Source organism: Cyprinodon tularosa, unplaced genomic scaffold (assembly GCF_016077235.1).
Source record: "Cyprinodon tularosa strain WSP-4 unplaced genomic scaffold, ASM1607723v1 ctg292, whole genome shotgun sequence".
NCBI lineage: Eukaryota > Metazoa > Chordata > Actinopteri > Cyprinodontiformes > Cyprinodontidae > Cyprinodon > Cyprinodon tularosa.
The window spans coordinates 130,269-357,542 of NW_024038999.1; the positions used below are offsets into that span (position 1 = coordinate 130,269).

General features: G+C 38.2%; 3 protein-coding genes across 3 annotated transcripts; 1 reads left to right on the plus strand and 2 right to left on the minus strand.

Annotated features, from left to right (window-relative positions):
• Nucleotides 1–36,417: 36,417 nt before the first annotated feature.
• On the minus strand, nt 36,418–165,808 carry LOC119787294 (ras-related protein Rab-26). The gene is made up of 9 exons (XM_038291073.1): nt 165,475–165,808; nt 162,943–163,053; nt 116,085–116,126; nt 114,006–114,072; nt 84,125–84,177; nt 41,781–41,846; nt 40,162–40,218; nt 39,584–39,660; nt 36,418–37,272 (listed from the first exon to the last, which is right to left on the minus strand). Exons 1-9 carry the CDS (start codon nt 165,649–165,651, stop codon nt 37,170–37,172), a joined length of 753 nt encoding a protein of 250 aa, XP_038147001.1. The 5' UTR covers nt 165,652–165,808; the 3' UTR covers nt 36,418–37,169.
• Nucleotides 165,809–176,987: 11,179 nt separating this feature from the next.
• On the minus strand, nt 176,988–197,620 carry lmf1 (lipase maturation factor 1). Its single transcript, XM_038291072.1, has 11 exons — nt 197,389–197,620; nt 195,225–195,534; nt 193,643–193,653; nt 192,752–192,900; nt 187,023–187,088; nt 183,267–183,434; nt 182,997–183,177; nt 179,621–179,774; nt 178,995–179,178; nt 178,774–178,886; nt 176,988–177,440 (listed from the first exon to the last, which is right to left on the minus strand). Exons 1-11 carry the CDS (start codon nt 197,594–197,596, stop codon nt 177,254–177,256), a joined length of 1,731 nt encoding a protein of 576 aa, XP_038147000.1. The 5' UTR covers nt 197,597–197,620; the 3' UTR covers nt 176,988–177,253.
• A 2,552-nt stretch (nt 197,621–200,172) lies between these two features.
• LOC119787290 (transcription factor Sox-8-like) lies at nt 200,173–204,271 on the plus strand. The gene is made up of 3 exons (XM_038291069.1): nt 200,173–200,729; nt 202,569–202,816; nt 202,901–204,271. The coding sequence occupies exons 1-3, from the start codon at nt 200,350–200,352 to the stop codon at nt 203,632–203,634; spliced, it is 1,362 nt and encodes a 453-aa protein (XP_038146997.1). The 5' UTR covers nt 200,173–200,349; the 3' UTR covers nt 203,635–204,271.
• The last annotated feature ends 23,003 nt before the right edge of the window (nt 204,272–227,274 follow it).

The following is a 227,274-nucleotide window of genomic DNA, read 5'->3' on the forward strand; positions in this document are numbered from 1 at the left end:
AAAAATTATAAAACATCGAATAAATGTAACCTTTTTGTGTTTTATACAGTATAATTAAATTCAAATAAGCAATTCTGCATTATTTTAATTTTATGTTCCTATTGGTTTTTCCATGATTCATTTGCATCTTTGGAATATTGCTGTTTGCTTAATTTTCTATTATGTATTCTATTTTATAGATGCTGGAATTATTTTATTATTTAAATATTCTTTGATGTGATATCTTTGTTTTACTATTTAATCTATTTTATTTGAAATGTGTAAGATGTCCATCAAATGTTTTCTACATTTTAGCCCCTTTGCTAATTTTTGCATGTGTTAGTCCACATTCCCCATCTTATCGTCTACATACCCTTTCCTCTACCGTTCCCGCCTCTTGTCCCATCTTTGACCCCCACCCCCTCCTCTCCTGCCATTATGGTGTAAATGAGGCAAGCTATGATTAAACTCTGTGTGTAAACAGGGGGTTGCCATGTAAGTGGATCAATACTGGTGATGGCTCCCGCGTGAGCATCGCTGTAGGTTGATGGGAAATGGCATTCTCATGTGGATCATTAACTGTGCGGCAGAGACAGATTGGAAATATAAAAGATGCCAGCATGATACTGAAGAAGCCACTCCCATCAATTATTTGCAGCAACTCACTGTAGCTGTCTGCCAAATGTTTTATCAAAAGGAAATTTAGTCATAACTGATCCATAAATAGATCCTGGAGAGAGGTTACTGTCACCACAGTCCTTATTAAGCAATGACACAACCTCTAATTTGACCTTTACTTTGACAGTTCCTATTAAAGATAATACACAGCACCCGTACTACAGCTACATACCTCTGAATAAATCCTTCCTATTAAAAGTGAGATTGTCAAAGGAAGACGCTTATTGGTTCTGCCTTTTTCCCACATTGTCATTGGAAACCATGCGTCATCTCTCTGCAGGAGGCTCCTTTTAGAGCAGATTAACAGGCTTATCTTATTTGATAGTAAAGTTATGAGCTTTTCAGGAGCAGGGTAGGGTCAGGGGGATTTTGATTTTGACCAAATGTTTAGGATGAAGAATGAATCTGACTTTACTTTGTTTCTATGCACTATGGAAAGGCTGGTATTACAGTTTATAGGTTTAATTAGTTAAAAACTCTTTCATCATTTTTCACACCTATATTATTGTTTTTGTCAGCTGCTCCCCTCTTCCCCCTGACCCTTCCTGTTTTTTTCCACTCTCTACCCCTTATTTTCCTCTCTTTCACCAGCCACACATTTATTGTGTCTAATGACATGTTGCTGACGCAGCGTGGGCTCCCCTTCTCACTTAGCCCACCAGCTTCTCAATAATTTATGTATTCATTTACTCGCGCACTCAGTTGTTGCCCCCTGACCCTGTCATTGTCTCGAATAATTCACATGCCTTCTTAATCGGCTTGGTCCCGGGATTTTCCAGTTTGCATTGGGAAGAGGGGGATTTTTAACCAGATGTGGTAAATATTAATAACCAGCAGGGACTAAAGCAGAGGGCTCAAATGGATATCCCTATGAAGGATCACAAAGAAATTATGACTTCAGCAGCTTTTCATTGTTTTTGCATTTTTTTTTTTTGTTTGTAAAAGGAGCTATCATACAATATATTGCAAAATCAAACATTTTGTGTTTTTTTGTTACTTTAGAGCCACATCCTTAAATCTATTTAATCTGTGTTTCAGGGGTGAGTACTTCACAGTGTAAATAATTTAAGTTTTGTCGAAAATGTAAAAAAAAATCATCAAGTGTGACACACATGTTAATTCATCCCCTTTCCAGTGTTACAAATTTAAGTCTACTGGGTTTCCCAGTATTGGGATTAAGTACAATGTTAAATCTACTGCAGATTTTTATGAAACATTATTTGTAGAAAAGAGGATATCAAATTTATGTTTAACTTTTTTGTTGTCTATTTTATTTTACTTTATTCTTGATATAATGATTGAAAAAAAAAACTTTTAGATTTAAATTCAGTTTATCTATATAGCTGCAATTTACAATACATGTCATCACTAGGCTGTTTACAGAGACAATTCAACCAGTTCACACAGCCAGGATGGTAAAAAAGTTTTCTATCCAAAGAAACTCAGCAGATTATATCAACTCAATGACTTTGCAGGGGCAACTCCTCCTGGTTGAACATGTGGCATCAGTAGATATTTCGCTTCCTTTTTGTTGTTGACTCTACAGCCATCCCTCACACTGAGCCTGCATGCAGAAACGGTGGAGAGGAAAAAGTCTCTTTTAACAGGAAGAAACCTCCTGCAGAACCAGGCTCAATCTGAGCAGCAATCTGTCGAGGCTAACTGAGGTTCAAGTAGACAGAAGCACATATTACTATAATAATTTCTATGTTAAAAATGCTAATGGTAAGCAAGGTCCATACATTGTTCTGTCTAAAACTACTATGATAAAATAAAGTAAATAGAACGTACTGTAAGGTAAGGGGATGAACAATCGAATACTGCAGAATGGGGGAATAGAGATAGAATAAGCAGAATCGTGAAAAGTGGTCCCTTTGTCATCCAGCATTCTAAGCCTATTGCAGCATTGCTATAGAGATAACTCAGAATAACCTGCTACCTTAAAAATCTGAGGTACACATTCGTGTGATTTGTGTGTTTATATAAAATAGAGGTGGAAATTAAAGGTAACGCTTCCTTAAATAATTTTGTTGGAACTGATTTAAACATGCAAGTTGAATGCAGAGTGGAGATGATTTTTGCAAACTCTTAAAGCTCAACTGAATCAAAACAGTCACACAGATCAGGTTATATAGTTACCACTGATGCTGTGTGGGTTTGGTAACCGAATAAAAAAAAAATCTAAGATTATTCTCCTCAATAATGAAGAATTGTACATTGAAGCTGAGGTAATGAGATAAATAGCATAAAACTTGCTTTTTTCCAGGTTCCTCTAAATGTCTTACTCATTCAAACATAGCAGTCCTCTTTATTAAGTGGATCTTTGTAGCCTGGAGATGCGGCCAAATTAGCACACAAAGAAACGCTTTGCTTTAATTATGAAAGAGCATGAGGCCAAAACTTGGGTAAACCTCCATGGTGAATTACTTTATAAACATATGACTCCTTAGGGCATAAACTGTATATTATTGACCCGCATCAGTACAGGGTTCATGACTACTACTTGTGTTTGCCAAAGTTTGTATATATATATATATTTATTTATTTTTTTGGAGGGGGTGGGGGTGTCACTGTAAGATTAAAATTTCTTAATGCACTAGTTTGTACAAACTACAAACTACTTATCCGCAAACCACAAAACGCGCAAAACCATCATTTAAATAGGGCGTCTCCAACAGTTTTGCACCTGCCACCAGTTACGCAATCGCTCTTGTTAAATCACCCCAAACCATGGTTCAGCCCCTCGCGCAAAATTCCAGTTTGCGAGCGCAAATTACTGCACGCAAAATTGGATCTTGATAAATCCGGCCCTAAGTGTCCGTTGAAAGTGCAAAATTGTCTCCCCAACCGGTTTTATTTGTTCCCTTAAAAAAGCAGAAAGGTACTTCAAAAATGCATCTATATTATACAACAACTATAGATAGAAGAGGTAACCATGAGTGATGTACAGCAATCATATAAAACTCTTTAAAGACTTTAAGGTCATGCTGTATCTTTATCAAACCAAAACCATCTTAATGAAAATATATTTTCTCAAAACGTTTAATGGAGAAACATTTAAGTTCAATGATCACAACAGTTACAAAAATAAAACAGTTGTTTGATATTTTCAATGTAGGATCAATAATGGGTTTGTATTAAATGTTTCTAGGGCTGCACACATTGTCCTTCAAGTTCTGATTGCTAAGGTAGAGTTTGAAAAAAAAAAAGGTCAGGAAGACACTGCTGCTCCTCATGCCCCAGAAAGGTGCAGCTAAACATGGAGGTTGTCTCTGAGAGAAAACACCCCATTGGCCTGTTTAGGGGTCATGCACTTCTTTGATACGTCAAATACAGTGTTTCTAACAAAAAATAAAGCTTGTGGTGAGGAAATCCTTTTTTTTCTTTTTAAAGACTTCCACTAAAAATTTAGTTAATCTAACAGTTCGACTTTCCTCATGTTAAAGCTATAAGCCATTTGGTTTCATTATGAACTTATTCAGCTTGAAAGGTTACCTTCTCTAAACCAGGGGTCACCAACTTATTTAAGACCAAGAGCTACATCATGGGTACGCAGTCATAGGAAGGGCTACCAATACTGACCCATGAACTGAAGCAATCAGCATTCACCTTGACTTTATACATAATAAACATATTTTTGAAAGAAAGAAAAAAAAGAAAGAGGAGGGATGAAAGATTAAAAGTTGTTACAATAATAAGAAAGCAGCAACTATTAAGACTTTGCTCAAAAGCCACAACAAAGAGAGGCATGTCTGGGAGTATGAGTTCAAGAAAAATTAAGCCTGAACCAAAAATGATTTTAATGTAATTTGTCAAAAACAGGTAAATAAGTTGTGTTAAGTGAGTATAGGTGGAGGATGCATATCAGAGTGTTGTGATAGACAATCAAATTAATCTGCAAAGCAAAGGTGGTAGTATAATTGTCGAAGGCTGCAGTAAATTGATATTTAGGGCCTGTATGAAGGTCAGCATTTAGTCCCCTGAAAAAAAAAACCTTCTTGCTGATAGCTCATTCCCCTGACTTAAAAATGTACCTTTTTTTCTTATAGAAATTCTAAGAACCTTGTCTATTAAACCTGCAGTGTGGGAGCTCAATATCATTGAGCTTGAATAATTGGGCTTTGTTAGGGGCTGCAAAAGCCTTGAGATGGGGTTGAAAATTTGACCTACAGCACCATATACAGATACACTGATACAATTCTGGGGAAATCAAATTAATGTTTTAAAATGGCCCTGTGAATTTGATGTTCACAGACTTAGTTCACTCTGTTTGAACTATTTTGCAAAGAATTATGGCGCAACTTTTCAGCCAGTTAAATGAACTGGACTGGATAGTCCTGTTGTGTAACTTGAGGTCAACCTACAAATGTGGCCTTCTTTTGTCTACACACTTTTAATTCAAACCCTTGCCCTTTCTATTAGTGGAGCACATATAAAATGTGTCCCAATGTTTGTAGGTAACAAGCTATCGATGTTCTTGGACAATAATTATATTTATATGTCAATACTGGAAATCAGCAGCTCTTTTAATGTTTATCAACATGTGACTCAGCTTACTGTAAAATGGATTAATCAGGTTCAGTTCACAAATCAAGAGTGGGAAAACATTATTGTGTGAGGCTGTATTTTCCTCAGTGTCTTCCACCTCTGCAGTCCTATTAAGATAACATCCTCTCTGCTCAGCCAAATGAATGACAATAAACACAGAGGAAAACTTCCTCCTGTGAAGATCACGCGCTCGGCTCATTTTGTTTACTTTTTAGAAATGTCACATGTTACAACAGTTTTCTTTGATTTGAGCCGTCTTTTTTTAAAGCATTTGTTCTAGGTTTTTTAAGCAAAAATATTTTTATCATCATCACCATCATCATCTTTATTTATAAAGCACTTTTGAAGGAACCAAAGAGCTGCAAATCAACGATAAAAACAATGAAGAAATGCAGAAAAACCTTACTATGAGTTAATAAGCTAAACATATAACAACAACATACGTAGAATAAAAACAATATAATATGACAGAGCAATAAAAAGGTCATATTAATTAAAAAAATAGGGAAGGGGAGTAATTAGAACAAAAATAGGCTGAAATTAAGTCAGAGTTAGGTGGAAGCCAATGTTTAAAGATACATTGTCAATGATAGTGAGTTCCATTACTTCGGGGACCCTGTAAGCTTCCACTGATCAATGAACCTGAGTTGCCAAGCAGGAACATAAGTGTGGATGAGTCCTGTTATCCAAATGGGAAGGCAAGGTTGTTTAAAACCTTGCCTTGAAGAGAAAGAGAAGGATTTTAAAATTAACTCTAAAATCCATCAGCAGCCATGAAGTGAAGCCAAGACTGGGATGATATTCTTTTTTTTTAAAGTACAAAAAAAAAATACACTTGCCCCTCGTTTGACCATTACAGTAGCACCCATTAAAAAGGGCCCTTCCCAGTCAAACGTAAGCCGAATGGCAGCCCACTTCCCTGCAGCTCTCAGCAAAATCTCCTCCAAATCCAACCACTGGAGTGACCCCCTCCTTCTCCTGGGTGATAGGGTTAATAATCATAACCACTTAAAGTATTGTCCTGGAAATAAAAACCAAACAGAGCAAGTATTTGTTTCTTTTCTGCAGAAAAGTGAGAGAGAGAGGACAGACCAAGGGTGAGACCCCTTGAAAAGTCTGTACTCAACTCTGCCCAAACCTCTCTTTTCTGGACTTCAAAGGAATTACAGGAGTGGTCAAACGTTACCAGGAGGGGTCTGATGATATCAGGAGGGGTCAGAAGTTATCAGAACAATACATTCCTTGGCCAAATGCCTGTAACTTGAAATAAAATGATAAGATACACATTTTTCTAACAATTTCCTCCTGTTTATCATTTTATTTACAATTGAAGCTTAACTTTAGCCTACTTCAAGTACTCATTACTTGCATGCTGCATTTTCAAAGAGATCATATTGTGAAGCATTTAACAAGAGAAACTTAAACTACAAGTTTTACTTATTCTGGAGGAATTTGTGGAAGCATTTGATATTGAAAAATTACATATCCTATAGTTTTAGCAACCATAGATTTCAGGCAAGGGATTACACAGGCAGTAAAAACACAAAAAAGGATAAGGATAACAATAAACGGTGTCATTATTTTCAGCTAGAGGTGCCACCACGGTGCTGCCAAATTGATGTCAGCTTTTAATAGTTGCTGCTACAGTCATACATTGAAACCATGAGATGGTGGTAGTCTTATGTATTTTGGTCGCTGCCAAAGTTGACATGACTGAAGCAAGTTTCTAGCGAGGTTTTTTCTTTTGATGTGAATGTCATATTGTTGGAGACCAAGCAGGCACAGGAGGAAGGCTGTCAGCTGGAGTCAGCGCTGCAGTCACCACTCCTGCAAGTTCAGGCTGTCTTCCTCTGAACGGTGTTTCATCATCTTTTGGACGCATAAATGTAACAGTAAAGACGGACAAACACAACATAAAAAAGGACAAACATAACATTAAAGACAGAAACACATAACATTAAAAGACTAACAAATATAACATTAGATCTATTTAATTTTTCATAATAACCTTGTATCTACTTTGTGCATGTATTATACCAACAACTCGCTATTTGGAGCTAATTTATTTATTTATTTATCAAATTTTTTAAAAATTTTTGCACTAGTGCCTGTTTCTAGCCGGCACACAACGTTTCTCCATCGTTCTACTTCAACACACCATTTATTTCATACTTTTCCCTTTCTGCAAGTATTTTAAATTACTTGGATCAATCTGATACATAACTTTTCATTCCCTTTAGATATTTCCTTTTACTCTTTCCTGAACCCATCCTATTTTTTTTTCTATTTCTTTCCCTTTCTTTGTGTGTGTGTGTTTATCTACCATACAGGACTTTTAACTTGTTACTTTAACTTTTTTCATCTTTTTTAAACCATGACGCAACCGCTAGAAGCCTGAATGTGAAAGTGAATGGATTCACTTTTGAGTTGTTCACATCAAATTCTGATTTATTATATTCCGTTTATTTCTTGAAACTGTACAAACTATAGATTTGAGGTTCCGAGCCAAAGTCCGGCACGCATTAATTTGTGCTACAAGAACAGACCAAGCTTTGATATTTTAAAAGACTATCTCCTTTCAGCTGAGCAATTATGTTTTAATATTCATTTAGAACTGATGCATCTTTAACTTTTGCCAACAAAGAGATATGAATTCATTCTTGGAAACTTTGCGAATAGAGGTAACAGGGATTAAGTGTTTTTTTTTTTCTGTTACTAATTGTGAACCTCTCACAAGCAAAAAAGGGATTTGTTTCTTTTATCGGCTGTTTTGTACTCGTTGATCCTTGAAATTGAGACGTTGCTATGATGCAATGCAAGAGAGCTGGAAACTCTACAGCGAAAGTGTGATTTATATGCAGGGCAGCAGTGGATATATGAATAGAAACAGCTGTGTTTCCAGGGTTAACAGGTTTACTGTGTTCTCATCATGTAATTCCACTCTTACTCAGGTGGCTGAGAAGCACAGTGACATGAAATATCAGCGTGAAATGACGGTGATTGTTCTGGTGAACCAGACAGAAAGCACATTCTCCAGCCAATATCTTGGTGAGGCACTTTTTTGACAGGCTCATTCATAACTTTGCAACTCCTAATGACTTAATTTTAAAATGTTCAATAAGAAGTTTAGTTGGGATCTTTGTTCTGTGTGTTCTAAGATGAAACAAGTTAAAATGAACTTCAATGGCTCTGAAACAGGGGTCAACAACGCTGTGCCTGCGGGCACCAAGGGGCCCTCAAGGACCACATGGTGTGCCTTCAGCCTCTTCTGAAAACTGAACAACTCACCAGTGGGCTACAGTAAGTTTCAAATTTTATGTCATTCTGTGGCTCTTCTTTTTTATTCATTGATAGAGCATTTAATCCTGTGAATCATATATAGCACTTAAGCATTTCTAGAAATTTAAAATGACAATATTATAAATAAAAGAAAAAATGAAAATATGTTTAGTATGTATGAAGTTTAGGTGAACCATGACTCCTCCAGTTAATAGGTCAGTATTAGAGTCAGTACCCATGACCTTAAAAAGGTCGGCGACCTCTGCTCTTATATCGTTTCATGAGTGTGGCAGTTTAGTGCAGTTTCCTTTTGTTATTTTTTATTTTTTTTTAAAGACGGAAATTCAATGTTGCAAATGTGTGTTAGCGTACTTCTTTAGGCTGATTTATAACCAACACACACTGCCATCTTGACATCTAACGATGAAGACTATAATTTAGTTTAAATGTGAAATCCTTAAAAAATAAAATGTTTTATTTTTAGACATAAAAAATCAAAATGTCAAACTTTTACCAACATAAAAACACTTTCCAAGAAATTAGCCGATTTATTGTTTTGCATATTCATGGTGAATCTAAATATATATTGCACCCCCAGACATTAAAACCCTTAGGCTACATTGACACAGCAGGTCTTGGAGCTCAATTCAGATTTTTATGCTAAAATACAGTATATTTTGGTGTGGTCATTTATTTTACTAATTCAATTTGACCACTTACAGACTTCATTCTTAACAGTTCGGAAACCAAAGCACAAATGAAGAGAAGACTGAAGATGTCACCAAGCAGCCCACTGCTGAGGGAAGTCATGATGAATGTGATTATCACTAGAAGTGTTAATAAAGCTTTGTTAACAAAGAAACAATGATAGCAGATGCCAGGGTCTCTGTATTATTAAACTTTTGAGAAATTAGAACTGACAATATAAGTACCCCATCTTTAACAAAGAAGGAAGACAGCCTACCTGTAATAACGGCCATTTGCAAAAGCAATCAGTGAAGGCTGCAGCAGAGAAGTCTCTGTGGATGTGTAGTAGGAGCCCTGGCAATGATGTAAGAGTCAGATAAAATGCTGTATGACCATTAAGGCTGCAGAAGCTTGGAAAAGTACCACACATGGAAGAGGCTTAGATGTTTTTGTGGGGTTGAAAGGACCTTAATTGGGCTTTTCAGACATCCATGAAGAAGTCAGTTATGAGTCACATAGAGGCCAAAAGATCAGATTTTTGTCCATGAAATGTCCCTTGTGCAATTAAGTGTCATCCTGCTTTAGAAATGAAATGTACAAGATCAATCAACCTAAAAAAAAAAAAAAATTTGTTCAGGGTAGAAAAAAAGCTATTTTTTGTGAAACTTTCTGCCTTTAAATTTACAGGAGCCGCTGCGGAGAAGGTTAAACCAATACTTGCCTCAGAATCACAGGTTGCATATCTGTGGTCTGTCACAACCTAACCTCCACCTCCATTTTCATGTGATCTATATTTTCTAGATTTGAATGCTTTAATGTTGTCATGGAATACAAATACATCTTACCCAGTTACAAGTTAGTGTTAGGGTTAGTGTTTATGGGTTAGTGTTTATGGTTTGAAGGTATTTTTTGTAGTGTTGAATTTTTTACATATTTGTGAACCTATTTGTTCGGTTCCCCCAAGGGGTGGATCACTGTACTGGAAACAAACAGGGTACACAAAAAAAAACATTTAACTCCATTTTTAAGATTTATGTAATTATACTAAATATCAAATTCCCATTTACTTTTATTTGAGATAATTTCAACAGAAACCTGTTAAATAAACCTTACATGATACATATTAATTTATTTCATCTATTCAGGATTAATAAAGTTTAACTTATTCAAAATTAAAACTACCGAGTGTATTTATTTCAAATGCATAAAGTTTATTTATCTGGATTGCATAATAATCAGGTTACCTTTATGCAATTCAAACAATAAACTTTATGTATTTAAAATAAAAACACTCATTAGTATTAATTTTGAATAAGTAAACTTTATCAATACTAAATACATACTGTAAACTTGATGATTAGGTATTCCAAATAAATAAGCAATATTACATAAATGAATATGTATCATGTAAATTAATATGTTTGTGTTAAAATTATGTTAAAAAGTCCGAATATTTTACATACTGAATTTGCATACCTTCAAACACAAACTCTTATTTCCACTACAGGAGACATTGATGTTATGTAGATGTTGTTATGTAAAAATCTGAAATGAGCCCTAAATATATGCTAAGCACCTTGTGATTAGAAGTATCCTGTCCAGGGCTGATGCTGAGAAACTAAACCATGCGTTTGTTACTTCAAGGCTGGACTATTTTAATTCTTTACCACAGAAAGTTCACATATGCTAGTTAAAGCCTTCAGCTGATCCTAAATGCTGCAGCCAGAGTTCTGATAAAAAGAGATCATATCTCTCCTGTCCTAGTTTCTCGTCATTGGCTTCCTGTTAAATTGAGAATAGAATTTAAAATCCTCCTTCCTGTCATGACTCAGTCAGCAGAGCCATGCTGTTGCTGGCTCTGCCTCTGGGTGCTTCCTCCGCAGGTGTTTCCAGTTGACTGGTGAGTCCTTCTGTTTCTCCCCGGTCCGGTTGCCGCACCTGGTGGTAAGCTTGCGTTCCTTAGCTCGATTTCCTTGTGGTCCATCTCCCTCTAACCAGCTTCCTTTCTTTCAGTGGTTGGGGGTTCTGATCCGGCGTTTCCTGGTCTTCTCCGAGCATCCCTGTTTAAATAAAACTGTTTAATCTGATCCTTAAGTACTAATCTGATCCAGCCGAGTGTGTTTCTGCATGTGGGCCAAACATATTAAGCCAAACATGACACTTACTCACATATAAAAAATGAACAAGCTCCATTTTATATCAGAGATCTGATGGTCCATTATATCCCTAACAGAGAAACTAGGGGAAGTCAACTGTCATAATATCTTAAAGTTACCTCTTTTATCTTTGCTTCTTATATTATATTAATATGTGCTCTTATGTTTTTTTTAGGCCTACTTCTGTCTCCTTGAACCCCAGTCGGCCTCGGCAGATGGCCGCTCACACTTAGCCTGGTTCTGCTGGAGATTTCTTCCTGTTAAAAGGGAGTTTTTCCTCTCCACTGTCACTACAAGCATGCTTAGTGTGAGGGATTGCTGAAGAGAAAGATGCAAAGGAAAGTCAGTGCTGCAAGTTAATCCAAGAGGAGCATGTCATTGCTAGTAAATGGCTTGATGCAATCAACTGGTTTTACTAACCAACCTGGCAGTACAGCCTTGAGATAACTTGTGTTGTGAATTGGTGCTATGTAAATACACGGAATTGAATTGAATTGGTGACACCACAATTTGGTAGCTGGAGGGATCTATAATGCTGACTCAGAGTAGAGTCTGACATAGACAAAGAGGCCTCCAGGAGGGTTAACTGCGACACATGCAGAAAGTGTATGATGGGAACTTTAACTCCACCTCCACAAATTAGGACTTTTATCTGAATCTTCTTTGTTACTGGAACAAGGCAGGATGTCTTCACCATCACTGGAACCATGTCTTGGGTCAGGCTAAGTTTGAAGAGGTGCTATAGAATCCCTCGGAGCTGCTCTGCACAGGCCTCTGGCACTGACACTATCAGGATCTGGTGACCTATTATGATTCAGTCTTTCCAGCTGCCTCTTCACTTGACCTTTATAGATAGGTGAAAGATGGATGGACGAGCATCATATATGGTTGGCTGAGAACAAACATGTGGAAGGAGGAGGGTCCATGGCAGAAGTGGAGGATGAAACATTTGAGGTATGAGAGATAAGTGATGGGTCAAAGGAGGAGGGGATTTCAACTTTACTGTGGACAGGAGAAAATGACATAGAACAATATATTCAGTTCATTGATTATGTCCAAATTTACACCTTTCTCCTCCTTCTGCTTGAAGCCCGAGATTTTCTTTATCCTCGGCGATGTATCTCTGATGTTGTTCTACCGAAGCTTGCTTTCCAATTTCTTCCTGTTAGCTTGCCTTCTGACACCATCATATGCACATACACACACACACTCCACACAAACATGCCTCTCTATCTTTGCAGGACTTGTGTGACTTCTATTCATTTCTAACCCATTTCTACACACCAGCTCTTACCCTAAACCTAACCATGACTGCTTCATACCTAACCCCGACCTAAACTCAATCCACATCCTAGTCCTGAAAGTGACGCCTGACTCAAAACAGTACGAATTGGGCCGAACAAAAAGCAGTCATCTCCACAATGTAATATTTTTCCACAACATGGGAAAAATACAATACTTGTATCAAATATATGTACACACATAAAAGGGACATTTGTTACAATACCACCTTTTAGAAACAACAGGGTTTTGTAGTAGCCTCATAAAAAATGTAAAATACAAAACAATTTGCCAATTTACCAATACTCAGGATAGAAATTCTGGGAACTCATGATTCATGCTAATTTTGATTTGTGCACAATTCAGTGACCTTTTCCTTCGGCAATACTAAGTAGATGCAGCACTAGCTACAGTAGTAGCTAATCCTTTATAACATTCATAGACATACACAGTGGTTGGTTCTGTTAGTCACTTTGTTAACTGATTTATAGAACCCACTCCTTTGTAAGAATCACTTATTGTGAGCCTGCTATGAGAAAATGAAATCAGTGTTGCAAAGGAAATAACAAATGAGTTCACAGGGTGTGTTTATTGTTAACATTTGCCCCTGTAATAAAAATAATGAATACTGAGAAGCTAAATAAATTCAGCAGCTGAGATTGCATACTTAATATTGCATGCCTGAGCATTACCCCAAATACAATGGCAGAGCCAATCTAGTTATCAAAACAGTGAATCGAATTTCTTTGCACAACATGAGGCTGTTTGTATAAAGCAGGAAATTACCAATTTGCTGGGCCTGGGAATTTAAATAAGACAAACTTTGTTTTCTCTGGTTTTGATGGATCATGAAATGCAGTGTAATGGTGCTGAGCAGAGGTAACTCCACGTGACCGGAAACAGACTGAAACCACTTGGCATCTCATGCAACAAAGTCTTGTTTAAAAGAACCACACTGAGAACCCTTGTGAAAACAAGACACAATAGATCTATTTCTTAAGAGAGAGAGAAGCAAAGAAATAACAAACATCACAGCAGGGTTGTACCAACGATTCCTCTAGAATGTCTCTGAGTCTGAGAACAGGCGTAAAAAAAACAACAATCTAGGCTGTTGTTGTTTTGATTTCTTTGCAAATCACATCACTTCAGATTCTGGAGCTTTGCCACAGAGATGCTACTCGTTTGCAAACAAAATGAATCAAACTAATCTGACCTGACCTGAATATATAACATACTTCTGAGCTTAGAAGTTCAGCAAAGCTCATAAATGGAATAGATGAATTTTTAGAATATATACAAACATAGGTTTTCAGGGAAATGTATCAGGAATTTGAGACGTGGCTTCTAGAACCAGTGAGGTTGACTATTGTGATTTCAATTACTGTCAGCCAGCTAGCTGATAATTACTGTCAGCTAGCTCAGTATAATATAAGCCAGGGGTCAGCAATGCAGTAACCTTGGGCACCAAGGGGCCCTGAAGGACCACATGGGGTTCCCCTTAGGGTCTTCTGAAATCAGAAAATGTCACGAGTGGGCTAAATTTGAAATTGTATTTTATTCTGTTGCTTTTCTTTTTTCAATAAGATATAGAGCTAGTAATCATATGCAACATTTGAGCATTTATACAGACTTCCATACATAAAAGAAATTAAAAGAAACAATAAAAAAGGTTTATTATGTATGGAGTTTATGTACACTCTGATCCAGTTTATAGGTCAGTATTGGTAGCCCCTTCCATGACTCAGTACCTATGAAGTAGCTCTAAGGCTTGAATATTTAATTGGTGTCTGCCTCTCCAACTAAACTGGTCGTTGTTTCCACATGAGATAATCATGATAACTAAAATATATGCAGGTTGAGAGTAAAGGGCTCTGCTATGAACATAAGGATTAATCAGATCTCTGATATAAAATTGGTTTGTCTTTGAAGGGTGGGGCAGCATCTGAGGTAGCCATGGAATCTGAACCGGGTTTAGACAGCCTTGATCCAGTTGAACTTTCAGAGTTAGCAAAATTATTGTCTTCATCTAAGCCTTTAACTTGGATGTTAGATCCAGTTCTAACCAGGTTATTTAAGGAGGTTTTCCCTTTGATCTCCTCCTCCATTTTAGATGTGATTAATCTATTTCTGTTATAGGGATATGTACCAAAGGCTTTTAAAGTTGCTGTAATTAAACCTTTACTCAATAAACCGTCTCTTGACCCAGATGACTTGGTCAATTATAGACCTATATCCAATCTTCCTTTCTCATCTAAAATTCTTTCTAATGGCCTCATGGCCTCAGATAATGGACTTGTATCTGTGTTCATCCTGTTGGATCTCAGTGCTGCATTTGATACAGTTGACCATAATATTCTTTAAAAAAGACTTGAAGATTTTGTTGGAATTAAAGGAACTAGTTTAAATCTTTTCTACCTTATTTATTTCAGTTTATTAACATTAATGACAAATCTTTGCCCAAAGGTTACCTGTGGAGTACCACAGGGATCAGTGCTAGGAGCAATTCTCTTTACTTTATACATGCTCCCAATCAGTAGAATTATCAGACAGCACAGCATTCATTTCTGTTATGCTGATGATACCCAGCTATATCTGTCTATAAATCCAGATGAAGCTAACCCATTACATAGATTACAGGCATGTCTGAAGACATAAAAACCTGGATGACTCTTAACTTTCTGCTTCTGAATGCAGACAAAACAGAAGTTATGGTGTTTTGACCAGAGTCTTTGAAAAATAAGCTGATTAGCCAGTCACTTCATCTGGATGGGATTAAACTGATTTCAGATAATGAAGTAAAAAAATCTTGGTGTTTTTTTTGATCAGGACCTGTCATTTAAATCCCAGATCAAAGAGGTTTCTAGAATTTCCTTCTTTCATCTGAGGAATATTGCAAAAATTAGAAATCTCCTGTCCAGGGGTGATGCTGAGAAACTAGTCCATGCATTTGTTACTTCAAGGCTGCACTGTTGTAATTCTTTACAATCAGGAAGTCCACAAAGCATAGTTAAAAGCCTTCAGCTGATCCAAAATGCTGCAGCCAGAGTTCTGATGAAAATGAAAAAGAGAGATCATATCTCTCCTATCCTGGCTTCTCTTCATTAGCTTCCTGTTAAATCAAGAATAGAATTTAAAATCCTCCTTCTCACATATAAAGCCTTAAATGGCCAAGCTCCATCTGATATCAGAGATCTGATTGTTCTTATGTTCCTAACAGAGCACTTCGCTCTCAATCTGCAGGTTTACTAGTGGCTCCTAGAATTTCCTAAAGTAGAATGGGAGGCAAATCTTTTAGTTATCAGGCTCCTCTCCTGTGGAACCAACTACCAGTTTTAGTCCGTGAGGCAGACACCCTGTCTACTTTTAAGGCTAGGCTTAAAACTTTCCTTTTTGATAAAGCTTATAGTTAGAGTGGCTCAGGTTATCCTGAGCTATCTCTATAGTTATGCTGCTATAGGCTTAGATTCTGGAGGACATAGGGACTCCTATTCCATCATTCTGCTTCATTCTATCTCTATTCTCCCACTCTGCAGAATCTGTTAGTTCAATCTCTAACGTTCTGCTCTCTCTGCTTTTTCTCATAGTAGCTTCGCCTCGTCTGTTCCTGTTTGTGACACCATCCTGGAGAGATATCAACAGATATCAACTGTGCTGCTGCCATCAACACCTTTGTTTATAGATGTTGGAGCTTGGCCTGTTTTTCAGTGTAGTCCTGTTTCTCTGACTGTGACTGGCTGGATGTGCTCTCTTCGTCCTCTGGCATGGGAGCTGGCTCAGAGCTCGTCTGCCTGGCTGTGTGTTTCCTGGACGGGAAAACACAGCTGCTTTTTGTTTCTCCGCTTCTTTCTCCTTGAACCCCAGTCGCCCTCGGCCAATGTCTGCTCACACTGAGCCTTGTTCTACTGGAGGTTGCTTACTGTTAAAAGGGAGTTTTTCTTCTCTACTGTCACTACAAGCATGCTGAGTGTGAAGGATTGCATTCGAGTCAATGAGTCGATGCAATAAACTGGTTTTTATCAGATAGAAAACTTTTAATCAATTTGACTGTATGATCTGGTGAACTGTAAAGTGCCTTGAGATAAAAGGTGTTGTGAATTGGCACTATATAAATAAACTGAATTGAATTGAATAAAAAAGGTTTAGATTAAAAATCAGAATCAATTTATTGCCAATAGGTTTGCACTTACAAGGAATTTGACTTGGTGTTTATGATGCAGACTAATTAGATATATATTCAGAACACAGGATCTACAGTTATATACAATATAAAACATACAATATACTATATACAATTTATAATGCATAGGTATATACTACATATACAGTAGACTGTGCGTTAATGTACAGCAGGAGGTCTGGAGATGCTATGATGCTGTAGCTGTTAGGTCCTGAGGGGAAGGAGAGAGGCAGTGTCATTGTCTCTGGGCCTTTTTGTTTTTTCTTTTTTTATCGAGTTGGAATATGTAGAGCTTTATGTAATGGAAGGATCATTTAATTTCTATTCTGGATTTAACCGAAATCCAACAAAAACAAGCTAAAACAGAATAAATATGATATATGCAACTTTCATCAGAACTCTGGCTGCAGCATCGTGGATTAGCTGAAGGCTTATATTTTGTGGCCTTCCTAAAAGAAAAATATTAAAAATATAATAGTCAAGTCTTAAAATAACAAATGCTTTGATTCATTTTTAGGCAACATACATAGTAAATATATTCATAATTTTTACAGTGAAGGGAGGAAATTCTAGATACTTACTTACATCATTTCCTGATCGAAAAAAAAGAAACAAAAATGTTTTTTTTTTTACGTTGTTATTTGAAGGCCAATATGATGCCATCCAGATGAAGGGACTGATTAAGCAGCTTCTTTTTTCAAAACTGTGGTCAGAAGACAATAACATCAGTCTTGTCGGGATTCAAAACTAGAAAAATTTTAAATTTCCCAGCATTTAAAGCATTGAGACATGCCAGTAGTCTATCTAATAGGTCTGTTTAATCAGGATGAATGGGCAAACTAAGCTGAGTAGCATCAGCATTACACATTACATTGATCTTGTTTGGAATAATGTATATAGTGATGAGACTTGGCCCTAGAACTAATCCCTGTGGTACTCCACAAGTAAGCTGGTGCAGACAACTTAGATTTCATCCAGCCTAGTGCTGTTCCCTTAATTCCTACAGCACATTCTAGCCTTTCATATAAATACTTTCTTGAATTATTTGGTTGTAATTGAATCAAACATACTTGTTAAAGGCTTAGAATTATAATAAATCAACAACTAAATAATTTCAAACGCACTTGAGTCTTATTTATAGAGAATCCCACAAAGTTATTACCGCTGACAGATAGGAAACGTTTGCTTTAAAGTCCACTACTCTTGCTTGAGTATTGACAGTGGTAATAACATTTTTTATAAAGGCTGCAAAATCCTGTTTTTAATGTCCTTCATACACTCATACTAGTACTTTCTATAACCATTTTTTTATTAAATTCCTTTTTATTAACTATAAACACAATATATATATATATATATATATATATATATATATATATATATATATATATATATATATATATATATATATATATTAGTGCTGTCAATCGATTAATTTTTTTTAATCGCGATTAATCGCATCAATGTCTAAGTTAACTCGCGATTAATCGCATTTTAATCACACATTTTTTTTCTGATTGAAAATCATTTAAATACTCTCGATGACATACAAAAAATACATACAGGCTAGGTTTGTGCCAATGTTCTTTTTTTTAAATGAAAACAGGTCACAGACACTGATTTATGCCATAGAAACATATGGCAAGAAGATGGGGAGGCATGTAGCAAAAAATAACAAATATGTAGCCAAAAAATAGGCCCTGAAAACAGGCTGATGTAAAAGACAGTCTTTACAGTTAATACAGTCTTTTGAACAAAGACAAGCATTTTACCCTACTGCTATAAAATGCAGTAGAGTTAACATTAGATATCAATTAACCAAGGTAATAATGAACAATTTTCAATCAGTACATCAAAATTAATAGACCGACATCACTAGATGGAGGTAGTCTACAACCCCCCCCCACCCCCCCCACCCCACACACACACACACGATACCGACCTGTGGCGTACACAGACAGCAAGAGTGCCGTAGCAGATTCCATTTCACCTCAGTAATCTGTTTTCTCAGCGTATTTCAGGTTGCTACTAGTTACCAGACGCTCAACTTGTTTGTTGGTGGTGGAGCTTAAAGAAAAGGCACTAGCCCTACCCAGTGTATGAGCGTCTTTTTTCCTTGAGGAGCTCCGCTCTCGAAGCCTATGGAAAATGCATAGACTGGGGGAAAATAGCCCCGCCTTTCCGAAGGCTGCAGCGGGATGTACTTGGAAAATTTTACTGTAAAACCACATAGCGTTAATCTCACGTTAAAAAAATTATCGCCGTTAAAATGGCCTCGCGTTGACGCGATAATAACGCGATAATTTTGACAGCACTAATATATATATATATATATATATATATATATATATATATATATATATATATATATATATATATATATTTTTTTTTTTTTTTTTTTTATTCACTTATTTGAATCCTTGATCTAAAGCTGTCATTTGTTGAAAGGTAACAGAGAATAAAACAAATTTAGTCTGGGCTGAAAGAAAAAAGCCTTTTCTATCAAAGAATTCAGTCTAACCTCATTAAAATCTCACCAGGAAGAATAGTTAATAATAGATAAATAAAAAACAAACTTATACTTTTCTTGCCAATTACAAAGCAATTGTTTTGTAAGTTAAAACCTTAACAGTAACTACTGTACTTTAATGCAGAAATGTTTCTCTTAAAGTGGCATTGGAGGAACATATTCCTGCTCCATTAAACTTTAAGAGCATTTTTAATTAATAATATATGAATTGAATACCTTGGTTTATTTGAGAAGGCTTGCTATGGGTAGCATAGCAACAAGGTTCCGGGTTCAATTCCTGGCCCGGGATTTTGCATGTGCTCCCCGTGCATGAGTGGGTTCTTTTCTGGTACTCTAGCTTCCTCCCACAGTCCAGAAACAAGACTTTTAGGTTAATTGGCTTATCCACATTGTCCTTAGGTGTTTCTGCATGATTGTGAGTCTCTCGCCCATAGACTGACCGAGATAGGCACCAGCCCCACCACGACCCTGACAAGGACTAAGCGGGAGAAGATGGAAGGATGGTTTCTTGTTTTGCCTGTAGCAGGGTGAAGCTCTACTGTCCAAATAGCAATCTCAGTGTCTCAGACGATGGAGACCAAATGTCAAACTTTATTATGTACCTCAAACCAATAAACAAGGGAGTGACTTCAAGTGAGCTACGTTTAGATACTGCTTGTACTTTTGATTTTCAAGGTGCAAAGAGACTGTGAATCTCCCCATTTACTGATATTATAAATGATATTAGTTGAACTTTATTGATCTCACGTTGCAGAAACGTACCTGTGCATTTAACCCATTATTCCAAGTTGCATGCCCTACCCACTAGGCTACTCCTCCAACGTAAAGTGTGACTATCATTAGGCTTACAACCTAGCCTAAAGCACAAAACATTTAAATACGAATGGAGGGGGGCTGATATGCACACACTGAGCATACAGAGCTGGTGTGATTTTCCAAAGAGTCTATGGACTCCATGAGACACTCAAACCAGCATTTCTACAAACACAATTTCAAACACCACATGGCTTTATTTGGGTAACCTGCTCACTTTGGTCAAGTAGAGTGGACTCCTTGGCAACTGGCTGAGGATGAACACACAGAGCTGGACGTTAGCACACACAGGCCTGTGCAAAGGAGGCCCTGAGGTTATGGTGCCCTCAGAAAGGGCTAATGACATGGAGAGTAACCTGTGCAACAGATGGTTATCGCTAAGCCATAAGAAGCCCTCTGAAGGCCTCTGTTAGCAAGTGGGATGTCAATGACTGTCTCTTGTTTACTTATTCACACCATTGCACATATTTACACACAGTCAGGTGGCATGCACACAACATTTGAAGCTACCTTCTACTTAGTTTTTCCATCTCGTGCCCTTAATGCGGCTTTACAACTTCACAGAGAAAAAAAGCTTTATTTTGAGCAATTTGAAGAGGGAGTCTGAGGCACTTAAATGAAGTAGGAGCTGGCAGATTTCTGCATTCTTTACATGCAGACATATATATGTAGACATGTCAGTTTACTGTTTAATAAGAAAATAACGTGAATGACAGGTTGTTTTCCTTTCTGTGCCCAATCAGACATTATCATTTGAGAAACAAAGTGATATAAGGGCTACCAAAATCCAATTCAGTGGATTCAGATATTTCCCTTTCTATCCTGATTTCAGTTATTTTTATTTAAGATCAGGAATATTTATTTTTTTCACAAAAATATTTCTATCATAGGGTCTGATAGAAAACGGGTCAGGTTTAAGAATAAGGATCATGATTTAAAACAGACGGATGTACTTTGAAAATAAAATAACACATTGGATTATTTTCCTGTGACAGGATCAAAAAAATATCTGGACTTGGACATAAAAATATTGCTTCTTGTTTAGATACATATAAGAAATGTGAATGACGAGTTTGTGGCTACTGCCTAAACAACAAGATTTCTTTTGTGGCTAACTAAGTTTACCAGAGCTAAGGTTTTAGGAATAGGCCAAAAAACTAGATGGCATCATTAGGATTTAAGCAACACAACTATAGAAACTACAAAGTTTATATACATATAAACATTGCAAAACTACATCACCTTCTTGCAAAAAGAAAGAAAGAAAGAAAGAAAGAAAGAAAGAAAGAAAGAAAGAAAGAAAGAAAGAAAGAAAGAAAGAAAGAAAGAAAGAAAGAAAGAAAGAAAGAAAGAAAGAAAGAAAGAAAGAAAGAATGTTACAAGGGCGCCATCCGCTGTATAGCAAAGTTATTGCCAATTGTTCAAGAAGGATCAAATATCAATTAGTAAAATTAGAAGGATGGTGAATTGAAGCTGTGAGAGAGCGGAACATTGCTTTCTATAGCCTGATATATATATAATAGACCTCTTTAGGTAAATTGTGAGTGCAATGCAAAGATACAATAGCCTCAAAATTATTGAAATTGTAAGTAAAATAAAAAAAATATAAAATGATGTCAAACTTACATGTTGTCATGTATGTAATTTTACGTACATGTTGGAAAAGTACAGGCATTAAAACGAGGATTTATTTTGACAGTTCAGGTTCATGTTTACAGTACAATATAACCCACAAAAACAAAGGAGGGTTTCCTATTTTTATCCTAATTAAGTTTATGCTGACATAAGATGTGGTGATGCTGATGTATGTCACTGTGACATGCTTTGAAATGAATACTATTAGAGAAACTAGCAGGAGGAAGGGTTGTGATGGCAGTGGTGATGGGGGTTCCTTGTTGTGCTTCTCCATTCTGGGACGATTGAAGGAAAGTTGAATAACAATGACTCAGAATCTGAGTCACAGCTCGTCCCGACACACAGCAAGGATCACGTATGCATGGAAACATATCGTCCACCTTCAGCCGAGGACACAGGCTGTGAGGATCAGTTAGGATACAAAAAGAGAAATTGAACAGAATGTTGTGTAGAGGGATTTTACCTTCATTATCATTAGCAGTAGAAAAAGGTAGCATTTTCATACAGTAAGTGGACAAGCTTTTTGCTTTGAAATGAAATTTAAATTAATGGATGGTAGTAAAGTTAGTTGAAATGGAATAACTTTCAAAGATCTGCCAAATATCATATAATTAGTGCAGATCAAAGGCAGTTTTTACCGTGTCACACAAAGTTCTGTTTATAAGTATTTACTCTCCTTAGATGGTTTGTGATGGTTCTAATAAATTATTATTTATCAGTTCTGGCCCAAAAAGTGCATCAGATATTAAAGAAAGCATTCTCCTTGGTATGTGTCAGTCATGCTTGTGTAGATGTGCAGTGTTTGGTGCTATCAAATTTACCATGTAGCTGGTCAACCATGGATTTTTTTTTTTTTCTTGTCCTTTGTATCACTGAATTTGGTGATATTTACATTTGTGGTAAAGAGTTGCTCCAATTTAAGCCACTAAAGCTTATAACTTGCTGAGAGAGGTTACAGATGGCCTCCCTCAATAGTTTTCTTGGTATTACCCAGGCAGCCAACTTTATTCAGTATATGTCCCGGGTTCCATCCTTCTTCCCTTTCCTAATGGCATAAATATAACATGAAATGACAGGATAGTCATCTTCTGGTATTTATATTTTAGATTACTTTTTCTCTGACATGCTTGAATGGTTTTGTACTCTATGCATTGTTATTGGTGCAGGAAAACAAAACACAACATGGCATAGACCGAGCCTTTAAACTTTGCTTAAATTGTAATTAATTATTATTTTAATTTATTGTCTTTATGAAACATGGTTTAACCCAATATGATAAAGTGTTTCTCTAAAGAGAGAGACCAGGCCAATAAGAACACATTTCATTAGATAAAAACACTAACGAAATACAATACTGTATGCATAAAAACATGTCAGTGGCATGGTGGGTAGCACTGCTGCTTTGCAGCAAGAAGGTTCTGGGTTCGATTCCCGGGGTCTTTCTGCATGGAGTTTGCATGTTCTCCCTGTGCATGCGTGGGTTCTCTCCGGGTCCTCTGGCTTCCACCCACAGTCCAAAAACATGACTGTTAGGGTAATTGGCTTCTCTAAAAGTGTAGGAGTGTGTGCATGAATGGTTGTTAGTCCTATGTGTCCTGCGATGGACTGGCGACCTGTCCAGGGTGGACCCCGCCTCTCGCCCATTGACTGCTGGAGATAGGCACCAGCACACCTTGCGACCTCAATTGGGACAAGCGTGTCAGATGATGGATAGATGGATAAAAACATGTTGATGTAAACCCCCCACTACAGACTGCAATGAATGTAGGGGTTTGGACAAGGACAAAATCACAAACAGGAATGTAGAATGGACAAAATGACAGTTTTAATAACAACTTCAAAAATTACGTATATGCTATACAAAGTTACACATGAACACCCCAGTCAAGTCCCATCTGAACCCACATAGGCTACCTGGAAGGTGACAGTGGGTGTATCGCCAAACTTATGGTGGAAGAAACACAGGCATTCATATGTAAGTTCTGCTGGTTTGCTCGTCACACTGATAGAAAATCACAAATTATGAAAAAGAAAATAACATGTAATTACTCCCTAAAGGGAAGGTCCTCTTTGAAATTGTTTTATAGGACTCTATGTATTTATTTTTATTAAAGGGGCACATTTTTGATGTCATGTCAACCACAGAGATACAGCCATGCACATGGGGCATAGCTGTGTTGCCACAGCAACAGCTGCTTCCCTTTACCATTGGAGGGAAGACATCGTCCTTTTACAATTTATACCCCTTCACCTTCAATCATGGCGCAGCTGTGAGTGTGACTTCATTGGGAGTGACATTCGATAGTTAAGGGGTAGTACTGAGGGGGGGGCTGTTGTTTGGGATTGGGCAATAAGGCACTGTACAGCAAGTGAGGAGATGTTTCCAACTCAAGCAGCACGTGCGGCACAGAATTGGGGTTAGCACTGAAGACAGGATGCATAAACGCAAGCCCCCTATATGCGTTGCACATGTTCACTTAGTAAATAAACCGCCTCACCAACAAATATAACTTCATATAGGTCATATACATCATAGATCAGAGTTGAAACTTGCTTTGAAAAATGAACATTGTGACGATTCCTCACAAGCAGAGCCTTTTATGCAAACTGAAGCCTTGAGTCAAACGGAGGCACCCAGACAAACAGGGCTCCAAAGAAACAGATGTGGTACCACAGATAGAGCCCCCACCATGACGACAGATGACAGTACACAAACAGAGGCTTTCATGCTAATCCAAGCTTCTACATACATGCTGGCGATCGTCCAAATGCAGGACACCTTGCAGATAGAATATTTCCTAATTACAGTGGCCAGTAGACAAACACAGGCCTGGACAATCATTTAATGAAAATCTGTCTTCAAAATGTTTTCATGTGTAAATATGTAAATTAGGGCCGGATTTATCTAGATCCAATTTTGCGTGCAGTACTTTGCGCTCGCAAACTGGAATTTTGCGCGAGGGGTTGAACCATGGTTTGCGGGTGATTTAACAAGAGTGATTGCGTAACTGGTGGCAGGTGCAAAACTGTTGGAGACGCCCTATTTAAATGATGGTTTTGCGCGTTTTGTGGTTTGCAGCAAAGTAGTTTATAGTTTGTACAAACTAGTGCATTAAGAAATTTTAATCTTACAGTGACACCCCCACCCCCTCTAAAAATATATATATATACATATATATATATATATATATATATATATATATATATATATATATATATATATATATATATATATATATATATATATATATATATATATATATATACATATATATATATATATATATATATATATATATATATATATATATATATATATATATATATATATATATATATATATAAATAAAAACTTTGGCAACCTTTAATCCCTAAGGTGGTATGTGGCTGAATTTCTACTTCACTGCAGTAAAAAGAAAAACAAAAAACAGGTGTTTTGTATTGGCCTGTAGAAAAATGCACATACCAAATGGCTCACAAGAAGTGACTGTGGATGAGATGACTGCGTGTACGCATCCCCGCAGCATTGGCATGTTCTAAATGTTGGCATTTAGAACATCGGAGAGCACTTCTGAAAAACGAGATTGGGAGATCCCAGCTCTCGCTGCAACCGTACGCTGGAATGACCCAGATGCAAAAAAGTGCAATGTTGCAAGGAGTTTTGTGATATCTGGTATTGCGTGGGTCCTCCTTGTGGCTGGCTCCAAATCCATTCGGAGTTCCCCCAACAGCTCCAAAATGGCAATGCTGGATAAACGATATGTTTTGATGATCGTTTCCTCCTTCATTGCAAAAATATTCACACGGAGTGAAAAAATGCGTTCTCTGCATCTCCTTGCTTCATTTCGATGTCTCCTTCTTGCGACAATAACCGCTGCCATGTGTGCGCAATTACGCATACAGACCATTTGCACCTTCTTTTGAAACGTGTTAAATATAGAGTCAGATACCGTTAGCAAAATTGCTTTCAGGTTTAATAAATCACTTTGCGAGTGCTAAATTAATATATTTACATGTTCTCCTCCCACAAGATGCACTTTTGCGTGTAAACGCCCCATATTGCATATTCATTGCAGAAAAAGTACTAAATGGATAAGAGGCGCTATTTAGCACGTTTTAAAGACCAAATCCTTTTAGCACGCTGTTGATAGATCAGTTTGTACATTTTTTAGCGTGCGCAGTGAAATAGCTCACGTTTTTATACACGCAAACCTTTGATAGATCCGGCCCTAAGTGTAATAGTTGCAAAAAGACTTAAATTCATGTTAAGGATCAAATCTTGGTAGGGTCTCATAGGGCAAACAGGTTCTGGGTTCAAAACTCTTCATGATGACCACAAATGATCACCCTTGGATAAAGAGAGAGATGGTTGTGCCCATTAACCACCGGCATGTAGTAAGCTGGATGTGCTGGAAGAGCAGGAATCCAGGCAGACTCTGTTGGCCCAAGCTAGTAGTGAGGGTCCATTAGGAATGTCTGTTTATCAGAGACTTGAAACCTATCTCCGATAGAGTTTTTCTCAGATTCTGGGTGGAAGTAGAGGACATGGAATCTGATTGGACTATGTTGTATGGTCTTCATTTATGGTCTATTATTGATGCAGCCACATGTAGCTGTGGCATTAAGCTCTGCGATGCCTGTCATGCTGGGAACCCTGAACCTGGTGGTTGATACCAGCAATAAGGGATGCCATTTAGCCGAAGAAGGATTCCCATTTAGCTTGGTTTGTTTGTGGGACTCCTGAAGCAGTAACCAGGTATAATGAGGCCAGGTGTGCTGCTGCCCAGCTGGTTGGAAAATGGTGAGACCATAGAGAAAGACTATTGGACAGCCTCAAAGCAATCTGCCAATGCCTGTATGGGGGGAGCAGGTCTTCACTAATACTGCATTTAGTGGGATCAGCTGACCTTAAATGAGGAAATTGTCGGACAGTGGAATAGAAACTTTGAAGATCACGTCAATTCACCTTTCCAATTCCAATTCCACCATGAAATCTCCTAATTAACATTTTCTTTCAGAGAAGAAAACAGCTGGCCTACTCTCCTTCCTATCTCCCTGATAGTATTAGCTAATAGTTCTCTAGTCATTATAGAGCAACTGTTGCCCCCTCAAGAGCCTGTATCAACCCCTCTCCAAAAGCCATACAACTATAATCCATTTCACCTTTCAATACTTAATTATCTGCTCTGTCTTCATTCCCTGTTATCTTCTTTACCATTAGAGTTACTCTGCACACTACCATCCAATGCTGTCTGGCAATTCTGGGATAAACCATTAACTATTTCCATTCTCTCCACAGTTTATCACCATGTTCTGCATAACTTTTCTGGATACCATATGAACACATCAAGCATTTCCCTCTAACTCTGTTTGGATAAGGCTATACAGGTTGTATGTATGTTTAGATGAATGAATGAGTATATGGATTGTCAGAGGATTGGAGCCGTTTTTATATCCATCCTTAACTCACCTATACTATAGAAAGGTGAAGAGGAAAACATTTTAGAAAGGACATAAAAAACATAAAAAAACAAATGTCCATCACCCTTTTTAAATATCAGTGTGTTCCTCTGATTTTCCCTCCTGCACCGTGTTTTATTATGCTCTCTCCTACTCACCTGTATTGTATTTCTCTTTTGTTGTGAGATGTTGCCCTGACCCTCCTTCTGGTCACTTTGTGCCTTCCACTTCTTCTGCTAATGGAGCTTGACCCTTACACTTTGTTCTAGCCCTCTTTTCAGAATGTCACAGTGTCACAAACTTTTTTTAAACCAATCAAAATAAAAGGTTATTATGTAAAATCGTTCCTGCCCTTTCAGATGTTTCTATCTCCATTCCTATCTTACTTATCACTTTGGGTCATCTCAACCTAATCATCACCACTCATGGTCTCAGCTCCTCCTCCTGTTTCCTAGTGGATTAAAATGTCAGGTATTTTCTGAAGACAGAACACAAAAACACAGAAGAGTTACATTGCTTTTTTCCCCCCTGAACTTTTTATTTTTATGAATAATAAAATAGTCACTTTTAATGAACAAAAACCCTAAATTGAATACGCGTTGATGTCCATTGTAGGTTCTCTAAGCTGATAGGGGACTGTTGGCCTAGTGGGTTAGAGCAGTACGCTTTAGCGCTGAGAATGTTGCAAGTACCCGGTTTGATCCCCACAGCCTGCACTCTGCTCTATGAGCAAAGACCTTTAACCTCACACTGCTCCCTGGGCGCCACACAGTGGCAGCCCACTGCTCACCAAGGGGATGGGTTAAATGCAGAGATACATTTCTCCAATGTGAAATAAATAAAGTTCAATTATATTATATCCAAACAGATGAGGCATTTTGGGTGAGCATAGTCATTTTTGTAACCGGGTCAGAAAGTGGAAAAATTTTAGATAAGGTTTCATGTTTCAGTGTTTACAGGCAATCAGCATCATTTTTAACAATGATGTAAAGATGATGTTTTTTAGCCGGAACCAATCTTAGTGTCATGTTGCTGTGTTTACCTAGCGTGAGCTGTTTGTGCATATCCAGTGTTTTTATCAGTGGTTTGGGTGTGACTCTATGGCAGTGTCAGAGCACCACCAAAGGGCCCAGCATGAGAACTAAAGCATCTTTATTGGTGTTGAGCACACTTGTGTGGATGCCACACCAATTAAATATTTTCATAACTGAAATTTTTCAAATCTGAAAATATATCTGGTTTGTCTTTGTGTGGACTAGGACTAATGGTGGATTTCCACCTTTACAGTGAGCGGGGTTTTTTGTCTCTGCTGCTCTCCATCAAACTGCATCACAACCACAAACCGTTCCCTGATTGGTTGCTGCGATAGGGTTTCAAAGAAAAGTTCTTATTTTTCAACTTCACCAATCACTGCTTTTGCCCATGCCATATTTATAGACTTGGATTTATTTTGTCATTTTGTATACACCAGTGAATACAAAAGGACATTTCGTTTAAAACAGCTCTAGGCAATTTCATTTTTTAAAGTGCAGCCTTGAAAAGCCTTATAGTGATACTACATAAATCTACCACTCTTGTGCACCTCTGGTGTGAACACACCATAAGTCTGGGCCTTAAAGTAAGCACTGTGAGCTGATATTAAGGCCCCTGATAAGGTTCCTCAAACATATGCTAACTCTCATTGCCCATTTCTAAGTGAGGCTCAAGTTAAAGTTTTGCTATGAAATGGAATTTGTTATAGAAACTGTAATTTGGCTTGTGGCATTACCTTAGGACTTCCCCATTTCTCCAATCTACTTTTATTTAAAAAATAAACACATTCCTTAAACAAATAAAGGGGAGAATAAATATTGTTTGGATTCATTAGACCTTCATTGTGAAATGCAGGTCCTCCACACATCAGGATCTGTCAGAATACTTGGTAATATGAAACCAAAATAAACCAACCTTTTGTTTCTACTGTTGTTCTTTTGTTGATTCTAATGATTAATGTTGATCCCTAAATATGCATGATCTGTTTTAAGCTCAGTGTTAAAGTACAGTGGGGCAAAAAAGTATTTAGTCAGCCACCAATAGTACAAGTTCTCCCACTTAATAAGATAAAAGAGGCCGGTAATTTTCATCATAGATATACCTCAACTATGAGAGACAAAATGAGAAAAAAAAATCCAGAAAATCACATTGTCTGATTTTTAAAGAATTTATTTGCAAAATATGGTGGAAAATAAATATTTGGTCAGTTACAAACAAGCAAGATTTCTGGCTCTCACAGACCTGTAACTTCTTCTGTAAGAGGCTCCTCTGTCCTCCACTCGTTACCTTCATTAATGGCACCTGTTTGAACCCGTTATCAGTATAAAAGACACCTGTCCACAACCTCAAACAGTCACACTCTAAACTCCACCATGGTCAAAACTACAGAGCTGTCAAAGGAAACCCAAAACAAAATGATAGACCTGCACCAGGCTGGGAAGTCTGAATCTGCAATAGGTAAACAGCTTGGTGTGAAGAAATCAACTGTGGGATCAATTATTAGAAAATGGAAAACATACAAGACCACTGATAATCTTCCTCGATCTGGGGCTCCACGCAAGATCTCACACCGTGGGGTCAAAATGATCACAAGAACGGTGAGTAAAAATCCCAGAACCACACGGGGGGACCTAGTGAATGACCTGCAGAGAGCTGGGACCAAAGTAACAAAGGCTACCATCAGTAACACACTACGCCGCCAGGGACTCAGATCCTGCAGTGCCAGACGTGTCCCCCTGCTTAAGCCAGTACATGTTCAGGTGGTCTCAAGTTTGCTAGAGAGCATTTGGATGATCCAGACGATGACTGGGAGAATATCATATGGTCAGATGAAACCAAAATAGAACTTTTTGGTAAAAACTCTACTCGTCGTGTTTGGAGGAGAGAGAATGCTGAGTTGCAACCAAAGAACACCATACCTGGGGGTGGAAACATCATGCTTTGGGGCTGTTTTTCTGCTAAGGGACCAGGACGACTGATCCGTGTGAAGGAAAGAATGAATGGGGCCATGTATCATCAAATTTTGAGTGAAAAACTCCTTCCATCAGCAAGGGCATTGAAGATGAAACGTGGCTGGGTCTTTCAGCATGACAATGATCCCAAACACACCGCCCGGGTAACGAAGGAGTGGCTTCGTAAGAAGCATTTCAAGGTCCTGGAGTGGCCTAGCCAGTCTCCAGATCTCAACCTCATAGAAAATATTTGGAGGGAGTTGAAAGTCCGTGTTGCCCAGCGACAGCCCCAGAACATCACTGCTCTAGAGGAGATCTGCATGGAGGAATGGGCCAAAATACCAGCAACAGTGTGTGAAAACCTTGTGAAGACTTACAGAAAATGTTTGATCTCTGTCATTGCAAACAAAGGGTATATAACAAAGTATTGAGATGAACTTTTGTTATTGACCAAATACTTATTTTCCACCATATTTTGCAAATAAATTCTTTAAAAATCAGACAATGTGATTTTCTGGATTTTTTTTTTCTCATTTTGTCTCTCATAGTTGAGGTATATCAATGATGAAAATTACCGGCCTAACTCATCTTTCTAAGTGGGAGAACTTGCACTATTGGTGGCTGACTAAATACTTTTTTGCCCCACTGTATCTGAAAGGATTAACTCATCTTTATAGCAGGTAATTGCACAAAAATGTTATGAGACTGATCTAATAGGTTCTGATAATACGTAGGATCTAATACAATATGAACACTAAAATCTTTTATGCTGATATTTGCAACAACAGAAAAAAATAAAATAAAAAATACCATCGGGCTAAACGTTAGAAACTTCTCATTCAAATTAAAAACACCAGATCTGCAAAACAATTTCTTACATCTAGTACGGGATTAAATCTTCAAATGATTAAATTTGAAGTTTCAAAGTGTCAACAGTTGCTGATCTACTAGTAATGTAAAAAGCTTTAGCAAATTCCATCCATCCATCTTACAAAAACTGCAATTACACGTAGTAACCACAAGATGGCACCAATGATTCACCCCAGAAATTTGACAGACTCTAATTGGAACAAAAATCATTTACAGTATAATTAACTGTGGAAACATATTACAAGTTGTGAAGAATCATCTTACTTATACCTGAAATTTCAATCATAAGAAAGCGTAACCATAAAGCTATCTTTAAAATGTATTTGACAAATAAAACTAAGCATCCTTCAACTTAGAATTAACTTCTGTCCCTTCTAGGGGTTACCTAACAGAGATCCTCTTTATCCCTGACAACTTTAGAAATTTCAGCTGAAATAAACATTCCTTAATACAGGCAGCGTTCTCTATAGACGCCTTTTTTATTTCAAGTTTTAACCATATCCTTATGGAAGAACATCTACAAACCCATTCTACATAAACAGTAAATCTAGAAACTATCCAACTGAATATAATAATTAAAGAAAGTCTAAAAGCTTCCATCACCGCCTGTGTCATAATTGAACTTCAATCATGAAGACCAATCCAATTCAATGAACATAAATTTTAAACTTTTAAAAAAAAACAAAAAAAAAACAAAACATTGGATTTAATATGTGATGGTAAACCAGTGGATTGCAACGAAACCTCATTTAGGGATGGAGTGGTCGTATGTTCATAGGGAAAGTTGCAGCTTAGCCTCACTTAGAAACAGTTAGGGACGGAGAGAGAGCATATGTTTGAGGAACCTTATCAGGGGCCTTAATATCAGCTCCCAGTGCTTACTTTAAGGCACAGACTTATGGTGTGTTCACACCAGAGGCGCACAAGAGTGGTAGATTTATATAGTATCACTATAAAGATGGCATGGCCAAGAGCGGAGACGGCTAAAGTTAAAAAAATAAGAACTTTTCTGTAAAACCCTGTCGCAGCAACCAATCAGGGACCGGTTTGTGGTTGTGATGCAGTTTGATAGAGAGCAGCAGAGACAAACCCCCACTCGCCGTAAAGGTGGAAATCCACCATTAGTCCTAGTCCACACAAAGACAAACCAGATATATTTTCAGATTTGAAAAATTTCAGTTATGAAAATATTTCATTGGTGTTGCATCCACACAAGTGTCCTCAACACCAATAAAGATGCTTTCGTTCCCATGCTGAGCCCTTTGGTGGTGCTGTGACACTGCCATAGAGTCACACCCAAACCACAGCAACATGACACTAAGATAGGCTCAGGCTAAAACATCATCTTTACATCATTCTTAAAAATGATGCAGATTGCCTGTAAACACTGAAACATGAAACCTCATCTCTAATCTTTCCACTTTCTGACCCAGTTACAAAAATGACCAACATTGCTCACCCAAAATGCCTCATCTGTTTGGATATAATATAATTAAATATAACAGATATAATATTATTGATCTCACATTGGAGAAATTTATCCCTGCGTTTCAGCCATCCTCTTGGGGAGCGATGGGCTGCCATCATGGGGCACCCAGGGAGCAGTGTGGGGTTAAAGGTCTTTGCTCAGGAACCCAGAGTGGTAGTCTGTTGGAGTGGGGCTCGAACTCAGAACCTCTGGATTCCAAGCACAGTGCTCTAACCACTAGGCAACACAAAAGATGATAAATGATTATAAATAACTATCTCTGTCTCTGTGTTGGTGGTGGCCTAGTGGTTAGACGATAGAGCTGGGAATCCTGAGGTTCTGAGTTTGAACCCCACTTCCATAGCTACTCTGGGTCCCTGAGCAAAGATGCTTAACCCCACACTGCTCCCCGGGCACTGCACAATGGCAGCCCACTACTCCCAACGGGGACATTTAAAAATAAAGCTTTACTATAATTCATGCAGGGAGTATTACAGGTTATATGGAGAAAGATGAAAGAAAGAGGAGATGAAAGGGAGTTAATGATAAAAACCTCTCCAGTCTGCTTCATGTAAAAACAACAGCACAACCAATGGATATAGTATGAGATACAATAAAGTAGCACATTGATACTATCGCTGAAGTATAAGTAGTATTATTTAATCTGACATGTATAATGTGGTAGCTGAAGATGAGAATATGGGCTTTCTGAATGGAAGTGAATCTCTAAGTACCTGGAACCAAGCATCTGTATTTGTTTGTGAGAGTGTGCTTGTACATGTAAAGTTTATCCGAAGGGAAAATGCTCAATAGTGGTTGTGAAGAGCCCAAGGCGTGCCCCCCTCAGAGCGCCAAGGCAGGCGTCGGGGGCCCCAAAGCCCCAGATGTCCAAAGAAATCCCCAGAGCAAAGGCGCCCAAGAGGGGCCAACCCAGGAAATCTGACTCCCCACTAAGGGAGCCAGCCACCCCGAAGTGGAACCGACCATATGCAGAGAGTTTATTTGCTTTGTACTTGTGACAGTGTAAAAAAAGAAAACGCTGGAAAAAAAAAAATAAGTCATACCAAACAAAATGTCTGGGAGCATCGTGGGGAGTTCATGGCTGTGCATTTCAGATGTAGTGTTTACACCTCGGACCGCATCATCAAATAACAGGATCTTGAGCTGCTGACACCCCACCCACGTCACAAAAGAGCATTCCTTATTTCTTCCTTTGTCAACATTATTTTTTCTTTATTCCATTCAGACTTAAAAAAAACTTTTCTCAACTTGCACTTGTTCAGCGTACGTTACAACCACAACCAGTACCTGACATGTTACCACGAACCAACACCTCAGGTTTGTCAAGCAGCACATGGTGAAAGCAGCATGTGATCATTATCACCACGTGGAATTCTGCTCTGGACGCCTTACCACTCTTGCCAGAGCAAGTTTCATAGGGGTACTACTGGTGTGTTCAGACCCAGTAGCTGCAACCTCTGAAGGCTGGATTTTTTTGGCCAATTACATCATAGCCCGGCGCCGTGGTCCACTCGGATTGGCAGACTCCTGTTTGTGCGGAAAACGAATGCAACCTTCTTTTCGCCCATTTTGTAGGACAGGTCCAATGTATCCTCCTTAGAATACAGAGGTATTCTATCCTCAGCAAATCGGCTGCTCCGTAGAGAAAAAAGGGAAATGGTGACTAAAAGTGGTGAATATTGTAAGTGCAGTTTAACATAACACAAGTATGTGAATCTTCTCATCTTAAATGAATGAAAACAGTCATTCAAATGGTACTGAGTCAGATATGTGGCGGGTTTTATCTGTCCCTGAGCAAATAGGTTTGGCTGACATTAAGCATGAATTTCAATAACTGCAGTCTAGGGACTATGACTCTGATATTTCCAACAACGGTACTGCTGCTGAAGCTTCTTGACAATGTAATAACAGTAATAGTCATAGTTGCTAGGTGACAGAGCATAAACTGAGCGAGGGGCGATGGAGGCCGGAGAGACCTGGATCTGTTTGAATCCATAGCCAAACTCTTCCTGTCTCATTATTTTCACGAACCTCAAATGACCAAGTCTAACTGGACTGGGTCCTTGGAGGACACAGTTGCTGAAATCACACATCCTATGTAAATCCACTGCCCTTTCCATGGACACTGCATTCAGTGTAAATGCATCTTTAGAGATGTCAAAAGTTTATGGTGACCAGATGTTCCCAATTTCTGGGGACAGTTCCTGTATTGGATCGTCTGTCCCTGACTAAAGCTGTCCCTGAAAATGTCCCCTATTTTATAATTTTGTGAATGAGGGGGGAAAGTTAACGTTTAGACTGTTGCTATGGTAGAAAGAGCTCATGCAACAGCTGATTGTGCTATTCTAAAAATAAACAACTTCCAAGATGTGTTAAACAAAAATCTTACTTTAATTTAGCAATTTTTCATGTTGTACATTAGAATGTTTTTGGAGTGAATGGAATTATGTCTGTTTTAGAATAGTGTAAAATGATAGAAGATGAGAAGCTTGATGGAAACAACACTTCAAGAGAATAGAGGGAAATCTACCAAGAAGAGTGAAGCAGAGAACAGGCTGAAGTCAGAAGAAGGCTAGAAAGAAAAGGACCATAGTAACCAGCCAGATACACCTGGATTAATCAACCTGTCCATTGATTAAAGACAGGAAAAAAAGGAGTTGGCTGAAGTTCAGGAAGTAGTGGCGCTCTGCATGTAGCCATTAGCTTTGACCACTACTTATTTTTGATCGATGTTAATGCAGGAAAACATAATTCTCATAGGTATGTTGATATGAACAATATGTGTAATTGTTACACCTTTTTTCTAAGAGGTTGGGGAACTCTGTCTCCGCAGACAGGCACAAACTAAGCGTTGGAGGTGCTTACTTACTTTTTTTTTTTTTTTTCCTTGTGTCAAACTCCCATTAGTGAAAGCCCTGGTAACCACCCGTGACCCCCTCCACTCACAAACGCTTCTCATTTCCTATTAATAAAAGTATTGACGTATTCATTGTATTAATCTCTGGCTATTCTAACAGTGTGGAGAACCACATTCCTTCTTTTTATACTTGATTTCTGTTACTTAATGCAAATAAATGTGTAAAAATAAATTTAACTATTACTGTCCCACTTTCCTAAATTTATTCTTAATGAGGTTTCTATCTCTTTATCTACCAGCTCTAAATGTCCCAGGATTTGATTTCAGAAATCGGGTCACCTTACTAAAGCTGGTGCTGTTATGGCGACAGAGGAAAGGACAACGCCCTACAGAGGTGCATCTCTTTGTGAGTTGTATTTATGCCCAGATGTGGGACTATCATGAAGAAAGCCGTTTGAACTATTGGGAAAACAACAGAAAAGGCACAGTTCACTTGTTTGCAGAACTAAACAAGCTCACATGAAAATCTAAGAAGTAACATTAAAATACTACCCCATGGGTTTACCTGCAAAAAATATTCTATGTCATGATTTAAGATCTAAAGTGAAGCGTCATCTCCTGGTCACCCTTTAATTCACTGAAAGGGTGGAGTCAGAGTAAAAGAAAATGCAGTTGGAGGGGAATTCACTGGGAGTTACAGGGAAGTGGGCTACCATTCAGCTGGCATTTGACTGGGAAGAGCCATTTTGAATGCCTGCTACTATATTATATATATATATATATATATATATATATATATATATATATATATATATATATATATATATATACCTGATGCTGACTTAATGATAGTCTAAAACACGTAATGTGACGTCAAGTAATGCCGATCAGACAATGTGCTGAGAGAAAAGCAATTTTAACAAAAGGTTATTCAAAGGCCTTTAGATGAGAATTTTTTTATTAATGAAGCTTTCATGGAATACCCATTTTATTTACTTTCAGAGGAATATTTTATAACAATAAAAAACACTGATAGCTAATTTAATCATCATAAATAAATTAGACATCATCTCAGGAAAAAAAACACCATTTCCTTTGTGTTTTTATGATAAAGTGCAAAGTACAGTCCTTTACATTTCATATTGTGTCAAAATAGCAGAAAAATTGAAAGCTTTGAGTGCCCAGATCTTATTACATGTTAAAATGGAGCAAACATAAGGACAAATGCTCAGATTAAGTTTCACTTTGAATAAAACGGTTACAGACTGTACAAGAGGAGGACACAGTATTTAAAAAAAAACCTTAAGAGTTTGATAAGATTAGCTCATTCTTTTGCTTTCCTAAGGTCGGTTTGATAATCTGTACACCATTATTAACATCTACTTCTGTTGTAATGCTTTAACAAACCACACAGCTTCCAAAAGACAAATCTAAATCCTCTTTAAAATATTTACATCAATAAGAAAAAACTGGACAATATGGATCCTGCAGGCAGTGAACAGAGCATAATGTGTTTGTGGACATGCATGTGAACAGAAGATATTATACATTCACAGTTGCAGTAGATGGTTGGTTATGGGAGACCAGATTGGCCATTTAATCACTGAGACGGAGAGTTTCAGGGTCATTCCCAGGCACATACACACTCTAGCTTATTGTGTAGTTAAATATTAATAATAATGATGATAGTATCCCTGTTTCGTTTCTTTGCCTTCAGTAGAAACTTGTTTAACCCATGGATGTGGTTTAAGAGCGGCAGCAGCTGGCGACCCTCATTTCTTTGTCCACATATTCCTGTAGCTGAAACTTCGGCTCATCGGGTTCCTTCATGGTCCGGTGCTTCAGCTCTCTGGTAATCATAAACAAAGGTCAGCCTTCAAAAAAACCATCAAAAAATGCTTCATGTATTACAATCATTTATACTTTTCAAAGATTAGAGAACCGTGCCCCTTACATTTTTCTATTAAACAAAAAAATGGGTGGCACAGATTGGTAATTCCCATTTTCACTGACTCTCCAGTACGTATAACAACAAATGCAGCCAAGAGTCTGTAGAAGTCTCCAAAAAATGTTTTCACCTGTATAAAATTATTAAACAACCTTGTTAAGACCAGCTGTGGAACCATGTTCAATCCCTCATCCAAAAATGGGAGATTATGGCACAATTGCAAAAGCCCCATGATGTGGCAGTTCCTCTATAAATGGAGAGGCCAGCAAAGACAGCATCAGGCAGAAAAGCAGCCAAGAGGTCTAAGTTTTTCTGGAGGAGCTGCAAAATTCACAGTTCAGTTGTTTTGTTCCTAAGCAGGCTGGCCTGTCGGAGGAGGGATGATCAGAAAGGCATAGTTAAAGCAAGGTGGGATGAAATTCCACCCTGCTTTAACCACCCTGGTTAAAGCAGGGTGGGTAAACGGCAATCTCCAAATGTGTTTACCGTTTACCACAAGTCATATAGAGGCCACAGCAAACATGTGGAAGGTGATCAGATAAGGAGAACAAAATCAAGCTCTCTGACCAAGATGGAAAATTCATGGAAAAGTTTCATTTTATTACTAAAGTGCAAAGTACTCTCTCCTCTGTTTGAATGTCTTTATTGCCATTGAGCTTCTTTATGGTAGTTTTGTATCTCATTAGGAGCCTCCACGCTTTCTTTTATTGACCTCTTATAAAATATGTAATAATTTCAAACTAATGGCCCTGGTAGCCAACCCCCTCCTGAACCTTTGGGCCCCTGGGTTTGTACCTGGCAGAGCATGCCAGCAATCCATCCACACTGATTGTGTAAATTGGCTCATTATTACTTAGAAAACAGAAGCTTGATGAGTTTATAATCTAATATTCTAAAAGGAGGGCAGGATGTTTTTCCCCAAGAAAAAAATAATAATCACTGCTTTCATATTTAAACAGTACATTAGCCAAAGACATGATTAAAACTGGGTAACTTACTTTCTGTTTCGGTCATAATGTCATAATTTACAAATTATGTAAGGGATGAAATGATGAAGCCAGAATTTTGAGTGAACTAGGACTGAGACTGAAGGATGCAAATGAAGTATGTAAGCAAACATGAGCTAAATGAAAAGATCAGATTTTCTGTATTTGTAGAAAGATTTTGTTCTAGACAGCAATTCTATCATGGGCAACATCCAAGCATGCCAGCCTGTTACCATAACGCTAAAAAAGGACCGGCTTCTACACAAACTGCTTGGCATCATACATTTAGAAAAAAAAAGCTAAAATTGTATCTTCTTTACTTTACACACAAAGACATTTTCATATATTTACATAAACTGTGCTTCTCTTTTATAGGTGCGGTATAATATTTCTTTGCTTTATTATCATTATCTTATTGATTAATTACCACTTTTTAACTCATAGGACTTTATTTAAGGAATTCTAAGATGACTTGAAAGAGTCTGTAAAATGAATTTGTAACCTTATGGCTTTTAGATAAAGCATTAATTAGATAACATCTAAAAAGGTCTCTTTGGTTCCCCAAATATCCATAACAACATGACAGTGTCGATTTCCCAATTGTGGAGGTCTCTACAACCAACATAAAAAATGTAGAGCTATTAAAGCAATAACATTTAATAATGTCTCTGTCTGATACGCTATTACAAAAAAAACCCCATCAACTAAAGGCTTTGAAAAATCTTTACCAGTTTGCTAATATTTGCTGGCTGCACTGTGCATGCTGGAAGAACAAGTATGTATGTTGCAAGTTTAGTCCAAATACTTTCAGTACTTTTTGGGGGAAACTGTCCATGCATATTAAATATTGGAGGATGATGGTTATACCTCAGGTCCAGTTTTATTGTAATCATTATAGGCTAAGTCCAAATATGGCTTTATATACTGTCAAGGTCATAGCAGCACTCAAGCTGCCCCTGTGGTGGTGATGCAGTCACTACTATCATGAAGCTATGAACTGCAGGACCTTTTATTTTTCAGAGCTATGTAGAAACAGCAGGATGATTTCTTCTTTTCAATTTGCATGGTCTTGTCTCGCATCACGGGCAGGTGAACTGGAATGAATTTGTGTATAACAACAAGAAGGAAACAGCAACAATCTTTTTTTTTTTTTTTTTTATCTCAAACCCAGAAAGCCATTTCACTTTGTACTATTCATGCTGTGTTTTTATATTAGTGTGACTCACTTGGCCACTGCAGTGAAAGCCAGCTCCACATTCAGCCCAGATTTAGCACTCGTCTCCATGAAGGGTACTCCAAACTCCTGCACAGAAAGAAAAAAAAAATCTGCTATTATCAGGTGAATTTATCATGCTTATAAAGGACCTGAAAAGCTTAATTCTTTTTTGTATTTATTTTATTATTTTATTTTGTATTTATTGCCTTTAAGACTGATTCTCTCTATGGTTATTTTTTTTTTTTTTAAACAAAGGTGAGTATAATCAATGAGAAATGCTCCAAGGAAGAGAAATCTAATTTTGTGGAAGTCAAACAGCTGAGAACGTCATCCTGACAGCTGCAGTGTCTCGCTGAACTCTTCCTGATGAATTTAGGTCTATTGTCAGAGATTACTGGAGTGAAACTGCCTGGATAATTCATTTAGCAAGGCGCCTCCATTTATAATGATATTATTCAGTGCTACGAAATGTATCATTTAACTGAATAATTACAACACAGACACATGGGGAGGTCTGGTTTTGGGCCTGATTAAGTGCAGCATAACCTCTGGCTATAAATGTAGAGCTGGGTATTTTAGGAAGCTTACCTTAGCCAGCTTCTCGCCTTCCTCTCGTTTCACCACCCTGTCATGAGTGGAATCAGCCTGGAACACAGTGACAACATGCTGGCATTGAAATGGTTGCTTGACAACATTTGGACATGTTTATTTTTCTGTGTGCATCACATGCAAAACATATTACACTTTTTTGTATAAGCATGACTTACTTATTTGAACAAGAAAATAGCAAAGTATTTTTTGTGTACATAATACATCTATAGTGGTATATCTTAGTTTAATCATATTCAATCCAAAACTTTATTATTTGGTTCATCTGAAAAAGTTAAACTTGAAGTGTTTAATAATAAACAAGGAGTCATTTTGTTTTTGTTCAGGTGATTTTGGCTTTTTCTAAAAGCTAAAATAACTTTCAATTTCTAAACCAAAGCAGGTCATTGCTAAAGAAGGTAGGTGCTGAATGCTTGCAGAAACTTTACTGGAAAGTTCAGTGGAAGGAAAAACTGTGGTTAAAAAGATGCACTAGTAAAATAAATTATCTCGCCCTTCAAAAGATTAAGAAACAAAGCAAAGCATTTGGGTCAGAGCCTCCAGATCCATCAGCAACAGATGTACCATGGAAACGGATTTAGTTAGGACACTTCTGAAAAGAACCATTAAAAAGAATCATTTCTGTGCTAAAGAAAGAAACTATAATAGTGCCTGTTGTTCAAAGTCCAACTTTAATATAAAAATGATCAATTTCATTTGAAAATCTAAATCCTAAATTTTTATACTTTAAAGGCACATAACCAGTTTTCTACAAGTCCAGTTTGACTTGCTTTAATGTTTATAGTATGAGTGCTTCCCCAGATGAGGTGAGGGTTTCCTGGGCTTCCTACAGGTAAAGGAGCCCAGACTCACTACTGAGTGCTCATAAAAACAAGGACATACTGTTCAGTAGGCAGAGATACTTCCATATAGATGTTAGTAATAATTTTATTTAATGCTGTTTATATTTTTAGAACCTAAATGATAAACTTTCATGAGTTAAAAAACATCCTTATTAACAGTTAAACATGTGTATTTGTTAAATGAAGTGGGAATTTAACTTTCCCAACTCAGTAAAATGATCTGGGATAAGTGATGACGCACCTTAAAATCAAAGCATTTTAAATCCTCTACAGTTTGTAAACATAACCAACATAAGCATAACAATAAACCTTATGTACAAACACATTGTGCAATAGAAAGTGACTAAAGGGCGAAGGCCACTTAAAAAAAATCATCTTTCAAACCTACAATTAAAAATAATAAACCCTAAATCAATATTTGTCACTTGGTTGCTTATAAGCCTAGCTTAATGGAAAAATAACCTTACCATGTTTCCTTTTCATTGATTTAACACTGTAGCAAAAATCATTTTATTGCTAATTAAAAAGGCAGACGGGAGCAGATGCTCTGGCAAATCTGCACAACTATTGTATTAAAATAATCTATATGCCATTTGTGTATTTTCTATGTTTAAATGCATTTAAATACAATATTGCTCTGCTAAGTTACCCTTTTTTTACTAGTTCCTCGGTTCTGTCATCCTGATCTTACGCCTTCTTACCACCCTCTGAGGCCATCTGCCCATCTATGTCCTAGTGTTGCCAACAAGGCCTCACCTTGTTGCCCAGCAGCATGACGACCACGTTCTGCTGGGCGTACTCATGAATTTCTGTCAGCCAGGCCTGTGGATGAAAACAGAGCAGGATAAGGAAATAAATCTGAAACTGAAGAAGAAAAAAAAGGGAACAAATTGGGGGATATAGAAGGAAACAGCAGTGATGAAGGGGAAGATCAGGAATAAAGACCTGTGTTAGAGAAGATGGATTGTTTCATGAAGGAGGAGACGGAAGGAAAGACAAAAGATGCATCTGTTTGTTCTCTGCTCTAGATCATCATGAACTCCTGCGTTTTCTTCTTGCATCCATCCATCTCCTTCCAATTACAGACAAGTACTTTCTTTGCTCTCAGTAATCCCCCTTGTTAAAAGAAAAAGCCCTGAGAGTCTTCAGGAGTCATTCAAGCGCAACTTTCCACAGCAACCTTCTCATTTATTTGTTGTTTTCATTCCGCTTTTAGCTGCAAATATTTGAAATGCAATAGGAACAGTAATAATATCATAGACCTTAAACCCACAGAATCAAGATGGCAGATCCAGCTCAAACAGGACTGATAAAGACAATGACAAATTGTCTTACTATCTAAAGATTGAATTAGCATTGGTAATGTCATTTGACTGGTATGAAGTAATGAAATTCCCATGGAAAAATGAATGAATTGGCAATATTCCATTACACCAGTTGATGGACAGGTTACACTGGCTTTGTCTGTTTGGAAGTACGGTACTATAATGATGTCATCCCATCTGACAAAAAGCTGCTGTCAGGATTCATCAGGTTTTTGATTGAAACAGCTAAACGTTTTAACTGATGAGCAGACATGATGGAAATACAAAGATATGCGTAACTATGGCAACTAGCATATTGCAGGAGGTACAGTCTTGTTCTTAGCCCTTTATTTATGAAATGTTTTTTAAAACCGTCTTTTATCTTTTTGTTTTTCTTGTTGCAATCAGGCAGGGAGACGATGTTCCTCATTAGTTTGGAGATTATAAAATAAAAAAATCCAACACTTAGTGCTACATTTCAATTTCAATGAGCAAGTTATTAAAGTTACTATGTACATTAAGGGACCCAGTGACATGCTAGTAATTCATTTCTGAATTTCTTTGCCAGCATCAGGTTGCGTTAAAAAGGTTTTTTTAAATCAATGAGCCCTGGTGGCCTATTTTATTTAACTTTATTTCCATCCTTTTTTACACTTTTTTCATCTTTATTTATTAGTAAAGTAGGAGTACAATGTCTTCTTCGTCTTGCCAATGTCCCTCAACCTAAAATAGAGTTTGTGTACCTATGGAAAAAGCAATGGAGACAAGCAGGTAGCTTTCCCTCCAGGTTAAGGAAAAAGAAAAAAAAGAAAAGATAAAGTCCAGGATCAAGCATTAACAGGGGTAAAAGAAAATGTTGGATGCAGAGAAGGATAGGTGAGTAATGCTTGGAATAAAATATGAACGCTGGTTATCACTGAAACTAAAGCCGCAGAATCTGCCAAGTTGATGGATGCATGAGAACCATCCTTACTAAACTGATAGTGGCAGCAATCCTATCCTAGGCTTTTAATTATAGTGATGGAAAGGTTTATGCCTACAATGTCTAAGATATTTGCTATTGTTCAGGTTTCCAATTTGGTAAAATAACCTGCAGACCGATGCAGCAGAAAAACCCTTTAATCCTGATGCAAAAATTATTCTCAGGCTTGAAAAGAATCAAGTCAAAACATTCATCATCAACAATTGGTGTTTAGTTATATCTGAAGATGCACATATGGGTTTTGGGGGTCAGAGACTCACTCAGTATTTAAAGCAAAACACACGCTATCTGAAAAACAAACAAAAAAAGATGTGAAAGCCCACTCTGCTTCTGCAATGCTTCCAGCTACCAATGACAGTCAGATCCCTCCCACTGCAGCAGCAGATTTGTTTCTGCCTTAAGGGAATTGCAGCGGGGTTCAGGATAGTAGAAAAATACCAGCATTTTGTTCTGCCTTTGGGGATTTTAACAGAAAAAGCTTCCAACAGTTATGAAAAGGCTTACTTTCTATGTTTAAAGATCTTAGAACATCATAAGTTAAGTCTTATCCAGTAAACTGTAAAGTTCTGAAAAGTTAACGCTCCGTTTTGCTGTGTTGCAGCTGTTGATCATCAGGCTTTACATCAAAAGAACGGCAGGCTTCTGTAGTGGGCTATTTTCCATGCATATGTGTTTGGAATGGGTCCTATACAAATATATGTGTGGAAATGATTATAACTTACAAAACAGGTGAAGTTTAGCTCGTTATTCTCAGACTGGATAACAGAATGCACTTTTTTAAATTGTCGGATGACTTAGCAATCTGAGAGGAACTCTGAAGCTGTTTAAAAATAAATGGATTTTTAAGGAGAAAATATTTTTCTAAAAAGCAACACAAAGTTTGCTAGTAGAGCTTAGATTTGTAAAGTACCATCTGAATGCTCCGCTAGACCTCTTAATACAAATTCTATCAACGGTGTCTTCGGGCAACCTCTCAAGGTTGGCTGAATAATTTTGCCTACCCCACCAGTTATTTACTTGTTAAAAAAAGACTAAAAAATGAAAAAAAAAAAATTTATTCAACTTAATGATTGTGTCCTACTCCTTGACTCTTCAAAGGAAATAACGATTTTATATCTTTACTCTGTATGTTTGAAGCCTTAAATGTGGCAAAAGGTTGAAACTGTTAAAATGTTCAGAAAATGCTACTTTATACTAAACAGAAAAATTATAAATTTGGTAATAAGTCCAGTCGCATGCTTTCCTATTTATTGAAAAATCTAAATAATAGTCGCTTAATTAATATGATAAATACGGAGAACAATTGTGTGACATATGACCCAATAATAATAAACAGTACTTTCCGAGATTTTTATTTATCTCTATATAATACAGATGCGGCTGACACGGAGGATATCTCTGCCTATCTGAGCAGTATATCTCTACCTTCTGTCGTGGAAGAGGATCGTGCTTTCTTAGATGCCGCTATCACTCCGGAGGAAGTTTGGGCTGCAATTAAATCTATGCCAAACAGAAAATGTCCTGGACCTGATGGGTTTCCATTGGAATTCTTTCAATTATTTTGGCCAGAGATTCAACCAATATTTATGCCCGCTGTTGATGACATTTTGAGTAATGACATCCCTCCCCTCTTAGAGACACGTCTCCAACTGTCTTCTTTTAAAAGAGGGTAAAAGCCCCTCTGGATTGTTCCTCCGTTAGAACTATTAGCTTAATTAATGTTGATTATAAAACTGTTGCAAAAGTATTGGCCCAGAGATTGGAAAACATCCTCCCTAAAATATTAAATCAAGCGGGGTTTATAAAAATGAGATATGGCACGGATAAACTGTTGTTCAGTACCTTAATACTCACAAAGAGCCAGCAGTAATTGTTTCCCTCGATGCCAAGAAGGCCTTTGACCAAGTTGAACGGCAGTTTCTCTTTCAGGTGCTGCATAAATTGGGACTAGGCCCGAATTTCATCAATCTGGTTAAAAGCTTTTACACAGACCCAACAGCCTCAGTTAACACAAATGGCTTGATATCTGAGCCTTTCAAGATTCATAGGGGTTGTAGGCAGGGGTGCCCTCGTTCACCCTTACTGTTTACATTGTTTATTGAAGCTCTGGCCGAGATTATCAGGACCAATCCGGATGTATCTGGAATCAATATAAGCGGTAGAAATCATGTCATTTCATTATTCGCAGATGATGTACTTCTGTTTATGTGCAATCCTGAGAAATCAATTACAGCTATTCTAAAATCTATGGCTATGTTCAGTGCTTTGTCAGGATATAAAATCAATTTAGGAAAATCTGTCGCCATCCCTTTCAGCATCCCCCCAGAAAGATTCATGCAATCTCCTTTTCAGATTCTATGAGAGGCTTCAAGTATCTGGGTATTTTTGTTACACCTGATTTGAATAATCTTTTTGAAACTAATTACTCACCTTTAATTCAGAAGATAAAAAATGATTTGATAAAATGGACCTCCAACCTCTTTATTAGGGAGAATCAATACTACAAAAATTTACATTCTCCCGCGACTGAACTATTTATATCAGAATCTTCCCTATTTAGAGAACTTAACACAATCAGCTCCTTGTTAGAGCTACTTCATGCTTGTAAAACGAATTCAAGCCAGATAAAAACATCAACAACAAAAATATAACATTCAAGTTTGGCACCAGGCGATGAACACCTAGAAATACATATATCCTTAGGAAAAAAAAGCAAAATTTTTCAGCCCAAGCTTGGTTGAATCACGAATGTTAGTACTGTCGATATTTTATACTGATGAGGTGGTGCATCAACCAGCAGATGAGGGTGTGTTTTTAATGTTCCTTGTTTAAATGGTTTAGGTTTGAGCTGTATTTACATTTTAAGGCACATCCAGGTATTGAGTTCATGTTTACCTGAAGCTGATTAGGAGGAACTTACAGCCTGGTGGCATGTTGGGTGAAAATGCAGCAACATTAGACTGAGAGAAAAAGATAATCCTCATCCAGCTAATTAGCCAGACAGAGACATGCCATAATAATCTCATCACAGAGTATGCTGATATATGTAAACTTTGCTCAAACTGTTGTTGCATCTGAATGAAGTGAATATGCAAACCTGTGCCAACTACAGCACTGTGCTTCCATATTTTAAGTTATCTTTTTAGGATTGTAGATTAAAACAAAATAGATTGTGATTGTAAAAAGAAAAAAAACATTTCAGCAGGAGAAATATACAATAATCCTGAAAGAAAGTGTGATAGAGACTGCCATAAATTGGTATCATTGCATTTAGAAGTAGACAGAGTGATTTTTTAAAGTGACAAACTCGAAATGAGCACAGCTCCCCCTGATGTAATTTAAAATCATTCTACTTAGGAGTGAAAGATGGATTGGGTTTTCAGAGATAAACCTTTGATTCTTTATGGAAAAGAGTGCATGATCAAATATTTGTGTTTAAAATAACTGATGAAGTGAGCTTTGGGACTCGGTATCAATGAATGCCTCTCCTTTTACTTAAAACAAAATTAATTTCAGTTCAGTTTATTTCTATAGCGCCAATTCACAACACGTCATCTCAAGGCACTTTACAGTTCACCAGATCATACAGTCAAACTAATTCAAAGTTTTTTATCTAAGGAAAACCAGTTGACTGCATCGACTCAAATGCAATCACCAATACATCACCAATGAAAACAACAGTATCTCATGCCCCAACTATCTGACATAGTAAACTTAACTGAGCTGTTTTCTTTTTTACCCCAACTCTGTTGTTGCTGCTGCTCAGATGTGCTGGGATCAACAGTGATCAGATGCAGCTATGTAAACAACAATATCCAGTGTGATTCTACTGGTTTATGTTTAATAGATATAACAGATGTTAATGCTGCATGATGAGATAGTCAAAATGCTAACCAGTGATTGGTGTCATGACATACAATGGGAAAAGAGCCATAGAGCGCATCACTTTTTTAATTTTAGACATCTACTGTGAACCAAGAGGTTGACTTTCAATATACAACTACATCTAAAACCAGACTAGATCCAGAACCAAAGGCCTAATAAACAAAAGTTAAACTGGCCTAGTCAAAGTTTGCATGTAATCTCAACCTCAGACTCATTTGCACATGTACAAGCAGTAGGGCTGTGGGAAATAATCGTTTTGGCGATATATCATGATATTCGGCTGCCCAATATAATATCGATCTTTCACTTCTTAGTATCGATTTAAAAAAAAAAAATGGTTACAAAAAACATTGATGGGAAAATGGGCTACCTCTGCACCACCACTCTGGCAGAAAGCGCTGTGGAGCCCTTTAACTATGCGTGCAGCACCAAATCTGCATTTGAGGCAGTCACAGTTGAAGAAAACCCCAAACAGCATGGATAATAATAACTAATCAAAATTTACTGATGAAAATATACAGCACTTGCTATTTTATCTCATCATTTAATTTTGATAGCTGGGGAAAATATGGAAATATATATAGTGATACTGCAATATCGTGTTAATATTGTATCGTGACCCAAGTATCACGACATGTATCAAATCGCAACACTCATGCCAATACTCACCTCTAACAAGCAGTGAAAGATGGTTCTACAAAGTAGTTGTTTTAAGACGTATTAAATGCAACAATAAAACAGTGTATTGTTTTGTTTCCAACCCACACATAATAGTTTTGCAAGACACCATATAAAGGCTGTTTTAGAGGAAGAGAATAATGATTGCTAATTTGTTATGTCTTTGTTATCCTGGAAAGGATTGTTAAAACAATCTAAATGTCAAGATACCAATTAATGAGTCATAGACTATCAGAGGATAATCTGCAAAGGACTTCATTAGATTTCAGTCTTGTATAATTTTGTGTTCAGATGATGAGTAGTTTTTCTCTGTGGTTATCCCATTAATCCTGAGACTGTGTCAGAAGAGAAAGACTTGCATGTTAATTGTTCTTATGTGGGAGTTTTTATGAGAAAGTGAAATTGGGGTTTGACCTGTTTTATGTTGGTTTCTGTGGAGAAAAACAGGGAGGGGGTGTTCTTTAAGAACTGTGAGACAAAAAGAGGAAGTGGCACTTAAGCAAAACCTTCATGGACTAATAGTTAAAAGGTTTACATCACCAGATAGCAGAACCAACTTTAGTGGAAACACCCTAAACAAACGTGTTTTCCTGTCATTGATCTGCACAAATAAAAAACAATTGAGAAACAAGAACTTCAGATAAAAAATCTAAAACTTGGTGATGATGGATGCATGGATGGATGGACAAAAAACTTAAAGAGAGAACAAATATCCTGTTGTTTGGGGCTGTACCATCTGCAAAGTTAAAGGGGAATGGAAGAATCCAGGTCACCCAATAATCAGCAAAATCTAAAAAATAAATAATGAACAGGAGAAACTAAAGAGTAGGAGCAAATTTCTTAGCCTTGTGAGACCATCCTGATCTCGCGAGCTTTCAAGGTTTCACTCGCTAATCAGTCTGGAGACTCTCCGTTAAAGAAAATTTGGAGCCGTTCACCAAACGAACGTCCAATCAGCGTTGGCTTTGAGGCGGGTTGAGGTGTGATGCAACGAGAAGCGCGACAGTTTAGTCTAAAGAACATGGCGGCTTCAGCCGATGAAACTAGCGTTAGCATGGCTATCGAGCAAGTTTTATCGGAATTACTGAGTATTTCTTCACTGAAAAAAGATCAAAACACTGCTCGGGAGGCTTTTCTCAGAGGAAAAGATGTTTTTGCTCTTCTCCGGACTGGTTTCGGCAAGAGTAGCCTGGCTTGTGGTTGTGTTTTCGTCGTCGCTCTGTTAGTACGTCATATGCTTCTGATTGGTTTATTTGGCCCGTCTATCACCAACATAGGCCAATCAGTTAACCAGTATTTTCACCCCTCCCCAAAATTACTTCAACGGAAGGTTTCCAGATGGGTATGCGGAGCAAATCCATCTGGCGGAGTCAGGTTACAATTTTGTAGCACTGAAAAAATAATGATATACAGTTACAAAATGAAGAATACCCAGATTAACAGAAATCTGCAGCTGACTAAGGTATTATAATAAGACATCTATGTTTTTACATTAAAAACAACCAAATATTCGTTGCTAATGAAAAACTGCAAAAGAAAGATGATAAAGCTTAATGACTATTTTTGTTAATGTTCCCTTTCCTTTGTCCCCTGCACTGAGTCAAAGTGGTGATCTTAGGACACAGTTGGCCTTCCTGGTGGAATACATCTATGTATTGGAGCGATAGACATGTGGATGGACCAACTGATTGATCATTCAGTGAACTGAAGGAGGGAGAGAAACATGAACTGAAAAACATAAATGGACAGATTAACAGAGGCCTAAATGAGTGTAATGATGGATGAATGAATGGATTGATGGTCAGACAGAGATATAAGGCACGGATGAATGAAAAGAATGGTTGAATGGATAGAGATTGATTCTTGAATTGATGCCCTTGATGTTAGGCTCCAACCTTCAGATCGATGGACCTGCAATATGTGGAGAGGTAAATCGTTTTCCAAACTCTCTTTGCTCTGTTTGTCCATCTACTGTAAGAAATACATTTGTCTAGTACTTTTCCATACTGCACAGGGATGTTATTTTGTTCATTTTTTTCTTGAACTTTAGCAGTCTGACTGGTTCAAACAGAGTATTGCCTAGTAATCTTCCACAGCGTCTGAGTTTTACCACACTGGTGGAAAGCAGTTAACACTTTCATATCTACAAGGTTCTCATTCCTGACATCTGCTTGACTAGCTGACCGTCTCCTGCTTTTTTCTGTCTTCACCAAAAGGAGAAAAACAATAAAGATATCTGTAGTTCCACCACATAAATTCTTCAAATTGTTTGCTTACCATCTCAACTATAAACTGCAACTCAGATTAGGTAATGATCAAACGTAGCTCAGGTTTAAACACAGAACTTGAACAACGTTCCACTTTTCAGGGTGTTTAATTATTTTTAGCTCATATTTTCATCTCCACCTTTAAACACACTGAAAACAGACATAATCCAACAGGACGAGGTACAGTAGACTAACATGAAAGGAAAACTTATAAAGCACATATTGACTCTTCCTAGCAGGGAGCAGAGGAAAAATATATTTCATTGCTATTAAAAGAAACAGAAGAAAAGGTCAGAGCGTTTGCTAAAACACAGTTACTGTGCAGTCAAAGCACACAAACCGGTCTTCTACTGTTCTCTGTGTGAATCATCAAAACAAGAGCTCTCAGATCAGCATTAATCCCTGACCTTAGTGCAGGTTTACAGTATCCTGACCGGTTTACATCATTTTATTACGCTAAGATCAATATGCTTAGCCCCCACACCCAACAACACACAACCCTGCCATTTACTCACACAGCTTCTGAAAATCCTGACAGGCTGCAGGCGGATTAGGTGAGAAGCGGGGGAAGGAAAACCGTTTTTGAGCTGAACTTAAAAGGACTAGCTGTCAACACAAATTGTTACATTTCATGTGGTATGTGGCAGGATATAGGGAGCACACATGTTCAGTTTGGCGTACATACAATACTCTTCGTCTTAGGGTTGGATTTAAATCATCTGCAAAGCTTCCAGTTTGACACTATTAGACACTACTACTTTGTCTGCACCGTTATAATTTAAGGACTGACCAGAAACAGAGAGATTCTGTTAAGGTGGAATCTAAAGCGCTGTAGTACATGACCAACCTGCTTAAGGGTCTGATTTTCAGTGACCTATAAAAGTTTATAGAGAGCCAATTAGAGAGAGATTGCAGAAGTCTCCAACAGTCTGAAATTTACATTATGTTACAAATCCTTCACTCTTTGTGGTTCAAATGACTGACATTGTGGTGGTTTGTGACAATGCCATTCTCAGTGTTGTATAGTAACGAAGTAAAAATACTTCACTACTGTACTTAAGTATATTTTGGAGTTCTTTATACTTTCCAAGAGTATACATGTTTTGGAGAACTTTCACTTTTACTTCACTACATTTACCAACTTAATTGCATACTTTTACTCTGATATATTTTCAATGTTTGGTTTAGTTACTAAGTAAAAAAAAAAAAAAAACGAGCAAGAGAGCAAGAGAAACGCAAGTGTTTTGACCCCTACTGACTACAAATTCGGGTCTTGTCTGGGCTTGTTCATCAACACCAATAGGATACGCCTGTTTCGCAAAGCCAGTCTAAATTTATCCTACACTTGGTTGTTTATATTATTAAGTGAATTTAACCTTCAAAGTTTACCAAAATGTTAAAAAAATGTCATTGAAACTGCACTACTTTTTACTTATACTTTTCACAACATTACTTGAGTACATCTATTTTTACAGTAATTCTTATACTTAAGTACAAACCATTTCGGATACTTTAAGACTTTTACTCAAGTAACATTTCAGTCAGGGACTTTGACTTTTACCAAAGTCATATTTTGGAGAGGTATTTATTCTTTTACTTGACTCCGAGATTTCAGTACTTTACACAACACTGGCCATTCTGGCTCATAGTGTTGCTGAGGTAAAGGGAAGATTAAAGGGTAGAAATGGTCTCTAAAGAGCAACAATAGAAGACACTAGCCAACAATCCTTTGGCAAGCGGAGCGATCAAGTTTTGACATTATTCTTTTATAAAAGAATTCAGTTAGATGGTAGTCATTCATTCCTCTATGTACTTTAATGTAACTGACAGAAATTTTGTGGGCAGCTATAGGTAAGTTAAATAATGCCTCATCTCATTTGGGTAAAGCAAAAACAAAGAAAAAACAGAACAAAAAAAGAGGAGAAAAAGAGAGGCCTCTTTCAGAGGGGGGAAATAAAAATTGTCTTATTTCTCTAATAAAATCATGATGCAACACCGGCAGCAAAACAAGGGGAAATGAAGCACAGAGGGAAACTATTCAGTTTGAGCACATTTTTGTTTATAGAAAACACTGATAGTGACATGAATGAAGACAGGAGAATAGAAAACATGGCAGATGATGGATCATTCTGAGACTCAAGACATCTGTCATCTCCTATATTAGATTATACATTTACATGTTGGTTGTGTTTCAAGTTATAATTCTTCATTTTGCTTTAGTTTAAGTAAAGGAGTTTAATCAGTACTTTTACAAAAGTACAAACAGGTAATTGTACTTTTACTTAAGTAAAGAACATCAGTACTTTTGACACCTCCACTACATTAGTCAAAATATAAAGCAGCAAAACTAAGACATAAAGCAGACACAGGCCTCTGCGTAATGACTTTAAATATAGAATTTGAAGCATTCAAGAAACTGCTACGAAATTTCTACAATACTGACTGACTTATCTGTAATTGTACCCACATGCAGTATTCATAACATTTAATTCTCAATAAAAAAAACATATGGTACGATAAGCACAGCTGATTGCCAACCCTAATGACTAGTGCTTGTTTGGATGAGATTGCATGCTACTGTGTGAATTGAGACATCTGTGGTTCTCAGGGTGTTATTTTCAGGAAGTTGTGGTAACACATGGGTGGACCGCTACAAGGGTAAACGAAGAGAGAGAAATCAAGAAGGATATTAACAGTAGAAACATTCTAACAGATTGGTCAAGACTCAGATCAGCACAGCGCTGCAGGTAAAAAACATCTTACATTTTACATTTTTTCTATTGCATAGTTAGGTGTAAGTTTTAAAGGAAATCTATTACTTTCTATTTTTATTTCAAATTTAAATCAACATCCAGAATAGAAAAGGAATGTTACAAATCTATTATTATTTTCTTTCTTGAACAGAAAAACCCACACAAAAAAAACGGAAGGTAAAAAAGGTTAAAACAAAAATTATGTTAGAGATTTCAAATATCTAAATCCTTTAAACTATTGTTGAACTGACTCATATTTATTTTAAAAATTGGATTTATTTTAGCAAAAAGGGTCAAAGAACAAAAAAAAAATAATTGAAAATTTCTTGTAAACTGTAAGCTCTGGGAAAAAATCTAGCTTGGTGGAAATAACTTTTAGAAAAAGCCATTAATTACAGATGATGTTGCAACTGCTTTTCCTATTAAAATAGGTGCATTTCAGCTGAGGAAATGTTCTGAAGAAAAATTGAGGTTTTGAAACTGTATTTGAAATGTCCAGATGGGCGTTTGCTGTTCCTCTTTTCAGATCTGAAACACCCTGAATACACCCCTCCCTTTCCTATTCTTTTTTCTCCTTAGGGAGTTATTCACACAAAGGAAGAAGAAACACATCACTGCTACGATTGGTAATACAAAAGTAACCACGGCTCCTTACAAATCTGCCAGGATGAGTGAAAAAGTATCTAATGTGAAATCAGTCTGCATCAGAGCACAGAACAGGAAGGGTGGAACAAGACCTGGACCAAGATCTCAAGCGACACGCAGCCAAGTCTTCAGAGAGCAGCTCAACTCTGCAGTCTCTGCATCCAACGCCGTCTTGCATTCTCTTCAGAGACGGTGGTCAGTTGACTTCTGCAAATGCCAGACCCCCCCTGTCATTATGGTGAGGAAAAACAAGAAGGAACCCGACCCTCCTCAGCGGAGCGCTTCTCTGCTGCCACTCCAGACTTCATCACATTCGTCTTTCAAGAGGTACTCATGCCCCTCCATAGGGATCTATATGTCAACATCCTCCTCCTCTACTTCCTCTTCCACCTCCTCCTGTCCTTCACCAACTTCTGTTCCGACATCTGTCATCATTGGCCCAGATCCATTAGGATGGAAAGTTCAACCCAAATCTAGGTCTAGCTCTTCCCTGGTACGTGCCAAGAGACTGTCTCTACAAATTCCTCTCCCTGCTGTCCCTACTCCCAGCTCTCCAGACCCAGGACCTTCATCTCAAACCAAACCAGCATTCAAACCCAAACCCTTCCGCCGCCACCACTCTGAATCCTCAGCCTTCCTGAGATCACTTGAGAAGTCTCTGCCCATGGTGACTGTTGAGCAGCTTCGTGCCGTGCATCTTCGGCCTCTAAGCCTTTCTGATGAATTAGATAATGTCTTTGACGAGCCAAATCAAGGGGAGGGGAGGGTGACCACACCAACTTCAAAAAACCCACCACCTGTGCCAGAGAAGACGGCCATTGCCAGAAAAATTGCAAAGCTGATCGCTCGCTCACGACAACGTTGCTGGCCTGTTGTAGCAGATAACCAAAACACCACAACAATGAAGCCCATGGCTAAACATTGTCACCAGAATATGGCTCACAACAACATGTGTGCAACAAAAATGGGTGAGTCAGGCATAAAAATCTCCATATAAAATTAACCAATCCCTTTTTATAGGGCTCACAGTAAGATGTGAACAAATTGCTGAGTGTTTCCTTTTATTTGCTGGATAGAACACTATACTTAAAATACAGTTGAAGGTCAACAATTCTATAAAGGACTGCCATGTTTGGCGCCTTTTTCTGAGCTGAAGGAGCATCTGTGTGATTTTAAAATTAAGTAGTCAAGTATGTTCCTTGAGAGGTGCTATCCTACAGCTTGTAGATTCATTCTCCCACACATACTAATCAAATGGTTGAATTACCTCCTCAGCATTCAGTCATCCATGTCTACAGAGGTCTGAGCTCAATCAGAATATCCAAAATTGTGGCTCCTAGCTTTCATCCTTTCACTTTTCACAGGGTCAACAGTAAGAACAGAAGGCAGGGTAGGATGTCTGCTCTGGACTGCAGACAGTCATTACATGGCGGATACACACATGACTGGTACTGGTAAAAAAGAACCAAAAAAACTAAACAAAAGTACCACAAATGTAACGAATGGACGAAGCTCTCCATTTTAAAACTCTAAATATATAAGATGCGTTTTATCTATAATAGTAAACTTTTCTAACTTACAATACCTTCTGAAATATACCATCTAAGATGCTGCTGCAAAAGCAAGAGCCTAGTGCAAAATCCAAACATTTATTTTAGTAAGTTTGTTACCTTTCCTCTAGGTCAGGGGTCTGCAACCTTTCATATCCAAAGAGCCGTTTTGCCCAGAGTCCGACCAAGTAAAAGTTTTTTAGAGCCGCAAAATATAACATGACTTTTTCTAGAAAACCTTTTTTTTTTAAATCTTGTATAGGAAATCAGCTGTTGCCATCTCAAACAATCAACAATTCATGATTTTTTAATGTTAAAACGTATAATTTTCAAGCTAATTCATAGAAAAATGTCTCTTAAAACATAATTCTGGTTCTTTTAATCTCATTCTTTTCCATCTTATAAAAAACGCTAAAGGTATTGATACCGATATATATTATAGTAAATTATTTAGCTCTTTATATACATTTTAGCTACTATTAAGAGCCGCTGGAGAGGGTCCAAAGAGCCATATGTGGCTCTGGAGCCGCAGGTTGCAGACCCCTGCTCTAGGTGCAGCAACACTGATGTTGTTCAACTGAGAAAATGAGCAGCAAACCTACAGTAGCAGCCATTCAAAATTTCCCCATCGTCAATGGGCGCTTGCTTGGTCCCATGAGATTACTTTTTTAAGCGTCAATCTTTGTACTAAAATATTCTTTCTTTCTGTCCTGATATGTGGACATTAACATCTAAAGAGAAGCGCCTTCTCCTGGTCAGACCTTGTTATTCAGTGAAAGGGTGGAGTCAGAGGAAAAAAAATATGCACGCCCCAAAGAAGACCAGTGGCTGGAAGTGGGCTACCATTTGGCTGGCATTTGACTGGGAAGGGTCATTTTGAATGGCTGCTACTGTAACAACATGATCCCCAGCAAAAGTCCAGCTCTGGCTAAAATTAGATCGAGTTCTTCAGATATGAGCCCTTTTCCAGTTGCTGTTACTTTAAATTGCTTTATTAGGAGAAAAAAAACATAACTGAGTATCACAACAATCCTACAGTTTACCTTTCTTTAGTGGAGATTTTATCTTTTTCATAGTTTATTAAATGTTTAAGTCTAAGATAACTTAAATGATTCTTAGGAACCTGCCAAACTGAGCTTAAAGGAATAGTACACCCAAAACATGATTAGCCTTCATTTTCTACTCACCCCCATGCTGAACAACACTCTGGAGTACTTTTTTGATATCTCAAATGCATCTGGAGATCTGGGAGGCTTCTTGCTGTCTGCTGACATTCAAATAATGGAGGTCTATGGTGCCCGAGACAGAAAGGTCCATAAAAGTCCACAAAAAACGTGTCAATATTCCTCCATACTGCTCGTCCGATGTATTCCAAGTGTCCTGAGTGGGTAGCATCCAGAATTTACTCGAAACAAAGTCATTTAGAATGTTTTTAGAGCATAAACAGTAGTGTATAGGATTTCCTGAAAGCGCGCACATGCGCGATCACGACGCTACGGAAGCCGGCAGACCAAACCAGATGAAAGTGCGCATTCAGCGTCTGCTCTTCCAATAATGCAAGCGTAGAAGAAGAAATGTGCCGTTTACCTGTGCAAAGAAAGAAACAACGAAAGAAAAATGTCTGAGGACTTCAGTGTTGAGGAAGAGCATGAGTTCTTTGCCGAGCTGAATGCGCTGGTTTGGTCTGCCGGCTTCCGTAGCGTTGTGATCGCGCATGTGCGCGCTTTCAGGAAATCCTATACACTACTGTTTATGCTCTAAAAACATTCTAAATGACTTCGTTTCGAGTAAATTCTTGATGCTACCCACTCAGGAAACTTGGAATACATTGGACGAGCAGTATGGAGGAATATTGACACGTTTTTTGTGGACTTTTATGGACCTTTCTGCCTCGGGCGCTGGGTACCTCCATTATTTGAATGTCAGCAGACAGCAAGAAGCCTCCCAGATCTCCAGATCCATTTGAGATATCAAAAAAGTACTCCAGAGTGTTGTTCAGCATGGGGGTGAGTAGAAAATGAAGGCTAATCATGTTTTGGGTGTACTATTCCTTTAATGTTGGAGAAATCCATTTGTTATCGATTTTCATCAAAATTTTCATCAAGTATGCAGGTTCAATGTCAGTTTCGCCCTCACAGGCAACCCGTTATATTAAAAAGTGAACCTATTTAGAATAAAATAGCAGTTTCTACAATTTGCTGTAGAACTAAGAGCATATAACTGAGTATTTTTTATACTTTAAGCTTTTCAATAATTTCCTTTAGGCTGTAAAAAGAAGAAGAGCAGGCCTAATGCTTGGAGTAATTTCTAACAGCATTAACTTTCTTTCAGCTGAGCTGCATCTTAATAACATCTGCAGAAGGAACAGGTGAACCCCACACTTCTTCCCTGGCTGTGAAATGAGAGAAGATAAGTGAAGAGTCGCCTAATCAGCCTCACAAATTACTGCTGCAGTTTGTGAAGCTGAAAGAAAAATGTGTCTCTGAAGACAAGGTGTTCTGTCTGCTTTGCTTTTTTCTTTTTAGGCATTATGCTCTAAGTACTAAGATTATTGAAAAAATCAAACATGTCTTTTTCAATTTAACAGGAAAAAAAGGTCATTATTTCAGCATTTTACATTTTTTCCATTCCCTAAGAATAAGAGTCTTTGTGCTACTGGAGTCAATGTTTTGTTTTTTGTGAAATCTTTGTCAGATATAGTAATCATAATTAAAAACAGATTGAAATTAAAATGCATTTTTTTTTCTCCTTTCCTCAAACGTAAGCCATTTCACAAAATAACATTTAGAACAAAATGAAAATGTGTAAAACCCAAGTAAACACATTTTATTTAGTGTTTTTCCTGTGTTTCTTTATATGGTAATATATTATGATGACCAAAGAAAAGTTAATAAAATGCATTAATCCTCATCTATATTTCAGTTCCAGGATATTCAGGACCCACTAACATGGGGTATTTGGTAATATTGTGAATAACCGTATTATGAAGAAGAAACGTGATTCATAAAGTGTTAATAATGTAATTTATCCGTTTGTCCAAAGAGACCCTGTGCAGCCCCACGGCTTTCTCATAATGAGACAATGAAACTTTAAACAAGCTTTCGACAATGTTATTACTTTCTGTATTAAAGCAATTATGTTGTGTTCCAAAAATGATCTGCTGAAAGAATCTGAAAGCTGAAATATCTTAACCAGGATGCAGTGCTACGGTGCTTGAAACAATAAATATTTCTCCTTTTTGTTCATATTTTAAACTTGGCTGTAATTTTCTAACTATGGTACAACTGTTGCAAAAAAGTATTTGTTGCTATCACAGCTTTTTACTCTTTGTTGCATAAATATTTCTGAACTGTTACGTTAGATATTAGATAAATGACCTTAAAAAAGACAAATGAAGTTTTAAAATTATTTAATATGATTTAAACAAAAATACAAAAATGTGATTGTCGAAGCTGTTGAATCATATTATTTGGGAAGTTTCATTAAAACTATAGAATATACAAGAATAAAGATTTTTTTAAATAAAATTAATCCTGCTACAAGATCTTAAATTGGAAAAACCTTAATATAAAAATGTATAAAAAAGTCCTCTGATTAAAATATCCCACCTTTGTTGGTGTTTTAGATCTTTTTCTACTATATGTATTGAGAAACAAAGTGATTTGTGTGTTTTTGCTATAAATGTGACCATATGACTGTAGGTTTGCACTTGTCCATGGGGTGCAAAAAAGAGGAAAAGTCCAAGAAAAATCTTAGATGCCAAAAGGAATAAGACATGAGGAATGCTCAGAATAAAGAATGAACAAGCAGGAGCTAAAGCTGCAGAAGGATACAGAATTTACTGCCAAGCTGAATAGGTCAAAAGGTGGCCTTACTGATACTGATGCTGGTGATAACAATGCTATTCTTGAACCCGTAGGCTTAATGAAGAAACCTTTTATTCTCTATCTAATAAGTACAATATTTGCCAATGTTGAAATTTCCAATTAGGTAACATAAGATGCTGGTAGATGACCTAAAACAATGTTTATGCCAGCTGATTGCACCCAGTAATTCATTATTAATAATCATTATTTTGTGTTTTTTAAGTTTTTTTGCCGTCATAGAACATTAAAAAGCAACTAATCAAGAACTGATGAGGCTTTACTGTGCAAAGTGTTATCTAGTAACTTTGAATGATTTGTGACCACGGCAGAACACAGTGAGAGCAATTATCTTCAAAAGGAAAAAAAAACAAACACTCAACAGAGGTAAACCTTTTAAGGCCTGGGGTGCGAGAATTATTCATTGCATGAAGCCTCATGAAATCATTTAAATAATCTACAGACATCTCTTGAAGACATAAAACTGATTATTTTCTAATCTCAAATTCAGGTATAAGTTCAATTCAGTTTATTTATATAGCGCCTTTATATAGCGCCAATCAACAACACGTCATCTCAAGGCACTTTACAATTAAACCAGATCATTCAGTCAAATTGATTCAAAGGTTGCCATCTAAGGAAAACCAGTTGATAGCATCAAGTCATTGACTCGAAGGCAATCCCTCACACTAAGCATGCTTGTAGCGACAGTGGAGAGGAAAAACTCCCTTCTAACAGGAAGAAAGCTCCAGCAGAACCAGGCTCAGTGTGAGCGGCCATCTGCTGAGGCTGACTGGGGTTCAAGGAGACAGAAGCAGAGATGCAAAAAACAGCTGTAAAAGGCGGCCCCATGCAGGAAACACACACCCAGGCAGACGAGCCAGCTCCCATGTCAGAGGATGAAGAGAGCACATCCAGTCAGTCACGGTCAGAGAAACAGGACTACATTGAAAGTGTAAAGTTGCTTATTCTTGGTTGCAAAAGAAAAACAGAACTCAGTTAACAAAGTAGAGACCATTAGTTTTATCCAAGATGGATCATTTAATTTCAGTATTTAAAAGTAAAAAAAAAAAAACAGAAAAGGCCATACATTTTGTTACTTAAAGTCTGGACTACTGCTGTTTCCAAATATCAATAAGTCTACAAAAGTCTCATAATTTGCTTAGAGACTACATGATTAGCTGTGTTTCTCTCCTGGATGAAGCTGTTTACTAGGAACAGTGCTTTAGACATATGAACAATAAAACCACCAACTACAAATTATACAGAAGACAAAGACTCCAACTTTTTTAAAATGGCATTATGGAACTAAAATCACACAAAATCTCGAATTTCAGTTTTAATACATTTTCTGAGGAAGAAATAAACCTGCAAGAGGCTCAATTTTGAATCATGGTGAAGAAGAGAACTCATTAGGAACATTTTGAAAAATCCTAAAAAAAAAAAAAAAAAAAAAAGCAGACAAACCAGTGAAGGAAAGAAAGAGAGATGATACAGAATAGGTTAATAGAAAGGCATCGGAGACACTGTGCTTCTAGCTTGAGATATATCATGTGCAGGGATTCCAGCATCTATACACAACCAGACTGCTTCAAGCTCTGCAACACCTCCTGTGGACTCCAGCCAACATTTCCCAGTCTCTGTCTGTCCATTCAGTCTGTAAGGAAGTACTGTTATTCATTGAGGTCTGTTAAAATCATACTTCAATATTACTTTTCACAGTTGGCATTTCAAATTATAATTAGTTTCCAAGACACTGTGATCCCATGATAATGAACAGACGTTTAAAATCCCTCTTTCCTTTTTATTTCACACCTGCTTTAAATCTGTGAAGTCTGCTTAACTTGCCAGAGTCTTGAATCAGATTCCAGGTGTCTGTGGCTTTTTCTCAGCGCACGTTAAAAACAGTTTCTACTTGACATGATTACTGATCTGAGTAGCTGTCAGAAAGTACCACAAGTACCAGTAGTTATAATTTAGAGGCTGAACAGCATTCTAACCAGCAGGAACACCTACACAATGCTCCCAATAAGTTTTTTATATTTTGTGTTGCTACAACAATCTCAACACTAGCAATACCTTTTTTAGGTGATTTATATATAATTGCATATTGTTAGTCATTCCTATTGAATTCATATATTTTACACAGCAGACTGTATTGCTCAAGGTTGCTTAGGTCCTTCAGGTTTTGCAGCAACATATCTGTTGTGAAGAGTGTGATCTTTTCTGGGATTGTTTGCTGGCGTGTATTATCTGTAATATGTGTTGCATGTAATATCATGTAAACTAGACTAGTTGAACAATAAATAAAATTTCACTGCAATAAAAAGCAGATATACTATTTTATGTATACACTATTAATGGCTGGATCTTTAATTCTAATAACCATCCTCAAAGATCCTAATTTTTTGTTCTTATTACAAATAATAATTCTAATAAGAACAAAAGATGAGGATCTAAGAAAGGTCAAAAATGTTGCTCTGTTTAATTTTCTACTCTTGAAAAGAGGTTTTTTCTCTGATTTGCTTTAGGTTAGTTTTGCCTTCTTTTTTGCTATTTTTTCAATTATTTAAAACCCTTTAATTAAGGTGCATTCGGTGCATTTCAGTAAATGCCTATACCTCATCGTTCTCTGGTGCCTACATGAGCACACATTTAAGGTTGCTGTTCTTTGAATTTTACCCACACAATTTGATTTGCATGTAGTATGAAGTTCAGCTTAGCATGTTTTTAGAAAATGCAAATCTTTTACAGATGGGGCCCTTTATTTTGAAAATTCACATTTAATTTCTAAGGTGGATATAGCATTCACTCACTTGATAATAAACAGGTATTCCACTTTGAACTGCTGTGTAAAGGAACACTTATAATCCATTTAGAACCTTCGAGATGTATCATAAGTAATGTGAGCTAAGAGCCCCAGACACCAGACGCCATTTAGACTACGTTCACACTGCAGCCTGAAGTGACCCAAATCCGATTTTTTTGCCCATATGCGACCTGGATCTGATCTTTTCATGGTTGTCTGAACAACACAGATACGAATTTTTCCAATCCGACCCAGGCCACTTGGCTATGTGGTCCTGAATCCGACCTGAACGCCATTTGTAACCAACATAGGTTGCTATTCTGCTTCTTGCTACACAGAAGCGGCAAGAAAAACAAACACTATGGTGGACGATGATGCGACTGAGGTTTTAAGGTTTAGAAAGACTACTAGATGCGCTTCAGCACTACTTCCAAGTTTACTTCCGTAAACATGAAGCATGCTGGCCTATGACATCATTGCATCCTCTACTGTGCATGCGGGACACTTAAGCTGTATGAATGCAGTTTACACAGGAGATCACATACAAGTCGTATATATTTGGAAATGTGAACGGCAACACCAAAATATTGGATTTCACAACAAACAAAAAAATCGGAATTTAGCATCAAGGCCTGCAGTATGAACGTAGCCTTAGACGTTGGTATTTAGGCTAAATCTGGTCGGTGTGCCTTAGTCTTGATTTAGTCCAGAAATAGATGTTGAAAGTCTGGCTGTGTCAGTCTGATTTTGTCCAACTTTAGTCCAATAGTAGACGTTGCAAAGACTCTTCACCTTTCCACCAAATGTCAACTTCGTTTGGATGTAAATCAGGTGTTCCATGTTATTTAAACCAATTTTTGCTTGGTGGGAAAACATTAATAAAGATACCATGCACTTAATTTAAAAACACAACACATTCACGTCTAATCTTATGGTTTTGATTTTACACAAAATTAAAAAAATAAGTTGACTAGCAAAGGTTGATATGTGATATAAATATCCCTAAAATTGCTTTTAAATCAGAAAAAGCAAAAACATGACCAAATCAAATAAGTTCTGAATGAGACAAACAGATCCAGTCTGGGGTGTAATAAGGAGACACATGGGGAGAGAGAATGGGACCTCATTCCTCTCAGTGAGATGGGCAGCACAGGCAGAACATGCTGATACTTCATCTCACTACATGAGATGTATGCGACCTCATGTGAGAATAGTGTCAGGATCTGCTTTCCCAAAGTGTTCAGAAGTTTCCATGTGTGGGTGTTCCAGCTTCTTTGGTTGGTTTGACAGTTCAGTCATGAAAATGCTGAAATACACACAGTTAGCAACAGCACCCCAGTGTAAACCTGATGCGACCTTTTTATGCTTGTGACAGCTAACTGAGATCCTTCTGTGAAATACTGAAAATGTTGCATGAAGAACTCATATATACATAACCTTCTCCAAAAGGGAGATATTAGAAATCAAAACTTTCCATTTCCAAACACAGCATTACATTAGTAAAATCAGGTGAAGCATACAAACAGCGCGATATCGTGATTGTCATGGCATACAAATATGTTCAGTGGCTTTAATCAATTTTTTAGGTGTTTGGTATGTTTAATTTATAACATTTCCTTTGCTTCATCAGCTATTGAAATCTTCCAAGCCAAAAGATGCAAAGAAACAATGAGAGATGTAATCAAAACTATTCAATACAATCATAGATGAGTGCCCCCCCATGCTGTCTAAGATATTTATTCAAACCTTCCGAAGGGGTGTGGGCTTGCACTTACTTGCCCTGGGAATGTGTAAAAGGAAAGTTAAGTAATATTTATTATTTGTGATATATTTTATTTTTCTTGAAAACTAACTCCTTTTCTTTCATACCTCTGTGCTATGACATCTTTCAAACCGATACACCTCAGTCTCTATCTTCTTTTGCTAAACAGAAGTGCTTTCTTTGCAGTTGATTGAACACAATGTCAAAGTCCACATTATGCATCTGAATTCTGGTTATCTAATGTAAAAAGTAGAGCATTTTCTTGGCCATAAATCTGTCACCTTCATAAAGCCAGAGCCTTAGAAAAACAATAAATCATAATTCAATGCAACAGTTACACTAATGTTACTACTTTGCTAAATAGCAGAGAGTATTTAAATTAAACTAGATGTTCACGTTTCACTATCTATTGATCATCTTGAGTGGGAAAAACAAGGTAACAAGGTTCCAACAACTAATTTATGGGGATTAAAAATCTAATTCAGATGTTATTATTAAAGCTTTTTTTCTGCAAAGTAAAGATCCAATCTAATATTCAAAGATGCTTGTGTTCAGACTGAAAGCTAAGGCTAGAATAGGAATGTCCCTGATTGTTGTGAATAAAGCAACCAAGACAAATCAGAAATAAAGCCATGGACATTTTCTTCAGTTCCCTTTGCAGAATAAACAAGGAATTAACATTGAATTACCAGAACTCTGTCCCAATTTAATTGCCATTTCTTTGTGCTTTACATTATGATGACACACAAACTGGCCTTTTCATGCTGCTTTAATCCCAGACTGATGAACCAGCTAACAGAGGATGGTCTAAGCAAAAGCACAAAAGAAAAGGCTGTAGTTACCATGGAACAGAAGGGAAAAGCTTAGATGAAAAAGTAGCAAGTATGAAAAATAGACCTAGAGGACAAACAGTTTTTAATGTATTAAAAAATGCAAATTTGTTATTACATGCAAAGCAAAATTATTGTGCATAATCATTTGGTAGCATATTTAAACTTATTTTGCACGTGTTCCTTTATGAAAATATGGAAATCATGAAATTACTGGTGAAGGATATGCAAATGAACTTCATGCAAAGCAATTAATCAAATCTTATCGTCCTTATAGTTGCTGTTTTTTTTTAAAGTAAGATGCCTTCTCACAACAATTTCTACAGTCATTATCACCAAAAAGCAGGCATTGGTAAAATGTCAAATGATAAAGAGGTATGGTGAGTGAGTATGAGCATATTTGGATTGTCAGAAATAAAGGAAAAATATCAGTGGGGAAAAATACATCAGCCTATATGAGGTCAAACCAAACAAACAAATTAAATAACTGAATTTAAACGTTGAAGTAATTATAAAAAAGAAATAAATATTAACAGCCATCAGAAGAGATTCATCCAAGATCCTGTGAATGAATATCAGGGCTGCCTAAAAGTGTGCATCTTCAACATTTGGGTAAGGTTTGGGTAAGGTTGGTGGGGTAAGCAGTTGATGGAGATAAATCCAGCTGTTTAAGGCTTTAGCGGACTATAAATCTGACTGTGGCTTCTTCTCCATCAGATGAGGGTTAATGATTACCAGACTGTTTTTCCAAGATTAATGGTTATGTCATCTTTTATGCTATGTTCAGATCGCACGCAGCAGAAGCAGCAAAAATGCGCTGTTTTAATTTTTATTCTTGTACAAGTTCAGTTCTGCTCTAGCTGCGCAGTCAAAAAGTCGGTCTGATGTGTTGGGCGGAGCAACCCTATCCTTTCTTTGCCTGTAACAATGGCGGATAAAATCGGAGAGTTGCTGGGCTTATTTTAATGAATAATGCTAAGTTCAGACCACAAACACTGAAAGCAGCAAAGAAGCTTCTGCTTCTTCATTTTTGATGCTTGTCCACACTAAGGTCAGACGTCCAGTAAAGTGTGTCCAGATGCGTCTGCTGCTCCTGTGTTCAATGGCAGCGAGCTGCTTTGCTCTACTTGCTGTTATAAGTGGGTAAAACATAGTTTTAATATGTTTTTAGGTGAGAAAGTCCAGCTGAAAACTTCATCTGTACAGTCAATTTATCAAGATTACGATCCTGCCTTTAAATAGTATTTCGCTGTAGGAGCAGCTCGTACCCCAATACACCGGCGGTCTGAGGGAGTCATACAGCGGAGCTCTGTCCTTGGACATCCCGTTCAACAGCAGCCTCTTGCCCGGTTGCCTCTTCAGGGTTTTCCGCTACTGTCCACGGCGACTCGTTTTTCTTGTACATAATCCAAACTGCAGGCACCACAATAATAAAATCAAACATATTTTGTTTGCAGGTTTTAACATTTTAAGTTTATTAGGCATTAAAAAAAATTCTCAGAGAAGTGATCATAGCAATCTGCATCAGCAGTGCTGTGTTTGTCTCCCTGCCAGCTCCCAGAACAGCTTCTCTGTTTGGTTGATGTGGCATGTCGAGCAGCAAATTTTCATTTTTTTAAACTCCAACAGCTGCTGCTTCTGAAGCGTGTCACATGTGTCAGATGCTCAGAAGATCATGAGGCTCTGCTTCGGCTGCTCAGACACGCTGCCCCTACAGACTGATGCGCGTCAACCATTGACTTTGCGTGTAAACTAGCTGCTTCTGCAGCGTGTGGTCTAAAAGTAGCATTAGATCAGACTTACTTTCATCTTTTTATTTTTTGCACTTTGACATAGGGCCTACTTATTTACAGTTCAGTATTAGTAATTGTTATGTTGCCAGTTTTTAAAACTATTTCCAATAATTATTATTGTTAAGACCTACAACTTCCATGTTCACATACAACCCCAGAGAGCATCAGATTAGCTGTTATTAGCTATGCTCGCCACTATTGGTTGCTGTGGCAACAGAAGCGTTGTGTTTCCCACATCGTCACTAACTTCCTAACCTTGACGCTTTTTGAACCAAAGCAGTACAATTCAATAAAGTTCAGTTCAATTAAGTTTATTAACACTTCATCTCAAGGCACTTTACAGTTCACCAGATCATACAGTCAAAGCATTGTGTTTATTGGTAATTGTTCATTATTGAACCAAGCGAAACTTGACTGATTTGACTGTTACTACACACATTAGGGGTGGAACGGTTCACAAAATCCACGGTTCGGTTCGATTCACGGTTTCTGGTCACGGTTTTCGGTTCGGTTTGATTCGGTATATGTTGATTGTTACACCGAAATCCCATAAAAATTTATGAAATTAATGAAAAAATCCCCCCAAAAATAATGGATTGTAATTATTTTTAATGATCCGCGGAAACCCTGGATCATTTCCGTATGTTTTGCTGCTTTGAATTTAATCATCTGGCGCATGCTCTCTACCATCGCCAAGGAACTCAGAGCGGAGCGGACGGGAGCCACAGTGGGGGCTGTAGGCTTTGCTTTGAGCAGCCGGTCTGGAGCGCAGCGGGGGTTGCTGACGGAGTATGAGGGATTTCGGGGTTAGCATGACATTTTGCTGTTAGCATAAACAAAACGTGTTGCACAATGCTTGCACACTGTTGCACTTTTATCCACAACTTTCTTTCCGCCGTCATCGTAGGTCACTCTAAATGCAAAGTGGTCCCATACAGCAGACCTATAAAGTGCTGCTGGTGCGTCTTCCAACTCCTGTTCTTTCCCTCTCGCCATACCCACACAATTCTCCACAACAACTGATTTTTTTCCCTGCTACACCCGGCTAAGCTGCTTCGCTTCTTCTTCTTCTTGTTTACTACTGGTATTTGGTTTGGTCGCAGTACCGCCACCTTCTGGCGGTACTGTGTAAACGCTTCGCCTATGAGAAAAAGGAGCAGCGCATGAACCGAACGAAACACACGCGAATCGAACCGAGACAGTCGAACCGAACGATTCAGACGGTTTTCATAAATTGTCCCATCCCTAATAGACATCCGTTTCCTATATATTTTTTTTCTACTGCTAATCTGATGGAAACCCTCCTCAGTGCATCACAACAGCCAAAATAATGTTAGCATTTGCATAATTTACAAAAATACTGTAATAGGTTCAATAAATAAAGCACCCCTTCTGTTTTAATTGTGTAGTCTGATTATTTAGACAGCATCGTCAACTGCACAAAAAAAGCAAAGTCTACCTCTTTTAGTTAATACATGACAAGACAGAAATGTTTTCCTTGTGGTTATAATAATGTGGTAATAATAACTGCCTAATTTATAAGCCAAGTAATTGACCTTTACAGATGGTGAAGACATATTGGATATTACCAGCTGGTTTAAAACGATACAGGTAAACAGTCAATAACGGCCGGTAAGTGAGCATTTCACAAAGATAATTACTTCCTTTGAATTACATATTACTTAACTATGGCTCCCAGTTCTAGTTAATGATATGATCATAATATGCTGATAAAATTGCACATTATCATCATTATCATTATTACCTCTAACTCCATGGCAACCAAACTCCGAACAGCATATTGAAATTGCTAATTTAAACAATCAAGTTCTTTGTACATCTTAACCTTTGCTCAGCACATCTTATAGACCAACCGCAGTATGCTCATTCATAGTGTGTGCAATCTAGCACTCATTTGAATTTATTAAAGATCAGCCAAATGTGTATTCAGTAAATCCATATAAATTAAGTTTCAGGAATGAGTGACAAAAAAATCTCACATTATGCTTATTTCTAGGATGCAACTCTAAATATAGTTAAACAAATAACTATGTGATTAACTGTTTGAATAGGATATTTGATGATCTGATTTGACATATCCTTGTTGCACTGTCAGCAAGTCTCAAGGCATATCATGATCATTAAACAAAACAAAGAATATAAATGAGGAAAAAGGGAGGCTGCACTGAATCCACTGCTTTCCTCTTCCTGGTCAGCACTGAAGGTGAAGGATGGCAATAGACTTAAACTCATCTGCAAGGCCAGTCACATAGTTGGATACGGGCTGGACTCTGACACTGCTGTCAGAGAGGAGAATGGTGGCCAGGATAAAATCCTTCCTGGACAATTGTGCACACCCTCTTCATGATATGCTGGTCACCCAAAGAAGCACTTTCAGTCAGAGACTAATTTCATCTCGCTGCACCACTGAATGCTTGCAAGTTTAAAAAAGTTTATAATTAACATATGAATACCTGTAGCTACTCCAGGGGCCAGAAGGAACCCCATGTGGCTATTCTTTCATTGGATAAAATCAACTCACATTGTGAGTGAGAAATCACATGTAATTAAACTGTCAACCTAGGAAAACATACTGATTGAAAATTTGTGCAAATGTAAGACTACAAGTGAAAATTAGTGGTAGGAATGGTTCTGTATGTGGGCACCACAGACCATTTCTCATCATTATGGTTTCAGGGAGATGTTTTGATTACTTTTGAAAGTTGGTTGTGCTTTCACACTGGTGTAGCAGGCAGTGCAGCTCATCTAGTATGGCATATCAATGTGAGGAGGCCGTAGGAGGACAACAACCCAGCGGCAGAACCACTACATCAGTCTTTGTTCAAGAAGGAACAGGAACAGGCACAGCAACATAGCCTGGGAAAATGTGTCTGGACAAACCATGCAAACATGGACTCCACGAGGATGGTATGAGAGCCAGGTATACACAAACTCCACATTTCTTTTTTTTTTTAACCGTCAGTCTAATGGAAATATGTCACATTAACATGCTGTACCATAACATTGCTAAATGTGCTGTCAAGAAACTAGGTAATAGGGGCATGGGTAAATAGGGTTGGGAATTGAAAAGATTTTCACGATTCCGATTCCCTTTTCGATTCTATGAAACGATTCGATTCTTAATCAATTCTTTTTTCGATTCCAATTTGGGGGAAAAAGGAGAACAAACAGTTTGATTATCAGAATCAACTTTGTTTACTTAACTATTGCACAATCTTACAAACTCAAAAAGATCAAGATGTCCACAGGAAATGTGAAACTGGAGTAACATCTGTGTTTAAATGAAAAATGAATACAAGAACAAACTTAATAACCAACAATGTCTAATAACAAATGATGGGATAATAACCTATTTTAAATAACAAAAAATACTAATTATAAAACAGTAGTAGGGAAAATTAACAGTTCTTTTGCAGAAAGATGAGCATATCTGCTTTTTCTGGAAGGATACGGGATCTTTCAGCGCTTATGGTGTCTCCAGCCGTGGAGAACACCCTCTCAGATGGGGTGGAGGAAGCCTGCACACAGAGGTAGTTTTCAGCCAGTCCAGATAGCAAGGGCAGCGTATCTTGCTTGTTCCACCACCACAGTGTGGCGCTATCCCTGCAGGGGATGGAGGGCAAGCATTTATAGAGCTGGATTTCCTGATCTACCCTCTGGGCTAAGGAAAGACGGGGCTTTGATTCACAAAGTGACCGCAGCACGTTGTCTTCCTCCTCGAATAGTTCTTCCAACTTGCGTAACTTGCGTAACTTGCGTAAGTTGCGTAACTTACGTAAAAAACGTGACGTAAGTCGTGCTCCCCAGAGCCGGCGCTCTCGGCTCTGGTGCTGCGGGAATCGAAAAAAGAATCATTCAGCGAGCTGCCAAACGATGCCATGGAATCGAAAAATACGGAACCGGTTCTGAACAGGAACCGGTTTTTGATTCCCATCCCTATGGGTAAATAATAAAGTTTAATTGAAATAAATTACATTTATTGATAGCAGTTGTCAGTATCATTTTTTACAAAACTTTACATAGCATTCAAGTTCAAGTGTTGCTGTATACATTCTTTTTAAAGAAAGTAGATATGATAAATATTGGTTCTGAGCAACAAAGAGCCGAGTTTAGGGCAGAAAAATAATATAACAATCATTAAAGAAATCACATGTCAAATTGAATCAAGTTGATTCGTGAAGATTTTAGCCTTGGTAAATCAATCTCCTCTATGCCTCCCTTTATCGTTTCCTTACCATAGCATAGCAGAGTAGCATGGCCCTTGTTGTTGAGGAGTAGAAAGTCAGATAAATGCCAGTTGAAATTTGGAAACATTTCAATCAAATAGGTTTCAAAGCCAAAAGGGACAGCTGCAATGTGGGAGCATTAAAATGATTTATGATATCTGTATTCCAAAACATTCCAGGGAAAAATTGTTACACAAAATTAATTATTGTGACAGACCAAGTTGGTATAATTATATATATTCTTGAATCTCTTTCCTGACATCCTCTGTGAGCTATAGCATCTTGGAAAATATGACTACCATTGCATCCAAACATCTGTTGAAGTGATTTATTAACTGAAGAAGCAGTGTTAGAGGTTTTACTGGCACCGTAATGCAAATAACCAGCCTTGGATCCAGGTTAAAAATGATCATTGTTTGCCTACCAATCACTTACAAAGCTACAGTTCAACTTACAACATTTACAAAAGTCAGACACAGAGATGCCTCTGTGATTTTCAAGTAATGTTTTTTGATAAAGACGTTAGGAGGACTCTGGAAGGCATTTGATCTAGTTAAAGAGATAACAGGACTTCCAGTATACAAAAATACATTTGAATATTCTAAACACCAGTTTGCACATTTAGTAATCAGTGACGCTTTCTAAACATGTTTGTTTTATAATTACGTGTAGATTTGGAATAATAAGGTGACCACAGACATTGTTTTTTTTATTGTATAAAACATTCCTCAACAAGGATGTTGGTGACACCGATAAAACTTCAGCTACTCCGCCTCTAGTATAGCCTGAAGGCATCACGGCAGAAATAAGTAAAAGGAGTTTTAGTCCTTTTTAGGTAGAGCCGCCAAATGAAGGCCCTGGAGTTATAGTGGCAGCCTCTTTAATTTTCTTGATGAACATGTTGTGAAATTTGAAATAATAGAAAATATACAATCTCAAAAAATGTACACAAATTACCATAAGTGCTTCAAGCCCACTAGAACATTACAGAAAAATCAGCGACAATATCCAAACTTATCTGTGTAAACTGCCATATAATGCAAGTTACACTGTTCCTGCTGTTGCTGGATGAAACTCAACCTTCAAAACGGAGATGGACAAAAAAGGTTTGCAGGTCTGGCACAATCAGGGACAGAACAAACAATATGTCTTTTGATGATGTTGATCAATTCAAGTGTTTACTGATGAGTAAAGACAAAGCTAACAGGATGGACTGCATGCTATGATATGCTACAGGAAAATGTTGTGAGCTGTTGAAGCTTGGACAAGCTTTATTTTCCTAAAAGGGTTTAAACACTGATATAACATTAGCGTTCATGTGTTCCTCATATGCTCATTACATTTTGATTACCAAGTATGACCAAGACTCATTAAATGGAATCCTCATGTCTATTCCCTGCTAGCTATTTCAAAGAGGGTAAAGAATCATTAACTAAAGGTTACTGGTTCCTGATTAAGCAAATAATTTAATAAAATATTATTTGGACAAATAATGCTTTATTCACCTCATGAATATGCATTGTGAATTGGTCTGAAAACATTCCAAAGTTTATAAATTAGTGAAAAGCTAAATTGATCACATCCCAAATTCCTCCAGATAAACTTGGGTTTTCAAAAATAAGATTAATCTTAAACTGTAATATGGTTTTCAACCATGTTTCCCCTTCCTCTTCGTACATAGTGGTTTAGTTTAGTTGAGTTTCACTAGTTTTAGTTGAGAGTTTTTAACTGAAATATATTTGACTTGGAGCTGAATGATTTTTGTTAATAAACTCTTATTTTGAACAGAAGTTGTAGGGAATTTATTCTATATATCAGCAGAATTAACTGTTTGAAAATGATTAGAGCTCAAATCACTCTTCCATTTATTTTTCTAACACACAGCTAGTTGTGCGTGTGTTCATACATACAACAATATTTAACAACCGAAATAATATCTGATTAAATAAGATATTTACCACCCCTACCAGGGAGGGCAATAAACATCTTAAAGTATCAGCAAGATAAATTCCAAGCTGGCTGGGAATTGAATATAACAGTTACTAACAGCATAAATATGGCATCCAACTTGGATGGGCATATAATATAAAATCACAACTAGGGCTGGGCGATATAGAAAAAAAGCTTATCGATAAAAAAAAAATGCTTACTGATTGATATCGATAATTATTGAAAAGATTTGAAACCATATTTTATGTGCAGCTCTGCCTGGACTTTTTTATAATATTGCTAAATGATTTAATTTTAATAAAAAACACAAACACAGACTTCGAATTAAATATTTATTTAACCAACTTTTTTAACCATAACAGAATTATTTTAAAGAAAAATAACTTAAGAGACCTGGGTTATGTTATGAAATACTAACAAAGAATAAACTAAAGTGACCAGAAAAGTGACCAAAATAAATATAACAACCGCCCACCGCCGTCGCCGCTGTCCCCATTCTCAGTTTCCTGCTTTAACCTGAGTTATTAATTTGAAGTTGCTGGCCCCTCAGCATTTTTCTCTCAATTGTTAGAACTACGTGGGAAACTGCCCAGAACTGAATATATATATATATTTTCCCGAAGATTCCTCGGAGGAGAGCCGCGCCGGGGCCTACACAGCTCGTACTCCAGCGGCTGTGAGCGGCTGAGATGATAAAAAAAAAGAAAAAAGTTGCTTGTGTTATCAGACTTCGTTTTCACTGGTTCCCTACACATTTTACAGATGACTGTGGTTTGTTTTTTGTCCGACTTGCCATGACCGAAATACTGCCAGACTGCCGAACTACAAAAACCCTTCTTTGAAACAATTTCCTCCGACTCTCCTTGCTGCGACATCTTCATGTGCTCTGTGTTGTGGTTTGAGAGGGCGGCGCTTAGTGATGGCGTGCCTGGGTCCACGATTGCGATTGGTTGGGAGGAAGCAGTGACTAGCATAAACCTACATGCTAGGCTACAATGAGAAGGAAGGAAAACTGCGTTTCTTTTTTATCGAACTTTTATCTACTCTCTTTTTTTCTATTGCGCCACACGTCTATCGATCGATATATATCGTTATTGAATTATTGCCCAGCCCTAATCACAACATTAATTGGAGTCCCTGGGTGAGCATTGAACATAAAATCCCAACACTGAGAACGTGGCATTCACTCTTGCCATGGGCCAGCTTTTATGTACAACCTGGTTGTCCTTTTACAGAACTTTGTCACCAACTTGGAGGTTTGTACGTGATGCAGTCAGTTTCTGCCTTTCTTGTAATCAGGGCAAATACTCTCACCTCCAATGTGTCTAAAACCGGTCAGGAATAGCTTAGACTTTCCTCCATTGTTTGGTATAAAGGTCTTTATTTAGAAAGTCTGCAGTTGGGGGTAGAATACAAGATTTCTGTGCAATGATGGGGATTGAAAAAAGGGTCTCTCTTACTTTCAGCTTCTCCGCCTTTGGTACGCCTGATTATCCAGGGCTTGAAGACATCAAGGCCTACATAACTAAAAAGAGAAGTTATTTGGTACTCCGGAGGTCAAGCCGCCATTAGGATTTAATTTCTTTTTCCTTGCTACTTGCAACAGATGAGCGAGTAAGAGGGAGATCTGATTGTGTAAACGAGATTTTACCAGACTCTTTTTCAAAGTCGGCAATTTCTGACTCTCCAAGAACCTAATTGTATCACCACCGGAGACCTTAGCACCTGCTCTGATGGCCTTGTAAAGTCCGTAAACAGCAACAGCAGGAGATGGTGAGTTGCCAAATACATGGAATTTCATGGGATAGTCGATAACCTCTTAGTTGAATTATTTAATCAATGTTAGAGAAAACGGAGGAAGTTACGATGGTCCTTGTGCACCAAAAAACAGTGACACAATTGCTGTATATCTGCCATGATTGCAACACTTTAATTCTGGAAGCAGAGAATAAATCCAAGGAGTATTGAGGACATTGTTAACTGAGAAACTACAGGAATGGACACTACAGTCAAAAACAACTCTGATCTGACTGGGCTTTTGTGGCTGGTAAACTGCGAATGTTGGAAGACACCCGTACTCCTCTTGCTCTTTCAGTAAGGGTGCCACCTCAGTGTGGCCGTTAGGGAAGATGTGTTCCACATATTACTCCTACATTTTTGGTTTACTGTTTAGACTTCATTTTAAGGATGAGAATCTAGTTAGCACTGGCTAACTAGAGCTTGTCTGGCATTCATCAGCAGGGTTCTTTTGAACAGATGTGGGGCGACCCAACTTTGTCCTGACCCATGTACATAGAACTGTTCCCTATTTTCATAAAAATGGGTTCTTGTATTGAGTTTGTCCCCGAAATTGCTTAAGTCCTTGACTCAGTCTATTTCTGTGTGACATTTACTTGAGTTGGAGAAGGCTGTGCCATGGCTCAAAAACTGTAGGGTGAGCGTTTTCCAGAAGTACCATTTTGAAAATTCTGAATGTTGGCCTCTGCAGATAACCCAGACAAACCTCCCCGACTACAACCCATCCTAGATCTAAAATTTGGGTGAATATTGCGTTATGAGGGCCATAAACCTCTGTCTGACCCTGTGCATACGAAACACATCTCACCCTAATAGTACGAGTATTTCAGTTTTAGGATCTAGTTCTGGGAGATATTTTGCTATGGATTTAAGATGTGGCTGATGTAGCACTGTGCTAGAGGTTAGGCTTCACTTCTGTTGTTGGGAATGTCCTGTCACTTAAATAGTGGGGGTAGAGGGATAACCATCGACCTATCTAGCAACTTATTTGAAAACTTTGATTGCTTTATTGTAGGACTACACCAACACAACACATCTTAGACATTAGTGACCCCACTGACCTAGACCACACACGTGTGCAGCTTGTTGTTACATTGACTGTGTGGGAAATATTAGATTTGTGTACAGCAATAGGTTTGCATTAAAGTTCTTTGAATGCAGTTTTGAGTGTGTTTTGTTGTTTTGTTGGCGGAATCTTGGATCATTGTGTCCCTTTGCACATTATTTTTGCAGAAACACTTAAGGGTGTGAAAGAGCCTTGATTTTCCTCTTTATATGGAGATCATTATACATGAAACATCCACCTTTCTTGAAGTCAATGTGGGAACTTTTCTACAATTAGGCAAATTCCTTGAGAATAGTCCACATACTGTAGGCTAGGGAGCTAGGAATCTTCCTTGGCACTTTGAATCTTTTGTAGTAGATACCTTTATATGCCCAATCGTTGGTAGAGCGACTTTTCCATTATGTCTCTTCAATGCTTTGTATGCGGCTAATGTGAGATTGTTGACATGTACTGAGCATGTGCATTTTACTTGATCAATTATTTCCTTTATAAACCATTTTTTTTAATGAGATCTAGATCCCTCATGAGAGTTAGGTGAACTTCAACTGCTGCAAGTACCATAATTCTGGCTTATGATCAAACTGGTAATGGCCCAAAGGGATTAGATCTCATCTTGCCATGTACTGGGCAAATGGCTCAACCGGATATGGAATGCTTGCTGGGGTTTTGTAGTGAGGTGTGAGCAGTGAACCAATTGTGTTGGCCAGCAAATTGGATTTCTCGTTTCACCTGTAAGTTGACTGGCATATTTAGTGTAGCAAAACTGTCCTTAGTAAGCTTACATTCAGAGCTGATGCACTGTGGCTCCACACTGTGTTCATCAAGGGGGGGTTGACTTGTGGGGAAGAAGTGGTTGGTAATTCTTCAGGACATGAATACTGTATTAATTTTCTTCATGAACATGTGGTGAAAGTGGAAATAATAGAAAATACACCATCTCAATGCATAGACACATATAAACAAATTAAGCGCTTCAAGCTCCCTAGTAGAGTATTACAGAAAAATCTGCAATATCCAAATTATCATAATGAAGTGTACTATGATGAAACTTATGACGTTCATGCCCCACAATTTAGAGTGGATGGCATTTAACAATGTTCCATACTACCTCTTGCATGTTGATCTTTGTTTTCCTAGTAAAACCGGCAAACTGGAATTGATCAGAATCATAAGTAGAATTTACCAATAATGTTTTTCAATAAAAACCTATATAAAGCATAAACTGTTCGTCTAAACAACTTACAATAATTTTTAATAACATAGAAAAAATTTAATTATTTACCTAACCTTGTGAGCTTATTTAAAGAAATGTCTTAAGGCCAAAACAGACATCTGTTGACTTTGACAGTTCAGTCTAAACAATTAACAGAAAGCTCACCAACTTCTCTTTATTTTTTATACTATTTTACTGCAATGTACTTGCATATGTTTCATTATGTAAAGCACTTGGACTTGTTGGCTGAAAACTATAACTGATAAGATAAGCAGCAAAGAAAGACAAACATAAGCCTTGGCAGGGCTTGTTTGCAAAAGCAAAGAAGAGAGTGAAAAAGGGAAGGACAGCATGGGTGTCAGAATGACACAGTGGGAGATGGACAGCACTGAGCCCCGTGTCTTTATCTCTCCATCATTTAGCTGCTCTCTAGCCTTCACCTCGAGTCTCAGCTGCTAATGGATTCACACTATAGGAGATAGCCTTGAGTGAGGGGACACAATGGATGCAGTGGCCTTGCAAAGCTCTGTAGACACCAATAAAAAAAAGACTTCTCTGAAATCCACTTTATTCAACTTTTTTTCTCCTCCAACTGCTGAATTATTCGGGAATATTTATTAGAGGAACTGCAACTACAAAGTACTTTTACACTAATCTCTGGTATCTGAACAAGTTTTTATTGTGTTTTTGGGTGTTGTCAACTTCCTATTTGTGATGAACATGCCCTCTTTGAGAAGGCACAATGGGGGAAAAGCTCCATATGATGGTTCATTTTCTTTCTTCTGACCTTTTACTCATCACAAGTTGCTTTTTGGGATATTCCTCATGACATACTTGCCCGTCCAGAGGAGTTTATTACAAGAAAAAAACAAACAAACAAACAAAAAAAACAATAGCTATAATATTAACGCATAAAAGGTCTCTGGTACTGGACTGGCTTTTTTCATCCCTGCAATCAGAGATGAGGCAGAGACTGTCTGCTAATTGTGCTTACAAGCTAAGAAGCTCTGTCAGGGACTTGATGAGGGTTACGGTATGATAGGAGGTTATAATTGAGACAAGTCCAAATAATAAATAAATAAAGGAATTATAGACTGTGCTGCTTCTAATCTGCTCAAAACTGATTTGACTACCAGCCACAACCATCGCTGAACCTGGAGGATCAGGCTGGAGCTAAGAGCCTGTTAGTTAAATTCTTTAAGGAATGTTTGAATGTTCTATAGGAATTAGAGGAGCAGCACTGGGCTGTTTCAAATCATACTTGTCTCAGATTTCTCATAGGAGCTTTGCCTCATCTGTTTGGCTCCAACACCATCCTGGAGAGAAATATCAGCTGTGCTGCTGCCATCAAAACCTTTGTATATAGCTGTGGGAGATCACCTGTTTTGCAGTGTAGTCCTCTTTCTCTGACTGTGACTAACTAGATGTGCTCTCTTCATCCTCAGACAGTGTGAATCTACACTGTCATGTAAATAAAGAAAACTCTTTGAATGAGAAGCTCTGTCAAAACGTGTATATATATATATATATATATATATATATATATATATATATATATATATATATATATATATATATATATATATACACTATATTGCCAAAAGTATTTGCTCACCCATCCAAATTATTGGAATCAGGTGTTCCAATCACTTCCATGGCCACAGGTGTATAAATTCAAGCACCTAGGCATGCAGACTGTTTTTACAAACATTTGTGAAAGAATGGGTCGCTCTCAGGAGCTCAGTGAATTCCAGCGTGGAACTGTGATAGGATGCCACCTGTGCAACAAATCCAGTCGTGAAATTTCCTCGCTCCTAAATATTCCACAGTCAACTGTCAGCTGTATTATAAGAAAATGGAAGTGTTTGGGAACGACAGCAACTCAGCCACGAAGTGGTAGGCCACGTAAACTGACGGAGCGGGGTCAGCGGATGCTGACGCGCATAGTGCGAAGAGGTCGCCAACTTTCTGCAGAGTCAATCACTACAGACCTCCAAACTTCATGTGGCCTTCAGATTAGCTCAAGAACAGTGCGCAGAGAGCTTCATGGAATGGGTTTCCATGGTCGAGCAGCTGCATCCAAGCCATACATCACCAAGTGCAATGCAAAGCGTCGGATGCGGTGGTGTAAAGCACGCCGCCACTGGACTCTAGAGCAGTGGAGACGCGTTCTCTGGAGTGACGAATCGCGCTTCTCCATCTGGCAATCTGATGGACGGGTCTGGGTTTGGCGGTTGCCAGGAGAACGGTACTTGTCTGACTGCATTGTGCCAAGTGTAAAGTTTGGTGGAGGGGGGATTATGGTGTGGGGTTGTTTTTCAGGAGCTGGGCTTGGCCCCTTAGTTCCAGTGAAAGGAACTCTGAATGCTTCAGCATACCAAGACATTTTGGACAATTCCATGCTCCCAACTTTGTGGGAACAGTTTGGAGCTGGCCCCTTCCTCTTCCAACATGACTGTGCACCAGTGCACAAAGCAAGGTCCATAAAGACATGGATGACAGAGTCTGGTGTGGATGAACTTGACTGGCCTGCACAGAGTCCTGACCTCAACCCGATAGAACACCTTTGGGATGAATTAGAGCGGAGACTGAGAGCCAGGCCTTCTCGTCCAACATCAGTGTGCGACCTCACAAATGCGCTTCTGGAAGAATGGTCAAAAATTCCCATAAACACACTCCTAAACCTTGTGGACAGCCTTCCCAGAAGAGTTGAAGCTGTTCTAGCTGCAAAGGGTGGACCGACGTCATATTGAACCCTATGGATTAGGAACGGGATGTCACTTAAGCTCATATCTGAGTCAAGGCAGGTGAGCAAATACTTTTGGCAATATAGTGTATATATATATATATATATACACACACAATACTGTTCAAAAGTTTGGGGTTACATTGAAATGTCCTTATTTTTTAAGGAAAAGCACTGTACTTTTCAATGCAGATAACTTTAAACTAGTTTTAACTTTAAATAAATACACTCTATACATTGCTAATCTGGTAAATGACTATTCTAGCTGCAAATGTCTGTTTTTTGGTGCAATATCTACATTGGTGTATAGAGGCCCATTTCCAGCAACTATCACTCCAGTGTTCTAATGGTACAATGTGTTTGCTCATTGGCTCAGAAGGCTAATTGATGATTAGAAAACCCTTCTACAATCATGTTCACACATCTGAAAACAGTTTAACTCGTTACAGAAGCTACAAAACTGACCTTCCTTTGAGCAGATTGAGTTTCTAGAACATCACATTTGTGGGGTCAATTAAACGCTCAAAATGGCCAGAAAAAGAGAACTTTCATCTGAAACTTGACAGTCTATTCTTCTTCTTCGTAAGGAAGGCTATCCCATGCGAGAAATTGCTAAGAAATTGAAGATTTCCTATAACAGTGTGTACTACTCCCTTCAGAGGACAGCACAAACAGGCTCTAACCAGAGTAGAAAAAGAAGTGGGAGGCTGTGTTGCACAACTGAGCAAGAAGATAAGTACATTAGAGTCAGTTTGCTCATTAGCCCCCTCTTTGTTTCTCTCTCCTATAAATACTCTTGCTGTTCAGTTCCTCTTTGCTGGGTCCTCATCTAACTTTGTCATACTTCCTCCTACTCGTCTCTGTGAGCCTCCCTCCTTGAGATTTTGATTCCCCTGATGTCTCCATGGTTCTTTGGTACGTTTAGACTTGTGTTTTCATATTTTTGATCTTTAGACACCTTGTTTCATGTTAGTTTGGTCTTTGTTTACTTTTTGATTTTTGGATTCCTGTTTCCCTGTTTATTTGGATTTTGGTTTTAATCTTGGATTTTTGGATAACCTTTTTTTTTTTAATCATCATTAAATCTACTGGAAATTCACCTCTGCCTTCCTGCCTCTGCTTTGGGTCAGTCTATCCACTAACAAATCCTGACATAATTAACCAAAGCTCAATACAGACCTTAGCAAAATGATGGACCAGTAAAATATTCTCACTTTGGTACAAACAGTTCTTATTAATCGTGAATTATTGAAATGGTCCTCACTCTGTTGCCAAGACAGGAGACCCCCCCCAAATTACACACACTTACTGCTCATCAGCCTCCCACTGTGCTTGCATCTGCTCCGGGCATTGGTACAGTTAATGTTCTAATAAAAATGACTGCCTGATAATGGAAAATATGCAAAAAGCTCTATGTGAAGAAGAGTTTATGTCTCACATTTGGATGTTATAAGGGCCACAGACTCAAGAACTCAAGGAAAAGATGTATCTCTGCTAACCATGACATGAGGGATTTAAAGGATTTGTCTACTCAAGTGACACAAATCAAAACTCAAGCAGCGTTGATAAATTTAAATGAACCTGGATTAACAGAGCAAAGTAAGCATGCTTACGTTTTGCCTCACATGCTTTGTTTCTACTCCTAGAGTTAAATCCTTGGTTTAGTGGAATATTTCCTCTTCAAGTGTCTTCTGGTTTCTGCAGCAATACTTGGCAGCCTTGACTATCACAGTTAAACATTTTTATTTGTGAGCCATTTTTGCATGAAAAACTACAGCAAAAAAGAATTACTCACAGCCTTGTATACATAGTTATGGTAGGGGTGCCCAGATGGGTGGCAAATGATTGGCTGAGGGTTGCCATGGCCACCCCTGGCCCCCAATCTAGCTCCGCCCTTGATATATTGATATTAACTTATTGTCCATCCCTAATTCTAAATTGAGGCTAACACTTCACATCACCCTGAACACGCCAAGGCATTAGTGAAATGCAGAAACAGTAAATCTAGTCAGAGCAAATAGATCAATGGATGTGAATAAATTAGAGCAAACTTTTATTAAACCTTTTGACAATAAAAAGTACTCATGAGATTTAGCTTTCAAAGCAAACCTAAACATACATTACAATAGTTTAGACCAGAGTTCAAGGATTAGCGGACCGCGGTCCAGATCCGGACCCACCTGCTGACTAATCTGGACCCAACCTGATTTAAAACATTTAGAAATTACCACGTTGTCCAACTACAGTGTCTAACTTCATTTGTGCCACTTCTCCTGTTAACATGGTAAAGCCCTCCTGAGCATCCGGGACCAGGAAACACGTGATACAAATTAGCCAATGAGCTGCTGTCAGTATGGGTTGCGGCTGCTAGCTACGTTTAAACACAGCAGGCAAACCTGTGGGAACCCGGGCGATGGGAAAGAAGGAGAAGACGATGAGGAAAAGAGAGCAGAGAAACTGTGGACTTCTGGAAGAACTGTGGTGAACTGGTGAAAGAAAAGTGAAATGGTGCTCAAAGATGACCCTGCACATTTTGAGTATGTTTGGCTCAACCTGCTGCTGTGAAGCAGGATTCTCCACCATGAACAGCTTTAAAGCCTTGCAGGGCAACGTAAAGCCCACTGCTCTCATTAAGCCAGAAAAAAGAAAGAAATAAAAAATAAATAATTGTCAGTTGAGATGTTTTATAAAATACGTGAATCAGGAAATTGTCTTTATACCAAAAGATTGTTGTTCTCTATCTAAAAAACACTTTAGATTTAATCATGGAAAAAACTTCACTTTTTTTTCCATATTTTTTTATTTAAAAAGTCAATGCATAATATGGATGCATAAACACCTCATTTTATTTCAGTGTTAAATTCTGTTTAAAGTGCTTGGATTTATTTTGTCATTTTGTGTACACGAATTTTGTTTAGAACAGCTCTAGACAATTTCATTTTTTAAAGTGCAGCCTTAAAAAACAGTAATAAATACATAAAAAAAAAATAAGGAAAACAATTGACTGTATATTTACAGTTCTAAAAAGTTTTTTAAGTAACAGATTATAATTAAAAATGTCTCCGGACCTTTACTGGTTGTTGATTTTCTTTATTCCAAACATGGCTATGCCGAGAGGGGGTTGCTGCAGACAGGCTGCCGATGTCCTCTCAACTTTGGACTTTTTTTTTTTTTTTTTTATTACGCATTAAATTGGTAAATGGACCATATAGTGACGCTTTAAAGTATAATGTTCTCGCCTCAAATGATCTTAAAACTTACATTTATTGAACAACAGCAACAGAAAAGAGAACTTTTAACTTTCAATAGAGCGTTCCATTGAAAGCTGCTGTCGCAGCAGTGCATGCTGGGACAGCTGTCAATCTCAAGAATGGACAAGTCTGCTCTGATGCATACTGGGTAAATAGGGAGGGGGCGAGAACAAAATCTGGGGACTTGTCTGTTCTCGGTCTGTTGTTCTTGGGAATTGGAAAAGTACTAGGGCTGAGGTTGATGACATTTCACGAGTACACGAGAGCGCACAAGTACACATATTGAGAAACTGCCAAACTAAATTCTTTAGTTATCATTAGGGGTGCACGATATTGAGATTTTGGCCGATATCCGATATGCCAATATTTTGAAACTCATGTAGCCGATAACCGATACTGATGTTAAACCTGGAAAAAAATAAGTAGTCATTGAAAATAGCAGTTTTGTTATCCATTTCTGACACTTTGAAAAATAATATACTCAAATATATTTTCATATGCTATATCAAATTGATTTTTAAAAACGCAGTATCGATCTATTTAACTTTCAAAATCTCGTGAAATTTCATCGTTCTTTTACAAACTCTCGTGATATTTTGCAAATTCTTGTGAGATTTTGTTAGTAAAATAGATCAATACCGCGTCAATATATCAACATATAAAAATATGGGCAAAATTTCGTGAATTTTCGGGGGATTTCGTAGCATAACGATGACATATAGCAATATTTCATTAGTAAAAGAGATTGATATGGTGTTTTTAAATGGCAATATATCAGCATATGAAGATATTGTGATATTTTAATGTATCAATATTTTTTCCCTCGTCTTTAGAAGTTTTTAAGTCTGTAAAAAAGAAGTTTTTGAGGAAGAAGAAGAAGTAGTTTTTTTTTTTTTTTAGACTTTAGAAACTCAGAAGCTGATCAAATATCGGGTTAAATATCGGTGGGGTGGCCGATGTCCGATATTCAGTTTTGAGGCCGATACCGATAGGGGGCCGATTATATCGTGCATCCCTAGTTATCATTAGTAAATATATGACATAAAAAGCTCCAGGTGTGCACATTGTGTATGTACACTGAAGTTGCACAGCTATAGTTCTAGACACACAAACGCATCGATATCATTTACATGCAAGAGACTCCCATTGCTCTCATCTTTGTTAAGTGTTCATCAAAGGAGGGGAATGCACCTAAAAGAGAAGAGCTACACCAAATGGAACAGGAGAAGGCTGAAAAATTACAGAGGGGTAGACATCAGACACCACAGAGAAACAGACTACAAAGAGATCCATCTATTAGGGGACACTGTGTGCTCTTATCTGCACACCCAAGCGGCTCAGTTTCACAACCTCCCTTATTTGCTGCCACTGTTCTGATCCCCACTCCGTGGCCTCGTTCATTATCTCATCCCCGCAATGAGTTTCAGCTTGTTTGCAGCTTTGAAAAACTCTTACATATATAAAGAGATGTTAGAAATGCGAAAAAAGGACTAATGTTAGAGACATGATGTTCTGAAGAATTCAAATGCCTCACAAACAAGGCTGTGTCAGTGAAAGATAAAGTAAACAATCTTGATTTTAAAAAGGGGCTTTGCACATGCAGCATAATGTAATGATATTGTGAAACCCATCTCAAAGAGTGCAATGAACACTGCAGTACTGGACAGAAAGAAAGAAGAAGAAACATCTTTGAAGGTGTTTAATCTTACTCTGATGTTGTCAAAGGATGCTCTGTTGGTGACATCATAGAGAAGCAGCAGAGCTAGCAGGGGAGAGAAAAATAGATGTTTAGACTTTGTTTAATTTCATCAGAAGTAATCCAACAAACCCTTCAGACAAAGTTTGGTCAAGTTACAGTTAGTTTTATTTCCTGCCAGATGGTGACAAGCAAAAAAAAAAAAAAAAAAAGATCATAGATCATATTTTTAATACCACATTTCAAGAACAAAGATAAAACAACACATGGTAATGAGAAATATAAACTTGGGTTTAATTTATTAACTCAACTTATGAGTTGTCAGTTTCAGGCTTGTTTTATATTTCATGCAGTGAATAAGATGTACCAATAAGTTTTAAATTCCCAAAAAAATTTCAAAGAGGATTTTGATTCGCTTACATTGAATATATTTTGAAGCTGAATGACGTGGACTTCATAACAGTTTGGCTGTTCACTAGGACATCCTTAATTCAAGTAAGCATCTCAGAATCGTCTGTAAAATGACTTGCAATAAATGTTCACCATCACTCTGTAGCTAATCTAATTTATATTACAATTATGATTTTGGCACCAAACGATTAACAATATATTTGACAAATAGAGATCTCCATTTGCACTTTTAACTTTCCAAGTACAGACCCTCCTTGGGACATAAACAATAGATCACAAAGGAATAACCCACACATAGAAAGTCAGTACTTGTTCTGTTCCAATTTACTGCAAATATGAAACTCTTTATACGTATTTATATCCATCATGCAGATCGAAGAATATAACTTATTACAGGTAAAGATTAAGAGTAAAATCCATACAGAAGTGAAGACATATACACATGTAGACAAAATTGTTGGTACCCTCTTTTAATGAAAAAAATATCTATAAAAATTAGTAAATGAAAGCAGAACATTGCTTTAAAGCCATGCTTCAGCAGAATCATTTAATGACAATTAACTCTTGTAACAGGCCTAGACAAAAAATTATGTTACCTTGTGAGGCAATCACTGTAATCAAACATATCTGTAACTTCTGCTCCTCTCAGCTGTTTTTTTTGACATGTATATTTTTTTTATTCATATTGTTCAGTCTCGTCCAAGTGATTTTGCGGTGCCATACCAAAATATCCCCACAATCGGGTTAAACCATTTTTTAAAACTAGTTATTGGGAGTGGTGGCCTAGTGGTTAGAATATTGTGCTTAGGTCTCAAAGGTTCTGGGTTCAAGCCCCACTCCTACAGACTGCCACTCTGGCTTCCTGAGCAAGACCCTTAACCCCATACTGCTCCTTGAGCGCTGCACAATAACAGCCCACTCCTCCCCAAGGGGAATGAGTTGAATGCACAGAAGTCATTTAGTTGCTCTGTACTTATGACAGTGTAATAAAAATAAAAAAAAGTTTAAGTTTAACGTTTATATGGGGACAATAAAAAAGTTTTCTTGTCAAATCTTTTCTATTATAAGTACTAGACATTAATTTGTGGCGATTACAGTAAAATAACTGATTCAAAGCTACTGATATTTCTTTCTATAGCCTAAAAATAATTAGTTTTTACATTGATTTGTTTCTCCTTCTCCCTTACACTAATCTTCATGTTTTTATTCCAATGGTTATTAATTGTTAACTCAACAGCAGGATTCATTATTTCGGATTAATGTCTAATAAATCTACTTATTAAGTGCCTCAAAGCAATTTGAAGTAGCTGATGGCTGTTACAAGCTTTGCACCATATTAGACTTCAGCTCATGCCAAACCTCAGGTGTTGAGATAACAAAGAGAGGCAATTTATAATATACCTTATGAATGATAATTTGGAGAAATTTGCACAGGTGAAATACATGGACAAAAGATGTAAATGCTTGGAAAGTTATCTCAGGAAAGTGCTGAACTCTGCTCTTTCGCACAGCATCAGTCTACTGCCTGACAACATAACTGCACATGTGAATCCTAATGATCTCCAGCTGCGTTGTGCTTCCACAGAGTATAATATCTCCTCAGGCATTTTTTGGAGGAACGATCTGAGCATTATGAAGCTCTATAGGACAGAAAAAACCATTATACCTACAAAGCCATTTTACCTTATTTTCACAGATAGCTTAACCTTCAGTTGTAAAATGTGGCCCTAGGCTATTACCTCCAAACACTTTACCTCCTCTTGTATGTAATCCCCACAGCCATTGTCTATGTTACAGATATCGCTCTTTTCTTATTCTCACACTGCTTTTTGTTCACATTTCTTCTCTATGCTCAACCGTTCTGCATCTCAGTCATGGCTGCATTATCTCCGGTCCAAACTGAACTAAATCCTTTGTTTGTTTATTGCGGCAAGGCGAGGCTATGATGGCTATTTAATGAGTTCTATTCACTGAGAGGTCTGTTAAACAGAGACGGTGAGAAGGCAAGAGGCAAGATCTGTTCAACAAGCTAATTTCCTCTCCTGTTGCCCCCATGGTTATCTGCCAGTCTAAGAAGCTCTTAATAAACCACAAAAGGCAATGCAGACACACCATCCCATCTTTATTAAATAAATACAGGTGCTGGTCATAAAATTAGAATATCATGAAAAAGTAGATTGATTTCAGTAATTCCATTTAAAAAGTGAAACTTGTATATTATATTCATACATTACATACAAACTCATATATTTCAGATGTTTATTTTGTTTAATTTTGATGATTACAAATGACAACAAATGAAAATCTCAAATTCATCATATCAGAAAATTAGAATATTGTGAAAAGGTTCAAAATTGATGGCCCCTGGTGCCACACTCTAATCAGCTAATTAACTCAAACCACCTGCAAAAGCCTTTAAATGGTCTTTCAGTCTAGTTCTATAGGCTACACAATCATGGGGAAGACTGCTGACTTGACAGTTGTCCAAAAGACGACCATCGACACCTTGCACAAGGAGGGCAAGACACAAAAGGTCATCGCTAAAGAGGCTGGCTGTTCACAGAGCTCAGTGTCCAAGCACATTAATAGAGAGGCGAAGGGAAGGAAAAGATGTGGTCGAAAAAAGTGTACAAGCAAGAGAGATAACCGCACCCTGGAGAGGATTGTGAAACAAAACCCATTCAAAAATGTGGGGGAGATTCACAAAGTGTGGACTGCAGCTGGAGTGAGTGCTTCAAGAACCACCACACACAGACGTATGAAAGACATGGCTTTCTGCTGTCGCATTCCTTGTGTCAAGCCACTCTTGAACCACAGACAGCGTCAGAAGCGTCTTGCCTGGGCTAAAGAGAAACAGGACTGGACTGCTGGTGAGTGGTCCAAAGTCATGTTCTCTGATGAAAGTAAATTTTGCATTTCCTTTGGAAATCAAGGTCCCAGAGTCTGGAGGAAAAGAAGAGAGGCACTTCATCCACGTTGCTTGAAGTCCAGTGTAAAGTTTCCACAGTCAGTGATGGTTTGGGGTGCCATGTCATCTGCTGGTGTTGGTCCATTGTGTTTTCTGAGGTCCAGGGTCAACGCAGCCACATACCAGGAAGTTTTAGAGCACTTCATGCTTCCTGCAGCTGACCAACTTTTTGGAGATGCAGATTTCATTTTCCAACAGGACTTGGCACCTGCACACAGTGCCAAAGCTACCAGTACCTGGTTGAAGGACCATGGTATCCCTGTTCTTAATTGGCCAGCAAACTCTCCTGACCTTAACCCCATAGAAAATCTATGGGGTATTGTGAAGAAGAAGATGCAATACACCAGACCCAACAATTCAGAAGAGCTAAAAGCCACTATTAGAGCAACCTGGGCTATCATAACACCTGAGCAGTGCCACAGACTGATCGACTCCATGCCACGCCGCATTGCTGCAGTAATACAGGCCAAAGGAGGCCCAACTAAATACTGAGTGCTGTAAATGCTCATACTTTTCATGTTCATACTTTTCAGTTGGCCAACATTTCTATAAATCCTTTGTTTTTATTGGTCTTCAGTAATATTCTAATTTTCTGATATGATGAATTTGAGATTTTCATTTGTTGTCATTTGTAATCATCAAAATTAAACAAAATAAACATCTGAAATATATGAGTTTGTATGTAATGTATGAATATAATATACAAGTTTCACTTTTTAAATGGAATTACTGAAATCAATCTACTTTTTCATGATATTCTAATTTTATGACCAGCACCTGTATATTATGTTAACTAAAATAAAAAAGGAGAAGTTTGTTTAAAAAAAAAACCCTTATATCTCAATCAGAAGGTGTTTGGATCAAGTGCCACTGATGTAACTGGAACTACTCCTCTGTGAAGACACACCCCTCTAGCAGAGGTTAAAAGCTGTAACTTCCTGTTCAGCTTTTTATTTTGCAGGTGGTCCTCTACTGCCAAAGGCTAGATGCTCATGCGCCTCCAGCTGAAGGCTACGCTAAGTTGTGACCAAATCCCTCTGGTGAAGTCGCTGCTCGCTGGACTGAGTCAGACTGCCTTTTTCCTGCGATTCAGAAGGAGCTGAATGCAGCGTTTTTATTCTTCCTGCGATTCAAACAGAGGTGAATGCAGTGTTCCTGAAGCCTGCTGCAGCACACAGAGAAGAGCTAATCCAGCTCTGCTAACCGAAATCAAAAGGCTGAATGTGGCTTAAATCGCTGTTCGCCGAAGGAGCCATGAGAAGCCGCCAGACCTGTGACTGCCTGAGACAGAGAGACGGTGTCATGATCTGTTCTGACAGCTGGCCTTAATTGCTCATTTCACTCACTGCAGTCCTGCCTAGTTCCTAATCATCTCTGATCGCACCCACCAGTAGGTTCTGCTTTATAGTCGGTCCAGCCCAGCTATCAAGGCCAGATCATTGTTTGATGTTTGTTTGCTGTTTGTTTATGCCCATTAGTTTGCCTGTTTACTTTATTCTATGGTTCATGTTCTGGTTCCTGTCTTGTCCTGGAGTGAGAGGGTTTTAGTGTTTGTCTTTTCAGATGGAGCAGCACCGAGGAGGTACTGCTGGAGTCTGCGGCTACAAGCTAACCATTGTAGCTAAAAGGGAGAAGTCCCATGCTAGAGTGAGTTATAAAATTAACCCCTTGTAAAATCGCCTCTTATAATTGCAACGGATTGATCCAAATCTCTTTGAGCTGCTGTTGGACGAACGGACTGGACTGAAGACGGGGCTTGCAGAAAACCAGACCGATCAAAAGGCCTTCACTCCACCGAACCAAACAGAAACATCATCCTTTCCCCCCTTTCATCTGATGCTTAATAAGTGCTCTGCTTGGGTGAACTAGGTAGAATACAGTCATGTTGGTGTTTTATTCATAATAAGCTTTCTGATTCAACAGCTGATGGTTTAAGAGTTTAACTGAATGCTAATGCTCACTGCAGACTGAACGAGTCAAGTGTTGCTGAAGCTAATAACTACAGTGAACTGGCTAGCATTCTAGCTCCCGCTACCTCATACTGAACATGTTAAAGAGGCTACATTATGAGTTAACCCTGTCTATTTTTCAGTTGGACCCATCCAGATCAGAACCCCTGGGACCACCTGAGCTAATCCATTTCCACCTCATCACAGTTTCCTGCATTCCTGAGTCATCATTTTTCACCATAAAGCTGAATAAACTTCACTGTTAAGACAGTAGTTAACATCTCTGCATCAGGGTTTATTCATCTTTATTTACTATTTCTAAAGGACACTTTCAATGTATTAACCATTAAACATCGAACATCCCTCAGATTTTGAACGGACTCTTAATCCCCTCTTCCCCTTTTATTTCTTTATTCTTGCTTATTTTAGTGGTGTTTAGTGTCTGTTTAGTTATTAGATATAATACTTTCTGATTGTAGCTTATAAAGGTACCATTGTATTTTAACTCACAGCCTTTTGTCTTTATTTTACATAGTGAATAATGTATCACTCAGGCTGGATTCACTCTTCTTTTAGTAGCCTCTGATTGAACAGAGACACATTTATTATGTTGGTGATTAATAACATTGCAGTTGGCCATAGTCTATATTACTAAATTGGTGAAAGACAACTGAATTTTTAACAGCCGGATTCAGGAGTCCAACCTTTTAAGTAAGATGCTAAAACCCTGGTCAGTGAGCAATTACAGTTATAATATTTCAACTGATAATTAGTTTTACCTGTTGATTTGAATGAACTATTAACTATAACTTCCAGTTCTAGTCATTTAATATATTAATAATCTTCTGGTAAACTCTCACTACAGAAGGCTTTACTTACACTTGCCAACGGCATTATCCTGTGGGAGTTATGCAATATTTCGCCCCTCACTAATATATATTTTATTTCATATTGTACAATATGAAATGAAATATCAAATACCCTTGTTGTGTTAATTAAGATGCGTAAACAAGGATGTTACAGAAGTTAATTTTATTAAGACTGCAGAGATCCTCTTTGTTATTTATGCCAGTTGCTGGGTCTGACTTTATGGCGAGCTAGAGAACTTAATCTATTGAATGGAAATTACTATTCAAGAGCTTCCAGCCACAGAACTTCAACCTTCCAGCCTAGTTGGGCAAATAGGAAACTCTTGTAGCCACCCCTTAATTGCGCTTTTATATTAGTCTGCAACGCCGCTCATTCAATTATTGCATTTGCACTACTCACTCTGTATAAACATATTGTGGGTCGCAAATAACTTTTATTCTGTGCAAGTGAGTTATTGGATACATCAGGACTTAAAGCATAAATATTTTTCTAGGTATTGTATTGTATATATTTAGGTATTGTTTTTCTTTGTGTGTTTCAATTCCTTAACACTGAAAGGACATTTATAAATTGTTGCATACTTAATCCCTAAATGCCTCTTTAATATATGCTTCTATTCAAAAGCAAATCTCTTCTAGAGTTGTTCCAAATTCTAGCCTAGCTGCTATTCAAGTGCATCACAGAACACATAGTAGGTTTTATAATGGTTACAAGTAGGTCAGCATTTTTTAAAGGAGAGAGAGTGGTTATTGTTGGAGCAGTTTTTTATGCAATAAGTTCATTAGGTTAACCTATTTAGATAACTTATTTGATATGTTTTGTTGCATGTGATCAACACTTTATTTACCCTAAAATCGCTGAGATACATGTAACACAGCTCTTACTAAAAGAAAAATCTGAAAACAAGTTTTAACTTTGCAAAATTGTATGTATGAGAAATTAAATGTTGGGCCAGAAGGTTCGGCTATGCTCAGAAGAGGTGAAATGAATGAGACTCAGACAAAAGGGTAAAATTAAAATTGTCAGCTTCTTATTTTTATTATGTGTGTAAAAAAAAAAAAACAGAGAAGAAGAAAAAGAGAAAAATACTTTAACAGAGTTTCCTTTCTGTTTTTCTTGGTACCAAAGAATCCACAGTAATGGATGTCTTACAATCACAATGGTAGCTTCAATGTCAAAAAATCTATTCAGCAACACACACTTCAAATGTTTCCAACCATGAAATCATTTGGAAGGTATGGTTCTTATCACACCAAGTCCAATTTTCTGCACTTGCATATATATGGGGTCCTTTAAAAGTCCATAAAGATTCAAAATGTCCAAAATACCAGGGGAATGTGTGCATGTGTGTAATGGAGAGTAAGTGTAAGGCAGTGTATGTGGAACCTTTGTTGCGGTTGGCCTACCACACTGTGCCGTGCAGCAAGTTGATCAGTTCGTCTGAGAGATTGGCTCGCCATCAATATTAGATCCATCCAAAATTTAAGGAGAACAATAAATCTGATTGATCTCACAAGAAAAACGCAGCAGCATAAAATGGCGCAGCCTTTAAGCCCTCTGTCTTTACAACTTTTTTTCTGTGTATCTCTGTCACTTTTCTCCTGCTGGCGAGTTAAAATTTACGCTGCAGCCGAAAAAAAGGAGGAGGCATGTACTCTTCAAGACGGAGCAGGTGGGCGGGACAATTGCGGCACTTTGCAGCAGCTCATTGGCTAAGAGCACTGTAATACACTTTCAAAAGTTAACCATTTATGTGCTCATCATGTGGGTCATCTAAAATAAACCACATAAGACTTTTTGTCTTTAAATTTTGGGAGACTTTATTAAAACCATATTTAAATGAGGGTTACATACACATCAGCTAAATATTCCAGGCATCTTTAATATTAGCTGCTAACAAAACTGTAAAATGAATCTCTCCCATTAAGCACTTACTGAAAGTCTTGCTATATTTAGTTATGAAAGTTTAATTGTAAGTTTATAGGTTAAATGCCTCCAAAATGAGTCCATTGCCAATGTATAAGTGCTTGCATTGCTATATTTTTTACTGATTTGGGACATGGCAGTACAGCCACTAGGCTAGGCTATATTCTGTTCTCTGCGCATGGCAACAAGAAACCCCTTCAGTCAGGATGTCTTGTTTCTAAAATACATTCAAATATAGACTTAGTACAAAGGAAACTTCTGAAAGGTTTTTAACAGCACACTCTCCTATGATGTGTGTATTTGTACAGGCGTTATGTTAAATGTATGAAATCCAGTAATCTGTTTACTCTGTTTTATAGTTGTATGACACTTGATACTGAACTTGAAGTCTACACAAAAGGCTAAAAAATACCTGACATCCATTCATTTGACCTTTTATGAAGAAAATGGTTTACATGTTCTGCTCAGTACAGGGACCTTTGTCTTCATTCTGGGCACAAACCTATTGTATAGAGAAGCAAATTGGAGAGGAAACCTCTGCAAATGCAACCTCTCCCATTAGCCTACAAACAAAAGTAACAAAGCACCACGTGTCATTGTAATAGAGCTATCGATTTTACTGTACAACAAACTGAAAGCAATGGGGATTTGTAATCTGTGCATTCTATTACAATCAGAACCTTTCCTCAGCTTTTGTCTCTGCTGTTGTTCCATTTAAGTGTGAGCTACACGCTACACTTTTTAAAAAGAAGATTAGTAAAGCAATCACAATTCACTGCACTGGTGAAGGACTGTAAGACAAGTAACATCGATGTTGGACAATGTCTCCTAACCCGTTCAATAAGCCATTCCAAAGCTGAAGCCCTATTCGGTGGAAGACTGTTATACTGTAAAATAATAAAGGTAGTAGTTGACCCAGCCCTGCTTCTGGGCTCCAGTGTGAGCTTCCAGGGTGAGATCCTGCTGCACAAACAGTTTGGCTGCTTATGGTAGGTATGCTTTCATGAAACATTGAAGGCGATAGCAGTGGGTTCAGTGTTACATTCATCATGACCTCATAATAGCAAACAGTAAAAGCCTTTGTGGTTTATTAAAGCTTTCTCTCTGTAAAGGCCTTTTACAGTGTGCCTTTGCTGCACAGGTTTTAACAGGTACCAGCAGAAAGTCTAAATACACAAAGTTAAATATTGATAAAGTAAGTTGATAGTTTCCCTTGAAGGTAAGCAGCCATGTTATATGCCTACACAAAAACAATAATTAAAATAGTGAAAACCAGTGTTCTTTTTGACAGCCATCTTAGATTTAGTCTAAGTCTTCAGGATGAAAAATAATAGTTTTAGTTGCATTTTAGTCATTACGATACGTGATAGTTTTAGTGGGTTTTAATCGAATTTAACTTAAAAAGGTTTTAGTCTAGTTTTAGTCTGTTTTATGTTGGATAAAAAAAAGTTAACCTTTACAATTTCGAATAAGAACCAGATTCTTTACCAGACTGACAGCCCTTGCCTAGATACTACAATTGTTGGGTGTAGAATGCTGCTGTGCAGTTCGTCATTGCTGCTGGGCAGAAAACTTTGATTTATAGAATTCAAATAAACTTTTATGAATTAATGATCTAATTTACACAAAAGTGTCTCACAGAAAATAGCAGCTCTAGTTCAACACATCATATTGGTTAATATAGCAGACAGACAAGCTAACAACATGAACAATAAAGAATTGGTTTCAGACATGCAAGGTTTCCATCCTTAATTAAACACTTCCTTACCTACTCTGACTTTTCCATTACACACATATCAATGAAATCTTCATTGCGGCAAAAAAAGCAAAGAACAAAAACATTCTTCTTTCTAGTTTGGAAATGTTGGCTTTATTTCTTCACCTTACCCCTTGGTTACTGCTGCTCAGGGGTCAAAGTAGATTTAAATTCACAGGGTTATGATATAAAAATCAATACAGAGACAACGTACATAATTGCACTGTAATCCATGACAGTCCAGACCTAAATTGAATGAATATGCCAACTAAAATGTTGAAATATTGAAAGGAAACAGAGATAATGTTTTAATGACAATATAAGGAAACATTTAAATCATATTTAAATAGACAGAAATGAGAACTATGAGAGAGAAATATTCAACAATCTATGTACCTTTTCACCTGGCTCTTTATAAAAAAAAATAAACAGTATGCAATGAAATATTTGCTTTGGATATAATTTAGGGATTCCATCTGGTAGAAATTAATGAATGTTTAGCATCACCTCATGTGAACTGGAAGAAATAAAATCTTGATAGTTAGACAAAGGGATTTTTCGCGCTTGGCAGGGGATAATATGGTTTATTAAGAAGTGAATGCAGGGAAAGCTCCTGCTCAGAGTGAACCCTCAGTGTGGAGCATAAGGCGCAGACTCTGAGGTACGCATATGCAAAGATGCATTTCTGCACAAGAAAATTTTGAAGATCAGAGTTTGTCAAAGTTGAGCAAGCAGTACTGGAACTTTCTGGGGTATTTTCACCCCTCCACTGCTGCCATGATCCATTTGTGGGATGCAGAATGTGCACAACTTCACACCAGGTGGGCTGCGTGACCAAACTAGAAGCAGCTGATACTGCTTAGCTTGTCTACAGATTATTGCACAATGATGCATTTGAAATGTCTGACCGTCCCCCTGCTAATTTTTATTTAGTCTCTTTAACGAAAACTCAAACCCATGACTCGTCACGTTTGTATCATCAAAGATCCATGTTTAGTTTGTTTGCGTTATCATCATGAAAATAAATAATTTCGTCATCGTTGACAAAAACAACACTGCTGAAAAGCAATCATAAATGCTAAAATAGGGAGACAGTGGCGTCAGATGCACACGGTTGCCCTGTAAATGAAGGGTTGTTTATTCAACCCCGGTTCAACCTTTCATAGTTGTGTCTTTGGGCAAGACACTTCACCCTATTATCTGATGGCAGCGAGATGGCCGGGTGGCGCCTGTGAAAATCAGCCTCTGTTCTGTCAGTAAGTCCTAGGCCATCTGTAGCTACAATGTAGGTGGCCATCATCGGTGTCCAAGATTTTGCATGAATGACAAAATGTGCAGCACTTTGGTCAAGTCTCTAGACTTGAAAAGGTACCATATAGTTTTGATTAGGGGTCCTCAATTATGATCCCTAGGGCCTGGTGTCCTGCACCTTCTGCTTTCACACACCTGAATTAAATGGCTGATTTAACTATTCAGTATTCCTCAGAGTCCTGCTAATGATCTGATGATTTCACTCAATTGTGTTTAAGCAGAGATGCGTGTAAAAGATGCAGGACTCCGGACATTGAGGACTAAAGTTTAGGAATCCTGGTTTAGTCCATTGGGAGACCAAAAAGAATTCCTGCACCAAGAACAATAAACAGACAAATTGATAAATACACCATCTGCTTTCAGTGCCGCGAAACAATCAGAAAGCCACATTTGGGTCAATTGACTCAACTGGCAATAGATCCCGAAGGTCCTGCAAAGCCTCGCGGTAAAGCCATAATTCAATGTGGTCGATGATTAACCAATAAACAGCAGACCTTAGTTCATGTGAATCTTTCCGAGAGCCTCCTTACAGAACGTGAATAAAAAAAAAACAGTTCCCACCAAATGCAAACAAGGAAAGAGCATGAAAATAAGACATATTTACATTTTTTTTTTAAAAAGGTCTAAAGCTTTTCATTGGAATGAAAACAAGTTTAACAACTAAGCTTGCCATTTCCAGTAAAGTGAACTGAATCTGTTCGTATATCTGAATTCCAGCCACTTGGACAGAAAATCCCATCCTCCCACTCTATCCCACTTTATCAATCATTATATCAATCAATTAATGTATAATGTAATTTGTACTTACCAGTAGACACTAAGAATACAATTAGCTCAGATGGGGAGAGTGTGGTGTTAATAACACCAAGGTCATGGGTTCAACCCTTATACTGGCCATGTGTTTACAGATTTCTTTCAATGCACTCTGGCTGTCTGAGTAAGAACCTCAACCCCAGACTGCTCCCTGGGCGCCTCACAATGGCAGTCCCCTGCTCCCCAAAGGTATGGGTTAAATGCAGAGTGTTATTATTTTGAGATTTTCACAGTTGATCTTGGGTTTTCCTTCTTTTTTTCCCCCATTCTATTTGACGTTGCCCATTACCTCGTGGTTTACCCAATGAGAACATGCATAACATAGTAACTCCAGTCAATTGTAAATTTACAAAAAAAGGCTTATTTTTAGAAAAGCAGGATACACTGCTGTACTTTGAGGAATGGAAAAGCTATGAAAGCTGTACAAAACTTTTTTTTTTTTCGTTTTGTATACACTCTTTGTATACAAAATGCAATAAAAGTTGCCCAAGTCTAAGCAGTTATTTTTCAGAGAAACAAAATGCTACTTGCATCTAAATCTGAAAACTCATAATTTACAAAATAAGTGTTGCTCTGTAAATGCAACACTGGGACAAGGCTAAAATATGTGGCTGCTTTTTATAGCAGTTCCATCCTACCAGACAGTGTTGGGAACGTTACTTTGAAAAAGTAATTAGTTATAGTTACTAGTTACTTCTCCCAAAAAGTAACTGAGTTACTAACTGAGTTACTCCACAATAAAAGTAATTAGTTACTAGTAAAAGTAACTATTGCGTTACTTTTGGGTTTCTCGCCCCCGTAACCCTCACCACCCACCTTCTCGCCGTGTGTTTCCAAAGCCAGTTGAATAGAGCGGACGACAAAGACAAGAACCTGCAGAGAGTTTTGCATTTATTGCAACTCAACATAAATGACATCAGGGGGAACGCCATGTGAAGTTTTTTAACAGGGCATTCAGATCTGGTGAAATTAATAACTGGGGATGTCTAATTCTGAAATCCTGTGTGTTTGAGTTGTTATAGATACTGCAGCATCTAACTATCCATCTATCTATCTAGATTTATACTCTGCGTGTGAATAAAATATGGATCTCCATCCCTGCCACAAAGGCCATCAAATAATGTTTAAAATAAAAAATACAGTAGGTTGAAAAGGCAGAGTATCCATCCATCCATCCATATTTCTCCCTTTCATTTGATCGTTCCCGCTCTCCATAGTTCTCCTGTGGCGGGAGCACAGGGCGACTGTTGCGCGCCTTTAGCGAGCATGCGCGTTTCCTGTCGCCTGCGCGGTGACTCTTGCCTAGGGTGACCAAACGTCCGTATTTCCCGGGACATATCCGTATTTCACGTCCTGTCCCGGGCGTCCCGGGTTTTTTTTTAGAAAGTGAGGAAATGTCCTGATTTCACTGCGCACAACGCTCCGTGTGACGTAATCCCTGAGCCGCGTCAGTGCGGGCAGCCCTTCTTAATCAGAGGCTCTTGCTCTGTTCGAAAACCTAGGACGCATCCTCGCGGTCTACCTAGATTGCATCCTTGAAGTCCTTGAAAATAAGGAGGCCGGAAGAGTTCTGTCTGTAAATTCGAACAGGTCCTCCCTTCAGCGGGTTTTACCGCCGTATGCTCTGTTGCTTAGCAACCGTGAAAGTTGACACACAAAGCAGGAAAAGAATGAATACCGAGGTTTTCAAAACTGTTTGTTTATTTATTTATTTATTTTTTAAAAAGTTAAAGTGAACAAAGACTACACTCACAAGAATCCAGAGTGGAATAAAGGTTCCAACCAGCGGGAGCAGGAACAAATCAAATCAAATGTAATGATAGAAACCTTAGTCAGTTAAATAACCTGCTGCTGTCATTCTGCACATCTCTGATGTTGCTGCTATTTTCAAATATCCATTACTGTAAAAATATCCATAGCTGCATATTGGTTATTAATTCTCCAGTTTTATATTGTTAAAACACTTTACAGAAATTTATTTTTCATATTTTAACTCTTCCCTATTATGTTATTCTTATACATTTTTCTAAGGTCCACATTTGTGAGACCATTTTCAATAATCTTTCTGCTGCTGTAAATTTGCCCATTGTGGGACAATAAAAGGATTTTCTATTCTATTCTATAAAAGGGTTAGAAATACATAAGTAAATCTAAACAATGTATGTATAAAAATATATCTGCAAAATCTCTAATATTCAACAACAAAAATACTTAGTTAAGCATATTGTGCAAAACAACAATAAAAAAATTAAACTATCAGATTTATAGTTCCCACTCAGCAGATATATTAGAATCTGTCCTTAAATTACAGCCAAACCCATTTAATCAGTAACAGATAAAAACCTTTAGATAAATCCAACATTAACGCCACATATCTGACTCAATAACCATTAAAACAACTATTTTCATTCATTTCAGACGGAACTATTCACAGAGTTGTATTATATTAAACTGAACTTCCAATTTTCACCACTGTTCTGCGCCAAGTAACATTTCCTCTGACCACCGAGCAAATCCCGATAATGAGACATTTGTTCTTTCAATCCATAACCCCCCCCCCGCTCCAAGGTGTCCTGGTTTTCCCAAATGAAAATATGGTCACCCTACTCTTGCCGCCTGCGCTGTGCGGAGATGCAGAGGAAACCGTATGTGATGGGGAAATGCAGTTCTACGTAACACCGGTATTTCCATCAGGAAAACGCTGTTTTGCTGCAATCTCACTATACATCAGCCATTCTCATCCTCCCCTCTCTCATGACAAGGCGCGCACCTCTGGATGACCTAAAAAAATAATCTTTAATATCTCTTAAACAAAAGTAGCACAAACAATATTTTTTTCTGCACAAATCTGCACTAACGTTGCACTAACCATTCAGTCTATTTGCAGAGTTTTTTGACGTGGGTGGGGTGTCAGCTTCACGCAGCTGCGCACGAGTTCTATCATGAAAAAAGGTTCATTGTGCGACCTGAGTAACGCGCAGTAACGGGGTGTCTGCAATGGTAACTGCGTTATAGTTACAGTCAAAGTAATTAGTTAGATTACTCGTTACTAAAACAAGGTAACGGCGTTAGTAACGCCGTTACTTTCAACGCCGTTACTCCCATCACTGCTACCAGAGGTGTATAATCCAGGTTAAGAAATTAAAACGTCTCTATTTTGTTTACTTTACCAGGTGATTAAGTCTGTAATGTGAAGCTGGAAATGCAAATGTTTGGAACTAACCTCTTTAAAGGATTTTTACTTTCTGGTCCTGGATTGTTCAATTCTACATCTGACTAAGCCTGTGATGCATTAAATAAAGAATGAAAAGCTGCTTGCCAACAGTTTATAAAGATTTCAAGGTTGGAAAAGTTTATATTGACCCTCAGTGGGAGAACATGTCACAATTTACTTTATATTAGTGACACAGTGACTTTTCCACCACACCAAAGGGAAATTGGTATTTGACACAGCATACAGAAGCTGAAGTGGAGCAAATGTTTCAGAAATGCCAAGCAGCAGATGAAAGTTGTATTTGTTCCACATTTTATGCCTTAACATTTACAGAATTGCTGACCATCTGCCCACCAGACAATTGCGTTTTCCAATAGCTGTCTTTGGACAGTGACAGGAAAAAATGTCAAAATGTTCACTCGGACTGACACTATTAAAAGAAAATAAAAGTCTTGCCACCACACAATTCTTAGTATAGGTACATTACCCAAAGTGGTTAACTGATTCATTGATTGATTGATGCTTAAGTGTCTGAATTTATAAATGGCCATCCGCACTTTTAAAGTTTTTGTGTTGCTTGTTGTTAACTCATTTAAATATGTGAAATTAGATCTTTCATCTGTGAGAATACCTGTTTAAATGTTTCAATTGTGTAAAAATTCATGAACAAATCAAAAAAGTACGAGAACAAATACCAACTTTACAAGTATCTAAAACCTCTGACAATGAAAGACAAAAACAGAATCATCGACAGAATAATCGAACTAAACATGTCTTAAAAAAAGTCTTGCAAATATACAGGATGAGATCCATGTTCAATTTATAGTCTTTAGTTGGAAGCTTGCTTAAGTAGTAAATTTTATTTCTTCTAAACTTGCATTCTTACAGATGAAAAACTTCATGTCATCTGTCTGTATGAGATGACAATTGAATACAATTCTATAATAGTTCACATATATTTGGCCAACAGATGCATTAGCTTTGAAGACAAAGGTTTTAAACCAATGAAATGCAGTGACGTGTGTGAAACTGTTGAGGCAAAATAAACATGGCTGCATCCTAGGTACTACCTGTGATTCAGTTTATTAGCATACCCTGGAATACCTTCTTTTTTGAAAAATTACCAAAAGGATGCAATTGTACCTTTGTCGATGAGAAAGATGGTGCACATTCCTCCCGACTGGCTTTGGTAAGAGTTTGATTTATCAGTTATCTCTGCTAGTTGTGAAACGAATTACTGATGTCATCCATAACAGCTGCTACCGCTGCTTGTTAGGATTATTTTTATCAATGATGTGTTAACCTGTTAATCTCTAATATTACCTGCCTGTTGCATGTCAAAACTAATGTTTTCCCAAGTTGTTTAGGACTGTTCTTCTGTCAATTATGTTCCTTAATTACATAACCAAGATTTAGGAATGAAATGGGGCACAGACAGAGTGGACCTTTCTTAACAGCAAGTTCTCTGTGCTTTTATCTGGGACCCCGAGTAATGGCTTGATATAGCATGAGCGAGGGAAGTCTTCTTATTTACAAATGTGTATGATGTAATGATGTAATGATGTGACATACTCTATAAAATTCTTCAACTGGTATTTGGTAACGACTTCAACGAGAAGCGTGTCTGGTTGATAAGCAAGTGCTTTCTGTACTCCTAAGCAACTCCTCTGGTCTGAGTAGTTTAAATCTGCAGTCATGTCTCATGCTTATTTAATGCATATACATTATGAAGTGTTATTTAAAGAACGTGTCCTTAGTGATCGCTTCTCAGGAAAGAATTGGGGAGGACGCTTCATTTTTTGCCTTTTTCAGGCCGATTCTCCAGTCGCGCAAGAATTTTTCGATCGGGCCGAGTTTGAGCCTCATCCCACGTTGTGTGTCGTGTAGTATACATTGGGTGATGACCACGACCACTTCCCGATCAGGAATCATAAGGTTGGGAGAAAATCAAACATGTTCGGCCGTCGTAAGATTGCATCAGAGCGTTGGGTCATACAGTGTGAGAATATGCATCGTAAGCTGTGAACTTTTAAACCCTGCGGTATCATCCTACAGTTTGAGCTGTAGCTGTGTGCAAAGATTGAAAATATGGCACAGTGTATGCCCAGCTTTACCCAATCAGCTAGTAGAATTGTACTGAACATCCCTCCAATTTGGGAAAACTTTCCACAGAAGCCTTTCCAGATGGATACTGTGAAGAATTCAAACTGAACTGTACCAATTATTCTGGCTTATGCTAGGTCAATATTACCCCATTACTGTTGCTTAATGCACACAGGTATGTGCAAATTGCCTCAGTGTTGTGCAGTGATTATTGGCAGGGATCATGGACTGCTTTTTTTCAGCTGCTGCATCCCTTCGAATGCAAGCAGAAGTACTATTATCTCTACTTGAGAGTTCTAGCAATGGGAGACTGCAGCATTAACATGAGGTCAGCAGGGCCAGTCCTCTAAACTTGTGACACATCATGGATAAGCTGCCACTGCTTTAGTACCACCAGGAGGTAGATATATTGACACAGTGATAATAAACCAGCATGTTTTCTTTAGGGAAGTTTGCGCTTGATAAAAAAAACTCCCAAACTCCAAGAACCCCCACAGTCATTCACACATAACAGAGCACTTACTTATTAATGCAAAAACTTTTCCAACCATACAGAGAGCATCCATATTTTGACTTGACTTCCGTCATGAAAGCATGGCCTTTATCTGCCATTAAAAGAGGCTTAATAACTTATTCAACTTTCTGTTCTACTCTAGTCACAAGTGATAAGTATTTTTGCGTCCTAGCAATTTTAAAGATGTATGATGACTTTCCAAAACAAATTTTTTTTTTATGCAGTTACACATGGATGTGCTTGTTGACGGTCGCTTAAACTGATGCAAAAAGCTTAAACACTTAAAACAAAGAGGTTTAAAGGAAAAGTCCAGTCATATTCAGAATTCAAAATTCTAAAAATACTTTAAATATGAAATTATTCTATACTGTTCAATAAATGATCAGGGTTTTTAATTAAGAGTAATTTTCATTTGAATGTGCTTTACTGGAGACATATATGTACTGCCACCTACCGGTTTGTGACGTCACGGTGCTGTATTGGCTTTTGAACAAGTCCCAGTGTTGTATCTGGTGTTTATTCAAGTCATCTTGAAAACATTCTTCTTCATGTGTTTTTCCTCTGGCCAGAAGTTTGATAGCAAATCCTCCCTCTTCAAGGTGGCAATCCAATGTACAGGACATCGGTAGATGATCATCAATTGGAAAGGTAAAATAATTTTTTTCCCACTTTTACCCAATGTATTACGACATCCAATTGCCATGCACATGGGCATTGTCAGTTTAACTATGGCTCTCGTGAAATTCAATGGTGAAGTCCTCTTGGAATCTTCAATAATTGTTGATTGCAGATGTGTCTAGTAGTTCCAGTTGATTTTGCTTGTAAAGCGGGGAGCATTGCCTTCGGCTTACTGCACCGTGACATCACTGTTTGAAGATGTCAGGAATGAGGTGTTATAATAAATGGTCGCTCCCGGACTCAGTGATCGAGACAAAAATTATTGTTTTTAAATTTTTACCAATTAACATTAAATTCATTAAAACACCACAAACGTGTTAGTTTTATGTATAGATTATTATTCCTTGCTGACTGAACTTTTCCTTTAACAAATGCAGTTTTAGTTGGTGATTGAAAATACTTGATACTTAACCTTTTTGTCCTGGTACCTCAAAGATTAATTTTCATTATGCAGAGGAGATAGGTCAACATCAGATCATAGTGTCAACACTAATTTAAACAGAAATAATCCTTTCCTTAGTAGACAGATAAACCCCTGCTCCCACCTCCATTTTTTACAATATTTTAATCTAAAATTAATCTTGTGTTTCTGTTTAGCTGTAATGGCAGTAATGAAACCTTTAAAAACGGTTTCATCCAAGCTGATTCTAATTTAAACAAACCCATGGGAGGTCTCTTTGATCCCGATTCAATATCTAGACCCCTTCTAGATTTTCATTTAAAGAGAACACATCGTCTTCTTGATTACTTAAAATATTAATACTAAACCTAATATAAAATACTGAATAGTTATAATGTAATAGAATGAGTGTGTTTGGTTTAGATGTTTTCAGAAAGTCAATAAGAGTATCCTTCCAATGTGGGAACGAAAAGAGAGCTGTGGGGCCATTACAAGAAAATAAAACAGCAGGAGTCCTTGTTCTCCACAATATTGCCCTAAACGCTCCCTCAATCACGAGTCGCCATTTAGAGAAATAATTTGGAATAGAGTCATTACCTGTTTCACAAAATCAATTTTCTCGCTCCATTTCATCTGGGTCATTATCTTTTAAGTGATGCAAGTTTCTTCAAGCACAAATGCCTGTCATTTAAAAAAAGACATCAATGCCACAAATTGAGCCATTTTTGTCTCTTATCTAGAGTTTCTACTTCTCTTCAGGTTCAATGCGGTCTTAAAAGACATAGTCTGCACCTAAAGTCATGGCATTTTCAAGTGTTTATTTAAAGGCGGGGAAATGAATCACAACTTAATTTGACTTATCCTAAAACACAGAGCTTTACTCGACTTTAACTTCCTTTTCATTGATTTTTGCTTTTATCCCCAAAGCATAAATCCCAAATTCTTGTAGAAGCTTTTAATATTCTGACATAATGCGTCTTTAGATAATAGGATTTTAGTTAATTTCTCCAGATTGTAGCTCGTCTCCAAGTTATCTATATTCCAACACTGTTCCATAGTTAACTTATACTGAAAGATGGAAATTATTAAATTTCTTCTCCTTCTTCAAATTACAAACTTTCTCTCTTCTCTCGTTCTTCCAACATATTTCCTTCCTTGGTCTAATCTTACACCCAAATTGCCTATATTCCCCGGCAACACATCTCATCTAACATGTTCCACCTACAGAGTGTGCTTTCTTTCTCATATTTTGCACCCTGTGGTTTCAGTTCGTGCTGTGGAAATGACAAACTGTCAACTCTAGTCAGATAGGAGTCGGGGGAAGTGTGCCAGGAGTATGCAGCTGGGTTCTGGACCCATCTAGACCTTGCTGGTGCCCTACACCAGATGGGCCTGGCAGATTGCACTGGGCTCACTCCAACCACCAGCTCATTTGCACTGATAGCCAGGATCTTCTTGCTCCCACATTATGAGCTTAATGAAAATGACAATCGAGCCAATATTGGGCAGAAAACGCATACATCAAATGTTGTCCATGGAGTAAAATGACAATTTGGGATCCAACTTTCAGTGATTAGCAATTGTTACACTGTCAACACTATCCACTAGGACACAAATTTGATGCATTTTAAATGATCTTGTGGGCTGAGACTATCAGCAGATTTATTTCATATTTAAAAAAATGTGTCACTAACATTTCAACAAATCTTTAACAGCAAAACATTTAAATATCAAGTCCAAAGCTTTTGAATAGCTTAACTGTCCCCCTACAATTTTCAAATGCTAGTATTTATAATATATATATATGTATCTTTAGATATCTATCTATCTATCTATCTATCTATCTATCTATCTACATCTATATATATATCTATCTATCTATCTATAGATATCTATCTATCTATTAGGGATGGGACGATTTATAAAAAAAAAACGTCCGAACCGTTCGGTTCGACTGTCTCGGTTCGATTCGCGTGTGTTGCGTTCGGTTCATGCGCTGCTCCTTTTTCTCATAGGCGAAGCATTTACACTCCAGAGCAGAAGGTGGCGGTACTGCGACCAAAGCCAACCACCAGTAGTAAACAAGAAGAAGAAGTGTAGCAGCTTTGCCGGGTGTAGCATGGAAAAAATCAGTTGTTGTAGAGAATTGCGTGGGAATGGCGAGTGGGAAAGAACAGGAGTTGGAAGACGCGCCAGCAGCACTTTATAGGTCTGCTGTATGGGACCACTTTGCATTTAGAGTGACCTACGATGACGGCGGAAAGAAAGTTGTGGATAAAAGTGCAACAGTGTGCAAGCATTGTGCAACACGTTTTGTTTATGCTAACAGCAACATGACCAACATGTCATGCTAACCCCGAAATCCCTCATACTACGTCAGCGCTCCGCTGTGCTCCAGACCGCCTGCATTAAGCAGAGCCTACAGCCTCCACTGTGGCTCCCGTCCGCTCCCCTATGAGTCCCTTGGAGATGGTAGAGAGCATGCGCGAGATGATTAAATTCAAAGCAGCAAAACATACAGAAATGATCCAGGGTTTCCGCGGATCATTAAAAATAATTACAATTCATTATTTTTTGGGGGATTTTTTCATTAATTTCATACATTTTTATGGGATTTCGGTGTAACAATCAACATATACCGAATCGAACCGAACCGTGGATTTTGTGAATCGTTCCACCCCTACTATTTATCTATCTATATCAGAAATAATTACAGAATTAAAGCATAGGTAAACAACCTCCATTAAAATACTAAATTTCATCATAACAACATAATGCATTAGAAATTAGAGAGAAATAAGAGAATAATAAGAGAAATGACGATCTTGCATGTAATAATTATTTGGAACAATCAAATGTACCCATTTAAGTGCCGCTACTGAATGATCCTATAGATTTGGTGCTTGGAACATACAGTATATTGGAAGATATATATGTGTGTCTGCATTTTGGACAGAAAAAAAAGACGATTTCTAGGACAGCCATGTTCCTGCATTTTTGCCAGTGTTCTCCCATTAATGTTAAAAGTAAATTATCTAAACAATAACATCAGAAATTTGATGTTAAATGCTCTCACATACTAGCGCAGAAGTGTACTGTATATAACGTGTATGTTATGCTCGACTAAATGTGTTACAATAAAATAATAAGGACAACGCTTTCATTGCATTCCCAAACTTTGCCAAGTGCACAATGAATATTTTAACTGTATATAGCCAGACAGAGTAACTGTCCTAATTATAAAAAGTACTGGAGGGAAACATTAGTACTGACACGCAACAGGCAGCTAATATTAAGGTGTAATAAACTCACACATCATCAATGATGATTATCTTAACATCTGCACAGACTAGAATCGAGAAATCAGTGCATTTTCTCACGACTCCAACAAGAACTAATTTCATACTTGATAAGAACATAGGCTAAGAACTTGACCTCCTAGGTCATTTCCTCTGCAGATAAATGATGTTCAGATTTAATATTTGTGCAGAAAGGGTTTAAGTATAAGCTGACACAACTGTGAGCTGTAACATAAAAATATATATATTTTGCCAAAATATACGTTCAAAAAGCATTTTTTACATCATTTTATTTATCATTTATTTTTGCATGGCCTAAAACAGATTTAACAGGCATCTACATGCAGTTTTAACTTATTTCAACTAGTGTTGCGCCGATGCCATTTTTTGGTCCCGATATTGATTCCCGATACCTGGCTGTGCAGTACTGGCCGATACCGATACCATCTGTTTGAAATTGATGTGAATGTGTATATATGAAGAACTGCATACTAGTTGGATGTAAAATAATTATCATCATGGCTTTGTCAAGCTGCTGCCTACCTTTGTGAAGCAGGAAAAAGACTAATACAAAGTGAATCCAGTAGAACTTTTTATTTCTACCTGGAATGGGTGACAATAGTTGAATAAACTTTTGGTTCTCAATATGGTATCAGTGCCCAATTTGTCGGTACTCGCAGATACGATACCCCCATTTTAGTGCTGGATCGGGGCCCTGCCCGATACTGGTATCAGTGCAACACTAATTTCAACACAAAAAGTAGCTACAAAAACAATTTTGAATGATCAGTTTCTAAAAAATGGGTAACTGACTTAAACACTAGCTGTGCACCGCAGCTCTGATTAGCTTCAAATGCTTTTTACATCTTCCATGGGGGATTTTATCAGTTATTCTTAGGCCTAATCCACACAAAGACGGACATGTATATTTTTGTAAGATGCTTAAAAAAGTTGTTTCAACAGCACCTATGAAGAGGCTAAAGCACACACAAAAGCCCTGCAACCAAATCAGGCCAAAAACACTGACAAAAAACATTGGTTTGCTGATGTGAAGTAAACACAAAAATATGTTGGAGAACATTCCAAATAAAGTTGAAACAATCCACTGGACTTCGTTTCCAAGTTTGAAGATGTTTTGCTACCCATCCAGGAAGCTTTTTCAATTCAAAACGTCAGAAATTGCGTTGAGTTTGAGGCTTTATAAAGTGGACCAAAAACAAAGAATTGTTTTAAATCAAGCCTTCTTTTCAAACTCGGAAACAAAGTCCAGTGGATTGTTTTTTTTAAACTTTATTTTGAATGACCATGACCTGGATGACTGAGAATCTTCATCAGCATATGTTGGAGAACAAGTGCATGCAGTTTACGAAGGTAGGTTAAGCTACACCATCTTTTTTTTAAAAGACGCAGCTAGGGCTGCAACTAACGATTATTTTAAAAATCGATTAATCGCCCGATTATTTTTTCGATTAATCGGACAAAAAATATTTTTTATACTAACCTCTTTATTCCAAAATAAACATTTTAGGCAGAACAAACAAGCACACAAGTACAGGTTGCTCATTAACTGTACTGATGCAATATGAAAAATAAATGTTTGTGTTAAAACTACGCAAACTTACATGAGAAATGTAGCTGTACATCCACAAAATATAGGCTACTTTGTTTCATAAAGCGCAAAAAAGACAGGAATTTTTGTTTTTAAAAGCAACTAAGGGGTTCAAACAATAGGCCCCCCCATTTCAACAAATGAGTTTTTTTTAGACTAGAAGATTTCTGCCTTTTAAGACAGGAAAGTATAGCAGTTAAAGTTGCTACTTGAGAAAATACTGAACCATAGAGATAAAAATAGCCCTGTGATTCAAATTATAAATTGTATTTGGAATAAAAATGAGAGAACAAGGGGTGGTAAAAAACACATCCTCCAAAGACAGATATTTACATGGGAATGTGGCAGATAATTAATTGACATATTACTGATCTTGCTGGATTTTATTCTGCTTTACTTCCATAAATTGCAGGATCTTCTTTACTTTATCTTTGCCAGAAGATTTAAACTTTAAAAGCCTTGCCCTTATAATTTGCAAGTTAATTTATTTATAAAGGCTATTTTAATTATTGTGATCAATTTGCGCCTTCAATCCCGGCGCATGTGCGCTTCATTTGCAGTCTGGACGCTGAAACATCCTGCGGCTCTGACTGCAGCGCTGAGAGGGATTCCTGCGGGAGAGAGAGAACGGGGTTGGGATGGGGGAGGCGCCTCACGGCAGCAGCTGCTGCTGCAGGACAAGAGTAGGAATGATACATGCTTTCACGTAAGAGTCTCCAAAAGCCGCCAGTGACCCCGTAAAAAGTCGGCAGATTTGTCGCTAGTCGCTTTTTTTTTCTAAAATAGTCGCTGGAGGGGTCTGAAAAGTCGCTAAATATAGCGACAAAGTCGCTGAGTTGGCAACACTGCGCACCTGCGGCGCTGGCTCGCTCTGCCGTAATTTTTTTTTCTTCCCCCGTTTCAGTCAAGTGGCAGTGATGACGGCGGCGGCGGATGACGCATTAATCGCGCGACACAACTAATCGATGATGAAATTCGTTGCCAACGCTTTTAAAAGTTGATTTTTATCGATTTTATCGATTCCTTGTTGCAGCCCTAGACGCAGCTCACATGTCCACACTGAAACATGAAAAAAATGGTCTCTGACTTTTTAAAGGAAATGTTTTTATGCTGTCTCAAAACACCAGCTCTGTTTGGACACAGATTAAACAATGAAATATCTGTGGTTAAACCTCATCTGGCCTCCATGTGGAAAAGGCCTTAATGGATTTGTTGATTCAGACATAGTGGAGGAATATTGAAGGCTTTTGGCCTGGCACAGCATCTCAATTAGAACAGTTTAAACCCCAAAACATGCACTGTCCAACACCTGCTTTTTGTTTTTATTGAGCCATTCAGAGGCGTATTTGATTGTTCTGATGATTATCCTGCAGAATAATCCAAGTGTGCCTCTTCATACAGTGATGATAAAGTGGCAGTTAATTCAATTAATTCAGGAAATTTCCTGGTACAAAGCAGCAGCACATTTGGTTCCATTAATTACAAGTGATTAGCATCCCGGAGTAACAGAGACCCATGACGTCACACTACCAACCCCAAGTTTAATTGCAGTTTTTTTGTTTTGCTGTAAAAGGTTTTAGTTTTATACCAAATGTCATCAGGAGTCTTTGCACTCACAAAGCCTTTAGAATGGCTCTGTAGCTTTTTTTTTTGCACCAGTAAGGGCCAATATTTTTTCTCATTTGTTCTGTTTTAGGGCCATTTTAATGCCAAGTAATAGTGGTACTTTAGGGTGCCCTGCATGTATTTATACTTAATGCTGACCCTGGTATAGTGTTCTACAAAAACACAGGGGGCAGTAGGGTACGAACCAGTGGGGGGTGATAAAGGGAAGCAATGCTTCATACGCACCATAACAGTTGTGTTCTCCATCGAAAACATTTTTTATTTACATTTACATTTCTCTTACCAATCATAGTTTGTTCTTTTTCTTTGCCGTCATTGTTTTAGTATTGTAAAATGTATTTATGTGTAAAAAGTCTGTCCGGTCCATGCAGAGTTAATAAAACTTGAAAAGGGCTGAGGCTGCACAATTGTTTTCTTTTAATATATACAATGCTTAAGAGTCCTCCACATGTATATAGTCTGATGCTGTCAGTTTTTATTGAACAGCTCTGGCAGTAATCATGTCTGTAAAACTTCAGCTACAACAGCCAAAATCTTTCTTAATTAAAAATATTCTAAAAACCTCCGGCTGAGTGTGAATTGGACGCACAGACCTTTGATCGTGCTTTTAAAAAAATCAAAAAATCCAGCTGTCTGATGCTGTCAGGGGGGAAAAAACAGTGAAAATGCTGCTTTGATTAACAACTCATTAACTTAAAGTTGTGTGGTCGGTCATTATATTTCACAGAGGTTGACATGAATTATTGTTAAGGTTTTTAAAATCTTAGACAAGAACTGTGACTTGTTCAAGATCCCTGCTGTGGTTCACAATTCTAGAAATGAATTATTGCCGAATTAAACAGAAGGGGTTTAATTACTTTTTCGCAGAAGCACAATTTGGTTTGGACAAACTTTCTCCTTTAGCAAATTAGAGCTTTCTAAAACTGCCTTTACCAACAATTGAGGCAATATTTTTTCAGATTTAATTTAATTATATATATATATATATATATATATATATATATATATATATATATATATATATATATATATATATATATATATATAGTATTCAGACCATTTGCTCATTATTGAGTGGAAGCACCTTTTGAGCTAGTACCGCTCATTCTTGTGAATGATGCAACAAGGTTTTCACACCTGGTTTCTGTCAAGATGGGGTGCTGAGTGTACAATAATGATAAATAAAATTAAGTTAATTGATTTCAGCAAATGGCTGCAATGAAAGAGAAAATTTTAAAGGGATCTGAATACTTTCCGTACCCACAGTATAAATATAAATGCACACATTTCATGTTTAGACGGGGCACCAATAGACTTTTAAATCTGGTTGCTTCAACATATTGATGTTTTCAAAGTGGGTAGAATCCTCTGACAAGCAGATTTTTTTTCCTTTTCAAGTCTGACTTATGAAAAACTGTCCATTAGTTTGTTGCAAAAGGCTGGTTTGGTGCGAGCTGCTCTTGTGCTGCATCCTCTCCCCTGGTGCAGCCTGTCAGGCTGAATGAGTTTTATTTAAAAGTGAGGAACAGACAGACAGTTCAGAGGCTCTGAGCCAAGCCTCCCTGGGTATCTTGTTAAAGATCAGTGAGGGTAAACTGTAGAAGTCATGGATCAGAATAACAGGCAATGGGCCAGAGTGACACATAGAGGCATACTCCCACACGTAATCAAAGGGAATAAAAGCTGACCATGTGTGAAATCTAAGAAAGGCAAATAATTAAAAGTGGACAGGTATGTGTGTATGTGTGTGGGTGTGTATGTGTGGTGGTGGTGGAGGGTGCAGGGGGGGAAACAAGACATCTTTCAGTTTAAAACTTATTAAGCAGACCAGGAAGTTTTCTAGACCAGTTGATTATTCAGGTTGCTCAGAGGCAGACCACATGGCTCACTCAGTTGGGGTTATTTAAAACTACAGCTTGTTCTGCAATTATTTATGTTATGCAATTTACCAAAAGATTTAACTAGAACTGGGAGTTATAATTAATAAATAGCTCATTCAAATGAGGAGTAAAACCAATTAATAATTATTAGTTAAATCATTATAATTGATATCTGCCTTATCACCAAGGCTCTTTAGTATTTCATCCAAAGTTGGACTTCTAGACTGGCTAGTAAAATCCAATTTTCTTTCGCCAATTTATTATTTAGACCAGCGGTCCCCAACCTTTTTTGCACCACGGACCGCTATATGTCAGACAATATTTTCACGGACCGGCCAGGGGGGGATAATACGATCAGGTAAAATGATACGACTGGCATAAAATCAAATACAAACAGCATAAAAATAAAACAACAAGCCGGTCCCATCGAGGCGTAATCGGAGACAATGACACACGAAGTGTGCTCCTGATGTCCAGTCTGCTTCGTAGCTTTGTTTTGGTCGCTGTAACCGCAGAAAATCCCGCTTCACAAAGATAGGATGTTATAGATAGGATGAGTCTTGACCTGATTTAACCTGTGTCAAGAGGCACAGATGCACTGACTGATGTAATTGGGAGAGAATACCGCAATTTTTTATATTTTTCAAAATAAAACATCACTCAGATTGTGATCGTCGATAAATTTTATATTATATATACATATATATATACATACACACACACACACACATTTTTTTCTGTGCAGCCCGGTACCAAATGACCAACGGACCGGTACCGATCCGTGGCCCGGTGGTTGGGGACTGCTGATTTAGACTATGACTATCAGCAGAGTTATTAACTATCAAGCAAATTAATTGTCTCAGTTTCTACAAATGTTAACCAAAGGGTGAATCTAGATTTAAGTGATAAATTGCTCACTGCATAAATAATCACAGACTACGACAGGTTAAAATGCCGGTACCTTTATTGGCTAATAATCCCCATTACAGTATTATTATATCTAATAACTATACAAACTATAACCACTACTGTAAATGAGCACAAGGTGAATGAAAGCTAATAAAAGGGGATTAACATTCCATTCAAAGAATGGAATGGAACAATTTAAAAGATGAATAGTGTTCATCTTTTAAAGCTAGGTGGTTAAATGCAAGTGTTTTTTAAGATAGCATCAGATAAATGTGAATAACAACTTATGCAGAGATCTTAACTGCAACCAAAGCAGTGAAGCTTTCATTGGTTATACAGCAGAAAATGCAAAACCTTTTATTCCCTGTGGCCTTTCAGACCAGAAAGTCACAGGACAAAAAGAAAGAACATAGGAAGTTTGCCAGTGTTGCCAGATAGAGTCGAGGTTTTCCCAGCACAAACATCTGTAAAAAACCAACATATTGCACAACAACCCACCCAGTTAATATATTGTTATATTTACTGTGTCGCCCTGTGTTACTAAGTCGCCCCCTTTTCTTTTAAGGTCTTTCAGCACAAAATTGCACAAATTTCAAAGGCAGCGTGTTTCACTCTGGTGAGCTTAATATTACTCTCCAATTTGTTTGGCTTCTGGATAGATGAGTCAGAGCAGCTCCTTCTCACTGCAGAGCTAAGTCCGACATGGTTTTTAGTCGTACAGTGTGACCAGTAGTTGCGTGCAACAAAACATTCGCACAGTGTACGCCCGGCTTAAACGGAACAGTTTAGGCACTTATTACGGCAAACATCATGATAGAATAGTATGTTTACGTCTAATACTAGTCTGCACAATTCAACGTCATCTACTGGTATTTCTGATGCAGTTTAGTAGATTTATCTGCTTTTGTTTAGCAGTTTTATGAAAAATAGAGAACTCGGATGGAAAAATAACTGAAGTTTTTTTTTTAAACTGTGCCCATTGGGACTTAAACAAGTCCGTACATCAGTCATGTCCACCTCAACTTTAAAGCGACACATGGAGTTAAAGCATCCAATCTATCTTGGGAAATATCTGCTACTGAATGAGGAACGTAACAAATCATTTTTGATACAGATCTTTTCAGCCGAACCTGAATGTACCTGTATGAACCTGAAGTTCTGTGTAATTTGGCTAAATAAAGGCTTCCCTGCACATAAAATATAGCTTGACTTCATCAAGTATTTTCCATTTCTCTGTTTATATCCTGTTCATACATTTAAAGGGTGAAATATGAGGTTATACTGTGTAGCATTGTGGCTTCATTTACCAAATTATCTAGTTAACTAGTTGGCTGGTGAACTTAGTTAATTTTTTGAAAAGGTAAACTATGAACGTGAGCTTGTTCATTTTAATCAGTATGAACTGAACAAGAGCTCATTCTTTTTAACTATGAACTGGCACAACATTGCTTACTACCCACATGAGACTTTTTCTGCCACTTCACACCAATACGAACGATGGACCTACTATGAGCCATTAGATGTCAGCTACATTTTTGAAGACATGAGTGCAGTAAAATGTCAGGGCAACATAGTTCGAGGTGGAAAATGAAGCTAATGAGGATGCAAGTCATGACAATATATGAACACTCACAGACACTCAAAGGAAGGGCACCTACCATTGGCATCACGGTAATAGGCATGAGTGACACTGCGGAAACGCTCCTGACCAGCTGTATCCCAAATCTGAGAGGAAAGATGGAAGACAGGGTTTTAGGTGACTTATCGTTATAACACTGACATCATCAATATAGCTGCAAATAAAAGCTTATCGTTAAACAAACATGCTATGCACACTGATTCAGAAATAAAGTATTCTTCCTTATCAGAGGTACTGGTAGAAATCATGCTGGTTTCTATTTGTTATTCATTTATTAAATTAATCCATATTTCATTCTAATGGATCTAAAATATTTACTGCTGTTTGGAAAATGAAGAGCGATTAACTACTCTGATTAGTCAACTCCACTTCAACTATGCAATACAAATTAAAATGTCTGTTAAATTCTATGTATTTTATAACATATGTGTGAAGTAATCAGAAAATATCCTGCTTAAAAGTGACAATTCGCTTTTTTATGGTTCATATTTCTTCTTTTAGACTCAAAACAGAATTAGGCTCGTTTTAATTTTACTTATAAGAAATTTGTTAGGAGTCGACAGAGGGAGTCTTATACAGTTAGCCCTTTGAAGCAGTCCTATCTACTTATAAAAAAACATTTAGTCCCAAATAGGTTTTTTTAACCTGATTTTTGCATTTATTATATTTCATATGATTTATCTTTTTTTTTTTTTTTATTAAAAAAATTCTATTGCATCTATTACTTCCAGCTGTCCGTTGCCTTGGCCCGTCTTGTCACAATGGGGAACCGGGCATTTAGTCGCTCTGCTCCCCACCTCTGGAACTCCCTCCCTCCGGATCTCCGTACTCTGGACTCCTTCCCTCTTTTCAAATCCAGACTCAAAACATTCCTGTTCAGACAATGTTATCCTATCTAGTTCATATGCATCACTCCAATATTGTTTTCTTCCTTTTCTTCCTTTGGCTTTATTTTACTTCCTGCTGTTTTGTTTTCTGTGGCATCTTTATGCTTGTACTTTTTAGCTTCCTGTTTTTAATGTTTTATCTGCCTGTACAGTGTCCTTGGGTGTTTTGATAAGGCGCTTTCAAATAAAATGTATTATTATTATCATTATTATTATTATTACAGATGTGAATGATTTCTGCAGCTAGCAACCAAAAAAGGTAGCATCACAAACCTATCCTGAGGTCTCAAACATAGTTTTGCTGTTCCTACATTATGAAGGGAAACAGATCTATTTATAATTGCAGCTACATTCTGTGAACATCTAACTAAATCTTTCACACAGTTCAACTATCTAAGAGCCAGTTTTGAAACCAAACTAATACAAGCAGGCATTATTTTTATTAACCCTAGAGAAATGGCATTAGAGGGGGGACACATCTGTGGAAAATTGCCCAAACCAGAACTTTACTTATGATTATAACTGGTGCTTTGAACTGAATAAGTGGGGAAAGATTAAGTATTTCAGCTCCGGCTTTTGATTTCAAACGACATTTTTAAGGTGCAGTTTTTTAGTTTAGTTTATTTAGGATCCCCATTAGCTGTAGCAAGCTACAGCTATTCTTCCTGGGGTCCAACAACAAAACATGAAATAAAAAATTACAAATGAAATAAAATTATGTGGAAATTAAAACAACATCTCCCATAATCTATACATATACAAGCATACAAGTATACATATACAAGTAATGTAAACAATGTGGCAAAGGGCTTTTCTTTCAAACCATAAAGTGGTTCCACAATTAAATACCCAATAGTAAGCGAGTTCATCCTTGAAAGAAAACTGAATGAGCAGTTTTGACAGACTGACATATGAATCAATTAAAGGTGGAAAAACTGGGAGCATGAAGGTTGTATAATTAACTGAAGGATTTTGACTGACATTAAGCTGCACCCTCCTTCTCTGTGTCTCCTGATGGCGTCTTCAGTCAGGTATAGCTGCTGGCTAATTGACTGAAGGATAAAATGACGCCTCATTAACTCAGCATTTCTTCCCTCCTGGGTGTCATGATGAAGGCAGTGAAGCAGTGGCAACTTTACAGTTAGTTCCTTATTTATAATAACCTACACATTAAAACAGTAAAACCTGAGTCTTGATTTTTGATTTCTCACCTGTAATTTGACCTTGATGCTGTCGATAGTCATGACTTTATTCTGAAAGACAAAAGAAATTCAGTTTATGAATGTTTAAATTTATAAACATAGAAAGCAGGAGAACATGTTTAATTTAACAAAAATAAAAATGTTGTTTTATAAGAAAAGGCCTCTTCAGTGAGGACCTCCAATGCTGTCAGCATTGTACTGTCTTCACAGTCACACAAATCCTCAGCTTTGCTTAATGTAGCCTTTGTTTCAGAGAGTTGCATCAGTTATCAACACCATGACTGCAAGGCTGTTTCCGTGATGAAAAAAAATACACAAAAGCTTTTAAATTCCTCTGCAGATTCACTTTTTAACAAATGACTCTGGTCCATGGAAACAGAATGGAACCAACTTCCCCAGAAATCTTTACAAGGCATGTGAAAATACGGATCAGGGAAATGGGCACACAGACTTGGTCAGGAGACTTAGTGAATATCAGCATCTGGGCAGATTATCAAAGTTATAAAGAGTAAAATGTAAAGAGGACACAGAGCTGCCACAACGTTTATGTTTGGATCCTTGCTGACATTTGAAGCTGATTTGTTACCCTTGTGTATTACATCCACCGTAACATTGGCCCCCTGCAGATAGATTTGGCATCAGAGTATTTTGATTTCCCTGACAGATGGAAGTCTCTCTTGGGTCATCCTTCAGTGTATTCAACTGAAACAGCTGAAGAAGAACCTTTCTGGAGGAAAGACACTTTACACAGTTAAATATCACTCATTAAAAATGCAGATGATACTTGTGGGAGTTCTTAGCCACGAAAGCTGCAATGAAAGAAAACTACAAAACCCAAATTAGACATAACCTGCTTCATCTAAAGAGTTTTCTAATAACTTTGACACGATGTTGAATTAGAAACTTCTGTTTGCCAAAGGTTCTCATCTTTGAAGTGCTTCAAACTAAACAAAATTGATCAAGTTCCATTAAATTGTTCCTGCACAAAGAAAGAATTAGAATGAAACCTCAGGTCATGACTATGAAGAAGATAATAAGTAGATCAGCTCCACTTTAACATTGGCATCTCCATGGTCTTCCCACAACAGACAAGAAAAAGCTGCTGTCAGCTGACCCAGTTTTCTTCCTAGGTCAGGAACGAGTGGCTTTCTATAAAGATGATGGGAGCTTTTAAGTGGTGTCAGGGTGGATTTAGTAAAGTTAGCACAGGTTGAATCTCAGACACCTCTGTTGAGCACCGCAGAACAGAATTATGACCAATTCCAAGCACAGAGCAATGAATCACAGGCATCAGAGTATTGGATTGTTGTTGGACAGAAAAGCACCACAACATTGTCCAGAAGCAAACCAGAATTTTGTTTATTGAAGAAAAAAGTAAAACTGTGCTTTTATCCACACATTCAGTAAAGGAGATTTGCAAAGTTCTAAATTCCTAAGCTTTTCTTAACTTCATTATATTTCATCATTGCGTTCTTATTTTCTGGGTTGTGTTTTTCTCTTCAGCTGTACAGGTTAAATTTTTAATTTCTGTTAATAAAATAATGTTCAATCCTATGTGTACCAGAGTTTCCCAATCGTGAGACATTAAAGAGCACTTCTTAAAAAAGTTTTACACAATGTGAACCTAAAAATTTTTTTATTTTTCATGTTCCTAATTAGTGCAGGACATTTGCATGGCATCAATATAACATGGGCTAGATATAGCTGTCAGTTAGTACTGTATTTTGAATACAGAGGTTATAATTAAATGTTTTTATCTTTCGGCTTTTCCCTCTTCTTATGTTTAACTGGGCATAAACAAATAACTATATAAAAAAATTCTAAGCATTTTTACAGCTCCATATATGTCAAAATCGTAACTTGGCAATATATTTTCTCTTTCAAAAGTCTTTTTGTGTGATACATTTTCAGGATTGAAAAGGTAAAGAAAAAACATTCCTATTTTAGCCCCTAATCACAAAACCCAAACCAATGGCAACAAAGACAGACAAGAATACAACCAGCAGAAAAAAACACAATATTGCAAAGAGCAATAATAGAAACTATTTAGCTTTAAAGGACCAGACACTGCACCAATTCAAACACATCATCTCAATTTACAGAGATAATCCAACCAGATCCTGCAGTTATTTGTTTCAAAGTTTTCCATCTAAGGAAAACCAGCTGCTTGGATTGACTCAAAGCAATCCTTCACACCAAGCATGCTTGAAGCGACAGTGGAGATGAAAACTCCCTTTTAACAGGAAGAAACCTCCAGCAGAACCAGGCTTAGTATGAGTGAATGATTTTTTCCAGGGTCAGTACTTCCCCACTGCCACAGAAGCAGGACCAGCATAGGCACCCCAAGACCATATGGCCATAGACGGAACCTAGAGCCTAGTGGCATATGGCCACTTTTGGCTCTAGGCGTATATACTGGGAGTAGCAAGCCCTGATTCCACTTCAACTTCTTTGTCAATGACAATATCCACTCATTCATCCATCCATCCAAAAAAGATACAATTTTTGCATTTAAGATGGAAAAAATGTCTTCCAATATGCTCATCCTCATAGCCTCAAGTGGAAAATTCACCTGGTTTAATTTCATAAAAAATCTTCTTTAAGAAACCTTTGGCTATCTGATAATGAATCAAAAAAGAATAAGCTACAGATTAATCGATTTACAAAATAATGTAATATTAAACAGATAACATGACCAGTCCACTTACAGTATGTCCGCAGCAGATAACCACAAAAAAAAAAAAAAAAAAAAAAAAAAAAAAAAAGAAAATTCAGATGCTTTTCTTCTATTTTTTCCCCTTTGGTTGGTGCAAAGAAAAATTAATTTGGAAACAATTGCAATACTTTAACATTTATATATTTAATTTTTTAATACTTAAAATTCAGTTTTTTGTGAATCCTTTCTAGTCATATTTTATTTCCTATTATTTTACAGTTTTTATATCTTCAAAATGTTTTTATTTGTCAAGACAATTCATTTACAGATTTTTTTTGTGGTTATCTAGTGATTTTTTGAAAGAAAATAAAAGAATAAAAATAGTTAAGCATTTTAAAAGGAATTTAAAAAAAAAGGAACATAACAGCATTTTTTAAATAAATGATTTATTATGAGAACATATCATTTCACCATTTATTGGGGGTAATTAATTGAATGCTTATTTATTTATTGAACATGTGTATATTTATTTATTTATTTAGATTGGAGTAGATGTGATTAGATGAGCTTTATTGATCTCACAGCGGAGAAATTCACTCGTCACATATTGGCATAGAAGTTACTGGAGGTGCAAACAGGGAGGAAAAAGGTGCATTAAGATGCTTTGTAAAAAAAAAAAAAAACATTTAGGGCAACTCGGCCACAGTTGGGATTGAACACACGAGCTGTTGATCTGGAGACCACTCAGCTTAACCACTGCGCTATAAGTTCGCAACACGTGACAGCCCTCCCAGTCTGGTCAAGTAGCAGGGTGTCACGTATTGCACGGCAAGAAAGTAACACACAAAAACAAAGCTTTCAATGGCACTTATATTTTACAAAACTAAAGAAAATATATTTTCTTACATACCCTTTTGAATAACTTTGGCTTATCTTAATGAGGAATCAACTTTGGATATGATTTTAATTTCAACATCACCAGCCGCAGCACTGTCTCTGTCGCCTTTCTCTGGTTGCGCTACAGTCCGTATCCCCGGCTCCAACTTAATTAATTTTATTTTTCATTAAATAATAGCGATGCAGATAAATAGAAATAACAGTTCTCAGATAAGATCGGAGGTGTATCTATAACTACGCAACCATTTTCATAAAATAAGATTATGCAGTCACTTGACTGCATAATCTTATGTTAAATTAATTCATTAACTTTATTTTAATCAAAAACAAAATAAAATAGCACAGTATCACACCAAGATCCCCAATAAACCTGCTTTTCAGTTGACTGCAGGCCCACAAACGTCACCCTCAGCACGGCAGAGGTCCCAAGCGCCACCTGGTGGTTGTCCGGGTACATTGCAGTTCTTTTTTAAATAAAAAAACTGGCCTCAGGAAATACAACGTGATTCACGTGGGAATCACACAGGAATCACGCAGGAAACCGTCCATTTCCAACCAGTCCCCACTGTATGACAGCTCCTACCTAAATGACTTTCAGAAATCCAAAACCTTTTGAAACACCACTTCAGGGGTGTGCTTCGGTGGCGGAGTGGTTAGCGCCAACGAAGGGATTACCAGCTAGAGGTGCTTAACTGGCTTCTTTTTTACTGGTACAACAGACGGAACTGCATCTTGGCTGACGAGATTCACCTAGGAAAGCCCATACAGTCCTTAACATATCAGAAGAGATTCACCGTATTGGCATTAAAGAGCCCTTCCTCATCATCGCCCCTCTCTCTACTATTGCAAACTGGGAGCAAGAATTTCACACCTGACTCACCTTAACGTCATCATTTACTAGAAGCATGATTAGCAGGCAGATGCTGCAGCAGTATGAGACTCATTTCAGTGATGCAAAGGGTCGCCCCCATTCACGGTGCCCACAATGTATAGGCTGTCATCACCACGTTTGAGATGATCCTGGGAGGCCGCCCCAAGCTCGATTGCCATTGAGTGGCGATGTGTGATCGTGGGCCCATCCATCGTCCGAAGAACAGGACTTCAGACGATGTACGACCAGGCAGAGAAGCTTGTGTCGAAGTCTGTGTTCCCTGAGCTCGCCAACAACGAGTGGGCCAGATAGCTTTACCACAAAGGACAGATCAGAGCCATCCAGCTGGAATACCCGGAAGCCCGCCGGACTCTGACCAACGCTCTGAGGAAGGCTCCACAGCACATCCCTGTGGGCTCCAAGCAGACCGTTCATAAGCTGCTCATCGTGGTGGAGCTGCTCCTCGGAGAGATTCCTGACAGGCTGCAGTTCAGGCAGCCATCGCTCAAACCATCCCTGAAGCTGTACTTCCTGCTGACTCAGGCGGTGAGGAAGGGGAACCTAGCCAAGTTTAAATCAGGTTCTGGAGCAGTTTGGACAAATGTTTCAGACTGACGGGACGTACACGTTCATCATCCGCCAGTGACACAATGTAAAGTAAAAAATTATTAATTAGGTAATGATTATCTCAAAAGACAATGTCTGAGATGCTGCAAGACAAAGGAGGAAATGTTGGGATTTAAAAACAAATTGGTTTCACTGGGGGTAAACTGTGAAGCTCAGTTATACAGTGCAGCAAATGATCTTAAACTGAATAGAAAGGGTTGTGAGTTGAATGACATCTGCATCATTAGCATTGGTGAATCTGCTGACAAACGCAGTTAGGGGGAGGAAATTGTTGCAGCAAACTATACAATACTATTTAAACTAACATCTTTTTTTACTGACCAGCTGGCTTCCAAGGTGAATCTAACAACATTTAAAAGGCTGTTTATCCTTAATTCACTGTGGACATTTAAATGTTCACATCTTCAATTATTTTTCAATTTTCAGAAGTTTCATATCATTAGAAAGCTTAGGCTCCACTCTTTCACATATTTAAATAGAATAACTAAAGGTAGATTTGTTTCTGGTTTTGCTACGGCCTGTCACAAATAGGATGGCATTGTGAGACATGCTTTTTATAGAGCAAAACCTTTCCTGCCACAATAGGCTGCCAGCTTGTCTCTATGATTTGCCTGAAACGCTGCAGCAGGACAAGTGAAAAATATATAACAGATTTAAAAGACCAAAGTGAGCTCAAAAGAATAACAAGAAACTGAAATATTAGAGTTTATTTGGTTTATTAATGAAGTGGATAAAAGTAAAATATATCCAATTTAGTTCTACTACGGTACTTATTACTCCATGAAACATCTGTTTTCTAATAGTACTCTATTGGAATCAGAAACACTATTATCAATTTAACTGAATTCACTTGTCCTTGTGGCTTTGGTAGGATGTAGAAAACCTTGTTACCACTCAGAGCCACTTGTTAAACTCGTTCCTCCCACTGCTGGCAGGTCAGGCTGTAGCTTTAAAATGAAACTAATCAATACTAGACCTTCCCTTTATCTGTTGTTCACTAAACAAGATAACGGTCACGTTTTTTGTGGCCAGAACATCACTGTAGACAGTTGCACTTGTCATAACAGAATAAAAGGTACATCTGATGATGTGCCTATTTTTCTCCACTACAAATCTAAAAAGGAGCTGTGGAAACCAATGCTGGAAGTGGACAAAAAGATTGGATTACCAAGGCAGATCTGAAATGCATGGCAACAGGGACACGGTAGGTTTGAAATGGGCTTTTAGGAGACTGACATGTTTTTAGTGTATTGGGCTGCGTACCAACCCACACACTCCCACGAAAATCCACTCTAAGAGAACTGACTATCAAACAGCAGCATGCGTTACAGCAGCAGAGCATTTCAATGGCACACATACTGAGTTATTATCTGAATGCACCATTACTCACTGTCCCTTTAAGGCACGGAGCTCATTGGCTGAGTCAAGCAAAGCCTGCTCCCTACTAATATACGGATGCAGCAGGGTGAGATTTTACTTGAAAACAGGGTGAATAAAACACAAAGATTTCCATTGTAAAACCTACAAAATTGTAATTTATACTGGTAACAGGATTTTTATAGGGTCCTCCTGAATCTGTGTTGAGAGTACACCCAAATATTGTCAGTAGGGAGGAAGCCCTTGTTTTGAAGATCACCAATAGTACATTTTTCATGTTCTTAAATGCATCATCATTGCTATTATAAACCACTTTATATTCAGACAAATTCCATTTGGACAATATCAACCTGAAAAATAAAGATGAATCCACATTTTTTCATTAAAGGGGAACTCCGTTTTTTGTTTTTTGTTACATTGGACCCTTGATTTTACGTTATTACATCATGTTCCACTCACCCATATGAGTTTTGTGTCATTTGGAGCCGTTCTGAAGATATTCTTTTAAGTTATATCCAAATAACGTCTTCCTATGGCCAACGACTTGAAGGCACAAACTAAACTGTTCATAATGTATTCTTTATAGTACACCAGCATTCATAACATGCAGGCGAATCACTGTCCCCCAGACATCTGCTGTTATATTTTTTATATTTATATTTTTTTTAAAACAAAGCGGAGTGTGTATTACGTTATCCGCGCGCGCCAGACTGGAGTTGTGATAGGCAGCCCGTGCCACAGGTGGCTACATTCTACCTCTTATATTCATTCAGCTAGCTAATCTGAATCGTTCAATTAAATTTGGAGTGAGATCATCTGTGGTAGTAGCACTAGACATCTTCCAGGCATGTGAGTAAAACTAGCAGCAGTTGAGCGGATAGGATGAATGAATGGTAGCCGGCGCACGGATGACGTCATACACACTCAGCATTGTTTTTAAAAAATATAAAAAATATAACCGTGGATGTCTAGGGGACAATGATTCGCCTACATGTCATGAATGCTGGCGTACCATAAAGAATAAATTGTGAACAGTTTAGTTTGTGCCTTCAAGTCGTTGGCCATAGGAAGACGTTACTTATATATAACCAAACCAAATATCTTCGGAACAGCTCCAAATGACACAAAACTAATATGGGTGAGTAGAACATGATGTAATAACGTAAAATCAAGGGCCCAATGTAAAAAAAAAAAAAAAAACGGTGTTCCCCTTTTAAGTTGAGATAAAACCCTTTTTCACACAATATGTAAAAATAATCTGCAATGGACTTTCGGCCTGTCAACAGGGAACCCCCGCCTTTCACCAACAGACCACTGCAGATCGGCTCCAACGCCACCCTGACTGACAAATGAAGCGGAAGAAGAATGGATGGATGTCAAAATAATGAAGCATTTCCAACTATGTATGAAAAAAATCATATGAAGGGCCAGGTTGTTCTTTTCTGCATGGAACATTCTGGTGAGTTTTACATGACATCTTCATGTAGAATTTCTGAATGTGAAAAAAAACCTTGAACTGCATTATTGCAATCAGAAACTCTAAAAAGTGCAATGTTTGCAGACCAAGTAGCTCAACAACTTCCCAGAAAAGGTAGAAAATCTGCTTGCAAGAAAGATAATAAGGAACTTCAGGGACACAAACAAACACGTCAGCATTTGGCTTTCAGCTGTTGCTAATTTCCTCCCCTGACTGTATGAGGCTCACTGGTGGAGAGTAAATAACAACCAGCAAACTGCAAAAAGCTTTTGAACAAACACAGTTGGGCTTTAATAAAGCATATGCAAACATTTCTCTGTCTAATTAATGTGGACTTAAGAGTTCATAATTGCAATTAGCTGGTTCCTTAAGCCGTAACACTCAAATACAAGAAAATATCATGTCCTCTGATCTTTCAGAGTGACAAATCATGTATTTCTATATGGCAATTTGATGGATAAGCCCTATTTTAGTCATTGTTAAGGCAAAGTATCGCAAGTGTCATTTAATCTCTGTAGGAATTTGTTCGATTCAAGAACTCAGTGTTTTCAGTAGGAAATTTGGACTCAGTTCCCAGTGTCAAAGTTCAGCAGTCTAACAGATACAGCGTTAGACTGAAAGGAGGCGCAGAAAATGATTGTGTGAAGGATCAGTGGGTTCCTTCATGATCTGCCTGCATACTTACAAATTTTCCTAGGTGCTTTGTGCGGAAATTCTGTCTGCACACAGTCTGCGAATTACATAATTTGGCAGCACGCACCTCATGGACGCTTCAAGGATAAACCAAGCTTAAACCCCCCCTCTTCAGAGCCATCCTCTCAGCATCAGTGCAGCCGTCGTGCCTCAGGTGGATGCTGGTGTAGAGAACGCTCTCCACTTTACAGCAACAAAAGTTCCTCAGGACTGAGCTCCATAGTCCAGCTCTATGCAGCTGGCTTTCGAAATGGAGACTAATGGGCTTTCATGACTAGGTCTGGGTACCGAACTTCGGTTCTTTGATGGTACCGACCGAAATGCTTCGGTTCTACAGAGTATCGAAACATGCCTCGTCTTTCGGTACCAAGTTTCGGTGATTGGCTGTAACACTTAACGTGATTGCGTCTTTCAGGAGAAATACACAGGTGGTCACGCCTACAGCCAGGGTTCATGTGTATCTGTTGTGAACTGGTTGCGAGCGTCGCGGAACCCCTTTAAAATGCCCCCCAGGTCAAAAGTGTGGCTTCATTTTATTAAGACTGATGCCAATAGTGCGCAATGTAATACATCGAGCACGGAAACAATTTAAGAGCAGAAAGTTGCTCGGTGTTTGACTGCAAGAAGAGCGGACCACAGCCAGCGCGACCATCCTCCTCTCAGCAGCCCGTGGGCGGAGCAAAGCCAGAGCGGAGTGAAGCATGCTGCTTTCAAACTGGACGCAGCAGGAGCAGCAAAATTGCGTCTGCTGCTTCCTTTTTGCTGCTTGTACCAGTTTCTGACGTGCGGCTAAAGCAGCTTCGCTGCTCTGGCTGCGCGGTCGAAAAGTGGTTCTGAAACGCGTTGGGCGGAGCTACTCTATCCTTTATTTGCCTTGCAGCTATATTTGCTGTGATCAGTGGGAATAAAGTAGTTTTATTATGTTTTTAAGTGGGAAAATCCACCTGAAAGCTTAATCAGTTATCAGTTAGTATCTGTTAATTTTTCTAAAGAAAAACTGCTAAGTAAAAAGGTCCTCACAATGTAACAGTGAATATTAGACACTGACTTGTTTGCAACTGTTCTTCTTCACTGAAAAACATTTTTTTATGTAAGAGGAAAGATGTAAATGGAAAAATCAGAGCTTAAAATCAAACTCAAGATTTGTACTTTATTATGTTGTGTAATTTTCTTTTTCTTCGAATTGATTATTAAACTGGTATCGAAAAAAGTATCGTTCAGGAACCGGTAGTGAAGGTATTGGTACCGGCGGCGACCATTTTTAAACAATACCCAGCCCTATTCGTGACAAGACAAGAAGGGTCGCCACTCCAGTTGAGATCACTGGATAAATTCCCACCCAGGTACATGTAACTGGAGTTCATCTCCACAGGTTCTCAAGAGTTACAGGAGGTGAGGAGGATCCTTGTGCCTCTGAAATCTACCACCATCTCTTTAGTCTTCTTCACATTAATGCAGAAGTTAATGTCTCTACAACACTACACCAGTGTAAAGGACTTAGCCTTTCAACCTCTCACAGTCAAACTAAGCAGGGCTGGCCCTGTTTTAGGGCAAATAAATTAAACAATTTCCATATATATTGCAACAGACCTAATCAATAAAATCAATAAGGCAATGCAATCAGCTGGTTTTCATTATCTTGGAACCAGTCTGGTTGTATAATCTGGTTGAATTGTCTCCGTAGAGTACCTAGAGATGATGTGTTGAGAATTGGGACTATATAAACGGAATTGAACTAAACTAAAAGGCTTTAACACAAAACCAAGCAGGGCACACATATTTTTAAAGGTTAAGGCTTAAGTTTAAAGGGGTATAATCTTGTGATATAACTTTTTTAATATATACCAGAAGCTCATTATGGTTAATGGCAGTTTTTTTTTTTCTTTTTCTTTTTTAATATCACTGCTTCCTACTAGCATATTATTGTGTTATACATGTTGTGCTTAATCTCTTAGTAAATAAAGGACTTCTGTGTATAGCTACCATTATAACGTGATAAGAGGTACAATGTTGTCCATGCATATAATTTATAAATAAGTCAACGCAATAGAGGTGATTAAGTGTGGAACATCTGGGATGTTAATTAAGAAATGTGTGATATGTGTAAAACAGAAAGACTCGAGTAGTGCTTGAAATGCAGTAGGAACATTAACGTTGACTAAAGCAGAAGCTAAAGCTGGAGAGGCATTCAGCAGTCAGTGTGAAGCTGACTGATTAATAAGCACCTTACTACAACCCCTGGCAAAAATGATCGAATCACCAGCCTCACAGGATGGTCATTTAGTTGTTTAATTTTGGAGAAAAAAGGCAGATTACAGACAAGACACAAAACAAAGTCATTTCAAATGGCAACTTTTCGGCACTAAGAAACACTAAACGAATACAAGAAAAAAAAATGTGATAGTAACAGTTACTTTTTAGACAAAGCAAAGGAAGAAAAAAAAAATGGAATCACTCAAACATGAGGAAAAAATTATGGAATTGCCCTGTAGATTTCCATCCCAAGCACACCAAATTGCAGCTGCTCGTTAGTCTGCATCTATAAAGGAGTGATCCCACCTTGGAGACCTGCTGCTCCAAGTTGACAAACATGAATCATGGCTCAAACATAACAGATGTCAATTAAAACAAAGGAGAGGATTATAAAACTCTTAAAGGAGGGTAAACCATCAGGTCATGTTGCAAAAGATGTTGGTTTTTCACAATAAGCTGTGTTTAAAATCTGGACCAAACACAAACGACATGAAAAGGTTGTTGAAGGCAAACATACTGGTAGACCAAGGAAAACAAAAAATCATAAAGCAATAATCTTAAAGCAATATGTGAAAAAAAAATTAAAATGCACAACAAAACAAGTGAGGATGGAATGGGAGGAAATTGGAGTCAACGTCTGTGACTGAACAGTAAGAAAACCCTTAAAGGAAATGGGAAAAAACAAGGTTACAATGGGCTAAGGAAAAGCAATCGTGGACAATGGATGACTGGATTAAAGTCATATTCAGTGGTGAATCTCGAATCTCCATTGGGCAAGGTGATGATGCTGGAACTTTCGTCTGGTGCTGTTCCAATCAGACTTATAAAGATGACTGCCCGAAGAGGACATTACCAAAATCATTGCTTATATGCATGCATGCATACATGCATACATACCTAGATAGATGATTAAATTTTTTTTCAAGATGATAATGCATCTTGCCATGGAGAAGAAAATAAAAAAAACATTCCTCAAAAAAAAGACATAAGGTCAATGTCATGGCCTACAAATAGTCTGGATCTTAATCAAATTGAAAATCTTTGGTCGAAGCCAGACTCAAAACCCATCTGTTCCAGCTCGCTTATCTGTGAATATACTGCTCTTTTCCCTATCCATTATTGGTTTTTTTGGGGGTTTTTTTATGTTCCTGTATCTGTATTTTGTATTTTCATCTCTTTTTATTTATTTTTTTGTATTATTTGTAAAGTGACCTTGAGTGTCAAGAAAGGCGCTGTTAAATAAAATGTATTATTATTATTATTATTGGTCAATGACAAGGATCCGACCTGCACAGCTGATCTGGCAAAAGCAATCAAGAGAAATTTGAAGTCAGATTGATAAATACTATCGTTTGTTATTCATTAAGACCAAGCCTGACTGCAAGCTGTTATAAAAGCCAGAGGGGGTGCAACAAAACACTAGTGATGAGTTTGAGCTTTCTTTCGCTTTTCATGATTCAATAATTTTTTACACAGAATTGAGCAATTCATAAGTTTTCCCTCTGCTTGGTCTAAAAAGCAACAGTTACCGACTATCCCATTTTTTTTTTTTTTAAGTGTTTCTTAAAGCACGAAAAAAGGGATAGAGCGGGGGATTGGTGCTGTGAAGCGTGCTGGTCTGTTGTGGTGAAGAGAGAGCTGAGCCAAAAAGCAAAGCTCTCGATTTACTGGTAGATCTACGTTCCTACTCTCATCTATGGTCATGAGCTTTGGGTCATGACCGAAAGAACGAGATCCCAGGTACAAGCGGCTGAAATGAGTTTTCTCCGTAGTGTGTCTGGACTCTCCCTTAAAGATAGGGTGAGGAGCTCAGCCATCAGGGGAGGACTCACAGTATAGTCATGGCCAAAAGTATTGAGAATGACACAAATTTTATATTTTCACATGATCTGCTGCCCTTTGGTTTTCATGTGTGTATGTCAAATGTCATTACATACAGAAATACAATTGCAATTATATTATGAGTAACAAAAGCTTTTAATGACACAATGAGTTAATGCAGCAAGTCAATATTTGCAGTGTTGACCCCTCTTCTTCAGGACCTCTGCATATATCCCTGGCATGCTCTCAATCACCTTCTGGACCAAATGGGTTTTAATGGGATTAAGATCAGGGGAGTTTCCAGGCCATGGACCCAAAATCTCTGGGGTTTTTTCCCCCTGAGCCAGTTAGATATCACCTTTGCTTTATGGCAAGGTGCTCCATCATGCTGGAAAAGGCATTGTTCATCACCAAACTGCTCTTGAACGGTTGGAAGAAGTTGCTCTAGGAGGACATTCTGGTACCATTCTTTATTCACGGCTGTGTTTTTAGGTAAGACTGTGAGAGAGTCGACTCCCTTGGCTGAGAAGCAACCCCACACATGAATGGTTTCAGGATGCTTTACAGTTGGCATGAGACAAGACTGGTGGTAGCGCTCACCTCGTCTTCTCCCTACAAGCTGTTTTCCAGATGTCTCAAACAATGGGAAAGGGGATTGAACAGAGAAAATGACTTTACCCCAGTCCTCAGCAGTCCACTCCCTCTACCTTTTGCAGAATATCAGTCTGTCCCTGATGTTTTCCTGGAGAGAAGTGGCTTCTTTGCTACCCTTCTTTGAGACCAGGCCTTGCTCCAAGAGTCTCCGCCTCACAGTGCGTGCAGATGCACTCACACCTGCCTGCTGCCATTCCTGAGCAAGCTCTGCACTGCTGGTAGCCTGATCCCGCAGCTGAAACACTTAAGAGACGGTCCGGGCGCTTGCTGGTCCTTCTTGGGTGCCCTGGAGCCTTTTTGGCAACAATGGAACGTCTCTCCTTAAAGGTCTTGATGGTGCAATAGTTTGTTTACTGAGGTGCAATCTTTCTAGCTGTGATTCTCTTTCCTGTTGATGACTGCACGTGTTTTTTTGGATAACCATGATGGATGGATTCTTTAAAATGACTTCAGTTTTATGTCATGTCTTTTTTTCTTTTTTTTTTTAAACAACTGATCCGTCATCCGCCAAGGCTGCTGATTGCATCATCATTTCTTAAAATAAGTGTATTTTTTCTTGAGTTAAGGAGGTAAGTGAGACACTTGCCAACGGAACAAGACAATTTACATTTAAAATAAGAAAAAAAAATTATAGTCTTTTTTTCAAATGCATATTATCTAATTATCTTATTTCGAAAGTACAAATAGTAATTCCATTGACTAATTCCACTTTCAGACAGTTTTACTCATTTTTAGATGTTTTTTGCAGCAAAACCACCTTGCAGTAAATAGAATTTTATCTGTTTAAATTAGCATTCATTTTAAAAAAGAAGTCTTTAGCCTACAACATCTTTATATCAGTCATTGAAATATATATAACTATAATTCTTTCCCCTTTTTTTTTTCATTTGGTAGAAACAGAAATTTATTTATCCTAGATGTTCTGCAACAAAGCTTTGGGGAGGATTCACTAGAGCTTAGAGTTGCTGTAGATTGGGTTGGTCTACGGCCAAGCAAAGCAGCCCCTTGCAGGATGGTTGGGCTCTGATTTAATTGCCGCCAACTTTCTGACAGTTCTGCGGTACAGCCAGCAGATGGTGCATACGTTTAAATATGTCTGCCCAATCATAGAATTCTAAAAAGGCTCAAAAAGGACTACCAAGACACTATCATATCATACATTATTTTATCCTGCTCCAATGGTTTTCATCTTTGTGAAAATAAAACATGACTATACACTTGAAATAAGTTTATAACATAAATTCCACCTTTTTCCTTGGTCCCAATTTAAAATAGGGGGAAACCCAAAAACAAATCAACCCTCATGGATATCGACTGAAGTGAAAGGCTTATATCATGATATATTCTTCAGTTGTATAGCAGAGACCTATTGCTGATTGTTATTATGCTCTATTATCTCTTATAAACCATCTGCACTCTCTGGTTACAAAAATGGTTATCAGCTGTGACACCGTCTCTTCAACTCCTTTTCCTGTTCTATTTCTCTATGCATTTTTATACTAGAATAAGATTCTAGCGTCACAACTTTATAACTTTGCAATGTTGCTACATCAAAAGTCTGATGTTTTATAAACAGAGAATCTTTATTTACAAGGGATTTCTGTTCTAATACAAAGTAAAATGACTTGTTCATCCATTCTTTGTCAGATTCCTTTCCCTTTTGTGTTTTGATCCCTGAGTTTCTGAACCGTTCTGGTTAATGGTCGCGTCCTCCAATCTGTATCCCCAAGATTCCTTTCAAACAAACTGCTGAGACAAGATTTTCCTTTTATTCTTTTATTAGCCTTATCTAACATTTTTTCCAATCCGTGTTTTCAATTCCCTTTAGGCTGGTGTAGATGTTTCTGATATCTTTCACCAGAACTCCTCCGGCTTATAGATTTAAAAAAGCAAAAAACTTGCAGACCCTTGAGGGTGCTCATTCTCTCTCTGTCTTACTGTCAGAAGTCAACACAGATTTCACACAAAGGGTCGTCAACCGAAACCAGACGAAGATTTCCAACTAAAGCCTCTTTTTTTTATCTTGAAAGAAAGTCTTAACTTAACTTTAGTTTCAATGGCAAATATTTCTGCTGCAAACACCAAAAATGGAGAACATTTAATTTTATTACAGTTTAATATTAAAGATAAAAAGACAAACTACTTTTTGAGTATTTCTAGGAAATAAATGCATGTATTTTTTCATTAATTAATTTAATCAGTGACCACTATTAACTACTATCACAAATTCATTTAGCTACAAGTTAATGAGCCAAACTTAGACAACGAATTTTAGGGGGAAAAGGGAAACAAACTAATCATATAAACTAAAGACATCACAGAAAAAATGTGGATATTATTTATTCTCAGTAGGGCTTGAAATATTATCAAAATTTTCTTTATACATCAAGCACCAAAATAAATGTGGTTGTTTAAAGGTAATGCAGGCTTAAAATTAACTTAAAAGTAAAAAAAAAAAAAATCTAATAAAGCAGGATCTGAGTCTGCCAAAAAAAAAAAAAAATGTTAACACTTTTTTCCAAGGTCATATTACACTGAAACAAAACACGATGCAGCAATACAGCAAGTTCAGGAGGTAAGATGATACGCAACAAATGCAATTAGATAGTAATGATATTATGGGGAAGACTAACAACACCCTTTTCTTTGTTTTTAAAAATTGGGCCCTACACCACATTGTAAGACAATAAAGGGATTTTCTATCATATTCTAAAAACACCGTCCCTCTTAAAAAGCATGATGGAGAAAGGATAACGGCACTTTATTCAGGAGAGGATGATCAGGACAATTTATTGCAAGAATTTGGGTAACAACCTAAAAGAAGGGTTATGGATGGGTCTTCCAGCATGACAATGACCAGAAGCACACAGCCAGGATAACCAAGGAGAAGCATGACAAGGATCTGGAATGGCTTGCATAGTCTCCAGACCTAAACCCAATAGAAACAGTTTGAGGGGAGCTGAAACTAATGGCTGATCTAGAGAAGATCTGTGTGGAGGAATGGGCCAAAATCCCTGCTGCAGTGCCTGAAGACCTTGTGAAAATTTACAGGAAATGTTTGACCACTGCAATTGCAAATGAAGGCTACCAAATATTAAAACTGATTCTCACAGGTGTTCAAATGCTTAAATCAAATACATAATCAAAAATGCAAATAAATATTTTTTAAATCATACATTGTGATTTACAGATGTATTTATTGGATTACGTCTCTCACAGTGAACATGCACCCAAGATGAAAGTATCAAACCCCTCTATGATATTGATTTATGTCAATTTATCCCTTCCAGAGCACTTAACCTGAAACAAGTGAAGTTCTATTTGTTTCTAAGGAACCACAGGTACAAACGGTTCAAGGTATGCAAACATCTTGCTCTGCTTGAAAGCTTTGTAAAGGAAGAGTTTACAGATTAGAGAGGTTGCATGCGTGCTTGATTTCCATGTTTGAGGACGTTTTGCTTTCCATCTAGGAAACGTTTTCAATTACAAAAAAAATCCTGGATAGGAAGCGAACTGTCTTTACCTTGGAAAACAAAGTCCAGTAGTTTATTGTATAACATTTTTTTAATGACTATAACCTGGATGTCTGAGAAACTTCACCAGCATTGACTAACTGATAAACACAGCAGTGATCTACAGCAGATTACAGCAGCTTTTCAAGTTGTCAAAAACCTTTGTACATCAACCCTGACCTCACATATGTGTCCAGTCCCTAGTTTTCGTGATTCTCATAAACAATCAAGGCTGAGAATAGACACTTTTTCAATTACCTTATAACAGCTCTAAATTTTCAAAAGCTGTAACCTACTTCCAATATGAATGCTTCTACAGTAAGTGTCAACTTGTTTCTTGTTTGGCTATCAGGAATCTTATCAGAATATGTACAATTCTTTCTAAATGTTAATATTTTTCCCTTTGTGCCCAGATATAAAAAGGTAGGCAATTGGCAATACAATGACTGGAGAATTGCAGGCAATTCAGCCTGAATAATAATTGTCTCCTATAATCATTTTCTGCCATCCAAATAGTCTGTGGCTTTGCAACAAGCTGTAATTTGGTGTTTGCTTTTGCCTGCTGACATCACCAGCATTTAGGAAATCTTCAAATTGGACTTTGGGGATCTGTGATCACCACGTTAATAAATTAAGGCAATACAAGCCTATCACTTAAACAATGTTTATGTTTCACTTAATTCGTCATTACAGTTTTGGCCTTTTTTCAAAGGCTGATAATTGTGTTATTCTGTCCATGTTTTACTCTTCTGTTGTATCTTTTCTCTAAATAACAATAGAAGGGTAAACAGTTAAGCTATGTTCTTATTCAAGCTTTTCTAATAAGCAATAAATCCACTTCACCTGACTGGAGTCTAAAAGTGATGTTTGACTCATTCTGAATGATGCATATGAGGTTGCTATAGATACAGAGCAGATTGGCTGTACATTTCCAGTCTTGTGGAGCGTTTCTGTTTTTATCAGACTTAAAATAGCTGCAGCAGAGGGCAAACTATTTTCAGTATTATGTTAATCTGTCAAAGCTTTGAGATCTGCTCCTCATTGTTTTGATCAAAAATCCTTATTTTTTATTTTCAGCTGCCTCACTTGCACATAGCTATGATTATTTCTGTGCTTTTGCAAAACCACTTGCATTCCTAGAGATTGTGACAGGTCACAGCTGTAAACTTTACCTATATTTATTGGGATTTTAAGAAAAAGACCAACAAAGTTTCACATAAGTGTGAGGTTGAAGTAAAATGCTACAGGTTCCTTTCTTTTAAAAGTCTAAAAACGCAGCCGATGAGTTGGGGAAATTGTGCAAACAATTTAATCAAGTATGGATTAAAGATGAAGACAAGCTCAATATCTTGGAACACTTTTCAATCCAGTATCTCAAAATGGATTAAGATGAGAGGGAAATGTAGACCTATTAAGCATTGCAGCTCACTGCACAAAACATGTTTGGCCTGGAAAAGTTTATGAGATAGGAAGCCAGGATGCCAAAGGTAACTCTGGAGGAGCTGCAAAGATTCACATTCAAGACGATGGAATCAGATGACAAGTCCATTAGTTTTGCAATTCACAAATTGATGGTATATGAAGGAATATGTAAGGAAAACTAGCATTCCACATTAAGCTGAAGCCATTATGAAGAAGGCTGGAGGGAAAACACACCTCTTTTCAGGGACAGACCCTGAGTAGAAGATGAAAAGAGACAAATCCAGAAAAACTCCCCAAAAGAAAAACAGTAATGTTGCACAAGACTTGACACTAGGCAGTGGTTCGACACTTTACGAGACAGCTGAGCTTGAGTCATTTTGATAACAACAATGGTAAAAAAAAAGACAGAAATTAATCTGTAGATCTGCAAAGCTGGTAAAGACAATTCAAATGAGTTGCAGTTGATGTAGCAGTAGAATTGCTACAATATTGGACAATGTGAGAAAATATTCAGAGGGTATTATTAACTCTTCATACAAAACACAGTACTACAGCTAGGGTTGTCACCATACTAAAATTTTCAACTCGATACCGATACTAAGGAAAATATTCGATACTCGATACCATTTTCGATACCACAAGGATAAAAACAAAGACTCCAAAATTCAACAGAAATATTTTCATTAATAAATAAAATACAATAAATAAACACAATAAAGGTTGTATGCTGTGCATAATATTAAGCAAGCTTGATAAAAAACTTAAAAAATTCAAATTAAGCGTTCCTTCCTTGGCTATGCTTTGCACACATAACAATGACACTAGCCAAACCAGTTAAGAAACAAAAATAATTCTCAGCAGCTGCACCTCTTACAAAAAAAAAGTCTGAAACTGAAAAGAGCACAGAATTATTCAATCACACAGTGTTCTGAAAGTGCATTGTCCTCTATTCTGCACTTTAGATGAATGACTGCTTAGGTGCCACTCTTGACGGCACTGTATCGATACTTTTAAAAACGAGTACAGGTGCTGGTCATAAAATTAGAATATCATGAAAAAGTAGATTGATTTCAGTAATTCCATTTAAAAAGTGAAACTTGTATATTATATTCATACATTACATACAAACTCATATATTTCAGATGTTTATTTTGTTTAATTTTGATGATTACAAATGACAACAAATGAAAATCTCAAATTCATCATATCAGAAAATTAGAATATTGTGAAAAGGTTCAAAATTGATGGCCCCTGGTGCCACACTCTAATCAGCTAATTAACTCAAACCACCTGCAAAAGCCTTTAAATGGTCTTTCAGTCTAGTTCTATAGGCTACACAATCATGGGGAAGACTGCTGACTTGACAGTTGTCCAAAAGACGACCATCGACACCTTGCACAAGGAGGGCAAGACACAAAAGGTCATCGCTAAAGAGGCTGGCTGTTCACAGAGCTCAGTGTCCAAGCACATTAATAGAGAGGCGAAGGGAAGGAAAAGATGTGGTCGAAAAAAGTGTACAAGCAAGAGAGATAACCGCACCCTGGAGAGGATTGTGAAACAAAACCCATTCAAAAATGTGGGGGAGATTCACAAAGAGTGGACTGCAGCTGGAGTGAGTGCTTCAAGAACCACCACACACAGACGTATGAAAGACATGGGTTTCTGCTGTCGCATTCCTTGTGTCAAGCCACTCTTGAACCACAGACAGCGTCAGAAGCGTCTTGCCTGGGCTAAAGAGAAACAGGACTGGACTGCTGGTGAGTGGTCCAAAGTCATGTTCTCTGATGAAAGTAAATTTTGCATTTCCTTTGGAAATCAAGGTCCCAGAGTCTGGAGGAAAAGAAGAGAGGCACTTCATCCACGTTGCTTGAAGTCCAGTGTAAAGTTTCCACAGTCAGTGATGGTTTGGGGTGCCATGTCATCTGCTGGTGTTGGTCCATTGTGTTTTCTGAGGTCCAGGGTCAACGCAGCCACATACCAGGAAGTTTTAGAGCACTTCATGCTTCCTGCAGCTGACCAACTTTTTGGAGATGCAGATTTCATTTTCCAACAGGACTTGGCACCTGCACACAGTGCCAAAGCTACCAGTACCTGGTTGAAGGACCATGGTATCCCTGTTCTTAATTGGCCAGCAAACTCTCCTGACCTTAACCCCATAGAAAATCTATGGGGTATTGTGAAGAAGAAGATGCAATACACCAGACCCAACAATTCAGAAGAGCTAAAAGCCACTATTAGAGCAACCTGGGCTATCATAACACCTGAGCAGTGCCACAGACTGATCGACTCCATGCCACGCCGCATTGCTGCAGTAATACAGGCCAAAGGAGGCCCAACTAAATACTGAGTGCTGTACATGCTCATACTTTTCATGTTCATACTTTTCAGTTGGCCAACATTTCTATAAATCCTTTGTTTTTATTGGTCTTCAGTAATATTCTAATTTTCTGATATGATGAATTTGAGATTTTCATTTGTTGTCATTTGTAATCATCAAAATTAAACAAAATAAACATCTGAAATATATGAGTTTGTATGTAATGTATGAATATAATATACAAGTTTCACTTTTTAAATGGAATTACTGAAATCAATCTACTTTTTCATGATATTCTAATTTTATGACCAGCACCTGTATTGTATCCGGATACAACATTTCAGTATCGATACTTTTTTAAGTTTCGATACTTTTGACAACCCTAACTACAGCTCATCAGTTCAAACTAGTATTCAACTCTGAGTTTACCTTGGCCATTTCATTAAAAAACAAAAAACATAGAAAACAAAGTCTCAAGAAAAAGAGCATTAAAAAAAAAAATACTTTCTGAATGGATATTATGATGGCTAAAAATAATCTTAAACAGAATCCAAAAAGACATATCTAAAGATTGGGAAGTCAGTCATATAAAATTTTTTTCATCTTTAATCAGCACCCTTAAAGTTAGTTCAGCACTAGGGCTGAAGGATATAGGAAAGGATATAGGAAAACAGGGCCAGGCCCCGCTAAGCAGCCACCAGGAATTAGCCAGCACCCGCTCAGGCATCCACCCCAAACACAGAGCACCAGCAATGCACTGGCTGGCCAAAGTGCCAGCCAACAGAAATTTGTGATGTAAGAGGTAATGGGCTTAGCAGTCATTAAGAGTGAACAGGCATGAACACAATCTAAACAATTATCTGCAAGAAGGCTTAAGCCAGGAATACACTGTGCAATATTTTTAATCTGTGACTCTAAAATAAAAGTTATTCATTTGTGACATTGACTTCTGTCTTGTGATTTATCTTAAATTTTTAACCTGTCGAGTTTTTTTTAGATTTTTAACATTATAATTTATATTTTTCCAAAGCACACAACAGTTTAAAGCAAAGTTTAGTTTGAAAAGAATGTGCAGGAAGGATTGAAAAGCATGTTAACACGGTAATGTAGGCTTGAGTTCATGCCACATGTGTTTATCATCGCCACATCAGCAACTACACCAACTAAGTAAAACCTAACTGCTCCAGAGGTCCAAACATTGCGACCGTGTTCCCAGATTAGGCAATTAGGCAATGGAAAGACAGGAGGTAAACATCTATGAGAAAACTGTTCAGCATTATTTAGCAGGACACCAGGTGACATGAGCTGCTTCTTGCTATGATCGTATTATGTCGTTTTCTAGAGCTACCCACAGTGGTTGGTTGTTGAACTACCGTAACTCTGGTACAACAGAAACTAATACCTCTCACAACACACAAAACAAAACAAGCTAAATTTTCCTAAAGTCTTTGCTTAGCATTAAACACACATATTTACATATCTTAAAATATTCAAGGGTGATCATCCCATGCTCCACATGCCAATCTTTGTTACATCAAACACCAAAGCAGATTCCTACTCCACAGCCACATTTCTGGTGTTCATCTAATAGGCTAGCTTGAGAAAGAAGAGAAAAAAAAAAACATATCTGCAATTTTTTCTGTAATAATATCAGGCTAAACATTGGAAAATAACTGGAGGTTAAAATTTCCACCTACCACTGGCCAAATGTAGATCATTTTATGATAAAAGGAGAGAAACTTAACTGTAGCATATCAATCTAATGTTAAAAGCGATCACAAACTAGCACATACATACAGCAAAAATGCAGCGTACACAACATTTTATACTCCATAGGGCTTTCCTTAAGCCTTGGCTGTCTAACTGAAGAGCCCAAAAGGAAAGAGAAGCCACCTAAATGAGTGTCCCAGACAGACCGACATTGGATAAAAATAAAATGTGCACCAAGCTGTACCAGAATGTCACACTAATATTCACCAATATTTTTGAATATCCACACCTGGTGTGTAGTTGCACTTGTTTGAGAAATGAGATGCCATTCCATATGGAGAGAGCAGACGTTTTAACAGCTGTGTTGTGAGTCCTTGCAGCTGTGATAAATTAGAGACAAATCTATTCCTCACACCGTGCAAAATGAGGCAATTTATTCAATTCATCTGATAAATCAAATCACTTACATCCACCTAAATTAAATTAGCCATTTAGAAAAGCTAGTTTTCTGTCATGTCTGAGCTAACTTAATGATTCATCAGTTATTGCACCATCTTTAAAAGAGAAAAAAAATGACTCCTTTGATTTTATATAACAACTAAACCTTCCTTATAATACTTTTAATAATATAATAATAATCTTTTTTTAGGGAATACAAATTTGAGATTTCAAAAGGAAAATGTAGACAATCTACAAAAACAGAAATGAAAACAATAAAAATATGTTTAGAACGTATAAACGCTGACACTTCCATTTCAGCTAGCCTTAAAGTCATTCGTCAATGATCTTTGGCACTATGGGTGTTCATTTTCTTCTCGAGAAATGTCGTCCTCTGAGAATTGAATGCTTTCAGAACTCTGGCTCTCATTCTTAATGGGTGATTCTTCATGTCTATTGTGTCAGGGTTGGGTATAGATTTTGAGGACCAGATTGCAAATGTGAGTCCAAACACAAAACAACTCACCAAAGGTGGGCGAGGACAAGAAAAAGCCAGTCATAAGTCCGGAGACGAGGCGGAGGACCTCCGGATGACGTCCGTGAGGCCAGAGTCTACAACAGAGGATCTCTGTAGGATGGCCGCAACCTTTTAAGGGGCGCCGACTGCAGCACTGGAACCTTGGAGGGGGCCCGCCGACTGCAGCACTGGAACCTTGGAGGGGGCCCGCCGACTGCAGCACTGGAACCTTGGAGGGGGCCCGCCAACTGCAGCACTGGAACCTTGGAGGGGGCCCGCCGACTGCAGCACTGGAACCTTGGAGGGGGCCCGCCGACTGCAGCACTGGAACCTTGGAGGGGGCCCGCCAACTGCAGCACTGGAACCTTGGAGGGGGCCCGCCGACTGCAGCACTGGAACCTTGGAGGGGGCCTGCCGACTACAGCACTGGAACCTCAAAGGGGGTGGCACAGCTTGGAACCCATAAGAGACGGTACAGCAGGGAACCCAGGAAGAAAAGATGCAGCTTGAGACCAACGAAGAGGCTGCAGGTTTGGACACACAAAGAGGCATGGAGCACCCCTTGAGGGGCCTTTTAGGCGTGGAGCTCCCGCCGAGGGGCCCTGGAGGTGTGGAGCTCCCGCCGAGGGGCCTTGGTGGTGTGGAGAGCCCGCCGACGGGCCTTGGAGGTGTGGAGAGCCCGCCGACGGGCCTTGGAGGTGTGGAGAGCCCGCCGACGGGCCTTGGAGGTGTGGAGAGCCCGCCGACGGGCCTTGGAGGTGTGGAGAGCCCGCCGACGGGCCTTGGAGGTGTGGAGAGCCCGCCGACGGGCCTTGGAGGTGTGGAGAGCCCGCCGACGGGCCTTGACTTTAAGACGTCCACAGTTTCTCCATTAGATCTGTCCTGGGGTCTCTGGATGGCACAGGGCATGTTCAGGGTTCTTTGTACTGCTGCTGCTGTTTGTGAGATGTATCGTGGTTACTTCCTGTTTGGATTACTGAGTGTTGCTGCTGTCCAGACGATCTCCATCTGAAGTTATTTTTTCTGTAATATCTCTGTATCCAAGTAACTAACTGACCAGAACCACTTTAAAACAGGTGCTCAGTAGAAAAGTGTAGCAGAAAGCACTATGTCAGTTTCACACGGTTTATTGCTGATATTAAGGAGTAGCTAGCCTAAGCTAGCACTAGCTTAGCATTGCTATGGCTTCTCTTTCTCCCTCCCTTGACTCTTTTCGAACTCTCCCTTCTTCCTCTCCCCTCTCCTGCTCTCTGTGTCAGATGTTCAATTATTCCTTGTTGTGACTTACAACTAAAAATGACGAAGCGAGATGGTTACTTTGATTTGGTTGATTTTTAGTGAAGAGCGGTGAAAAAAAAAAGAAGGAAAAAACATACAGCGTGTGCCAGTTGGCTCGGCTCAACAATACTACCTTTTTATGTAAAGGTTACGTTACCTTTTTTCCTACTTCCTGCACCTAGAGCATCTTCGGTAATAGAGTCCACCCCAATGCAACTCCAAATAAATGCAGTCTCAAATGTTAACTTATATATTTTCTAACTCAATTACTTATTCATATTTTATGAAAAAATAAGTCCTCAACAAATAAATTAACAACATTCATCTGCCTTTAGTGATAATGGTATATGTAATAAGTGTAGTATTTTTGTAGATTTGAAGGCGAGGGTGTCAGAGTTAAACTCCTGGATGTTTGACAGCCTGAAGCCTGGATTCTAAGTAGGCCCCCCACGTAGCTGTCCTCCAAAAGTGCCTGAGCAGCCAGGCGATTGGGTAACTGTACGCAGAAAGCGTAGTCGTGGATCTCTGCCCACTGGTCACCACCAACCCGTTCACGTTTCTAACCAGTTTTCCCCACTCAGTGACACACAATGAGAAGCCCACACTGGTGCTTGGCAGCTCCATAGTCAGAAACGTAGCATTAGAGACACCAGGGACCATATTCAAATATTTGCCAGGGGCCAGAACAGGCGACATCAAATCCTACCTGAAACTGCTGGCTAAAGAGAAGATTAAATACAGTAAGATTGTTATTCACGCTGGCGGTAATGACAGCCGGTTACGCCGATCGGAGGTCACTAATGTTAGTGTTGCTTCGGTGTGTAGGCTTGCCAAAACAATGTCAGATTCCATAATTTTCTCTGGTCCCCTCCCTGATCTAACCAGTAATGACATGTTTAGCCGCATGTCGTCATTCAACCGCTGGTTGTCTAGGTGCTATCCTGAAAACAACGTGGGCTACATTAGTAATTGGCAATCCTTTTGGGGAAAGCCTGGTCTGATTCGGAGAGACGGCATCCATCCCACTTTGGATGGTGCAGCTCTTCTTTCTAGGAATCTGGCAAAATGTATTAGTCCTCCAAAACCCTGACCACCCAGGGTGCAGACCAGGAAGCAGAGTTGTAGTCTAACACACATCTCTGCAGCTTCTCTACCGTTACCCACTCTTTACTCCATCCAGACAGTGTCTTGCCCATGACCAAATTCTAATAAATTAGCAAAGATTCCCAAAGGAGTAAATCATGATAATCTAATTAAAATAACTCAAATTGGGGAAAAAGATAACATGATTAAATGTGGTCTGTTTAACATAAGATCTCTTTCCTCTAAAATGCTAGTTAATGACTTGATTTGTGATAATCACACTGATTTATGTTGCCTTACAGAAACTTGGCTGCAGCAAGAGGATTATGTGAGCATAAATGAGGCAACTCCTTTAGGCTATTACATTTTCAAATAACCAGAAGTTCTGGGCGAGGAGGAGGAGTAGCAACAATCTTTCAGTTTTACTGATTACTCTCTATTTTGAATTTTCAGAGTTTTCAGAGTTCCTCATTGATTTGGTAATAAATGTGGTGGGAGATTTTAACATCCATGCTGACATTGAAGGCGAAAGCCTAAGAGCAGCCTTTAATGCCATCTTAGACACTACTGGTTTTGTTTATACCGTGAATAGTCCCACACATTCTCATCTTTATACTTTGGATCTTGTGCTGACATATGGCATAGAATGTGAAGAAATAACAGTATTTCCTCACAACCCTGTCCTCTCTGACCACTTTCTAATAACTTTCAGGATTACTTTAACAAAGATGTAAATGTTTGGTTATATCCTTCATAGAGCACAACACAGCAGCACAAGTAGGTAATTGACATCCACTTGTGCTCTTGATAGGGCATCTGGCACTGTATTATTTTTGCCTTTATGATATTCTACTGTAAAGGAAAACTCTTGTAGCCCAAGGCTCCAACGGATTAGTCTTGTGCTAAGTTGTGTGGTTTTAAAACCCAGACAAGAGAAGAACGGTCAGTTACAACAGTGAAATGTCTTCATTCAAGATAGTATGGCCATTCTTCAAGAGCCCACATCACAACAAGACACTCTTGTTCTGTAGTAATTTATCTCTGCTTTCTTTAGTGTGCGACTGGCAAAAGCAGGTACCTGTTCTGTGCCAAGTTCTGTTGATTTTCACGTTTACTATAAAATTTGCCACCTGTAGCTTGTAGGTCAAACATATGCTGCTTTCGTGTGGTGGAATAATGTCATCCGAATAGACAAAGAAGTTTTTTCCTCTTAAATCTCCCAGAACTACTTCCATTTGTCGCTCGAAGGTGGCAGGTGCATTCTTTAGTCAAAATGGAATCACTTTAAATTGGAATAAACCAAGAGGACAGATAAAGGCAGGCTTTTTACAACTTTCTATATCCATCTGAACTTGCGAATAGCCACTGTTGAGGTACAAAGTTGTTAATATAGCTGCTCCAGCCAGTGTCCTGGATGTTAGGGACAGGATAAGCATCAGTGTGTGTGGCAGCATTAAGTTTTCTATAATAAACAATGAATCTCATTACAGAGCCATCTACTTCTCCTTATGCTGCTACAGTGGTCTTGGTTCCAAAAAAAAGCAGGATTCCAAACTTTCTCCAACATCTCCTGTACATGCTCCTTAATGATCTGAAGCTTAATGGGTGACACACGGTAAGGTTTCTGTTTGATGGGCACATTGTGAGTGAGAAGGATCTTATGTTTGAGAACTGTGGTGCAGCCCAAAGTGCTGCAGACATTTTTATTATTTTTGAGTTGCTGTAACAGCAGTTTTTTTTTCCAAAGTCTTCAAGGTGAGCATTATTTGTGGCAATCTCCGGAAGATTGTGGCACGGATTTAATAATCTGTTGAAGCAGTAGCAGAAAAGAAAGCAACCTGTGGTTTGCAAAAATGATTGGGTTTTCCAGCAGATGCACTTGTAAAAATTTACAGTTGATTCTTGTTGGTTTTAAACCAGTAACAGTTTTCAGAATTATCAAACTGTAAGCCGGGAAACAAAATAGAGTCCAGTCCAGCTACTGCCAGGAAAGCTAGATTCTTGGCAGGCAGAATCACACAAGGTATTGTCACTGTTGCAGATTGTACATTCAAACTCAATGTACTCCATCCCAAAGGTTGCCGTCTTTCTCCATCTGCTAGATACGGAGGGTCCCTGGTCCTTGGTTTTAGCACATCATGTGGACCACATATTTCTGCCCAAATGTTTTCATTAATTAGAGTGTAAGATGAACCTGTGTCCTGGAGGGTGGTTCCTTGCCAAGCACCAATTCTCATGGGAATCATCCGTCGACATGGTAGAAGGGGTTTAGTAGAAAATGGAGAACAGCTCACAGAGGCAGTAGCACGTGTTTGAATTGGGGGAGTCAGTGAGTGGAACGTTGCTTCTCTTTGTATTTGTGAATTTGTAGAAGTTTGTGGACCTGAAAATTTGAAGGATGAGCCCCATGTTTATCGGCCCTCCACTGTGGACAGGAAGCTGGCGCATGGTGTTTGTTTTAGTGTCAAAAATAAACCTGAGGTCGTCGGTTGGAGGTAGCAGAGCTCTGGTGGCTGCTGGTACTCTTGGCATTTGTCAGTGTGGACGTCTCACTTGGAGAAGGTTTCTGAATATTGTTCCACGAAATCCTCCGTTTATATTGCTGTTGATCCCTTTGGTACTTCTCCAGTTGTTGACCTAAACAGAAAAGTTCATCCACAGAGGCAACTCAGCTCCTTAGCTGACTGGCTAGTTGGGGGTTAATGCCAAATAATCCTCACATCTCTCTAAATACTGAAGGTGATCAGCCAAGTCATGAGCTTTGCCAAATGTTGCAAACTGCAGTTTGATAGGACTTTTCCCCACAACTCTAGTTCTTGTTTGGACTTGGATGGTTGAATCTTCGAGTGTCTCCAGCAGATCATCAGGTTTATTCCCTCTTGTTGACTGCAACCTAGGATGACCTAGCCTGACGTAGTCCGACTCAACCAATAAGAGCAATGGAGTGCGTGACGTATGTTAAGCGACGCATAGTTGTTGTCAACAAAAATCAAAGCGTGCAGTTGCACGCCTAGAATAAGAAGATGAGCGTTGATCGCGTTTCTCTGTTCCTCTTTTAAAATTAATTTGCTGTCGATATCTTCTAGAACAGACCTAATAGCAGAATCTACTCACCTAAACTCTCTGGCGGCAGCCATTGTTGTTGTCACCCAAGCGCGCTTTGGTCACATGGTTGATTACGTTACTGTTCATTTGTCCATCATCGTATAAAGCCCGCCCTGACAATTTGATTGGATCGCCAGATATTGTGCGATCATATGGAGCAGAGCCAGACCGAACTTCCCGACCTCAAACCTTGTGGGCGGGACTAAGTTCGGAATGGCACCCAGGCTAAGGATGACTGCCAGTCCTAAGAGTTTCCACTTCCAGTAGGTCGTTTGGATAGGTTTGCACACCTGCCTATCCAGTTTCTGTGGTTGCCCTTGTCATTTGAATATCTTCAGCCATGGGATAAAGTGTTGAGATGGAGAGAAAGACCTTCCTTCTCTGTGTCCTTAAGTACTCCACTCTTTTATCCAGGTTTTACCAATTTTTTTGCTGCTCCATTCCATACAGCTTGAGCCAAAAAAAACAATAGGACGACAAACTCAAGTCTGCGTTTTTCCACCGATCCTCACGAAGGAACCCAAACAAACTGCACAGCTTCCAAGTTGTGCTCAGCGGCACACAAAGTTTTAGCCCAAAGCAACAAAAAAAAAAAAAAAAAAATTTCAGAGGCAAAAAGGCAACAGGAGTCATGGTACCAGGCCTAGTAAGACACAGCAGCTCCACCTGGATGCATGAAAAAGACGTTTCTGCTGAAAAGCAGAGGAGCCATCAAATGTTTCTCTTCACTGGCGCGTACTACCAACTGTTAGAGGGGCGTTCTCATTGGAAACAATTCAGCTAAGTTCTATGTTATTAGACGTAACTTAAATAGGCGTTGGAGGCGTAAATTTGTGTTAACAATATTCAATTAAGTGTTCTCAGACCGTCACCCGGTAATACACAGCTTTTAGACAGATAATAGGCTATCAGTTGGATATATTCCAAAAACCGACTTTTATTGGAATTAAAATATCTTTTGATGAAAATATGGCCAAGGTAGTAGGGGTGTCAGAAATAATCGTTTTGGCAATTTATCATGATATATTGATCGTTCACTTCCTAGCATCAATTTAAAAACAAAAAAAAACATGGTTACCTAAAACAAAGACGGAAAATGGGCTACCTCTGAACCAACACTGTGGCAGATAGCGGTGTGGTGTGCTTTTGCGGTGCAGCATCAAATCCGTATTTGAGGCTGGCACAGAGGACAACGTGGACCGACTAAAAACCCCAAACATGGATACTAAAATAACTAAATAATCAATGTCTTCTGATGAACACATAGAGAGCTTGCTTTTTTATCTATATTTATCCCTATTAGACAGCCAGTAGACAATACAAATTGAAGAAAAAATAAAAAGAATCTGCACTTTTCACTTTTTATATCTCATTTCTTTTCAGGAAAAAAATATTAGCATGTGGCTCATTGGCACAAACATAAAATCAGTTTTCCAAGACTATATTCCACTGAGGGCAGATTAATTTTGTTTCAGTATTTAAATCAGGAACCTACTCCTTCACCCAGTTTTATCTTAAACCACAAAATATTTGCTTTGCATTTTCATAGACAGCCAAGATACAATCAACCATTCTGTAATGCTGTGAGCAAAAAAATTTGTTTCTCTCAAAAAGAAATCAATTCTCCATGTGAAGTCTTGCGTGGGGAGCAGACCAACACTTTAACCTCGTCTCGCTCCAGCAGAGCTGCCAGCAGCCTTCACGGAAGCACTCTGATTGAGTTGGAACACTTCCAACTCTCAGAGAAGTCAGCTGTGAAAGTGTGAGGTAAACCTTTTCTGCATTCAGCTGGGCAAAAATCAAAATGTCTGATATTGCCATCTAAAAAAAATCTGTCATTGTATCTGAATTTTGCCACAGTTGCCTAGTGGGTACAACAACTAAACACTCTACATCTCCCCCTCAGGCAAACCTGAGGCTAAACAAGCCCAAGAGCCATCTGCCTGCTGCTGAACAGGCAGAATTTGATAGAAGCAGTCACCACACTATGTTGTCATAGTTACTCGTCCATAACAACGGTCTCCTGGGAGTCCAACAAGTACTTGAGGAGTCATGTGATGCAAAAAAAAAAAAAGAAAGGTAAAACCAATCTGACAAAGAGGTTGGACTGTGTGCGTGTTTTTATGGAAGCTCTGCAGGAGTGGATTGGCTCCAGTCACATAACACCATGCACAAAGACACTAAAACAGATGCACAGAGAGCACAGCACTACAGAGTAGCTTATATAGAAGTTGTCTTCACTTGGTAGTGTGTCTGGAGTTGCTCTAGTGAATCCGTTTCTCTGTTGAGCCTAAAACCAATTTAATCTTTTGTTGCATCTCAAAGGCTTTCCTTCAAGGATTGCCCTTTAATTAGCTCTACCCATCTTCATAACTCACTCATAACTGAGCAGCTTGGATGTCTGTGATGAAGGAAAACTTCCCTATAGCCTGAAGCTGCCACACTTTAAATTGTCAGTATGTTTAGGGGGATTATAACCGTTTTTTTAACCACTTTTCGAACACAAGTCAAAAAGTTGAATGCAGTCCTCTCTTACATCACTTTCTCTGTTAGTACCTTCCTAAGATCAACCACTATAATTAAGGTAAACTAAAGCCTCTCTAATCTTCTCACAATCATTGATTTATTCAGTCTTCAATTAAACAATTGTCATTTTCAGACAAGCTTCCCAGACACAACTTGACTATACTAATCTTAACAGATCACAACAGTAAATAGCTTCTTCAATTCTTTTATTTCTTGGCATCAGTGTAAATAGGGTGATTATGCGTACACATTTAAAAACCAACCCTTTAAAGACTAAACCATGAAATAAATATCAGAAATTCTCTCTTTAACTCGAGTTTTCACTATGGTATCGCTTGTGATACATTACACATTTCTGTGCAATTGATTAGAGATTTTCTGTTCACTGTGTCTGATTGTATAATTCAGGTTTAAAAAGAATAGAAATACAACACTGATGATGAAGAGGTCTCAAAAACTAATGTATCAAATATGATGCACTTGGTGTTGAATTTTAAATGTAATTTGATTCAGTTTATTTATGTAGCACCATTTCACAACACATGTCATCTCAAAGCACTTTACAATTCAACCAGATTATAGTCAAATGGTGTTGATTTAATCTCTTCCACAACAGTTGTACACTACCATGTGCTCACCCCAAAAAAAAAATGCTTTAATAAAACACAATAAAGTTTGTAGCTATAACATGAGAAAATGCAACAAAGTTCAAGGAGCGTGTTTAGTTTTAAAAGGCACTTTTCTCCTCAACTGGTCAACTCACAACAATCTGTTTTAACTACAGAGATCATAGGAAATCAAGCTTCTATCTCACTGTGATACTACTGCCAGTTATCAAATTAAAATTTTTCCCATGAACATGTTGCCTCACACTTTGGAGAGAAAGATTACTGTAATCCCACTCGCTTAATGTTCGCAGCAACATTTCACTCTCAAGAACAGCTACTGAGTAACCACCTGAGGCAGAAGCCTAAGTCCTTCAAACAATATACCATGAAAAGCAAATACCCACTCAAACACTGTAGCTCCAATGTTGTTACTTTCCTAGTGCATATCAAACTCTTGAGAAAGTACTTTGGGTCAATTTTGGGTGAAGGATAAGATCTCTTCAAGAGCAGCCAGAGGAGAGGAAGTGGGGGAGGGGGCTCTAAAAAGAATAACAAAAGAAACACTAACCTTAGAACATTTATTTTTATATTAATGAGACATGATGCAGCATGAAAAGTACAATTTTCTAATACTTCATAATGAAGATATTGTGTTGGTTTTAAACATTTCAATTCAAGCTTTACCAAAAGATTGTTGTGTCTTTTCAAAATGTCAACGTCATTTTAAATCAAAAGGAAATGAAATGGTAGTAGTAGTGACAAAGCATTCCAAAATGTTAAATAACAATCCACTGGACAGCACCATCATCATGCTTCAAACACCAAGACGCAAAGACAACTTATACACAGTAATGAAGGGTGAGTCTTTGGCATCCAACCTGGAATGTGCTTAGAAGGATGAGCCTCCATGTCATTTACAAACCATCAGCACTCCAACTCCAAATTGCTCTGGTCTGAGCCAGCAGAACTTAGAGAGACTCTTGGATAAGAGTTGAAATGTCTTTGGGTCAAAGTGCCTCAGATTTAGTCCAGTTACCATGACCAAGATTATTAGGAATTAGCAAAGGCATAGAGTCAGTTTAGAGTCGGTTTGGCATAGAGTCAGTTTAGAGCCAGGCTACCTTGTACTTCTGAGGGTCTGGTCACACTCATTTAGGCACAGGCTTAAATGCAGAGATGGCAAAAGTACTCACTTTCCGTACTTGAGTAAAAGTACAAATACTCGTGTTAAAAAATACTCTGTTACTTTTACTTGAGTAAAGAAGTTTAATCAGTACTTCCACTTTTACCAAAGTATAGGCTTGTAAATTAACTTAAAGCATAAAAGTAAAAGTAGAAACCACTTTTTTCATGCTGTTGCCTACATTTTAAATGGATGTCTGCCAATAGGACTAGATCTCCGTTGTGTTCATTTTCAATCATCTCGTCGTCCATACTACTATGCTAACGCCACCGCCACCAAGCTGCAATGATTTGCCGCGAATGAATACCGCCGAATCTGTCGATTCATCTTGTAGTGGTGCGTCAAATGCAACGTAGATTCCCATCCAGTTAGATTGAATTTGGTATTGATGATGTGAAAAATAATAACGGTAACTCCATATAAATTATTCAAAACTAAAGTAACAAGACAATTTTTTCAAATGCAAGGAGTAGAAAGTACAGATATTTGTGTAAAAAAATGTAAGGAGTAGAAGTAAAAAGTCGCCATTAAAAATAAGTAGTAAAGTAAAGTAAAAATATCAGAAAAATCTACTTAAGTACAGTAAAGAAGTATTTGTACTTCGTTACTTCCCATCTCTGCTTAAATGAGATAAGGAGCAACTAAAAACAGGTGAAGAAAAAGTAAAAATAGATACAGGGGTGAATATTGGTCAAGAGTTTTTTAAAATCTCTGCTTTTGGTGGTAAACTCTCCCATTAAGTACAGCATCATGTAAAGGCATAAACAAAGTATACCACGGAAATTAAAAGGCAGACAAAATTAAACAGACACATCCTCATCGTGCTATATGTAGTAAGGTCCAGTGTTGTGCCTGAACGCGTTCATTGAACGAAAGTTCATGAACTCGTTCATATTTTGGGCGAACGTGAACTGAACGTACTGCATTACTGCTTGATGAACGTTATTGTGAACTCGTTCATTCTGGTGTCCGTGAACGGCACGCTCTCTCAGTTCAACTCCGTTTAATAGGTTGCCAGATTTCTATAGAGTCCTCCAGGCGAAACCCCGGCTAAATCACACCGTAAACAGGCCTTAATATGTAGCGGGAAAAACACCCAATCTGGCAACACCAGCTACCAGCGTCGTAGCCTACAGCCGCGTGCGTCATCAAAACAAAATGCAGCGTTGAAGCTGCAGCAGCATGGAGGCGACCGTTGAGGCGACAAAGCAGCAGTATGATCACTTAAAACAGGTTTATGACCAGGTGGTCGGTGAGGATGATGGCAACAAGTTTGCCCGCCGGCTTTCAGTAAAAAAATCCGCACTTCAGTAACCTTAAATTCCTCCCTCAGCCTGGTCCCTCAGTTTGTGTTAGTAAAATCTTCTTGAGCGGAGGTCTTCAAAAGGGGATCCGCGACCCCTAGGGGGTCTACGGAGGTACTGCATGAGGGTCTGCATGGTTAGTTGATATTTTTATATTCCCCCCTGCAATTTTTTTTCCCACTAATTGAAATGTCTTTAAATACTCATTAACATGAAATCAACACACTGTAGTAAACAGATAAATGGAGGCAGAAGATGTCTTTCAGTCATCAATGCTCACATTCAGCGACACACAGGAGCTCTTTCAAGCTGGGCACCGTTTCCTTCACAACAACCAGGAATCAGAATCAGAAAAACTTTAATAATCCCAGGGAGAAATTAATTTCTTTACATTACTCCATCTGTAATAGAGTGACTATAGGACACAATTTCATACAATATATATAGTTAGGGGGTCCCCGCTCCATCTCGCCATCAGTTTGGGGGTCCTTGGTCTGGAAAACATAGAAGACCCCTGTTCTTGAGGGTTTTACTATCCATGTAACTTGTTTGTTAAACCTGCCTGGTATAATTTTCCAGGATTCCAGTATTCCTTTTTAGTATGTATTGAAATGGAATTTCAAATGGAAAAAATTATTAAAATAAAAAAAAAACATTTGCACCTTAAAGACTACTTTCCTATTTTTCTTTTAATAATTACTCATAAAAAAAGACCATTCAAGCAGCACATTTTTCCTGATGTTTTTGAGAATATACTGTAGGGGTGAAAGCTGCAGCTGCTACTAGTGTGAAGTGAATGGACAGCAACAAAGCATTAAAGCAACAATGGGGAAATGCTGTCCCCTCAATGCTAATGTAAACCCTGGTTGGATAAGGATTCAAAACTGGATATGAAGATGAAATCTGACGCACAGTTTCAGTGTTACAACTGATAAAATAATTGCTGTCTGTGGTTCTACAGTAGGCTATGGTGTAATTGAGCAATATATGAAAAAAAAAAAGAACTATGAACTAGTTCGTTTTTTGGAATTGTGAACTATGAACTGAACTAGTTCATTTTAAAATGTGTGAACTGAACTTTGAACTAGTTCACGTAGAAAGAGAACTTTCCCAACACTGGTAAGGTCCATATGTTAAGTCATCTCCAACCCTTCCTCTGGCTTAACACTGAACCTAACTATTACTTGTGCATACTTAGCCCTAACCTAATTTTAATTTACACCTTAATCCTAACCCTAATTGATGGCTAAAAAAGCAAGGACCAGCAAAGTTTCCTCCCTTAGATGAAAAAAAAACAAAACATAAAATTGGTCCCCATTTTGAGCCCTTAACGTGCACACACAGCCACATAAACGCCAAACTCTCAGAGGTAGCTGAACTTAAGGGTTGTTAGCAAGAGTAAAAATTCATCCAGTCTGCGAGGAGATCAAAATCATCAGCAATTCTAACTAATATCTCCCTGGGAAAGAAAATAGGGAGGCAGCAGCAGCATTTGACGTTTGATTTCAGCCGAGTCATCTCTTATAGTCAGGGAAACATAAACAGCAAAAATGCCCATTCAACCCATTTAAATATAAAAAGATAAAGGAAATCTCCCTCATCTTTGAGGCTTCTGACACCTTACCTCATTATCACCAAGGTCACTGCTGAATATTCCTGATGGAGCTAAAAGGTGCTGCTTTTTAACTCCGTCTGCAGCATTAACTGCATATATCAACTGAAGAGCTGAATATTGTAAAACTTCAGTGCATCAAGGGCAGAAAGTCTGGAAGAACAGTGGTGAGAAAAGTTTTAAAAGGGCTGCATTATTCAGACTATGGCTGCAAATAATGAATATTCTGCTAATTATGAATCTGTTGATCATTTCTTAGATCATTTCATAATCCCATAGTGAAAGGTGCTTCATCGATTACCTTTTTGACAGCTAAGGTTTTTTCACATGGATATTCTGGATAGAGTATATTTACAATTGAAGGATTTCCAAATAAAATGTAAAATGAATATATTTTGGACTTTGTTGTATGTGGGTTATTTCTTCAAAATTTGCCATGTTTTAGAGTTTTTATACTGCAGTAAACAATGAAACTAATACAATTATTTGACGAATATTTAAAAAATGAAAAATAAAAAACATTTTAAAAAATAACATTTATTTTAATTGTTACAACTATACTTTCTACAGTTATGTTACCAATTACCAATTTCCAAATGGTATTATATTTCGTCATTACGTAAAAAAGAAAAAAAAAAGTTAGTAATACAGTCATGGCCAAAAGTTTTGAGAATGAATCAAATGTTAATATTTACAAAGTCTACTGCTTCAGTTTTTATAACGCCAATTTGCATTTACTCCAGAATGTTATAAAGAGTGATCGACGTAACAGCAATGAATTGCAAAGCCAATATTTGCCTAGAAAAGGAACTTTATACCAGAAAACACATTTCAACGTCATGTAGCCCTGACTTAAAAGGACAAGCCAACATCATTTCAGTGATTGCTCCATTAACACAGTGTGGGTGGTGATGAGGACAGGGCTGGAGATCAATCTGTCATGAAGAAGTAAGAATGACACCACTGGACACTTTAAAAAGAGGCTGGTGCTTGGCATCATCATTTCTCTTCTGTGAACCATGGTTATCTCTAAAGAAACACGTGCAGTCATCATTGCACTGCACAAAAATGGCCTAACAGGAAAGAGAATTGCAGCTAGAAAGATTGCACCTCAGTCAACAATCTATCGCATCATCAAGAACTTCAAGGAGAGAGGTTCCATTGTTGCCAAAAAGGCTCCAGGGCACCCAAGAAAGACCAGAAAGTGCCAGGACTGTCTCTTAAAAGTGTTTCAGCTGCGGGATCGGGCTGCCAGCAGTGCAGAGCTTGCTCAGGAATGGCAGCAGGCAGGTGTTACTGTATCTGCACGTACTGTGAGGCGGAGACTCTTGGAGCAAGGCCTGGTCTCAAGGAGGGCAGCAAAGAAGCCACTTCTCTCCAGGAAAAACATCAGGGACAGACTGATATTCTGCTGAAGGTACAGGAAGTGGACTGCTGAGGATTCTCTCTGATGAATCCCCTTTCCGATTGTTTGGGACAGCTGGAAAACAGCTTGTTCGGAGCAGACGAGATGAGTGCTACCACCAGTCTGGTCTCATGCCAACTGTAAAGCATCCTGAAACCATTCATGAGTGGGGTTGCTTCTCAGCCAAGGGAGTCAACTCTCTCACAGTGTGACCTAAAAACACAGCCATGAATAAAGAATGGTATCAGAATGTCCTCCTAGAGCAACTTCTCTTAACCATCCAAGAGCAGGTTGGTGATGAACAATGCCTTTTCCAGCATGATGGAGCACCTTGCCATAAAGCAAAGGTGATATCTAACTGGCTCAGGGAACAAAACAGAGATTTTGGGTCCATGGCCTGGAAACTCCCCTGATCTTAATCCCTTTAAAAAAGTGTGGTCGATCATCAAGAGACGGGTGGACAAACGAACTATCCTAGGAATTCTGACAAAATGCAAGCATTGATTGTGCAAAAATGGACTGCTATCAGTCAGGATTTGGTCCAGAAGTTGATTGAGAGCATGCCAGGGAGAATTGCAGAGGGCCTGAAGAAGAGGGGTCAACACTGCATATATTGACTTGCTGCATTAACTCATTCTGTCATTAAAAGCTTTTGTTACTCAGAATATGATTGCAATTGTATTTCTGTATGTGATGACATTTGACATACACACATGAAAACCAGAGGGCAGCAGACCATGTGAAATTATATTTATGTCATTTTCAATACTTTTGGCCTTGACTGTATAAACATATGACTTACAGATTAACAGTTTTGTGTGTGTATATATATATATATATATATATATATATATATATATATATAAATAATAATAATCATGTAAAGCACTTTGCATTGTCTTTGTACTGAATTGTGCTATACAAATAAATTTGCCTTGACTTACCTATGGCCGCATCACGCGATGGTACCTGGCTATGCAACCTTTCCACTTCACAGTGGAGCACATCCCGGGCACATCTAACGTGACAGCAAACTACCTCTCTAGCTGGGGTTGTGAGAACTCTGAAGGAAGGGGGAGTGTGATGGCCGCATGTGCAACCACACAACAAATGATGTGGTAATTTTTTGTTAAAATAAATGTTATATTTTACTGTACTGTATTTCACTTTTTTACTTTGATTTGGCATTGGTTAACTATTTGGGTGCATGGATTTAGTTGACTTATTTTGTCATTTCTTGCTTGTTTGGTTGGTTTTCTGTAGATTAATACATTTCTAATTTGAGTTGTGAGTTCCAGGGAGGTTTTTTATGTGGGTGAGGCCTGTAAAGGAAAGGGGGCCCCAGCTGCAAAGGATCTCCTCAATGACATGGAGGCCTAGTTGGACTTGTCCACTGCTGATAAGTTTAGTCTTTTTTGTAGTTTTGTTTAGGTAATTTTATTTTAAGTTGCCCTCTTGTGTCAAAATGGTCAGATAAACAAGTGTACAGTCATGGCCAAAAGTACAGAGAATGACACAAATTAGGGCTGCAACAACGAATCGATAAAATCGACTTTTAAAAGCGTTGGCAACGAATTTCATCATTGATTAGTTGTGTCGCGCGATTAATGCGTCATCCGCCGCCGTCGTCATCACTGCCTCTTGACTGAAAGAGGAAGAAAAAAAATTACGGCAGAGCGAGTCAGCGCTGCAGGTGCGCAGTGTTGCCAACTCAGCGACTTTTCAGACCCCTCCAGCGACTATTTTTCAAAAAAGCGACTAGCGACAAATCTGGCGACTTTTTACGGTGTCACTGGCGGCTTTTGGAGACTCTTACGTGAAAGCATGTATCGTTCCTACTCTGCCGTGGGGCGCCTCCCCCACCCCAACCGCGTTTTCCCGAAGGAGTCCCTCTCAGAACTGCAGTCAGAGCAGCAGGATTTTTACCCTCAGCGTCCAGACTGCAAATGAAGCGCGCATGCACCGGGATTGACGGCGCAAATTGATCACAATAATTAAAATAGCCTGCGCTTTGTACAGTGAAAAAAGTGATAACATGCAACTTTTGTCAAAACAAATTAACATGGCATGGAACCACCATGTTTGTTTGGTTTTAAAGTGGGGAAACGTAACGTTAGTTTCTCAGGTAGCTCATCTGATGCTTTCCTTACCTTGTTAGTAGGTTACAGACAGTGATAAGGTTGGCTACTTATTTTACTTTTAATTTCATTTGAATTAGCTTAAGCAGCGTTTACATTTACTTTATAAATAAATTAACTTGCAAATTATGAGGGCAAGGCTTTTAAAGTTTAAATCTTCTGGCAAAGATAAAGAAGATCCTGCAATTTATGGAAGTAAAGCAGAATAAAATCCAGCAAGATCAGTAATATGTCAATTAATTATCTGCCACATTCCCATGTAAATATCTGTCTTTGGAGGATGTATTTTTTAGCACCCCTAGTTCTCTCATTTTTATTCCAAATACAATTTATAATTTGAATCACAGGGCTATTTTTATCTCTATGGTTAAGTATTTTCTCAAGTAGCAACTTTAACTGCTATACTTTCCTGTCTTAAAAGGCAGAACTCTTCTTGTCTAAAAAAAAACTAATTAGTTGAAATGGGGGGGCCTATTGTTTGAACCCCTTAGGGGCTTTAAAAACAAAAATACCTGTCTTTTTTGAGCTTTATGAAACAAAGTACCCTATATTTTGTGGATGTACAGCTACATTTCTCATGTAAGTTTGCGTAGTTTTAACACAAACATTTATTTTTCATATTGCACCAGTACAGTTAAGAGCAACCTGTACTTGTGTGCTTGTTTGTTCTGTCTAAAATGTTTATTTTGGAATAAAGAGGTTAATATCAAAAATATTTTTTGTCCGATTCATCGATTAATCGAAAAAATAATCGTCCGATTCATCGATTTTTAAAATAATCTTTAGTTGCAGCCCTAACACAAATACTATATTTTTACATGATCTGCTGCCCTCTGGTTTTCATGTGTGTATGTTAGATGTCATCACATACAGAAATACAATTGCAATCATATGAGTAACAAAAGCTCTTAATGACAGAATGAGTTAATACAGCAAGTCAATATTTGCAGTGTTGACCCATGTTTTTTGCAGAAACTTAATTTTCATAAACAAAAAATTTGATTAATCAATTTTATCCAATTGAGAAATCATCCAGCCCTATGTTACATAATTTAAATTTAACCAAATTATTTATAATTGATCTAAGAAATCCTCATCTGAATGAGAATTGTCAAAGATTCCTACTCCTAGTAAGTGACTAATCTTCAAAGTATTAGTTATTAGCTAGCAAAAACCCATCTCAGTTTGCTTTTGTCAGAAAACTTTTGGAGCGAGCTCAATATTCTATAGTGGAGATGAATGGTAACATTGCCAAATGTTTGGCCACAAGCAGGAGCTCTGGTTAGATTTTCACTGAACCCCCAAGCAAGTCTTTCAATGATGGAACAAGAAAGAAACACATCCTTCTCAAAATGTTCCAAGCACATAATAGACACCATGGAGTGGTCAAACTTCTCCATGTCTCATCTGATACGCTTGACCCACTTTGAAAGCAGTTCAGGATCCTTAAAATTTAACAGGCCAAGTCTATCCTTATGGAGGTTGAAGCAAAAAGCTGTGGCAACGCCAAGGTACGTCTGCATCCTAATCCATGAAATCTTCAGCAGCTGTGTATAACAACCTGTTTTCTCCCGCAGTCATTAAGAGGTGCTGGAGTTCTCTGCATAGTGGAGGTACTTTTGCTAAAAACTATTCTATGCAACCACCCTGGAAATTACTACATTGGTCATTGGTATTTACAGTTGGGGCTACAAAAAGAACAAAAACTATAAAATGACAATAGCGTGCCAACACTAAAGAACCCAATGACCCAATTAACTAAAAACTGTGATGGGATTTTTTTTTAAATCACAACTTAAATGTACTCAGATGTTGTAATTTTGTAAAATGATCAGTGCTGCTGTAAATAGAGAACATGTTTCTATTTAAAGATAGTTACTGGAAGTAATATCCAAATACATTTTTGATCCACTGCACTTGTAAACAACACATTTCTACATGGAGCACAGATAACTGGTGTGTCAGATGAGCATTTGTAGCAAAGAATGCTGACCATGTATGTTACAGTGACTGAGTGGGAGCGTACTGTAGGTGCTCCAGGCAGAGAAAAAAACAGAATCAGAGAAGTTTTTTAATTCTTCAGATGAAAAAGGATATATTTAGAGAGGAGTTTGAATCTAAAATTAGAAAGGAAGAAATGATGTGATTAAGGTCTCTGAGAGTGGAGAAGACAGAGGTTTAAATACTTTAAAGCAATTAGGTTTCATGAGATGTTAGAATACTACCTTTAGTTGTAACTGTGCAAACTGGCTGTATTTCTCTATGATAAACCAAACTAGTGTGTATACACGCGTCTTTAGAGCAGTCTCTGAAAAGGAATATATAAAAAAAAAAAAAGAAATGAGAAATGAGTGCCAGTTTCTTTTTGTACAGCACAAAATAAATGCATTCCAACTTTTTCATTAAGATAAAGTAGAATAAAAATAATGTCATGTGAATTACTGCATGTTTTAATGATTCCCGTTTATGCAGCTGGTATCAATTATAACATATCCTGAGGCATTCTGCCGGGCTGCTTTCATTCTACCTTACCTTTCTGCTTCTTCCACCCATGAGGTTTAATTTACCTGTTATTAGCATCTTCCTACTGTACTTGTTCCCCAACAAACAGCTCTGGTTGACAGTAGCAAGGCTCAGAGAGCCTCCTTAGGGATGGCTTTCTGGAATGCTGTGTCAGGTTCAGTGGGATCTTGCTTCAGGGAGCAACAAAGTAGTAACAGAGACAGGTCACTGCGATTCCTCAGCTGCCACTTAATAGGTGACTGTTTTAACTGGAACCGTAACATCGATCTGTAATTACCCCCTGGGGCACTGGGGCAGTACCCAAGTTTACTATTAGCAGTAAAAGGATAAGATAGCCATTCACCCATCAATAGTTATTGTTTGTGTTGTGGCTCAATTCAAGTTAATTTTGCCATTAGCTGTGGATTCAGAGGACGGGTTAAAACCTCTAAGACACATGGGATTGATTCTCAAAGAGATAAAATCCTTGATCAATCATTAAAAAGGTCCCGACAAATAGGTCTTTCCTAGGATGTTACTTATTGAAAATACTTCTCATGATGTTATAATTGAGATGCTTTACAGGAAGAAAATCTCAGCCTGGTGTAGGCTAGTATTCTACAGCTGTAATATTTAAGAGGAAGGAAATAATGATGAAGTAGTGATGTAGAAGAGACAGAAACAAGCCCTTTGATGATGATTCACTGTCTCTTTCAAGTCCTACCTTGTCATCTATGTATATGATTTATCAGCATCATTTCTTTGTTTATATATTTAAGGGTCCTACTATAAAATTTCTATCATTTTTAACACCTTTATTATGTGCTGTAAAACGAAGCATGTTTAATAAAAAAGAAATTAAGTTAAGCAATTTTTTTTTATTTTTTTTTGTAACAATAACTTAACCATAAGCAGTGTTTGACATGTAACTTCCAGGTTTAGCGCCCCTGAAGGACGCTGGCATCCCTGCACTGTCACAAACTAAACCAGTTCCCTCCGAGTTCTGGAATCTAATATTAGATCATTTTTGGACCAGCAGAGTCATGGAGTTCTTTTCTAAAGTCAAGGCCACAGTCACACCTCTAGATCTAATCCGACATCAGAGAACCAAAACCCATGTCTGATCGGGTAAGCGTCATGTCTGTGTCGATGCCTAGTTGTCTGTAGTTTGCTGTTGTGTTTAATGGGAGCTCAGGTTGCCGTGAAATGCTGCTCAAATTCACATAATTTAGTCAGCGATGGATATGACCCTGTAAAGTTACTTCAGCAAGTTTTTGAGACGAGCAGCCCAAAGGCAGCATTAATATGCATCAAGTTCTGTATATTGGCCTGAACATTTAATACATTACAATTAGGGCTGGGTATTGTTCAAACATTTTCGATACCGGTTCCTGAACGATACTTTTTTCGATGCCAGTTTTATAATATCAATTCGAAGATAAAGAAAATTACACAACATAATAAAGTACAAATCTTGAGTTTTATTTTAATCTCTGATTTTTCCATTTACATTTTTCCTCTTATATAAAAAATGTTTTCAGTGAAGAACAACAGTTGCAAACAAGTCAGTGTCTAATATTCACCGTTGCATTTTGAGGACCTATTTATTTAGCAGTTTATCTATAGAAAAATTAACATGTCTGCTTTCTCAGGAGACAAACAAGCCCGTTAAATGGGATCCTACTGACAGCACACTGTTGGTATGTGGGGGTCTGAGCGGCTCCGACAGAAATAATATTGGAAGGCAGGATGGTAATCTGGATGAACTGACTGCATTGATTAAGTTTTCAGGTGGATTTTCCCACTTAAAAACATAATAAAACTACTTTATTCCCACTGATCACAGCAAATATAGCTGCAAGGCAAATAAAGGATAGAGTAGCTCCGCCCAACGCACGTCAGACACACTTTTCGACCGCGCAGCCAGAGCAGCAAAGCTGCTTCAGCTGCGCATCAGAAGCTGGTACAAGCAGCAAAAATGAAGCAGCAGACGAGATTTTGCTGCTCTTGCTGCGTCCAGTTTGAAACCAGCATGATTCACTCCGGTCTGGCTTTGCTCTGCCCACGGGCTGCTGAGAGGAGGATGGTCGCGCTGGCTGCGGTCCGCTCTCCTTGCAGTCAAACACCGAGCAACTTTCTGCTCCTAAATTGTTTCCGTGCACGATGTATTGCATTGCGCACTATTGGCATCAGTCTTAATAAAGTGAAGCCACACTTTTGACCTGGGGGGCATTTTAAAGGGGTTCCACGACGCTCGCAACCAGTTCACAACAGATACACATGAACCCTGGCTGTAGGCGTGACCACCTGTGTATTTTTCCTGGATGACGCAGTCACGTCAAGTGTTACAGCCAATCACCGAAACTTGTCACCGAAAGACGAGGCATGTTTCGATACTCTGTAGAACCGAAGCATTTTGGTCGGTACCATAAAAGAACCGATGTTCGGTACCCAGCCCTAATTACAATTGGAAAAACTTAAAAAACAATCCTCTGGACTTTGTTTCCAGGTTTGATGTTTGGCTTCCCATCCAGGAAGCTTTTTCAATTCAAAAATGTCAGAAATAGCGTTGAGTTTGAGGCTTTATACAGTAGCCCAACAAAGCCTTGTTTCGGCTTAGGAAACATGCAAATTGAAACGAATGAACGGGTCCGCCCCTTTAGAAGCGTTTCAATTTGCATGTTTTGTAAGCTAAACCAAGTCCAGTGAATTGTTTTTCAGCTTTTTAGGAATGACTGTGACCTGGATGACTGAGAATCTTCACCAGCATAATGCGTTATAAATAAAGCAAATACTTGGGTTAAAGTAATGCAGTGCTGTTTCAACATTCAAAGTTCCCAAACTACTTTTTCCATACACTGTGTGCAGGGTTTAATAATTTAGCACAAAAATGTAACCACTAGAGAGAAAAATCGTATCATTGCAAAACACAAATACAATTACCTTATGGCAGGATTGACGAATATTTCAGTGAAAGGAGCCAACCTGTGGAATGGCCTTCTTGGAGATATGAAGACTGACTAGACTGTCAAAGCAGCAGCGAGGCCATGTCATATGAAATATATCACAGTGTATGTGTGTATAGACGGCAACATTAATCCAGCAGCTTTAGAAAGACCCAGGAATGTAAAGAAATAGCATCATGAAGACTAAAGGGGTAGATCATAAGGAAAGCTTTAAAAGCAGGACGTAAAACAGCTTCCTAATCTTTGAATATGCCATAAATCTCTGTTTCAATGCATCTAGTTAGAACAGTTCTTTAAACTGGAAAAAACCTGGAGAGGAGCATCAACCTAAACTGAACTCATGGAAGATCTGGAGATCCATCAGTAAGAGGAAATAAACTGCAGACAGGAAAACTATTCACTGTGCACGGTGTTATCTTTTGAAAGGGTGAGAAGAGAGCTGTCCTGTTTGCACTTTGCAGGTAACATGGGTAAAGACGTCTTGGTGACAGACCGAAGCTAAACTTTTTGATCTTGTTTGAAAAACATGAATAAAAGCACCATTACACTTCACTAAAAACACCACTATCACAGAGTAACATGGTGGGGATAGTATGATGCTGTGGGATTTTTTTTCCAATGCCTGTGGTATGGAAAATCTGGCTAAAACGCTGACATACATTAAGTACAGATAAGTTGTGGGTACGCTTTGTATAAGTTATGAGCACGCTCAAGCAGGTCAACATACAGCGAGTACGTATGCCTGCCTATGCCATATGTGGGCCATAAGTACAGGTAAGTTATCAATTGTTGACATACGTTAAGTGCAATTTGTTCATAAATCATAGAGTCCAGCTTATCCAAACCTATGAGTAACTTCTCCAGACTGCATCCCCATCATAATGTGTGCGTGAAGGTGAGTGTGATAAATCCTCCCTGCGTTCACGCCCATGACCAACAAACTTCTGAGAAGACATGACTCTGAATCTGCTGCGACTTCTTTCTTTTTATTTATTCTGGGTTTTTTTGGGGGTGTGCAGATTGCTGCCCTTGAGGGGACCAACAATGCATCTGAGGGAAGCAGCTTTAACTGATGCTGCGTATATATATATATATATATATATATATATATATATATATATATAAGGGTGAGGAGCTCGGTCATTCGGGAGAGGCTCAGTGTAGAGCCGGTTCTCCTCCACATCGAGAGGAGTCAGTTGAGGTGGCTCGGACATCTTCTTCGGATGCCCCCTGGACGCCTCCCTCGGGAGGTGTTCCAGGCATGTCCCACCGGGAGGAGGCCCAGGGGACGACCCAGGACACGCTGGAGAGACTATGTCTCTCGGCTGGCCTGGAAACGCCTAGGGCTTCCCCCAACAGAGCTGGAGGAGGTGTCTGCGGAGAGGGAAGTCTGGGAGTCTCTGCTTAGTCTGCTGCCCCCGCGACCCGGTTCCGGATAAAGCGGGAGACGAAGAGTACGAGTATATATATATATACACACACACACAGCAAAAAATAAAAAAAATATACATAAAAAGTTCAGCGTATGCCAGCGTTTTAGGGGATTCTGGGACGTTGGTCATATGCTGGCTAAATCAGCAAGTTGTGACAGGGCCCTTAGAGGATGCAGAAGGTAATTAGAGATTCACCCTCCAATAGGACGCTAAACAGTTTTCTGTAATAGATTGGCCCATTAAAGCTGAAGGGGGAATCTGCTTGAGAATTTTTGGCATGACTTCCAAATAATGTTCACAAATACTACCCATTCAGTCTGACAGAGCTTCTCTACTTTGCGAAGAAGAGCGGGTAGAACATTTCAGCGGGTAGATTGCTTACATAGTGCAGCAACAGATGTTTCTACAAAGTATGTTGCTCAGGGTTGAATAGAAATGTATGCTAACATTTTCAGATCATTCTTTGGTTAAAAAGTGCATACCCTGAAATCGATGCCAACTGTGGAGATGAAACTTCCAGCTAAAAAGGCTCCATCCTTAAAACGAACCAGCAGACAGGTCTTTCCCACACCTGAGTCCCCCACCAGCATCACCTACAGCAGACACACAGAATATTATGGTTATTCACTTGATAAACAATGATTTGCCTTGATTAGACATAACACTTAAAATACTAAAAAGTTTCAAAGGTGGCATCTTGATGCAGATAGATGCTGTACAGTTGTTGATTTGGAATTTATAATCAATATCACTCACTACATGCATAATGCACCGGCATTCCCTTTGAAGCCCATTATGATAGTCTATGATTTACATTTTACACTTCTAATCATCTGCATGTTCTGCCATTCCTGTTTATCATCATCGAGTTTATCAAATGCTAAAACCCTGTACAGGTGTTGGAAGTCAACACTGCTGGCTTCATCAGACAAAAACATTCATGGCTCTCACTAGAAGAGTTCCCATAATATTACATTTTAAAAGGGTGAATGGACTGGTGATCAGTGCAGGCCTTGCCTGCCTTTTGTCTGATAAATGCTGGGATTAGAATGTGCCCCCCCCCCCCCCCCCCCCCCAACAAGCTGTTGATGGGACTAAGGGTTTTAGGAAATGAATGTCTGAAAGGGTAGCTGATTTATGTGTTAGATTTGTTTTAATGCTAGTTTTGCGACTGAGTAATGGTTTAAAGCTCAAATATCTGGGTATTTGCAATTGGCAGCAGCAGGTTTGGATCAGTGGTTCTTCAGCGAGCACCAACCTAGGACCAGTCTGTGCTTTTGGGTTATCTATCTCTACAACAGGGTTCATATTGATGCACGAACACACTTGGCATAGTTTGTGTACTTCCTTCCTTCTGAAGTAAAACGTGTAAAACGAGGTAAGCCCCTGATGATAAGAATGAATAGCTTTGCCCCTGTAGATAAGACCGGTGGATTTGCACACATCAGAAGTAACCCAAATTAAATTGGGGCCCATCAATCTGTGCACATCTCCTGTATACCCCACCTGTACCCACTGAAGCCCCCATAGAACCAATGTGTTTTTATTGGAGTGAATTCCAATACCATTTACCTGCTGAATGAAGAAACTGGTTATTAACCATTAGAGCCTAGAGCTTCAACAGGGGGTCCGCGACCCCCAGGGGGTCCGTGGAGGTACTGCATGGAGGTCATGAAAGTTTTGGTCAATTAGCTTTTTTTTCTTCTTCATATTGCCCCCTACAATTTTTTACACTAATTGAAACCATAAATTCAACACACTGTAGTAATCAGATGAATGGAGGCAAAAGATGTCTTTCAGTCATTAATGCACACATTCAGCGACACACAGGAGCTCTCTCAAGCTGGGCACGGTTTCATTCACAACACCTGTCCCATCAACCAGGAATCAGAAATACTTTAATAATCCCAGGGAGAAATTACTTTAGTTACATTACTCCATCTGTAATAGAGGGACTATAGGACCAGTTTGATATAACACAATTTCATACAATATATATAATTAGGGGGTCCCCACTCCATCTCCATCAGTTTGGGGGTCCTTGGCCTGGAAAGCTTTGAGGACCCCTGCAATAGTAAAAATTAAAAATGCTTTTTTTTATTCTTAAAAAGGTAGACATTATTTTTGTCTCACTTCTCAAATTTGCATTAATTTCTTTTGAATTATATGTAAAATCTTTAAGATATGCGGTTCATGCAAAAATGTAAACAAAAAATGTGAATCTGGACAAAACTATCTCCTTTCTTTACAGAGGAATGGAAAATTTAGACGAGTGGTGCATTAAAAAATTGAAAAAAACAACCAAATTTATGTGCATATTATGGGGATTAAGATATATGATGATGGTGAGCCACTGCGGGCTGTAGAGGTGCAGTAAACATATTTTATAAGCTGGACTCCTCCCGCTCTGCAGTTAATTGATCTCATTAATTATGGAAACCCGTCTCCATCATCCTCTCTGGGTTATTGCGCTGGACTGTGGCGCATTAAACTAAGATTAAGCTGCAAAGACGGCATTCATCTCTCCTAAACCAAGGAATACCGATGGCTGTTCATGTTTCAGCGCACGCAAAAAAAGAAACAAAACAAAACAAAACAAAAAAAACCAGATTGACATGAAAACAATCGGAATAATCAATTTAGATATTAAAAATATAAAGACAGCGGGAAATTAAAATATATGATATAAAGTAAATTTAACTTGTTTTTACTTCAAAGGAGTAAATTAATCAAGCAAAATAAATCTAAACAATTTGTGTTTAACTTTCTGGTACAATAACAGCTTCCATATGTCAGCATTATAAAATGAAAATGCCAAGTATTATTTCCTTAAATCATTTTTACACATTATAACGGATGTTTTAAAGGTAAATGGAACCTTACAGGAAATAAAAGTCGTCCGCGTGAAGCTTAATTAGTGGAATTTACAGCTGGAGAACTCGCACGTGCTCTGAGACTGGCGCTTTTCCCAGCGCGAGCGTTCCTGGTGGCTTTAAACCCTCAGCAATGCTCACCTTAAAGGCGATGTCGTAAAACTCGCCGCTGTTGCTGATGGAGGGTCTACTCGGGTAAACCAGAGCGGAGGACGGAGCTCCAGCGGCGGCCAGTCCCTTTGCTGTCCGCCCGCTGCTGGGAGACGGCTTTGGGCTCTTAGAGCTCCCTTTACCCTTCGCTGCCTTCTTTCTTGACATGGCTCTAGGAGACCGAGGTTAAATTTGTAAAGTTCGAGCGAAGAGAAACGTGAAGTTTCTGGTTTTCTAGAGAAACAATACACACTTTCCCCGCGTTAAGTTGTATCTGCTGCGCTGTTGAGGAAGGAGAAGTTCACCTGTGCGTCAGAATCATGGATGGACGTAAAAAAGCGTCAGAGCTCTGAGGAGGAGCAGCTGGGACTTTACTTTGAGTGATGGCTGCCGACAGGTCACGCTCGAGACTGAGGACGAGGGATCGGGAGACTATGGCGTCTTTAAGGACAGGAGAAGAACTTTCTGGAAATATAGAGAGTATGGCAAGTGAATCGGATGACGAACGAGAAGAGTGGCAAGAGGTTACTTCAAAGAGAACTAGGAAGAAGACTTCTGAATCAAGTCACAGTGAAGCAGAGATACAGAATGAATTGAAAAAAGTAAAAAAAGCCAATACGACAGAGCAATGGAAAGTGGTGATCGAGTTTGGAGAAAAATCTAGTAGCAAGTTACATCCGGTAAAGCTTACTAAGGCAATTCATGATGAAATTGGTCACATTAAACAAGCTAGATTTTTGAGTAAAGGCAAGATGTTGATTGAAGCAGTCAATAAAATACAACAGCAAAAGATTTTGAAAATGAAAACACTGAATGAAGTGCGAGTGAAAAGTCATATTCCTGGGGAAAATCGTAGGAGTAGAGGTGTAATTAGTGGAGTTCCAGTGGATATAAGTACTGAAGAAATTAAGAAAGAAATTAAAGGGAATAAAGTCTCAGAAGTGAAGCGTCTTCTAACAAGATATCAGGGGAAACTTGTGGATAGTCTATATGTATTGTTGCAATTTGAGGGAGATATGCCACAAAAAGTAATGATTGGATGCATGTGCTTTAATGTGAGGGAATTCATACCTAAACCATTACGTTGCTTTAAGTGTCAGAGAATGGGCCATGTAGCTGATCAGTGTAAATCTAAACCAAGATGTGCCAGGTGTGCAGGAGAACATGAATATGGACAATGCCCAGAAGGTACTAAAACTAAATGCTGTAATTGTGGGGGAGAACATAGTGCAGCATATCAGGGTTGTGAAGTACAAAAAAAAGCAAAAGAAATCCAGAGATATAAAATACAGAACAAAGTAACATATGCTGAAGCAGCAAAGCAAGTCACATTGGGAGTGACTGCAGACTCTCAAGCGATGAATCAAAACACATTCTCAGCAAAGGACTTCCCTGAAATTCAGCAAATGAACAACATGAGTGCCACAAAGTGTTCACATAAGTGTGAAGTAAAGGACGATACTTTATTGGTAGATAAGTATAAATTTGTAGCTTTCATAGGTATGGTAGTGAATGTAGCAATGCAGCAGACAAAAAAAAGGTCTCGGCTAAGGACTATTGTGGAGGCAGCTAAAAATTATTTGGGGATCAATGATATGACTGTAGATAAAATATATGAAATGTTGGTAACTAATGAAGGAACCTCTCAGGGAAGTGAATAAGTTCATAAATAGGTTTCCTTATCCTTCAATGGAACGCCAGAAGCCTATTAGCGAATGGACAAGAATTTAAGAGGTATGTACAACAGCTAAAAGTAAAACCTGATGTTATTTGTATTCAAGAAACATGGTTGAAAACACAACTGGATTATATCATCAGAGGGTATAAAGTTATAAGACAGGATAGAGATAATGGTCAAGGAGGGGGGTGTGCCATCTTTGTTAAAGAAGGTATTTCTTATGGGAGAATTGAAATGACTCATAATATTGATATAGAGGTAGTGGTAATTGAGATTTGGGTGAATAAAAGAAATATAGTAATTGTAAATTTGTATAATCCATGTAAAAGAATGAAGATTGAAGATTTATTAAAGATTGATCGAGGAAACAAAATAATATGGTGCGGGGATTTTAACGCTCATAATACACTTTGGGGTGGAAAAACTATGGATCATAATGGAATGTTATTGGAAGAATTAATGGAGAATAAAGGTTTGGTTTGTTTAAATAATGGACAAGGTACTAGAGTCAATATAAGTAACGGAGTAGAGTCAATGTTAGACTTAACATTGGTGTCAAGTGAGTTAGCAAGTGGGAGTAAGTGGGAAGTGCAAAATGATAATAGTATTGGAAGTGATCATTATCCAATTTTAATTAATTTTGAGGAAAATGTCAAGATGGAACTTGATGTGATAACAAGATGGAAATTGGATAAAGCGGATTGGAGTAAATTTGCAAGAGCTTGTGATGAGGAGGTACGTAAGATTGACATGACAAGGGAGGTGGAAGAATTAAATGAAAGTATTATCAAAGCTATATCTAATGGTGCATCACAAGCAATTGGTAAGAGTAAAGGTAAAAAGAAAGTTAAAATGGTACCATGGTGGAGCAATGAATGTTCCGAAGCTATTAGAAATAGAAATAAAAAGTTTAGAGAACTGAAAAGAAATCATTCAATGTCAAATCTGATAGAATATAAAAGGGCACAGGCAATAGTTAGAAAGGTTATTAAAAGGACAAAAAAGAATTATTGGAGAGAATTCTGTTGTACTATTGGAAGAACAACACCACTAGATAAAGTTTGGGGAATGATTAAAAGAATGAGGGGAATTAGACATGATAAAGATCTGCCAGTGCTGAAAAAAGGGAAAGAAGTAGCGTGGGAGAATAAAGACAAAGCTGAAATGCTGGTAAAGAATTTTGTTAAGATTCATAGCTCAGATAATCTGACAGAAGTAGGTAAAGTAAGAAGACAACAAACGTTAGATAGATTTCCGGAAGTACTTGAAAAAAGATTAAATACTCAGAGTCCTCTAGATGAGGCATTTACCATACATGAGATGAAGAGGGCTCTAAGTAAGAGTAAAAGAACGGCGCCTGGAAAGGATAATATAAGTTATACCATGATAGAAAATTTAAATGATTTTGCAATGGGTAAAGTATTAGAGTTATTCAACAAAGTTTGGGAGGAGGGTAAGTTACCAAAAGGGTGGAAAGAAGCAATTATCATCCCAATTAAAAAACCTGGAAAAGATCCTACAAATCCTGATCATTATAGACCTATAGCTTTAACGTCAAATATGGGTAAAATCATGGAGAAAATGATTACAGAAAGAATAACATATTATTTAGAAAGAAATGGGATATTATCTTCATTTCAGAGTGGATTTAGAAAGGGTAGGAGCACTTTAGACCCTTTAATATGCCTGGAAAATGATATTAGGAAAGCACAAGCAAATAAAGAGGGGTTAGTAGCTGTTTTCTTTGATATAGAGAAAGCGTATGACATGATGTGGAAGGAAGGATTATTAATAAAGATAGATAAAATAGGTATAGGTGGGAAAATATATAACTGGATAAAGGATTTCTTATTTGATAGGTATATTCAAGTTCGTGTGGGTAATTATATTTCTGACACTTATTTAGTTGAAAACGGCACCCCTCAGGGGAGCGTCATTAGTCCGGTACTATTTTCTATAATGATAAATGATGTATATAAGAAGGTTAAACCTGACATGGGAAAATCACTTTTTGCAGATGATGGGGCAATTTGGAAAAGGGGAAGGAACATTGAATATGTTGTAAAGAAAGTTCAGGATTCTATTGATGTGGTGGAAGATTGGTCTTTGAAATGGGGATTTAAATTATCTGTTGAGAAATCTCAAGCCATGTTTTTCACGAAAAAGAAAGTGAAAGAAGATGTTTGTCTGAAATTGTATAAACAAAGATTAGAAAGGGTAAAAGTTTTTAAATTCTTGGGGTTGTGGTTTGATAGTTTGCTTACGTGGAAAAATCATATTAATAAGATAGAAGATAAATGTAAGAAAGTACTGAATATTATGAGGTGTTTATCAGGAAGTATATGGGGAGCTGATCGTATGGCGTTGAAAAATGTATATATTGCATTAATTAGATCAGTTCTAGATTATGGTTGTATTGTTTTTGATTCAGCTGCTAGTTCATCTTTAAAAAGGTTGGACATAATTCAGGCTCAAGCGTTGAGAATATGTTGTGGAGCAGTAAAATCAACTCCAATATCTGCGCTTCAGGTGGAGGTTGGAGAAATGCCATTAAGCCTTAGAAGGAAACAGTTGAGGGCAAATTATTGGACTAATTTACAAAGTCAAAAAGAAATGCATCCAACAAAAAGAATATTAAGTGAAAGTTGGGAAAGCAGTAAAATTAAACAGGAGGTATTTAGTAAGGGAATTATTCAGATAATCAAGGAGTTAGAAATCAATAATTGGGACGTTAGTCTAACTGTCTTAATGCCAGCTATACCATCATGGTTACTACCTCAACCTAATGTTGATCTTTCTTTATTAAAGAAGATAAATTCAAGAAATAACATGTTTAGTATACAAACTTATGTGAACACTTTGATTCATGAGAGATATGGGTATTATGAACATATATTCACTGATGGGTCAAAAAATCCAGAGAATGGAAAAACAAGTTGTGCATTTTACATTCCTGAATTAAAAGTTAAGGTGTTTAAAAGATTAACTGATCATTTGTCGGTTTATACAGCAGAATTGATGGCAATCATGTTGGCATTATACTGGATAGAGGAAGTCAAACCCCTGAGAATATTAATATGTTCAGATTCAAGTGCAGCATTGACTAGTCTTAAAAATACGGTATCTAAATGTAGGGAGGATATTATGCTAGAAAATTTGTTATCATTATACCGAGTACATAATCTGGGGATTGATGTTCAGTTTTTATGGATTCCAGCACATAGTGGCATTAAAGGGAATGAGATGGCAGATTCGTTAGCTAAGAAGGGGTTGTCGATTAATGAGGTAGAAGTAAAAGTACCAATTAGCAAAACAGAAATCAAATCGTACATACGAAGCAAAATTAAGGTACAGTGGCAAAAATTATGGGATAATGGAAATAAAGGAAGACATTTATATAGGATACAGCAAAAGGTGGGAGAAGAAGAGCCTCTTGGGAAGAGCAGGAGAGAACAGGGGATGTTTAGTAGAATTAGGTTAGGCCACACGAGGCTAAATGCATCACTGCATGTTATTGGGAAGCATCCAACAGGAAAATGTGACATGTGTAGTCAACCAGAAACCATAGAACATGTGCTGTTTGAGTGTATTAAATATGCAAGTCAAAGAATAGATTTAAGGAAAGGACTGGAACATGAAGGAATCAAACAACTGGACATTAAAAATATCTTCTCAAATAAATCCAGAAAGACAGTACTTAAAATCATGTCATCTTATCTTCAACAAACTGGACTAAACCTAAGGATTTAAGGAAATATAAATAAGAACAAGTAGGTGGCGATAATGCTCCATTTGGTTGCAAGTCGCCAATAAAACAAGAAGAAGAAGAAGAGGAGGAGCAGCTGCTTAATTACTGTCTTTGCCCTGATGAGGGTCTGTAGACCCAATGCCAAAAAATACACTTGAAACAGAAAACTATGAAGAGTCTTTAAGGTTTTTATTTAAAAGTGTTTATTTAAATACCAGAAAGCAGCTCGTTAATTAATGTGAACCAACATTAGGTACATACTGTAGCGGCGGGTAGAAGGTGCATTATTTTGGGACACAGTTTTGGTTTGTTTGGTTATTTCCTTGTCATTCTGTTTGGTTGTTGCTCATATTGTCTAATGTTTGCATTTGCCTCAGTTGAAGGTGTTGTGTGTGTGTGTGTGTGTGTGTGTGTGGGGGGGGGGGGGGTGTTAAGAGCATGTGAGTTTCTGAGTGATAAGGCTGTTGTGTTTACTCAAGTGTTGTGCCGCACCCTTAACTGAAATTAAAGGACAAATAATTACCTTAATAACACTAACTTACTAATTAACTAACTAACCAACTAACCAGCCAGCCATAAATCAATTAACCAGTCTTGATTGTGTGTTACACTGTTCAACGTTAAAATACTATAAATTAATATTCCCTCTAAAAAAAACCTCAAAAATGTAAAACTAAACCACTTTAAATGACATTTCAACATATACAAACTATATTAATATATACAAATCAAATACTGATTATTCCAAATGTTTTACTATAAACAAATCAAATTTGTTCTTGAAAGTGTACATCTTTAAAATCAGAAACCATTTTGTTTATATAAAATAAAGTAGGGTCCACAATACTAGGGTTGTCAAAAGTATCGAAACTCAAAAAAGTATCGATACTGAAATGTTGTATCCGGATACAATACTCGTTTTTAAAAGTATCGATACAGTGCCACCACCAGTGGCACCTAAGCAGTCATTCATCTAAAGTGCAGAATAGAGGACAATGCACTTTCTGAACACTGTGATTGAATAATTCTGTGCTCTTTTCAGTTTCAGACTTATTTGAGAATTATTTTTGTTTCTTAACTGGTTTGGCTAGTGTCATTGTTATGTGTGCAAAGCATAGCAAAGGAAGGAACACTTAATTTGAATTTTATAAGTTTTTTATCAAGCTTGCTTAATATTATGCACAGCATACAACCTTTATTGTGTTTATTTATTGTATTTTATTTATTAAGGAAAATATTTCTGTAGACTTTTGGAGTCTTTGTTTTTATCCTTGTGGTATCGAAAATGGTATCGAGTATCGAATATTTTCCTTAGTATCGGTATCGAGTTGAAAAGTTTAGTATCGTGACAACCCTACACAATACATAATTTAACTTACTTTAATATACAAATACTTGCATATACTTTAGGCCAGGGGTCACCAGTATGGTGCCCTCAAGGACCTCACAGGGGCCCCTCAATCTTCTGAAAACAACATCTCATCAGTGGGCTGTTTGAAATGTTATTTTATTCTGTTGCTCTTCTATTTTTTTATCATTTATAGAGCATTTTAATATTGACAAAGTCTAAAATAAAACCCGATATTAAAAGAAGCAATAAAAAGATGTTTATAATGTACAAAGTTTAGGTGAAGGCTGACCCTTGCAGTTCATGTGTCACATTGGTAACCCTTCCTATGACTCAGTACCGTTAAAGTAGCCCTGAGCCTTAAAAAGGTTGGGGACTCCTGCTGTAGGCTATTAAATGTTGGCATTTCAAAACTAAAAATGTCCTTAAATTAAGGTATAATGCAGGATGTTGCTTTTCTGGGTGGATCATCAAAATAAGTGGTCCTCCTAATTGTCAATCATTCTGGTGATGTTCTGGTAAGGCTGTCCCACGTTCTGTGTCTAAAGGTTAGGGATTACTTCCCAGCCTGAATGAGAATACGCTATACAGTATGTCAGCCATCGTCATTATGGAAAATACCCAGGATCAAAATTGCACATGAATATCTACTCATGCTGTAATTTGTACTGGAAAACTGGAAACATTTGCATCATTAAGCATTCTCCCTTGTTGTGTTTATAGCCTACACAATGCTTTAACATATATACACTCACCGGCCACTTTATTAGGTACCCCATGCTAGTAATGGGTTGGACCCCCTTTTGCCTTCAGAACTGCCTCAATTCTTCGTGGCATAGATTCAACAAGGTGCTGGAAGCATTCCTCAGGGAGTTTGGTCCATATTGACATGATGGCATCACACAGTTTCCGCAGATTTGTCGGCTGCACATCCATGATGCGAATCTCCCGTTCCACCACATCCCAAAGATGCTCTATTGGATTGAGATCTGGTGACTGTGGAGGCCATTTGAGTACAGTGAACTCATTGTCATGTTCAAGAAACCAGTCTGAGATGATTCCAGCTTTATGACATGGCGCATTATCCTGCTGAAAGTAGCCATTAGAAGTTGGGTACATTGTGGTCATAAAGGGATGGACATGGTCAGCAACAATACTCAGGTAAGCTGTGGCGTTGCAACGATGCTCAATTGGTACCAAGGGGCCCAAAGAGTGCCAAGAAAATATTCCCCACACCATGACACCACCACCACCAGCCTGAACCGTTGATACAAGGCAGGATGGATCCATGCTTTCATGTTGTAGACGCCAAATTCTGACCCTACCATCCGTGTGTCGCAGCAGAAATCGAGACTCATCAGACCAGGCAACGTTTTTCCAATCTTCTATTGTCCAATTTCGATGAGCTTGTGCAAATTGTAGCCTCAGTTTCCTGTTCTTAGCTGAAAGGAGTGGCACCCGGTGTGGTCTTCTGATGCTGTAGCCCATCTGCCTCAAAGTTCGACGTACTGTGCGTTCAGAGATGCTCTTCTGCCCACCTTGGTTGTAACGGGTGGTTATTTGAGTCACTGTTGCCCTTCTGTCAGCTCGAACCAGTCTGGCCATTCTCCTCTGACCTCTGGCATCAACAAGCCATTTCCGCCCACAGAACTGCCGCTCACTGGATGTTTTTTTCTTTTTCGGACCATTCTCTGTAAACCCTAGAGATGGTTGTGCGTGAAAATCCCAGTAGATCAGCAGTTTCTGAAATACTCAGACCAGCCCTTCTGGCACCAACAATCATGCCACGTTCAAAGTCACTCAAATCACCTTTCTTCCCCATACTGATGCTCGGCTTGAACTGCAGGAGATTGTCTTGACCATGTCTACATGCCTAAATGCACTGAGTTGGCGCCATGTGATTGGCTGCTTAGAAATTAAGTGTTAACAAGCAGTTGGACAGGTGTACCTAATAAAGTGGCCGGTGAGTGTATATATTCCTTTAAAAATTATATCACCATTTAATTTCTTTTTTTAATGACCGTTATGATTTAATTTTATCAGATGCTCACTAGCAGTCAGCTGATGCATGTGATGCATCCTCTTCTTCCTGGAGCAGATGAATAAGGAAGTCTTTCTTGCCCAAGTAGCAGGTCAGGATAACAAAAGCACTTGAACGCAACACGCTGGTAATTTCCACTTAATAACTGGAAAGGATCATCTTTAGCATACCACATGAAGTCAGCATGAGTTGATTGAAATCTTTTAGGAGCCGTCCAATGCATGCGCTATTATTATTTCCGTAACCATGACCACAAAAGACATGCTCTATACAGCATGGCTGACTCATTTCTCAAACATTTACAGTGTGTGTTTGAAGGAAGATCTGCAGATAATTTTCTACTCAGTCCATTTAACATATAGGTCTTAATTTGTTTTTACATAATTTGAGGTTTATTCTTAACCCCTAGAACCCTACGGACCCACCGGTGGGTTCAGCTGCTACGTGACCTCGTAATTTTAACAAACCCCCAGTATTGATGTAAAAAACACATTTGGCGCAGTTTGGTGACATTTTTGGATAAATGTGCCAAAATGGCCTCTCTGCCTAAGAAATTTCTCACTAATACCATTCTAAAATAAATATGATTCATCTGATTGAGTCCAAATTTGGTATATTTTTACACAACATTTAGATTTAAAAGTCTGTACTACGTTTTTGTGCTATAAATAATATTTTGGTAGTGTTTTGCAATGTTTATTTCAAAGAAAATTTTGGCGAGGTTCAAAAAATGCAAAATATTTTGTATTTTGTCCCTAATATTTCAGGCAGGGTCAAAGCTACAATGGTGCTTACACCAGAAAACCATTCTATGACATCTTACCTTTACAGAGGTACCAAAAGTTTCTTCTTAAATCTAATAGCTGTGAGGCTATAAGTGATTTACTTTTGTGTGTTTTTGTCAGGCAGAAATTTATTTATACCCCCTTAGGGTGTAAGAGGTTAATATAACAGAAGGTATTCTCCTCTTCTGATCACATTTTCATTGCAGGGCACTTTGCTTAAGTAATTTCCTAATCCTACCATATCTGCTTTGACTTTAAGTATAACTGGAAACATCCCAAGCTAAACTGCTTAATGATGAGAAGTGTCTACAACATACAGAAGAGTTGGGGCCTCAAAAGAGATTGTGGTGAGATAGAGAGCCCAATCTGTAAGCAAACCATTAAAGTCCCATAAAAACCAGATAGAGAGGCTACAGGGAAATGTATTTGCTGTCTGGAAGCGGAGAACACAGCAAACAAGCATGCAGATCTGTTTGGAGGGGAGGCTATAAAAAAAAAACAACCTTGCTGTGCGATTGATACATCAAAACCGATGAGGTGGAGGTCATACGGCCATTTCTGACTGCTGCTGCATCAAGGTTGGACTCAAACTGATGGATAACTTTGACTGACTTGTTCTGCTTTTGACTAGATTCATTTTTCATGTTTTACAATTTTATGGTAAGACTAAGATGTCTTCTTATATAAAAACAACTCAAATGATAATATATAAAGTTTCTTTACATCATATTGAAAACTGTATGACACTAAAGTCAAAATCAGGCCCAATTATAGATTTAGGTTTTTTACATATTAAATATCTATATGCATGTGCTTCAAACCGATGGGCTGGCGACCTGATCAGGGTTAACCTGCCTGACACTGCAAGGCAAATGGATACAGAAGACGGATGGATATATTCATATGAACAATTCCAGCTGGGATCAGGCAAATCTGGTTGTTTCATGTCTAGGTTAAAATGAACCCTGATCTTCTTTAAAAGGAAGCAGGGTTAGATAGTGAGCAGGAAATAATCAGGTAGCCGGTAATTCAGCCATTTGATGCTGATTTGTTTGACATCCCTCCAAGTTACTGCTGCTGTCTCACATGAGAATGTTTTGGATTAACATCACCACCTGCTGAGCTCTTTTGGTACTGCACCCTCTTACCTAAGCCCTAAAGGTGCTCAAAATGTTTTTTCTTTGCCTTTTTAGACCATGGATCCCCATGAATAATTGATTTGTTTTCAGTTTTTTTATCAGTACAAATTCTACAAATTTATCTTAATAATCAATATCCAGTTTTTACTTTTCTTATTAAAAAGTTCTTTAACACAACTAGACAAGCAGCAGATTCTAGATCACTGATAGTGATCTAAATTTGTCTCATCAGAGCTGATCTGTTTCTTTTTGCAAACCTATTTGTTCTGAAGACCAACACGATTGTTTTAGTGCATTATAATTTGGGGGCCACTGGGTTTTTAAAGTGAATACTTCATAATATTCTTGCAAGCAGTTTTTACAGCTTTTTACTTGTGGTATTGTGCTTGGGGAAAAAAAAAAAATCTGTATCTCAGGAGAAGCCAAACTATTTCCCAGATATAAAAATATTGGAAGGAAAGATTAATAAAATCTTCTGCCTTCATGTAAGGTTGGTCGCTTGAAGGGTAAAGGTAAATTACTGTTTTTCTTGCAGCTAAAAAAAAACACATATTTAACATATAAAAAAAAAAACATATTTCACAAATTTTATAACAAGGTAAACTTTGACAATCCATTTGTTACTGATGCATTTATTCATACCACAGAAAGCTAGTTTTCAGCACTGTAATCAGGTTCCAGCTAGCATGGGTATGAGTCCCTTGTTGAGGAAATAAAACAAGACGATCGCTGTCATAGTGGGATTTTATCTTTTTTAATCTTTCACATCTCGATGTTAACTTTCAGGTGTTTCCTCAGGATCTTTTCATAGAAACACAAGTGATCAGAGCAGCAGGCGATGCATGTCAAACTGTAAGCTTAAAAACCTTCACATTGTTTGGGTATCATGAGGTCTTTTATGAGGGAAGGTTTAATTCAGCAGTTCTTGGTCTATGTGATGTCATCAGCAAATAGTGTAACTGTGGCTCCAAACAGTTAAAACCGATTTACAGTGAAGACCCGTGTCTCAGTCTGTCTTATCCCTTGTGGCTTCAGCTCCTCTTTGATGGGATATGTGGGTGAGGCCAGTTCCTGGAATGGAAGAAGCCTCTGAGTCCTTCCAGGTCTACAGCAGGGAAATAAGCTCCGATGCGTTTTCTCAGCCACCACTTGCCCTGCGCTGCGCTGGCACTGCCCGGTTGTGTGAACTTATACCTGAAGTGTTCCCCTCGAACCCATCTGATAGAAGGACAAAGTAGAAGCATAGAGGTAACATGATGTCACAGATCCATTTGCTTTTGATTACTAATGAGGATCAACTTAGAATAAAATGCCTGGAAGTGAACATCTGTGAGATGGTATAAAATATACAACTTAGTATTTTTCCTTCAGCTCTTACCAGCCTCTACATCCTTCTGAGAAAGACATTCCCACAGCATGACGCTGCCACTATCGTGATCAAACTCAGACTCTTTATACCAGTCAGGCGACATCCAGAGGTTGTTAGGTACTTTGACTGCAGGGTATCAGAGTTCAGACTCCCCATAAGCTAAATAATTATTGTTTCAATTTGTCACAAAAAAGACAAATAATGAGCTGTAATCCATGTTTACCGTAATTTTCGGACTATAAGCCGCACCTGAATATAAGCCGCAGAAGATAAATTGCATGATTTGTACATATACAAGCCGCACCGGACTATACGCCGCAGGTTTTTTTATTGTTTAATTACCATATGGTTGATGCACAGAGAGGATTGTCTGGAAAGAGGCAACTGTTTGGGGAAGCTCCTATCTATTAACATTTCAACACAATTGAATTGAGACAATTCTTCCTGCTGGCGTCTCCAACGTCTCACCATTGACTCGTTGATTCCAAGGTTACGTGCAGCGTTTCTATTTCCTTCGTTTACTGCCAAATTGACTGCCTTTAACTTAAAAGCTGCATCATATGCATTTCAACGTTAGTTTTCCATACTGAGGTTGTCACACAAACTGTCTTGCGCTCGCAATGTCGGTCTTTCTCGGAGTCCGCCTTCCCGCACGCGCGGCTACTTGTGTGTTGAAGCAAATGTGACGTCGACATGGTGGACGTCACATTTAAGTCCATAGATAAGCGGCATTGTTATATAAGCAAGTTATATAAGCCGCAAGGTCGAAAAATGGTCAAAAAATGGGGGAAAAGTTGCAGCTTATAGTCCGAAAATTACGGTACTCTCCAGTTTGAGAGAATATATATGCATCTCTCTCTCGCTCTCTCTTTTCTCTATTTAACTAGTTCTGAATTAACTCCTTGTTTGAAACATTTTTTTCAAATACTTGGAAACCCATTACAAATTTTATTTCTGCTTTAATTTAATTTTAGTTTTTTTTATATTTTTATTTTATATCTGCTCTCTTTTTCTATTGTTATTATTAGAAGAAGACACATCATTAAATAGAAATAAAGAAAAATTGTATTTTTTAAATCATTGCAAATGTCATTTATAATTAATTCCACCAGGGGGAGCCTGAAGGCAGAAAGTGATTTGCTCAAAAGAGGTGAAATATGCGTGTGATGCTCGTGTGTTTACCTGGGGGGCTCTCTGCCTTGGAAGGGGTTGTGGTCGAGCAGTGAGAGGACAGTGCTGTCATTGGACAGCAGGCGTCCTGCTATGTGGATGATCCACTCGCTCTGCTCATAGGTCTGAACAAACAGTTATTCCAGTTTCAGTAAAGCGCAACAGAAAGAGAACTAATCAAATGTAGAAAAGTGAACCCTTTCCCAAACAAACCAAAGCAGTTGTGATCTCACCTGGAAGGCAGCGAACCACATGAGCCAGTCCAGCCGGTAGTGGTAGGGGGAAATGAGGCAGGGCCGCCGGTAGACGTCTCCTGGCTTACACCTGAACTGGTACTCCTCCCAAACTGCCTCAGGGTCTTTGGGATCTGGGCTCAGAGTTCCCTGGAAGATCACCTCAGTCCGCTCTTTGGTGATGCTGCTCAGAGGAGAGAGGAAGCAAAGCAGAGTGAAAAGTTTTAATCAATTTATCTCCATGATGCTTTCATAAGAGATCAATATTATAAAGATGGGTTGATAACGTCTGGTTTTCTGCATGATTAATATTCTTCAGGATGTGACAAAAGGACCAACGCAGATGTTCAGGAAAATTAGATTTCCTTATGACAGAGAAACAAGCAAAGCTTTTTTAATTCTAGTCATGATCATGTACATCCTTCTAATCATGGGCCTTTTTTTTAATCTAACTTAAAGTTTGTTCTAGTTCTTTAAGCCCTTTTATACAGGCTCAGTTATATTCATACACACCAGTGAAATGTAAAACATTTTTGGCAAATGCTACATGTTCAACATCACCATCGATGAGCTTCGGGTCTTGTAAAAAGGAATGGCTTCAAACATGTGATGGACACCAAACCTACCTGCCAAACGCGCCGTAGGTGTTGACGATCCTCAGCGGGTCGAAGGACGTGTTCATCACCTGCCTGGGGCTCAACAGGTTGATTACCACTGGGACACTCAGGCAGCCAATGAGAACCCCCAAAGAAATGTTCAACACCCGGCGGACCAGCATCCCTAACACATGCACAGAGGAAGAAGGAATTATGGAAATCCAGAAAGTTTCTTCTGGCTTCCTTTCTGGGAATAATGTTTATTGGTGTAAATGTTAACAGCAGCAGGATGCCACAGTCTGTGTTATTAGGAGTGTAAATCTCACTGGTGACGTGTTATTGGGTTAATATTCATCAGAGGATCAGGTTACCTCAAAGGATTGTGGGGATTTTAAAGACGTGGCCAAAGCTGTCTGTTCTTTCCAACCTGCCTGCTGTACTCCTGCATGCTAAGGAAATTTATATAAAGCTGTTTCTTTTTCTAACCAAAATCTCTCTTGGTCTGTTTAAGTGATTAAAACAATGCTCCCAATGCAGAAACAAGCTTATTCTAAGCCCAGTTATGACACCAAAGATCAAATGAGTCCAGTTATAGAGGAGCCACACTTTTATGTTTATAAAAGCTTAAGCTATTAAAAGATCTGTCCAAATGCTGATCCATTTTATCCCATAATTCATTCTCACTTATGACCACACCATCTGTCTTCTCAGGAATCTATTAAAGCTTATACAGATCCATTTTATACGTTCCTTACAATGATTTTAATCATCTACCTATGCTTAGAGGCTTTTCTATGTGGAAAAGATTGTGAAAATAGTAAAACAACCATAAAATAATGTGGCACTAAACAAAAAGCCAATGTAGGTAAGAGAGGAAAGAGAAAAGGTTTTTTTTCCCCTGAGCTATAATCATCACTATTACATTCTTCTTGTTAAAAGCGGGTTTCTCCTCTCCACAGTCGCTGCATACTTGCTCTGTGTGAGGGACTACAGTTTAGTCAATGACAAAATGGAAGTGAATGTTTGCTATCGCCACATGCTCATCCAGGAGGAGCATGCAAAAAAAGTCAGCTGTAATTCCAACCTAAATTTTCAATAAATTACATTTGTTGTAACTTAGAAACAATTGACAATTTTTAGGCTACATAATTATATATAATCCAACAAATTATCTATTTTTTTTTTCAGTTGCTACTCCTGCAGCTGGCATGACAGTCCAGGGGACACTGATTTAACTTGTTTCGTCAAAAGGACAAACAGTCAGAGATCAAGCTACAGTTCAAATAATATGTGGAACAGAAAATGGAAAGTTTATCTACATGGTAGGACTTGCATTCATTTCACTCGATTGCAGCTCATTTTGTTTTTACATAGAATATGGAACAAAAATTCATCAAATTAAGAGTTTTGTGAGAGAGATGGAGTGAGATGCAGGGATGAGGTGTGTCTGTGTATTAACAGGATGGTGTTGGTTGATGGAGAACTGATACTAAGTATTTACATCACCTCATGCCTCCATCGGTAGTTGTCATGGACTGTTTTCGGATCAAATGATTTTTCTTTTTATATTATTGTATCTTTGATTTATTTAGTTTTTGCTTCTGCAATAGTACAACCCGGTTTATTTTACTGTTTGGCTTTTATTGGTCCTTAAATTCTACTGCTCAGCTCTCAGTCAGTAGATAGATGATTGAATACCTCTGATAAGTGCTGGAAGTTGTAACCTTCCCACTTATAAGTAGCCTTAAAGGGCATTATCTGGCGGTAATTATACAGATTTGCATTGCTCATGGCGCACGCTGATTTACTCACAGGGGGAGTGTTGGCCTAGTGATTAGAGCAGTGCCCTTGTGCTCTGAGAAGGTAGCAAGTACCCGGTTCGATCCCCACAGCCTCCACCCTGAGTTCCTGAGCAAGACTCTTAACCCCACACTGCTCCCTGGGTGCCACACAATGGCAGCCCACTGCTCCTCAAGGGTTGGGGTGCATTGGGCTGTTTCAGGATTTTTTTTTTCTTGAAATGTAGATCTTTTGATCTTTCTATGAAAAACGTGAACATAAGCTAACTGATAGGTCAGTGTTTTTTTTAAAAGGCTTTTTGACTATTTTATTTAAGTTTAAGTTATGTTCTAAATATCAGTTTTAAAAGGCTGCTTTTACTTGCCTTGCACATTTAAACCTGACTTAACTTGATATTTGTTTGCACTTAAAGGGAATTCCCTATTGTTTCCAATTGTTCTGGTTACTTCTTAACTTGAACATTGCACAGAAGAATCAACAGAATATTGATGTTCATGGCTACAACTTGCACTTTAAAAGCACTATGTGATCAGCATATTATGTTGTAATGATCCATAAATACAATAATAAATTGCCTGTTGACTGGCAAAAGCAGAAAAACTGTCTGTATTTTTTTGCTATTATCATCACAAACACTATCGTGAGCTATTTAACAGTACCGTGAGCTTTTCCACAATATCGCAATAAATATCGTACCGAGAGGTCAATATCGAAATTGTATCGTACCGTGAGATTTTGATATCGTTACATCCCTACTCACAACATCAATTAAAAATGTTGGACTATAAAATTTATAAAATAACATTTATTTGATTTAGTTGTGATTTTTTCGACAATTAATAGTTAAATAGGAAACGCGGGGAAACATGAATGTAGGGAGCTGTTACATTCACAGCTGGGAAATGAGATAATTTAACAGCCAGTTAAATAAGACAATGCAAATGTATCGGTCACATGGTTAAATTAAATGCTGTGTGTCCCAGGGCCCTGGAATAATTACATGAAGGAAAAATGTCAGAAAATGCCTTCTCCTGAAAATTTGAGCTAGCGTGGAGCAATTTCGCCAGAGTGGCAGGAAATTAAAGGTGAGCGTGGAGTGGATTTTGATCGGAGCATCCTGGCGCAACTTTGAGCAGTGGAGCGAACGAGCGAACATCATCCTGAGCGGGGAGCAGGAGTTTGTTCACATGCTCTGATGCAGAGAGTCTTTTCCTCAGTGTGAGATCAATAAAGATCAATTATTATCATTATTATTGCATCATGTTTATGAGGATCATTTACTGGAGTTAATGTTTGTGGAATCTGACATGTTTTGTTCATAAAAGTTAACGGTATGAGAAATTTACACCAAGAATATGAAAATATTGTTGCATGAGGACCAATGACTCAATGCCTTTTATATTCTGATTGAACCATCACTGTAAGTGAAATGATGTGTTGGGAATTGGCGCTATATAAATACACTGAATTGAACCTTCTTTATACAATCCTCTTGTCTAATTGGCCAGCCCTCATTCTTATGTTATAATACCGATCAGAAAGGTCGTTTGGATTTTTGAAAGGGATCGTTTCTGGAGAGAGAAATAAAAAAGAAATGTTAAGAAACCTTTTGAGGGTTTGGGGGCTTTTCCGGTCGCCTCCTTCCTCTGGATCTCCTTCACTGCTTTTTTAGCTCCAGAGCCGCAGCGAAAGAGAAAGCTCAGCGATGCATCATCAAAGCACGCCAAACTAGGGACAATGGTCAGCCAGTTAAGAAAACTGAGGTTCCCACTGATGATCAAAACCACCTGCAGGTCAAAGTCAAAAAAGCTACATACTGTTAGAACATCACAACAATGGCATTGTTTTTTAATTTGTCAGTTTTAATGTGAGCTACCTGAAAAAGAATATGGATTGCTCCGTTAAACGAACACATGCGTCTTCCAAGGAAGGTGAAGAAGGGAGCGATGAGCTCGATGAAGTGGTTGGATAGCGTCTCGAAGCGATGGAACCACCAGGGAGAGCGGTGCATGTAGTAGGACATGGGGTTTGGTACCGGCTGGGTCTGGAGAAATACACCAGGAATTCCATTAATCTGGTGACCAGAATCGGTTCATTTTAAACTGGATTGGCTCTGATAAACTTATTTAAACCAAAAAATATTTTAAAAATCCTAAAAGATGAATTGAGGGAAGGCATCAGAGCTGGGGTGAGGCATCACTCCCTTACCTCCTGCACTGGATATAAGGGAGGATGATGAACAGCCTTCTAGGGCCAAATTAAAAAGGCCTTAAAATCTCTTAACTGCATTCACTACAGTTTTGTTCTCTATATTCCATTATAACAGAAAAAAAGCTTAGTCTCCGCTGCGCTTCTTCAGCCTACATCACAACCAGTACCTGATTGGTTCCCGCAATGCAATTTTATGGAAAAAAAGTTAAAAAATGTTCAGCTTCAGCGGACACTGCTGCGCTCTCTCCATGCAACGCTGCTTATTGACAGCACCTCATTTCTGTCAAGCACCACACGGTCAACGGAGTGGTGACTTCTCATTTAATTTTACTGAGACGTCGGTAATCTAGGGTGGGATCCCCCCCAGTTATCCAGACTTGGCACCATAGGATTGGTGTGTATCGGGCAGAGTTAAATTACCTGTAGATAATGGGAAAGGTTTTGCAGTTCTATCGTAGTAGAACAAAAGGCAAGGTTTCCGGGGAATTGTCAACTGCCCAAGGAGAAATTTTTGATCAAATGCTAACAGCTTTAAAGATAATTAGAAATCAAATACTGGAAAATTAGCTCAAACAAAGTCCTCTTGTTCTCCATAAAAAAAAAAAATCAAATAAATAAATGTAATCTAACAAAAACTTCCAACTGTTTTTAATATTCTTTTTTTGTTTCTGCATTTTTTTATTTTATTTATTTTTTATTTTTTCCCTACTTGCTTTGATTCTGTTTTATCTTCCTGTATTTTAATCATGTAAAGCACTTTGCATATTCTTTGTACTGAATTGTGCTATACAAATAAATTTGCCTTGCCTTGCCTTGCCTTCTCTCACCACGTAGAATTAACTGCTGGCCCCTTCACTGCTGTTTTTCGCGCGGTTTGCATAAAGATACTATGTATATCCACCGCTCTTGCCACGAACACTGTGTGCGGCGTCCTGTACCTTTAGACTGCTGGAGGACGTAGGGACCACTTTTCATCATTTTGCTTAATTTTATTTTTACTTTCCAATTTTGCATAAAGTGTTAGTTCAACCCAGGCCACAGTGATGCGTTCAGGTACCAAAACATGGTAAGGTTTTATTTTTACATGATTAAGTACTGATGGAATTCCATTGGTACCCAGTGTTGGGCAGTTGCACCATTACTAGCTTAACTACATTTCTCAGTAGCGTGGTCGTAGCATTGCTGTCTTCTACATCAAAAAGCATTTTAGTAGTGAGGCTAAAGATTCTTCAAGCTACTTTTACCCAGACATTTCTAGACCTTAAACATATTCCTCCTCCTCTTTTGACACAGAATTCGTAGGAGTATAGCAGCCTTTTAAAGTTGTATTCATCCTGGTTTCCGCCTTAGACTGTGTATAAAATGATTCCCACGAGAATTGTCTTCAGCTGGTGTAGGTGGATGAGCTGGAGACAATGGAGGGGGACGAGGAAGAGGCTTACTACGTCCAACTCAGATTGGAGCAAAAACATGCTGCTACATTTAGGTATTTGCTTAAGTTAAATCAATCAGCTAAGCTGATCATCACAACTCAGCCAGCAAACATCACTAGCTAACACAGTTTTAGCCAAAAACGTGTCCTTAAGAAACAAAATAATAACCTTTTGTAAGGTATGTTAGGTTTAGGGCTAAGGTGTGAATTGGGTTAGGGTGAGATATGCATTGGTAATGGTTAGGTTTAGGGTTGGGGCATCGAAAGTGTTGAAAATGACTGAAAATTAATGGAAGTCAACACATGAAAAGCATTCATGCAGGAAAAGTTAGGAACGGTTAAATAAAAAAAAAGGGTTAAATAAAGAATTTTGTTTCATTTGCTCAAATATCCCTGAGTTTTAACTAGAAAGGTTTACTGAGGTTTTTAGTTAGGTATTCTCTTTAACTCGTTAAATTTGATACATTTAGCTTGTGAGGGCTTCTGATGGACAGATGGTAATTTTCCCTGCTTTACTTTGGCACTGGTCTCAGTGTGGGTCCAGGGAGTAATTTCTGCTCCACACCTAGTGGGGAACGTTTCCAAGACTAAATAAAGATGGAACTTTATTTAAATGAAGGTGGGTGCACCTTTACATAGGAAAACATTGGTTTCTCAGTGTTTATCCATGCAAACTGCGTAATGGCTGGACAGGCAAACAGACTCTGGTTGGGTGGGGAAAAATAAATATAGCACAAATATAGGAGGAGCAAAGGAAAAAAAAATAAGGTGGTAAGCAACAGATCAATTCTTCTGTTGTATTCTATAATGAAACGCAGAAAAAAAACCCTGGATTTTTTGACAGGTGGGGAACCAAAATCTCAGTCGAACAAAGCGCCCCACATGGCCTGCTAATTGCCTGTGCTGCGACAAACCAACCGGTCTGAACAAAGTGCCAACTGTCCTGCAATGCACTGCCACGGTCCCCTGAGATTCAGGACAGGAAGAAACCTGCAGACCTTCTGCAGGACTGAAAGGGAGCAATGTTTAAGAGGGGCTAACACGGCGTCTGCTGGCGCCATGGCCTTCCGCTCTCAGAATGCGTTTGCATGCAAGTGTGTGTGCTTGTGTGTGTAAGTCAACATTAGCGCTGAGAGTGTTGACAGCTGAATTTGGAGAAGGGAAACTGACCCAGCAAGGTATAAGCTCCATAAAGCATCATCAGCAAACATCATTTGCCTTTCAGATTTAAAATGAGAATCATTTTCTTTCACCTAGAAAGAAACTCAGAAACCAGGTTAAAAGTTGAAATATTACACAACACTGCAGCTAGGTAACACCAACAAACAATGTGTGGACCAATATGTAAAGATGCAGCTTTATCTGCATTTTTCAAAGCTTTTCTGTGGAACAGAAAAAGATTGCAATTCTAAACTCAATTCCAATGTCTCATTAATGTAAAGATAATCTGAAGTTCTTTCTTCCTCATTGGGTGGAACAGGGCGACATTAACACATTTTTATAATAAATAAAGCCTTGCAAAAGTCAAGTTTTGGGGATTTTTAATTCCTACAAAATAAATCTAATGAACCCATCTAATAAACCAACTATCCTCCATATTGTTATGGGTGATACCATCACTTTGTCCTTGTGGAGATCTTACCCAGTCATGTGTTTAGACTGGAGCCTTTAAAATAACTACAGAAGGAATTCCTCCTCCTCCCTCTGAGGGTTTGTAGCACATATCAGTGAGGCTCAGAGACACAATCACTGCATGACGTTCCAACCCAGCACAAATGAGAGATGTGTGGGTGTAACTTATTAGACTCTGGGAAGATTCTATGTCTGTTTTATTTGTCTGCACTTTACAAAAAAAAATTAAGCACAAAAAATTGATTTAATTACGTAATTACTTTAATTAGTAAAAGCAGGCGTTTAAGGATCACCATCACATTAATCACTGCAGTACAGTGACAGTCAATGGAATGAAGCCAGCAAATAAAGACTGACCTCATAGTGGTAGTCCATGCAGGTCAGGTCTCTCCAACACTTGTCTCCTCTGATTTTAATGAGACCCTAAAACAAACAAAACAGAAAACATCCTGAAATTAATATTTTAATTGCTTTTGAACTTTACATTATTCAACTGTCACTGATAAAAGGAGTTGGTAATAAAAAGTAAATAGTTTAACAGTTTAAATATAAAAAAGTCACAAGAACAAACACAGTCAATCACCGCTGCAGTCAGGGTTTATACAGGAAGGAGGAACTCTAATTTAATGCTTTTTAATGTTCTTAAAATAATTTTAATGCCATTAATAAGTAAAGTACCCATTACTCTCATATATATATATATATATATATATATATATATATATATATATATATATGTGTGTGTGTGTGTGTGTGTGTAAACAATGCATATGGTTTAGGATCAACCAGTACCAGTTCCATGCAAACATGTGGAACCAGTTAAATCTGATATATTTGATATATATATACATACATTTTTTAATAAAGCATTTTAAATGCCATGATAATCACATTTAATAAAGTTTAATGCCAATTAAGGCCTTAATTTAAAAAATAATAATTTAATGATTTTTAATGACCCATAGAAACCCTGGCAGTAACACTGCAGTAATATTTCATTTAGAGGAATAGGGGCGGCCTCAGGCACCCATGATGGAAACAATCAAGTTCATCAGTTGGATCAGGCAGAATGCTTCAAAAACCCAAACTGTTCAGGGTTACGTTTAATTGAACGTTGCAATATGGTGAAGCAAAGAGTAGGGTCCAAATTTTACAGAAGAGTTCTTTACATGAACAAAGAAAAAATAGAAGCTGTCAACAACTGTCACCGTGTTCAAGAAGAAGCAGGAGATACAGACTTTTGACTGGAGGTCAAGGACCTGAATGAGAACTTGATGGCAGGAGGACGAATAGTGAAGTATACATAGGAAAAAAAAACACTATTCTTTTTGTGAAACAAGATGACTTTGCTCCAAAAGAGAGTCTGTAATAAATCTTGAAAAATGTTAATCCACGCCACACCGGAAGAGGGACAGTCAGGAACTAAATGTGGGTCTAGATACGGCCGAGGCAAGTTTGTGCGAAAACGGAGGAACATAAGGGTGAAAAAAAGCGGGAATCCAGGTGGAAAAAGGATCCCAGCGTTCTCGTGCGCCTCGCTCTTCTAGCTGGTCCATCTTCACGAGTCATTTTCCACAATGGCGCTCATGCAAACAAAACAAGGTGGTATGGTACCAAACAGGAAATACGGATAGTGTAGAGTGGATGTAGATTTGACCAATCAGATACCTCCTGTCTGCGGCACTGTCTGCGGTCAGCAATAATTTTGGAGAGGTGCAGCAGAGTTTCTGCAGAAGGGGCACGGGCATACTTGCGTTCAGTGCAACACACACGCAGAAGCACCTGGTTTCTGAGTATAAATCAGTCTTAAGACCTCATCTGCTCATCTGCTTATGTGAATTTCTCCTAGAGAGATCCACCTATGAAGCAAGTTTCCATAACCACCTCTATCGTGGAAAGTATTTACAGATCAGTGCTTCTATGCATGTCTTCTTTAGTCTTCTTTAAACTGAGTTTATCCTCTCCATGTTTGCTATATGCATGTTCACTGTAAAGGATTACTGGAAAGTCAATTGAATGTCTCATGTTGCCAAAAGCTCAACAAGGAAGAGTGAATTCTGCAAATTAGACTGACTGGAGCATCCAGCTGGTTCTTGGTTTAACCAATTTGTCTGGATTATCTAATTAAATTGACTCTAAACCTTTAGATGACGTGTGTTGTGTACCGAGACTAAATAAATACATGAATCAAATTAAATACTCAGGATCTATAAAATATAAATTCCATATTAAATATACTTTACTTAAAAGAAAAAGAAGTCCATATCAAAAGCAGTAGAGAAAGAAATGATATCTACAACTAAAAACAAAGCAAGAATGCCACAGTAAAAACAAAAAACAACTACCTATTCATTTATATTGGTCATCTTTATGAAAGCCCCATAAAGTTCAGAACTGATTTTTATTTAAAGCTTCCCTGAGATGACTACCAGACAAATCCCAAGCTTTAGCACGTACCCACAAAGATAAAACAATGTTGTCTGTAGCCACATCAGAAAGGAGATAAATAGATTCCACTGTAAAATGAAGGACATTTCATTGCTCTGTGCAAAAAAAAAAAAAATCCACTGAAACTCAGACAGATTCACCGATTAAATCTAATCTGACATAGATGTAGCTGATCTAACATCTGCAAAAACGGCAATCCCAGATGTGCAGCCGCTTGAATCAATCTAAATGAACAAATCAGAGCTTCATTCTGAACCCAAATAACACAAACCTGGAAAAAAACCTGACCTGACTTGGGTGGCTGTTTTTCAACGCAGCTAAGGAAAAAGTTTATCCAAAACACAAGACTGTCAATATTGACACATCTGGCATGGAATGCAAGTAAAGCGTCTACATACCTGTTTAATTTAATCTAGGAAAAAAACAGAGTATCTGTTTGATCTGAAGCTTGGCGGTAAAGGTGGTGGAGCCAGATACTCTGCTGCTGATCAGATTTAGTCATTAGATGCAGAACAAAAATAAACTGACAGGAAGCAACAGGTAGAGAGCTTCCACAGATATCCTCTAAGGGTTAGCATAAGGGAAAGAGTTACATGTCATCAGATTACCAGGCAATAAAAGAAATAATCTGGTAGGTTAATTAATCTTTCACAAAATTATGCATGTGACACTAACAGGGTGAGTCTGCAGACATGCTCTGAAAAAAAAAGCTGTTTTTAGATTACATACTTTGGCAGAAAAGCAGCATTGGGCATCATCCTGCAAACACAAGGTGTAGGTGGCAGCATCATTTCCTTCCAAGAGAAACAGAAAGTCTGTCTGTTTGGAGGGAAAGCGGATAACACTAAAGACAGGGTGATGGTGACAGAAAAGCCGTTAAAGCTTACAGAAGACTGAGGTGGAGATGTTACTGATGCACCATCCTCGTCTGTCAGCATGTCAGGAATCATGAAAAACAAGCTTAAAAAAGGATGGTGTCACCTTCCAGAGCAATCTGCCTTCCCACAGTAGCCCCATCTTCAAAGGAACAACAAATCTTCACAGAAACAGCACCACATGAGATAAAAGGCTGTATTTATACAATGTGCTGCAGTTCATTTATAATAAAACAGCCAATGTTGCAGCTCGGAGTATTGATCTGACTGATATTAATGTGATATGATATCAGCATGAATGCTACATATTTTTATTGCTTTTTTAATAGTATGGAATGATAGAAAAGGTTTGATTACATGATATTTCTCAGAGATAGTCAACATCAGGTATGAGAACATTTCTTATTCACCTCACAGTTCCATAAACTTTAAACAAAGCAATGTGTTTCTATGAGCTTTCTATCTAGATTTTAGAGGCAGGCAGACATTTTCCCGTATTCAGTTTTTGCTGATATGTGACCAGTTTCCCATATCAATATCTGACCGATACATCCCCAGTTACAAGGATTTTATAAGGCCCCTTAATGCTTTGTTCAACCACCTTTAACTTCAGTTGTAGCAGCAGGTTTTTTGGGGATTGTCTCTCAAATTTTGGCATTGAATTGTTTCTTTAAAATATCTCACAGAGCTTAGAGGATGTCCAACAGAAGTTTTCATATCTTCCCACTGCTCTTCACTAGTGTCTGAACCTATAGGCCCATTTTAACCAACTGCTGCATTTTCCTATCAACAATCTGAAAAAAAAAAAAGCATCCATACACTATGATGCTGGTGGAGAGGCCATCTCCATAGTAATGTGCAGCATTTCCCACCACACATCTCTGAGAAAACATGTGCAAGACGATTTAAATTTCCATTGACTTTTTAATGTTTGAAACTAAATTCTGAATGTAAGATTCACGTTTATTTATCACTTCCACTGAAGGTAAAACAACAAAAACAGGTCAAGCTATGAACTCCTACATCAATTCATCTGTAATAACAAAACAGATGCCAGAAAGAACACATAATCTGGATCAACCTGCTGCTTTTCAAGCAAAGCTAAACATCTCTTGGATCTTACCTGATCTGAAAATTCAACAAAAATAGGAAATATGTAGATAAAGAGATGAGATGTTGCAAATGTTAATATTATAGCGAGTGTCCTCCCTGGTCCAGAGTCCTAAGAACATACCAAACATATTTTGAGTATTTCATAGTGAGCAAGCTTGCTACAGAACCTTTGCTACCATCGCATTCTCTGCTGATGTAACAAACCGTTCCACTCTATCACTGAAGATATGAACAAAGAGCTGACACTTTGTGGTTTTCATTGAAATCTGCTGCAAACAATGTAGATATCCTTGCATAGCATCCCCAGAAATGCACGAAATATGACAGGAGAGAAGGAACTGGGAGAAAGCAGGTCTTTCTATGGAAGCGTAAAGGCTCAGATGAGTTTCGATGAGAGGCAGGTTCTGTGTTACAGCAAACCTCCTGCTGGGAGGAGGTCCCCTCAACTGGTAGCTTTCATATAAAACCCAACTCTGTGCTCTATAATTCACCATGATCGCTGACATACAAGAAGGTGTTTTGTTAAGATGATCGCATTTTTGGTTTGCATTTACCAGAAACTCGCAGAGTTTTATAAAAAGGCATCAGTTTAAAGAAATAGTGAAAAAATAGCAGAATATACCAGGGATCCATGCTGCTAAAGGCGGGTTTTATTTTTTTTCAAATTGGTTTCCTGAGTGTGGAGTTTCCTTAACAGACCTAAGACCTAATCGTTCAATTTCAAATTAAAGTTTTAAATATTCCAAAATGTATTGATATATAGATTTTAGATTTCCAAGATAAATATTTAATCTTAATAATTTTTCATCAGATTGGTGTATTGCAAGAATGTTCAATCCTTGACTCTTGTTAAAAGTTGTAAATGCATAGTAGCCTCTCTGCAATACAGAAGTATGGGACGGTCCAGGGAGCAGCTAAGCAGCCACCTGAGGTGACAGGAAGTGTATTTGCTCACTACCTCCCAGCACAGTGCAGGCGTTTTGCGGGTGATTGACCGGTTGAGTTGTGGGAGTTGAAGACACATTGGAGAGAGAAATACATGGAGCAAGAAACGTCTTTTTCCAGGACCTGGTTTAGCTACAAGGCTTGGCTAACTGCAACCCGGATGTGCATCTGTTTGCGCATGCGCAGGACGGATCGGGTAGTGACAAGCTGCCAGTGTGGGTCCTTAGGCAAGACCCTTCACGCTAATGCCTGCTTTGGGGAGTGGCGCCCTAGTGGTTAGGGCATAGAGCTCAGGAATCTGGAGGTTCAACCCCCCACGAACACACACTGCCACTCCCTGAGCAAGAACCTTAACCCCCGCACTGTACCCTGGGCACCGCATAATGGCAGCGCGCTGCTCCCCACGGGGATGGGATAAAATTATTTCGTTGGTCTTTACTTGTGACAGTGTAAAGGCAAAAAAATCAAATAAAAAATACACAAACACGTTTCCAGTTTTTTTGTTTTTTTCAAAAAAACATTTATGTATGTTTGCAGTGCGGTGTGCTCTATAGTCCAGAAGATACAGTAATTTGATATTCCTCTGTGCAGTTTATAGGTTTCAAATCACTGTAAGGCTTTTTTAACTCATTCCATTCAACAGGACTTCTGTGCATGTGGTGCATTTCCCCCTCAGCAGATTTCCCTCTGTCTGATTTTACTCACAGCTCCTAGCATGATGCGAACGATGAGCCACCTGAAGGTCCAGATGCAGATGAGGGAGGGGGGACAGTTATGGGGAACCTGGGACAGGGTCCACACCGGACACAGGAAAATGGCCAGAAATCCTGTCTCCAGCAGCTGACTCTCCCAGCCTGCACACACAAACACATTAGCAGAGGGAAGCAGAGTAAACAATGCTGCCCAGCATTGGCTGTGATGTCATATTTATAATGCAAGTGGTGTAGAAATTAACCACAGTGTCATTCTGTGGTATTTATTTTCATGCTGAAATCTTTCTTTGTTTTCCACTTAGGACGGAGAGCAGAGCTACTTAAGCAAACATGTTCATGTTTGTGTTATTTCTTTGGTTCAGCTGCGCCCACAGCTGCTGACTCAAAGGTTGGCAGTTTCCACTCATCCACCAAATGAGTGGACAGAGCTCTGGTTTGATCAAAAACAGCAGCAAAAAGGTTGGGATCATTTCCCACCCAGAATTTAAACAGCTATTGAATGGGACTTTAACGTCGTTCCATCCATCCATTTATTCTTACCTGGAAAAAAAATGTCTGTTAAATGACATAAGAACGCTAATATGATTTAATAGATAAAGGTTTACACTCGTACAACTGGCTAAATATTTGGTAGGTAATAGAAAATGTGAGCTGGTTTAAAAGACAGATAAAAAGTAGGAATATTAAAAGCATCTTTTTTATGATTTAAAGTTTTTGTTCCTTTTTATACATGGATTTTTTTGTCATAAAGCTGTTTAGATTTAGGTAAATAAATAAAGAGAAGGTCCAAATTTACATCAACACCTCTCTCCTTATTCTTCCAATCCGCATCTTCTTTTGGACCAAAGAGAGGCCTGGTGAAGGTAGCATGATGTTTACTTACCAAACGAGTACCTGGAGAAACAAAAAGGGAAAGAAGAATTTATTTTTACAATGAAAAAATGTCTAAATATTCAGGCATAGCTTAAAATAACTGATTTCTTTTCTTAAGATGTGATGGCTTAATTACATTGGGATATTAGGGCCAAATTAAGAAACATTACTTTTTATAATGTCGAGACATAAAAAAATGAAAAGAAATTATTTTATGTCTACCAGAATAAAATAATGTTATGAGGGAAAAGTGGTAATATTAGAGAATTAAGTTATGAGATTAATAAAATGAATTCTTCTTATTATGAGAGTGTCATATTCAGTAGCAGCCTGCTATTATGTAAACTCTTACGGCTGCTCTTTGGATGTAAACCGCTTTCTCATTGGTTGACAGCAACAGTTGGATCACAACGCTACGAAGAAGAGCTGCTGTGATTGGTTTATTCACGTCTGCATCGAGTTCTGCTTAATTAAGCTGGTAAAGCAAAAAGAAAATGCAATTTAAAAAAGGATTTGAAAATGATAGATTAAAAGAAAAAGAAATCCCCTTTTTAAATGTCATATAATCAGATTTAGAAATTTAGTTTTTTTTTTTTTATCTCCATTTAGAAATACATTTTCAAATTCCAGTATTTGATAATGGTTTAATACATAAAATGTACAATTATGCTTTTAATAATTCAATTTAAAATGGTCAATTCTCAAATTGCATAATTTAAAAGCTGGTATTGTTTTTGAGTGATTCTCCTTTCTTAACACTCAGGCTGAAGGTTGGTTGAGGGATGACATCACTTCCTGAAAATGTCATTAAAGTTTTCTCTCTTGATTAAAACAACTTGTTCTTGGAATATTACGACTTTACTCTCATAAGCTCTCATTTAACCTACTTATTTCTCTTCATAAAAAGAAAATAGTGTCTTAGTCTGGCATTAATTCTCTGTCCAACTCACTGTATGCGCATCCTGCAAATAAAGCTCCACAGTTTAAAAGTATCTTAGGCTAAAATTTCCTACATAATCAAAGTCTATCAATTTATTTAGTTGCATTTTATTCTATGATCTCTCATCCTGTAAATTCTCCATCATTCAGACACTGACCTTATTGGATTAAACAAAGCTGCAGCTTTAGGAGGATAAACTATGTGTTGCTCAGTTGGACATCGTCTGTCGTTTTACTGTTAGATGACACTAAATCACATGACATTTTGTATGGTTCCAAGTTAATTACATAATCCATAAAACCTATTTTATGGAATTATGAAATATTTTTAAAGCAGGAAGTTTTCATTTATGAGAACATTTTCATTTACAGGATGTTTTAGCTTTAAAAAAAAAAACAAATACCGGATGAGATGAAGTCTGTGATTGGAATTCCATTCAAATATATTTTATTAATCCCTAAAGGAGATTAGATTTTGTAAAATGAATTTATCTTAATTAAATGCAGTTATAAGTTGTTTTTCTGCCCAGGCCACTAGAGGCAGCAGTATTTCTGTGTAGTTTAAGCTTAAAAGATTTAATCAGCTTCTATTTAGAGTCAGGTTAACTCTTAGATTTGTTTTTCCAGCTCATCCATGCTGTGTATAAACCTACCACAGCTGTCCTACGCTGACCAGAGAGTGGTAAAGCACCCAGAGCGTCCCCATGATGAGCATATTGGCCGTTCCTGTCACCAGGACAAACCCTGACAGCGCCATCCCCAGCAAGCCAATGCAATCCAGGTTGGTGTCCATGCTGCTCCAATCCAAGAACCAGAGGATGGAAGGGGTGTAGGCTAAGGCCGCTGTGCCGATCTTTCCACCTACGTAGCGTTTGACACTGTTCAGGTAGCTCTTGCAGGGCATCAGGCCGTTCTCCCCAATCAGCTGCTTGTTCTGGTTGTAAGCAACAATGAAGGCCACAACTACAAAAAAAAGAAAGCATTAGAAAAAAGGCTGAAATGATATTGAAAACAGAACTCTGATTTAGAGATTGACAGTTTTTTTTAAGGTGGATTTTGATAGTGTAACCGATCACCAATATCTGCTGCCGATGGAGCAGATGTTGCTTTTTCTTCCTCCATTTACTGATAAAAAATTTTATGTAATCTCTAGGTGCACAGTTTTTTATTGGTAAACATTTTACAGTGCAGTACTTTATTGTTTATCTTTTAACTCTTCTCTAGCATGTTATTATTACATTTTTCTAAGGTCCACATTTGTGTGATAATTTTTTCTAAAAAACTGCTTAAACCGACCAAATATATCTGCCAGTCGATGTTTCGCTACTTTCATCTATAAAATCTATATCCTGCAGCTAAACTTTAGGACTTTTTTTGTGTCCATAAGGTTTGTTAGTTACAAAAATCCAAACGGCTCTCTCAATAAAATAAAAAAAGGTTTCTTCAACACTCTATACCATGCTGCTTATCAACGTTTGAGGCAAATCCTGACTAATGGGAACCCAATCTTATCTAAATCTTGATCCAACAATTCCTAATTTGTGCACAATAATTATGTTTTTAATTAACAAAAATGTAGCTAAAATTCCATCAGATTGCTTATTATATTAAGTGTGTCATAACCCCTTCCCCACCCCCCTTTGGTGTCCATAATGGATCAGTCCATTTGCTGCACATGTTCAGAAAGGTCCAAACAGACAGCAGCAAACCATTTAAAAACAAAGAGCAGTGTTGCCAACTTAGCGCTTTAGTCGCTATATTTAGCAACTTTCAGACCCTCTATTAATTTTATTTCAAAAAAGCGCCTAGCGCCAAATCTAGCGACTTTTTTTCTGCTCCTGGAGACTTTGGAGACAACATTTAAAAACAGCGAACTCTGCTCTCCAGAGCGAGTAGATTGGTAACCCCGCCTCCTGCTCTCCTCTATCTTGTCTGCTGTCATGATTCATGCAGCTATTATTTCATCCAAATGAAAAACGGAGAACAGAGAAGCAGATCATGGCTTGTCTACAGTGAAAAGAAGGACTGGGTTATTTACTTTGGCCTTTTTGGAAACACAGGAAGGAGCAATCAGCTAAGTGAGCTTAGTGCTAGGAAAAAATCTTTCATTCCTTTAGAGACAGCATGAAAAGTCAGCTGAGTACCAGAGAGAGGAAAGCAACAAGAAAAGGGACAAAACCTATAAGAAATAATATTTGTCTATTCTATTAAAAAATTCTGTATCTGTATAATGGGTTTGTTTTATGTTTTGTCTTCTCAATTCAGAGGGCCCCCTGGCTCTCTTTCCCTAGGGCCCCAAATTTCCTAAATCCGCCCCTGCAGTGGACAAACATCCATGATGGAGGATTCATCAGACCTCTGCTCTCCATCCTTTTATTCATCACACAATTTCTGTCCCTCCTTTATGGTTTTTATGCTGCCTGCAGCCAATATTGAACAAATCCTGCACCAGAAGCCTCATAACAGACTGCTGTCCAATAATAAAGGAACTTACTAAACACTATGGACATCTTTAGTCTCCTGACACTGAACGTCTCACCTAATGGTGCAGAAAGTTCAGCTCCAACCAGCAGATATATATATATATATATATATATATATATATATATATATATATATATATATATATATATATATATAATCATTGCTGTGTTTCTAGTCAACACAAGATGCTGACATAAAAGAAGAGGATAACTTCTAGCGCTCATAGTTCTATAATTTTGAAGATGTTTATTGAGTAACTTTTTCATGGTTGAAAAAGTACAAAGTGAGGAAACATGTTTTCGGTTATGAGAAAACTTTGAGAATTTAACTCACAGTAAATAAAAGCCACTGAGCGAAGCAGCACAACGCGAGTTAGCCAATATGTTCCAGGTTGTAAGGACAAAAACTTCTTCGTCCCAGAGTCCCTGTTTCCTTTGTCTCCATTTTCTGAGTTTTCTGAGACTCTTTCTGTCTCCTGTCTCCTGCTGTCCACGCGCCTCTTCCTCACGGAGCTCCCTTCAGCTGCAGCGGTGGCCGCCATGTTGACTCAGATCTTTGTCACGTGACAAACACAGAACCGGAAGTGAGTGTTAAGTATAATAATATCTGTGCGTTTTAGAAACATGTATTTAAGAACAATAACTCATCTATAATATTCAAAACTATATTTTTATTTTTAATATCTAATAAATTGATTCCTTACATGTATACTATTTATTACTATCTAAAGTTGTTTTGAAGAACTAACCAAAAATGTAATTTAACAAAATATAAAAAATAAAAAAATGCATATTTTGTTATTTTTCTATGATTCTTTTAAATACATTTAGAAACAAGTTTAAGTGACTGGTAAAAATGAATGCGTTTAAATTAGGGATGCACGATATTGGGATTTTGGCCAATATCCGATATACCGATATTTTAAAACTCATGTAGCCGAAAACCGATATCGATACCGATGTTAAAGCTGGACAAAAATAAGTAGTCATTGAAAATAGCAGTTTTGTTATCCATTTCTGACACTTTGAAAAATAATATACTCAAATATATTTTTGATATGCTGATATCAAATCGATTTTTAAAAATGCGGTATCGATCTATTTTACTTTCAAAATCTTGTGAAATTTCATCGTTCTGTTACAAACTCTCGTGATATTTTGCAAATTCTTGGGAGATTTTGTTAGTAAAATAGATCGATACCGCGTCAATATATCAACATACAAAAATATGGCAAAATTTCGTGAATTTTCGGGGGATTTCGTAGCATAACGATGACATATAACAATATTTCATTAGCAAAAGTGATTGATATGGTGTTTTTAAATGGCAATAGGGCTTGGTCGTCATGACGTAAGCACTTTGCATCGCCGCCATCTTGACGGCCTCTTTTACCGCGGCTCAGACTACTGCCTATGACTACCGCATACTGTACTCCCTCTCAGCCGCGTTTTAATTTTATTAATTTCACCTTAGCTTAATTTCAACCATGGTAAACTGTTGCTGTATTGTGGGCTGTAACAGCGCAACACATGATCGCCATGGGAAAAACATAGAAAATGGGTTTTCCACCGCTTTCCTGCCTGGAGGCGTAACCATGGAGACCAAGCGTCAGAGATAAATAGTCGTCGGCTAGCTTGGATCGCGGCTGTAAGACGACCGAACATAACTTTCCACAGTATTCCAATGTCATTGAGAGTGTGTTCCCTGCATTTTCATTCTGGTAAGTTAAAGATGCATGGTTTTATTTTATAGCCTACTTTGTTTCTTTCCTTCAAAGTTGGGATCTTTTACGGGAAAATAATAAAAACGGCAGCGGGAAAATGCTCAAATATGTGAGAAACCCGGAGGGTTGGCAGTTAACGTTACTAACTACACCTTTGAAACACATAGCAGCTAGTTAAAAGTACATTACATGCATGAGTGGTTGTTAGCATTAGCGGTTAGCAGGTGCTAAACTAGCAGGTTCAGAGCCCGTCTGATCACAGCTTAACTTTGTACGGATTACTGTGTTCCCACTGTTTGCTGGCTTTATGATCTGCAGCTCCTGAACCCATCCATTCATGAACTGCACATGAGACTCCAAGGACTTGTAGCTTGGGAACTGTTTTGAAGTATAGGCACTCACTCATCGGTGTTCCACTCATTGTTTGGAACTTCATATGGATCCAAATTATTAATAATGCTGATTTTGTCAACATACCGGTCCGTGGCTTCTCTATTTAATGTGTCCCGGTAAATTCCAGATCTTTTTCGGGATTTTAACATCTTTTTTCTCTCTACTTCTACGTCTCTTCTTTCAACAACGTTGTATCAGAGCTATGTTTACGTTTGCGTAGCCGTCAATATGGCCGCGACGTCCCACAATGCAACGTGGATCCCGAGCCCTATATATCAGCATATGAAGATATTGTGATATTTTAATGTATCAATATTTTTTCCCTCGTCTTTAAAAGTTTTTAAGTCTGTAAAAAATAAGTTTTTGAGGAAGAAGAAGAAGTAGTATTTTTATATTTTTTTCAGACTTTAGAAACTCAGAAGCTGATCAAATATCGGGTTAAATATCGGTGGGGTGGCCGATGTCCGATATTCAGTTTTAAGGCCGATACAGGCCGATACCGATAGGGGGCCGATTATATCGTGCATCCCTAGTTTAAATAGCTGTACAGTAGCAACATCTGATTTATAAACAGTTGTTTTACAGTCACAGGGAAAACTGTTTTACAGTCACAGGGAAAACTGTCATTCACTGACACCTTCATTAAAGGTAATAAACCACAAAAGTTTAGCCTTCTACTGATATGATATCTGTTTTATAGCACTCTATCCATGCAATTAAAGTAAGGTTTAGTGGAAGATAAAACTGTGGAAGTAATATTTGTACCTACTAATGCATATTTATTATTATTATTTTAGCGACTTTTTGACCTCCAAAGAGTGTCTTTTCTTTTAAAGTGTCAGTTCAGTCATTTTGTCATTTTTGTTTTAAAAATTATAACGTGATTTAGGATTTTTTTTTTTCTTTGTTTACTTTACTCAGGAAGGAGGTTCCCTGATGTTTTACACCAGCCAATGGCCCCAAAGGGGTGGAGAGAGCCCAGCGTTTTAAAGACTTTATTTGCCTAAGTTGTCTGACAGTGTGTGAGGATATGTAAGGGGATGGCAGCCCTGTGCCAGATCTTTTCCCTCAAGGAACCTCATTTATTTACGTGGAGATCCGGGAAGAACCGCGCGCCTTTACGCTCTTGGATGGCTCTTCTGTAACTTTGATTAAAGTGAAATATATCCAATAAAACTATGGCCGAGGAGCACAATATACTGACCGAGGATCCATGCAGCCCACATAGCTGTGATAGCTCTGCGCCCCGGGATGAACTGGACCGAGATCCTCCAAACTCTCCTGCTGGATCTGATGCGCGCGGAGCGGAGAGCTGCGCGCAAGAGGAGCGCTTCCCCGCATGCATCCGGGACGCGGTTTCACAGGTGCTGAAGGGATATGACTGGTCGCTGGTGCCTATGGCGACCCAGGGGGAGAGGGGGCTGAAGAGTAAACCTCACGTAAAAAGGCCGATGAACGCCTTCATGGTTTGGGCGCAGGCGGCGCGGCGGAAGCTGGCGGACCAGTATCCACATCTGCACAACGCTGAACTGAGCAAGACTCTGGGCAAGCTGTGGCGGTCAGTGTCTGATTTAGCTCACATAGAACTATAGTCAATGGCTTAACAAAGTACAGAAGTTTTTCAAATCATCTGAAAAGATGAACATGTCTGCTTTCCTCCACTGCAGTGCAACAAACCAATGCCTTAAATATTCACAAGTTTAAAAAGTTTTAATCATTAAAATTGTTATTTATAGGGCAGTTGTTTTCAGGGCTTCTACAAGGCTCCTTTAATCATTGGAAATGTTAGATCAATGACCAGGGGCGCCTCCAGAAAGTTTAGAAAGGGAGGCTACTGACACAAAACAGCAAGCAATGGAATAGTTTTATTTATATATATGTATATTCTCTTATAATATCAAAGGGAATAGCAGAAAATGGCCTTTAAGTTTTAACCTTCTTGTGTTAAATGATGAGTCTGACCCAGAATAAGTTGTTTAAGACTTCTACCAAAAAATGGGTAAAAGTGAGTGTGATTTAGTTAAAGGGGTAGGTCAGGAGATTTTGGAAGTGATGATCTTTTTGAGTTATAACAACTTAGATCTTACCTTTAGTAGATGACCTTACTGGTGCTTTCATTTAGCATAAATCTAGGCAGAAAGAAAACATTTTGGATAAAAAAAAAGTTTCTGAAAAATTGTAATTCAATAAACATTTAATTAGTGTAACGTTTGCATTAAGCTGTATTTTGATTATTCTTTTTTACACAGGTAGGTAACAGCTGGTGCACCAACAATGATCTTCTTGTGTGAAATAAATATAAAACTGAATCAGCAGAAATAAAAAAAAATGGTCTTAGCTAATTACCCTGGCCTGGTGTGGTCTATATTTAGTTTATCTATTGTATAAACAATTGCATACTTATAATTTATACGATCAGATTCAAAAAGACCAACAAGACAAATCTGAGATTACCATTAAGGCAAAGAATGTCTGCATTGTTGTTGCTTTGTCGCTGGAAGGATTGCTGTTAGCTTTAATGTGAATTTATATTTAAATAAAAAGGTTGGATGAATTATGTAGTTCAGGTAAGATATTAAAATAGATAAAAACACTTTAACAAATTAGTTATGATTGTAGACTAAGTTTTAAATCAGAAAATGATGTCATATTACACATTTCCAAACCTTTTTTGACATTATCATTAGTTTATTAGTGAAAGGATGACTGTTGCACATAGCTAGCTTTATCTTGTGCTAACTTTTTAACAGTTATAAATCTGATTTTTGCTTTGATGGAACAAACTCGTAGTCTTGTGTGAAATAAAAAGTAACTGACAAAACTCACTGAGGTTGATGATGTTCTACAGCATAATTTTCCAGTTGTACTATTTCTCAACATAACACACTGGGTCACTATTTACTGTTGTAGCCATTCAAAATTTTCCCACTTTCCTTGATGGGCCCTTGGCAGGTCCCCTACAGTTCCTTCTTAAACATCAATATTTGCTCTAAAATATTCTTTCTGTCCTGATTTGGACATTAAGCTTTAAAGAGTAGCATCACCTCCTGGTCAGACCCTGTAATTCCGTGAAAGGGTGGAGTCAGAGTAAAAAAATATGCAAGAGGGTTCACCCCGGTGGCTGGAGGTTTAGTTGGGAGTTGAAGGGAAGGGGGCTGCCGTTCAGCTGGCATTTGACTTGGAAGGGCCATTTTGAATGGCTGCTACTGTAGAACAAATCATTTGGGTTGCACACATTGTTCCACACAGATCATTTTGTAGCACTAAAGGATTGAAGACCATTTGAACTGTAAAATGTCAGTTTTTGTTGTTTTTTTAGTATTGAATGTCAGTTAATCAATTTATTTATGCATTAAGTTTAATATCCTTTCCACTCATTGCTTCCTGCTTTTGTCAGGCTTCTCTCTGAATCAGAAAGGCGGCCATTCATTGAGGAGGCAGAAAGGCTAAGACTGCAACACAAGAGAGACTATCCAGACTACAAATACCAGCCTCGGAGACGCAAAAGCACTAAACCTGGGCAAGCGGACCCAAGACCTGCATCGGTCCAACAGCAGCAGCAGGGCTTTTATAAGGCAGAACCTGGACTGTCCAGGCTGGAGGGCATAGGAGATGCCTCAAAGCATTACAACACGGACAAGCCAGGTGATGAGATCACAAAATCTTTACAAATACAGTCTTGAATGTAATGTAGAAAAAAGCCTAAATGCTGTGTTTTCTTTTGCCTAGGTCACCCTCATGGTCCTCCAACTCCTCCTACTACCCCTAAAACTGAGCAGCACATAGTGAACAAGTATGAGGCCCAAAAGCCTGTTGAAAGCGGCCCTGCTATTCATTCGAACCGAAACATCGACTTCAGCAATGTAGACATTTCAGAGCTCAGAACCGACGTCATTGGTACCATAGATGGCTTCGATGTGCATGAGCTAGATCAGTACCTGCGTCCGAACAGCCATGCAACAACTCCTCTAGCCCAGATGGAAACTAGCTGCCCGTCGGGGTCATACCTCCCCCAAAGCACTCCAAATCATTCCGACAGTATAGTCAGCTGCTCACTCAAAACATCTGATGTGATTCCAACAGAGGAGGACAGCAACAAACAACCTCAGATCAAAATGGAGCAGATGAGCCCGGGCCAGTGTAGCTCCTCACCCTCCTCTTGTACTCCTCCACCCTCACACCCACCAGAGTACACCTCTCTTAGCTCAAACGTCTGCCCTTCCACCACCTTCTCCTCCTCGCCAACGTCTCCTAATCCACCAGACTACACTGACCTTCAGAATGCCAGCCTCTACAGCGCGTTTTCAGGTTACCCTGCCAGCCTGCACCAGTATCCGTTCTTTCACTCCTCCCACAGGTCATATGCAACTCCGCTCATCCACAGCCTGGGATTGGCGCCTCCTCCACACAGTCCTTCCTCTGTGTGGGATCAGCCTGTCTACGCAACGCTTTCCAGGCCTTGAAGGACCATGAAGTCGTGGTGACTGACTCAAACTCTGCACTCTGCCTGTTACCAACAGAAATATCACCTTGTCCTCTGAAAACATGGCTGACTTAGCTGCTTGTTGTCATGCAAAAGAAAACTTTACTATTGGAAAGACTTAAGAATGTGGTAGATCTATATAGAATTTGGCAATCTCTTCTGTACTTCGCCCTTAAAGAAAGGTAGCTTTAAATACTGACCGAATGACACATTTTTCATCTGTTATTGACATTTTGATTTATGGTGAAGAGCAAATGATTTGTGTAAACTCTGTTTTCAACATATGTAACGGTAATAAATTTAAGTAGCAGATCTCCATATGCTTGATGCCTTCCCTCTTCCTCTACTTGCTGGTGGAATTTTCTTGAGTCTAATATTGACTTTTGAGAATACAGGCTATTGAGATAGACTCAACTTTATGGTATAACATGGATACACTTTATTTTGTTAACTTCAGAAACGTATATGGCATTTTAAAATTGTGTTGATGCTTAATACTTTTTTGTTATTTGGCATTCCGTAATATTTACCACAGCTGTTTCAAACGGGGTTTAAAACCACAAAGCATATTTTCAGTAGTTTGCAATGTACAACTGAATTAAATTAAATGTAAAAAAACAAGATTTTTATGGCTAATTATTTCAACAAGAAGGTTCTGGGTTCAATTCACGGCCAAGGGTCTTTCTCCATGGAGTTTGCATGTTCTCCCTGTGCATGTATGGATTCTCTCTGGGTACTCCAGCTTCCTCCAAAAATATGACTGTTAGGTTCATTGGCATCTCTAAATTGTCCTCAGGTGTGAGTGGGTGTGTGCATGGTTGTATGTTCTAGCCCATAGACTGCTGGAGTTAAGCATTTTCCCCACTTGTGCACCAAAGTCATCAACAGCTGGGCTTCGTGAATCGTGATGTCACAAGTCTTCGCACTTTCCACATCTCCCACATTTGATACTAATTTGACTTCTGTATAAATTCAATTCAGTTCAGTTTATTTATATATCGCCAATTCACAACACGTCTTCTCGAGGCACTTTACCGTTCAACCAGATCATACAGTCAAATTGATTCAAAGTTTTCTATCTAAGGAAAACCAGTTAATTGTATTGACTCATTGACTTGAAGGCAATCCCTCACACCAAACATGCTTATAGTTTGGTAGAGTGGAGAGGAAAAACTCCCTTAACAGGAAGAAACCTCCAGCAGAATGAGTCTCAGTGTGAGAGTCCATCTGCCGAGGCCGACTGGGGTTCAAGGAGACAGAAGCAGAGATACAAAGAAACTTGTCAACCAGCTCCACAGGTGCCCCTGTCCAAGAAACTCACAGCCAGGCAGTCAAGCTCAAAGCCAGCTCCCATGTCAGAGAACAAAGAGAGCACATCCAGCTAGTCACAGTCAGGGAAACAGGACTACACTAAAATATAGGCCGAGCTCAGGGGCGTCTCTAGGTTTAAGAAACAAGGGTGGCTCAGCCCCTAGCGCGCCGAATTTTTTCAGTGCACCTGCTAAGGCGTTGTCTAAGACAAGGGTGTAACTTTGTGTTGAAAGTTGGTGGGGACGGCTCATAAGGAAAGGGAGCTACCTGCGCGACGCCTTTTTTTTTTTTGTTGGAAAGGATAAAGCCAAAAAAATGCGAATAACATTTATCAATTTAATGCTTACAGTTGAAAACATAACTGTTACAATATTCACTTATATATTTTGTGCAAAAAATATCACATAAATCTAAACAGACAGTACAAATCAAATAAATATATCAATTTTGTAGAACATTTATTGACAGTCAATTTTGGGTCACTTTTTAAAATTAATTTACTTTTAAACCAGGACTCAGACAAGATCTTATGGGACCTTAAGCAGAATATGATTAAGCAACTCCGTCTTTCTGTCAAGAACATCCACCAGCAGGGTATCCAGGGGGGGATTTACCATTAGGCCATACTAGGCAGTTGCCTAGGGCCCCAAGTTCCTGGGGGCCCCATAAAACACTGTTTCCATGTATGGTTAATACAACTAATCCTTATTTGTGCACATTAATTATGTTTTTGATAAAAATCCTTTGGCTAAAATGCCATCAGAACGCTGATAAATAGAGAGGAAAAAGGGACAAGAAGAGAGGGACAAAACCTAGAACAAATAATGGATGTCTATTCTATTAACATTTCTCTATCTGTAGAATGGGTCTGTTTTATGGGTTTACTTCTCAGGGGGCCCCCTGCCTGTCTTTGCCTAGGGCCCCAAATTTCCTAAATCCACCCCTGAGGGTATCAATACTGATTTGATAGAATCTGGGAGAGCGGACTATGTTCAACCATCCATTTTCTTCAACCTTATCCCTCAGTGGGATCAGGAGGTGCTGGTGCATATCTCCAGCCAGGTTCTGGGTGAGAGGTGGGATCACCCTGGACAGGTCACCAGTCTGTCGCAGTATGTTCAACCAGCTTAAAAGTAATCGGTAATCAGATTTATTATTTGCACTTTTACTAAGTGAACTTTCTAACTCCCTTAAATCTGAAATTCCAATGCCAAAATTGTTTAAATCTTTTATCTTTGGACCCCCTGCAGAGTGACGTCACACCTGCAAGATCCTATCCTTACCTTCCTGCTAGATTGCAAAAAGCAGCTTGCTCATGAGTTGTCAATATAACACGCTAAATATTAAATGTACGTGTACATATCGAGGGTTTGGAGCCAGAGGGGCGTAAGTGGCATTTGACCAACTTTACAGGAGAGCGAAAACAAAATTATGACCAAACTTTAATCAACTGTATTTATTAACCTTCAACGTCAACATTGCACCCACATACATACTTGTATTAAGTAGTAGTTCAGTAAACAGATTATGATATATTAAAGCAATTAACATATTGTAAAACATTACAAAATCATAAAAAATAGGTAAAAAAAACAGCAGATACGCCCTTTTGACACCAAGCATATACAGAATTTGTAAAGAAAATAAGGCGTACACTGTAAACCCAGATTTTGTTTGTACTCAAAGAAACTGAGTTCATAGTACTTAGAGAGGTCTAATTTACTGACATTACTTGTTTATTTCAATTAAGCTGAACTTTTTTATGTCCTTTTTCAGTGTAATTATATTTTTAAGTACAGTCAATGGTTTGGACTTAAACAAACTAAGTTAGTATCACTAAATTCTTTATATTAACTATTTTTTCTGAGTAAACACCACTTTCCAATGATCTAGCTTATTGTAATTATGTATTTGAGCTCAGACAACTCAATATCATTAGTTTGCCTCTCACGTCATCCACCTGCCCGCGAAAAATCCGGTTTAGACCAGTTTTGAGCGAGTGAAATAGAAAAGCTGGCACTGAGGAACTCCGAAGCATTTTGAGACAAAACAGACGACAGCGTTATTGAGATCTTCAACAACTCATAACAAGGAAGTCATTCCACAGAGATTTAAAGCACTCGGTGAATGAAGTGAGTTCAGCCACAAAACAGTAAGTTTAATCTCTTGTTTTGCTACAGTACTTAGCAAAGGCTACTTAGCTAATGTTAGCTTGTTAGTTATCTTGCTTGGTTAGAAAAGCTATTTTTCAGTTACTTAAAGAAGCTTTACTCTATTAACTGTAATTTTCCTTACTCCACAGAAGGAAATGATTGTTTAACTGGTTCTTTTTAATTTATGTTGATGTGATTTGTATGCATACATAAAAAGGCACCATCCAAAACTGTATCATGTGTAGGGATGGGAATCGAAAACCGGTTCCTGTTCAGAACCGGTTCCGTATTTTTCGATTCCATGGCATCGTTTGGCAGCTCGCTGAATTATTCTTTTTTCGATTCCCGCAGCACCAGAGCCGAGAGCGCCGGCTCTGGGGAGCACGACTTACGTCACGTTTTTTACGTAAGTTACGCAACTTACGCAAGTTACGCAAGTTACGCAAGTTGGAAGAACTATTCGAGGAGGAAGACAACGTGCTGCGGTCACTTTGTGAATCAAAGCCCCGTCTTTCCTTAGCCCAGAGGGTAGATCAGGAAATCCAGCTCTATAAAAGCTTGCCCTCCATCCCCTGCAGGGATAGCGCCACACTGTGGTGGTGGAACAAGCAAGATACGCTGCCCTTGCTATCTGGACTGGCTGAAAACTACCTCTGTGTGCAGGCTTCCTCCACCCCATCTGAGAGGGTGTTCTCCACGGCTGGAGACACCATAAGCGCTGAAAGATCCCGTATCCTTCCAGAAAAAGCAGATATGCTCATCTTTCTGCAAAAGAACTGTTAATTTTCCCTACTACTGTTTTATAATTAGTATTTTTTGTTATTTAAAATAGGTTATTATCCCATCATTTGTTATTAGACATTGTTGGTTATTAAGTTTGTTCTTGTATTCATTTTTCATTTAAACACAGATGTTACTCCAGTTTCACATTTCCTGTGGACATCTTGATCTTTTTGAGTTTGTAAGATTGTGCAATAGTTAAGTAAACAAAGTTGATTCTGATAATCAAACTGTTTGTTCTCCTTTTTCCCCCAAATTGGAATCGAAAAAAGAATCGATTAAGAATCGAATCGTTTCATAGAATCGAAAAGGGAATCGGAATCGTGAAAATCTTTTCAATTCCCAACCCTAATCATGTGCCTCTTATCATTTTTTAACTCCTTTTGCACTAATTTCTGAACTAGGCAGGGGGTGAACTCTATACAGGGCTGCATAACAGTAAAGGCTGTTGACTGCAAGATGTTAACAAAGTCATGTACTGTTATTTCTTTCAGGACAATGATGAAGAAAGTTTGCACAACAATGTTCCTGTGGGGGTCCTCCGCAATGAACAAGAAAATATAACTCCACACAAGCAGTCCATTCACCATAATGTATCCTCAGTGGGAATTATCCTGGAGGGAAATGTAGTGATGGAAGTTGAGAGCCTTCCGCAGGCCATGTACACGGTCTTTGGACTTACCTATGCACTCCATCTCAGCTACCCAAAGTACATTAAGAACACCTTTGATTTTTTTCAGCAGGTACTTCTTAACTTGGGTAAGACAGATCTGAGGCCTAAACTTCAAACACTTAAAAATCAGCTTGCCATGTAAGATCCAAGATCTGCTCATTTAAAATCTTTTGGGCTTTGAATTTTCTTTTGTTGATACAAATAAAATGTTCAATGAAAACAATAAAAAGTTGAAGTGAAATGTATTTTGTACAGCTCTATTAATTTAACACGTTTTGAGTTTTGTGAACTAAAAAATATAAGTTTGGTCAATTTGAATACACAATTGAATTGAACTAAAATGCAGTAATGCCTACTTAACAAGCTAAGTTTAATTGACAGGTGTTAAGCTGTTGCTCCAACTACATATCGTCAGTTACTACAACTTGATTACCAGTAAATACAACTTAAATACTCTATTCCAATCCATTAGGTGCTCAAGTACATTTAACATAGTTTACTGCACTCATACAACTAATACCACATTACTTAAATTTTTTAAGGCAACGAGTTACCTTGATTTTTTTAAGTACATTCTACTTATCCGGGTTTACAGTGTATCTGCTGATTTACATACAAAATATTGGCTTCAAACACTTGACATTCATAAGAAAAACAGTCTTATTTTATTATTTTTGCTATTATTATCATTTAATATTTCATTTATTTAGCCTGGGCATGGCCAAAATGAGATAGACCTATTTCAATTCTGAGTCATGACAGAAAAAATATGTATTTCATTTAAAACAGTTATTCAGTTAACCAGTTAGTTCACCTTAAAACATTTAAACATGTAAAACTTCGACATTTAATTTTTGACATTTAACATTTAAGTTCTTTAACTCTAACATTTAATTTAATGCGTCATGTTTACACATTCCACTTGTCAACTACACATCTGTACTATCAGTGCCTACTACTTTCAGGGAGTTGTAAAACTCTGCATAGTAATTAGGAATACTCCCATTGGTGCAAAGGGTGAGGAGATCCTTTTTTTTTCAAGGCATTTATGCCTGGGGGGCTTTCATACAGTGAGCTTGGTGATTGTATGGTGCTTGTGGCTCTGGTTGGTAGGCGTACCATCATCTTTTTGAAAGTTGGGGCAGTGACATCATACTTGAAGTAGATTGTCTTCGGGTTTTTTTTCGTGTAGCGGAACCACTTTATCTTCTGCCAATGGACAGCTTGTCCCTCCTCATCTTTTGATCTGTTCTTCACCGTTAGGTTGGAGAGGGATTTGAAATCAAGGAAATCCTTATGCAGAAGCTCATTCACACGGTATGGGTTTCCCTGCCTTGCCATCCTCACCAGTGTGTAATACCCATCAGGGGAGTAGATGCACACTTTGCGCCTTGCAGTTTCTACTGCGGCATGCACACTGTCGCATTCCATTTGGCTGTGCCCCGACTCCATGAACTTGTGGTCAATTGTTGAGAGAGGCAGCGAGCTCACAGCATGCAAGCACATAGTGCTGAAGGCTGCATTTCTGTTCTCTCCCCCACAAGTGTCTGAGTACAGAACAACATGTTTCACTTGAGGACTAAGTCCTTTAAGGTACATGTGAACACATGTGCTGATCTCAGAAGATCCACGGCCACCTTCCCCCTCATGCCACATGTAGCAGTCAACATCCTTACAGCCCATGTCATACACGGTGAGGTTGTATGTACTCAACTTTCGTGAGTAAAACAGGCTACTCACATTACTACATGGAGTTGTCAAGACTTGCTCAAGGTCAAAGGTGACAGCCTTGCATGATTCATCTTCTTTTGCTCTGTTTTTATCAGTTTCTTTCTGTTCTCTTGCCTTGGTCTTTCTTAATTGGTGGGCATTGTATTCCTCACTGTGCTTTGTTTTTTCGTGGTCTTCTAGACGTTTATACCACTCGCAGTATTTGCATGCGTCTTTTTTAGGAGTATGGAAGGCCATGTTAAACTCCTTGTCAAACACTGACCTATACATACTAAGCTTTTCTGGTTGGATGTTCCACTCTCCACATTTCTCTTTATACAAGTCATACATTTTCATGAGATTTAGAGAACCTTCCAGATACAGCTTGCTTGTGTCTTTTCTGGAGTAGTGAGATTCAAGTGTGGGAAATGAGCGGATGTGTTCTCTGATCTTTTCTTTGCTGCTTTCTGGGATTTTGTTATGCGGTGCATGGCGTCCTTTCTTGCTTGGAGGGGTCATTCCCAAATCACTGTGTGTGAGGGCGCCTGCTGATCGTGCAAACTTCTCTGAAATATCAAGGGTCTTCAAAAAGAAATCCTTGCACTCAATCACTGAAATGAAGAGCAATCTCTGAAGCTTTATCTTCAACTTCATCACTATCCCTTATTATACTGATCAAAATCTTTTCTGCCTCAGTCAGTTCTTGCATGTCTGCAGTTCTGTCACCCATTTTAGCACTGGGCACCACTTGTGTTACGCCCTTTTGACTCTGAAATGCACTGCAGGGGCTGGTATTACTCAGAGCCACAAGGGCGTATATGTACATACGCCCTTGTGGCTCCAAACAGTACTCCACCTTTTTGGTAAGGTCTTTGTTGTTTTATTATTTTATTCAATACAGATTCATTTCTGATTTGTATCTTTGGCCCCACTAGATGGAGCTAATCAAGACCTTTCATTTGATATATAGAACTCATTTTTGACCAAAATGCCACTTACGCCCCTCTGGCTCCAAACCCTCGATATAAAAGAAAAAGGGGCGCAGTGCTTGCTACTGAATGGCAACACTATCAAAGTCAGGAAAAAGTTTTAAGTAAAGCCGGGATTAAAACAGTAGCTACAAGAAGCTTCAAATAAAAGGTGTTCTTTATGTTCAACCTAAACACCAACTCCGATAGACCATCAGTAGAGCAGGTGTTTAAATTAATCAATCACTGCTGCGAAAGCTTATAGCAGTGAAAGCTAATATACCACAGCCATCACTTAATAAACGCAAAATAAACAACCCTCTAAAAACGGAAAACTGTAATGGACTGAAAGTCCTGTTTTTTATGTGGGAAATTATTTGCGTGTGTTTTAGTACAGGGGCGCAGATAGGTTTTTGAAACTGTGGGGGACAGTTACTATAGGGCTTGGTCATCGTGACGTAAGCACTTCGCGTCGCCGCCATGTTGAATGCGTCTTTTACCGCAGCTCAGACTACTCCCTATGACTCCCGCGTACTGTACTCCCTCTCAGCCGTGTTTTAATTTAATTAATTTCACCTTAACTTGATTTCAACCATGGTAAACCGTTGCTGTATTGTTGGCTGTAACAGCTCAACACATGATCGCCATGGAAACATAGAAAATGGGTTAACTTTCCACCGCTTTCCTGACTGGAGGCGTAACCATGGAGACCAAGCGTCAGAGATAAAGAGAGCTAGCTTGGATCTCGGCTGTAAGACGACCGAACATAACTTTCCACAGTATTCCAATGTCATTGAGAGTGTGTTCCCTGCATTTTCATTCTGGTAAGTTAAAGATGCACGGTTTTATTTTATAGCCTACATTGTTTCTTTCCTTCAAAGTTGGGATCTTTTACCGGAAAATAATAAAAACGGCAGCGGGAAAAGGCTGAAATACGCGAGAAACCCGGAGGGTTGGCAGTTAATGTTACGAACTACACCTTTGAAACACATAGCAGCTAGTTAAAAGTACATTACATGCGTGAGTGGTTGTTAGCATTAGCGGTTAGCAGTTGCTAAACTAGCAGGTTCCAGAGCCCGTCTGATCACAGCTTACCTTTGTACGGAATACTGTGTTCCCACTGTTTGCTGGCTTTATGATCTGCAGCTCCTGAACCCATCCATTGGTGAACTGCACATGAGACTCCAAGGACTTGTAGCTTGGGAACTGTTTTGAAGTATAGGCGCTCACTCATCGGTGCTCCACTCATTGTTTGGAACTTCATATGGATCCAAATTATTAATGATGCTGATTTTGTCACCATACCGGTCCCTGGCTTCTCTATTTAATGTGTCCCGGTAAATTCCAGATCCTTTTCGGGATTTTAACGTCTTTTTTCTCTCTACTTCTGTCTCTTCTTTCAACAACAACGTTGTGTCAGAGCTATGCTTACGTTTGCGTAGCAGTCAGTGTGGCTGACATCTATTGGTACCAAGTACTCACCAAACATGCCACATGACGTGTGAAAAAAAAAAGGTTTTATTTAAACATGGACTGACTTTAAGTGCAGGCTGTAAACACACAGAAACACGAACAGCAAAGCCTACATATATACAAAAACAAATTTGTAAATAAGTACTTTACATGGCTTTTCAATAAATGGCCTCAAATGAACAAAGTTGTGTGTCTACTTTGTCAAGGACTCTGTAGAACTCCACTTTGTGGTACTCCACAGCAGATTCTGGCCTGTGTGCAGGTGCTGGCCCAGAATATCTCTTTGGGGGCCTATGTGTTCGAGATAGAGCAATGGGCTCTAGAGACAGCTTCTCAGCCATATCCACTGCTTCCTTAAAGACTGCCTCAAAGTGGGCTGGCTTTCTTTTGTCCCGTAATCTCTCTTGGACAACAGAGACTGCAGAGACCATGCCCTCCAATGTCTGGGTGCTTTTTTGGAGCGATGTATTCAGCACTTCCAGTTCGCTCATTACATCTAAGGCCAGTGAGCCCCAGTAGCTCCAATTTCAGTAAAATCTCAGGCTTTTAAATGTTGTAAAATCACCCATAAGTTTTAGGTGTTTTAGTCCTTTATAATTAAATTTATACATTCAAAAAACATAAGGAAGTTATTATCAACGTCTCACTCTACTTTACAGCTTTGTATTAACATTGCTTTAATGGGTGTTATTGTGTACAGCTGGGGATGTTAAGGGCCATGTTAATTATAGATTAAATAATTTACTGTTCTGTAGTTTAAGCACTTGTCATATTTGTAACATCACTAGTCTTTCCTGTGACATGCACCTTTTATTTATTTATACACACACACACACACACACACACACACACATATATATATATATATATATATATATATATATATATATATATATATATATATATATATATATATATATATATATATATATATATATATATATATATATATATATATATATAAACTGTTTTCTCACCCCTCGTGGGGTGGTATGTGTCATCCTCAAGCTGGGGTCCTCTACCAGAGGCCTGGGAGTTTGAGGGTTCTGCGCAGTATCTTAGCTGTTCCTAGGACTGCACTCTTCTGGACAGAGACCTCTGATGTTTTACCTGGAATCTGCTGTAGCCACTCTCCCAGTTTGGGGGTCACAGCCCCCAGTGCTCCAATTACCACTGGCACCACTGCTGCTCTTACTTTCCACATCTTTTCTAGCTCCTCCTTCAGTCCTTGGTATTTCTCAAGCTTCTCGTGTTCTTTCTTCTTGATATATATATATATATATATATATATATATATATATATATATATATATATATATATATATATATATATATATATATATATATATATATATACATATGAGAGAGAGATTCTTTCCTCCGAGTTACAGTGACATAGACAAACTTGAAGATACATGACATCCTCAAATTTCTATTCTATTAAAATTTCTGTATTAGTATAATGGGTCTGTTCTATATGTTGTCTTCTCAATTCAGAAGGCCCCATGCCTGTCTTTGCCTAGGGCCCTAAATTTCCTAAATCCGCCCCTGTGTAGTGGAATTTGTCTAGCTTTGAAGTTCGTTTTTCTCATGATTCAACCTGTAACAACCTAAACCATTTGGCTTGGCATAAATACGGATTCAAGTAGCCTACTGTAGCCTACACATTTCTGAAAGACCCCCGACAACTCCGGAAAAAGTCGGAACAGTCGATTTAATTATAAATAAATAAATGCCAGTCGATTCCCCCTGCCTCCCGCCTTATGACATTGGCACCTCTCTTCACGCTATTCTCACTGACCGTCTCTACTCTTTTTTCCACGGCGACATCGAACAGACAACAAAAAAAATGCAAGGTGATATGATGAACAGTTTACTTACAGTTGGTGCTTTTCGAAAAAAGGATGCAATTGTTTTCTGTTTTTTCGGTTTGGCTGGCCTCATGTTGATGTCCGGACTCCGGAATTGGGAACTATCCCACCACTACTGTCTGTCTGAGTAACCATGGAAACCAGGCTCGAGACGTAAACGCCAGAGACAGGATAACTTTTAGATTAGAATCTCTACGACGCAGGCAGCCTGCAGTTAAACAAAACGATTGCCTGTCTATGATCTGACTGTTTTATGTTGTTGTTGCAAAGCAGTAAATTAGAAAAAGCTTTTTGATTTTCTGTGAGTTTCGCCGTATGTTTTTTTTTTTTTTTTTTTTTTTTTATAAAAGTGGGGGGGACGGATTGAGGGTCATTCGAATCTGTGTACGTCAGAACACCCCTGACGTACACGCTATCTGCGCCCTTGTTTTAGTATAATTCTGATATATTGGCGCTGTTGTCTGTTTCTATGGCAACGATACTGAATGTAGTGTAGCTTAGAGTCCTGCATGGGTCGAGTTTTACCAACCCGCACCCGCCCGAACCCGTTAGGATGACTACCGAACCCGACCCGTCACCCGCGGATATCTTCAATTCAAATGTTATGGGGAGAGGTTGGAGGGGGGTGATGGGGAGAAAGCGAGAGGCAACAGATTTTTTTTTCTGAGTTTTTTTGTCGGGGTTTGTGGACGGTGAGCAGCGGGGAGAACTTTTTTTTATTTTCTTTCTGAGGAGCGGCATGAATGGGGTTTTAATCAGATATACACAGCACCGAAAGCAAAATACGTGTACAAAATATTGGTGGGGACATGTCCACACCAGTCCTTAAGGAAGTTACGCCTATGATTGTTCAGATTAACTTGTCTTCTTTATGGCTTTTATTCGGTGCTTTACTGCATTTGTTTTGGGAAAATATGAGGAAAAAATAAATACAGAAAAAAAAATATTTTTTTTAAAATCGCAAAATAATTATAGGGTGGCTAATGCCAAAGAAAGGGTGACTGAAGCCACCCTTAAATAGGTCTAACGACGCTTATGCCCGAGCTCAAACATCTATAAACAAAGGTGTTGATGGGAGCAGCACAGCTGATATTTCTCTCCAGAATAGTGTGACAGGAACAGGCCAGATAAAGATACTATGAGAAAAAGCAGAGAGAGCATAGTGTAAAAGATTGAACTAACAAATTCTGCAGAGTGGGAGAATAGAGATAGAATGAAGCAGAATGATGAAAAAGGGGTCACTATGTCCTCAAGCAGTCTAAGCCTATAGCAGCATAACTATAGACAGAGTGGCTCAGGTTATCCTGAACTAACTATAAACTTTATCAAAAAGGAAAGTTTAAAAAAATGTTTGCATTGTGTCTTTTGACTGGAAGGTATTCTAAGCAGAGGGACCCTAAATATCACAGCAGAAAATGTCAAATCTTACAGATATAAATCCATAAGCTAATTGGCAACGATTCCACTGTCATGATGTTCTAAGAGATCTGACCGACATGCAGAAAACCACTCAGAGAAACCAGAGTAAAAGTTTAACAGGTTTATTGAGGAGTTCAAATGGGTTGGATTCAGGGGAACTCAGAGAGCTGGTGAACCGGAACTGGAAGTGAGAGTGGAAGTTCACAGAGGTTAGTTCAGGGTCCGTGGGAACTTTGAACGACGTCTTGTAAAAAACAGAGATAAACGGGACTCACGATTGCGGAGAAAGGTTTCTTCCCAGAATCCAGTCAGTGTGGGTTTTTCCAGAGATAGAGGGGCTCGTTGAAGGGCGGACAGGTTTTGGTATGGTTGGTTCCTGAGGAGCAATGGAGCGGACTGCCACTTAGATTTCCAGGAGAACTTGAATGGGACGTGTGGAGATTAATCCCTTGCTCAGTATGAAGCTCAAACAATCCTTCCAGGGGGAGAAGGCCAAACATCCAGTATGCAGGATGACTTCCAGTCGAAAGTCGAAAGACAAAAATCATGTTGGACTCAGAGAAACAAAGACTCAGTTAAATTCAGCTAAACTCAGCTTGTACCCAAAACTGGTAAACACTCTGGCGTCGAAGTAGTGGCAGTCCACCGCTTAAAGGAATAGTACACCCAAAACATGATTAGCCTTCATTTTCTACTCACCCCCATGCTGAACAACACTCTGGAGTACTTTTTTGATATCTCAAATGCATCTGGAGATTTTGGAGTCTTCTTGCTGTCTGCTGACATTCAAATAATGGAGGTCCATGGCGCCCGAGGCAGAAAGGTCCATAAAAGTCCACAAAAAAACGTGTCAATATTCCTCCATTCTGCTCATCCAATGTATTCCAAGAGTCCTGAGTGGGTAGCGCCCATAATTTGCTCGAAACGAAGTCATTTAGAATGTTTTTAGAGCATAAACAGTAGTGTATAGGATTTCCTAAAATCGGGCGCATGCGAGTTCACGAGTCTACGGAAACCGCGGCAGACCAAACCAGATGAAAGTGCGCATTCAGCGTCTGCTCTGCCGATAATGCAAGTGTAGAAGAAGAAATGTGCTGTTTAGCTGTGCAAAGAAAAAAACAACGAAAGAAAAATGTCTGAGGACTTCAGTGTTGAGGAACAGCATGAGTTCTTTGCCAAGCTGAATGCGCACTTTCATCTGGTTTGGTCTGCCGCGGTTTCCGTAGACTCGTGAACGCGCTTTTAGGAAATCCTATACACTACTGTTTATGCTCTAAAAACATTCTAAATGACGTCGTTTCGAGTAAATTCTGGATGCTACCCACTCAGGACACTTGGAATACATTGGACGAGCAGAATGGAGGAATATTGACACGTTTTTTGTGGACTTTTATGGACCTTTCTGCCTCGGGCGCCATGGACCTCCATTATTTGAATGTCAGCAGACAGCAAGAAGCCTCCCAGATCTCCAGATGCATTTGAGATATAAAAAAAGTACTCCAGAGTGTTGTTCAGCATGGGGGTGAGTAGAAAATGAAGGATAATCATGTTTTGGGTGTACTATTCCTTTAAGAAGTCCTCAGTAATGAGCCAACCAGCCGCAGGTGTGTGGGAGGACCAACGAGAACAGGACGCCACCTGGTGGTGGAGGAGGAAAAGACAAAAACACAACTCACACTAGATTCCTAACATCCACAAGAGACCGTATGACCCTAGATCTATGATTACTTAATCTATTTAATGTCCAATCTTCTCTTTTTATCCAGGATATTTTGCTTGTAATGTTTTAGTTCACACAAACAGACGAAGAAATTGTTTATTTTTTACACTTTTGTGTAGAATTTGTATTCAAGTGGGAATGCTTATGCATTCCCACTTATTGTTGTTCACTTCAAATTTTTCTGACTCTAACTAGTCCTGCAGTTTTCAACCGATTTCAACAATTTTGGTATCAAAACGTTCAGCTTGTTCAGGAGAATTGTGCTATGTCTTTTGGTAAAGATATTTTTTGTAGTTTTCGCGATATTCTGCTTTTTCTGCGTTTTTTTTGTCCCATTGAAATGCATGTAGAATTCTTAGATTTCAGCAAAATTCAGCTAAAACTTTATCATCTTCTACCTTTAACTACTTCAGCATACTTTCAGCTAGAAACACCATTCAACTTTTAAAATGTTTCCGTATCTTTCTGCTATTACTGTTTAACTCAGCTTTTTGCTAACTTTTATAGTTTTGCTTCAGTGAAGCTTCAAACTTTAAAAGAAAATTTTAAGATTTTCAGATTTATAATGGAAGTCTATGGACGGAATTCTTCAAATGCTAGAGTGCGTGCTCTAGCTTTAGAGCTGTTCTGGTTTTTCCGAACAATTTCTTCTCAGTCCCTCATTTTTAACTCAATTGAAATAAATTATACATCAAAACGTAGGGATTTTTGTCAGGATTCAGGAAATATAACCCTCATTTGTGTGGCATTTACGGTTTTCCGACAGTTTGGCTTAGACCATGAAGAAGTCCACACTTCCCCAATAGAAATCCAATGAGAGATTTTCCAAAAATCACAGACAAAATCCAAAACGATACATATTTTCGTATCGCTCCAATTTATTAACTATTTGATGTACTAACATGAAACTTGGTACACAACATCTTCAGAACCTTCTAGCGCTCACATTGAAGGAATTTCTTCACTATCATTTATGGTTTAGCTGTTTAGCTGACTTGTTCGGGCATAGGAAAACGCTGATTCTGAGAAAAATCCTCAAACTCAGAAAATGCTAATTCTTACATCGTCACCGTGGCCAAATGATTTTTAGTAGAAACATGAAAGTTGGCACAGTCGAAGCCGAAGGATGGCTGACGCCAACGGTGAAAGAATTTTTTGAATACCTTTTATGGTTTTGGCTCACCGCTCGTTTGTTCGAAGGGAAAGTTTTGCTTTTGAGAGTTCTGCTCTACCATTGAGCTGCATGTTATTTAATGAGACCAGCAGGATTTACAAACATTTATATTTTTTCATTCCCATTAAGGCTGTGAATGAGCTACATCCATGAAAGTTATCCCAATCGGAGACAAAGGATAGCTGTCGCTTAGACTGAAAGAATTTTTTAGATACCATTTACGGTTTGTCTTCAGCACTTGTTTGTTCTGAGCTGATATTCCCATTCAAAAAAGCCTGAGAACAAAGGAACGAAAGTGAAGCGCGTTTCTCTCTCTCACTGACAGGCTCGTTAAGCGTTGTCAAGGTAACCGAGCTTCAAAGGGATTTTGCCTCTGCCACTTTAAACAGCACATTTTAATCTAATGGAGGGAGACAACACTGATTTAACATTTGGAAATGGATACAATATGACAACTGGCCATGACCCTTCCCTTCACACGCAACCCTGATAGACTTTCAAAATAAGACTCTGGGGACCCTTCAAAATAAAAGCCCCTACATTAAATTCATATATTTTCCCCAGCATATGTCTCAACATTATGACCCAAACTCAAGCACTTTTTTTTTTAAAAATGAGGCTCTATGGGTTTTTCAAAACACACCCCACAGCAAATTTCAAAATAAAAGCCTCCCATTGCCACTTCATCTACTGCCCTGATAAAAGGGGAAAAGAGTGATTTAACGATTGGAAAGTCATCAAGTATCACTGCTGGGTCTGACCCTTTTCTCAACACACAACCCTGCTAGACTTTCAAAATAAGACTCCAGTTACCCTACACAATAAAAGCCTCTATATTATACTCGCGTATTAATTGATGCAAATGGCTCTGCATTATGACCCAAACTCTACCAGCTTGATTCTATTAGACTCTGGGGACATTTTCAAAACATACCCCAGAGCGAATTTCACAATAAAAGTCTCCCATTTATGCTCTAATACAGCATCTACTCACCCAATAACATGGAAAATTAGTGATTTCACATTTAGAAATTGATTCCATATCACTGCTGGGCATGACTCCCGCCTTGACACACATTCATGATAGACTTTCAAAATAAGACTAAAGGGACCCTACAAAATAAAAGCCTCTTCCTTACGCACACTCATTCATTGTGCCGTATGGCTTGTAGCTATGACCCAAAGTCAACCAATTTCTTCAAATTACACTATCAAGGCCTGTTGACCACACACCTCAGTGCATATTTCTTAATAAGGCTCTAAAATTTACACTGTAATAAAGCATCTGCTTACCTCGTAACATGCAGCCTAAGCCTGCCAACGGTGCTTTTATCACCACAGCGGCTCGTAACATGCAGGTTAGTTTTTTGATAAATTCAACTCCTTAAGTGGTATTAGCTCTCTTTCAATAAGCTTCTCTCTCTGTCCTTCCTCTGCTTGTCATGGTCAGTCTTGCACATAGGTTTGTACAACCCCTGGCAAAAAGTATGGAATCACCAGTCTTGGATGAGCACTCATTCAGACATTTCATGCTGTAAAACAAACTCAGATCAAAAACATGATACAATATTAAGGTCGTTCCAAAGTGCAACTCGTTGGCTTTCAGGAACACTCAAAGAAATGAAGAGAAAATATTGTGGAAGTCAGTGAATGATACTTTTATTGACCAAACACAGGGAAATAAATATGGAATCACTCAATTCTGAGGAAAAAAGTGTGGAATCACTCAAATTGGAGGTAGAAAAAAAAGGACACACCCAGTCTATTTCCTTTCCCTAAATGGACACCTGCCCCAGATTAGATGTGCCCGTTAGTGTGCAGTTCAAAACACCTGCAGTCATGACACCTTGGAGGGCTGCTGGACCAAGTGGAGTGGTGAGAACCATGGCTCCAACAAGAGAAATGTCCCTTGAAACAAAAGAGAGGATTGTGAAACTTCTTGAAGAAGGTAACCCTTCACGCATGGTTGCTAAAGATGTGGGCTGTTCACAGTCAGCTGTATCCAAGATATGGACCAAATACAAACAGCATGGAATGGTTGTTAAAGCCAAGCGTACTGGTAGACCAAGAAAGACATCAAAGCGTCAAGACAAACAACTTAAGGCCATTTGTCTTGAAAACCGAAAAAGTACAACTAAACAGATGAAGCATAAATGGGAGGAAGTTGGAGTCAATGTATGTGACCGAACCGTAAGAAATCGCCTAAAGGAGATGGGATTTCAATACAGGAAAGCTAAACGAAAACCAGCATTGACACCTAAACATAAAAGAACGAGACTCCAATGGGCTAAGGAGAGGCAATCATGGACTGTGGATGACTGGATGAAAGTTGTCTTCAGTGATGAGTCAAGAATCTGCATTGGACAAGGTGATGATGCTGGAACTTTTGTTTGGTGCCGTTCCAGTGAGATTTATGAAGAGGCCTGCCTGAAGAAAACAACCAAATTTCCACAGTCCTTGATGATATGGGGCTGCATGTCAGGCAAAGGCACTGGGGAGACGACTGTGGTTAATTCTTCTATCAATGCACAAGTTTACATTGACATTTTGGACAGTTTTCTCATCCCTTCAATTGAACAGATGTTTGGTGATGATGAAATAATTTTCCAAGATGACAATGCATCGTGCCATCGGGCAAAAACAGTGAAGGCATTCCTTGAAGAAAGACACATTCAGTCGATGTCATGGCCTGCAAATAGTCCAGATCTCAACCCAATTGAAAACCTGTGGTGGAGATTGAAAAAAATGGTCCACAAGAAGGGTCCAACCAGCAAAGCTGATCTGGCAACTGCTATCAAAGAGAGTTGGCACCAAATTGATGAAGAATACTGTTTGTCACTCATCAAGTCCATGCCTCAAAGACTGAAAGCTGTTATAAAAGCCAAAGGTGGTGCAACTAAATACTAGTGATGTATTTTGAATGGTCTTTTGTTTATGCGTTTTTCATGATTCCATACTTTTTTCCTCAGAATTGAGTGATTCCATATTTATTTCCCTGTGTTTGGTCAATAAAAGTATCATTCACTGACTTCCACAATGTTTTCTCTTCATTTCTTTGAGTGTTCCTGAAGGCCAACAAGTTGCACTTTGGAACGACCTTAATATTGTATCATGTTTTTGATCTGAATTTGTTTTACAGCATGAAATGTCTGAATGAGTGCTCATCCAAGACTGGTGATTCCATACTTTTTGCCAGGGGTTGTAGATTTTCAATCCTCAAATGATGACACTGTTCTCTTTATGCTGATCAACCAACACATTTAAATCATTTCAAATTGTTTTGCCAAGTCTTGAGATTTCCACATATGATTTCAAAATTTTGATACTTATTCAATACCATCTTCCTCTACATTTTATTTCCCATCCTTAAGCTACTACTTTTTTCTTCAACCAGATAAGATTCTAGTTTTTCTTTGTAATTTCTTTTCTAATTCAGCTAATTTCATACTTTTCAGCCTATGCTGAGAACTTTGGCTTCATTCTGCTCTCTTTCTGGACAGGAATTAAGCTTTTCTGTTTGCTGCTAATTCATAACAGGCCTGACATGTTTCTGGAAAGTAGGTGGCCCCCCTTCAAAACTTCTTCAGAAGTTTTTCTAGAAACTTGGGAGACATTACATTTAGACCCGTTCTAGTGCCCACATTAAACACATTTTTTGATATCATGTATGGTTTGGCTATGCAGCTTTTAAGATGAGTCTGTTTCTGCCATTTTACTGCCAAGTGATTCAACCCTACAAAATATTCAGATGATTCAATTGTTTTCTGCAGTTTGAAGCTTCTCACATTTTCATATGTTCCTCAGCTAATTTGTGCTTCTTTTCCTTCTCACAGTTTCTTTAGGTAATTTTTCTCTTTTCATTCAGCAAAAAAAGCATTCCCACTTTGCTGTTTCTGCGAAACAGCTTTTTCTAGTTATCTTACAAGAAACAACCACTCTTAGATAACATCTATGTACCCAAAAGCCTTTATTTAGATATTATCCTCAGTGAGGCGCAAGACTATGCATAATGTATTTTGTATGGTGCAGTGAAACATTAGACTGCAGTGTGAAGAATCTATTAAAAATTTATTTTGTGTCGATACAGAAACAGGTTTACCTGCAAAAAAATATTTTTCAGATTTAGCTATGCTTTTGTCATTTTTTTTTTTTTACATTTGTCTTAAACCAAGCTTGATATATTTTTTAAATGAGGTAAATCTGCCTGGTAATATGTTTGCTGCTTTTCCAGTTACTCACTATGTATTACCTTCAGGATGAACACAGACGGTCTGCTTAGTCAAAGGTCCCACCCATGTTTAAACGTTTTCTTTGTTGGTCCAGCCAGGCGCCTACAGCTGCCTCACTGTCGCAGCAATTTACCATGAAAACCCAGCAGCCAACAGCAACAGCAGCAACACAGCCGGACAGAAGGAAAAGTGACATATTCATCTGTTTGTTATGTCTGGAATACCGTGGAACGTTGTGTCACAGAGGAAGATCAACGGCTGATGGTTTCATCAGCCGTCTTTTAATTAACTTTATTTCTATTCATAGATGCTCAAGGCAAAGTAAGTCAATATATTTACCACATTTCAGAAACAGGAAAATTCAGATTGCTGTACAAAAGCAAACATGTCAGGAAAACAGAAAAATATGTATGTAATTTTTTTCTTTTGCCGGATCTTTGAGAATCAAAGGTAATAAAATTATTCATGAAAATAATAGTTAAATATGTGTAATAATGATAGTTTTAGTTTAAGTAATAAAATTATTATAAAAAGTTAATAAAAAATTATTCACTTTAAAATGATACATAAGCTAAAAGGGAAGAAATGATGTAAATAAATAAATTTAAAAAAAGGTGGATTATTTAAAATAATAGGCTACTGTTTGAATTGGAACATTAAAAGGCCATTATAAACATTTTTGATTTAAGAAACTTAGGATTTCAGCAATTAAAAATGTGTTTTCTGTGAGTTTTTTTTCCAAATTTGTGGAGTATAAGAAATAAATCATCACAAGGCAAAGTTTTCTGTCTGGGACTTAAAAATCTTGGTGAATGGTTTCAACCAAACAACATACCAAGATGCTTGTTGGTTTCTTCCATAGATCCAGTCTTTAACCAGTCTTCTTCTTATCCATCAGACCATAAGAGGGCCAAGTGAAGCCTGCAGTGCTTTAAATGCTATACTTGCTTCTTTTGAATGGGTCATAGAAATGACATTAGAGAAGACTGTTAAATTCCTGTAGCTCTGGGCTGTCACAGTCTTGGTTCTGTTATGTTTTCTTTTGAGTATTCAGTTTAACTTTGCTCCATGTTTTCTAGTTTTATTGGTTTAACTCTTTTTTTGTTGTGTTTTTTGTTATATTTCAGTTCTCAGGTTTTTATTTTATTGCCCTCGTGTGTTGGTCTCCTTTTTCCCGTAGCTTCTTAGACTGCTCTCTTCACACCTGCTCCCAATCTGCTCGTTAGTCCTCTCTTTCTTCAGTTAGCCATAAATACTCTCCTTGTGCAGTTCCTTAGTGCTGGATCCTCGTCTTAATTTGTCAAACTACGCGTGATTGTTTCCCCTGAAGTCTCCATGGTTCTGGTTTGTTTGACTTTTTTTCATGTTGGGATTTTTGCCTCAGTTGTTTGTGAACCACTCATTAAATCAACAGAAAACTCACCTCTCTCCCCTGCCTCTGCATTTGGGTCGTCAAACCTCAACCAGACCCTGACATGGACAATGTGCAGCTTTTTGGCATTAGCTATTCAACCTCATGATGTTAGACACGTTCTATTTTACTTATTTCTTGGTAATCAAACTATAATTATGGGGATGAAATTCAACCACTAAATGTTTAATTCCATGTTATGAGTCATGTAATAGCGGCCCTTTATAAATGTAATAATTGAAATACTGTTTTACTCCCTAAGGTTATTTTTGTTATTTATGGCATGTGGCCAAGATAATTAAAACTAAATTTTTCTTTAAAGAATTTTCTTTAAGAATGCAAGCATTTGACACAGTAAGGAAGGACAACATCATTAAACACTGAAAACATGACAGTTATTATGTTAGTATTTGTTGAAAGCACCAATTTTATTCAAGGAGGTTTGAATAAAACCGTCAAGTTCCTTAATACATTAGATTTTTATATGTTTTGCAACTATTTTGTTCCATACATAGCCTAATTAATATATTCTATTAACCTACAGCAATATGCATGTCATGGTTGTTCCATGTCAGGTATCCCCATCATTGACCTTGACCAAGGCACCTCACAGTAGAACTGCAGTCAGTCCCTGGACTGGCTTGGCTATCACTGCCCCTACATAGTTAGGGACAAATACAGGTGCTGGTCATAAAATTAGAATATCTCATATATTTCAGATGTTTATTTTGTATAATTTTGATGATTACAAATGACAACAAATGAAAATCTCAAATTCATCATATCAGAAAATTAGAATATTGTGAAAAGGTTCAAAATTGATGGCCCCTGGTGCCACACTCTAATCAGATAATTAACTCAAACCACCTGCAAAAGCCTTTAAATGGTCTTTCAGTCTAGTTCTATAGGCTACACAATCATGGGGAAGACTGCTGACTTGACAGTTGTCCAAAAGACGACCATCGACACCTTGCACAAGGAGGGCAAGACACAAAAGGTCATCGCTAAAGAGGCTGGCTGTTCACAGAGCTCAGTGTCCAAGCACATTAATAGAGAGGCGAAGGGAAGGAAAAGATGTGGTCGAAAAAAGTGTACAAGCAAGAGAGATAACCGCACCCTGGAGAGGATTGTGAAACAAAACCCATTCAAAAATGTGGGGGAGATTCACAAAGAGTGGACTGCAGCTGGAGTGAGTGCTTCAAGAACCACCACACACAGACGTATGAAAGACATGGGTTTCTGCTGTCGCATTCCTTGTGTCAAGCCACTCTTGAACCACAGACAGCGTCAGAAGCGTCTAAAGAGAAACAGGACTGGACTGCTGGTGAGTGGTCCAAAGTCATGTTCTCTGATGAAAGTAAATTTTGCATTTCCTTTGGAAATCAAGGTCCCAGAGTCTGGAGGAAAAGAAGAGAGGCACTTCATCCACGTTGCTTGAAGTCCAGTGTAAAGTTTCCACAGTCAGTGATGGTTTGGGGTGCCATGTCATCTGCTGGTGTTGGTCCATTGTGTTTTCTGAGGTCCAGGGTCAACGCAGCCACATACCAGGAAGTTTTAGAGCACTTCATGCTTCCTGCAGCTGACCAACTTTTTGGAGATGCAGATTTCATTTTCCAACAGGACTTGGCACCTGCACACAGTGCCAAAGCTACCAGTACCTGGTTGAAGGACCATGGTATCCCTGTTCTTAATTGGCCAGCAAACTCTCCTGACCTTAACCCCATAGAAAATCTATGGGGTATTGTGAAGAAGAAGATGCAATACACCAGACCCAACAATTCAGAAGAGCTAAAAGCCACTATTAGAGCAACCTGGGCTATCATAACACCTGAGCAGTGCCACAGACTGATCGACTCCATGCCACGCCGCATTGCTGCAGTAATACAGGCCAAAGGAGGCCCAACTAAATACTGAGTGCTGTACATGCTCATACTTTTCATGTTCATACTTTTCAGTTGGCCAACATTTCTATAAATCCTTTGTTTTTATTGGTCTTCAGTAATATTCTAATTTTCTGATATGATGAATTTGAGATTTTCATTTGTTGTCATTTGTAATCATCAAAATTAAACAAAATAAACATCTGAAATACATGAGTTTGTATGTAATGTATGAATATAATATACAAGTTTCACTTTTTAAATGGAATTACTGAAATCAATCTACTTTTTCATGATATTCTAATTTTATGACCAGCACCTGTACAGAGGACACTTCATTTTTTTTGTTTATTTTGCTCAGGCTATTCAAAAGCCAACAGCCTGATAAATGTTGAAAGGGCAATATTATTGCCATTACTGTTAATATATACTAGAAATTTTACACATTAATAAAATGTCAGGAAGGGGGGTGATTTTTAAGATTTTCTTAAGAATGTTGATGCCCTCCCCCTCAACTTGAGTACTGGTCTCTGGAGTTTTTGAGGTAATTAAGTAAGGGGTAATACAGGATCGTTAAACAAGCGTGACAGTGAAATGGTACAGCACTGTGGCACAGTGCTCTACCACAGTAGGATGTCCAGAAACATGTTTTATTGTCCAACTTTCATAAATCTTTCCAACTTGGAACCTTGAAATTCTGATTTTTTTCTTTAAATAGAAATAAAATATAATTGTGTGTTACCGTTATAGGAGTGCAATCCTTATGAGAGGAGCCTTTTAATAGAAACAAAAAATTAGCAAGGCAAGGAATTACTCTGAATTTCAATCCTATTTCTTTTAATTGTCTC

Coding starts and splice junctions, on each gene's coding strand:
- LOC119787294 (XM_038291073.1), bottom strand. CDS start 165,651: ATGTCAAGAAAGAAGGCAGCGAAGGGTAAAGGGAGCTCTAAGAGCCCA. Junction 116,127..162,942: donor CAGTTGGCATCGATTTCAGG/GTATGCACTTTT, acceptor TTTGTCTTTCAG/AATAAAGTCATGACTATCGA. Junction 39,661..40,161: donor AAGGCGAGAAGCTGGCTAAG/GTAAGCTTCCTA, acceptor CTTTCTGTGCAG/GAGTTTGGAGTACCCTTCAT.
- lmf1 (XM_038291072.1), bottom strand. CDS start 197,596: ATGGCGGCCACCGCTGCAGCTGAAGGGAGCTCCGTGAGGAAGAGGCGC. Junction 195,535..197,388: donor CTCAGTGGCTTTTATTTACT/GTGAGTTAAATT, acceptor TTTTTTTTGTAG/TTGTGGCCTTCATTGTTGCT. Junction 178,887..178,994: donor TGTGGTTCGCTGCCTTCCAG/GTGAGATCACAA, acceptor CTGTTTGTTCAG/ACCTATGAGCAGAGCGAGTG.
- LOC119787290 (XM_038291069.1), top strand. CDS start 200,350: ATGGCCGAGGAGCACAATATACTGACCGAGGATCCATGCAGCCCACAT. Junction 200,730..202,568: donor ACTCTGGGCAAGCTGTGGCG/GTCAGTGTCTGA, acceptor TGCTTTTGTCAG/GCTTCTCTCTGAATCAGAAA. Junction 202,817..202,900: donor TTACAACACGGACAAGCCAG/GTGATGAGATCA, acceptor TCTTTTGCCTAG/GTCACCCTCATGGTCCTCCA.